This window comes from Neodiprion virginianus, chromosome 5 (genome assembly GCF_021901495.1).
Source record: "Neodiprion virginianus isolate iyNeoVirg1 chromosome 5, iyNeoVirg1.1, whole genome shotgun sequence".
In the NCBI taxonomy this organism is placed as follows: Eukaryota; Metazoa; Arthropoda; class Insecta; order Hymenoptera; family Diprionidae; genus Neodiprion; species Neodiprion virginianus.
Genome location: NC_060881.1, coordinates 19,161,436 through 19,420,688, shown reverse-complemented (window position 1 = coordinate 19,420,688; position 259,253 = coordinate 19,161,436). Strand labels below are relative to the sequence as shown.

The 259,253-nt window shown below is 38.8% G+C and overlaps 10 protein-coding genes and 4 long non-coding RNA genes across 19 annotated transcripts; 6 read left to right on the top strand and 8 right to left on the bottom strand.

Annotated features, from left to right (window-relative positions):
* Positions 1-2,326: 2,326 nt before the first annotated feature.
* Positions 2,327-6,189, bottom strand: LOC124304400 (uncharacterized). Its single transcript, XM_046762595.1, has 4 exons — positions 6,058-6,189; positions 3,902-4,131; positions 2,808-3,002; positions 2,327-2,347 (listed from the first exon to the last, which is right to left on the bottom strand). The coding sequence occupies exons 2-4, from the start codon at positions 4,129-4,131 to the stop codon at positions 2,338-2,340; spliced, it is 435 nt and encodes a 144-aa protein (XP_046618551.1). The 5' UTR covers positions 6,058-6,189; the 3' UTR covers positions 2,327-2,337.
* Positions 6,190-26,567: 20,378 nt separating this feature from the next.
* On the top strand, positions 26,568-32,068 carry LOC124305591 (dynein regulatory complex subunit 2-like). The gene is made up of 6 exons (XM_046765170.1): positions 26,568-26,591; positions 27,257-27,579; positions 28,479-28,891; positions 30,183-30,416; positions 30,559-30,788; positions 31,823-32,068. Exons 1-6 carry the CDS (start codon positions 26,568-26,570, stop codon positions 32,066-32,068), a joined length of 1,470 nt encoding a protein of 489 aa, XP_046621126.1.
* Positions 32,069-34,242: 2,174 nt separating this feature from the next.
* LOC124306477 (dolichyl-diphosphooligosaccharide--protein glycosyltransferase subunit 2) lies at positions 34,243-45,789 on the bottom strand. Its single transcript, XM_046767243.1, has 11 exons — positions 45,633-45,789; positions 43,128-43,339; positions 42,298-42,429; positions 41,580-41,740; positions 40,927-41,066; positions 40,177-40,552; positions 38,791-38,970; positions 37,881-38,100; positions 37,501-37,698; positions 36,218-36,389; positions 34,243-35,349 (listed from the first exon to the last, which is right to left on the bottom strand). Exons 1-11 carry the CDS (start codon positions 45,640-45,642, stop codon positions 35,210-35,212), a joined length of 1,941 nt encoding a protein of 646 aa, XP_046623199.1. The 5' UTR covers positions 45,643-45,789; the 3' UTR covers positions 34,243-35,209.
* Positions 45,790-45,834: 45 nt separating this feature from the next.
* LOC124306478 (uncharacterized) lies at positions 45,835-47,291 on the top strand. The gene is made up of 2 exons (XR_006908631.1): positions 45,835-46,174; positions 46,706-47,291. It is a non-coding gene; the product is annotated as an uncharacterized LOC124306478 (long non-coding RNA).
* A 3,824-nt stretch (positions 47,292-51,115) lies between these two features.
* On the bottom strand, positions 51,116-52,357 carry LOC124306479 (uncharacterized). Its single transcript, XR_006908632.1, has 2 exons — positions 52,017-52,357; positions 51,116-51,387 (listed from the first exon to the last, which is right to left on the bottom strand). It is a non-coding gene; the product is annotated as an uncharacterized LOC124306479 (long non-coding RNA).
* On the top strand, positions 51,352-71,010 carry LOC124306476 (maestro heat-like repeat-containing protein family member 1). 2 transcript variants are annotated; one of them, XM_046767241.1, is made up of 22 exons: positions 51,352-51,959; positions 53,596-53,741; positions 54,145-54,353; positions 55,102-55,268; positions 56,583-56,877; positions 57,621-57,824; positions 57,888-57,978; positions 58,135-58,287; positions 58,422-58,568; positions 59,339-59,619; positions 60,318-60,846; positions 61,242-61,399; positions 61,632-61,716; positions 62,428-62,612; positions 63,075-63,333; positions 64,969-65,146; positions 65,670-65,863; positions 66,221-66,601; positions 67,017-67,331; positions 68,284-68,634; positions 69,042-69,211; positions 69,974-71,010. In XM_046767241.1, the coding sequence occupies exons 1-22, from the start codon at positions 51,908-51,910 to the stop codon at positions 70,161-70,163; spliced, it is 4,740 nt and encodes a 1,579-aa protein (XP_046623197.1). In that variant the 5' UTR covers positions 51,352-51,907; the 3' UTR covers positions 70,164-71,010. The 2 variants fall into 2 exon arrangements, with proteins under 2 accessions (XP_046623197.1, XP_046623198.1); XM_046767242.1 differs by lacking the exon at positions 53,596-53,741.
* A 4,111-nt stretch (positions 71,011-75,121) lies between these two features.
* On the bottom strand, positions 75,122-79,049 carry LOC124305086 (coiled-coil domain-containing protein 28A). 4 transcript variants are annotated; one of them, XM_046764103.1, is made up of 5 exons: positions 78,647-79,049; positions 78,269-78,510; positions 77,914-78,130; positions 77,221-77,301; positions 75,122-75,893 (listed from the first exon to the last, which is right to left on the bottom strand). In XM_046764103.1, the coding sequence occupies exons 2-5, from the start codon at positions 78,425-78,427 to the stop codon at positions 75,682-75,684; spliced, it is 669 nt and encodes a 222-aa protein (XP_046620059.1). In that variant the 5' UTR covers positions 78,428-78,510; positions 78,647-79,049; the 3' UTR covers positions 75,122-75,681. The 4 variants fall into 4 exon arrangements, with proteins under 4 accessions (XP_046620059.1, XP_046620058.1, XP_046620057.1 ...); XM_046764102.1 differs by having other exon boundaries at positions 77,221-77,337; positions 78,643-79,048; XM_046764101.1 differs by having other exon boundaries at positions 77,221-77,337; positions 78,647-79,048.
* Positions 79,050-80,113: 1,064 nt separating this feature from the next.
* Positions 80,114-87,599, bottom strand: LOC124305135 (vascular endothelial growth factor receptor 1-like). Its single transcript, XM_046764212.1, has 17 exons — positions 87,240-87,599; positions 86,269-86,399; positions 85,968-86,157; positions 85,594-85,739; positions 84,976-85,147; positions 84,050-84,198; positions 83,581-83,731; positions 83,377-83,506; positions 83,079-83,254; positions 82,827-82,993; positions 82,481-82,625; positions 82,207-82,341; positions 81,937-82,095; positions 81,590-81,732; positions 81,006-81,171; positions 80,676-80,782; positions 80,114-80,608 (listed from the first exon to the last, which is right to left on the bottom strand). Exons 1-17 carry the CDS (start codon positions 87,298-87,300, stop codon positions 80,474-80,476), a joined length of 2,463 nt encoding a protein of 820 aa, XP_046620168.1. The 5' UTR covers positions 87,301-87,599; the 3' UTR covers positions 80,114-80,473.
* A 2,432-nt stretch (positions 87,600-90,031) lies between these two features.
* Positions 90,032-96,228, top strand: LOC124304816 (trifunctional enzyme subunit alpha, mitochondrial). The gene is made up of 11 exons (XM_046763491.1): positions 90,032-90,345; positions 91,210-91,319; positions 91,649-91,921; positions 93,051-93,301; positions 93,380-93,763; positions 93,867-94,037; positions 94,191-94,413; positions 94,510-94,719; positions 94,846-95,041; positions 95,149-95,351; positions 95,705-96,228. Exons 1-11 carry the CDS (start codon positions 90,270-90,272, stop codon positions 95,906-95,908), a joined length of 2,301 nt encoding a protein of 766 aa, XP_046619447.1. The 5' UTR covers positions 90,032-90,269; the 3' UTR covers positions 95,909-96,228.
* LOC124304817 (uncharacterized) lies at positions 95,969-96,922 on the bottom strand. The gene is made up of 2 exons (XR_006908278.1): positions 96,691-96,922; positions 95,969-96,577 (listed from the first exon to the last, which is right to left on the bottom strand). It is a non-coding gene; the product is annotated as an uncharacterized LOC124304817 (long non-coding RNA).
* Positions 96,923-100,113: 3,191 nt separating this feature from the next.
* LOC124304589 (Krueppel-like factor 10) lies at positions 100,114-103,720 on the bottom strand. The gene is made up of 3 exons (XM_046763007.1): positions 103,285-103,720; positions 102,841-103,113; positions 100,114-101,605 (listed from the first exon to the last, which is right to left on the bottom strand). Exons 1-3 carry the CDS (start codon positions 103,342-103,344, stop codon positions 100,760-100,762), a joined length of 1,179 nt encoding a protein of 392 aa, XP_046618963.1. The 5' UTR covers positions 103,345-103,720; the 3' UTR covers positions 100,114-100,759.
* Positions 103,721-109,911: 6,191 nt separating this feature from the next.
* Positions 109,912-233,974, top strand: LOC124304588 (zinc finger protein ush). Of its 2 annotated transcripts, XM_046763005.1 has the most exons (10): positions 109,912-110,057; positions 110,158-110,451; positions 173,813-173,929; positions 221,725-221,951; positions 222,353-222,743; positions 224,238-224,658; positions 226,564-227,226; positions 228,532-228,787; positions 228,915-229,148; positions 230,017-233,974. In XM_046763005.1, exons 2-10 carry the CDS (start codon positions 110,412-110,414, stop codon positions 230,470-230,472), a joined length of 2,805 nt encoding a protein of 934 aa, XP_046618961.1. In that variant the 5' UTR covers positions 109,912-110,057; positions 110,158-110,411; the 3' UTR covers positions 230,473-233,974. The 2 variants fall into 2 exon arrangements, with proteins under 2 accessions (XP_046618961.1, XP_046618962.1); XM_046763006.1 differs by lacking the exon at positions 173,813-173,929 and having other exon boundaries at positions 109,913-110,057.
* A 140-nt stretch (positions 233,975-234,114) lies between these two features.
* Positions 234,115-237,514, bottom strand: LOC124304590 (uncharacterized). The gene is made up of 2 exons (XR_006908226.1): positions 237,418-237,514; positions 234,115-237,254 (listed from the first exon to the last, which is right to left on the bottom strand). It is a non-coding gene; the product is annotated as an uncharacterized LOC124304590 (long non-coding RNA).
* A 159-nt stretch (positions 237,515-237,673) lies between these two features.
* LOC124305142 (threonylcarbamoyladenosine tRNA methylthiotransferase) lies at positions 237,674-240,594 on the top strand. Its single transcript, XM_046764222.1, has one exon. The coding sequence runs from the start codon at positions 237,870-237,872 to the stop codon at positions 239,505-239,507; it is 1,638 nt and encodes a 545-aa protein (XP_046620178.1). The 5' UTR covers positions 237,674-237,869; the 3' UTR covers positions 239,508-240,594.
* The last annotated feature ends 18,659 nt before the right edge of the window (positions 240,595-259,253 follow it).

Genomic DNA, 259,253 nt, shown 5'->3' with positions numbered 1-259,253 from the left:
GGTTAACCCCTTTGTATTTCTGGCGAAAATTTTCGCGATTTTGGAAAGTGCTCGAATAAATTCTTTCTGGCACAATTCTGACGTAATTTTGCAAGAGAAATCGATTAGGCGCAGTCCCAATACGCTGCGAGCAACGGATCAAAAGTTAGAGGCGAAAAACCAGAACCTGGGTTTTTCACAATTCTGAGCTGGTGATCTTTTAGTCGTCATTTCTCTGCTGTTGGTTCCACCCTCTTTGCGCCACGTTTCCTGAGTTCCTGGAGGTCTAATTAGTCAGGAAGGGGTCACTCAAATCGAATCTGAGACCAAAAATTTTTCGGTCGAAAAATGAAAAAAAAGTAAGGCTAACCCCTTTGTATTTTTTGCGAAAATTTCCGAGATTTTGAAAATGCTGAAATAAATTCTTTTTCGAACTATTTCGACGTAATTTTGCGAGAGAAATCGATTGGTCACAGTCCCAATACGCTGCGATCCACGAATACAAAGTTACAGCCAAAAAAAGAAAGATTTTTTCCGTGACTTTCCTGCTGTCGGTCCCACGCTATTTCCCTCGCTTTTCCCGAGTTACTGGGAGTCTTATCATCTAGGAAATGGTTACACGAATCGATTCCGAGACGAAAGAATTTTAGGTCAAAAAATATGTAAGGTTTTTCCCTTTGGATTTTTGATGAAGATTCATAGACGTCAAGAGGACAATATAAATAATCAAAAGTTCAGTTGATAATTCAATGGATCTGACTAATGTTAGCAAAGTATCGCGATTCTTTAACAACATCGCTATACGTCGAACCGACGACATTGTTTCAGAACACAACGTTTTTCCCTTTATCTTTCGTTTCGAGAAAGCCTCATCGCATATAATTTCAAGAACTGTACATATGAATTCCGTATAAATTCCTCACTCTAAATCGTACTACACCGTAAAAGTATCCTCAACAGTATTCGGTTCACATTCGCACATCCGAATCAAATCATTTCATATCTTTGCTTTTTGAGTATTTTTCCCAACGTTTTAGAAATCGAATTGACCTTACCACTTTCTGCAAAGCCCCCGTACCGGATATGTGAGCTTTTTGTGGTTTCATTCGCTTCGAAAAACTGACGAAACGACTAGACCGATCTTTACTTAAGAATACCGTGCAGTGAATTCGTTATACGCGTGTAGTGAACATACTGTGCGAGCCCGTCAATACTGACGTTTGAAAAAGTAAAAGTGAATTATACGGAAACGGACTACAAATTAGACGGAGTATTCACACCTATATGGTAAACACACCACAGCATTATATATGCCAATGTAATTCTGCTATCTTCCTAGGTTACTACAAATAGTTACATACAATTACATACGAACTGGTAAATTTATTATGAAACTTCGCGACAATTTGGCACCGCGTGCTTCACAAAGCCTAGCTCATTTGTTATTCTAATGGAAATAATATTCTTGATTTAGCACAGATGTATTCCGTTATACTTTATTTCATGAATATTCATAATTAGCCCCTTTTTACCCGGTCTGTCAATTGTCATTGTTATTATCACCACTGTATTAAAAATTTGAACGTAAATCTTTTTCAATAGCTCGTCCAACTTTCATTCACTTTGTTTCAAATACCTTCTCAAAAATTCTTTGCATTCTATTCTAAGACGGAAAGTTCCACTACTATTCTAAGACATGGAAAAAAAATTTCGGAGAATCCGTTCACAAATCCAGCGGGATTCTATGGTTGGAGATCTGTGAATTCTTCACTGTTCATTGTAGCGAATCCTAATCGCATACTAACAATTCCCAACTCGTAGAAAGATGCAGAAGGCACAGGTAAGTAAGTTATAATAGTAGTTATCTAAGAAATGAATAAAATTGCAACGAAATGTTTATTTCACTCATACAAAATGCATTTATCAACAGGTGACGGTATTACGGTATAATAATTATGCAGGGTGACCCAGGACCATTACCTCATAGGCTAATTATTTGTTCCTCATGAGAATCGACGATTAAAGAAAAAAACTTTTTTAAGGTAGAAAATTCGTCGTTCACGAGTCATAACTTTTCACAAGAAATACATGGGTAGCCTATGAGGCGATAGTCCTGGGTCACCCTGTTCATCATTCGAACAACAGCAGATCTTAAACGTAGTTAAAATATATCCAATATGGCAATGGGTTGTACTTCTATAATATACATATGTCGAAACAAGGAGACATTTTATCATACGAATAACATGGATTTATTTACTCGTTAGTTACGCACATCGACGGATGTATCTTTTTTCTCTTTTCGTTGTTAACAGCTGTTTCGATCGCTTGAGGCTCGTATAATAGATTCGCTTACATTCACCATTGACTGAAAAAGAGAATACGTATTAACTATTAATGATGAATGAAATAAAAAACAAGCAGGATCAGTGAAAAAAAAAAAACACGAAATTTCATCTCCCAATTCAAAAAATACGTTCGGCGCAATCCATTTTTTCGTGTTTTGTGCAACTATACTGTTTCTGAAGACTCTATCATTTTTTTCAGGTTCCGAATGGATTCGACACAAATATTTCAAAATAAACAAAAATAAATATCAAAAAACTTTTTCATTTTGTTATCTCGTAAATATGAAAAGGTGATTTAAATCGTGTAGTGAAATATTCGTTTGAAAATTTCAAAGAAAGACAAAAAACGATTCAGTATTTATTAATTATTATCATGTCCTTTTTTTAGCCGCTGAGAATTTTTTTTTTGCTCCTCGAGAGAAAATACCGTATAATCATAGTTTGTTTGTTTAATCATAGCTTTGATGTTGACTTAATTACCCGTAAGTTGGGGCTGGCTCGGACCATTGTGGCTCGTACTCTACGTGCACAGGCTTTTCGACGATTCTTTCAACGTAAACTGGCTTCTCAACGTAAACTGGCTTCTCTACGTACTCGACGTATTTCGTTGGGGGAGCCGGGGGTGAAACGTAAACGTGATGAACTTCGGGAGCGCTGCTGGACCCGAACTTGTATCTGAAAAACGAGAATTTCAAAATGACAAGAATTCATCGTTGACTCCTTTTTCATTTATTTATTTATTTAATTTTCTCCGTTTTTGTATTTACACTCCGTTCAAGCTCTGATGTCAAACATTTTATGTATTTCGAGTTTATGTGGAATATTTTATATGTTATACATAATTCGTAGAATATTTTCCAACCGAATGTAATATATACGAAAGAATGACAATAAAAAAGGAAGAAGATGAAAAAAAAAACTGTGCGACGAAGCAAACTAAATTTCAATTGTTTTCACGTTTCCCTTTGACTAATATTTATCCTATTCGCTGAAATGTAACTTCTTCGATCGCTTGTTACAACTGATAATACTGACTTACGATCTTTACTTTCGAGCGATGACAAACTCATTTCAATAAAAACTTAACAGATATTTATACATTTGAAAGTGAGTCAATGTCTTAGTTACGGCTAAAAATTGGTCGAAGCAGTGGAATTATGGATAAAGTGGGAACAGGTGAACGAAGAGTATCAAATATGATCGTCAACTTGTAACGAATTCCAAAAATGATTAACAAACGATGAAAAATAGCCAAAAGGTGGTCAGTAAATTGTGGGTATCATAAAAGACCTGGAACGGTCGAAAGTCTGTTATGATAAAAGAAACTGTGATCGCAGGATAAAGAAAAAGTTAGAAAATAGATATTAGTCGACTTCTAAATGGTTAAGGAAATGCCGATAAGTCTAAGTATTGTAAAACAAAAAAGAATTGAAGTGACTAAAAATGGAGACAATTATGTAACAAAATAGTGATGAAAAAAATAATTCTTAATATTTTTGACGATGTAAATTGAATTTTTTTGATTACGTAGGTTACGAAAACTTTTAGTGGTAAAATTGAGGCATTGTTCTTACCCCTTAAGGGCTCCAATACCAAATCCTAGGAGGCCAGCACCAAGGATCTTCTTCTTCAAAAAGAGGGTACGTTTCTGTCTAACGAGTCCTTGTTCTTCGCCTACGTCAGGGTTCCCCGCTTCCAGAGGTAAGGTTTGCAGTTTCGAATATTGTTGAACATCCTCAGCGATTGCCACGATGGCAATGCAAGAGATACCCACGAAAAGGATGAATGTGCTTGAGAAATGCATCTGTGGATGATGAAATACGTATATTGAATAGATGATTTGCGGTCTAAATATTTTTCCTCGATTTTCAATCATTTGTATGCCTGAAATGCATGTTTCGTGGATTGAAAAGTAAGTAATTGGCAATTATCAGTTTTGAAATTCTTATGAATATTGCGCATCGAAAATCTGAACACAAATCTAACAGTAAAGAAAATAAATAATATGATTCTCTGTACGTCGTAAAATCTGTAAATTCCTTTAATTGGATATTCATTCGATTATCTACCCATATTTGTATCAATAAAATGTACAACGTTCAGAAATCTGACAAATGAATACGAAAAAAAAAAAACATACATGTAATCAATCAATTACATCCCTCTGTAAAATAATGTATAAAAAGTATTTGTTATTGGAGAATTAAAATAGAAAAAAAACTTAAGATTCCGTGAAATTTCATTGTAAGTGAGTATAAATTTGAATCAAATGAAATTCTTCCCGGAATCAATTATTTGTAAGAAAATCTACAAGTCATTATAAAAAATAAACGCTTACAAAAGAGAAAAAAACAACCGAGAATTCACACCGGAACTTGGTAAATTCTATTCACCGAAATTAAGCATGTATATTGTTTTAATGAACAAGAGACACTTCGTGTTCGATAGTGCAGTCATTAAGAATTGCCCCAGGGATTCCTAAATGATAAATGAGTATAATTGTAATTATAGTCAAATGCAATTGGTTTCAAAAGTGTAATTTTTCTATTTCGACTTACGTTAATCTCCTCATAACGTGGAGGAAATTTACAGACGGATGTAAAAGTTTCAAGTGCATATTCATCACTATATATATTTAGAATTACAGTAACTTGTTCAATCGATTTAAACACTAGGACCGTACTTAAATTTTTCTAATGCGTTTCTTAAGTCAGATTATTAATTACCGCTTCAAAACTATACTAAATGGAAAAAAATACGTACGTTTTCTTGTACAAATTTTACGCAAAGTGAAGTCTTATATTCCGTTTCAAAGAACGTATTAGTATTATAAAACACATATTTGCGTAGAATTTATTACTCCTGTCATGTACACTAATTGAATATTCGTGTAAGCTACATGATCTGTTATCATTTACGACAAACAACTCAGCTCCTATTGACACTATCGACGTGAAAAAAATACGTTAGAATTCATAGATTTAGACATCCTCTAATTATGAAAATTCTCTCAGTATATCCTATCCAGAACGATGAAGTTCAACGAATGGGAAAAACACAGTTATTCAATAACGCTGATGACAGTGATTTTGATCACATTTTCAAATTGCCAAAATAACCGTTTGGAAAAATATGTAATATATGGATCAGAAGGAATTTCAAAACGATATCTTCTTAGGAAAAGTCTCATCAGAGAGTCTAAAAATTAACCTAACGTTTTGAAATATTTTCAAACTCCAACCGCATGATGATTTATAAATTACTGGATCCTGATCAAAAAAAATTCACCAACTTCGAACGCTGCACGAAATTAAGTACTCCGATTATTTAATTTTTCATTTTTTCTCTCCTCGTATAGAATCCAATTTTTCATCTCAACGTACTTCGTTCACGAGACATGTATGATTATAAAAAGAGGTACATGTATCATCTTGCAGTGATTAAATTTTGGCATGAGATTATCGGAAAAACATTTATTCACTTTCTTTTGCCATTATTTGTCATGCGATAGTTGATTTATTATATTTCGAGACGATTTTGAGGTGACTATAAAGATCACAAAAATCACGAGAAAATTTTTTGTACCATAATATGATCGCTGATGAATGATAAGATGAAAAAATGTTAACTTTCTTTGTTATTTTTGTACAGTTTTCTAACAATTTTTTTAATGCTCAAATATCGAAATGAAATAATGAAATGAATAAAAGTAAAATCTCTTCACCCTCACCTTGAATTTCCAAAACTTGGTGCACGTTTTTTACGGTGTGACAAGTCCCGTTCACACTTGGTGTATTAAATTTTTCTGTGGTAGTCGAACGATTGTAGAGTGAATTTATACCCCATCAAAATCCCTACCACCTGTTTTGCTGCACCTTGTGATATGAATCGATGAAGACATCGCGTATAACCCTTTCTCTCTCTTTCTCTCCTTCTCCCTTTCCCTCACTTTCTGGCCATCGTGTTACAATTAGGCTCGACTGATCGCGTGTGTGAACGTTGATAAATTGTAAATTTGTTTCGTTACGTGCAGACGTCGATGACGATTGTCACCGAATCCCGTCGAGGTGCCATTTCACTGACTCTATACGTGCATCACGTCTACACGGTGTGGATTATATAATGCATTATCCGTGTAACGAAAGTCGATATGAATAAAATTTCAATCCAGGGATTCAAAACTGACAGAGACCTTTCTTTTTATTTTCGTAGATTATTATACTGGTATAATGAAGCAAGAAACAAACCAAAAAATATCTGACTGATCTTTCTGAACAATTTTACATATTCGCAATTCGTATCGGATATTTGAATTTTTAGCATCTCAAATTTCTCGTAATAAGACGTGAAGAAAAGACATAGAAGATATTGTATTTCGAGAAAAGTTCCTTTCAATTCACTTCGGATTTAATACTTTCAGAACTGCTATCGATTTCAGTGGACATGCATTTAAAAAAATCAGTTTTTTTTTTTTTGTTCTGAGAGATTGATTTTGTCAACAGTTAATTAGTACACTATTTATCTTGAGGTATGTTTTCTCGTCGAAAAAGTGGAGCTGAAGTAGTTGAAAAAAGGGGCGTGTGATTTTCATTCTCATTTCTAATTTTATAGACTATTTAAAATTAATTTTTGTCTGTAAAATAAAAAATATTAATTATGTTTCTAGAATAGTCTTAAATGTCAGAGAAAAATCATAAGTTCGGCACCTAGTAATACAAATTTGTTGACTTGACAAATATGACCTACTCACTGTAATTGACATGCTTATAAATTTTGATATAGGTTTAGGAAAGCTCTGAAGATATCTTAGTTGAAAGATATAGAATTGAAATATGTTGACAAATTTTTTTTTGACACTGCTAGACTTAATTCAATTCTGAAAGAGTCTAAAGCAACTGAAAGTAATTGAAATTGGCATGAATGAATTTGAAACAAATTGAACAGTTTCGAATCTCGAACCATTCAAACAGCGATGAACAGAATTTAAAATGAATGAGTTGAAAAAATTTCGAGGGAATCGAGAAAACTTGAACAAAATCGAAGAGAATCGGAAAGTAGCGCAACGGATGTTAAAAAATAGAAGCACCTCACTGGAATTGAATGGTATCAAACCGAATTAAAAGTAACTGAAATGTATTTACAGAAGTTAAAAGTCAGATAAAAAAACCTCGAGAAGAAAACTGATAACTCAATATTTGTAAACTGCAACTGCATAAATTCGTAGATACTCAATCTTGAGTACGTCAAAATTGAAATGATTCGAGAATACTGAAAAACACTATTTTAATTTTTCATACGCTGCTTACACTTTTCTCAATTTTTGTACTATTTCATCGACTTCAATTTAAAAATAGTGCTCAAATCCAGCTGATTTTCTTTTAAATGAATTTACCATTACATCCATGTATATAATGCGGCCGTCGCTGGCCCTATGATCCTGAATTGAGAAACATTTTTTCGCAGTAATTCGAGACGTGCGAACGGAAAGAGAATATCGACAAAGTTATGTCAGCGGTCGTAAAAAGCACAGACTGCGTTTCAAAGCGAGGTGCGAGAAGCACGCGTCACGCGCATTAGTGAAATTTCGGCACGTGCGGAATACAGCGACGTTGTACATTGGCTACATGCATGCGCGTAATCCGTGAGTCACGCTTCGAAGAGGGCGCTGCGCGCACGTATAAACATACCTGACGAGTTGCTCATCTATGTATGCACGCATGCGTGCCTGTATATTGTGCAAGAGAAAATAGCCGCCGGTAGCGGACTCGACGGACACGACCCTTGGTGATGTGTCGGGAGTACAGACCATTGGAAAAATTAATCAAACCATGAAAATTTACCTCTCTAGAATTTAGAGAGCGAAAGTGAAGTTGATTGAATTTGATTCTGACTCAAGTGTCTTTCACTGAAATAAAAACGGTATTTCAAGAAATATCAGTTCCAGGTAGAAGGCTTAAATTTTATAATTAAATTTGAACTATCACGCTATATTTACAGGTAGAAAAAATTATTGAATTCACTGAATATCGCGATCAAATATTACGAAAACAAATTTTTGGTGAATAAAATGACCGATTTTAAACGAAACAAATCCTTATACCATTTTTTTAACACCTAAAACTCAGCGTTTATGCAATTTTAACAAAAATTCAGCTATGCGATTGTTCAATCCTGATGACATGATTTTTCATGCCGACAATTTTTGATCGGACTGTACACCCGATACATCATTAACAAGCAGTGCTCATAAACGCAACTAGTCGTAAATCATAGAATCACAAACGTTCATAGAAGGTATAGATATGAGTAAATTTAATACGCGTGCCCGTCATACGACGTGTGCACACATACAAAGTGGACCATTTCTAAATTCTCAATCATTCATCTATCCTCAAAGGTGAAATGACGACCATGCTATTGGTGCCACAATTTTATTACAGGCAAAATATTGCCCGATAACTGATGAATATGAGAAACTGTTTTACAGTCTACGCAAAATTGCAAGTGGGTCAACAGCGGCCATATTGCTTTGATCCTAGCTTCATATTGTAAGCCAAACTTTTCGATACAACTACATACCCATTACCTTAGAATGTTTTACAGACCAGAAAACCGCCTTTTGACTATCGATGAATAATTTCATGTATTGCATAATTCAAAAGGAGGTGTAAATATGTCTGTGTTCAGTTTGAGATTGGTGTATGTTTGAATGCTACAAAAACGTTGCGAAATGAGTAACAGTTGTTTCTTGCATATGGTATTTCATTTCATTTCAATTTTGTCATTGTATTTTACTTCAGGATAATGAACAATGACGATCCGTATATAACCTAGAGCATTAAACTTGTTGCAGAATGCTTTCAAAATTTCGAAAAACTATGCGTTTTAACACAGCCTAAGCAGAGCTCTTTTATAACACTAATTTATTTTTAACAAAATAAAACGACGCCATTATCAATTATTACCACTATCTAGAATTTTTATCAAATAACTTACACTCTTGTGCCTTCTTAGTGAGGTAAACGATGTCGTTATGTGTTATAAAAATTGCTCAGTTTGTATAAAATCTGTACTTATGTATGTGTATGTAAGTATTTAGCCTTGACATTGCTTTCGACTCTTTAGCTTGAATTCCGAAAACTTTGCTGTCTATGTCATTGGTTGGATGGTGAAAAAAATCACCCAACATTCGAGTCGATATATCGGCTTCCGGTCCTGTAGTGGTCAATGTTGGTATAATATTATACATACCAGTCCTTGGATTAATCGATTAATCAATTTCTTCGATTACTCGAAGTTACCTCATAATAAATACTCCAGCTCAATGGCTACATGCCTCGCAACCACGGTCTTACATACAGGTCTGGTAACTAGTAGGGTGGGGAATGACTCAGATAATGAGGCAAAACCATGGTTCTCGTCTTCGCCGTCTGCAGCGCTGCCCCCTCGGGGTGAGCCAATCATAAATCAGATCCGAACAGCTGATTTTTCGGAATCAACAATCCTGAATAACACTCCAAAATGAAGAAAGATGCGAATAAAAAATGATTGAGATGTTCACTAGCATTCCATGGCGGGCGTGATAATTGTTTTATTTTAACGGAATCCTCAAATGTTTAAGTCAATAAAATCCATAAACATCAAGCGGGGGCTCACAACTTTTGAGACAGTTTGAGATCTTGTGGAGATGATCCACCGTTTACCCACTTTACACTGAGTTATAAACTGTCAAAAACTTCGATGAGCAGGTTATCTTATCGGTATATATCTATATTTATCATACCCCGGGCCAATGGCGCCCCTAGCGGATAGATAGGAAACAAGACCGTGTGCCTCACTAACGGTGACATCCCCTACCGCTCAAAAGTGCCGGAGTTACCAGGCCTGTATGTAAGACCGTGCTCGCAACTCATTTACCATGTTCGAACTATGTATATTCGTCTCTAACCGACGTATTCTGTCACCTTATGCGCGTGCGTCAAGTCGTTCGAATTTTATTGGCTGACAGTTACTACCTGATTTAGCAGCCGACGTAATACCAATCGCGACTGTCAGAAAATGTCCCTAGAAGCTCATCGTTACCTGTGGGTAACTGCTGTCGGTGTTGTTACGAAAAACAGTCCGTCGATTCGGAGCTGATCCGAAGTAAAATAAATCAGACTCACGTTTATCGTGTCAATCAAATCGTCGGATTCCTACGACGGTCAATTTATCACTGTAATCGGAAAGTCATTATTGACAAAATACTTTACCAAAACTTCGCACTTCCCTTGCGAACATAACCTCTTCCGATTTCCTGACAGTCGCGATTGGGATTGCGTCGGCTGCTCAATCAGGCGGTAACTGTCAGCCAATAAAATTCGTACGACTTGACGCACGCGCATAAGGTGCGTACTTTTCTCATGGACACGCGGTACACAATCTGTATACGTCGGTCTGAGACGAGTATAGCTTGAACATGGTAAATGAGTTGCGAGTCGTATACCGATTGAGCCGCAGAATTATTATGGAGCAACTTCGATTAATCGATTAATCGATTAATAGCACAGCACTAATACATACATGAGTATCGATGTAGCCGCGTATAATAACAGCGATTAAATATAACCGGAAAATTATTATTTAACGCGTTCCTTCTGCGTTCATGACGAAACTTCACCGCCACGTGGCGTCATTGATCATTAAACCTGTACTAAATAGGTGAACGCTCACTTGTGCTTTCTTTTGTGTAATTCGTTTCTTTATTTTTGTTATCATTGTATTACGTTATTATGCTGTACTTTAATAATTACAAAAAAAGAAAAAAAAAACACTTGTACTAATTATAAGTAAATACAACGTGGAAATATATAACACGATGTAGACGCATCCTTGTGCAGTATAAAAGGGTCTATTTTTGATTATTTCTATGTTCAAAGTAAAAATTATTTCTTAAATTTATTTTTTTCTCTCCTTTCTTCTCTCTCCCTCATTCTTCACATTTTGTCTCCTCGTCGTTTCAGAGATTGACGTATAATCTTCACCACGATCATCTGCACATAAAATAATGTGTATTTATAATAAACATTCATATGTAAATTGTACACGACTATTTTGTATAATACATGTTTGCCGCAGAAAGCAAACGGGATGATAAAACTAAGGACTAGGATATTTGAAAAACTGTCTACAATTTTGTCATTGTGCAACTTGAGGTGATTAATGAGTTTGGTAAAAAGGAAAACTTTAGAAAACAAAAGACACTGATAAGATGAAACTTCCAAGAATGGTATAAAAAACGATTCTTGCATGTTCGTATCAATCATAAAAAGTATCGAAATTCCATTTCCAGAAATGAAATACAAGCACATATATTCTTGACATTTCTTAGTCGTAACTTTATCAGTTTGCTGATTGAAATAAAAAAGTGTGAACTGATTGGAAAAATGATTTTTGCATTGGATAGCATAAAACTTTTGAAAGTCAAAATCTAGAGATTTATTCGATTGCAAAATTTTTCATCCTTCATAATGCCTTGTTAAGATCAAATTTGTAATATCTCATATACTCACAATGTTTTAACCCCAGTATCCTGAAGAATAGCCACCGCCCCATCCGCCGTAACTTTTAGTACCAAGAACAAAAAGGGCAAAGACTTGTAGCTCATTTATTTCTTTTACACACAAACAATTAAAACCAATTGATAACGTACATATATATTTCTGTGTACTAATGACATTTATTGCCAACTCGAATAACGTTTATACGAACTTAATCAACTTGTTCCTAACGAAATTTGCTTTTTATCTACATATAATAGATCTAATATATAATTTATAATTGAAGAAGATGAAGAAGATAATAATTTATAATTATTATATATCATTATTATATATATATATATATATATATATATATATATCATTATACAAACTCATGTATTGTTACCAAAATTTGTTTGATAAGATATGAAGCCGAGATTAAAAAATGAGTATACAATAACGAACTTTTTTTTGAATTATTATTAACTAGAAGTTTTCAACCCAATTTCAGCTGTTAAAATTTTCTAATAGCGAAGACAATATTGCTTCGGTAAAATTCAACTCGATCTACTGCAGTTTTACATTTTACCCTGAATTGTTTCGCGAATTTTCTGTTGTTAAATTAATTCCGATAATTTTTTGAGGAGACTGTACACACGGGATAATGCAGTTTGTAATGATTCACTAAAAATAACTCCCACATTATAGAATCATTGTATAATCAACGATTTGATTAATAGCCGGTGCAATGTTGGTAAAGAGTCCAATTTGAAGAATATAGCATTTATAACTACAAGATAGCAAGTGAAAAAGAAAAAAAGAAATAAAAATCGAGTGTGAAATAATACAGAATGAAATGAGGCGGATAAAAAAACTGTACAGCTATAATACGCATCTTACACTCGAGAAAAAAAAAAAAAAAAAAGGAAATGAAACAGGATATAAAAAGTAACGAGTAGAAAGAAACCGGTTAGGGAATAGCTCTTTAAAATATCTTCACCATCATCATCATCATCATCGTCGTCATCGGTGTGACGTCCATGTAGTGGGTAAGGGTATGTGTATAGCGCATGTCGCAACATAGTAATTTGATAAAAAGTTTTATGATACAAGAGTATTTTACATCAACGTCATGCCTGATTACTGACTTTAGAGTTCGTTAACACATCTGGTAGTTTAAACGAACCTCGTACATACAGAGTGTTCGACTTCAAACGACTAATCGTAGAATATTTTTGAAGTAGAATGAAATCCGAGAACAAGCTTCAGCCAAAAGTCAGAATAATCTGACAATGAGACAGAATCAAAATGGTGGCACAAATTTGATTGCAGGTGGCGCCACTTACAGAAAATCGCAAAATCAGACATATTTTCATTTCAAAACCATTTTTTCCTTTCAACATTAGTTCTACCTACAGTCAAAATCAAGTCATCTGTCTTCGAATGTCATCATTCCGTTCGTTTTTCAATGAGTTAGTGTCTTCTAAACTTCAATAATTGCGCCAGATGGCGTCACGTTCGAAAATAATATAAGTTTATCAATCAGAAACTCTAATGTTATTTCTAATCTTAGGCACTTTCATCCATTTTTTGATCTAAAGTTTGAATACTCGATTGTCTTAAGTGAAAGTCGGACTCGGGCAGTAAAAAAATCATCAAAGTAACCTATAAAATGTAAAATAGGTAAATTCATATGAATTTATAAAATACCATTTTCAATATTTAGCACGTGAACGCAATTTAAACTGATTTTTATCCTACAAATTCGTAGATGATATCGGATGAAGAATCATTGAAAAAATATCCGAACAGCATTTTGTAATATGAAATTTGGATAAAAAAAAATTATCGAGTCACCCGTTAGAATTTTTTCGTTAACTTCATTCATGCTTATAGAATATATAACATAATACGTATATGTATGTATATATGTATAAGTATACGTACATACAATCGCCATGTATGTAAAATGTTGCTCAATGCCACTGCCGATCGTTCGGAACACGTGGATCTTACAAGAAGATTCATTAATACTGATCACACAATTGTGCAACAGGTAGATTATGGAGGGGCCGATATAATGTATACCTATAATCTAGCCATTCATGCATATTCGACACATACAGCTGAGCTCCAGCGGCAGGTATTAAATTTCCAAGCACCGTTTGATTCTCTCTCTCGGGGAACTTTTTTTTTTTTTTCCTTTTTAATTGCTATAAAAATAGTTTAAATTTTTCTCATGCATTTAACGATAGTAAACCAAATTTGGCCATCATGATTGAAATAGATCGAAGAATATTGTTTGAACTTTTCGCTGTTTGAAAATATATTCTTTTCACTACCGTTAATTGATTTCACTATGTTTACACTCAACTTGAAAAAACTTTTGGCATTACGCTCTTTCTCCGTCAAGACTTGTTCAAAGTTGCGCAATAACATTTATCGACAAAGTGTTTGCTGCGACGTCATGAGTCGATTAACGTTTTTTTCTCCTTCTCTTTCTTTTTCGACAAAAAAAAAAAAAACACACACACACACGCACGCACGCGCACACATAAGTAATCTGAGTTCGAACAAGTCGAGCATTTTTTAAATCGTAAACATCAAATTTTCAAGAATAATTAAACACAACTTTCTACAGCCATTTTTCTAAATAAGATGACATGCAATTAAGAATCCAATTATTGAGTCGTAGGAAAAGAATTTCAGATTCGATATAAGAGCTCTCAAATAAAAAAACATAAAAGTTTTCAACTTTCTCCAGCTTTTCTTCGATTTTACTTATTGTTCTGCTTTTATTCCTTTTTCTCAAGTTACTGACGTTCTTTGTGTTTTTGTATAAATTCTTTGTTCTCCTTACTTTTATTTCCTTGACTAGTTTTTTTTTTCCGTCATTTTATTTCATTTACTTTTTTCTCGCAATAACCAGCCTAGTTATCGATTTGTATTCAAGATTTTTCTACTTCATCGGCTACTCGTGTATTTTTGCTTCAATTTTCCGACTCCCGGCTATTATTTGTGGCAGAAATGTGTTAAATTTTTCTTCTCTCGCGAATTTTCAAAAAGCCTTACCTCTTAGCCTTGAGGAGAGAGGCTCCCAGGAGTCCAGCACCTACAGCCTTAGCGCCAAGAATACCTCCGCCGACTAGGGCCGCCTTTTTGAGAAGAAGAGTGCCGAGAATAAGGCCCCTCTTTGATCTCACAAGCAATTGTCCATCCGCGGCTTGTTCCACTTCAAGTTGCTCCGGTTGAAAATCCTGCTCCTGAAGCTCCTTTAACTGTTCCGCGGAAAGATCAAGTGGAACAATCGCTGCTCCTCGAACAGTGACCGCCAAGAATCCCACGACAAGAAGAATGTGAAAGATATGCATCTGCGAATGGAAAAAAATTAAGTCAAAATTAAAGTAGATGAAGAATTGTTTAAATATAGAAAGTGTCAATTTTTTTAAAAACTAAAAATTCATTGTCTTACGAATTGTACCATATTTGAATTAATTTCTTACTGTTTTTGCTTTTTCTTAAATTTATCAATTTTAATTCAGCAGATCCATTCAGAAGATTAGCATTTACTGAAAAATAATGTACAGTATGTTTTAATAATGAATCCTATATCTTCTATTTACCAGACATATTAATTTCTAAGCTTTTAGCTACTACAGACAATTTTTTCGATCTCTACTTCATAAATTTGATAACAATAGAAATCGTTTTTTTTTTTTTTTTTTTTTTTTACCGAGGCTTAAATTCAGACCGTATATGTTTTAGGCTTTTTTCCGGTATCCCGATATCCTGATAAGCGGGGTAATCACTCGTTTATGAAACGTTTTTCATATCTCGAGTAAAAAAGAAAAAAAAAAAACAACAGGATGATTTGAAAAACAGTTATGAGCAAAGTGAAATTCATTTTATTTTACTTGAAAACTTTATTGAGCCGATGCATTTTTTTTTTTTCTGCAGAAAGACGGGGATTCGGAGTGAAGATAATTTTGCATTTTTGAGTGGTTGGAAGAAGAGGCTTTTTACGGTTGACAATGAGCCGTTGCATGTGCCTCGCATAAATAATTATTCGAAGTGCGGACCGTCGGCACATTGCAGACGTAACTCGTGTATTGGGCCACCTGTGTAATAATTGAAATGCGTACAACACGAAATACGTAAGCGTTTATTCCGCAACAGCGGGAATTATCCCCAAAATTTCTTGTCTGAAAGTTGAAACGAACCCAAGAGTCAAGTAACGCTACGAATCTAATACAACAGATGGATTAAACAAGGTCTCCCAGTTTTTAAAAAAATATAGAATATTTCGTTAGGAATATGATAAGGGTTTAGAGAGATAAGACAAAACTTTTGGACAAATCCCAATTTTTTCGATATTTTCAGTATTTTATGCTTCTGCATACACTGCACGGCATATTTATCAACCAATTCCCCATTTTCATAATGAACATACGAATTGTCTATTTTTGCAGGTCAAGCATTTTATTGTTAATTCTTTTTTTTTTTTTTCATTTTCGTAATTAATTTTTGAAGAGTTTCTTTTTTGTGAAAATATTCTGATGGTCTGAAAGTTTTACACTATTTTCAAATATTGTGTGATAATTCATTGAACTTTTAGTCCTGTTTGTACATTTTTTGTTCACAGCAAACTTCTCTACGTTTTTGCAATGAGTTATTCATATTTTTTCTATCCTGCAAAGCTTTTTCACGACTTGGATATTCGAATACCTCAAAAATACCGTCAAATGTATTCAAGTCACAAAGTCATTACCTCACGACTTCAAACGTCGAAATTTTTGTTGTCCCTGTCGATGCCTCAATTTTGCAAAGATACATTATAGCCTTGAAATGAAATAAAATTGTAAGAGGCAAAGAACAAAATAATTGTACGAAAATATTGGTAATAAATTGCTTTTAATAATTCTACGCGTTGTCCAATTTTCTTTATTTCTACGTCTTGCGCGAAACGTTTGTTCAAAATGGGACACAACAATTCAAGTTGGCTATCATGACAGCTGCACCAATTAACGTGGATCGATGCATATACAATTGGAAAATTAAGCGAAGTAAAATATGCGTGACGATTGTGCGAACAGGCGGATTTAGACTTGCTCACAACTTCCGGTTCATAGAGAAAAAAAAAGAATAACATTCAATTCGAAATTCGAACTAAAAATTCAGATTCGTGATTAACGACTTCAAAGCTCTCGGATACCGTATTGCGTGAAAATTTGACGATGTTTTTTTTTTACTTTGAACCACTGTAATCGAACGACGATTACAAATTTTGGAAGTCTGACCTTGGATTCGTTATCGTCGACCAAAAAAACTTAACGCCTACCAATTTCTATCAAAATTGGAATATTTTGAGATTTTTCTCCACCGTATTAGATCGCTATTTTGGATTTCGGAATCTGACTTCAGATTCGTGATCAGCCACCCAACGAACCGTCCAATACCAATTTTCATAAAAATCTAAACGATTTTATTTATTTTTTTCACCTTATCGAATACGCAAAATTTAAATTTTGTAAATCACAACTTAGATTCCTGATTAGCGAACCGAAAACCTGACAGTATCAATTTTCATTTGAATCCATTCATCCATTCTCAAGATATCATTATTTTTATTTGATTTTTTACAAATTTTAATATTTAAATAATTGAAAAATTACCGAATCGATCGAACCCAAAATTTAATCATTTCTAAGTTTGGAAAATTCACGTCGATCTGAACATGATCGGAGGTAATTCTCTAAACTTGAAAACGTGGAGATAGAGCGAAAGCTGAACTTTTTATATTCGGAGTGATTACAATAACTTCCTTTTTTCTCTGAAACCATAGAAATGGGAAGTTAAAAACAGAACTGACATATAATCTGGATAACTGATTCTTATTTTATATACGCTCCTCACGTACTCGTCATTTATTACTCCATGTCTTTTTCTTCGGAATAAAGAAAAAAAAAACTTACGACAAAGAACTTTTTCATTTGCCCGGAACTTGACAAAGGTTTTCGATTAAGTTCCACTCCAAATGCAGAGTTACATTATACCTATGTAATAAACAATATGTATCATGTACAGATATACTTCGAGTACAAAAGTTTGCATCAAACTTTTTTCTTTTCACCTTCCTTGTCCTCTCTTGTTCTCCATATTTTACCCGACATTCTCGAAAAGATGAATTTAATCTTGCCTCAAGATATCTCAAAAATAAGAATTGAGAAAAATTTGGAGTAGTTCAATGTTAGCGTTTATTTATTTATTTTTTTATTTTATTATTATAATTCAATTCTAGTTTGTTATTTTCTTCGAACAACGTAGCTGGACTATCAGATCGCAAGAAGCAGAATTCAAGAAGATTCAAATCAGTCTTATCGGACTATTTCTTCTTCAATTTCATTGTCTACTAACTTTTTTCAAATAACGCACAGCTTGAGTATTTAAGAATAAATTCCGATGCTTTGATTGATTCCTATTATTGAAAAAGATTATTATTTCTCATAGTCAGATAAACGAAAAAGAATTTAAAGAAGACAACGGAAAAGCCCGGATATCCAGTATTCAAGTTTCTCTCACATTGATCGGATAAATATTTGATTGTGCAAGGAGAAAAAAAATATACACCAATATTCTACGATTATTGATGTGTTGTATCTACAACGAAAATTGTGCTTGAACCGAACTGTCTTATCAATCGAACAATATTACGATGTAATTCACTCGTTGTACAAAAAGAATTATTTTCATTGAAAACTCGTCCACATTTAGTATTATTAACGTTCGTGGATTAAATATTACAAATAATCCCTTTTTCGTCTTCCCATAAATAGTTTCTTAATTTACAATGTCTGTTTTGATTTTTTTTCGATTCCTCCTTGTTATCCGTATCGTAAAAATTTATAAAAATAAGAACGTCGACGCACCTTATCGACGAAACGATGTGACTGACACTGCACTAAAGAAGCTCTACGTTCCGAAGACGAGGTTCTCTGGACTTTTATACATCCTATATAGGCACGTACACGAGTTTCCAAGGAGCGTAAACCGCACACCTACGCACATCGTACACCTGTGTCACTTTACCCCTACTCAACGCAGAATCCAACGGGGCTTAAGAACGTGGACCTAACTTCATCGGAGCTACATGCGTTTTACCGCTTCGACCACTTATCAATCATCGGAGATATGGGAGAGAAGAGTTTGGTAACGAAACGTGAGAAGGGAGCAAAGAAGAGAGGAGAGACTCTCCGTTCTCGCCACTCCTACTTTCCTGGACCACCCGAAATTATTCTATTATTCATGCATCTACGACAGCTTCGGATTTCGTCACCTCGATCTACAAGAAGTTTAAGAAAACTTTGTACGCAATGATATTTTTATACATATATATGTATACATAGAAGCGTCCCAGAAATATATTTGTATAACGTAAAAAAGATTATTGAATCGTTGGTCAATTTCCATCGGGTAGTTCATTTTACAGTTTTTTTATTTAGTTTTTTTATTTTTTTATTTTTTTTTAGAACAAAGTGGCTTGATGGGTAAGAATATCCGTCGTTACAGCCGTTTCTCGTTATGAAACCGGTCACGGGGCTGCAGGGGAATAAATAAGAAAGGATTTGGAAACATTGAGAGGATAAATGGAACGATCGACGGAACGAAAAGTGTTTAATAAATCGAAAGAAAAACCGTTTGAAAAATCTTCAGCATTCTTTGTGACAGAAATGAATCTGAGCAAATTGAAATAAGACAAGCTTAAATATCAACAGTTTGAGAAAACATTTCCTCGTTGGAACGTTGAAATTGATTAAACTCTGATCTTTTTACTCGATTCTAGTGAATTTGGATAAAAATATTAGAATCGGATCAAAAACATAAGAGTTTAATTATCAGAACGTTCTAATCGCAAGATATTTTTTGAAATCGTTGATAACTCAGCAGGTATCAATCGAATTTACTCAAATTCATTTCAATCACATACTAAGAACGTTGTTTCAATTCTGCTCACCATCATTGGCCGAAATAACATTTCTGATGGATTTTTTACCGGTGTTTTTCTCTTTTCCTAGTTTTCGTTCGATCCAATTAGGTACGGCCACAGTTCGTGTTTACGGAAAAACGATGAATTTTGTGTAATCACCCTGTGTAAATGCCCATATACGTATATGTATGCTGCAACCATATTACGCTTGGACGTATAATTTACGTAGATATTTGGGCGCGGATATCTACACTGCTGATTGTGAGTAACAAGACAGGTACTTGACATTGAAAGTGTGTACTTAGTACCTGAGTAGCTCGCTTCGGTATTTACTCTCGATACGTTTAATGGAAGGCGAGGCGAGCAATAGACGGCCTCAAGCTTTCGATTTTGCTGAATTTATTTTTCACCATTTGATTTGTTCGTTAAATTATTTTTTTCTACTTCCTTACATCAAGTTATTCATGAGAATTGAGAAAATTATTATGCAGAATTCACGTCGAATTCAAAATTTTCGGTCACTTTTTTATGAGCACATTTCCATTTATTCATGATATCTGAAGCACTGGTATGAATTTTTTTTATTAATTTGAGAAAGTACAATTTTTGAAGGCTTGTTTACTTCAGAGCTAAGGATTAACAACATTTAAGTGAATATCGAAAAATTCCTCATGACGTTTAACCCTTTAAGTTACACGTTATTGTCTTGAGTCAACCTTTGTAACAAGATAGTATGCCATCGTTTTTGGGGTCGCTGATTACAAATCTGAAATCAGATTTCAATAACTCAAGATGACGGGATCCAATATGGCGGACGAAAATGTCAGAATTCATTAAACATGGTCGAAAAACTCTATACGCGGATTTTCGGGGTCGCTGATGGGGTTCGCCATACTGGATATTTTAAATCTGATTCCAGATCCGTAATCAGCGTCCCCAAAAACCCCCGGACAGAGTTTTTTCTCCGGATTCGATCGGATTTAAAATTTACGACCGCCATATTGTATCGGCCATGTTGAATTTTTAAAACCCAATTTCAGATTCATAATCAGTGACTCCAAAATCTCATAATTTACGTAAAACATATATAGGTATGTGTAGAGGCTTAACTTTCTCGAAAATGAATTATTCCTTCAATTGTCACGATTTTTTCAATCAATTTGTTTCTAACAATAATAATTTACATTACATCGCAACAATTACTCTCAAGTATTGCAAAGCTATTAATATACTGTCAGAAATAGCAAAAATACGTAAAGAAATATGTTAAAATGTTCTCCAAATAGTAAAAAAATGGATATAAAATAGGTGCTAAGAATACTTGCCAGTATGAATCAAAGGGTCAAAGACACGGAATTCCACGAGATGCAATGAAACGTGCATTTGATAGAAATTTAATCGAAACGCTGAGTGTATTAGCCAGTACATAAAAAAACTCCAAATATAGCTGATCTACAGCCAGATTTACGATGAAATAGAATCAAATAAACGGCAGATCAAAATTTTATGGGTCAATTAAAAACCGCAAATGAACCGCATCAAATTAAGCGATCATTTATGAACAGTTTTAGGGCACAATTTATATCATAATGTGAACGAAAAATTATTAATGAATTTTTTTTCTATCCATTATTAGATTTATCGTTTCATAAATGCCGTTGTACATCTACATGCATATTTTTCTAATTACTGCCCAGTGTTGTTCAATTTTTAACTTTTATTTCCGATTCCTCTTCTGCCCAACTCCGGGAAAATAAAATGAACAAAACGACTAATTCCTATGTCAAAAGTTATAGCTGTAATTTGAATTTCACGTAACATTCCGTTCGAATGCGGCCCATCCTGAAACATAATGTACGACGAGTGTCGACATCGCGATTAAAAACCGGTTGCTACTTAGATTTATTCAAAATTTGTGTCATTTCTTTGACTGTGAACAGTACATTTATAGCCCGGTATGACATCATGCTAAAAAAAAAAAGTACAGTAAAAAACTTCGCAAGCGTTAGTTATACGTGCGATTAATTAACGCGCAACAGATTAACGAATTACTATACTTAGACCTAATTAATACAACAGAAAAAATGTTTACTGCTTTTTTACGCGATGAGTCTCGTTTTTTTTACATTTTATCGCCATTTTATCATCTAAATCTAAAATAATTAAAGCAATGAGAAGAAATTAAGAGGATATATAATTTTTCAGGGAGGCGAATAAAAATTATTAATAAATTTAATTCACGCGTCGAAAAAATGGAGGGTCTAATTTTTTCACATTGACTCCCGCTTATCTTGAATTTTTTTTTGTACGCCACGATTCTCGAATGTTGAACCCGAATTATCGTCACAGCTGCAGACCCGTTATGTAAGTGAAAAGTGTGTAACTTCGAAATTATGTACGTGTTAGAAAATACCTAATTAGACTTCAATTATCGTCCTTAGCAGGTTGAACGTACAATATAAAGCGAAGCAGAGACGCGGTCAACTCGATCTCTCTGTCCTCTGGATCTGGTACAAGGTAGTCGATGTCAAACAAAACAAGTAGCGAATACTTAAAAAACCACAAAAATTGAAAAAAGGGTGTCAAGCGATATTTTAACAGTTCCAAGCCCCGAAAAGAAACACGGCGGGAATTTGAGTATAATCAATTTTATTGCATCTACCTCGTGAAAATGCTCGCTATAAGGCTGTTCGTTATAAGGCCGCCGAATTTCCATTTGCAGGCATCACAAACAGCTGAATTTTATCGAGAGGCTAGAGAATTACAACATCATATTTGGCAAAATACTGTGGCAAAGAATGAATTCATTTATACCTTGTTGCAAAATAATTATCCGCAAATTCTGAAAGAGTAAGTAATCAATTATCATAATTATGTATTTCTACAACTATAACAATAAGACGATCATACCGCAAATTCAGAAAAGTATGGAATGTCCGAATTGCGTTACGACGACAACGCGTCTTGAACGGTTTGTATAAAAATTTTAAGAAGACATTTTCGAAGCTGAATCAATCTCTCCTCCTCCTCGGTGCAGAGATTTGTCAATCGTGATCGGCCTCGGATTATAGTTTGCGAAAATGAGCAAACATGCGTGGAGTAAAATAAAAGCAGAAGAAAAAAAAATGGATAGAGGCATGAGACGCTTCGAACCAGCGATACAAACTCATCCTATTGACATCACTTCAACCTTTGAATGACAGCTCGTTAATAACGCCCAACACCGGAGTCAAGAGGCGTTAGGCAAAGGTAGAAACCTAAGCTTGGTACTCGCATGCATACCCGCAGCATGTACACTTATAAATACCTTGACCAATCACTCGGCGATGCCACCGAGACCGTTGTTGCTTCATCTTCTCACTCGACGAGCAGGTAACCACAAGTAACAATTAGGAGACACTGACACTGCCGTACATGGTGTTCTATTACAACGGTGTCCGAGTCGTGTAAAAGTTTCGAGAACTAACGTAATTTCGAAAGATATAACACGAAGTCGGAGTTTCAAGGAGTCTGCAACGACCGCCGTTTTGTTCCACGACTAGACGCGTTCTTACGCTTGTCGCCACCTCGTAGAAAACGTCAAGACAAATCCAACCAGCCTTTGATCGGCGATTTTGGATGACGCGTTCCAGAGATATCGCGCTTTCAAAATCGCCGTTAGCGCGAGGCGATCCACTCGCGGAGCGACTCGCACGCGAACTGAAAATCAGAACGCGATATCTCCTAAACTGGATCTTCAAAATTGACGTGCTAGGGCGCGTTGGATTCGTCTCGTCGTCTGCTATCATTCTAGGTACATAAAAGGGAGCTAGCCGTTCGACTGCCGATGAGATTTCTTAAACTGACGTTTTTCAGCAGCAGAAAAATTTTTCCTTCAATAAGAAATACCGTTGACAACATGTTAGATTAACATTTAAGGTCAAAGAAAAATTAATCATCTTACAAACAGTAATTTTTTCACCAATTCACACGTGCTTCTTGGTACTGTAATAAAGGTGACACCACTATACTATACGCCTACTTTTCAATTATGTAATTTAAATTCCATATTATAGTGTGGAAAAATGTAAACAAAATAAAATAGTCGAGTAAGAGGCGGTTTTTCTCCGCTTTACGTACGCGTGCTTTGATGTTGTAATGGTCATGATGACATTGTGGGTTAAAATTCCTTCAGGGAATTTCTCCGACTCTACGTGCTTATTGTGCGATGATCTTGAAACTGTCGAACTATCGAATTTCGTACGTATCTGTTATATATAAGTATGTGTGTGCATATACATGGTTGGTAATTACCACGGTCAACATATTGGAATAAAGAATTACGACAGTGAGAGCATGACAGGCATAATAATTCTCAATTGAGATTAACTAATATATACAAGCTATGTAATATCTAGTACATAACTAAATCTTCACATACGCAATCTATAGTATGAAGCGAAGTCGAGATTGTCCGAGTAGTTTTTTTTCTTACGCATACCCGTCAAATGTATTTGACACAATTACTTTTCCAATACACATTTAGCCGTAATTCTGATCGTTCGAGCAGCTGAAAATTATTTTTTACCATCGTTTATCGACTTTCAAGTTGTACGTAGAATATTATTGTATTTGCTTACTGATTTCGCATTGGCTTGCCAATTTTTTTAAATGAAGCTACATCTGGATTTTTATGACAAACATCGATGCTCTTGTCTCGTATCGCTGCGCGACAAGGTTGGATTTATTTTTGAATTGCTGTTCTGCAAATTTTGAAAGTAACAGATACTTATCATCCTTTCATCGACTTGCTTGTTGTTTTTGGTTGTTTTTTTTCCCCCTCTGTTCTTTTGAAACTGAAACTTCAAATTCTGCAAATGAACCTTCGAAAAAAGTTTCTGACTTGGAATTGATCAGTGAAAACGACTGAAACGGCGAAATGCCATCAGCAACCGGTCTTTGCTTTCTCAAATCCGTCGTCAAGCGTTGTATGTGTTTGGATTTGTTGAATAATCCACATTTGTACATTCCTCGTGCGCCCCATAACCTAATCGAAGAATTTCCTGCTTCGTAACGTCCTGCACCAAGAAAAAGTCCCCAAAAGATTGAAGTGGCCATTAATGCCTACGGGCTACGTGAAGAAATTTTTCAGTTGGGTTGTGGAACGAGTTAAGATTGCGAATGTAGAATATTATTCAAACAAACAGTATTGCGGACATACAAGAGACTTATTTTAAGACGGATTTGAGAAAGCAAAGACCGTCGCTGATACTGGATCGTTTCAAACGTTTTCACCGATTTCTATAACGCAAATTTTTTTTTTGCCTCCTTTTTTTCATCATTATAAATAAAATTTCTAGCTTCAATACGCGATGAAAATAAAGAATAACGAATCTCGTTGTCGTATACATGTGTTACTGTTAATATTTGCAGCGTAGTTTAGATCAGAAAGTGAAATCTAGTTTTGATTAATTGAAGGATCAGCGCAATTTGAGAAAGAAAACAAAAGGATCGTTTATACGTTGTGCACACGAATACATGTGCATGTTTTCACGTACATCACTCAAGTGTGCACTTCGGCTACGGAAAAGCAAATCCATTACACGAAAGGCCGTAACGGTCAAAAACTTCGATATCCGAAAAAATACAAATCATCGTACACACGAGCCTTGAGACTGTTTTTGCGTGTGCCGATAATTCAACGGATTAACGGAATTTATCTACCAAAATAACGGTTGAACGATAAAGAATCTCTGCCAAAATTTTCATTCATTTTCTTCAATTATTTATAGATTTATTTTGTGATAAAACAAAAGTGTTGCGATTAACAGAAGTATTTTTTCGTTTACAGAGAATTTCATCAACAGTAGTTTCTAAAATATTCTCAAAACGTTTTTATGCAGTTTTCAAATAACACTCTTCCGACGGATTTTATAACAGTAGAAATCAAACTTACAGTCGAAATGGAAAATAAAATCAAATTTTCCTAATCGATTCAATACCATCGTAATATGTGTCTAGTAATATACCGAAAAAAGTTGATAAATTTACGCTTTCACTGTAAGAAGAAAAAATGTTTTAAAGCTACATTTGATCAGTTAGGAATTAATGACGAACATCAAGTTTTATCTCATGATTATATATTCTTTTAGTGAAAATTCTAGGCCTGTATGATTGAAGGATCGATAAAGAAAGGAAAATGTTGCGAATCGAAAGCTACAACTAACTGTTGAACCGTTAATATTTCTGCACTGATGAAAATTAATACCCAGAAGGTAATTTCACACATACTAATACATAAAATATATCTAAATATAGATAACATCGTCGAGGATGTAATTTTATCCCGCAGCGCATCGACGTTGTTTGGTTGCGGAATCTCAATGCCATTTCGCGTTATTGAAAAAATCATGCGAAATTTTATAAGTACGTCATTATAGTAAATACGATATGCATGCGAAGGCCTGAGCATAATTGTGAAAATAAACACTAATCTGCATAATTGCAAGCACCGAATACACAAAAATAGAATAACAGGTTGAAAAAAAATAATTCTCGACGCAGTTTCAAATGTAAAACTTTTTAAGAAGAAAAGAATTTGAACAATAAAAGAAGAGAGATGAAATCGAAACTACAACTGATAACTTCTCGTGATACAATTCTTCCTAATCTATTATTTTTTTTTTTTTTTCTTTCGTGTCATTGCTACGATCTAACCAACAAGATATTCTCAAAAAACAATAATTTGTATCGACCATGCCACCAAAAAGTAATCCAAAAGTAAGTGCGTAATTTGTTTGAATTTGTAAGGTTTTGATATAAAGACTTTCGCAAACTTGAAGAAATCTTTTATAATAAAAACTCCACGGCGTTTTTAGGGTCGAATTTTGCATAAATTCATTGGAAAAATTGTCTGATATCAGGAAGTAATCTCAATTAGTTTAATTCAAATACAATTGTACGATTCCGTTGAGAAAATTGTTTCTTTCTTTGTTTTTTTTCGCAAAAATCTCTGTGCTTGTTTCTTCTGTCAGATTTGATCGAAAACACTCCAGTCGCATGCCGATTATTGAATTTTATCTTGAGAAAAATTTTTAAGTGCGCCTGAAGCAGGGAAACTGAAAATAATTGGGTTATATTTTTCGTTTTTTCGATTTGAATAAAAATCAAATGCAACAGATTGATATTTAAAAACTACATTTTTCACTACGTTTCTCTGTTTTAAACGCGTATAAAAATCGCACGGTTTTTTTTCTGCAAGCAAAGACCCAATTCTCTGAATACACGTATAAAAAGATGCAAACCAAAGAAAGAACTGCAAAAGTAAAAGATAATAATACTAGAGGATTACACATGTTAGATCCGCGTATTTCGTACCCGACTCAAAACCGGGCAGGCTAAGCCAAGTTACTTAGTTTGAGGAAAACAATTCATACTTTGACAAGGGTAAACAGCAAAAGCAGCAAAGTGCGGCGACAAATGATAAAGAAGAAGTGACGGGAGGTGGAGGGCAGAGGACGACAAAGAAGAAGAGCAAAGGCAGCAAAGCGGAAAAAAAAGCAGCTAAGCTTCGAGCTGCTGAAGAGAGGGAAAATTTATTAAAAACGGAACGTCTCAGGCAGGAAATTGAACGTGGAAATTTGAACGCGAAACGGTTTTCGAAACCCTGGCGCGACATGGTGATGAGCATTAAAATGCCGCAGATCAAAGAAGACCTCGAAGTCGCTTGGCACACGTTCGACCGCGCAATCGACGTGAAAAATTACAGGTACGTGCAATCGGATCTTTGCATAAAAAAAAAAAACGTGCAATTTTTACGTGCGTCGATCGGAGACTTCGATAAATCTTAAAGCTTTCGCACCTTGGAATGCATGTTTCTGGAATTTTGATTATTTGCCTAGAATTCTGAAATTAGAATTCAATCCAAATTTGAACTTTGTAAGTCAAGTGATTTGGAAGTTACGAATATTTTTCTAAAATTTCTTACGCGATACTTACAACGAACGAAAAATCGTTGCTAGAATTTTTTACTGGAGTTATTTAAATCTAGTCTTTTACCTGAACTGACTGAGTTTTGTTTCTTTCTCTTCTGTCATATTTGACGAAAAACTCACCGAAGTGTTCTGTTAAATCAAAAAAGTGTTAAATAATCTGCAAGTCGTATTGCACTTTTTTTTTTAATATGTGATCTTCATGAGTGTCAATCCGCCGTACTTAAATCGATAAATTTTTGTTTAATCGAAAAAACCAGCAATAATTGTTTTTTCTCTGTTTTGTAGGCATAGAAATTTTTTCATGCAGAAACGCAATTTGACAACCTATGCCTGTCATTTTTTCTGAGCAAAGTTATTCTGATTCAATTTTTGGATGAATTTTAGATGAATGTGATATCGTTTCTCCAGAAATTTGCTTTCACCAGCACGCAACAATCTGACAGAAATTTCTTCTGCATGAAATTATTCAATCCTGATTCATCCGGCATGCTGAAAATTTGGGTTTTCGATAAACCTAAGTAAAAACTTGAGAAAATTCAAATCGCACTTTTCCATTTAGAAAATGATTCCCGTGAAAGTATCGAAGCAAGTGGTCCCAACTCTTCGTATAATTCTCGATCCTCTTGATATTCCGACGCGAATTTGAAATAATTAATGTTGAAATTGGGTCCAGCATTTCCCTGCTTCTCGACGAGTTGGAAAAGGCTGAGGAGCAGTACCAGATGAACGAGCGGGCGCATCTCGAGACAATCGGTTGTCTCATGAAAACGTACAAGGAGCGGCTGAGCAGTGAAGATAAAAACTATCAGGCCGAACTGCAGAAGATGATCGACGTGGCGTTCGAGGAAACCGAGGCCGTCGCCCTCAAGCAAAACGACGACGAGGTTTACATTCAGGCCGTGATCTACGCGATGGAACAGCGCCTAGAGATCCTCATGAAGTCCGTCATGGGCGCGACCATCAGCAAGGTCGGCGAGGCCGAAGACGATAATCGGAACACGAGACGAGTCGCGAAATTCATTTTGGAAAAAAGTTATCACGCTCTTTGGGAGCAGTACGTCGCTAATTTGGTCAAGTATCAGGCCGGTGAGGAATATTCCAGGATTATTAAGGATTTAGAAAATCGGTATTCCGGCGCGGAATCGATATCCGAAATTTGATCAATTGTTTGATTGTATTTGAGCAGATGGTTGGAAAAGTTTTAGAATTTTGGGGATTTATATTCCGACAACCGGTTGTTCAATTTTATTGCGATTTCTTTCCTTCAAAGGTAAGGTAAAGGTAACTTTGATGTTCATTCGCGTATTTTTTTACTCTTATTCACAATAACTTTTTCAAAAACGTCCCTATCGATTTTTGTCAAATTTTGAGATACTTTTCTTGGATAGTTTATCCTCTTGTTGTAAATTCTTAACGCAAAATCGAATTTCTAGTTCTATCGATCGTCATTTTGTTTAATCAGAAGGAAAACAAAATTCAAGACGGTGGCGAAAAGGATAAACTGTCCAAGAAAGTTATCTCCGAATTTGAAAGAAATCGACCGAGTTGTTTTGCAAATACCGTAGAAAACGCAAAACGCGTCACTAACTGAAAGTGAAATGATTGACTCGCCAATGAAAATACTTATTATTAACTAATTCCAATGAAAAAAATAGGTGGACGAAGCTCGATCTACATACTTTTGAATAAAAGAAACCCAGATCGAATTAAATAATTGGTTGTTGAGATATAAATTTCTGAAATTCACCGACATTTTCAGTCTTCCAATCGTATGTGTACCAAACTGATAACTAGGAACCAAATTTCACTTGAACACGAAAAATTTTAGACCATTTTCGAGATTATTAGAAGCTTAAATTTTTTCACGATTCTTACCATAAAAATTCATCACAATTAATTGTATTCTGTTCATATTTAGCCAACGATTCGAAGGCATCACAACTTGGGTAGTGAACATTTACAAAGAATTTCGCTACGAAATATCAGAATTCACCAACTTTTCATAGAAATAAGAATTTTTCTAATTGTTCCAACAGCTCGGTGCATATTCTAATTCTGTTCTAATATTTTCAGGAACTTTTTTATTGTCTTCGGAAGAACAAATATACTTCTTAAATATCGGAATCCACTTAACAAATTCTTTGGTTAAGAATAAAAATGACACAATGCTCATTATTTTTTAAAACGCTGAAAAATTTCACAACTTCAGGGTAAAAATCATGACTCAATCAATCCTTGATCTAATTAGGGTGGGAAAAAAAAGTGCAAGACAAAGCTTTTCTAATTTTAACGGAGAACATAATTAACAAAACAAGCCAGAAATTGAACACACATAGAATTAAAAATGAAAATCTGATTGCATAATTTATTTTTCCAGACACCGAGAATATGCGTAGGGATTACAACGTGATCAAGGAAAAGGACGACAAAGCAAGATCGATAATAGCGAGACAAATATCGCACACGGCAAGTCTTTTCGAATCAATTCGCAAAATGAAGGATAAGATACACGCGTACAAAGTGACCGCCGGAAAATCGATCTCCGAAATAATAGCGGAGAGAGATTTTTTCAACGAAGCTTACTGGACCGTGAAAACACGCTTCATGTCCGGTACAATGATTTTCGAAATCATAGACCATCAAAGGTTTTACAAAAACTCGCATTTCCAACAAATGCAGGCATTTAAGAAAAAAAAAGAAACTTTTTCTGCAGCAGGATTTTTATTGCACCATTTTTGCTTCACTTTTCGCAGAGCAAACGGCTGACCGCGAAGCTCTGAAAATCATCACCGCCGAATTCAACGCGACGTCTACGCATCTGAAGCGTATTTTGACGAAGGGTGAAAATTTGTTGAGTCTAGTGCAAATTTGTCGCAAATACGAAACACCGGAAGAAATAGTCTTACCTTTCAAACCTTCCATTGCGCTTGACGACTATCCGGAAGATTTTATAGCCGATTTTGGATGGGAGAGAAGCCACGCGGTACGAATTTCGTACGTTTTTAGTCACTCACAATCAGCTTTTTTCGAATCAGTCGCCGTATAAATCGAAAATTTTTTCATATTAATTGCTGCTCTCAGAATCGAAATGAAAATTATAAAAATTTTTTCTTTCAATTCTTCTCGATTTTCTATCAAGGTAAAGAAATTTACACAGCCTGCCAAAATAAATGTATGAAATTAATGTGAATTTCATGAATGATCAAATTCTCAATCCTCAAAATTGTTCACTTGAGTTCATGTAGCGTATTGAATTATCATTAGTTAATTAATGTGAACGTATTGCACTGAGGACAGTGAATATAGATCTCAGAAATAATAGAAGTTCCAAATACAGACAAACATTTGTAACATATAACATTTTTTGAAATCAAGCCATTAAAATAGCCGACTCAGGGAAAAGTTTACGTCAATTCAGCAAAATTCGGAAGAGCGCCGTTTCTGCAACTTCGTCTCTACAAGTGCCGATGCCTACAAGTTCGCTTCTATAAGTGACAATCTTAGAACGGAAAGACTCGTTTCTACGAGTTGCGATCCTACAAGTTCGTTTCTACACGTGGTGGTCAAATAATTTCAATTGAATTGAATTAAACCAAAATGTACGAAATTAACAATCAAATTTATGAGAAATGAACTTGTAGGATCGCAACTTGTAGAAACGAACTTGTAGGCATCGGCACTTGTAGAAACGATATTCTCTCCAAAATTCCGTTAAATCCTAAAAATTTTCGGTTTGCTATATAAATGAAGAAATGTTTATTAAATTTGAAACAACATCTCGTTTAACCTTCCCTGATTAACATTCGTTTCGGAGGAGAAATCCAAATACATCAACTAAACACAAAGAAAAATAATTTTTAGCAATAAAGAAAAATAATTTTCGTTTCCTATTTATTGCTTTTAGAAAATTGAACGAGGGTACTCGAACGGATGCAAAAATTTCTGACAATCGTTTTTTTCCTGAGATAAAAAATAGAGAATACGAGACGTTAAAATTCAAAATAATCCCAATTACAGGTAATGGAACAGTACCGAAACCTCGAGTTGTTTTGGCGCAGAGTTGGACACGCGAAAATAGTCAGCAAGCAGTTACGTTTAGAGCGTGATAAGCTGCGAGACGAGGGAAGATGTCTCAAACAATGCTTGAAACATTGCATAGCCGAGAGATCGGTGGGAAACGAGGAGTCGGGAAGAATCGCGGAGCTTGAGATTACCACAGGAAAGCCTGTGGTCATTGAGGCCAGCCTGTGCAAATTCCAATGAGTACATTTGACGTATTAGATTCTGTAGATTCAGGGGCACGCGTATTTGCCTCAAACACGAAATCAGATGAGAACCGTTTGCTGCGTCGGTAAGGCACGTGTTGATAGTGTGTAAAATTCGACCCGATCGAGATGTTGGCGCCCGATCTTACCGACCGGCTTACCGACGCATCCGACCATTCTCATCGGATCTCGTGCTTGAGCCGCTTGAGCCAAATACGCGTTGTGCCCCTGAATCGGTTAGAATTCATTACGTTGAGTGTATGCATATACGTACATACATACTTGCGGTACATAATAGATACGCAACGCGACTGTACTCATCTCATCTTACATCCAAAGTGCATGTATTATTTTTGTACCGAGAGGCGCGGCCTTCGCAGGTTAGTTTGAATAGTCAAATGATAAATTGAATCAAATTTAAATATTGCGAAATTTTGAATAACGCTGTTTCAATATGTTGACTGGTATAAAAAATGATCGAAACTGAAAACTCAGAGAGGAAGAGAAGGTTGGTTTGGCTAAGAATCGAAACTTGATAATTTTATTACAAGATCCTTGGACGTTGAGGATTTGGCGAGTTATTGTATTTTTAAGCTGCGGAAATTTATTCAATAATAGAAAATGTTAAAACTGTAAACGAAAGCTTAGATATCTTTGCTTCGTTGCAAATCGCTTCAGAATCGTTAAAAATCTAGTAGATTCGTTCGATTTTACATTGCAATAGTCATGTTATTCAAAAGTCTGTTATCTACAATTTCCCGAAAACGCTTTTTTCACGATGTTGGCATCTTTGAATATTCATTTTATAACATTGTATCGATATTGATTGATAGCGTTTTCAGCTTGGACTGTTCCGCTCTGTTCTGCTGCACCGGAAGAGTAATATTACATACATAGTTACTGTGTCGGTGCGGCAAAACAGAGTAAAACAGAGCGGAACAATGTAAGCTGGAAACTCTATATGATCAACAATTATTAAAACTAAACCGAATACCAAGAAAAATAAAAACCTATATCAGTGAATTTATAGAATACATAGCTTTCTGAATAAAATTAACGATCGTAAAGTGAACTCGAACCAATCTTCTACATTTTCGATGATTTTTAAGCAATTTGCAACGAAGCATCGAAAGCTAAATTTTAGTTCATACCATAGTATTGTTAATTTTCGTATTTTGAGTGATATTTTCTGTATTTGATGAATACTAAATGTACGGCTATCTCGTAGTAAAATTAATAACAAGTATCCATTTTTGACCAACCAATTTATGAAATGTTCGGGAGAAAAATCCAGTTGAAACATCTCCAGCGATGTGTTGACAACATAATTGTAATGAATCTTATTAATTCCAATGGAACAACATAAGATATCAACAATTTGAGATGAAGTTTTGTAATATAACGATAAAAATGAATGCTCTTGATATTTTTTAATCAATTCTTATTTTCAATGAGGAGGGCGGGAGGTTGTCATCCTTTTAAACTTGACCCAACTTTTTTAATGATGCTTAAAAAAGGCCTATTTATTCGAAGACTCGAAAAGACGTGTGGCGTTTGTATAATAAACTTGTCAAAGCATGTCATTTAATATACCTTCAAGGTGAGCTTTACGTTTTCGTAACACCACGAGGAAACAAATTATGCGTGTCGGTATGCATGGCCAAATTTTTACACTCGCATACATTTAAGATTTCGAGCAAGGGATAATTTTTCCAATTCAACCAACGCAATTGCATGAAATTTTTGTAGTGAAAATTGAACTATCTATTTCAGTCTTTCGATCACGCAAAAATCGTATGCTTAATTCTGATTTCTAATTGATCATTAAATTCTATGAAGATTATTGATTATAACGATACCTACTAAATATGTGCTAAACTTCTCGATCAATACAAACCAATATTCAATCTCAATCTAATTCAATGAAGATAAACTGTTGATAATTTACAATTAAAAAAAAATCAAATTGATCAACAGATTGAAAAATGTATACTTCACTCCAATCACAAGTTATGTCATTTTTACCGTCATTGGATTTCTTGAGAAGCAAAGAAATTTAGAAACTGCGGAAAAATGATGCAACGAATAATCGACGAGCAATTTTTCACAATCTTAAGATACTAGTTTTATTCACACGTACTAAAACCGGTTTACTCAATTATAATTAACCACCACGTTTTACTTATTTATTTATTAATATCTCAAATCTCTGTACAACGAGTAAAAAAATGATCCATTTTTATACGACTTATCTAAGTTTTATAAATTAATTGCGGCAGCAGCCCGCTTAATGCTCATCACTTTTTTCACATATATTATCATCAGGAATGTTAGATTATGTTGGGATAGATTTCACACGACAAATCGGTATGCAACTGCTTTTTTTTTTAGTTTTTACCATTCGAAATTTTAAACTTGCAATAACATGCGTATGAATATTGCTTTCTTTCATCATTTTTACAACAAAGAAAAAATCATTGCAGCACAGACAAGTTTTCATTTCAAACTGCTAAATAGATAAATTAATAGGATAATTTGAAAAAGTTATTCATTTTCACGGGGCAAATTCATGTCACGCACTATTTTCGTTACTAATATATGAGAGGGGGAGAAAGAAAACGTGAAAACAAAATATTTTATGATCTATATTATTATGTATTTAAAATACTCGATTTTTTATTTAACTTCAATCTTTTTTCATCTCTCTGCCTTCAATCATTTGCTATCGGTTATTCATGTCTGTCAACTTTTAGATTATTCTTCGTTTTCTATTCCTTCTTATTTTCATTATTTGATGGAGCAGACAAAAAATGATAATTCTGTAAAGGTGGCTTATCATTAGAGACAAGTAAAATAATGAGGTAATGAGGAAAATCTAAAAAAAAAAAAAATCGCGTTTTACGGCTCGTTGGCTATTCTCAATCTTTTTGAAGTTTAAGGGTAATTAAATATTTAAGATATCATGCGTGCCATTTTTCTTAAATAATGGATTACTGAATATTAATTGTTTCGTTTTTTTTTTTTTTTTCTTTATTCAAGTCTCAAATCTGTCTGTCTGTAATTCTTTCTTCCCTTCGCCATGCTTCTTCTCCCATTATTCTTCCTGTTTTCTTCTTTTTCAAATCGACGTAATTTTTAATTAACGTCCCTTACGACTGGCGATTTGAGATAGCAGCTTATTTCCTGCTAGGAAAGTTACGACACCAATGCCCAAAAGGTATCTTAGAGTAACGAACATGTTCAATTGAAGCCAGAAAACTCCAAAGAGGGCAAAAATCCCTGAAAAAAAGAGAACCGTCAAAAACGTGCGAATAAATGAAATTCGTCGCTAATTTCAATCTTTCTTCTAATTTTTTATCCAATGACATAGATTTCTAATGCTGTACGAAGATTCTAAGCCATCTAAAAAGAATTTCAGAATAACTGTTGTTCAGTGAAAGTAAATATGAAGACGCGAGAAACGCAGAATAAGAGCGTCATTATAAAATAACAGAAATTAGATGTCTCTAAACTGATATATATAATTTCTATTCCCGCGTATCGATGGTAAAACCTTGTTGGACTAGAATTATAGGTATAGATAATTTTAATAAACGCGCGCAATGAAGTTGTTATTACAATTTATTTATAGTGAATATCGGGCTGCAAATGTAACAAATTGTTTCGGTTACATTTGTGAAAAATTCACCTTCATTTAATATATGCTCGATTGAAAACGTCGTTAACTTATGTAAAACAGTTAAACGTCAAGCATCGAGCATTTTTCATAAGGCTTGAAAGAAAAATTGATTCAATTAAATAAGAACAGAAATCATCAGTTCAGTTTTCTCTAGTTTTTTTGTTCTATGAAATGTGTTTTAACAAAATGGAACACAGATCTTCATTGAGTTAATCTTTAAACAATTCCGACAATTTAATAGATTTCTCATATTCATTTAGGCAATGATAACGTGATGTTATTGAAGTAAAATTTAATCGCGAATTTCTTTTGAAATACTATCAAGTTGATATTAGATTATAAATCTTTACAATCGGAAAACAGAATTTCTTTAATTTACTTTGAATCGATGTAGCGGCGAAAAAAATTTACGATGACAAAATCGACGAATTTGCATTTATGGGAGAAACATTACGAACAAAAACTCACCTCCAAGTCCTAAATGAAAAATAATAGCGCTCAGAGAAAGAGGGAAATTTGATATGTTGACTCCGAGTTTTGCCCATAGAATGAGGAGCAGAAGAACAGGCGCCAGGCAAAGTCCAGTAAATAAGTTTGAGACAACGCGAGACGGCCTGACTTCAGGTTCGCGGAACATATGCTGCAAGAAAACAGATATCGTAGAATCCTCACTTCGCAATATATTTTCTAGGGTTGCCACTATTTCTGAACTGTGGGATTCACCAATATTTCCAGATTTTTCAGAAACAAAATTTCAATTTTTCAGAGATCTTCTGTATCTGTGATAATTAAAGTTGTGAAGGACCAAAAAAATATTTAATCCCTCATCGTCACAAATTACATTTTATTTATTTCGAAGTCCGTTTGCTTTAATTGCTTATTAAAACTGTGATAATTCAAACAATGTGTTGAGTATCAAATTTCTATGGTACCAAAAATTCCATACAAAGGCAAAGTGGCAACCATGATTATTACAGTCACAAACACGTCGAACGGATGTCTTATGCTCCACTTTTTGACATCTATAAGGCCCAAAAAGACATCTTTTACGCATGAAGATATCTTTTGATGTATAAAAATATCTTTTAGGCGTCGGAAAATGACGCATAAAACATCGTTTGGACGTCTTTTTGACTTCAAATCTGGGAAATTCCACGTCATTGAAAAAGTTTTCAGAAGAAATGAACCAATGAGATCATAAGAAAAAATTCATTTCTGAAATAAGTATTCTACCTCAGTCAAAAGTGAAAAATGAAAGGAAAAACTGTTATCATTTATTTGAACTAGTCTAACTGTAATAATTACTAGGAAGAAGTGATTTATCAATCGAAATTTCATTAATCGTAGAAAAAAAAAGTTAATGAAACTAAAAAAAAGTTCCTCTTTGTTGGTGTTCATTTTTTCTCTATTCGTCAATAAAATAGCGTTCACTTAAATCTCATTGTATTTTAATGACGCAAACGTGAATTTCGAAAAGAAAACAAAGGGATATAAAATCAAATTGAAAGCGCCTTAAAAAAAAACCAGTACTGTCGGTTAAAATTCTATCAACGTTCGGTCAAAACGAGAACGCAGATAAAATTAAAAAATCATTTGTAACCGATTAATTAATCTGCCAATGTTTTGGAGGTGGTAGAAAGATTGATAAACATTCTGTCACTAACGAGCATTGGCATGACATTACGAAAAAATTTCTTATAGCATTTAAATGTTCAATCATGCAATTACGAAAACCAAAAAAAGTTGTATACCTTGATTTCTGGCTTGGGTTTGTACAGATTCGATTTTTCGTCGCTGGTTTGAACAGCGCTCTGCGATTCTGGCAACTTTAGTGTAATCTGAGCCACATTCCACTGGAACGAATTTATGAGCACAGCATCACCGACTATCAATTCAATATTGTAGTCGCCACTAATGTGGCCAAATTCTCCAGCCGTTGATCCAACGTCCTGAAAATAGACGAGTAATAAAAAGAAAACCAGAGAATTTGTTTACTATAATTTTTCTTGAGTAGAGATTTCAGCATTAAATTTTTTTTTAGATTATGTCATATCAACGAAATACCGCGATTAAAATTCTATCTTTCGTGTTTCATTGATAATCCTATTATTCAGTGTTCCGAATAACTCACCATGTCAAATTTGTAAACGTTTCCAGTGTCCGGTTCAGCGACGAAAATAATTTCCTGACCCTGACTGTTTCCGGAATTTGACACTGAATAAAGCCTCACGAATGCTTGATGCACTCTGATTGGTTTCTGGCTCGTGGAATCTTTCAGCAGGAATCTTATGACCAGTTTTTGCTGAGAATCTGCCTCGATTTTTGAACTCAGCTTCTTCGGATATTCCACTCTGATTTATGCAAAATAAAGAAATCAAATTTTTGCATCCTATATACGATTTCTTGTTTTCGTTCGCTGCTCTTTCTTGCTTTTCGTATATCTTCAGAGTAGACATTTTTTTGATAGATCAAAGAAATAAAAGAGCCCGGAACCGAAAAATAACATAAAACGGAAGGAAAACGACGGATGAAATATCAGATCAAAACTTAGCTCAAAAAATATATCATAAAAAACGTCAACAACAAAAATGACAAAAGTGAAAAGGGACTCCAGTTTCACAGTCTATTTTCAAGAAGCGAATAATTGCCTTTGAGTAAAAAAGTAATAAGAATAGAAAGTTTGGAATTATTGGGATTGGCACTTGCAATGCGTCATCCGGTGGAAAAAAATCATATTAATGCAACCAGGCTGACAGCTGACCGTTGACTGTTTTTTCCCGTGTGGACGGTAGAGCAGGTATATCATTGATTATGCTTCATTAATTTATGTGACATGAATAATTTCAAACCCCAAGAATTACGATTTGCCTTTATTAAAATTAAAAAATTAGGTTGTGTGGTGATAAAATGGCGCTGACAACCAGACTCTAGAGGCATGAGGACATTTTCTAATAATTCATAACTACTATTAAGGATAAATATTCTTTAGAAATTTGTTTGCAGACATTTTGGGGGAATGAAAGCAAGAAGGTTTTTCTTACCGAGACAATTTTGGCTGCGTTGTTTGATCAGCGTCAGCAGTGCCGATTTCAAGGTAATCCACGACCACTTCGGACAGTACTTTGACAGTGACAATGTTGGACACGGATCCTGCGGATACAGAGATCTTGTAAACTCCTCGTTCCGGTTTGATTTCCATGAGATTCATTGTATACAGAGTTCTGCAATGTGAATAGAATATTTTTTAAAATAATAAACACAAAAATGGATTCCTAAATTCAACAATGTTTTAATGATTGTGACGATCGTATTCCATTAAGAAATATAATTGAGTGTAATCTTTTTTTTTTTGTACGTTGAATCCGTTTTAACAAACGTCAAGTCATAACAGTTTATCAGCATCATATTCAAGATTCAACGTATTTTCGAGAAAAAAAATTAATTTTCCCCGAGCGTATAACCGAAATAGACATTGTTAAATCCAAAATCAGTAAGTAATCGGGGGATTTTGACTTTACAAATAACTCAACTCTACTTAGCAGATCGTATCTACTTTAAGATATCATCGAAATTCCCAGAGAATTCCAAATTTTTTCAGGAATTCTTCATAATTTTTCAAATGTATTAAAATTATAATTACTCATTCGTAGATTTAATGGCAAACAATGCTAATATTTCTCTTCAAATTACCTTATGTCTAAAATTTTTGGTATTTTCAATTGGTATTTATTCTCGGACTTGAGTTTTAACGTAATTTTTCATAACCCAAATTGTTATTTGAAGTGTTACAAAATATTTTCCCCAAGTGTTCAAAAAACTCATTGCGAGTTCATTAGATTTTTCTATGAAAAATAAAATTCCCTAAATGTTCCAGGTTGTCTAGATTTTTTTCACTCTTTCAGCATAATTTTTACTTGAAGTAAAATCATTTTTTCATTGTACTACTTTATTTTTAGATAAAATTAGCAATGATGAAAACAAATACGATATTTGAATAAAAATAAATCTACCAATTTCAAAAGAACACGAGGCCTAAAACAGTATAACGGCAAAAAACGGGCCATTTGCAGTTAGTTTTACATCAATTATGTGAATAGAAAAGTAGACAACTTGGTACAAACTGTGAGGCTTTGCATTTTCCACATAGAATCGGTATATCGCAATGAATACGATGAAAGAGCTCCTTTAAAATTAAATACAGCCCAGTCAGAATATTTTTTTTTTTTTTTATTTCACCACTAGATGTCAGTCAAAGCACCACATCTTCATTCCCACAATCAATTTATTGATTTATTGATTGATAAGTAATTCCATAATTAAATTTGTATCCTTTCCTACGAATTCTCAGTACCCTAAATTCAACTCTTATGAGAATTCGAATCCAGAAAATGTTGTTTCGAAACACAATTACAAAGAATGTAACTTACTTGTCGGAAGCCAAAGGCTGGAAGGCCTTCTTGCTGATAACAACGACATCGTCACTAACTCTAGTGGCAGAATTGGCAACGACCGAAGGCAGAGTTTTCAGGGATCTTCCAAGAATGTCGCAAACTTTGACGCTGACCAGCGGTTGCTTCGACGAAACCGATATTCCACCATCCGCCAGTGCGATGCAGATCGGATTTTCAAACGGATTATTGGCCAGTACGCTAAGAGCAGCAAGAAGACCGACGACTCCTTTGCTTGTCTGAACTGAGCGACGGGACAGCAGATAGTTTGCAAACTTCACAGTCTGTTCAGAAGTTATTGGTGGTTTTTTCTTCAAATTTGTCGATAATTGGAAGGCACCTTTCACAACGAGACCTGAAGAAGGATATCAACATGTTTTAAATAATTGCCTGGAATTATTTATGTTCGTTTTTGACCGTTGTTGGATTTTAAAATGAGATTAATATTCACAAACAACATCAGTCGATTAGTTTTCTTCAATGTTCTTGCAGTAGAACGAAAGTAATTATTAGCATCATTGTTTTAAATAAGGTACTTTGATCTGTTACATTATTTCTAATGATTTTATTAGGCGAGCGAGTAACGTGGGAAACAAAATTCAACAGACTCAAATGAGATTTTGAAAGAAATTTTAAATAAATTAAGTATAAAGGAAGTAAGTCTAAAATTTAAAAATACATTGATTAAAAAAGTAATAAAAAAAAGGATTCAGGAACAAGGAAACTTACTGGTGATGGAGAGTCCACCCTCAAACTGCAGGTATTTGCCGTCAACTTCATCGGCCTGAACAATGGCATCCTCGATACGTTCGAAAGCGAATGAACCTGCAGGGCCGAGCTCAGCAGCAATGTGGAAAAGGTACCCAAGGCTGGAATGAAACAAGAAGACAATGCGTTATGTCAGAAACTGAAGCGCCGGTTTCTCGAGAATTAAATAAAACGGAAATATCATCAGAAAGACTAATCAAACAATCACGGTTTGTCATGATTAATGCATTGTTCATCACGGTAATCAGGACATTTCAATTTCTGAATTTTTCGAAGTTGAAAATTTCCTAAAGATCTCTTTGATTTTTGGTTTTGACTTCTAATTTTAAGTGCTTTCAAAGAATAGAAAGATTATTTAAAATCCGAGTGTGATCAAATTTGAAAGACTGATGAAACAATAATGTACAATTACTTGAGTCACAGTATCCATAACGTAATCAAATATTAATTCGTTTTGATATGTTTTAATAAAAGTCTTATAATGCACATTTCTTTGATCATTGTGCATATTTCATAGCATCATTGTTATACTGAAGAATATATACAAAAAAATCCTAAACTTAATTCGATCATTGATCTACGCATTCAGAATTACACAAATTATTTGTGCTCACTTGAGAATGCTATCATCTTTTTTCAATGCAGCCTGAAGCGCCTTGACCAATTTTACTATTGCAGGTTCCGTGAGGTGCTGGGACACAGCGCTGAGTCCGGTTACGGCGTAGAAAACTTCAGGTATGGTCGAAGACTCTTTTTCCACAACGGCAGCAAACGTCTGTCGTGACAAATGATGAAAAATGTGAAATGAAGATAAATATTAGAGGGTTAGGAAAAACACAATCACAATAGCAATGCAGAATTGAAAAATGTATAAAAATCAAAGGGATTGTTTCTCTTCAAAACTTCATTCATCAGATAAATTGTTTCTCTCCAATGTTCTTACAGTAGAACGAAAGTTATTTGTAAGCATCATGTGAATGGCGTTTTAATTTGATATGAATTGTTACTGAATAGACGTTGATTTGATTATTAAACAATAAGTAAATTGATGAAGTATCTATTGAGTGAATTACTGAATATATTTGGAAAATTCACCGTGATCTTATCGTATTAGGTGTTAATGATGGAATCACAGAAAGAATCACAGGCTCTCGCATTACGTTTCGAGAATATTTGCTACAAGATGATAACAGTTTTCAGGATATTCAATAATCCAAGTTGATTTAAGGTAAACACAGTTCTAAAAATATTAAAAATTACAATTTGATTTCTTTGGCGACGCTAACATTATAAAATGAATAAAAAAAATCATCAAATAAAAAACTGTATTACCTTTATAATCGCGGCATTTGGAAGCGGCTGGCATATCCCAATTCCTTTCCAAGCTGTAACAGCGTAGTAGAGATTTTCCAGCGACAATCCACTGGCGTCTCCAACTGAACTCAAAATGAACTTGCAGGCTTCCTGAAAAAAATTTGTATTAAGGTGGTAAAAGCTGGTTGACGGAAAAATTTCACCACTAGTAGAAAATAAGTAGATAATAAAGCTCGGAAGATCGAAAAGAAGACACAGAATCACGAAATTGATTGAGAAATCATTTGACAATTGGTGAAATTCAATTTTCTGGGAAAAGTCGAAACTAATCCAATGTCGTCATTTTGAAATGGTTTTATTTTATGAATATAAGTAAGAAATTTTAAAGTTCAAACTTGACTTTTAAAAAGTGATTAAAGATTTGATAGACTTGAAATGGAATGAAAACTAAAATGTTGCAGAAGAATTGAATGGAAACAAATTAAATTCAACTTTTCTAATCAAAGTACATCGCACAAATCCCTGTTAAAAATATGTAACCTGATTTTAACAATTTCCTGTGGATGAAAATTTCCAGTTAAGGTCAACATGCACTGTGTTGAAGTGAAGCGAAAAACAAAGCGAAGCAGAGAAGAAGTAGGAAGCCCTCTGAAGGTATCAGATTCTTCTTTTTCTCTGCACTTCGCTTCGTTTTGTTTCAGCATAGTGCGCAATGACTTTTATTGTAGTGAATCGAAAACTTGTTCGAGGTTAAATTCTTAGACTAATCTTTCTGGAATAATTTATGAATTTCCTGCCTTGTTCAACTTTCTTATCGACCCTAAAATTTAACTTTCATACTTTCTTACAGCATTCTTTGGTATTGTTTCTCCCACAAGATTATAGCCAATCACAGCGTAATGCAGAGTGGCTAAATCCTTCAGCTCAAATCCAGGCTCGACGACCTTTTTTAGTCTTGTTATATCAGCCTTGGACAAAAAGGAACTGGTTGAAGTTGGCGACACCGAAGCTGACAGGACTACGCATGCCAAGGTGGACGCTATCAGTGGAAGCCACATAGCTGTTGGAAATAATTTAAGTCATACTTTAGGATCGTAAGTGACAATCGTTAAAAAATCTCAGAAGAGTGAAAAGAATTTTTTAGATAAATATGTATAAAAATAATTCTAATTAATTCGTACGTATAAAATTCTTTATTTACTAGATCTCTAAACTTTCTGAATTGTTCTGATGCATGGAATTTCAAGTCACCAGATAATCTTTCAACATTTTAAATAAAAAAATAATTTGTCTACAAAATCCTTACCAATGTCACTGACTGTATGGATTTATCGGACCAACTAACTTTAAATGTACCTGGTAGACTTCTAAGAAAGAACAGTGTATCTCGCTGAATTTCTGCTCAAAAGTGACTTTTATATTCATGCTCCAACGATACGGTCAAGTAAGTTGTGCAACAGTAGCTTTAAATGGTTTGACCCTGATAACTCAAGTTTGGGCAAAATTAAACTGTCTGCAAAGTGTCTACTTAGATATGAGTAATGTATCCCGTGCGTCTTCTGAACTTTTTTTGATTTTTGATTTTGTATTTATAATTATAGGGCTTGTCCCGTTGAATAAGTAAATAAATAAATAAATAAATAAATAAATTAGTAATTTAATATCACACTCAGCTTTTGCCGTTTGTGTTATTCAAAGATATGTTAAAACTATAGATATCGTTTTCATTAGTGAGATACAAAGTGAATATTATTGGAACATTGCCACCGCCGTTAGTTGCTTTGAGCATGAGTCATCCAAATAGTCAATTATTCGAAAATTCTTCAATATTTGCAGATTTGAAAGGAATTTCATACTTTGACGTAACTCTGAATTTAGTGGTAAAGTATCGACAGTGAAATGACAAAAAGAAAAACCGATTAGTTTCTTTTCATAGCACTGGTGTCTTTCATCCGAAAATATGTACAGAATACTTTTGGCACATTGCCAAGAAACTCCAAATCTCAAGGCATGAAAGGGATGATAAAAACTATTTGACTACTTTAGTGCATATTTTCAAAATATAGACCTGTTTGCACTCAAACGTTACCGTAAAATTAATCTTAAAAAATTAAGAAATTTGGGCACGAAATTTTTTTATAGCCTAAATTGAATATTCCAGCATTGGTCATCACAGCATTCGAATAATCAGGTTTTTGAAAATTGAATTGGCTACCATTTATAGCCGATCTTCATGGAATTGATCAAACCGCTCTTTTCAGAATTCACGATGTACATAACCGAATTAACATAAATTTGCCACAACATTTCGATCAAATCAATTACTCGAGCGACTGGAAATGAAAATGTACGCTAGTCATTTAATAATTTATAACGCTGACCATTTTCTACCCAGGAATGTTGATAGGTTAGCAAATTTCCAAGAATTATCTGCGAAATTTGTTTTATTTTTATTATTCTTCCAAATGTCATCCTTCTTGTGGAATTTTAGCATACACGTAATAATCATTCAAATATTTAAAACCGCCACATTATAACCAAAGAAGTAATAGAGTTATTTGGCCTGAAAAGTTCAAAGATCAAATCCACCAGAAGTTTGATTTTGCCCCTAAGTTTCATCCAAATCAGTATTCAAGTCATCCGGATTCCCCCGGGATTTCGAACACACTAACAATCATTCAAACGTTTGAAACTCCCGCCATTTTCTAATTGAAAACGATAAACAGGTTTAAAAAATGTTCCTCGAATTATTTTCGCGAAGTAGTTAACTTTTCACCCAAATTGTTCTAGAAAGCATGACTAGAAAACTGTCTTCGTATAAATAGACACATAAATGCACACGTACACACATTCGTACATGTATACATGTACAAACATACATGTGAAAAAGCTAGAAAACGATTATATGAGAAAGCGTGTCAAAATCATAGTTGTTCAAAACGTGTTTTGAGTTAATGCCCCTTCCAATCGTGCTAAAAATGTATTCATTTGCAATTTCAATCGTGCAAAGAGAATCTGAAAACGCAAGCCGGTAGGCAGTCAGAGATGTTCGATGAAGGATCAAAGAAGCGAAAATTCACAATTAATATTTCCAATGAAAAGATTAAAACCCTGGACTATCGAATCTCTAAATTTTCGAAGTTAGTTTCGTTGATTTTTTGAAAATTACCACTGCAAATTCCACCGTGAAATAATTCAGCCGGCATGCGATGCTGAAATATTTCGAAGCACGCGGCTTGAGAAATATTTTTTCAAGTATCGTTGTTACAATCTTCTTGAATCTTCTTGCCAGGCGGTTGAAACGTAGGTGAAAATTGACAAGGCGAGTTTAATAATTGTTTCGGTTTACTTACGTGTCCTCATGTTTCTGGATCTGGTTAATCAACGCGAGCCTCTTCTCGACTCGGCCACGTCGTCTGGGCAAACAGAAACAAGATGGCTCTTCACCCATTGCGCGTGTCTGGAAAAATGGCGTGGAACAACGCGCCGTTCCACCGCATAACGGAAATCGCTGGCAGTCACAAGCGCCTGCGCAATGCGCGTGCGCAACCCGATCAATGGCCACATTCACATCACATCGACTTGATGGTTGTATGCAAAATCATCCGATCGCATAGTCAGTTGCAGGAGATATACTTAGTTTTCTTTTTTATCATTGGTTGGTTCCTTGATGTTGTGACGTCCTAACGGAAACCTTCGGACAATTCTAAAGTTGAAACGTTAATCGATGTAATATATGGATTTTACAAAGAGGAAATTAGTTAATTAATGGATTTAGATATAACGATATAATAATTCGATATACCTACGGCTTACGATGCCTGAACGTTGTGTTGATTGCAAAATCAGCGACCCGAATCCGAGCGGTTCTTCGTGAAACTGCAAGCAACCGAAGGTGAAGACGTCGAATTATTTAATGAAGGAACCGTTTGTGGTTTTATAATTAAATACTGAAATGTCGGAAGGTTCTGTGAAGTATTTAGACTTAAACTTGATGCTTTTTAGTTTATTCAAGGATCAAAATAATCTAACGATATAAATTGAGTCAAAACGATTAACTTTGGTATAAAGGACTAAAATCTACGTTTCAATATTACGGTTGCTCAAAATATTAGTTGAAAATATGCTCAGGGATAGTAACTCGTATGCAATGGATTGAGAATATTAGAATGTTTGGAATGAATCTACGTTCGGGCATAGTGATGATAGGAGTTTTATATTTAACTGCCTCTAAGTTTGGGCATAGTGACCGCTAATTGAAATATTGTAATATTGGATGAAGTCAAATTTCAGAATTTCGGAAGATAATGTTATTCACTATTCCCCATTCATTCATTGTTTGTGAGAAGTGACGAAAATTGGAACGACCATCAATTTCTCAATAATGTTGAAATGGCTTACTGAATGTGATAGTGTTTGTTCACAGAGCCACATTGCTGATTTCGGGATGCGGAAATTGCTGAAGTGACTGGTGAAACCGACCCCCCTTAATCCAACCTATTATAAATAGTACGAAATTACTGTGAAAACCGTTTTACAGTCCGTTCCCGTAATAGTGCCACTCACAATAGTGCCGCTTCCCCTTATTCTCGCTCGAACGTAACCCCCACCACGGGCTCACTTCGGGTTTCATATTCGTCTCTCTCACAGTGCCAAACGCTGGCTCAATGAAATAGCGTATAATTATCTGCTTTAAATTCAATTTATTGTCATTATTTTTTTAATAATATTATTTCATCACAAAATTCATAAAATAGCAACAGTATCATTAAAAAAAAGTGTCATCAATTTCGATTACCATCATTCAAATAATAATTGATTTTATTCAAAGAAATAGAGATTATATACATTTGATGATTTTACTATATCAATGTGTATTTTTAACACATTTTGTGGAATAAATTGGGATACGTGTGAAAAGTTTTCTTAGAATAAAGAAATTTAGAAAAAGAAATTGAAATTAGAAAATCGAAATAATCCATTTTCATATGATAAGGAAAAACGAATATGATGTAAATATATACACGAGTGATCACAGTTGATCCGGCGTGGCGGCATTATTACGAGAGAGTGACGAGAATTCCGACGGCGTGAACGCGCGTCAGTGGTGGGAGTACCTGAATTCCAAGAAAAATACTCCCCACCCCCATCGCGCGGCACTGTTATGAGAGCACTTGGCAGTACTTGAAGAGCAAAAAATTTGTACTCTACAGTCCGCTCTCACAACAGTGCCGGTGACGGTGGGGGGTAGGGGAGTATTTTTCTTGGAACTCAGGTACCCCCACCACTGACGCGCGTTCACGCCGTCGGAATTCTCGTCGCGCTCTGGTAACAGTGCCGCCGCGCCGGGTAAACTACTTGTGTTTACCTAGTATTTATATTCGTAAGTTGCGTTAACGATAAGTATGCATTTTCAATTGAATGGCATGCTTTTGTATAAAATATCCTACACAAAACAGAGAGACTCTTAAATTTTTCTCGAATTTTGTGTAAAATGAGTGTGCAAATACTTATTTGCATTTCTTACATGAAATTGATGTTGTGTATGCCTTCTGAAACTCTTTTTCTGTCTAAATATTTTTATTATGATTTTAGTAAATAATGGTAGTACGAATTGAAATTCGGTTTTGAAATTATTCATCAATTTAGTTAATTAAAAGGAACTGTGATTAAGACATTTAAAAAAACTTCAATAAAATTGTTAAAATATGTCGACTAAACGAAACTGCGCTGTATCAGTGAAACGAGATTTCCAAAGAAATAAACCAATAATTCTAAATACAAATTTCAGAACAGAATTTTGGAACTAAATAATTATTTGACAATTTTTTCAGGGGAAAAATTGTCGACTGATGAAGTTGCAGCAAAGTTATATGAAGAAGAATTAAAAAAAATGGTTGCAATCAAAAAGTTGCAAAAAAAAAATATTTTCAACATGGCTGAGAGTGGTATCTATATCAAACAAGTACCTAGTCGTACTTTGGCTCCAAACTGTGTTAAAAATAAACATTAATATAGTAAAATCGCCAAATGTATATAATCTCTATTTTTTTGAATAAAATCAATTATTATTTTAATGATGGTAATCGAAATTTATGACACGTTTTTTTAATGATATTATTACTATTTTATGAATTTTGTGATGAAATAATATTATTAAAAAAATAATGACAATAAATTGAATTTAAAGCAGATAATTATACGCTATTTCATTGAGCCAGCGTTTGGCACTGTTGAGAGAGACGAATATGAAACCCGAAGTGAGCCCGTGGTGGGGGTTACGTTCGAGCGAGAATAAGGGGAAGCGGCACTATTGGGAGTGGCACTATTACATGAGCGGACTGTATATTGAAGTCCAAGCAGACCAATAGAATACCCTAACTGGTCATGCTCCAATATCTTTGAATCCCATAAATACTCACTCTAAATCAGGCCTCTCGATTGCCGGAACGTTAACTGCATTCCAAAACAAAATAATCTCTGGTTTCCGTGTATTCGCACATTGAATAAAAATGCTTACCCTTTATATTTTAAATTACGGCATGATATCGATACTACGTTCATTTTCGATTTCCAGCTCCACAAAACAGAACCTGTCTCACGTGTTTCGTGAAACATCGAACTCACGAGTTCCTGCCGTGCGGACATTTTTGCGTGTGTCTTGGATGTGCCATGCGTTGCACAGAGTCAACCATGATATGTTCAGTATGCCTAAAACCTGTCATAAAATGCCAGAACACCATTTTTGTATGAGACGATTGAACATGTAAATAAAACAAACCTTTTTATGCGCTCGGGGTATTCATTCAAACCCCTTGCTCCAAGTCTTTCTTCATTGAGTTCGCTGGTGTTGTGAAATGTATATCATGCCTAATTCTCACCATATACCTTGTATACACTTTCACTGATATTTGTGTAGATTGATGTGTCGCACTTAGGTAGGCACAGCAAAATTGTGTACAGAATAATACTCGTGCTGCCTAAGCAATTCGGTTTCAGCGATCCATTATTTAAAATGTCGCAATTATTATTATGCACATCCAAATCTGCTTCAATAGATTCATTTTTACCTTGCCGAATATATTGAGCGAATTACATTGTGAGACGAGTGTTACGTCCTGCAGACCGTACGTTCCTTCAACTCTGTTCTCACAGTCTTACAGCTACTTTATACCTCGCATCCTCTTCTTACCATCACCTCGCTACCTCGAATCCCATACGGAGGCAAGCAGTTTGCTTCTTAAACTGCTAGTGATTTTACACGGCACTTGCTAAATTGCAACTAGTCAGTCTCTTTCGACTTTCCTGCCATATACTCGCTCTCAAATCATCTTTTTCTTTCAGCAAAAACCTAAATTCGCCTGTCGTAGTCTCGGAACCATACTAAACTCTTGCTTTTTCCGTCCTATAATCAATTTCTGTCCGAAACGAAAGTAACCTTATAAATTCAATATGACAAAGGTGCTCAAACCTTGCATAGTTTTGGATGTGATTTCCGCTACGTGGTTGTCGTCTAGATAAAGGTTTTCTAGTTTTCTGAGGCTTGCGAATGATCCAAGAGCAATGCTAGTTATGTAGTCGTTTTTCAGTCTTAATCGGATTAGTCGAGTAAGCCCATGAAACGTTGTTCTATTTATTGTCGAAATGAAATTCCAGGACAGTTTCAACACTTTTAAATTGGACAACCCACTTAAAACTCCATTTTGTACGTCAGTAAGCCACTTTCCATCCAACAAGAATACCTTCAGGTGAGAGAGTCCTATGAAAGAATGACTCACCAGTGTAATGATTTCATTTCGCGACAAATATAGCTCCTTCAATTTGCATAGTTTTTCAAAACATCTTCGTGATGTGTAGGTAATTTTATTGTTACCCGAACGTAAAATTTTCAGCGTTGATAAGGGTTCTTTGAATGAATAAGGTATCGCCTTGACGTTGTTCCCATCAGAATTGGAGGCTCTTAATCTTGGCAGGCCGATGGAAACTCCTAATTGTAACAGCGAAATGTTACTCATTATGTTCGTGAGAAACACGTTCAAACAATCAAAATTCAAGCTGTTCTCACTCAAGATTTATATCATTTATCGAAGGATTTTTGACCGCTCCAGATTTAATCCAAAACAAATTACGGTTCCAGATAGTCAGATCATTGTAGTAGGTCGAAACGAAGGAAAACTTTTATTCGGTTATGCTGATTAGGAAACGTTCAAAATCACAAATATTGGATAGTTTTTTTTTTTTGAAAGCACGACGGTTTTCCTGTCACATCGTTAAACCGACACTCGATCAAACCATTTCGGCTATTACACGTTGGCTCTTGTTCAACTAACGCGGGAGCGAGAACAGAACAGACTAATTGTAAGGCGATAAATCGCAACATCATTCAGACTGATCTATTCTTTTGTACTTCGCATCTCTACTATTTCACTTCTAACTAAATAAAATATTCTTATTACCGGATATATCCCATACCTACATACTGGTACAAGAACATCCGTCAATTACTTGACGCAACGCGGAAAAAAAAGGTCATCAGGTCCGGAAGAATACAGTGTACAAGCGTAACTTGTGGGTAACCGCAAGTGAGCTGGACGTTTCTTAATTCTTATTGAAAATTCCTCATCAGTGAGTCAAGGTCATTTTTACATCTGAAACATTGCTGATACTATAAAATCCGACGCCGTTGTACTATCGATAGGAAATCACTCAAAGATAATTTCTCATTTCAAGTTACACTAAGCTTTACATGTTTGTTTTTACGCGCATACATGAACATCGTCCAAAATTCAAAACGCGGCTCAAGATACAAGTATTGTGTCGAGAAAGTATCAAGATGTTCAAACAATGAATTTTTTTAATTGAGTTATATTGTGTCAGCTGTAGATCCCAAATACCACGGTTCAAACGATACGACATTCGAACGCGTGGCTGCCCGTGCGCTCGCCATCAGCAAATGACGCATCGCTCCTCTCTAGCGTCTATCTATTTCGGAGGTTGGAGGACGCTCTGGACTAAGAGCTGACGCGCATGTGACAAACCGTTATCTGCTGGTTGTCGTCAGTTTCGTAGTGGCAGTCGCTACTGCCAACGTTCAGCAGGTGTCACTGCCTACAAAGATGATAACACAAAATAATAAAAGCTGACAGTAATCTTTTACGGTTATAAATGCAAACTTTGATAATAAGCCCGCGTTTAACACCGTAGCTGGGAAGTTGAAAAAATACAACACGCCTACTTGTGTGTATTTACCTACAGAAGAGAGAGGGAGACAGGCAACTGTGCACATATTCAACTGATACCCACACGCGTGAGAAGACACACACGCATAAAGCGTGTTATGGGCCAGTGGTACAGTTGGCTGATAGTTGATATTGCGACGGTTATTAATTGCAATGGATACGTATAATTATTATGATGGTAATGAAACGTTATTACCGTAAATTTTTGCATCGCTGTCGTTGCGGTCAATTTTTTGCGTCGTGGATAAAGTGCATATATATGTATAATATATAACCCGCAGTAGTAATTATTGAACTGAAACGCATGACTCGGTTATACGATTGTGATAATTGAATTACAATAAGAAAATACCATAATTACTACGCAATCGAAGGAGAATTTTTCAAACATGAAGAACAAATCGTCCGAAAGAAGCAATAATGACGTTTCCGAACTGCCAGGTGTGTAATTTTTATTCTGATTTTTATACATAGATATATATATATATATATATATACCTTTGTTCCGTTTTACAGTCATGTACCAGATAATTCCCAAAGCCGAGTTTTGCTTTTAAAACAATATCAAACATTTTTAAGAGATGACTGTATTTAAAAAAAACCGTGGCGCGTTTTATGTCTGATCTGTTTTATCCGGCTCGGATGTCCATTAGTAATATATTTTCTGGGACCACAGTCAACACAGTTTTCAAGAGGTCATACTGACTGCCTAAAAAGGGCTTTATGCTTTCATATGCAAAACCCTGCGTAATCATGCGCGAGTTTAAAAAGACTCTGATATCCTTTTTTTCGATATGCGTTTCTAATCTGCAAGACGTTATACTCACTTAATCACACCTCGTGAGACTTATGTACACAATTACATACGAATGTCATAAAAACTTTTATAGAAAAAAAATCACTATAATCCAGTAAAAGACTGTTTATTGGAAAGTTCTATAAAATTTTTTTTTTTTTTTAATGTACATAAGCTTATTTGTAACTCAAAATAAACAGTATGCGGAAAAAATTTGATGTCTGAAAGATGTTCGTAGGAAGTCTAAGTTTGTGGTTTAATACAAATTCTTTAAGAAGCGATGTTAATTTCTCATTATAGCATTCTATGCCCTTATCCATATGCCTGACAGTCCAAACATTATCAACGTTTTCTTCATATACAATTGTATATACAGTGCGTATGCAATTATTGGAACATAACTTGAAGGCTCACTTTTAAATTTTTTCCAGGAAGATGACCGCGTAGTTGTTTTTTTTTTTTTGTAAATAACTGTAAGAATTGTTCACTTTTTTGTAAGCACGCGTCGTCTACATGAAACTTTTTAAAAATGTTTCAATACTTTTGAATGACGCCTAAGGGGCATAGCCAAAGAAGAATACTGAGACTGTGAGTAAAGGTCAGTTTTTTAATGACACTCGGCCTATTGTATCCTAACTGAACAGAAAAAATTTCCGAAAATTTCAGCTCTGTAACCCAATTGTTTCCCCTGTAATCGAAAAAACATGATTATTAGTTTTCATTTCAGTTAACATGGATATTTATGATGGACTTTTGTTACTTCTTTTTCCAATACTTATCGACAAAAAACATCAAAAACAGCTGCTTTTCTTTAAATAAAGAGAAAATTGCAAATGGTTACTACAATGTGTTTCTCTCCAGGTACAATTACAAAACTTTCACAAAATACTGGTTTGGAGTGTCTTTTAAAAACTCGCTGAGGGCAGTTTCAGTATTTTTATATAGCTGTACCCTTTTGCTGAGACATCGTCATTTATTCAAGACATTTGTAAGACAGTCTTTGTACGTTTTTTTAACAAGATTTTTGTCTGTGAAAGAATAAAATTTTTTGTTTTCGACAATAGAGATCCAATTTATGTCTATTCTCTGCTTACAATTCACGTCTGACTATATCAATTTTTAAAGAAATTGCAATTCACCTTTAATAATGTGCATAAAAGCGATAAATTTATCCATCATTTGAAAATTTAAATTAATACGTGTCGTCGGTGAATTCGAACCGTCTCGTGAATTCTCAATCTCGTTCCTTCGCGTCTCCTCACGATGGATATTGGGTTTCAGGTGTGGTTGCGGCGATGCTCGACGTTCTGGACGACAAATGTGAAAATGTCAGAGAATCTGTATTCGAGTCGATTCAAAACATAACCAAACTGAACCCGGTCGTCGTTGTACACGCCTCTTTGTACTATTTGGAACTTCATCCCAAGGTACATTTTCTGACGGTCATCAAGAATTATCAAATATAATTTTATCGTTCTTCCGCGTATATTTCGATCCTGTTTCATTTCAATTTATTTATTATTTTACAACAAGATTCATGAGATTTCCGTGCCAAATAATTATGAAATTCTTTATAAAAAATAATGTCTTTGATAGATCTATTTTTTGGAATAGCTCTGATCAACGTTATGAGAGCCAAAACGGCTCCTTAGCTTCTGTTTAACTTTTTTCAAAATTCTCAATCCTTTTAAATTTCAACCAATTCGTCTGGCTGGCAAAAGTTTCCGGCTGTACATTGCTTCGAAAAAATTTTAGACCTGAAAAGCTGGTGAAAATTGTAACCAAATACAAAATATTCTTGACTCGATGAGTAATTTTTCATGTGAAAAGATTTCTGCCTCTCATTCGGCTCTGATACTGAGGGCGATGGAAGAAACCTGCAAGGATCAATGCGCCTGCCTTGACGAAGACCTGGCAGTATCAGTGGCTAAAACTGCGTCTGAGGCATTGACCGGTGAGGGAAGCAAAGAGGCTTCTGACCTTCTCGTCGCGCTGGCAAAAAGCCATTGCGCCAACACCATGGGTCTGGTTTTACAAAGGTAAACGAGAGAGGTTTTTTTTAAAGACTCTCATCTCGAAAACCGCCAAATAATTTGACGGATCACCATGACAGCGATTTTTCTGTCAAACTACGGAAACAATTTTGTTCATAACTGATACGATGCATGTATTTCATTTTGTTGTTTTTTTTTTCATATTTCTGATACAAAATAAAGTACTGAAAAGTATCCAGTTTTTTCTATAAATTGGTCCGATTTTCACCTCTAACTGAACTTGAATGGAAATGGCAAAAAAGACTCGACATTTTTCAAATTTCGTACAGATAATTATGAATCGTTGGAACAGAATCTGAGTTGTTCCGTGAAAATTATTTGCTTTCCATCTCAAACTTGACCGACATTAGGCAGAAATGGTCGGAATCCTAATAATCCGGAGTATTTTTTTTTTTTTTTTAATTTCCAGCAGAAAGCGAGATTTCTAAAAAATATGAGAATCCTTTCCAGAAACTGTCTAAAATTTCGTCCAATTCGTCAGATATTGTGAGATTATTTTAAACTTTTCCAGAAATAATACCGTTTTTTTGCTCAAACCACTTAAAAAACACGGTATCAAGATGTTTCTGACAAATGTTTGAAAGAAAAACTATCACGAGAAATAACTATCAACTTTTTTCATCAAATTTGGAATAAAAAAATAAAAAAAAAATTTATTTCATATGAATTCATTTAGTTATATGGCAAAATATTACCAGACACGAATTTTCACAAAGCTTGACGCTTCTTTCAGATTAGAGCCAGGCACGACAGCTGACCCAAAAGTAATTCGAGCACTAGGAATGCTTGCGGCTAGCAACGCGTTCGGTGTTGTGCCCTTCTTGAAAGTAGCTATGAGTGTGATCGTCCCAATGTTGGGTGGGACTCGAGAGGATGCCCTGAAACAGGCATTTTGCTACAGTAAGTATCGGCGAGACCAATTAATCACTCTGGTAAGAATAATTCTATGAATTTCTATGAAAATTTCTATGGAAAAGTGTAGGATTTCGGCCGATTCATAATTTTTAAACTTAGATTTCGTAACAATTCGTAGATTATACTCTACGAAAAACAACGAATTGTTGCCAAATCTAAGTTCAAAAATTATGAATCGGCCCAAATCCTCCACAATTTCATAGAATATTCCGTCAAAATTCGTAGAAATTTTTATCGATATTCATAAAATTATTTTCACTAGGGTTACTGGTTTTGTAGAATAACAAACATTAGTTGTTTCATAAGACTCACCTATTAAGGGGGGGGGGGGGGGGGGGGGTAAGATTTTGCACTTTCGAAAAATCGAATTTTTTTTGTCTCATCTTATTGTTAAACATTTGAAGAATATATTCCCAAAATTTTAAGTCGATCTGAACAAAACTCTTGAAGTTATTGTCTAGTTAGTCTCCTGCCCTTTAACACTATAGCTCTGACAGCTGGTATACAGCTTATTCACTTCTATCGTTCTTGTCCATTATCCTGTTTCGAGAATATTTTATTCAGTAAAGACAGGTAAGTAAAGCCATAAAGACATATTTTATATTTGTATGTCTATACTATACACTGTACAATATTTTAAAACGAGAGACGAGCGTCAGTTTGTCGTTGTACGTTCGATCGTGCGCTTGTGGCTTTTTCTCAAAACAACTTTTTCAAAGTCCGTGTTCACTGCCATTTAAAAACTGCTTGACCGATTCATTTCAAACTTGGTACACATTTTCTACATATAAAATACCTCCCACCAACGTTTGGTTAAAATTTTTTTTTTACAATAAGGGGGTTTCCCACCCACAAAATGGCGGAATTTTTCGTGGAAAATAGCAGTTTACACTTTAGATGGCCATCAAAAATTTTTGAATGAAAAAAAAATAATCAAAGAAGATTGAGAGGAGGATTTGATGATACTTTGACTAGATTTTAATGGTTTTTGATATCAGATAATTTCCGACCGAGATATAGTGAACACCGCAAATTGTTTTTTTTCTGAGACGTTCTGAGGCAAGCTCTGTCACCGGCTCGTTTTTCAATATTTCAGCATGAAAAAATTACAGAATATTGTTAAAAGTATACTTAATAATGTACAAAAGGTTTGGCTAAATTTGCTCGATCCATACTTTTAAAAAAAATTCACAAAAAAAGTGTTTTTTTTTTTACGCTGAAACCCTTATCCCCCCACCCTAAAGCACTCTTCGAAGCGAAACGAGCGATCATCTTATCTATATTCTCGCGTTATTGCAGCTATAGGAAAATTTTCCGAGGCAATAAACGAGTATTTGGTGAACATAGAAGAGGCGCCGGACTCAAACATCGGCAAAGATCTATTTGATACCGAGATGCTGCTCGCCTATGACACTTTGGCCCACACGTGGCTGCCGGCTAGCCGAGATCACGTAACGACGCAGGCAATTGTAACCGCAATTGGTCCGATATCGACTCTCCTGCCTCCGGATCCGCAGGGTCGACGACTAGCCAAATTGTTGCCAACACTTTTGAACATGTGCAAGAGATCGAACCTCCGATTAGCTGCAACGAGGTATTGTGCATTTATTGAGCGTAATTTAGTAGGAGAAGCCAGCTGAATAAATGAATGAATTTTGGGAATTTATATCTAGAGAGCCAATTATTCAATCGAATTCGAGTTTCTTTTATTTAAAATAACGAAGATTAAGCTTTGTACAAATATTTTTTTAGTCAGAATCTAGAAACAGGAAGCATTGTTATTGACAATTATAATGCCAACCATTTCGCTCATGATCAGTGAAATGGTTTGCGGTGCCGGCGATATCTCGATAACGACTCAGCCGATTTACTCCGGATTTGGAGACAACTTTCTTGGATAGTTTCTTTCTTTCCCACGACTCCGGGTTTAATTTAACTACCATATTGTCTTGTCCAAAAAATTCGAATGTCGGTAATTTTTGATAAAAAATCGAACGTTCGCCATATTTTGCTAAGCGAACAGAAAAAAAATTATTTCGGATCATGTCCAAAGGGGTAAACCAGTCAAGAATAATGTCTTGAAACTTGAAGTAAATCGGCGGAGCCATTTTCGAAATATCGTAGGCGTCACAAAACGTGTCATTGAGTAAAATGGTTCTTACGTTATCGACAATAACAATACTCCCTATTACATGGCGTCGGATCAATACTTTTTTTGAATACAAGAAAACCCAATCGAATTGAATAATTGGTTGTCGACGTATAAATTTCCGAATTTGAGAATTGAATTTGGCTCCGATAGAAAATACATAGACGATAATCGTTACCGATTTCCAGAGTACTGGCAACCTTATTGAATTCCGCGAACGAGGAGAACAAAATGGTCATATATCCGATGATAGAACACATCCACGGAACTCTTTCGGACATGGTTTGCATCACGCCTTTCGAAGCCTCCAGAGAGGCAGTTTTGACTCATTACGAAGTACTCAGATGCTCCAACGCTCTTGTTTCGCTTTACGCTGGAGAGGGACTCGATAGGTAAACGATTTGATCGACGAATTATTCGCGGATTGTGTTAATCGGCGGTTTCCGTTGTTTCAGATTCTTACAGCAGCTCAAATCTCCCAGCGCTGTTCAGAGATCCAAAGCACTAGTCGTCCTTAGACACTTGATAAACACGCTTCCAAACGAGGTGCGAAAGATTTTTCATTTCGCGCATTGTTTACCATGAAAAATGATTACTGTCGTCACTTTTTCAAATCAAAAGAATCTAACTTTAACGGGTAACGCGGAAAAACCGCTCAAAAATTTCCATTCACTCTTAACAATGATTTCATCCGTTTTTCAGGACGATTCAGCCCTCCAGCGAATAGCTTTAAGCTTACAGGAGTCTCTGCATGAGGGAAACGCGCGTCAATTGGTCGGAGCTATCGCAGCAATCGCTGCAAGATCAATGAAGCTTTTGACGCCTGATCAGCGAGCTTGTTTCGTCCGATTCATGGTAGGCATCCAAATGATTACTCATATTTCTATAATCCATTCTGTCCAAATAATTATTTTAATCGGTTCAATTTGATCGGTAGCTCTTCAAAAATTAAGACCTTCAATTTGGTATTCAATATTTATTTTTTACAGGTAATGCAGTGCAGTTCTAAAACCGATGAAGGACAATCCTGCGAAGAGGCTCTCAATTTGCTTGCCACAACAGTCGATGGCGCCGAAAGCTGGCTGTGGTCTCTTTTGCTGAATTCTTTGGTCGATCCTCTTTCTTCTGCATCGTCTGTAAGTGATGCAATTTCTATTTTTATATACGTTATTTCATTACTGGACAAATTGTTACAACAGTTTTTTTCATATTACTTGTACAGGTCTGTTTGTCCAGTTATTATCAATTTTTTCAATTTTTCAATCGCTGTTATAGATTCTCTACCGACTTTATAGATTTATCTGATATTTAAGACATTTTTAAATTATTCTAAAGACGGTGTTACCATTTTTCAAGTGTGTTCTATTCTTATTCATCATTTGCAAACTTCTACCGTTTTTTAAACGTCTTTCAAACCATTTTTAATCCACTTGTGAGTCTTTTGATATTATTTTCATAATACACGTTTTTCGGAAACAGTTTTTCAATTCGTTTCTCTTCGATTTTTATAATTTTTTATCGTTTACTTACAATCTTGAAAACTTTGTGATAATCCTTTGTCGTAGTTTAACATATTTTTCAAATCATTTTTTCTTGTTAATTGTTTCATTTAACCTTTAGCTGGCACCTCGAGGTCGTTTGTGATCTGAGAGTTTGCAACTTTTAACTGGCACCTTCATCTGGTATAACATTACTGGCACCTTGGAATTGATTAAAATTAAAACTTTTTGTTTCGATCTTTTTTACTTTGTAACAAACACTCGAGTGAATGCCCAATGAAAATTGTAGTCACAATATTAAATTACTATTTTCTACAAGATGAAGGTACCAGCAAAGGTTTAATTGCAGCAATTCAAAATCACAGTGAAAAAGTTAATACACGAGTCGTTTTTCGTTCTTTTTGCAGGTAATTCCAGTAACGCGTGCATTGACGTCAATGGCTGTAAAAATAATCCAAGACGAGCAGTACGAGGGATTAAGAAATGATTTTCATGCTTCCCTTGTGTTTGGAAAGAGCCTGGAATTATTGGGTGATCATCAAAATCACGTTGCCGTGCTGTCATTTTTAAGGTCCACAGCTCCGCTGATCGGGTCCCGTTTGGAAAAACTTTGGGATCCCAAATTGACGAAAATAATAAACAAACTACAGAACGATCCGGCAGCGAATAAACTAGATCATTCTTATGGGTACGAGGATTCATTTTGCAGATAATTTTCAGCGTTGAATGTCCTTATCATAAAAATAGGTCATTACAATTTTCTTAATTTTCTCAGTTTCACTGAATTTTGGCCTTGAAACTTCTTTTACACTCGCTGTTTTTTTACATTCATCTATCTTTGTGCTGAATTTTGACTTACTACTTTTGCAATACCACAAATCTTCGCTGTCTCTCTGTTTATCCTTGTACAGTAATTCACCGTAAAAAATTTCATTACCGCTGCACGTTTGACATTTTTTTTATTTTCTATTGTTAAACAGTAACAAACAGAGCCTTTCCTCGTAGTAATCCACAAAATTATAAAATTATTTTGTAAAGTACTGTTCGAGGCTTAGTTTTGATTTTCAACGCAGCCAAAACCCTAGAAAAAAAGCTCCTCAAAAATTTCTGGAACCAAGAAAACTTTAAAAATTTTTTTCAATAATTCTCAACGTTCTTCCGAAATTAATTTTTCGTACGAAAGTAGAGTAATTTTATCAAAATTTTCTAGAAGTGTTTGAACCTACTTGTCAGAGATTTTTCAGAAAAACTGAGAAACAGTTAGAAGAATAGCACACTAAATTCTGAGTAGATTCACAGGAGTTTCCGAAAGAATTTAACTTGAGTGTCTTTTTCCACTTGCATAAATCTCTTTGAAAAAAAATCTAGAACTCGATTTTGTAACAGCGCGGATCCCTGGGAAGAAGAGATCGTCGAATTATTAGAAGAGAGCGTACTGCTTGAGGACGAATCGTGGAGCAAAGAACTATCGGACGATTTGGTATCACGAGTGGCGAACAAGCCAGGAGTCGCTCCGTTCCTGGCCTCCGTGACGCAAGACGTTTCGCACACGCAGCTTTTGATCGACTTGGCGAGAACTCGTCCCGACGACAATTGCTACGCAAGAGGTGTCGGAATCTGTGCAAAACACGAATTGGAGACTGTCCTAAAGCTGATGGAAGAATCCTGCGTCATCGAGGATTCGAGAAAAGTTCCGGTCAAGCTTCTAGGACTCATGAAGGACCTCAAAGCTGCCGCGACCGTCGAGGCTGCCAAGGCTGGACTCCTTAGAACCTATGCTGAGATCGCCAGGAGAGGCAATGCCAAGGATCTGTTTTCGCCGCTCGACGATAATATCCTACCTTGGATTATTCGACAGTTGCACGAGGCAAAGGAAATATCAACCAAGCTCGCTGGACTTCTCGCTCTTGAACAGGCAAGCACAATTTAGTTTTGCACAAGAAAATGGAATGCTGTTATTGTTTATAGATGAGTTGACTTGAGTTGACTGAGTATACCGTAAAAATTCATCGAGATATAATGAAAAATGGTCTTTCATGGATTTATCTTCACCGAAGATACGATTATCCTTACTTTCGTGAACATAATCGATAAGACGAGATGATCCTTACTTTCGTGCAGATGATCAATAATACAAGATTATACTTATTTTCATCTAGATCATCAAGAAGATAAGATAATTCTTATTTCCATCTAGAACGTCAATAAGATAAGATACTTCCTATTTTCCAAAATAGGAATAGGAATAAAAGTAAAACCAATCATACCAGTGTCGCATTGAGCATCATATGTCCATTTTCAATTTCTAAGGTCGGAGGGGCTGCTAATCCCATGAGATTACCAGAGAGCACTGGGTTCCGCATGAGAGGACCAGCATTGGCTTCTGTCCTAGCTTTACTTCAGACATCGTCTGGACACAGACCACTTCAGCTATATTCGGCGATACTCAAGGCAGTCATCTCGCTGATGTATCCTTCATTTAGCGAAGAAACGATTAAAGTCTGTTAGTTTCAGAGCAAGCACGATTTAATTATTCATTTATATATAAATAAATTGGAGCAGGAACTATTTTTACGTGAAACCAACGCCTTGTACACAGTAAATTGGTTTACTCAAATTGGCAACGAGCGGAATAATGAACGATTTTAAGAACTGAATTTTTTTAATCTCGAAATATCTGATCCTTGACACGGTTCATAGAAGGATACCACCACTTCTAAGTCCAGAAGAAAGAGAAGTCCTGCTCAGCACGCTGATTCACAAAGTTGTCCCTGCGAGTACCGAAGTGGGTGTTTTTATTTTTGGATACAAAAGGACCCTGCAGAATACTTATAGGAATTGGTATTGGCATTGGTGTGGGAAATTTAGTATGTTGTAGTATATACCCTCCCGATGAAAATTTCTTACGGCCACAAGTGTTGAAAATTAAAAAAAAAAACAGTTTTTCACGCGTGTGCCGAGTCTCTGCGAATCGACTGTGCAGTTTTTCCGCGATATATTTAATTGCATCGGGAAAGTATGTACTGCAACATTTTAAAATATCAGCCAATTTGACCGAGAGCCAACTCCCACAAGGATTCTACGAGCTCGTTTACACAATATTCATGGTTTGTTGTAATCGGTTTTGGAGAAACCAAATTTTTCGAACCACATAAAAAAAAACATCTCCAATTGAATCTTCTCTTACAGCTTATCAACCACCGAGAATTTATAATGCAGTCACAAAAAATTATAGGAATTAGCATTTCCCAAAATAACAATTCGTTTTGCGGTGTTAATTTTTTATATACTTACATATATATGCATAACGGTAAAAAAATTTCACACCATGAGTTTCAAAAGCCTAAACTTCTTATTTTTCTCGTTTCTTCGATAACTCTGATTTTATAAATACAGTAGATACAATCTGATTGCAAATATTTTGTTTAAATGTTCTATTCGCTTTCGAATGATAACTGTTGTAAAACCGTATAACCAATGTTGTCGACATTTTTAGATCAATTCATTGTTGCTACCGGATGAAATGCAAGTATTAAATAGCTTGGGAGTCGTTTGCAGCGAAGTGGTTGCAGATTCTTCGGACGCACTGGCAGAACTGAGCCATTCTCTTTTACCTTGGATGCAAACCGGCCTGTATTACGAGAGGAAAGCTGCACTTCTCACCCTTCGCTGCACCCTCAGGTAGGTAATTAGTATAATTTCAAGTTACTCGAAAAGCCGTGATAAAATCAAGTAATTTGATAAAAAAATCTGAAAATTGGAAGGTTACATAGAAATTGTTTAAATAACTGATATAGCTAGGCAATTTCAATACTGTTCATGTGGAAGTGAAAAAAGTGAAAAAAGTGAAAAAAAAAACACGCGACCCAAAAAAGGGGAATAAGAGTTTAATTTGTTTTTTATTCTCACTGATATGGTAAAAACGAAATTTAAAAAAATGTCGAAGAATTCTAGTCAAGTAGAAAGTTTAACAGAAAATTATGTAACTCAAGATTAAAATAAAATAGCACAATTAGTCCGTTTGTTTTGTTTTTTGCCTTCTTAGAATATTCCATTAATCGATGATTAACTCGACTATAGAAAAAATTATTTTATGAGCGAATATGCAGTGCATAAATTACTTATGATGTCGATGCGTTACAGATCGTATCACGATTTACTCAAGTACACATATCCGGGTGGCAGACTGGAGCCGGGAAAATTACTGGGAAGAATTTTATCGCGAAGCACAGATCCAGAGCCGGTTTTCAGGTCGCTGGTAGTCGACTGCGTTGCTCTAATCCTGAGTATAAGTGCCAAGCATAGATCGACGCTACCTGACAACAACATAGATCACGATCTCAGCGAAATAAAAAGAGTGATAATAAACGAGGATCTGAACACGCTTTACGAAGGCGTTAAAGTGAGTGAAATAAAACTTATTGAAAACAGGCCGAGGGGATATACAGACTATAGAGTGAGTTTATCTGCGGATCGACGCGTGCGCCTTATTCAAACAATCGGAGTTACAGCTCTCATTTCAGATTGAGGATCGTATCCCGCCACGGCCATCCCAAACGTTGTCAAAACAAAGAATACTCAACGTTGTCAATACAAATGATACTCAACGTTGTCAAAACAAATGATACTTAATGTTGTCAAAACAAAGAATGCTCAACGTTGTCAAAACAAATGATACTCAACGTTGTCAAAACAAATGATACTCAATGTTGTCAAAACAAATGATACTCAATGTTGTCAAAACAAATGATCCTCAATGTTGTCAAAACAAATGATACTCAATGTTGTCAAAACAAAGAATGCTCAACGTTGTCAAAACAAATGATACTCAACGTTGTCAAAACAAATGATCCTCAATGTTGTCAAAACAAAGAATGCTCAACGTTGTCAAAACAAATGATACTCAACGTTGTCAAAACAAATGATACTCAATGTTGTCAAAACAAAGAATGCTTAACGTTGTCAAAACAAATGATACTCAACGTTGTCAAAACAAATGATACTCAATGTTGTCAAAACAAAGAATGCTTAACGTTGTCAAAACAAATGATACTCAACGTTGTCAAAACAAACGATACTCAATGTTGTCAAAACAAATGATACTCAACGTTGTCAAAACAAATGATACTCAACGTTGTCAAAACAAATGATACTCAATGTTGTCAAAACAAAGAATGCTTAACGTTGTCAAAACAAATGATACTCAACGTTGTCAAAACAAACGATACTCAATGTTGTCAAAACAAATAATACTCAACGTTGTCAAAACAAATGTTATTTAACGTTTGTGATGACTGTGACACGATACGATGATCGACCTGAACATGAGCTGTAACTCCGGTTACTTGAATAAAGCGCACGCATCGTTCCTCAGATAGAGAAGCCCACTGCATAGTCGTGAAATATTTGAAAAAGTATTCTATAAAATACTATGAACTACTTAAGGGGGGATTGACTTTTTTTCGCAAACTTCTCTCTGTTTTCTAATTTTCTAATGAAAAAACTACACAAAGGATCAATGTGAAATTTGGCATGTGGATTTGTCTATCTCTTATCTATTCATAAAAAAAATTAAAAACTATTTCCTCCCAAAAATACGCCTCCCGCCCCCCTAGACGCGCGATGATTTGAGCCTTCCCATCATCCTGCAACGGAACCCTAAGACCATTTTACTTTGCACACATGTATCTATCGTTTTCCCTTGAGAAATTCTATGAAATGACATGTTACCACTATTGCCACTATTTCCACTATTACTACTATTACCACTACTGCTACCGTCGCAGCTATATTCATTATTATCAGTGTTTCAACTATTACCACTAAAAGCACTAGATTGTCGAAATCCTTGTTTATAATACCGAGATATTCAATTTTTGCTTCTATGAAAAGGTCTTCGTAGCTCGAATGTATACAATATACTGCGAAATAATCAATATAAATTTATGTAAATCCGAGTCTACCAGTTAAATAATTAATAAGGTCTATCGATATTTATAATCCAACCAACACCCTTTATTGATACTTCTTCTTACAGACTTTGGCCGCAGCTGCTAGCGAAAGGGTTGCTGGCGGCGAGGCCGTCGCTTTGGCAGAGGGGTTAATTCTCGATCTGAATAGTCGAGGGGATGGCGGTTTGGCTTCTGCCATTTCCCTAGCTCAACATTTTAAGGTCAGAGGCACCGACCTGGCGCATGCTGCTGTTCATCTAACTTGTACGCAGAATATACGTACATAATATCTATGATATGTGTTCGATAGAAAATTTTCTAACTATAGTAATCACGCAATTAACTTACATATCTTGCACCTACAGCTTCGCGAATCTTCTGCCATCTTTCCTTTCTTCTTTAACAATGAATCAACAGTTTAAAGTTGACTAATTGTTGAGAACAACACGAGTGTTCGGGAAAAAATCTACCGTTCGCAATTTTTGTATAAGTACAAAAAAAATTTTACCTTGGAAGTATAAATCTTGCTATCCTGGAATTGTTATGCTCTCGACGTTTTCAAAACAGATTAAATTATATTAATACTAATTATTTTGTCAACTTCTAATCCCAAGCTTAATTCGCCTTACTATCGCCATTTCTTCAGTGATTATTGGATTTTTGATGGATTGATATTTTTTTAACGTCTTTATCCAGTCCAGTAATTTTTTATGAAAAATAATTAATGGATATTTGCCCAGTAAAATTTGTTCTATTATTTTGTGATTGTACCGGATCAAATTTTCAGCTGAAGTCCTGACGCAGCTTAGACACATTGAAAATGCGAGCTGTAAAAAAGGGGCCATCAATGCAATTAAGACACTCGCGACTCATCATCCACACGAAGTTGTCGAGGCTCTTCTAAGGCAACCTTTGCCTTTAAGCAAAGACGCCGAGACCTGCTGGAAGGAGTTTGCAACAAGCAACGAAATCGGAATACAGGTCCAAAATTATTTTAACTCATATTTCTCGTTTCATCGAACAAGCCGTCAAAGCTTCCTAAATTCTTATATAATCTTCGTCAGTTGTTCTTATTGCTATGATTATATTTATTTTTTTATTTTCAATTGATTTGAGTTCCGAATCTATTCGACTAAAATTCGATTTAAGATTCGTCTTTAGGATTCAGAATTTAAATTCTTTTACTCTTCAATGTTTATTTTTCAAAATTCTCGATTGAATCGTTTTTTCCGTTTAGCTCTTTTTTGGAATTCCGTATTACTCATATTGCGAATATTTTTAAATCCATCGTATTTGATGGCAAGTGATCAGTAACTCTCTCTTTTTTTTTTTGAGCAGGTTCTGGACTTGCTTCTCCAGCAACTGACGAGCAACAAGATGTTAGAAGAAAACGGAGTCAGTGCAATATGTCAAGAGAAGGCTCACGTCGCCTCGTTTTCTTCATTAGCAGCGGTAGTAGCCCTCGGTCATTTTTTCCAAGCAACAAACTCAGATTTGCTCATTGAGAAGCGACTGTCCGAGCTGATTTTCGCTCTCCTGGCCAGCATGGCTGCTTGGCTTTATGCCAACGCTCCAATCGCGTCTCCAAACTGCAAGTTCGGATTTGTCCCGAACAAAGAAGCCTACAAAATAAATCCTCATCACGAAGCGTATACTGCACTTACCCAGGTCCTAAACGTCGTTAATCCGAATGTCGCTGGTGGGATACTAAATGGATCTGTAAGTATTGCTTTCAGACTCGCATATACATAAATCCACTCGTCCTGAAATCTTTGACGGCTTTGAAAATATCATTTAGTCTATAACTCTGGGTTTAGTATAATCCTGTAAATATTCTGGGATTTCAATCGTGTTTTACCGGGAATTTATTGAAAATCATTTAAGGGATAGTGTTCGATTTTTCAATTTTGTTACTCACGCATTCACATTGTTTTGTTTCTTTGATTCCACACTTTCGATCAATTTTTTTACTTATAACGGCAATGTTGTTTTATTTTTAAAGGATCACTATCCTGGCATAAATTGCTTTCGGAAACGTACTTACGAAGTTTCTACAAATTTCATACTCAAAAAGTAAATTTAATGTCAAAGTCAAAGCAAATTCAATAGCTCGCAACGTTTGCTCATCTTCCAGGTGTTCGAGTCCGACTGCAAAGCGGAGGAAAATCTCATATCCACGGTCTGTTCGGTGGTTAGATGCATAACCAGCAAAGATACGATAGTCACTCTGGCTAGATCGCTGTGCCAGCTGGCCACGAGCACAATTCCAGCGCAGAGAGCAGTCTCAGCTGCTTTCTATTCGGAACTTGTTGGCAGGCCTGGTTGTGGTGATGTTTGGCTCGAGGCGATACTGAACACTCTTCACGAAGCCACAGCAGACTCGTCTCCGCTCGTCAGAAGACTTGCCATCATCGGACTGACCCGAGTGTCATACCTTGATTCTGATCGGGTAACGTATTTAAGCTCCACTTCCACTCAAGGACTCGCTGAGTCAACAGTTGTAAATGAGATTGTAAATCCAAGGAAATCGAATGACTTAAAAATGTTTTTCGAAATTAGCAAGAATTGATCGAGGTAACTAGAATTACTAAAAATCAACGGGAAAGAAATTACGCCACTTAGTTAATATTTTTTGAAATTTTGGGGATGTTGTTTTATTCATGTTCACCATAATCGGGGCCGATAACATTTAACGGAATTTATTCACCGACTTTCTTTCCAACTTCGAAAATCAACTGTGATTTCCATTCATCTTTAAGATCGATGTCGATTCTTGCCTTATGGATAGATAAGTTTAGTATGCAGATTTTTTTATGATCACGTGCTTTCATCGATTTCCAATTTATCATACGATTTCCATGTATTTCTAACGTGTTTTCAGCATTATGAGTAATTTTCAGGCATGTATCGCGATTTCCTTATCCAGAAATCATCAGTATAATACATTGCCTAATGAAAATTGACTAATTGATTAACAATAAGTTGATGGAAATTGATAAACATCATTCGAAATCAATATCAATTGACTGAAATTATTCATGTGATCTTCAAGTGAATTATGAATGAAAACATGGAGCTCTGACATCCGGTGGAGAAAAATTGCACTTCATTAACCATGCCATATTTCATTTTAAAATACCTTTTTCGTCGTATTTTCTCGAGCATATTAATTCCATGCGCAAAAACTAAGGCTTTAGAAATTGCACCGAGTCGTCTGTACTTCCATACTTGACTGATCGACCGAAAACAATTCGCTGACAGCCCAGTTTTCGACGCCATATTGCTTAGCCACGCCCCAACCTATAAATCAACTGTCAGAGTAATTGAATCTGTATCTATTTTTTCGTCAAACTGTTCCAATTAGTTGACCGAAATAATGAATCCTAAATTCCTCATTTCAGATCGAGGAACACATAGGAAGTTCAATAGACACTTTATTGGAGCAGCTCGAGGTGCCGGCCGGAAGTGAGGGCGGAAATGGAGTCGCTTTGGAATCGCTTCGTGGCTTGGCAGTGCTTTTGTCGATAAAAGGTCAGCGGCTGCCGAATCCACGAGTCATTCTTTCCCTGAAGCCTTTCATCGAAAAAGAAAATTGGGAGATGAGATTGGCCGCCATTAATGCTCTCGGCGCCATCGCTCACACCTGGAAATCTCTGTCCAGTAACGCCGACGAAGTTATGTCTGATCATCTTCTTGGCTGCTTACCGTGCCTCATCGTCAGACTGGAAGATCCAAATCTGGCGGTTGCTAAGGTCGCTAGAGTAAACCTTTTAAAATTATTACATAGACTGAAATGATATTCAGAATTTTTCAGGCACTGATTTTAGCTTTAAATTTTTGAATATTAAATATATTCAACTTTTCGGGTGATAAAGATACTTTCTCAACGGAAAGAAATGAATTCTTGAATTTATAAAATACGGTTAAAGAAACGTTTTTTTCTCTCTGATTCGAAGAAACGTCATTTTGAATTACCAAAAAGTGATCAGAACATTTATTTGAATCAACAAAAACATTTCATTCACCGTGTATATTTAGTACATTGGATGAAATTTTTTTTGTGTACCTGCCTCAAATTTATGGTAAATTTCAGCAAATAATCAAAATTCAATTAATTTGATTCAATACCTACATGTCATTTTTCGTGTATTTTCAACAGGCTGTAAGAGAAACGCTGTACGATTCGGCGAATTTCCTGCAATCCGAATCGCTGGCATTTATTATTCATACGCATCTGAGAGCAGAGAATAAATTGGATATCGAGAAATTCGTCTGCGCTTTGATACAGTGCATGATTCGAGAAATTCCTCAACGTGTGACTGAACTCAGGTGAGCAAACAATATTCATGTATCAAATTCAAATTTCTAGGTAATTGTTTAATTTTTCTTGCCACGCACTATCCTTTTTTCTGGTAATAACTCTTCATAGAATTTATCAATGGCTTATAAGAAAATCTTTTTCCAATTTATATTTTATTTATTGGCTGTTGTTATTTTCAAACGTGAAAAATTCAATGAGATCAAATATGAAAAACTTTCAGAACGTATACATACATGTATATATATATAAGCTTGAATTCGAATATTTTTATTTCATTCATATCTTACATCAGAATTGTAAAATTAAATAAAAAAAACTTACGTGTTTCGAATATAAAAAAATTCGAACTGTTCGATAATCTGAAATTTCTTCAGGCTACAAGAATTCGTGAATTAAATAACAAAATATTTGGCAAAAAGTTTCTGAAAATGAATAGTAGTAAAAACATTCGGAACATATTCAAGATGATCAATGAAATGACTCGTTGTTATCTCAAATTCACACGATTCGTCAGACATAAAAAAGATTTGTTGTATTTATCAAATATGGCGATTATATATGGTGAAATGAATGTTTCTTTGATTCAAAGCAATATCATTTGATTCAACAAACAAGTGATCAGAATCATAATTTGGGTTATTATGTGAAACCCTATTTATTTTGGATCAAATAAATATTTCGCCACATTTGATTCGCCGTGTTTGATAGATTCTTCATATTTTTTTTTTTTTTTTTAACTTGCAATGAAAACAGTAACTTTATTTTCCCAGAAGCTCAGTCAGTAGAGGATATTCTAGATCTGAGAATCCGAACGTCAGATCAACGTCGGCTCTCATTCTTGGCTTTCTGAAACCTCCAGAACCGGATGATGTTCAGCGACTTTTGCAGCTTCTGAGGGACACCGAGAGTATCGTTAGATCCCGAGCAGCTAAGGCGCTCTCGATGTCTTTCACCCTTTAATTCGTAAGATTCGCAGCATTCACACAATAACGCAGCATTCACACAATAACGCAGCATTCAATAATAATCTCCCAACGGCTTTAAACTTTACTATAACTAATTTTAAAATCTAATAACGGTGAATTATGTAAACTCTATCTCGGGATATCCAGGGTGATAATTCTTCATGCTGATTGTTTAAATAAAATCGTAATATTTTATTGAAAAGTTATGATTTTTGATCAGAATATAAGCATGCGAAAGTTTACAAAAATATCTTGTCTTAAACGTGGAATTTTTTCTTTGACGATTTTCATTATTAATCAATAATGAAGAAATAAACCATGGCAAATCCGGGTGAAGATCGAATTACGGTTGAAAATATGAAAATTATAATTCGATGATGAAAGTTTGAGGTTTTTTGCACCTTAGTTAATAAAAAATTGAGTCCTTTGTACTCGCTAATTGGAGCTCAAATCTCTCGTTTCGGATAAAGACTGGAATAAAAATTGCCAATTTCAAGGATAAAATAAACAGAATGAAAAAAGGTGAAAATGAAACAGACTTTATGGAAAATTTTCTAATTTTTCACAATTAGAATCTTTTATTTCTGCTGCAAAATCGAATGAAAACCAAAAATCTAGAGGGGTGCAAAATCAAAAGAAAACCAAAAAATGAAGGAACAACGAATTTACTTATTTAATTTTACAGGCACCTGAGATTTAATTTACGCATTGTATTTATTGAATTTGTATATTAGATTTTACCCCAGTGGTGATTATGTTATATAAATACCGCCTATTGTAGCGTTATTATTTAGTTAAACGTATTAAATAAATAAAAAGTGATATATGCTTTGTTGAAATTTCGTGACTTCGTATAAACTGTATTCAAGATCTGGGATCGGCAGCAAGCCTCCTAAAATGAACAGCAGAGAAGAAAAAAAAATAATTATCATACCATTCTCTGAAACTGTAAAACAGCTGCAAAAATTATGAAGCGGATTTAAAACCATTCGACAAAACAAATAGGCTCGACTTGTGTTGTCAACTTTAAGCACTTAATCACTCATTTCATAATTAAAAAACACCGAAAAATAGTAGGAAACATTGAAAATACGGCTTTTATTCCCGACTCAACCATAAAGTTAACTTTTTTTTACCTCAAAAGCGGGACATAAGTGGCATATTTTTCCCTGATATGTGCCGAATGAAAAAGTTTCAATTTTCAAATAAATATTGCGGCCAAAGTTGAGTTAGAAATAAAGTCTTATATGTAACATAGGAATAAAAGTTGACTATTCCCTTGGGTGATTAATCGCTTCCCGCGGGCAGTAAACCCACCCTCGGGAATAATCTTCGACTTTACGCCCTTGTTAAATAATATACTATTACACACAGTGAAATTGGTCCGCTCTTTTGTAAATCCCAGAGTAATTTTTTCGATTATATCTAAACTCACGCGTCAATTGCTTTGGTAACGCTCAGATTCGGATCTAGCGAGGATAATTCCTTGGCTTCTAATGGCACGTTCATGGCGAATCGTGGTCTGAATCCTCCGTATGACAATGGCATTTTGTCATAAGGTAATCGCAGCTTATTGTCCTTTATTAAATTCCGTACCTTCTCCTTTTCCTCCTTACTTATAAACTCCGCCGTCATTTTCTCAGAGCTAATGATCATGGGATTTGATTCGACGTTTTAATCTCGAACTAGATACACAGCTGCATGATAGCACTGAGAATAATCAATCGAAATGTATTTAAATAGTTGATGAATTCAAATTTTTTACATCAGAAATTCTCTACAAGATTCAGATTTTTTTTGAGGATGAAATTTCTTTGTAAAGCGGTAAAAAATATTTTAATCTGGAATATTTTATATGGATCTTTTATATTAAAGGTTGAACTAGCTCTTTCAACCTAAGAAAATGGCAATTTTCAACTTATTAACCGATTAAAACTTGAACCTATTATTTTCAGATTCAAAAACTATGCCAAAAAAAACACCACACGGAATACAAACATATTAAATTAAACAGTTTGGAAAAAATTATTCAAATATGATAAAGTTGATTGCTTTCTGTCGAATCTGCAATTAAAAATTCAATTCAACATTTTTTTCTCTTTGGAAAATTACCCACTTGACGCTTCTTCTATCCTTCCAGAACTTGGAAGTCAAGTCGACATTGTATGGCTCTCGTGAATAGTTCGATTTTATTGCCTCGTTTAGAAAGTCTTCTGGAATATTAGGGGGAAGCTCTGAACGTAGCGCTAGCTAGCAAGGAATAGAAAATAATGGCAAAACGATTGGTGTAGAAAATACGCAACGTCTAAAATTTTCACTATTTGGAGAATTTCGTTCATTTTGATAAAACACTGATCATCAATTATTCTTGAATGTTGCAATTGCGATGGAAATCTTACAAACTAGCCAGTCAACTTTCACCTGCAATGTAAAATTCCAGTATTTTATGTAAAAAAAAGGAAGAGTCAGTAGGAAAAGTGTTGAAATAATTGATAGCTTTGAACAAATATCTATAAAAATTATCCGATATGACAATGTTTAGATATTTTAACATTGGACACGAAATATTGTAAAACGGGTTCTTTTCTTTCAAATTAATATAAATGTGAAACTTTGAAAAGAACAGGATTTATACCGGTTGCATAAAAATGAGTTTCAGACTAAATATTTAGTTTCAATCGTTATAAAATTGAATTAAAAACAACTAATTGTCAATCACTGAAAAAGATTTTAAAGAATCAAAAAGAAGAATCAATTCGTTTTCAAATCGTTTATACCGAATACGATTTTGAAAAATATTAGATACTTTAATACATCGTCATTTATCATTATTTCTGGGTGAATTCCAGCAGTAAAAAAGTTTTTCACGTTCTGAAAATGCGAAAGACTGAAAATAAACATCATATCTGAAAAAAAAACATAACAAATCGAATCCTCGTGAGGTAAAGAATTGTCGAAAAAAATAAAACGATGTGACACAGAATTCTTCCCATAATTTAGGATACAACTTACTGGATTGACATTTTTTTCGAACACTGTATTCGGCAGACACAGCTTTTCGTTGGGACGGAATTCCGACCATGCTTCTTTAGAGGCTCGACCGGTTGTCGTCATGTACGTGAAATCTATCATGAGTTTTCTCGTTTGCCGGTCATCAACGTTATCCAGACTTATTCCGGGACTTACATACTGCCTAGGTCTCGTCCTGGGGATTTTTTAGTGCTGTTCAATTGCCATGATCACCTAAATATTGGCCTTCCACTTTAACTAGTTCAAATAAATTGTCCTAATGATAATTGACAAAATTCAAATAGCAAAAAGCAAGCCAAAAATATTCAATGTAGACTTTCCTAAATCATTAGATCAGATTTCCTAATTTCTTGAAGTTTCCAGAAACAAAAATTCTACTTCTGGGGTTTAATTGTGTTCATAATGTCGACTGAAATCTCGAAATAGATTTTTTCCAGCTTTCCGAAAATCTCCAGTCGATGCAGAAATTTCGATTTTCCCTGCTTTTTGGGCCATTAGTATACAATAAAAAAAATAATATTGAACCCTTTGTCGAAACTTAGAATATTGCATTGCATAAATTTTCAAATTCTTTATATCCAAAAATATTTTCCGACCGGACAAAGTATTCTAAAAATTTCGCGACTCTTCTATTTTACACTAAAAAATTTTCTCCAAGGGAATTACAGATTTTCGTTCCTTCGATGATTACTTAGAATTTCTGTTCAAGATAATGTTCAAGATAAGAACTGTTCTTACATTTCGGTATGAGCAATCCTAAAAAATGTAAAGATATAACTAATCGTATCGTCATTTTTACAATGACTGTTTTCAACACTTTACAAAGACAAATGACCGATTTGATCACTTTCACCGACTTCAGTGGAAGGCCTTTGATCCCTGGCACGATCTTCTGATCGTTACTTGATTACTTCCTCCGTTCCATCATCCGGTATATTTTTGACACAAAACGGTTCCTTCGGATCTGAACCCACTATCTCTTTGGGTCTCAGCATCGCGTCGAAAGGAAGTCGCGATTTGTAATCTAGTTGCTGGAGCGTGTCGTTGCTCGTTAATGTGCGGGGTAATCGTGCTGGATTTTGAATCGGCAGTGGAATAAAATAGTCTATTCGACGTTCCGGCTTCATTATTTCCTAGTAGAAAGCACGAGATACCCGCTCGTCAAAAAAGTTGAACACCAGATTTCCAGATTGCGCAATTTCAAAAAAGTTCAGAGAATCCAAAAGACTTTATGAGATTCAAGGATTCACTTCATTAGATTTGAAGGAATTTCAAGACTTAATGTGATTTCAAAGATTTCAAATTTTTTAGAGATTGCCAATAATCTCACGATAGTTTACCGAATTTCATGTAATTTCAGACAGGTTTTAAAGGATTTAAAAAGTTTTTGAAGAATCTCATGGAAATTTGTTTGATCCATGTGTGGATAAAGTTACAAATTAAGTACTTTTAACGAAATTGTGCGAAAATCTTACAGTGTTCAGAGTTTAAGGACCTACAAAATTCAGAAAAATTCTTCAAGTGCAAGAAATGTTCGACTAATAATAATAAATTCCATTCTTTTGAATTAATATATGGACTGATTGCTCTCTCGATATAATTGCAACAACTGTAAAATTATGGGCGCAAATGAATGTGAAATGAATGTATGACGTGAAAATGAACGAATCAAAGCGTGGCATCTCCGAATTCAACTCACTCTCGGTTTCTGCGGTGGATAATTGGTGAAATCATGTTTGTACGTCGTTGGCTCTTCGAAGAAGCCAACTACGTCTTGTTTGCAGCTTGACATAATTTAAGACGTGTTTAGTGTAGAATTTACTAATCGGCGGAGCCCTTCAACGGTAGAAAAAAAAATCTGTCACACTGATACTGCATACTCAATCTTGATATGCGTGAAGGTAACACAAATAATTCGGATCATGATTTTCAACTATTTTTAATAAATTTTGTCAACAAATTGTACACATACGTGCATACCGAACAGCATACGTACATAAAAAGTTTTTTTTTCTATACATAAGTGCGTAAATCATATCTCTATACTACGAGATCTACTATAAGGGATATATGATAAAAATGTAAGTTACAATACGATCGACTTGAGCTACTTCGGACAGGTTTCAACCTGAAATGTTTTTTTGTTTAAACGTTTTTGTGTTGGTATAAGTATTCGGTAGTTGTACTATATCTGAGCATATAATCACAAGTCATTATTAATTCGATCCATGTTTTACTCCATTCGTCAAATTGACTCACACGGATCCCTTGAAAAATCGTTATCAAAATTTCTATCTAGTTACGAAACAACGAACATAACCGTCCCGCATTTTTCTGTTCAGACGTGTACAAACAACCATGGCGCAATGAGACAGTGGAAATGGAAAATTCTCTACAAAAATTAAGGAAAATTGAAAGTGAAAACGAATAATTGGAATTAGCTAAATGGACATATAAATTGACATTGATCCACTGGCAATCAATTATTTGCTGTGTAATTTTTCTATGCAAACGCTGAGCTGCTGCAAACGATGAAGCAAGTGCCGCATGTTCGCTGTGGACTGCCTGAGGCCTGATTGCTCGCCGTTGACTGAAGTCCCAGTCTCTTGTCTCTGACCCAATTCAAAATGAAGTCGAGCCAATCGTTCCTGCTGCTCCCTTATCTCAGTCATCTGCTCCATACTGCAGTCTTTGCCTATCGGAATATTTTTTTTTTTTTCTCAAACCGTGATTTTGAATTCGTTCAATGGAAATACAAAAATGTTCAAAAGAGAATTTAACTTTAAAGTACTTTTACTTAAGGCTTAAGCTAACCCAAATTGTACTAGCATTCATAGGACAAGTTTCCAGTGATTGAAACAGAAATATATATATATATATATATATATACAGGGTGAGCTTTTTATCTTGAGACATCAAGATATCTCAAGAAATACGCATTGTACAAAGAAATGTTAGAGACTAAAACTGTTTGATTTTGATGGGGAAAACTAACCCCTTAAAATTCAACCCTCCACCCCAACCCCTGAGGGCGTGAGGGGTAGTAACTTTGAAATCTTAAATGGAAACCACTATTTTTTTATTGCAGATTCAAATTGTCCATGAGAAAATATACAAGTTTTATTCAAAATTTTTTTTTCGATCGGATACAGATGGCGCTGAAATTATTAAAAATCAAATCTTTCATGAAGTAGTACGTGTTAAACGGTTCCAAGAGTACGATTCGGAAACTATCGGGTTGCTTGTTTTTGAGTGATCTTTCACATCACGTTCTCAAAATGGTGACCTTACACTTCGATGCATTTGTTGATCCGCGCTTCGAATGATTGTACACAACTGAGAAGTGTCTCTGGTGTTATTTAAATAACCCCACAAATAAAAATCCGGTGACGTAAGGTCTGGTGATCTGGCAGGCCAAGAAGTGCCAACGACTCATGAGAACATGATTCAGCGAATCAAAAATGCTTGTGCGAAAATAACACCAGAGACACTTCTCAGTTGTGTACAATCATTCGAAGCGCGGATCAACAAATGCATCGAAGTGTAAGGTCACCATTTTGAGAACGTGATGTGAAAGATCACTCAAAAACAAGCAACCCGATAGTTTCCAAATTGTACTCTTGGAATCGTTTAACGCGTACTACTACATGAAAAATTTGATTTTTAATAATTACAGCGCCATCTGTTTCCGATCGAAAGAAAAATTTTAAATAAAACTCATGTATTTTCTTATGGACAATTTGAATCTGCAATAAAAAAATAGTGGTTTCCATTTAAGATTTCAAAGTTACTACCCCTCACGCCCTCAGGGGTTGGGGTGGAGGGTAGAATTTTACGGGGTTAGTTTTCCCCATCAAAATCAAACAGTTTTAGTCTCGAACATTTCTTTGTACAATGCGTATTTCTTGAGATATTTTGATGTCTCAAGATAAAAAACTCACCCTGTATACATTCATAATCAGCTGTTAGGTCTAAAACTTTTTCTATTATACTGATTTCTAATGTCGACGCTTTGTTCTTACCAAAAGCTCTCAAGTTTCCACTATGAAAATCTTCAAGCAGATGGAGGAGAGCCTGTTCCATTCGCCTGACATCCGGTACCTCTGACAGAAAGCAATGGTGTCTGCATGGCACGACCGCTTCAGATTTCAACGTGTTTTACGAGATAAAAAACAAATAAAAAAAAAAAAACCAAGAAAACAAAGAAAGAAACATTTTCACGTTACAATAAGTAAATTAAATCAACTAAAGGAATAAAAAAAACTTCAACTTACTGCCGTGGGTTACGTATTCGCAAGAAGAGCATTCAACGCATGGTAGAAAGAGTCAATAAAATATATAATACACGTACATACGCTCATGCTGATATGTAAATAAGAACTACGTTTTAATACTGTGCAAAATAATTCCCGAAATCCTAAGGATGAAATGGGATTTATGTAACTAATCAAACGAAATATCTTTGTGCCAAGTAATTATCTGCTAAGTGAGAGGAAAATCAAAATTGAGGATCATTTTTTCTTTGAATATAAATGTGCTACCAATGCTAATCAAAACAGAAGAATACAGAATATTTACACTAACAAAAATGAGTATTGAAAATATTTACAAAGCGAGTTGTATGTGTGTATTACATTACCAAGAGAGATGAATACTGATCTTTCCGCAGCAAATTGATGGTCTATCTATATTGATCACGATCCTTCAAAAATTACCTCTGTGCTGCCTATTTATTCTCGGTGGTTCCGGACGGTGAGGCTTCTGCTTTTCTTTCTCATTCATGTAAACAAGCCTCGATTGATTCGTGGTCTGATTTGACGCATTTATCGCCCTGCCAGAGGCCATCGATCCCTGACTAGTCGTTGCATGGCCGGAACTCTCCTTACTTATTATCGGCGACGTCTGAGTGTTATTTTCCCACAGCCCCTGTTGCTGAAAGAGGATAACTGTGCAGTTCAGAAGAAATTGTTCTAACCTTTATAGGATGAACCATTCTTTACCGAAAACAAGCATACGAATTTGAGCTTTTGAAATTTAACGTGTTGCGCTCAAGTCAATCGTTGCTCTTACCGAGATGTGAACATTCTGCGGATCGTTTTTACTCTGCCGATTCGACTTGGCAGGAGTCGAAGGAGGCGTAACCTCTGCGCCACGGCTGGGAGGCTCTTCGCCCTCTTCCTCCTGGACCAGTTGCTGCAATTCTCCACAGCCAGAGCCTTCGATGTTCATGTTTAGGCAGCCGTCCAAAAGCGTTGAATGCTAAACTCGGTCTTTGGGTGGCTCAATTCTGATGCCACAACCCTTGACGGAGTCTGTGACCATGAATTTTCAATTTCAATAACGATAATTACTAGACTGATGTCAAACTACTGTTGGGGCTGAGTAGCTGATAACGCTGATAAGCATGTAAACACGCCTACATAATATTTGTTTATACGTCTTACGCACGTGAGACTGCAATCGGAATGGATTGCAAAACGGTGACACATCCGTTCCTGTTATCGCGCTCGCGATTATTCACCCGGTTGTGGTATTCGGAAAAAGGGTGCCTCTTGATTTTGACTCACAATCAGGAGTATGCGAAGATGCATGGATTTTCCACCATGTATTTACGTATGACAATTCTTCTATCGTCGATTGGAAGGAAACCTGTTAGAGCCCACGCCCGTGTTTTTCAATGCTTTGTCATGTTCTCGACTCACTATCAACCTCTGACACGAAATAGGTATTGTTGATGAAACGATCTATATTTACTGCATCTACTGACAGTAGATAACACTAATGATGCAGGATACACATGAGACAGGCCCACGGTCTTCTATACATTCTATATAGGTCTTGTAACTCTAGTGGAGAGGGTGTCCCGCTTTACAGGCCTGTTTTCCATAGTTCTCACATTTACCGCTAGAGTCGCATGCTGAAAAGGGTTTCGTTAATGAACCTCACACAAGTGAAGGGCTCATGCGATTCAATGATCTTCAATCGCAACGACTTATGCGGTAGTAGAACAAACTATTGAAAAAGGGACCGTTAAGCAGGTCACCCCCACCACCATAAAACCGGCCGAGTCGCCAGACCTGTATAGAAGACCGTGGACAGGCCGTTCTAGACAATGAAACTCGGATGTCGATGTCATGCGCGCATGGTGAGCGCGCAGAGAACCGCGCATTCGAATTTGTGACGTTCGGATGGTTGTATATTAATATCCGAGATGTATTTGAATCTATCGTGAGATACAAACAAGGCATATTATAAAATAGAGTCTCTCTATCCATTTAGTTATCAACGTAAAGTAGATTGTGGGTTTTTAACATTGATGAAAACTAGTTGAAATACCACAGCTGTTTCATTGAAAGTACTATTACTGTGCATTTACACAATCGTAGGTAATTCACATAAATTATCTGGCCATCTCTACAAGGTGGCATAACGTTACTCCTTGTCAGTTGCAATGTTTTTCTTTGTGCAGGATGAGGCATCAAGCCGCAGGAATCCAAATAACATACTTTGATAATGGAAGATTTGTGAATGATTATTGTTTTCGTTTATAAATTCCCTTGACGCTGTGTAAAGATTGCAGGTGAAGAATAGACCCTGATGTAAAATTGACAGAATGCGTACAAATCTTATTAGTTAAAGAACAGCAGATGGTTTCAACCTTATTGCAAGGAAAGTTGTTCGGTCGCTTCCAATGACTTAGAGCCTCGTTACCTAATGATGAAATATAAGAAAATACAAAAAACCAGCCCTGGCCAAAGAAGAGCTCAATGACGTGATATTGATCAAATTACTGTACGTATGTACCTCAGCAGTATTCTTTCCGATGCTTCTCGTGATTGGAAGATATAATGGATGAAATTGGTTATAATTCTTTGCGCAAGATAAGAGTGGGACCATTGGGGAAAGAAATACGTATTTATGTGTACACGGAATAGGCCGGTTATGTGTTGTACACAGTCAAAATACATACATTATATTCTTTCAAATTGTTTTAATTTGACATAATACGATCATTTGGTGTCCGGTATGACCGGAAATATATAAGATGCTTTAAGTGTTTGATGTACAAGTTACATATCTGTATAGCGTGTATGCATGTTTTACTTCCTGGTTATGAAGAAATACGTTTCGATCATATTTATGTAATTCATATTATCTACAAATAGGTTTATCGTATAATTGGATTTGGAGTATAAAAGAAGTTATTCGTAAAAAAATATTATTCAAGTATAAAATAATGGCAAGCTCTTAGAGGCTAATAATCTACATAAATCTTTACATTCCAATGAGCCGATCTCGAGGGGATTCTTGATTATTGGATATTAGCTCATCTTCGTCGTTCACAGAGTCTTCAGAGGGCCGTTGATCAAGTTCCGACAGCGCCATCCTTCGGAATTCCTTTTTTAAATGCTGCGTAAATAAAACCAAGTGAACATTGTTTTGGTTTCTGTAGCAAAAGTGCCAACAATATACTTACCTTTGCTCGTTTAACTTTCAGCGTCGTATATATCAACAGTGCAACGAGTATTGCGCTCAGAACGCAGACCAAACTGATCCATATTATTTCATAGTTTGACTGTTCAACTGTAAATTGTACCACGATCATTATTTTGGCTTCTAGGTGATACCCATGTACAGTAATATTCAGTATTGCCTTTCGCATTAAGCTATTTTTTTTACGGTCTGGAAGAAAATGCGCGTTCGATTCTATACGAATTAGGTGACAGTGACAAGATAGCCGAATGCGAAAGATATTAATAAATATTAGTGTACAAGTTACGTTCTGGAATCATTCGGAGAATTTTACCTGTGATTATAATATTCATATATCTCTCGATAGTGCCGACACGATTTTTAGCTTGGCATGAGTAATTTCCGCCGTCTGCGGAACCGCGAAAGTATTTGATGTACAGCTCAGAATTATTTTGTGAAATTGCGTACTGTTCGCTGTGTTTGATGAGTGGTTTGCCATCCTATATAAAATTTAACGAGAATAAATGTTTACACTGAGAAATAAGTGAAGTACTGCCAACCTTACCATGAGGTTGGACAATCCTCGCTGCACCAACAGTCATTTTGCCTCAATTCTTTGTAAAATTGTATGAAAAACGTAACTTACTTCGCTTAAATATCAAAATATATCTCTTAAATATGGGCGTAGCTGGCTAAACGAAATACTTTCAACTACGTAGGGAGCGTGACTAGTCTTGACATTGATTTCGCCGTATCTAACCTCACGGCGTAGTGGGATCAACTAAGTTTCATTTATCTTCGCAATTCCTTCATCTCAATGTAAGTTATAGGAAATATTTATTGACATTTGCCGGAACAATCGTATCAGGGAAAAAATTAGCTGGGAATAGTTGGTAGTTATAAGATATTTTTAACTACCTTCAGCCATGTTACTTCCGGATTTGGCATCCCATCGGCAAAGCACGTAAGTCTCACTTTGGCGTGTTCGTCGTTGATCAAGTCAATTTCAATTTCAGTGTTGTTCGTGGTTGATTCGTCATTGATTGACGGAACACGCGCATCTAAAACAGCCAATTGAAAACCTGAGCAGCCACTCTACACATACATATACATTTCAGATTTTTCTAAGACCTTGTGGTTCTAGTATCTCATATTGGGTGTACTTTGATTTCTTTCTAACAGCGTAAAGTGGCGAAGAGAATAAAGGTACGCTTATTGTTAGTGCACTCAGTACATCGAAATCGAAATCACCATAATCCACTTACCCATTACCGACAACTCGTACGACACCGCCGTCGTGTTGTGATTATCTTTATTCACAGCTCTACAAACGTATTCTCCAGAATCCGATTTTTTCACATCAGAAATTTGAAGTATCGATTGGAAGGTGAATTTTGTCGTTCGGTTTGTAATGGATAGCCTTTCTAAAACAAATTTCACGAAACTTTATGCAGTAAATACTATATTTGAGTCTGCTCGTTTATACGAATCTGAGGTATATCAAAGAATGTGAAACAAAATTTTGACAATCTTACCGTGTTCCGTGGAGTTGTTTACCTCCCAGGCAATATTATTCGTGAAGTTGTAAGCGGAAGCGCCACACGTTAAATTGATAGTATCACCTTCCACAACTGTGCCTGGATCCATTACCCCGAAATATCCGTTTGCGTCTGTTATTAAAATTTGACGTCATTAAACGTGAGTTCAAATGAAAATGCCTTTTCGGAGGATAGTTATTGAAAATTTAATATTTTGCCGAGTACAAACTTCGGTAGAAAGAATTTCAACCGTTCATGGGCAGTAACTCACCAGAAACGAAAATTGGTTCAACGGCTTCGCTGCAACCAACCACGTTGCAGCTTCTACACGTCAGATCTCCCGTTGCGTTGATCCTTATGGTTGAATGCGAGAGGATGTGGAAGGAGAAGAATCGAGAAGTTTCGTATCGAATTTCCTGGATTTGGTGCAGACAATTCAATAATTACTCGTACAATAAATCGAAAACAGCAAGAAATGTTTGAACGCATCTCGTGTACCTGATTTTCTTTTAATCCTGCACAATTTATGCTATAAATTGAAAAGCATTATTTATCATCTAAATGCGCCCAATGTAATGTAACGGCAATAATAAGTTACATCTATGAGTTTTACTTGCCGAAACTGATGCGTATTTGGAAACGGTTTTCGACGGAAAATCAGGGTATTCCAAATATTTCCACGTTATGTTTGGCAACGGTGAGCCTGTTGCGGAACAAGAAAATGTGGCAGGTTGTCCTGGTGTGTGATAGGAAACAGAATTGACAATACGAACGACTGGTTGAGCTGTGAAGTGAATTGATCGACCGTATTAGAAAAATTCGGTCAACTTGATTGGCAACGATTTGAACGCGGATTTATGGGGCATTACCTAAAACCGTTAATTCGAGATTATGGTCCTTGGTGTCGTTTAGAGTGCTGATACGAAGTGTGTACACACCGATATCAGCGATTGTTGCGTGAAATATTTTAAAAGTATTGTCCGTTCCTGATTGAGTGTGCAAATACTTGCCAGAATTGGCAATTGGCAGTTTATCTTTGCCGATCCTGGATTTATTATTAACGTTAATAACAAAATATCAGCTGACGAAAACAGTAATTTTCCAACACACATTGTTCATTAAATCTTTCGCACATTATGGGTATTCAGAATGAAGAGCATGGCTTACCATTTAACGGTATATGCTTTGGGATATGTGTCGATCGACAAATTCCAAATTGCCGTTGTTTTTTCAGCTACAGTCACGGAAGATCCGTTCCCACTAGACGCGGTCACATTGATGTACGTAACATCTGGATCTGGGGAAAATAACAGCACGTTTCGTCAAAAATTGGGTCATCTTTTATTGAAAATTCTATGTTATTGGCCTCACCGTGAAATTCCACATGTATCGTTACACTACTTTTTACATATCGTTTTATTTTGGTACACGTGTAATCCCCGCGATCGCTTTCCTGAGCATTAAATAATGTCAATTGCGCTGCTTGCATTTCATCATTGTGAATTTGGCGCAACCTCTCTCTCTGAAATATCAGTTTTTAGGTCAAGTATTAGTATCCGAAACGATGTTCCACCATATTGTTACACGATTTCTGGAGTTACCACAATTCCATGGATCGAAAAGACTTGAAAATACTTTCAAATACTGAAATACTACGACCTCATCTGTCTTGAACCTATTCCAAGCCCATGAAAGTTAGTTCACGTGAATTTTTTTGCGATCGCTAAATACAAAATACAGCCGAAGTAAGAAATACAAAAATTACCCGTGATATATTTTACCCCACAGACTTGAAGTATTTTCGTACACTTCGTTCGATACCGTTATCAGCGATACTTACGGGTACCGTATATGGAACTTTCCACTCTACTCGCAATAATTCGTCAACATCATCTTCCGAATGACAGTTAAAAGTATGATTTTGTCCCCACTCCAAGCCTCGAAATTCATCCTTGTCAATGAGTGGCGGCATTGGTTCGACAAGGTCACCTATAGAACAAATCTCACAAAATATTGGAATAGTACATTGTGTATCAAGATCGAAAACGGGCGTTTGCGTGCCGGGTATAAAGCTGGCTTTGCCTCGGGAATCTAAATTTTTTTCAAGGCGCAAACGCCCATTTTTTTTCGAAGTTCACATACTATTTTCTCCAACAGCGAAGCGAACGCGACTTTTCGTAAATCACCCGATTTAGTTTAGTAACTTGGGAAAGGGCTCACAAAGGCGGAAGGGGCTCAGAGCGAAGCCCCCGGAGGGTCGTTGAGGGAGCTCGACTTGACTATAACCATGATTCAAAAGTTATACGAACATTTGATTGAAGATTCTTGAGAATGCACATTTAAAATGAGTCTGTTTATCGTACTTTTTCCAATTTTTCAATTTTCTTTGGACCAAATTTTTAATTGACCGCACGAATCAACCACGAGCTACCTCCCCTTAGTGGTAATAGCGCTAATGTATCCTGCCAATTACGTCGCTTGTCATCAAACTTTTACAATCCTCTGCGTTTCACCGACCGAGAATCGTCCGTTTTCGATCCTCTCGAGTGGAGCGGAAACGAGCATTTTCAATCCGCTGTTGAAGAAAATATTTATAGTATTTTCTTGCAATAGTATGATGATAAAAATTAACGGGATTCCATCATTTTCAAATACAAGCTAGAATATCGGCAAGCAAATCCGTGTCTATCAAAATACATATCTACTTGTTATCGTTACACTCTATATGGTTACTATTGGAATGTTCAATGAAATAAAGTATATCACCTATTAACACTTCATACGTGAGCATTGTGTGCAAATACCAGCTGGCTTCAGAGTAGTGATGTCTGTGTGATGTATGACATAGGTACGTGCCACTCATCGAATCATTAACGTTGTGTTTGATAAATCCAATTTTCGGCTCGTATTGAAAACTTTGAGTTGACAACCTCATATTCTGTAGATAATAAATATAAGGTATCATAATCAAAGAGGTTAAGGATCTACGAAATAAATTTCCTCGTGCAATACAGTTGGAGTAAAGGTGAACACCAATCTAATAGCTCGTCAGAAAATACCACCGATCAAGAAGTTACAAAATCTTTCCGATAAATAAAATTGATTCACCGATTGAATCTACACTGCATAACTGAGTTCCGAAAAATGGTGGTGAAATACGGTGACAAAATATTATATCTGCATTGTGAGATTAGTATTACAAATTCACTGCGCAAGTGTCAATAAGTTTACAAAGCTTCATTTGAAGTTGTAAAACCCTAAAATGTACTACACGTAATATCTTGAAATAGCACAACGAGTTCTTTAGAGAAGTTTCTCTCTCCTCGCACGATTCTATAAACTACACTTCGGCTTGACTAGGTGTCATCAACACGCTACACTTACCCCTCTGTTGTAATGCCTTAAAGAAACCGACTGCTTTTTGGGCGAATTCAGCCGACACGGTATGACCAATGATCCTCCGGTCTTTTGTCCAATGAACTGAATTAAGTAATGGTCGTAGAGTGCATCTTGCGCGAATGGGCTAGATGCTGAAAGACACAAAATTACTGCCAGGCGACAAATGTTCCAGTAGCAAATTCGATTAGCCATTAGAGGCGTTAATCCAAAAAAAACCATCATAAAAGGTTTGTCTTTTTTTAGGGCTGGCACAACTGTGTTGACACTTAATGCAGTTTATAAGATAAACAAGTGGCTGGGAACAAATACGAACGAAATATGAGAACTCTTCGTCGATAGTTACAGGCATTATTGCTTACAATTCACGTAGACGTAAATCCAAGTGATATTTTCGTCAGGATGCTCGATAGTTTGTGCATCGTTCTTTATTTCTATACCCTCGTAAGCGCAAGCGTACCATCCAGTATCCTCCGACACTGCATTAGGACGAGTGAAAGTGTGCAGGCCAGCATTCTCGTCAAACTTGATATTGTAATACCAGTGTAGATCCTGAAAATTCATTATCGACAATGATTACATATATCGGTCAATATGTTGCAGAATCGTCATCATCGAACTGCGAGCGTCAATGCATATATGAGCCTAAGAATCAACACGTGCATGATACGGAGTATCCATAAATGAAAACTGAATATCGCCGTCACCCCGACATGATATTATCAGATCATCTCCTTCTTGGATGAGGAACTCAGCTTTTGCAGGAATCATAGTTGGTTTCCGGGCCGTGATACCTGCACAAGAATTGTAGGGAACGATGTAACGATTAATTAATTACGGTTTTGTCGATTAATTGCAGATCAGCTGCGAGTAACATTAATCAAGCTTTTGTAAGTTCAGTAACCAGTTAAAGTAAAATAAATTTTATCATATTCACTGACTCGAAATATCGCACAACCGAAATCAGTGATCGTGATATTCTAAAATTGACAGCTTCGGTCTTTCGATTACCTCATAGAGGGAGGTTACCAATTGAGTTTATTGCAGTATATACTACCCAAGATTATGATTCAACAACTTGAGTATGAGTAAGTTACAATTTCAAGGTGACTTAACCTGCGACCCGTAGAGATTAAATTTGGCCTAATGAACTCGCAATATCCGCGGGTGCTGTCTTATCGGTGGTGACTGATTATACACACGCTAAAGAGAAGCAGGAAAATCGAAAACAAACACGATTAGCGCAGCAATTTCATTATAAATTCCAGGAAACTGAAAAATAAAATTGAAACCACACGTTGGAGTATTTTGGAATTAGGAAGGAGCTTTTACGTACGTGCACAATTTTCATACTTCCATGCGTTCTCTTCCGCGCGATTGTTATGGTATTTAAAAAAAAATGAAAACAATGTGCCTTCAAACAATTCAAACTTGATGATCTACTTGCATTTTTATCAACTATGAAAATGCACATTGAATCTTCAGAAAACTTTGTAGTACGAAGTATTCCAGGCTTCGCAAAACTCAACATTTATTATAAATACTCGAAAGTATACCGGGCCAAAAAGTTGGGCAACTCCCCGTAAGAAAATATTTAAATATATTTCACTTCGGTGTGTGTTCATTAAAATTACCCAGAAATAATCCTGATACTGCCAAAGCGCTCAAAGCCCAGGTAGAACCGATACGTTCCATATTCTTGCTTAGGATGCTGAAATTCCGTGATGAAGAAATCAAAGGAGAACTTCAGTTGAGAGAGAGTAACTGACAATCAATCCTGTTGCTCTGTAGATCACTTAATGTCGTATACTCATCGTTGGGTCAAACTCTGCGCCTAATGGTGATATTACTTATTCTGTTGGCAAATATTTTTCAGATGAAAGCCTATATGCCAATACAAAGCAGCACTAGCTTTCTGTCCAATCAGCATTCCAGTAGATGCCACCAGACGTAGGAGATCGAAATCCGCTGGTGATTCAGCCTCAAAGATGAAAAAGATTTATCTAGAGTCTAGTATCCCGTTACTGACGAGATGAATCGCTCCTAATATCTGGTTTCAAAAGTGTGGACGAATGATAGATTATTGGTAGATATTATCAATATTTTCGAAAACCACTAGATGAGTGAAAGTAAGTGAAATAATTTTAATTTTTTGACGAGTTAAATGAAATATGCAAATATTTATTTCCAACATTCAACTGAGCATACAAATATAATTAGACTAATTTTTACACTTCTGACGATCAATACTCGCCACAGTTACAGATCTGACACATCATGGAATTCGAATGAATATTCATGGACGTGGTGAGAAACGGCAATTCGGAAACGGAATAAACGCATCGACGTCATTCGCGCTTGGCAAGCACGCGAGAAGCCACGCAGTCGAACGTTGCGACGGTCATCGTCAAACGTTCAGATCGTAGTATTAGGGTTTTATCTGAACGTATCATGAAATCTGACGAAAGCATTGGTCAATAGGGAGACGCGCTATCTGTCCAATTATCAATGTGAAGTGACTTATCGGTTTTTATCACTGATTAAACCCAGTTAATACACGACGCTGTCAATGCAATAGTAATTAGCATGGATTGTCTGGCCGGTCGACATAACATTACTCATTGACAAAATTATTCATATCGCTACAATTTTTCATAATTTTCGTATGATATGCCCACTCAGTTCCAGGTAGAACCAAAAATGTAGATACTTTCAAGTTCTGATAGCAACACTGAACAGTTTACCAAGTTTTCAAATGGACAGATTTTTGGAAGATAAGTATCCCAATCAGATCTCTTTGATTTTGATCTAGGTTGGATATGTTGCAATGTATTGAAAACTAAGCGACACGTACTTTTTTTTATCGGCCATAAATCACTTTAAGGGGATGAAGCTGCTCTCCAAAGATGGAGGTGTGAAGCATCAATTTCGTTGTTTTGCCCATAAAAACATGTTTTTTTTTTGTAACAACTGCATGGGAAGTTTGACTTCGCGCACCGAAGTATGCGTGAAGCGCCTGATCCCCTACACTTCAAAAAGCGTTAGGTAATCTTGAAAACAGGTAATGTTCATTACGATACAGTTTTCAAAGTTAAACTAGGGCCATCGGACCTGATAAGTCGTGACTACGATCGCGTCCGCTGTGTTGCAGCAGCACGCCTACGATCAGATTAGACTATCACGTTTTCAATTTTCTAGAGTCGAACTTCCTGTTACAGGTGTTACAAAAAATCATAGAACTTCTTAGAGCATATGTTATTGGAGGTAGTTTCGCGTGTACCATGGTCTCATATACAGGCCTTGAGACTCATCGAAATTTGCGTAGTGGGGGAAATACGCTTACGCTGCATTTTTTGTTTTTCTACGCTGCCGCTAGTTCGCACTGTCGTAACGTAATGTTCGCAAACACCTCTTCTAAATTCTATCAACTATGCTTTAACCTACTGGGTTGTTGCATCAAAATCATTAATCAAACTCATTTGAACCGATAATACGGTTAGACAGAGACGATAGATCTGTTTCTATCCACTGATTGAGATCAGTGGTTTCTATCTCTTTCCTAAATAACCTTACTCTACCGCCCCGCCTCTAGCCTTCCTATCGGGAGTAGTTGGTTGCAACAACGAGGATCGAGTCACATAGAAGCGTACGGACTGAGGCTATTTGAAGCAAGAACTGTTGGGGTACTCAGACGAGCTATCTCCCCACATCTAGATGTCGCTAGTGGCGCCTTTGCTTGTGCGGCTTACGTAAAGAGCTTTAGCAGATTCTGACACGTCCACTGTCGATATTCTTAGGCATTTTACGACCCATGGTGTTGGATGAGCACTGTTTGCGCTACCAGCCGCGCTTAAGGCCGAGCAGAAAACAAAAAAGAGTCTACGACGGGCTGCCGGCAATGCAAACGGTGCTCATCCAAGACCGTTGGTTGTAAAATTCCTAGATATAGAACGTGTTGGAATCTATCTAAGATCTGTACAGCACTCTATACTGAGCGTACAGTATCGGTGTGTTGGCTCCGGGTGAGAGCCATCATACGGATTTACAATTCGCGGGAAGCTTTGCTTCAAGGGGCTCATAAGCCGTACGCTTCAATCAGACTCGATCTTCGTTGGATATAACCTGTCTCTCTCGCACTACATCTGATTGTCCGATATATTTCTTCTCAGCCAATCAAATGCAGGGCGAGAGAGACGAAATAACCCTGATATATATCTCTTTCTCTCATGACTTGGCTACATTTTTTCGCGAGGTCGATGGGATGGGTAGCTCCCTCCGACAGAATATGCTCCATGGTGCGATTATATATAGACTATACTAGAGTATTGAAATGAAAATGCTGAAAATGAAATTTCAGTTGCAGCTTGTAACAGCGATCAACGAATCGCGATTAAACACTAGTCAACGCTTGAGTCTATTTCACCCATCGAGCACCACGCTTGGGGTTAAAGTTCCGACGGGCGGGGCGTCGCGATCAGTCGCGGCCTTAGACCGAAGCCGATGTGTAAATAGGGCATGGTTAGTCGCTAGATCCGGAGCAGCGCCTTTGTTTTAGTCATTTATTCTCATCGTCGTTCTGTTTTTTAACACCAATTCGCACCCTCGGGTCGCTGGCCGAATCCATCGACTCCAATCCCGACAATCGAAACAGCTGAATAGTCAACATGGCGAGTTGCAGATTACTCGGCGCGCTCACCCGGCTCTCAGGCAGAAGATTCACGAGCCTTGTTCACCGCACAGGTGAGTATCGCTCGGGCGTTGCTTTTCCTACTTATTTTAGTACTTTCAACAATAAATACGTTCGCATGTAGATCCTTGCTTTATCCTCAAATTGACATCGGTTTTAAGATCTTGCGATTCATGTAATCCGGTTCATTCTTGTCGAATTAACCTTTGATCAGGCTCTCGGTCTTAATGATTACGAGTTGATTTAAGGTTGCGTCTGTAGGCGTACAGTCCGGTCAAAATACTAATCATATACTGAACATGATCAACTCGGGGTTCCCTAAGTGAAACTGATGTTGATCAAAGTTGAACATTCGGAGTGGTCATTGTTTATTTTTCCTCCAAACGCCTATTGCTCGTTCAGAAATGTCCCAGTTTTTCGTTAAATAAGGGATAACATAGACAATCCTAAATTTAAACAAAAAAAATTCTCATTTTTTTCTTTTTTTTTGTAATAGTTACTTTACAAATCAACTAAAATAAATTTTTTCTATTATGTTTCAACATGGTTATTAATGAGACAATTATAAACTAAAACTAATGTATCTAAAGTTATTAACTCGAATTTCGTTAGTACAAATTGTTTGGATTCAAATGAATTTACTTAAATTAAAAAATGTTGAGCCTCTGTTATTTATCACTTCTCTTTAAGATTCGCTACTTTTTGTCCAGATTGTACATATGATACATTCTTAATCGACACAAATGAAGTTAATCCACATCTGATTTCGTGTCTGAAAATATAGAGTAATCTATGCGTCTCTTGATACATGGATTATACAAACTCTATTAATGAATAAGATATCAAATCATTACTTTTTCGATATATTGTACCACAAAGTCTAATATAATTTTTTTTTACTCCGATTTCATTTCCAGCACTTTACCAGCCCCTGAGGTGTTTCTCGGCAGCTGTAGAACGAAAACACACAAAATGCAAAGTCGTTCAAGGTGTTGCCGTCGTTACAATCGACTCCCCTGGTGTCAAGGTGGAATTTTTACTCTGAAATACAATTATTTTCACATAATCTCTTCAAGCTTTTTGTCTGTGTGCTGCAACAACACATCATCATTATCACTTTCATACATGAAATAAATTGAATAGGAATAATATTCTGTTTTGCAATCAGAAGCATCAGATCAAAGTCTTCAATTTCATCTTGAACATTTTCATTCAAGCTGAAAAGTGTTTGAAATATGTTTCACTGCGCAAGAGAAAAGAAACAGAAGAAAAAGGTCAACTGTACTCCACTTAGAAATAATTACTCTTCGTAAATCATTTTCTTTCAGAGATTACTCACTGTAATTTGTTACGCAGGTGAATTCCTTGAACAAAGAGATAATGGAGGAGGTTGAATCGCTGCTGAAAGACATAGAGTCAAACGCATCGGTGAATTCTGCAGTCCTGATATCTGGGAAGCCAGGATGTTTCATTGCTGGGGCAGATATAACGATGCTGCAGAATTTGAAGGACGAGCAAAGTATCTACAATGTCTCCAAAGATGGCCAGAGAATCCTAGCTCTGATCGAATCAAGCCAGAAGCCAGTCGTCGCCGCTATTCAAGGTTCTTGCCTGGGTGGTGGCTTGGAGGTATGGCAATAATCAATATATTTATTATCCCGGAACAATACAGGTTCCTGAGTGGAGTAAGTTAGGATTCAAAGTTTTGTTTCTGAAGCTATATCTGTTCTTTCTAGGATTGGGCAGGGTTCACATTTAAGTCCCTTGCTATTTCTTGTTTTTATAAATGATATTATGTTTTGTCTTAGGCATTGTAAATTTCTGTTGTTTGCTGACAATATGAAGATTTAGTGTTGTAAGGAATCAAGCTGATACGGATTTCCTATAAAGTGATCGTAGCTCGCTCTTCCAGTAGTACAGACTTAATGGTCTGAGATGTAACATCAATCAATGATTTAGTACACGTTTTGGTGCAACTGAACTGCCACCGGCTGTCTATTCTTTAAATGGTGCTCATCTTGCAAATGTTATCAAGATTGCCGCGCTGCAGACCAATTTGTTGAAAAGATTTACAGAAAAGTTCAGTCGCCAAAACGCGTTTGAACCTTGTACTACAGCTTTGTTTTCTTTACTCTTTGTTATGGCTTTGTTATATGGAGTCTTATACATAAAATACCAAATTACTAATCTGGAAAGAGTGAATGATATCTTCCTTAGATATGTGGCTTTTATACTAGGAGTAGGTAAACCTATATCAGTTACTTTGCATGATCACCCTTTTATAACTGAACTTTTAAATATTCCTAGTCTCGAATCCGCTAAAAGCAGGAGCGACATCATTTTTGCGTACACAATTCTGACAAATGTCATAGACTGTGTGGATTTATTGAGCGAATTTAACATAATCTACTAGGTAGACTTCTACGAAAAAACATGGCATATTTTGCTGAGTTTTTGCTCAGCAGTGACCTCTAGCTTCATGCTCCAACAATACGGTTGAGTAAATTGTGCAATAGAAACTTCCAATGGTTGGACCTTTTTAGTGCTAGTTTGGGAAAGACTGAAGCGTCTTCCAAGTGTTTACTTAGATATGAATAATGTACCTGTACTACTTCTTGATTGATATTTTAGTTTTGAATATTGGGCTCGTCCTGTCAAATGAATAAGTAAATATAAAGTTGAATATGAGATAGAAAATAGTTGGTTATTGAAAATATTGCATATATATCATCTAACTTTAAAATATTTATTTTCCCAGGTTGCTCTAGCTTGTCATTATCGTATTGCTGTAAAAGACAAAAAGACTGGTCTGGGACTGCCTGAAGTTATGCTGGGTCTTTTACCTGGCGGTGGTGGCACCCAAAGATTACCAAGACTGATCTCTCTACCCGATGCCCTCGATTTACAACTCACTGGGAAAACAGTCAAAGCAGATAAGGCAAAGAAACTTGGAATTGTCGATCTGTTAGTTGACCCGCTTGGACCAGGAGTCGCTACACCAGAAGAAAAGTAAATCTTGCTTATTATCAAACTTCTTTATAAGGGGAAAATTCGCGATGGTTTCTCACATTTCGCCATCTTCAACAGCACGGCAAGATACCTACAGGAAACGGCGATACGGGCTGCAAGAGACATAGCTAATGGACAGTTGAAAATAAACCGCAGTCCAAAGTCCCTTATTCAAAAGGTCATGAACAAATTGTTCACATACGATTTCGTGAAAGATCAAGTGTTCAAAAAGGCGAGAAGCCAGGTGATGAAAATGTCCGGTGGCCTCTACCCAGCCCCTCTAAAAATCCTCGATGTCGTACGCACTGGACTTGACAAAGGCTCTGCAGCCGGCTACGAGGCAGAGGCTCGAGCCTTCGGACAGCTCGGTGTAACTCCAGAATCGAGGGGTCTCGTCAGTCTTTTCTTTGGACAGACCGCCTGCAAGAAGAATAGATTTGGCACACCCAAAAGCGCAGTCAAGTTAGTCTTATTACTTTTTCATTCAAAATTACATCCACGAGCATGAATCTCCAATTTCAGACCAATTTTTCTATACAATTGATCGCTTTCATCACATATTCAGGACCGTCGCTGTAGTGGGAGCTGGTTTGATGGGCGCCGGCATTGTCCAAGTCACTATCGATAAGGGATACAACGTTATTTTGAAGGACACGAATAATCCTGGTCTGTACAGAGGCATAGGCCAAATTCAAGCTGGATTCGAGACCGCCGTTAAGAGGAAACGATACTCAAGGTATGCGAAGCTCAATTACAAGCCGTTTAATTTCCGATTTTACCGATTTTACCCGTTCTTTTCCTAATCAAATCAAATTTATGTACGTGGATACTGAGTGACAACTTCCTCTGGCTTTTCTTTCTTCTTTCTAAGTGTTTTTGCCATTTCCAGTGTTCAAAAGGACATTTATTTATCGAAACTCAACGCAACATTGGACTACGATAAGTTCAAGAAGGCTGACGTCGTCATCGAAGCTGTATTTGAAAACCTAGCGATCAAACACAAAGTGATCAAAGAAATAGAGGCTAACACCCCAGAGCACTGCATTGTGGCAACAAATACATCAGCTATCCCGATAGGAAAGATCGCAGCAGGAAGTGGAAGACCAGACAAGGTGCGGTGAAACAAAACGTAAACTAGATAAAAAAAACGCGAAAAAGATTTTTCCACCTCGCCGGTTTAAAGTCACTAACGATCTCAATTTTTCTAGCTCTTAGGTATGCACTACTTCTCTCCAGTCGACAAGATGCAGTTACTAGAGATCATTACTCACAAAGGAACTTCCCAAGAGACGATAAAGACTGCTGTGGATCTTGGCCTAAAACAGGGAAAAGTTGTCATCACTGTTGGAGATGGCCCTGGTTTTTATACAACCAGAATACTCAGCGCCATGCTTTCTGAGGCTATTAGATTGCTTCAGGTGAGCTTCTACACTTTTTCTTTGTCGATTTCATTTTCTAAAGTCTGTGTTTCATCCTTTATTTAGGTTTATTGAATTTGCTAAATAAACGACATCTCTAATTATGCATCTTGTTTTGTTATTCAGGAAGGCGTCGATCCTATCGAACTCGACAAACTGACAAAGACGTTTGGATTTCCAGTTGGAGGAGCGACGCTAGCTGACGAGGTCGGAATTGACGTTGGTTCTCACATTAGCGTAGACCTCCGAAAAGCTCTCGGCGAGAGGTTCGATGGTGGAAATGTAAATATTATGGGTGACATGGTAAAGGCAGGATTCCTTGGTAAGCAAAACCAGCTGTATGAAAATATATATCAGATTTTTAAATTCTCATAATTTTACCACGATATGTTCGCTTTTGTACTCGACTTTCCATTCTCTTGTTCACAGGTCGAAAATCTGGCAAAGGTATATTCGTGTACGAAAAAGGCTCCAAGAATAAGGATGTGAACGTCGAAGCGTTGGAAATATTGAAGAAGTACTCGCTGGAACCAAAAGGCAGCATCGCCGACGAAGATCGTCAACTCAGAATGGTGTCCCGCTTTGTAAACGAGGCTGTTCTCTGTCTGGAAGAAAATATCCTAGCGAATCCGGTGAGTAGCAAATTATAAATGATTGGAAGACAATGATAGGGAGTGAATCTTTAGTTTGGTGGGTACAAAGCGAGTTTTGATTTTGAGAAAATGAAAGGTGAATTGAACCTAACTGTGTGTATCGGGAGAGAAAAGCTTTGTGAGACAGACTGGTTTTATTTTGGCACCTGCTGTGGGGTATTGACAGGGCAGGAAATCGGATTGGCAAGGTAGGGATGAAAACAGGATGCAAAGTGTAAGATTGCTGAAAAAATATTGAAATAAAATTGTTAAAAGAGCATAATTCAGAGTGAAGTGAAGAATTCGTCTCTCGCCGTTGAAATGATTTTCATTGATTCTTATTTTGCTTTCAGTTGGAAGGCGACATCGGCGCAGTTTTCGGCCTCGGATTTCCGCCATTTACCGGCGGTCCTTTCCGATGGGTTGATTATTACGGAGCGAACAAGCTAGTCGCAAAAATGACCGAATTCCAGAACGATTACGGCATCGCATTTACACCAGCGCAGACGTTGCGTGACATGGCGGCCGATCCGTCGAAAAAATTTCACCAGACGTAAACAATTGTAGACGATGACGAAGAAAAAGAGAAGGAGACAAAATATTTTTTCCTAAATCAATCGATTCAAGATCCGTTTATAAACAGTAAACAAACAGCTCAGATTTGCTGGTATACAATTTTCAAATAGGGTCTAATCTACGAAATACGCAGGCTGTAGTTCTGAGGATTTGCGATGCGGCAATCCCGACGATCACACGTTGTACCTGCGATACAAAAAGCGGGAGAGAATTATCCGCAGTATACAGCTAGTATATACATGATATATTTTTTGATGATTAATGGTAATAAAACAGTTTATAAATTATTATTAATATAAAATGTTTTTATCAATTTACCTCGCTGATTTTCGCCAAAAACTATCACAAGTCCTCGAATCATTCCCAACAACTTAACAGTTATAGATATATTTTAAGATAAAAGGTACGTACAGGTATACTTTTGCATGTAAAATTCGATAGTGTTTATGAGGTAAAACTATTACTTTTCATGAATTTTGGTGATATAAGAAAAGCATTGGCTTTTGTCAAAAAACACTTTTTCTAATTTCAACAGATCTTGACGTTTTCAAACCACTAGAATCCGGAAGACAGGTTTTTAGAGAAAAGTCGGTCTGCGGTTTATCCGACAAACTCCTGCGATGATCTCGGAAATGACTCGATGAAAACATCTGAAACAGGATTTTACGATCAAAAGCATCAAAAGACAGGCATGAAAAATGCCATATATGTTTAGGTTGAACTTCCGGTTCTATCGGAAATGAATCAATTCTCAATATCTAACCCACGCAGTAATACCAGGTAATACTAAGGAAACCAAACACCGCATGTAAATGTTGGCTCATTTTATTAAATGAAAATGGCCAAGTCCGTAGAACGGAAACGCTACATGCTTGCGCATGCGCTGTTCGAAGTATAGCCGTGTCCCTTTCTTTCTCACAGAGAGTGCGAGTGAAAGACTCTCTTTTACGGACGTAAACAATTTCAAATTTTAGTGAAGTGAGGCGAATGAGGCTATGTTATAATCGTTCCGTTAACGCTTCCGAGACTGAACCGTATAATAAATAATAAAACTGAGCTATATAATACAATAAAACTGACGTGCCGAAAATCATTTAAAAGTGGTGAGTGCAAATATGACATAATTTGTATGTGAAAATTTTCATTTCAGTGGTAAGGCTTGCCTTGGTTATGTGATCAAAAATTCAGTTGGTCGTCAAAAACTCTTCTGCTCCCCGTGCAATAAATATCAGACAAATGCGAAAAGGAGGATAAGAACAGAAGGTAAGATCCATTTGCTGAGAAACATGAAACAGAATCTGTGAGTGAAGTGTAATAAACTTCGTCGTAAAAGTGAGCTTCTTCAAACCAAGGTACGATTCAATGAAGACATTATATAACCGTTCATCACACATTGTAATTTCCTAAAATTATGAATCCATGAAAATACCATTGTGCCCTTTAAAGTTAAAGGCACTAAAAAAAACCGTGACTTCGTTGAAACAGCAATGCCAAGCAGCAGACAAAACAGCCTTTGAAAAAGCGATTAAAAACTACCATTTAATGAACAAGCTAGTATAAAAGCTTGTTCTGTTGCATCAAAAACATCAACACTCAGTGGATGTATGAATGTGTTCTGACTCGCATTAAAAATAAAAAGGTCTACGAACACCTGCGAAAGCGCAAGATACTCGTGCTTCCTGATATTTCAACATTGAATAAATACGTTAAACGTATCATCCTTATCACGTGATACTTGTATGAAATTCCAGTTGCGCCGTGTGGCCTGCAACTAGTCATACGGTACTGAATTTTATAGCATTCTTCAGGCGTTGTTCGTAGCCTTTGATCGACAGGTGCATTTATTTATATCTGTTAGTTTTCCGTACAACTGTTGTTGCTGGTAAAAAGAGAATTTAAAAAAACAAGTCACGGGCTGTAATTTACTCTCATCGTGCGATCACAATGATGAGATTTAATTACACTTTGTTCAATTCAGATGAGATTTGAGTTTCTCTGCCAGAGCTTTGCTGTTGCGAATCTTGATCTACATAATTACTTTTGCGTTTGCTTATATTCACCATCTTACTTAATCCATTGTTACAATTAAACAGATTGCAATTTTCCGTTTGGTCCGTATAGTCTTTATCATTGGAAATTCATTTTTTTTCACCGGCAAATGGATTTGAATGAATTAAAGACTCGTCGGTCAAAATCGATCTAAATATAGCAAACGTTGAAGAGTCGTGATAAGAAAGTGCAGCGAATTTTTTTTTCGAACTTCCCTGAAATTGCAATATTTTGTTAGGATTAACTGTAGTTAATTCGAATTAAGTAAATAAGTCTGCTTGTTCTAATATTTTCTTTTAGCGGTTTGATTACAAGTTACAGCGATTTTGTGACAACGATAGACTTCTGTTTACGATTAGCAACAAACTCTATTTAGAAAAGACGTCATTCATTAGATGTCACTCCCAAAATGTAAAGTTCGTGAAAACCGGATTCTTTCAAAACTTCTTACCTCCATAATACGTGTATTATTATTATTGTTGCAGCGATCTTGTTATGGAGCGAACGATATAGCTACGATATTTATTCAAATGAATTAACTCAAATGAATCCAATATACCTATATAATACCTATAGGTATAAGTACATGTGCACACGTGCAGGCGACATAATTCGAAAAGACGAAATGAGTTGACTGAAATAAATCTAGTATTTGCTTCCGAAAGTCTAATCACGGTAGTAATTTTCCGATGACTCTGGGTCATTACCAATGTACGTTATACCTTATACCCACATTGCTCCATGCGGTAAATATATTCATACATCCATTTATTCACAGTTAAATTTTTCCACACATATTTTTTATCCACCTACACGCCGTTATAATTGTACGCACTTGCGAGCGGAATCTATGGCATGTGTGAACGTATTTATAAAGCAATCTATGAATATTGGAAACAGAAATCAACTCGATCAATTAATGTTGTAATTCGATTCATTGCCATCCTGTCACAGACACCTCATGCGCGGTAATAATTTACTGCAAAAAAGAGGTTGTGCCTCCTCTACGGCTGATGCAAGATGCCGCACAGTTTCACGAGACGAGCGAAAAGCTGATCGACCGGGTTTATGTTCGCACAATTATTATAATTTACACATATCCGACGACAACGATGATGATTATGATAATTATCTCGATAGGAAATAGTGCCCACGCTTTATGGTTTTTTCTTTACCAGCGTGGAAAACTAATAGTCTTTTCACATTCCATCGATTCAGACTCTTTCCAGATCCACTACAGTAGCCAAGAAAAATGGCATGTTCAGATGTCCTTTGGACATTTTTTGCTGATGCCTTAATTCGACGCAAACGTCACCCTTAAGGCATTCAACATGTCTTAGAGATGCAATTTTTCCTTGCTCTCAACCGGGTTTCCAAATACCATTAAAAGCAAAAGTCGTCGAAGGGTTGACGAAAATAATATTAATAAATATAAATCTGCTAAAGTTCGTCAATTCACCGTTTGTGAACTTTTGATAAGCATTCTCAAATGAGGCAGGAGCCGAAAGATGGTGTAAGGATGTCTAATATAACAAAGACGTAACGTTTTAAAACATACGTAGTAAGAATTGTTTTCGAAGACGTCAATAACGCATATATTACTTTATTCCAAAACATCTCAAAGAAGTCGTTTGCAGGTAATTTAAACGGATACTTTTGTCTGGAAATTCACAGCAGGTTTCCTGGATAAAAAAAAAAAAGATACCACTCGTGTTCAACTTCCTTCCATCAAGTTACCCGCTGTAACAGCAATCCGAGAGTATAATCGTCATAGTTGGAGTTTGTCCATGGATAGAATGTCAGCATCGATTTCACGGCCAGACAAGTGTTTTTGATGGAATTTTTAGCGAAGTGTCAGGGACCTCAGCTTACTAGACGTATGTGAGGTTAGCGGAGAAGTGGGCGTAGGATGAGTTCCAATAGCACGTATCAATAACAACAACTCGATGGATAGTATCCTAATTTTAGCATTTTTTATCTTCGCTTCGATAAAATGATGCCCCAGCTCGCGATGTTGGTACACAGACACAATGCACATAGAGGCGATGTTTTTATCTAATCTACCGAAAGATGATCGGATTGAGACGCGGCAAGGTGGCGAGGTTCGTAAATAAATAAGTAAATAAGGAAAATCGAGTAAATATCTTTAGGTATTTATTTGATATATCATATAGATATATATAGATATCTTTATGATAATAATAATGATGTACGAAAGTATGCAAGTCTTATTTAATTAGTCTTATTGCACGTAGATATAGATTTGTATAATATATTATAGTTTTCATGTACAAATTTTTTTTTTGTATTTTGTTTTTTTTCATTATCCGTAATAAGTCTTGTGTTGACAGAAGCTTAATTCGGTAAGCTCGTAATATACAATGTGTGGTTCTTTTCTTTTCTATCATGCACACACAATATGTATCATATAATCTATAATAATTATGTACATACTTTACAATATAAAGCGCCCCGAGTACCCAGCATGCAAAAAAAAAAAAAATAATAAATAAATAAAAAAAACGAATATTTTACGACATAACAAAACTCTGTTACATTTTTACAAAATCAATTATACGCATTATAGAGAAAAACACACATACGGCGACCGATATTAATGAAAAATAAATACTCTCCCTTTCTCATTCTTTCAAACATCCACGTTATCACACACAGACATACATTCACACTCTCTCTTTTTTACATCTGTTAAAAATATCGTATTATTATACTATACGTAAAAATCACAGTCACACGTTGAATCATGATCAAGCGAGCGTTGATCACGCTGCCAATCTAGGAGGCAGTAGATTCTGTTGATTTTGAACTCGGGGCGCAATAACGGGCAGCAGGCTGAGCCTGAGAGGCTGTGGCTGGGGTTGAACTCGGTCTCGAGAGTGCCGTTTGACGTGCTTCGCGAGGTGATCGCTGCGCATGAACCGGCGCTGGCAAACAGGACAGACGAACTTTTTCTCGCCGGTGTGCGTCCGTTTGTGTCTGGACAGTTCGTCGCTCCTGGAAAACCGCCTTCCGCAGTCCTCGTGTGGGCAAGGAAAGGGCCGTTCGCCGGTGTGCGTCCGGGTATGGGCCTTCAGGTGGGATGACTTGAAGTAGTTCTTGCCGCATCCCGGGTACTCGCACTCCCAAACGCGGCGTCGAGCGGCCGATGCGGTTACTGACGGAGTTGTCGACGGTGGCGCCACCGACGGTGCAGCAGCCGAAGCTGTAACCAAGAAGAGCGGAGCTCGGGGAAGAACCAGCGGGGAGCCGACGATTCCTGTAACCATTGCGACGGGGGCGGGTTTTGGCGCCAAGAGTTGAAGCTTCGGTTGAGTGGCGCTGGTGTCACGGTCCGTGTTCTTGCTGTTCACGAATATCTCCTCTTTTCGAGTGCCCATTTTGAACTTTAGGCTCTTCAACACGTTCTCCGTCTGCGGATCAGGCGATGGCCGACGCGGCGGCACCGCTGCGGCCGGACGCTCTTCCCGCGCTCCGGCTGAACTTCCGGGTCTGCAGATTAGATCCGACAGAGTCGCCGGGGTGCATGTGCCGTCACGGTTCGCTCGCATTATCACCGAGGCTCGAGGCGGCTCCGGACTCGGTGGCGGTGTTTCTCCTTCCAAAAGTAACTGTAACCCAATTCGTAAGTCACGGTTTGATTAGAGATGGGTTAGCTAGCTGTTGCGATATTGTATGTATAATGTATCGCGGATTTCTATCGATTCGGCTAAATATAGTTGCAGTTGTGCACTTTGGTCGAATTGTTATAATCAGTGTGTTGTGTAACGATTTTTCGCGCCTACTATTACGGCATAAATATCCTGGAAATTGTTTCACTATGATGTATTAAAATCAATATATGGATACGCCTTCAGGTTCCAGGAATCTTCGATTTTATCTAAAGCAAAGGGCAATACTATTGGAAGAATGTTTTCGAATATTGTATAGTCGGTCAACTGAATTCCATATCAATATAAAATATGCTAGTTTTGAAGCTAGCTTTATCTAAAAGACGTCGTTCGTTATAAAAATCTTGAAGATCTTCCAGAAATTGTTCAAGGCTGCTTTTCAAGATTTAATGTTCCGATGTCAATGGCGTCGCGAGGTATGAGAATGCGTCTTATCAAGACGTCATAAACTGCGAAATATGTCCTACAACTAGAGACTTGCACCAAATCTGATAACGTCCTTGTACGAAATCTTGTTTCAGAATTGGCCCGTATGAACATTGTGCTGAAAAGATAACCTATTTTTTATTTCAAATAGCTCTATCGCATGTATCCAATTTGGATCGTCTCATTAATAATCAATTGTGAATACGTCTCGAGGATATGTTCAGATAAATAGATTTAAATGTGAAGTTGTCCATGATTCGCTGTGCGAATTTGGATATTTACGGTGAAAAGACGTCTCAACAGTTTGAGCAACGACTATAAGGCGTCCAAACAAGAGAAAATCACGTTGGTTAGAGTCCAATATATGTTACTCGATCGGTTATTTTCGGCGCATAAGTCAGGTTTCAGTGTTAGGTTTTATTTTGAAAAAACCTTTGTTTTCACGCGGTAGCGCTACGCATTTTTTTTTTTTCACTTATTACATGTACCGGATTTCTTTGTGCATTTTCATCCGCATACAACCATCCAACGCAAACGTGTTTGGACAGCTGTTGCGTCTTTCGCTGCTCTGGATTGCATCGACCTCGATTCGCCCGGTATTGTTCATGGAGTGAATATCGAAATCCGCATTACGGGAAAGGATCGCGATAATAAGTCGCAGTAAAATGCGGCTTAAATCGACACGTAGACCTCAGCATGATGCATATAAATACATATACAATAAACACTAAACCAGATAAGATAATCACCTTGGCAAGCTCGCATTTTTCGACACATCGTCGTTTGTTCGGTGGTTCATCATCCTCACCATCGGATGGCTGCGGTGTTGGCGGTAGGTCAGGATGCGTCGAAGCTGTCCTGTAGTTCAAGTTTGCTTTTATAATGCCGTTTCCATTGTTGTTGTTGTTGTTGTTGTTGCTGTTGCTCTTGACGGCGTTTTTACTGCTGTTGCAACACCCTTTTGCGGATAGTTTATCACCGAGGAGCGCAGCTACGCTGAAGGACAATTGCATCGGTTCTACCTGTTGAAAAAGAAGAACGGAAACAAAAGAAACATTAGAACATTTTCAAAATACAACGAAAAGCGCGTAATTTGATATTGTTATATCACAACACGCGAAGTATCGGGAGTATGGAAATTCGGTTTTGTAATTGACAAGCTTTTTCAGGTTTTAGGATCAAGTAAAACTTACGTGCGTTGGCCTGAGCCTTGGTGACGCTGGGGGCGAAAGAGGAGTCGGTACGATTTCCATGTTACTTTATATATTTCGCCTCACTCTTCTCTGGTAATTCTTTTCTGTTTATTTTTCAAAAATTGTCGTTCGAACAACAATCAGCGCAACGTACAGTGTAACTCGTGTACATGTACATGTACGGGTTGAATTGTGTTCAAAAGTTCTTGGTCCTTTCGGTTTGGTCTTTCTCTGTGTTAAGTACGTTGTGTAATTGACATTCGACGAACAGTAACAACGACCAAATATCAAATACAGAGAGCTTTTCTCGTAATATTTGTAAAAAATGACGAAGTGCAGCAAGGAGCGGAAAATGGAAATCCCGCCTTGCTACCGAACGTCCCGATGTGTAATGAGACTTTCTCACGTCGTCGGGCATCAGCCAGCCAGCAGCAGCAGCAGCCCAGGACGTGTTGTTGTCGGGTGTGTGCGCCGATCATGCAGCGTGCGGTCGATCGGCCAATCCCGAGGAGGGGCTCGTCTCCAACGGCCAATTACCGCTCGGCTCCCAGTTGGTCACCGCATGATCACCGGCGTGCTGTTCACGTGTTCGCGGCCTGACTGAGGCCGTGATCGTGACGTCACCCCGCGTGGCGTACGGTCGATACGTCATGGCGCACCCCGAGCGTCACGCCGCCGCGAACGTACCGATGGGAGTCGTGACCCCACCTTCGGATCGAACAGAGATGCACTCAAAGTCGAGCCCATTGACCAGCCTCCGTCACCTCGGGGTACCTCGAGGAACCTCCGTGTCCGTTTTTCGTTTCGATCACGCATCAAGCGTGCGGTTGTAATGCGTTTTCACACACCGTGTCTCGTTTATTTATAGCAAAGTTTTGATTCGGCGTCTGTCGTTTGGATTCTCTCACGTTTTCCACGTCCAAACTTCCCAGAATGCAGACGTACTGAAATTCAGGTGGTATGAAAATTCAGAAAGACGCCCAACAAAAGCGTCAGGTTCCTAATAAGACTTTCGTATACCTATAGCACTTTCTTGGGTATCCAGGTTTGTGTAATTTTACGTCTATGGTTTCGATTCACTCAAGTTTTCCTTGTCCTAGAACCTTCTAAAATTCAGGCGGTGTGAAAATCCGAAGAAATGCCTGTGGAAGTGTAATATTATTAACACGTTTTGCAGCCATCCATAGTCCCGTCTTTTTGTGAACAAGACTTTTCAGTTCGCAATCCGAAAAGCTAAGACGACTTTAACGACTTTAAGACGTCCTCAAGACACAATGTCTTATCTAAGCTCCAATACCTACAGCAAGATTACTTCTCGAAACTTCTGTGTCAGTCAAAATACGTCTTAAAGATTATTTTCGAGTCAAAGAACGATTTCTTGCCACAATTAGCTGGGCTGACAATATTTATAAATAATCCTCAGTTGTTAATCTCTTGAATATTGGGTAAAAATAACAAATACGGATTGATTTCATTGCGTTTATCTCTGAAAACAGATTTGAAGACTTCTGGATTGTTTGCGGAATGTCACAGCTCCTTCAATTCACCCCTTGAATTTGATTATTAAGATAACCTCGGTGTTTACTTATAGAATTAAAAACTGCCGATATTCGAAAACTTTTCTTTCAAATTACTTGGACGCTCCCTAATTTACACATCATGTCCATTTTCGGGAGAAATCCGAAATGTTTGCGTATATGTGAAATTAATTTACTCAAAATCCTCCAAAACTGATACTTCCGCCACTAAAAACTCGAATTTCACAGAAATATTTAATCGTTATCGGTCAATAACCGGTTCTAAAAAGTTTGTACATGCGAAATCAATGAAGTCAAACACTCTAAAATTTATTCAAGATTTCAATGATATTTTTTTGGATCCGACGTCTGTGCCGTGTTGAAAGTGTGAAATGCCTTTTGTGCATACAGTACGTATCGCGGTAATCGTATTTTATACGCAGTTCATTTCATTTATATTTCTCTTTGTTTTCCCATTTTATAGTGATGATGAGGGTCTATTTTTATTCCAGTTTTTCCTCGCGGAATAATACATCTTATTAGAACACATTTTACAGCGATCCTAAATAACAAAATTAAAAATAGAAAACAACGTCATTAGAATTATAAATTCTGCTCAAACGAGAACACTGTACGGAACCTTCGATTTGACGGCTCGAGGCCAGAGCAAAACGAACGATCGAGTCCAGTTTAGCGGATTCTTCTCACTATTCTCTTTTTTATTTTGTAGAATTAAATTTTTCAAGTTATTTCGTTTCGAGTTACAAGTGTGCGGCGTTTCAATTCACGAACTTCACGGGCTGGAGATCATCATGCGAAACAATCGATTATGCCCGAATTGATTAACATATCCATTATCTTCTTCGACCGTTAATTTCTTTCATGATTTTCTAATCACGCTGGTTTCGAAATATTGCGCGTAGTACCACTGAAATGTCGAGTGAAGCAAAAATTCAGCCGAACAATAGATGCGTGAATAGATGTCCATTACACGCCTTGCGTACATTTCTAGAGTCTTATAAGTCTTTGGAATGAAAACTGAGAACTCATGAAGAGGCTTTATTTTCCGTAGATTTTCAAATTACATACGTTTTTTACATTGGGCAGCTTAATATGTCTCAAAGTTTCCTAGGATAGATGTTTTAAAAAATTTATTCCAGTCTGAGAACACAATTTTTGAAATCGAAGAGTGGTCAATGAAACAGCAAATTCGACAAAGGTCAGATTAATCGAATGAGAGAGAAGGAAATAACAGAAAAAAGTGGTGGTTAGAAACGAGTAAAGAATACCGAAGGTTGTTTTCCATGCCTGCACATATCTGGACTAGCTGACGTTAGAAAATGTCGTTGACAAAAAGCAAACAAATAAAATACGGCTCGTTCGCAATACCATTGATAAGATTGAGTCGATACGATCAAGTATGTGTAGCATTATTATATATATATATATGTACTCGTGAAAGAGCGATACCAGCTGCTGGAAGCAAGAAGATGTGAGAGATCGATGATGTCGCAATTCGCGAGTATAGAAATAAGCAGCCGTGTATTAATATTCCATCTATAATAGGAACAGCGTTCAATTCCGAGAATCCGCCTCGAGACATACTGTACCATGAAATTGAGCATTGATATTGTAACGATCACATTGTTAACGCAATAATTGTCCAGTGACCAGAGACGACGCGATGACGTATAGAGAGTCGCTCTCTACTTTTTTTTTCCACATCAATAGAATTATTCATACGACCGCCGCTTCGAGTGGCACGAGAGACGCTCGATTTCGTTTGCGTTTACGCGCGTACAACTGTGTCTGACACTCTACTATGTCTATATGCGCCAGAAATGAGGTGACAGAAATCAGCTGTTCTTGTTATTGCCTCGTCGCTCCGTTCAGTTTATACTTGGATCCACGCGGCGGTTGCCGCAGGTGCCAATTTCCGTCTCGCGCTTTTCTCCCCCTGATTCTATTACTGACTGATTCGCTCCACGAGTAACAAAATACGGCGATCGTCGGTTATTGCACTTGGCCAAATACGCTCTTCTTTGCCGACTGTAAATATCAGCCAAGCGCAGCCTCGTTTTAATGAACTTGAGTCTTATCGTTTTTGAAAAGTTTCAGGTAATCTCGTGCGGTACATTTTTTCTTTTGATTTTATTTCTTTAACCTTCGAATCACCGTGAGACATTTGATTATCATCTGCGAGCTAAATTCAGTGTGCAAGGAATACTTGTATTTACGATAACCGTTACGATCCCGCTATATTACCATCACTATATGCTAATAATTCATATCGTTGTTTAAACAACGATCAAGAGCTACTGAGACAAATGAATTTAAAAAAATACACGAAAAATTATAACAGTAATTAGGTATCGAATTCAATATTTTTTTCAATATATTTTCGCTCGAACAAATTTCATTGAATATGTGTATCAAAATTATTCTCCAGTCACTTGTGAATTTGCAGGTTAGTTATATTTATTTGAACAATTAGAGTTTTTCTCGATTCAATCAACTCTTCAAAACCAATTGTGTATAATATCATTTGCATTCATTCATACGAATGTAAAGTTTCTGAAAAAATGTCAAAACTCTTGTTCCAACTTCTACGTTATTCAATGATAAATTTGTCAAATTGAATATTTAATATCTTTCCGTAAAATTTTAGCTCTCATGCTTAATTTCATAATCTTCTTTTGACTTAAAACTCATATACTTGTAAAACATTTTCAACATATCGTACGGGTATAGAGTTTATATGCGCTTGATGTCCACGCCCTGTTCAGACGCGGCTATTTTCTACGTCTGATCGAACTGGTATTTTTTTTTCCTCTCACGTTGTTTGTTTTATTTTTCGTGAGAATTTTTTCGTTATTCAAACAATATTTAGAATTCTTGGATATACGTCTTTTTTACGGTTATTCAAACAGTAATTCAAGTGCCATCGCAATCATGTGTGCACTGTCCATTGCTATTCCAAAAGCTTGATACTATTTTATTATGAAAGCGGTTATATTATTACGTACAGCATCGTCGGTTAATAAAGATTGTTGATGTTTCAGTAATGAAACATCAAGCATGATGCCTGTAAAATGACAATTTGTCGAAATATATGGAATTAAATTTTCAAAATATTATATAATCTATACCGTTAGTCTATTTGTTTGGTGAATTTATTTTCAATCCACTTGAAAAATATGTAAAAAATAAATAAAAACAATAATACTATTACTCGCGCAGTGATATAAATACACTTGGACTTTTTTTTAAAGAATGTTCTTATAATTGGATTAACGGTATATGCAAAATCAATTTTACGCTGTCTCAATATTTTAAGAGTCAGTCTCGGTTAATCGTTAATTTCAATTTTAAAAAAGTTATATAATTATACGTGATATTCATTCGTCAATATTATATTAAAGATACATTATTGAAAGGCCTAAAAATTAAAATACTCAAATTTTTCACTGTTTCCCAACGGAACACAAAATTACAATATAATTTACATATTTATCAATTTTAAAGATACATCAGAAATAAGTTTTTCTTCATTAACAATCGAATTAAGAAAATAAGTAAGTAAGAAGACGTATCAAGAAATTCAAATTCTATGCAACATTGGGGTATCAAAAAAAAAAGGTTTCTTAAGGTGCCCAACTATCTGAAAAACGTGGCTTAGCCTGCATAAATTGAGTGAAACAATTGTTTCCAGATATGAGAATGATTCAATGTTCAAAATTGGTATTAGAGAATCGGTTCCTTGAAATCGCCATCCTTAGTTCAATCTGCAGACCAAGATCAATCCTTATTATTAATTTCTTCAAAAGATAGTCGTACATTGAATATTTATCAATTTATTCTATTCGTATAAGCTGTGTTGATTTCTGAAAAAAAATAAGTTTCTAAAATACCAAAATTATAACCAAAGTCTTACATGTCATACTTCATTGTGATTTGCTTTAAAATTGTTTGAAATGTAGTAAATTCGTTCGATTACACTTTAATTACTATATACATATATACATTTACATTTACATAGAAATACATTTTGATACAATCCTGCCATCGTTGAATATTTAATTTTACAACACTACACTGATATCGATTATGATCAGTGAGTGGCAATATTTAACTGACTACTTTCAAAGAAATCTTCGTAATTTGCGAATACAATAATTTGATAAATGCTCAATGCACGAATATCTTATAATAAAATTAACAAGAATATCGATTTTTGGCCAACCAACCTCTGTATCGCGTACAAGTATTCAATTGAAGTCTAGTATTACAGTTAATAAGAAAGCACTAGGTCACTTTCGACGCTGTAAGAATTCTCTCTTCCCTTACCAGCAGCCGATAATGCCGCGATCCATCCGCTGCCATCGGTTAAGAAGGGCGATACGGCTTTCCAAAGCGCGTTACCAACGGTAGTTAAGGATGTAGGTTCGGTAGGATCTCGATCACCGCGCCGTGCGAGATTTTCCGGCGCTGGTCCGTCGGCGTCCGACAAAGTCGTCCGGCGTTAGCGGCGCGTTCATAGTAAACGCGCGGCGAGCGGTGTTATACAGAGACAGAATTGGTGGGGGAGTTTTGTTTGGCTTCAAGTTTGTTTAGTTGCCCGCTGACAGCGGCCGAGGGAACGTCAATGGCGCCGCGTGTCCGCATGGGGGGGCGGTAGTATCGTATGTAGTATCACAATACGCGCCTTGCCGTCTCTTCCGAGGTTTACTTCCACGTGTGTTTGTCCATCTGTCTCTCCCTGTCCGTCGTTCGTAAATCAAAAAATCGAAAACAAGTAGAGAACCAAGCGAAGTAATAAGAATAAAAGAATAACGAAAACAATTTACATTACAGACTCGTCAAACTGTACAGAGAGAGGCGTGTCTGCGTCGTGTAGTTTTCGTTTTAATCGATCTTTTTCCCCACCTTTTGCTTTTTCTTACAACCAATTACGAATTGACGTTTATGTAATACACATTCAGTTGTGTGTAAATTTAAAAACGAATCTTCCCCGCTAAAATTGAGCAGCAGTGTGCGTGTTGCAATATTCGAATACGAATCCGCTGACTTCGTTTTTTTTTCTTGTGTTGTATCAATTACCAATTGCGGTGGTTCGTCTTTTTTTTTGTGTTTTGTTATTATTTTTTATCACTGTTTGTTTAATCAGTCTTTATCCTTCTGTTAATGTCATCTTCGTCCCCGGTGTCGTGCTATGCAAATGCTTGTGTAAAACGTGATCGTTTGTTTCGTTAATTCGTACGTTTTGTCATTCATTATTTTTGTCTTTTGAATCTTTGAACATTTATTGTTCGAAAGTTTTGTTCTTGTGATTTTATATTTTTCACTGTTGTTACAGTTATTCGATTCATTCGATGGTAATAATAGAAATATTGATAAAAATAATTAAAAGTAATAAATAATAACAATAAAAAAAGCAACAATAAAAACAATAGAAACAATCGTCATTATTGTTGTCAGTTGCATAGTTAAAACATACAAAATACACTGTATTATACATCCATATTAACGTCAATCTGCAACTGTTGTTAAATAAACATACAAAAATCATGACGATGTTGCCGCTTATTTGGTGATGGCAGAACGAAGAGGATGTCACGCCGCAAGCAGAGCAACCCAAAGCCAATAAAGCGTGAGTGTTTCGCTTTTAAGCGTTCAAGCTTTTATATATATACGTATTGTTCATTTTTCTCTTACTCTCCTTCTTTCTCTGTGTTTATTCGTTTGTCGTGTTTACATCGCGTGCGTGCGGTATTGCTCTTTCCTCGTTTTCTCCTCTTTTTTTTTTTATCTCGATTTTCGTCCACCTTTTCTCTTCTTGGTATCCTTTCACTAAAAAAACATCACATGCAGGTATGGCTGTGATGAGATCAATCAGTGTGACGTATTTTCAACCGTTTCCTTGATAGTTTCCGGTTTTCGCGATGTTTCTCATAGTTAGTACGTATTTAACCAAAACAAAGAAAACCCATTACAAGACCGTTTCATTCTCTATCTTCGTTTATAAACTTTCTACGTAACCCTGCAACAACACGCGAATCAAATTCTTGACCAAATTCATCCTTCTTCGATAACGGAATCAATAGACATTTGAATTTCACCGTTTTCGCGCGCGCGCCAAATTCAATTCCATGAATTTAAAAAATTGAATTCAAACGTCCGCGCGCATTAGCGCGTGTCGAGTCGGGTCGCGTTGCGTTACGCTAAAGCAGCGAGCACGTGTCCCCCTGAAATTCCCGCCCTATTATCGCTCCTCTTCACGCCTCCCCTCCGCCGCTCTTCCGATCCTCCCTCCACCCTATGGTGCCGGGCTACCCCAATTCTTGCGTGCCATGCCGCGCGAGACGGTCAGGTTGGGTATGGTTGGGTTTCGTTTCGTTTCGTTTCGTTTCGTTTTATTTTGTTTCGTTTTGTTCCGTTGCGCTGGCATTGATTATAATGTGACGTGTCATTAAGTTCGTCAATTTCGCTAGGAAATTGTGCAAACTACCCTCAATTTTTCTCAAAACATTTCGTGTAATAATATAAATTCCGATAAAGTGTAAATTTCAACCCTCGAAAATGATCGAAAATTTCGGTTCTAATCAATAAAAATGTCTTCATTTTAACATGATGCTTAGATTTTTGTGTAAACCTTCATTTTCAAGTCCTATAACTAACGCTTCATTTTCTAACGTCTTTAAACAAGAAAACTCATTCCTTTAGTTGTTCTAATCATGTATGTAAAAATATCCCAATTATTCCAAAATCACTGCGGTTAATTGCAACGATTTTCATTTCACAATAATCTCTATATTCATCACGTCAATGAAATTATGAAGTGCCACAGAACAATTATTTTTTTTTCAAGTTGAAAAACTGACGATGAGAATAGGTAATGCAAAAGCATGCGTGGTTTCTTACCCGTTGTTCTTGAAATGCTTTTCCAACACTGCGAATGACTGTCCGGAGCGCAGCAAAGCGAGTATAATGAAAGTAATTATCCTGATTAGCGTGGTATAATAAATAGCCTGTATTGCATGCTACAAAAGCGCAGCAAAGGTATTGAAAAAAAGGTGGCAAATTAAGTGAATTATGCACTTGCAAGTAGATTTCGATCTCTTTTTCTTTCCAGAAAAGTAACTTTTCCACGTGTATTATAGCCGGTGAGACGGATAAATGTTATTAGGATATTAATCCAATGGTAGAATGGTATCATAAAACAAAGCAAACAAAATCGTAGTACAAAAAAATCGTCAGTAAATTTTGGCTCAGCAGAATCTACCAACGTTGTTCTATAAAAATCACGATTAGTCTAGTATAAATTTTATCTTGTAATTATTACCTGCGTTAATATATAATATTATATACTGAGTTAAGCGAGCCTGAAACTTGATTATTGATCTGGAGTTTAGAATAATCTTTTTTTTTTTCAAAAAGTATCGATATTAATAAAACGTTTTGAAGAAAAATCCTCAGCGTGACCGAATTTGTTGTGCTCACAGAGTATATACCTGTATATATTTCCTGTATAACGATACAGGAGGTAATTAGCGAGTCCGTAAACTGGTTCCCCTAATCTCGTGAGCAAACTTTAATAGTGGTGTCAACGATCACGCGGTACAGGTATCAAATTGATGTTTCGAAACGCGTTGGCTGTGTACCGTGTCAATAATAATTGTTGACCGTGTACTACTCTCGATGAGGACAACTGTAATACCCACATGACCTAATTGATGCAGGCGGGTACGAAACACCGGTAGCTGGGTGTTGTCTAAATATTATTGCCCTGTACGCAACAGCTAATTTCAATGCACAGGTTTGCGGTGTGAATTGAATGCGGCGATTATTGCCCTCGAACTATTGAAATTCTTCGTTGCTGACTGTTGCAATTCTGTATAATCTTTCCATTACAGTTCAGATGATTTATTGTATGTGATTCATGAAGATGAAGTCAGCAAAACGTCGGTAAAAAGTACACGAGAAGTTGGAAAATTTCATGTTGCAAAAGTTTGGGAGAATCGAAAATGGTGTCGCTAAACGTCGTCAGCGAAGTTTGTAGAAAAAAATTTGTTCAATTCGGTGTGTTGATTGACTTGTTGAATGAGAGTTATTTAAAAAGAATCCATCTTTGAGTAACTGAGAACACCGAAGGTGATAGAAATTTAATTTCAATACAACATCGATTCTGATTCGAATACTTATTAATAGTCAGCAGTTGGTGGTGAATTGAGTTTCATAAGCTTACAAAGTCTTAGATCGCTTTGAATAGAATATTATGCCGTATACATTTCAGGGGATGCTATCCAACGATTTCGACCGACGTAGACTGTATAGCATCCCCTTAAAGAGTAAAAAAATTGATAAATATCGGATCAATTGTCTGAACGTATATTTTTTGAAAAGGAAAGCATGTGAAATAACCTAAAGAAATCAAGAGCAATCCTCAGAAAAATCCTTCGGAAAGATCAAACATTGCCTAATTCCCTCTATAATATTGAATTTCAAAGCGGTTGCAGTTAATAAACTTATTGAAATAACGCATGTTAGAAGAACTCGTTATTTCGCAGCTTAAGGATAGTCTGGAATTCCGTAAACCGTGATAAAGCAAATTATGCTAATGTTTTGTGAACTTGTACTCCTTCAAAGTCAATCCAAAATTCTAAAAAAGTGGTTTTTCCCCTATTGCTCCGTGTTACGTTAGCAACTTTAACCTCGTGAATTTCGAGGATTAGTTGGGGATTTTAAATCTAATTAAAGTTTTGCCGACGGTACCTAAATTGATGGTACAATTGACCGAAAACAAATTCATTCGCTGACATCGCGAGTTCTTTTTGGCCGTGGATTTGATCACTAGCTTCCTTTTTTCGAATGAAAAGGTGCGTCGAAAGAAGACAACGTGGACTGAATTGTCGTTTCTTCGAGCGGTCAGAAACGGTCGTCATTTATCTTGTAGACCGCAATTTTACAAACGACGTGTCGTCGACGTTCAGCGTGTGATATCGTATTGTACTATGTGTCATATAAGCCTGTGGCCTGTGCTGTGGTTCGGTAAACGGGTTTACCGCTAGTAATGCTGTGCTGAGTCGCGTGTGCACTCATGGACGTTGGACACGGTCGCATACAATCACCTAAACCGAGCGCTGATATTAGCTGTATATTCATGATTGCGGTACATTTTATGCATACATAATCTGCGAAAGTGTTCAGTTCTCTGTGGTTGTGCACCTTCGTATCCAGTCCCACACAATTCCTTTTTGCCTTTTGTATAACACAAGTCCCACGATCGCTCCTCAGCTTCGGACGTGTTTTCGATTAAATTTAACTTGTATAATATTGTGATATCGTAATATTGTAAGATACATACGCTAACGTGTGCAAATTCACACCTGCTAGATCATTCTCAGTCAGTGAACATTTGTTGTGAATTTAAATTTCTGATCGATGATTGATCTAATGGTAAGATAAATCCTCAAGCATCGCCAGATCCGTGTTCAGAGTCGTTGCTAGTCATGTATAATCGATTACTTTGAAGATCAGTAGGCAGAGATTCGGTGTGAGTAACGCGAAAGTAATTTTCTTCTGAGGACAATGAGGCTGATGATTCATACTCACAGTCGCTTTAAATCAACCAAAGCTCACGTCCTGAATCTTACACTCGTTCAAGTTGTCGAAAGTCGAACACGCCATGTCTCTTGATATCTTACCAGGAACCCCAATAGTTCTTAAATTCACTAGATATTTCGCATGGTCATCTTCAGGATTCGTTAAAGTCTTTCCACATCTGCAAACCTATCTTGGGTTCGTATTTCACACTGTGCATTGAGCGTTCGACAGTAAACTGAGTATTTCAGTTCCGTATTTCTACTCTAATTTGATCTTCGATCAAAAACACTCATTGCAAGATAGTAAGATACTGTCGAAGTGTTTATACAACTGGACTATTGAAGGTGGCCATGAGTGCGAAACGAGGTTTTCGACGGATTAATGAATCATTGGACTTTGGTGCTCAAAATGTATAACCGGTTTCACGTGTACCCGAAGCTGTGATCGACAACTCTGGTCATAAGGTCTTGAGAACTAAACAAAACTTGTTAAGCCATCCAAAAGTCTGTAATGGTGAACTCGAGGCTATACGTATGAAATTAACACATGGAATCGTTCATCGTCAAAATTCGATCGATCTAAATTTCAGATACATAGTTTCACTCTTTTATTCCCGACTGTCAAAGTCACCCAGATTACTGGTTCAACTCTGAAAGTTTTAGTCCCATCAGATCGGTGTCAAACTTGACATGGCCTCAGTATGTGTAATGAAATGATTGGGGGATGGTCTGAACACCTATAAAAACATGTGCGAAGGATACCGCGCTGACGGGCTGTCGCACCCCGATTCTCGTGGAGGAGTTCCCAGTCCAGAGAGAAGCTACGGTGGCCAGCTGCGGTATCCCGGCTGAGTGCCTTGGTGCCTGTTTGCTCACTGCGATCAGTAGGAAAGGAGGTGGGAAGAGGGAAGGAGGGCCGCCCTAGTCGGACACCATTCCAGCGATGCTGCGCACGTGTTGCGCTCGCGTATGGGCCTTGGAGTGACACTACAATGCGGTGTAGCAATTTGTAGGCCGCCTTCTTCTCCCTTTCTTCTTCTTGTTCTCCTTCTCTTCAGCTTCTTCCTTCTCTTCTTCTTCTTGTTCTTCTCCTTCTTCTTCTTCCTCTTGCGCCTGTATTTACGAGGCTCGCACAGTCCGCTCGTATCGGTTTCGGTGCGGGAAATCAGAGGCGCGGAGTGCGGCCACCTCCGCGGTCTTGGAGGCCTAACTAGGCGAGATCCCGAAGGCGATAGACTCGCAGTTCAGAGTCCAGAGACGTTCGTCTCAGCGACAACCGGAGTGAGGATAACCACGCCGCTGGCTTTCCTTTTTAGTAGCTTTGGTGGATGCAGATGTTGCAGTGCAAGGTTAAGGTGCCCATCCATCCATGCCATGCACTTATCCTCTCTGTTCACGATGTCATCGATGCTAAGATTCAACCTTGGGGTGCCTGAATTGTGATGTACTAAGTCAGGTGGACGCGGTTCGATGGTTAGCCACTGCTCGTTCAAGAACGGCTTCCAAGAACCTGAGCAACGCGGTCGCCACTTGAATACCGATCGTTAAAAAGATCCCCAATTCTAGTGTTCACCAGCCGTCATCTGTTTCTTCGATTTCAATTTAGGATTCACTCGGTGCACTCATCACCATTCTATTTTTATCGTGTTTTAAGTGTAGGAGTTGCGGCGAAGTTAATCCTCAAGATATTTGAGAATCGGTTGCGTTGAAAAACCGTTACGTCGACTGACAAGAAGTCGTCTTCGGTTCGAAATTTAACTTGTTCCTTTTCAATTTTGTTCAATAGCTTTTCGACTGCTCTACTTTCAAAATCTCGGGAAACATTTCACTCAATTCTGAAACTATGTAACTGAAGTTTTGATCAATCAAGTTTGATAGCAAACTCGAATGGTCATTGATGCTAAATTCCGATATGCAGAAAATAATTGTATAGTTACGGCCGTGAATCGGACCGAACCGTTCTTCTGTTTTCGGTAATTTCATTCCACTTACAATTTCAAGTGTTCAAGATTGATCGATCAAAAAAACTTGAAACACACATGAAAATGACTGTAATCATCTATTTGTTCTAAAAAAGAACGACTTGGTTCTTTCGTGTATTCAGGTTCTGATCGTTCCTCAAAAATGTAAAAGCCTAATAACATGTGACCTCGATGATTTCCTCCCGTGGTCCTTAAACGCGTGTCAGTCCTTACTGGAAACCAATCCAAGAGTAAGTAGGATAAGAATACAAACCAGTGGTTGTTCAACTCTTAATTCGTTTGGTGAGTTCGCTCTCTCTTCGCCGCAGGTCGATCAGGATTAAGGAATTCGTGGAAAAGGATCATGCAGGAGTCGGCGACCGTGAGCCGGTCTGCGGTCTCGTCCTGAGCGGTTCACGACCGGAATCCCGCGAACGGAAAGGTCTGATAATTCGAAGCGAGCCGCCCGCGCCCGAATGTCGATGGTTAACGATGTGGGTTATCTCCAGAGTGAGATAATTCTCACTGCGCGGCGCCATGGCTATTTTAACAGGAATGTGCGGTACCACAGATACAGCGGGCGCTGCTCATACGCGTCAGATATTTTCAGGTATTTCGGGACGCCTTGAACAGCGACGGAGTTCCGTGCCGCATGGGCTCTTTACTAAAAATTGTCTTCCTCCGTCGTTTTTTCCCCCTTTGTTCGACTCTCTTCTTCTCTCGTTATACTTACCCTGCAGTTTATCGCTTTCTCTCCTCATCGACTATATTTCGTAGGTACTCACACGCATATATGTGCACACGGACTCCAGCAGCAGCAGCTCCTTTCTCAGCCCGTGATCGGGACGCGATGATATAATGTGGGAGGTAACTTTGCCCGAGATACAGTCTGCGCCCCGGCGCTGTACATACTACAACGTGTAGGTATATCCTCTTCAGCATCATCTCAACTCTGCTCTCCGGTGTGTTATATACTAGTATGATTCGAGTTCAAATTAGTATCTTGATGTAGTGCCTATATACTCCCGGGACTCGATATATATCAAGGAGTATCGTTCGGTCCTCTTATTTCTCCAAGGATCGTGTCCTTCCTCCTTCTTCCACTACGCCTTCTTTCTCATCGCTCGCTTATCTTCAATGATGTTCGGCGCTGAGCCTTGTGCCAGTATGTGTAAGACGATGAAATCCGATACCTAAAGCCTTCTGTTTCAAACGATTATACCTCATAGCCTGTATGAGCATCGCCTTCTATTTCATTCTCTTCTCCTTTCGCCACCTGGTTCCACTCAATCCGGATGAATTTTATGTATAGTCGTCATTGCTTACCGTGAATCTTTTATATTTCAACTCTTGCATCTCCATACCAATTCCTGAAACCTGTTGAATACTCCATAAGTGGTTTTCGGAGAGATGCTCCCTGCATGCTGTTTCCGTTTTCAAATTTTTTACTACATAGGTACACCTATGTCACGAGAGTCGCATATGTAGTTTTTTTTCTTCATTGAAATTGTTATTGAGGATAAACAGTCCGGGAGTACCTGCGATTAAATCTTGTCATACCTGCACAAGTCGGCAATCACGATCATGCTCACACGCATGCTTTACGTGAGATTTAGATGATGGAGCACCAGAGCACGTGCCTCTGTTTGCAAACCTCCTTCCGACCTGATAATGCACCGATGGATTCTCGTGTCAACATCATTTCGTGCGAACAGTAGAGATGGTCATCGTAAGTCAGGCGTTAGTTTCACCTTTAGGATGGAAAGTGCCGAATAGCCCGGCACCTAGATTCGATTCCAAAACTTGTACTAGCGGTAAAATCAGCGGGAACGCTAGTCCAGTGCTCAGTTTACATTGAAACTCACTTTCGAATGGAATGAAGGAAGTAATTTGGTTAAACTAAGGATCGATGATTATGTGGTTCACCCTACAACTCGATGGTGAATTTGAAAATGAGTCCAGAAATCTCTACTGTCCTTGTTAAATGGTTGATATATCCGATCTTTTGAGTCTTTGGTAATAAGAAGGATACACCTACCACAGAGATTGATGGGTAGTGATAAGGAGAGTATAAAATCAAAGCGTTTAAGAATTCCGTACCGCAACACGTCGTAACGCGAATCGCGGTTAATTCCCATCGGTGATACGTCTTTGAACGGGATGTAATTTTGGGAAGGGATGTCTAGAGAGTTTGGAGAAAAAGGATTGTCGCGGTGGTCGTTGTCGGGAGCGCGAGCAGCTCTCGAGTCGCATCACCTCGTTCCATCCTCTTATCTATGGATCTCCCGCGGCCGGCTGGTCGCAAAGAGGGTAAGAGAGAAAAGGAGAGAGCAATGGAGAGGGAAGCGTGCGGGCGGTGGTTCCCTCTCTCTCTCTCTACCTCGCGGTTCGCGTCCGTGAATAAGAGCGGCCACGCCGAGATGCTCCCGTCTACGTTGGAACCGCACACCCTCAATGCCGCGGCTGATTCCACGCACACGTGCGTCGTCGCCGTCGCCTTTATCTTCTGGAAACGAAGCGCCATCGCCATCGCCGTTGCCCGTCGCCACGGAACAGAGAGTGGAGAGAGGAGTGAGCCTCCGCCATAAGGCCAGCGCGCAGACGATGTGCTCGCGATACCGTCACCAACTGTGCCTCAATAAGGGCTACGCGAAATGGTGCCTACCTAACCGATGCATGCGTCTCTACGCATGCCTTCCTCTCCGCATACACCTATGATCTATCCATCCTCCGACTACCACTGACGTCAGGACACGAGAAACTGGGATCAAGTGCGTCTGATCCTTATAGTAACGCGTTGCATGTCTGCAGCGTATGCAGCTTACCCATGAGCTAATTGGTCAGTCCACATGCACCTCAAATTTCGATCGTTCAAACCTGATCCAAACAGTTTCAATAGTTGAATGCAGTATTTGGTGACAATTTCATCAGCCCGCACTCTCAAATTATAGCTACCAGCTTGCTAGTTTTCATTCCAGATAAGTTGGTAATCAAACTTGATGGATCGAAACTTTAGGCACATTCATCCACAGGGTTAAAAGATGTTGATAGTTTGCATAAAAATTCTTGAGCAACTTTCTCATCATCTTGATATTAGTCTTCAATTTTTTGGCCATTTTGTATTTTATCTAAACCATTTTTACTCCTTATGTCAATGGTATGCTTGGGAAAATTCGGCAAATTAGCACGTATTGAGTACAAACTCTAGTGGCATTGCTTAGGATTCTTAGCTTTTAGCATATCTGGCAGTGTATTTTTATTATTCACATTAGCGTATTTTTCCAAAGTCACGCATGGAAGGGTGGGAACATGGACAATGATTTAAACGAATACATTAAAATCGGTTCGGAACATCATTTCCATTAGTACGATTGTACGTGTCACGGTCTTCTAGGTTTCGCTCTCGATTTTCAATTTCTGAAGGCTAAAACTCATGAATTGTTCTTGTCTGAGTTTCTGCAAACTATGAGGAATTCAGACCTTGGTTACAAAAGGTTATCACACCTCAATTTCACTCCTTAAGGATTACCCAACCACGAGGACTCCAGATCTAAACTATATAAGAAGTCGTTTCACATACTATTGATATAATTTTTCACGCCTCTTACCTGGTCATGACCAGCAATCTTGAACTCGAGAAGAGGTGAAGTAAAAATGGAATTTCAGGGAATTGTAGCGATAATCTTGGTTCCCCTCGTTTGGCAGAAAAACGAAAAGATCGGTAAACGTTCGTGGCTCTTGGAGAGCGGGAGATTTTCTTTCATGACCCCTGCGGTGCCCATTACGGGCTGTAAGGTACAAACCAGAGTACAAATGGTTATGTATTGTGGTGGTGATGGTGATGGTGGTGGTTGGGGGTCTCGTTTGTCGCGTGATCGAGAGCGCATGAGCCAAGCTCACGGGCCAAGAGATCGCGGCGCATCTGCGCATCGGTATAACAGACAGTAGTTCCCTGCCGTTTGAAGATCCTGCGTCGATAAGGGCAGTCGGTGCAGGGAGAAGAAGAAGAAGCGCGGTAACAGCAGCAGCAGCAGTAGCAGCAGCTTCAGAGACGATGCAGAACAGCTTAAAACGATCCCGAGTGCTCGGAGCACTCGCGAACTTTACTTTTCCCTCGGCTATTGCCAGCCGATATGCTTGCTAATACCACAGATAAGATCGAGGCTTGCATGTCGATGGTGCACCAAGCATGTCCGCTCTTCCACCGCGTTCCTACATACCCATACACTCATTACACGTGTATGCACACTCGAGTTGTAACACGTCGCATGTATGCATCGACACTGGCTTATTCGCGAGCGATGTATTTTCGTGTAGAAAACTGTTTCATGTGTCCAAATGTTCCACCGGTTTTCATTGTCAGATACATTGACATTCCTTGTGAAGCTTGAGGCGAAGCTTATCTATAGCGATGAAAGTATGAAACTCATCTTTGCCAAATCCCGTTACAAATCAGTGAATCTTATGACGACGTTCAAGTCAGTAATGAAACGTTATCGAAATGTGAGAGCAAAAAAATTACTACTCCGAAAGCTAAGAGTAACTTTAAAAAAATATTCGAGTTTGGTAATATCATAATTGCTTATTAATTGTCATTGAATCTTATTTTGCGTTTTTCATTACGTGCGCTGATCTTATTGTATAAAATTAAGATGACCTAATTTTTATACGTTGGAAACGTTGTTTGCCTATTTGTTTTGCACTCTGCACCTTCCCTCGGTGCTCAGATATTTTTCCTCTGCAAGAATTTGAATTCTCTGTTTTCTTCAATATTTCGTTTATCTATGCGATTAAATAAATACTTAAATATAGTGACTCAAAGAGGAAAACTTGATTGGTAGATGTTCTCCTGAAGCTCGTCCGTCTCAGGAGAATTAAAAAAACATGATGAAGAACTAGAATACAGCACCAAGAATGAAAATTTGTAAATTTTGATATTCTTTGTTAAACGTTTCATCATTCCTTGTGTGCATAAATCCCCGATGCTCCAAAATGCAGTACATAAATATTTGTAAGAAATTGCAGTGTGCCGGTTGGGGGATTAAAAGGGTTGTTCAGTTGACGTGTAAATTTCAAAGACCCTCCCATTGTGTGCACAATGTGTACTACTATCGCACCAAACGCCGGCGTTCATCCCCTGTTTTATAGAGGGGTTGAAAAGTTGAAACGGAATTGAAAATGCGTAGTGGATTATGACTTAAGGGTGGCGCAACGGCGTCGTTTCAGTCAGTTTCTCAATACGAATACGTGTATCAAACATCGTCTGAAGCAATAAAGAATTTAAAAAAATTAAAACTAACCGTTTCGGCTTGTACGTGCAAAATTCGGTCTGTGTAGAAAGTTCGAGTTGCGATTGGTCATTGATCGTTCATGTCCGAGTGGGTGCGATTTTGATCAACCTTACGGACGCTAAATCGATTGATCTTCATAGACTGTTCGTCGATTTTTTCCAGCATACGTTGTGCAAATGCGGCGCGTCTCGAAGGGGTATAAAAAATAAGAGAAACACAAGAGTTGAATTGCGTTCGGATAAGGCAGCGTTGCAATATACTGGCGAACTGTGAGCGGGCTATCACTTGTGCATGTTGCTGATGGATATTTTCATCTCGTCTGGAAGATAAAACGGGCCTCGATGTTTTCTGTATACGACGATTGGTGCATGTATAACACCGCGCGCCTTGAGCGATTGCATTGTTGTCTTGTCCCGGAGATCACCGCCGAGGCTATCGGACGACGAGATACGCTAGAGAAGAGAGTTGCGATGCAACAGACTCGTGGAGGAAAAGAAAGGAGGAAAAGAATTGAGTCGATGATGCAATCCGGCGAAAATTGAGAGATTTGTTATTAGCGGTCGCCCAAAGTAAAACTCCGCGAATCCCCCTCTCACTTAAAATAATAAACCTAAAATCACATCGCCTCAAGTATAAAGCTTCCGACCATCAAAAAAACTGCTACATTCATTAAAACGCCGCTAAATTTATGCTGCATTAGTATCGCAACTCGTCCAAGGTTTGGAATACTACTTTTATTTTCAGGCGATTAACCTGTATGCTCAGAAACAGTGTTAAAAGTACTGCAACGAATTTTAAGTGGGAAAATATTGATGGGATTTGAGCGGAGTGAAGCTCAGAAGAAAGACAACTTTGAAAAAAGGAAAAACAATCTTCGATTTTCCCGAATCTCACGGTGATCATGTAATATGCTCGTTATTCTTCTCGTATAGAGTTCTATTGTTTGCAGGATTCACTCTAAAAGTCGAAATTGGTGAACAAAATTATCAGACACTTCTGAGGTTTGAATTACCTGTCAAAATTTCACTGTTGCTATATCTTAATTTCATCGATATGTCCTGTTCTATATATTATATATGAATTGATACCCTAAGTTGACTTTGATGAACAGGGAAAATAGTGTTCCAAGGTTTGACTATATTCCTGAAACATGAATTGTACTTGTGATGAATGAAGGTTCGTGTTTCCAGAAACTCGTATCTTAGTTCAACATCGATTGCGAGCATTGATAGTTGATGATTGTTACACAGAAACTAAAGCATTACAAGTTTCATCGAAAATATCGACTCTTCGCGATGAAAAGTACAAATGAACGATAACGAAAATACACTGTCAATCATTGATTTATATATCCACTTGTCATTGTGACTCGAAGAGGATCATCAACATCGAAGCTGTTTTCTCTGATATGAATAATGGCTCCTGAATATATTCGGGTGATATTTGTGTGGAAATATTGCCGACCAAGTGATTGTCCGAGGAGAAATTGTGCTTGCAATTGCATTGAAATCTTAGCATAATCGCAAAACTATTATTCACCGTCATATCGTGCGGCTGATCGAACCAGTGCATGACTGTGAATCATTCCGAAATTCACTGATTCACCGATAGTGCATGAATGTACGATGCGGCAAGAGAGAGAAAGAAGTTTACGAACTAAGTATGGTGAATAATAATTGCGATTATCTGAAGTGGTAAACTGTACAGCATCATGCTGTTATAATCAACTCTGAGAGCCCTTATCGTCCGTCGGAACGAAGAATGCGAACATTGCCAGACTGACGGATATCTGAAACTTGGATGGATGGATGGATGGATGGATGGATGGATGGATGGATAGAGCTGCGGCGGAGCGATGCGTTGCTGGTAAAAATACCAATTAACGATACGATGTTACAACTATCTCGCGTCGTTGTAAGTCGTGCTTGCCAATCGTTATCTTTCTTACTTATATATATATATATACATACATGCGATTACGGTACAGGCAGGTTTAGTACGCGCAAGAAAAACCTGGATAATCGAGAAAACTCGGGGAATTTCTTACAGTGAGGAAAAGTTAGGGAATATCGAAAATAAGATTGGAATTTTGAGTCTGTCGACGAAATAAACTCGTTCTCGTACAAAGTATTGTCGATGTTAAGAAAAAAAATGGCACTTGAAATTTAGTTTCGTTGCACCACTTCATACTTTACTTTATACCAAAACTTTTTTCGTTTCTTTCTTACGGAAAATCGCAGGCTGCTGTTTGTAAATTATTGATAGTCAGAGAGTAAGATATTTACTAGGTATGTAATATTGAAGGTATTGGTGTTAATGTGTAAAAAATATTGTCATTAATCAGCGCCATGTTTCTTGAAAGTTTGCTGGGAAAATCGTAGTTTCAGACTGTAATATCTGGAAAATTCGGGGAATTTCAGATTCCAAAAAGCGTACGAATCCATCATACTGACAGTTTCATCATTTCATGTAACGCACTTGCTTCGAAATTAATCAGTAAAAACGTACTTTCGGATTTATCCTTTTTAAATCGTTTTAGGTATTTTTTTACAATTACGGATTCGTGCAGATTGTTACAATTCTTCGAACTTGCTCAGGTTTTCCAAAATTCATTTCAGTCGATCTACCGTCAACGTAAGTGACGATAGTTTCGCAGAAATCAACGAATTTTTCTTTGTAATTGACGAAATTTCTTTGTGGCGATGATTTATTGTGTAGAAAATTAGCACATTAACTATGTAGAAAAGATGCCTGCTTTTCATAACATCAGTAAAGGAAGTTACAATAGAAATTTTTGTCGGTTGATACATTATCATGCTGATCAAGAGTTGACGAATTTTCAAATTGTCATAACATTCTCATCCTGCTTTGGATCAACGCTGCAAGAAGACGATTTTATGAAAACTTTTTCTCGTCTAGTTTCCAAAGAATCGCTATACTCTTCAAATTTAAAAAAAAAACCTTTCTTCGTACTTACAGTTTAATAATTGTCAGCTCCTGATCATCAATTAACTAGCAACAATTTTATAAAGCTACACTCAACATTTTCGTACCATGTATATGAAAACGACGCGAGCGAATGCCTGTATTTTCCATCAATTGTCAAGTTCTGCGATTCGTTCATCACGCGACCGGTTGATTTAATTATCCCTTTGAGTTTTTACATTATTTACATCCCTATTTTACATCCATTTTTTTTTTTTTTTTGTATATTCATTAAACTTTTTAACCTATTTTTTTGCTATTTCTGATAGTATATCAATAGCTTTTCAATATTCGTGAGTAATTATTACGATACAATGTAAATTGTCATCGTTAAAATCAAATTGATGGAAAAAAATGGTGAAACTTCAAGGAATAATTTATTACCGAGAAAGTCACGTTTCTGCACATGTACGTATTTTATTATAAGTTTCTGGGATCGCTGATTGCGAATCTGAAATCGGATTTAAAAAATTGAAGATGCCGAATTCGATATGGCGGACGAAAATTTCAAATTCGGTCGAATCCGGGGAAAAAACTCTGTCCACGAGTTTTTGAGGTCGCTGATTACGAATCTGAAATCAGATTTTGAAAATTCAATACGGCGTCACCAAAAACCCCCGGATAGAGTTTTTTCACCGTATTCGATGCAATTTGAATTTTTCATCCGCCATATTGGATCCGTCGCCTAGAAATTTTTAAATCCAATCTCAGATCCGTAATCAGCGACTCCAAAATTTACAGAACATAGAATATTATCTTGTTATAAAAGTTCACCCAGCACAATAACGTGTGACTCTAAGTGTTAATCTATCCAGGTAAATACTTGACTGTAATTCACGCGTATTATGTACTCGACGTATAGTTGGCACATAGCTAGCCAGACCGACGGTTGTTTGCTTCCTGCTCCCCGGCTCCTGCCTCCTATCTTCCTTTCTATATCACCAGCTCGCCGAGTATTTTGCCACGTGTCAACAGGTGGGCCCCCAGCCCGCGACCAGCCCGCACATCGTAGCCCTACATAGGTATGCTTGTACAGTGTACATAGATAGCTAATATCTGTTATGTATGTACATTTACGTGTATACAGGTATATATACGTATATATACGTATATGCGTATACGCGTCTACCGACATCCGCAGAAGCCCTACGCCTTTTAGATCGCTGTACTCACCCTGTTCCCATGAATCATTCGCGGATTCGGTTTTTCTTTTTGCGACTGTGCCTTTACACTAACAATACGAAATATTTCACTTGCTGCAAGTACCAGAGAATTCTGGTGAAACAGGCTTTGTTACGACGACAGTTTAAATATTGTTGGTACACTGAGAAAAAATTCATTTGTTACAGTAACTAGAAAAATTCAGTAAAACAGGTATATCGTCAAAAACAAGAAAAATGTTTGACTATTGTTGGAATTAGGAAAAACGAGGTACGCGTAACCATTTCCCGCTATGGTCGATCCTTTTCTTTGGTAATTGCAATGCAACATCAGTTTGTTCGGTTCACGGTGCTCTTTTAGTTAAACAAGGCTTCAACGTCAATTTATTGTCGCACAAGTATTAAGTTTTCGCAACAGTTACAAGAAAATATAGTAACAGTGATCGTAATGAGAAAGAATAGTAACGGATACTAGACCTTTTGGTAACAGCTAGAAAGATAATTTTCATTTTCTACCTAGAACTATATTTTTCGATTGTGGTAAGAAATGAAAATAGTTAAGGACTGAGCGGTAACCGGAGCTAAAAATTTCTCTCAGTGTATTAAGAGAAAATGCGGTACCATTGACTGTGTAACGTGATTATTGAATATAATTGAGAACACTATATTTCGTGATTATTGCAGCGTTTCAAGTCATTCAGGCCTCAAAATCAATTCTCTGTTTCGCCATAATCAAATCGTCGCAGTAGTTACAAGAAAATATTATTCCTGTTACCATAATTAAATAACAGAGTAACACTTGTGTCAGATTTTCTGATTCATGTACATATAATAAAAAATGAAAACAATTTGAGACTGTATTAGTAATAACAACGAAAGATGTCTCTCGTCTGATATCGAAGTAGATAAAATGAAACGGAACATAAATGCAATATTCGTATCACGTTATTAACCAGTTATAAAGTATGAAAATCGCTAAATTAGGTCAAAAATACGTCTTATATGTACGTCAAACGTGTGGATTTTTTATTTCTTTTTACTTGTGAATAGATAAACTGCGAATACAATATGGCGCTTTATTCAAGATTTGAATTATTGTTGTGTATGTGGTATTCGCAGACGGACGGAAAAGAAGAAAAAGAAACGCTATTTTGTCCGATAAAATGTATCATTTATCATATACGTACAAGATTATTTTCTTGTGTAAAACGAATTTTATATTCTTCGCGTGATTTTTTCTGAAACGTCAATCTCTGAGATGTAATTTTTGTTTAATTTTAAAATGGCTATTGTTTTTCCCAATTTGAATTATTTGATGACGTAACGGCAATTTAGCCGGTTAGAGTGCGGTTTCAAAATAAACTTCACTATCAACATTGCTTGCATAGGTTTTATTCTACGTAATATTACTATTATAACGTCATTGTATGGACTGCCGTTATAATATTTACACACAGAGTTCCAATAACCGATTTGTAATAGGTAAAAAAAAAAGTAAAACCGTAACTAACGAATCCTTCATGCTGAAGTAACGTGCGGAATAGTCATCAGTCTTATAATAATAAAGAATGATATCACTGAAATACCATTCTTCTGGTATCCGTAAGTGAGTATTTCTGATTTTTAGTTCAATATTATACGCATTTTATTTGTGATTATTTAAATAAGATTTGCAGTTTTCCAAAAATTGATCATTTATTAGGGTCTTATATTTTATTAGGTATTATTCAACGAGACTAAAGTTAGTAACGTTGACGTATCGAAACATCGTTGTCGTCTGTCCCCAATCAGGAGTTGGATTTTTAAAACGTGAACATATTTTCTTTGTCATAATTTACTAACTGAATTTCGGATAATCGCAAGGGTCGAAATGACGATTTTTTCTAAAAATGTATCGTTAAAGTAATGTTAATAACCTCAACCTTATTTCATTGAAAGTTATTGTTTTCTCATCGAGTTATGTACAACAATTATGTATAGGGCAGAGATCCAAAAAACTTTTCAAAGTCGTCTGAAATTGTTATTACGTTTGTTCCTTGTCATCTTCTAGATGCTGTTTTTTTTTTTTTTATAGATTGTTTAATTAAGTCTTCGAGGCGCTTTCAGATGTTCAAAATTTTGATTACGTCTTTAAGGCGTCTCTTATACGACATCTGATATTTCAAGTACGGTAATAAGGCGTCATTCAGCCGTCCGAAATTTTGATTTCGGAGAAATAAGGTATCCAAAATGTTGGTTGCATCTATAACGCATTTTTCAGACTTGCACAATTTTCAATAAACACGTGAAAAGTTTTTTTTTTTTTTTAATTACGACTCTGAGGTTTTTCTTTAAATAGACTTTTGATACTCCAATTATGACTTAAAGACGTTTCGATCAATTCCAAACTGTGCTTGAAATTTCAGATCCTATTTTTATGCGTCTTGGAAACATCTGAAATTTAAACTAGCCCGGGCTGTAAAGGCGTCTTTCAGTTTTACTGGAAATTTTATTGAATGGAAACAAGGTGTGCAAAATTTCGAGTGTGTCTATAAGGCGTCTTTTGTACACTTGGACTGTCTTGTCGTTGATTGTAAATATAGACGTATACGTAATACGGATATAACGACAAGACGCGTATTGGCTAATTGTAAGGATTGGTAGACGGATTCAGAGGAAGTTGCGGCGTTGCTGCAGCGCCACGGTTCCGTGGTTGGAAAGTTGCATCGGCGTTGGAAGGTTCGAGACGCGTCTGCCATCGGCGGACAGCCTGGTTCGTTAACGATTAGATAGGGCAAAATGACAGCTGGAAATCAAGCAGACTTCAATTTATGATACAAGTGTCCCGTAACTTTACCTTGATAATCTTCGAACTGAACGAAGGTACAAACTAACCTATAGGTCAGAACGTTGCAGATTCTCCGCTTTGCAGATTTCCCGGCTACGTTGACTGTACGACCCACAATCAGAATCGATTTATAATGCTCCGATGTACCTAACTGTAGAAATGCGACCCGATGCAACTTGAAACTAAAATGAAATCCGGTTCTTAAACGCAATGAGCTCCGATTTTTAAATTCTTTTCTTATCAGAAAGATTTCATTATCTGCATACAAAATTCAATTAAAAGTACGATATTTCCAAAGATTTCTTGAGGTTCCGAAATAAATTATTATGATTCTCAAAGCTCATGTTTCACAGGATTCTACGAGATTTCATACTTTTTCACACTTGTAGAGAGATCAAAAATATCTTTTCATGAGATTTCAGAAATTTTCAATAGAGTATACATCCATTACATTTCATATACAAGTTCATTTGGATGACCCTTACAGGATATTTGTAAATATTTAGCGATTATAAATATAAAATTGCATATGATTTTCAAAGAGTTGACATACATTTCCGACTTCGTAAAGTTTCGAGGAAGTCCCGATAATACATTAAAATCTCATGGCGTTTTAATTATCATTTTCAGACATTCCACTCTCGTGATTTCAACGGAACTATTCATTTGCTCATTTGCTAAAATTTGTTCATTAGTTCAACTTCCACGGTATCTTTAGAAAATTTTGTTTGCATTTTTATTTTACTTAAATGTTCCTTGCGATTCGATCATTTATTTAGGTGCACGTGAGATGCACAGTAAAAATGTATATTATTTTTTTTGCCACCAGATGTCATGATCAAAGTGTTCAGTTCCCAATACCAATTTCAAAAACCAATAAAATAATTTTATTTTACTGCAAGGCGGCGTAGCTTAAAAAGGTATACTCTGTTGCTCCATGGTATAACCACGTATGGTGCTGACTCAAAGATTACTTGAAACGAGGTTTGAACTTCGATCTCTGAAATGTAGGGCTGTATATCGATGCTAAGAATCTGAAAGTGACCCATAGATAATCGTTTAGTGCAAGTACTTCAATGCAACTCTGAGGTTATCTATGCATTATCGTATGTTATACATGGCCAAAGAAGTGCCTTTGACTTACGACTGAATTATAGATGAATTGTCAGAAAGTGCGTATTGATCAGCTAGGACTGAATAAATATCGTTCAGATTTTTGATCTGTTTATTTCACAAACTTTTGCGAAGACATGGCATCGAAACTCATAAATACTCTTCAGGTTGTCAAACCTTTGTCAAATATGGAAAATCGTTTATCACAAATTTTCCTTTTTTTAAGTAACGAAATTTCTCTCAATTCTTGGAAAATGATCGTGTTCGTGCATTGTCTCAGGATAGTTGTGAAAATTGATGATAAAACACAAAAAATATCGGACTCAGTTGCAGAATTATACCCTAACCTGAAAAGGAGTGAGAACAGTTTTTGCCAATATTCCGAATCTTCCTGATCAAAACACAAGTGCCATCACAAGCCCTATATTATCGCCTAAGGTTTAAAGAGATTTTCTAACTATTGGAAAAAGGATGAATCGTGAAATAAGATTTACCGTATTTGTCGGAGGTCCGACGGTCCCTTAATTTGGAATTATTTTTTTCCGTACACGCATTGCGTGAACGGAACACAGAAATTTGAAAAAACGCGATTGCGACTAGAGTTGCACCTGCAGTCAACGATCCGCGCGAACGGCAAACGCGTGTCTGCGCATGCGTGCGCGCATGCGCGCGCCGAGCGAATAGCCGCTCTTTGTTAGACTCGGAGCGAAGCTCTTCTGCGCAGATAGAGAAATAGGTGGGGTGGTGGGGGTCGGGGGCCCGTATGCGATAGCTGTGACCCGGGGCCCCGCCGCCGTGAGAATCGAAAAGTGATATCGCGGCCAATCTTATCGCTCCCGGCCGACTCGCAGCCGTCCAACTCGCAATTTACGATTCTCGATTCTCCTTTTCGCTGCACTCCTCACCGATGCATGTACACCTCGTTTCTCCATGTTCGCCGCATGTTCGTATCGTGTGGCGGGGCACCTTGCCAGCTCCTAATCGCTCGAATTTATAGCCTTTCGTCGTACCTCAAAAGATTGTCAATTAGCTGCGGAACTGGTGCTCAAGAACGCCTAGAAACGGAAAAGTTTTACGATTGTAACCTATTTCACGATCACTAAAATTAGTTAAAATATGCGTTACTATAGACAAAGTGCTTTAATTCATTCGATATTATCAAGTATCAAACTTTTTTTATTTCGTTCAAGCATTTCTAACAATGTTCTGGTTACGAACATTCATCACTATACGTAATATTCATCAGATACCTGAAAATAATTATCTTCAAGCGTTGAACAATTTTGTTACGACGCTGAGAATTTTTTCAAGCATCACGTATGCAATACATCTATTTTTATATTTTTATAGATTAATCGATTCATTCATTCATCAGTTAGTTATGTTCACCACTTTTTTTTGGATACTAAACATTTTCTCTTTCGACACCTCAATCATCATTTTTTATACTGAGAAATTTCGATATATTTGTTTTAAATGATTTTCATCCGGATCAATTTCTCAACATATTGAGCAGTTTACTCATAAAAATCGGTCATGGCGGTTCATTCTTCGGAGTAATTCACTATTCAATCAACATGTATTTATTGGAGCTTTACTGATGTTCAAAAATATTGATAAATTTTGCATCAATGTTCATTCAACATTTTTATCACTGTTGCCAAGAAATTGAACATTTTTTTACTACTCATCCGTTTACCGAGCAACTATGTCAATTTCCTCAGTACTGGAAGCACTTTACTTAATAAACGTCATATCTTTTCAACCCGTATCAAGTATGTCTAGTCATTTTCCTCAAAAATGTAACAATTATTTCTCAGGATATCTGGCAAAGCGGCAATATCGAGCGAAACAAAAATATCGAGTATCGTACTGTTCTTTTTCTTCAGAGATTTATAATTTATTCGGAACATATTATTGATCATGACTTGTCACGTTCGTCTTTACGAACATTTCAATCAATCTGATTCGTCTGATTGATAAAACTGTGACTTTCTCAACAAACTAGCCAAAATTTTTCGTCCGTCCCCTGATCGAGCATGACGCATCATTCAATCGAACAATGAATCCTGTGATCGATAATCGATGGACGAAACTGTTCAAGAAATGGAGAAGGAAATGTGATCTTTGTTTGCGGCTGTCTCCGCCCATCCGAGTCGCTGATCTCTACAGAGAAATAAACCACTGCAAGAATCGTTAAACTTTCTACATTAAATTTCACTCCGTTTAGTTGTTATATCGTTCATGCATTGTTACAATAATGGCCAGCAACAACACTTGCTTGGTTTGAGGGTATAATGTAACAATATCTCGTCCCCGATCTTCTCCGTCGATAAGACAGCTGGTGCAGGAGTCGGAATTGTTGTTATATCCTGAGACGACGCGACGAGGCGAGTTGAGGTGATCCTGGGGTCAGGCTTCGACGCCCTTTGAAAACAATTAATATTACAAATCATCACCGCGATCGGCGTCGTCCTCTTCCTCCTTCTCGTCGTCGTCATCATCATCATCATCATCATCGTTGTGGTATCATCCCGCAGTATTCATCCGCAGGCATTGTACGACCGTGCCAGATTATTTACGATAAGAGAGAGAGAGAGAGAGAAAGAGAGAGAGAACGGAAAAGCCGCTCTTTCTCATTCCCGCTTTCTCTCTTTCTCTCTCGATTTACCTGGGCGGAGATTAAATCGACACGGCTTCAGGGTCAATTCGCCCGATATCGATGAGCAGGCCAATAGTCGAGGTTATACGACGAAGTAGGTATCGAGTTTGGAGATTTTGTCGTTCTTCTTTTTCTTATATTCTCATCATCTTTTCATCTTCTTCTTATTCTTCTCACCTCAGTTTCCTGGGAGAGACTTCGTGCCAAATCTCTGCATTCACACGCACCTTTTTTTTCTTCCTCTATTATACGCGAGAGCTCAATCAGCACGTTTATATTTAACTTAACGCGAAGCTGGCTGGCTGGCTGGCTACCGTCTGTCGCCTCGAGGCTCAGAAGAAAAAGAAAGAATAAAAAATAGGGAAGTAAAAAAACTAACCACCAAAACACAGGGTTCAACTATACGCCTGTCAATTAGTAATCAGGTACATTATTATTTTTTACTTCTATCAATCAATTTAATGTTGAGCGGAAATTTTTTCAGCACTCGAGACAATCGTGTCATTACACGTAAACTATCCAGACTTGAGAAAATAATTATGATTAAAGTATTCGTCACGTATTATTGAGAATTTTTTTTGTTTTTTTTTTTTTCTCCTCTTCAATCGCTTTCAGCAATTTCACGCTCGTTAATTATCAACCCAAATACGTAATCGAATGTTGAAAAAAAAATGTAAGTAAGGAAAGATAGGAAAAAATTGAGTATCAAATTTTTAAAACGACTTTGACGATCGTTGGACACGTAATAAAATATAATAATCCTATTGCTGAAGTACCGAAGCATCTTTCTGGACATACCTACGTGTATATATCAGTATAATAATCTGAATAAAATACTACGAACGATACTGCTACATGAGTATGCAGTACTCGCGATGCGAATAGGAGACGTGTAGGGAGGGCTTGGATATGAATATACTTATGTATAATCTGTTATACGTATAGGTGAAAAGTATAAGTGTTTACCGTATGTATTAAATATGTGCAGGTATATGTACATATCTACAACCAACAAAAACGAAACGAAAAACGTAAGAGAAAAGAAATTACCCAGGGAGCTGCTCGTGATCTCGTGGCCCATTCTTGACCACCGCACCCTGTAACTATTTTCCCCCTTCTTCGTTTAAAGTCTCGCAGTGTAGAAAAAGAAACTGTGTACGTACACTCGCACACGCGAGCTTAAAATAAAGAACGAAAAGCACGTTGTCCATTCAGTAATTTATATACTGTACAGGGATTATTATTAAGATTTGGAGATAATTTACCGACAAGAGCTACTCAAATTCTAGTCGAAGCAAAATTCTCGCCGTTGTTATTGTTGACATTTTTATTTTGAAAAATTCTACTGTTTTTTTTTTTAGTAAATACATTGTTTCTAAGATATTTTGTTTTAACAAATATGTAGGGCTCACACTGATTCGTAATTATTTGCTTCAACTTTTTACATTCTTTATTGTTTTCATTTTTTTTTACCAATTTCCGGATCTTGTAAATATGACATTTTGGATGACTTTTGAAATTCTTGATCAGCGTCTTCTGAATTGTTGTCGGTCTAAAACTTCCGAATTTCCTGAATCAAAACTCTCGTTATTACCGAATAATATATACGATGAAAGATATTATATAAATCATAGAATTTGTTGGAAAAATTCCTGACAGACAAATGAAAAGATGACAGATAAAGAAAAATCGGTTTTCATTGAAATGTAGCTAATATATATCGAGTAATCGATTACATAGAGAAGGAAAGAATAACGCAGTGCTAAAGTGAAAAAAAACGAGGCTGAAACTAGCAACCAGAATTAGCAGCCAAACGTTCCTAATGCTCATTCGAATGAGGTAGTGAAGTCCGTATATCGAGGATAAAACTGAACGGCATTTTTCTATCTCTAAAAAGTTTGACACGTTTGGTTGCTAACTCTGGCTGCTACAGCTTCAGCTTCATGAAAAAAGGAGAGTGATCAATGCGGGCTGAATTCCGACAGTGACGGAAGCGTGAGTCGTACATTTGGTAATAAATATGGCGGGTTTAAGAGAGGCGAGGACGTGCATTAACAAGGCCTCCTCTTCTCCGCTTCGCGCCATCCATCCATCCATCCGTCCGTCCGTTCGTTCATCCCTTCTATTTTCCCGCACGACTCGGTCGCGGAAATTATAAAATCAGAGACACAGAGCACGTACTTCAGTCGCCCTACGAACAAACGACACGACGACGACTCACCTGACTCTTCACACGGAATTATCGCCGAACTTTGCGCACATCTCGCGAAAATCAAGCGACTTACTCCTTGCACAAACTCCAGGAACTCGCGCGAAAACATTTCCTTGATTTCCGCGACTTGATGACTCGTGATTGTGTAAATTCATTCCTTAATTTCCTAATATTACGAGCACTTTCCTTAATTCTTAATTTCTCAGTTTCTCGTCTCATGAATTATAAAAATTCTCGCGATGTGCTCTCATCTTGGAATTAGTAAAATTTATAAAGATCATGCAATGAGTAGACGGATACAAATTTTTTACATGTTTTGCGATTCATTTTAGAAAGAAATCTGTAAGCATCCAATTCATTTTATGGCAACATAGCGAACTTCGTAACGTGACTTTCTTCAGATTACACATATTTGTGATCGTGAATGTTCGAGCGTGTCGAGGAATTTTTATGGTGTGGACAACTTTCTCAGGGCACTTGTATAAATTTAACGCCATGTCCATCAAATAATGAACATTTTATTTTTAATGTTCTAATATCCCGAGCATTATTCGTAATTTTTTTCCGATATCAGACGAATTGAGTATTCACTTCTGTGAATAGAAATTAGAATTTTTCTTGCTATATTCTGAACTTTCGAATAGTTGGAGTAACTAAGTATCTCATTAAGTGCTGAAATCCTGTTTCGTCAACGTTACGAACTCGATCCCTTATAAAAATTATAAATACGTTTAAGATTCTCTCTCCACGCGCCGAAAATTTCATTCGAAGTGCCCAAAGCGCGACAGCAAAATTTCTTCTCCGAATCTGTGGATCCGAATATATATATATATATATATATATATATATATATATATATATATATATATATAATCCTCAATTTCATCCCCCGTGATAAAAATTGCCGCCGGAAGTAATTCCTCCGTGCGTTTATTGGGTGTCGAGTTTATACGGGATGGTGTGATGCAGGTCGCCGAGGCGACGAGCGTTTTTGTAAATCGGTGCGGCTGATCGTGGGCTGAGGCGATGAATGATGAAGCGTCGAGGTTTGGCTCCAAAATGGAGAACCGCGCGCTGGTACCACGGAGGGTGAGAACGCGAGGCCGTCTTCGGTGAAGCTGCTCGTTGTCATGCAGAGGACGCGGCGAACCGGAGGCTGGCTTCTCTGTAGATCACCGCCTCCCTTTCCTTCCCCCCAGAGGACGACCTTCATTTCCGCATCTTACGGAGCGTGCGGAATTTCCGAAGGAAATGAAAACAATGAGATACAGCGGTCATCCGTTATCCTCCACCACGTCCCTCTCGGCTTTCCTCGTATCCCTGGAGTCCGGCTGGTATTTACTGCATTCAGGTGTCTGCGTAAGCGATTTCCTACCCCACTTCCGGTGTACATGCTCCGTAGACGCTGTTTGAAATAGTGACGATGAGGGGGGGGGGGGGGGGGGGGAAGATGGTGCACGGCTGTTGTTCGGCGTTCTTGTTCTTCGAGGGTGTTATAATAATAAGTAATACACCGTGACACTCTCAGGAAACTGAACAACCACATGCGCACGTTCTAAATCATACGATTTCACAATTAGATTCGAATCACCGATTTTCTTCATTCTGTGATATGTTTTAGTACATCGACGAACATCAGACTCTTCATTGTTTTCAGTATCAATTTGGCAATTTATAGCGAGAAAATCACCCCTAGAGTTGACCCCAAATAAATAAGGGATGCAGCCCTCAAGGTAAAAATACTGCGCATATTATCGACTGTCGATAGCGAATAACGTCCAATTTGTTTCATCAAAAAATCTTACATCATTATCGGTACGTCAAAAAACAGGTATCTAATGTTTTTCAATATACCACATTAACGTACCTAAAAATGAATAAAATCAGTGAGACGCACCTCGTGTACTTTCTTTGTCAGTTGCGGCCATATTATGTTGGGTTGAGAATTTGAGGTAGCCAAAATGTGATGAGCCTGCATTCGAATCAACATAATCACGAAATGCTCGCGTGTATTATACAGACAAATAACTTGGTGCACGCGCTCGTGATTCTTCGGTTTTTTGAAACTGCCATCTCACACGTCATACAGATTAAATTTTACTTTCCTCCCGCAATGTTCGCGATCATTCGCAACTTCCCCTCCTTTTCTCCACTCGTCTCTTCCTGATTACGCCTCGTTTCTCATCCCCCCGGGTCCTCATCCTCGTGGGTATTGGTATAAGGTGTAGTCCTCTATCCGCGACTTATAGCGGAGGAGAAGTCTTGCTTGTCTAACCGGGGAATCTCAACCCGCTATCCGGGCCCATCTGGTCGACGGTTATGCATTTATGCATGTCTGACAGGTATCGCATGCTCCTTGCCAATAACGCTATCCTCCCGGCACGACTACTTATCCTCACTCAACATCTCCCTGCGTTCTCTCTTTCTCTCTCTCTTTTTTCTCTTTCTCTCCCTGTGTGTATACAACCACCACCGCCCGTATTATACATATCTCCACTCGCTTACCTACCCACTTTTACCTTATGCCTACGTGTATACTTGTAACAGAAGCTCGTTTAAAAAAGCCGCGAGATCGAATTCGGCGGCATTCTCGGAATTTGTCCTACTTGAACGCCGTTTTTATCTTACGTATTATATATACATTCATTTATTTCAACTCTTTGTCTCTCGCACAGATGCTTCGATCTGATGCGTGAATCTCCGTTTCTTCTTACCGGCGAAGTTTGGGTTAATCTAATATCCATATTCGAACCCTAACCTAACTTGAGTCAATGTAATTGAGCCGAACCTGATCCGACTTGAGTACATCTAATTTAGACTCAAGATTCGCAGTAGCAAGTTATCGCAAAGTATCCGTAAGCTAGTTACCTCATCTCGACTCGACCTGCTAAATTGTTTCAACTTGATTCAATCTGACTCAACCTAAGTTTAGCCAATTTGACATGGCCTGAATCATCTTGGAATTATTTTATTCTACTTAACCTAACTTCTAAATAACCTCAATTTGTCAACTTAAAGTGACCGAAATCGTCAATAGAAATTCGAAAACAGACAATTTTCTGAATAATGTTGAATCGACCTTTAACGAAGTCCAATATTTAATAGCAATTCAGCAATACACATGCACGTGTTATAATAATTACAAGAATATCGTCGCGTTTTTTGTATTTTTATTTCTGTGGTTTACATTACTACGGCCCTGCGGGTCCCGCCTATAAAGTCTGAAATGTCGAATCCCCGTGTATTGTAATTGGGTATTAGCGATACATCGACGCAAACAGCGAGGCGATTTTCACGATAAGCGGTAGTCGGAGGAATACAGCATAGATAGACTCGCCGAGCAGGCCGAGGAGGACATCGCGATGACATCTGCGGTTTGTTTGAGGAGGTAGGAGGAGCAGGCTTGCGAAATGGAGAATACTGAAAAAAAAGAAGATAAAATTGCACAAAACGAAAAATCAAACAAAAGACAAGAAAATTGTACAAAATAATTTATTTCACATGCAGCCTGCACGGCACCACCCACTACGGGAGTATTATTTATACTATCGTTATTGCGACCATGATTACGATTGCGATTATAATTCTCCTTCTTCTCCCTCGTCTCTTTTGAATAAAAACTTTCTCCGCTGCACCGCCGGACGACAGAGGCGGCGACGAACCGCACAAGATCGCTTGGCTCACCGGCCGCGTGCGAGTACGTATAAAAAAGTGCATTGTTTCCACAACCGCGGCTATCAGATCTAACCAGACTAGGAGGGGCGAGGGCCCCACCCAGACAGACCGGACCTGACCGACCCGGCCAAGTGTCGTTTCTCTCTTTTAAAGGAGAACAGCGCCAGGAAGATTGAACTCAGACGTGTATAATGCGGAGGATAATACACCCTCTTACGTGCTGAGAGGAAACGGTGAAACTTATCAAGCCGAGTGACCGACCGCGCATGCGCGAAACAATCGAACTCTATTGGTCGGCGGGATCGCGTCGCGCCGATATTCCGTCCGCAAGGCAGGGGAGCCAACTTACTCGAAACGGGAAATCAGTTGTCGAACTCTCCCGTGTCAAGCGGCGAATATAAATATCATTTTGTTACGACGACTGGTAGCAGTTGTCAATCAGTCGACGGTTAAAGTTTGCCTAGGCTTTCTCGAATCACGAGATCGACCTTTTTAGATCTGCTTTGCCTAAAGAAATTCGCATCAGCTATGCTTGCGAAAGAAATTACTGTTCAAGATCTTGCAGTCGCTGTTGCTTTGCGATTAGAGTAGACGAGATGTTTCGGTCAGTCGTATTTCACGTAGAATGCCTTGATTCTACGATTCAGACCAGAATTAATCTTTCATCCACCTTTGGTCGCAAGTTATCGCATTTCAAGTACCGGCAGTGCTTTTGCTAATTCGCTGTAACTCTTAAGAGGAACAAGGTAAAAAGGTTTTCTTTTTTAGTGGGTCCGGAGGTCGAAGATTCTTCTTCAAAGTTACTCTTATTTATAATAATCTTCAAGCGTTCCCTTCCCTCTTAAATTCTGTTTATCTGAGCACAGACGCTTTTTTGTGCATCACATTTTCTGAGATACGATATCTCGGGCTTTATGACATTCGTGGAAGGAAGGGTTTAGTAAAAATTCACACATGATACAGTAGCAGTTGGATTTACCGTCGCAGTATGAGGATTTTACTACGCTCTTTTCTCACAAGGGCCCACTTTGATCAACAAAACGTCAATCTTACTGTTGCCATTGGAAAAAACTTTCATCTACCTCAGTTTCGAAGAAACACTGTTTTAAATAACGTCGCTCGTTTTCATACTCTTGGAACATCTGAACTAAATGCGGTGCAAAGACGTTCCTAGGACTTTAGAAATTATTCGTGACCTTGTCGTCTTTTATTAAGTAAAAAATTCGACGTTTCGGTCGGGCCCTGCCGACCGTCTTCAGGCTAAAATAAAATTACAGAATTGTTTTGTTAAACATTCTTTTCATTATCTTTAGATAGAGTAGTGATTAGTAAAATTTGTTTGTAAATTCTAAATTTAGGTATATTTATTATTCCGAAACCATATACTGTCAATTTATTGAGTGGCAGCAAAATCATGACGATTCGGTTTCTTTTAAATTGTAATAGTTTCTGACTTCGATTAAAAATTAAAAATTAAAATATAAAGACATGTAATTTGATCTTGAAAAGGTGTTTTGGTTTTAAGTGAAGTGAAAAGACTATTAGCAGTATTCACAGTTTTAAATGAAATATCGATACCTTCTTGTTTAAGAACTCTTCTGATTTCAGGAGATAAGCCTTGTATATGTATAAGGGATTGAGCAAATAACCTGTTCACCGTTATTGTTACTATCATTCGTCTTACTTGTGTTTTAGAGTTTGTGGATTCTGCGTTTCTTTATATCCCAGATGAATTGTGGGGGGGGGGGGGGGGGGGGGGGGTAACCATTATCATAATTATCAAGGTCTTGTCTACTAATTTTAAGTTTATTGATTTATATCGTGGGTGTGAAATTTTGAGACATCGATCATATAGTTCCTAGGACTGTCCGAAAATTCAAGGTTTTTTTTTTTTTTTTGAAAATTGCCTATATGTATGATCGTCTTCATGCGTTGTCAATGCCCTAAATCCTATTTGGCTACTAATAGATGCATTTTCCGCATCAACATTCGTTGAAATACGATTTTTAGGAGGAGTTCTAAGAACGTTCAAATAAAATTTTACACAGAGACCGATAATATCCAGAAAATATCCATTTTTCCATTCTGATGCGAATGAAAGTTTCATCCGTCTCGGTTTCGAAGATACATAGTAGTAAATATCGTATAGCTTTTTCAAATCGCTGTGCCTTCTAAACTGAATGATATACAAATATGTGCTCAGTTACTTTCGAACGATAAAGTCTTCTTTTGAAAAATTGTCCAATCGCACGATCTTCTCAAGGTTTCGCCAACCCTCTAAACTTAGTTCGACTTCTAACAGACACGTTTTTGCGCATCAAATTCTTCGAGATATAATTTCTTAGGTTTAATGACACTCAAACAATATAATGCTCTCTCGATTAAGACCAATTTGAAAATTCCAACTATCAGGATTCGGAAGTTGAGGTGGTCCAAAAGGGGTGAAATGTTTTTACAAACTCTGTGACTGCCCGACAGTTCTCGGGAACTGTTGTGTGCACCGATTTCGTATTACGTGGAGTGTGGCGGCGCAAAGGTTTGTATCGTAATTTTATGCGAGGCGATGAATATGGATTCGTACTTCATGTGTCGTGCGGCGGGCCGCCGATAGCCGCCGATTTCTCCGTGTGGAGGCGCTGCGCTACTTTGCGCTGCGCGTTGCGCTGCCGGGCTAAGAAGTGATAAGCCGAGGGCGCCAGCTACACCCACATAACCGTCGCAAGGGAGGCTTAACTCCGTATTAAACACGGGCAGTGGCTCTATACCTACGGATCTATTCCGTGCACGTCCCTCCGTCGCATAGCGGCGGGGAAAACAACCCGGCCATTATCGCTCCGAGATATTATAATGCTCTCGACATGTACACATATACAGAGCCGAATAGGCCCTCTAATTAACGCGATGATCGGGTCTGAGAGCATCGAAATGAGGGCGAAATAGATGCGCATCTGCGCACATTCCGAGGCCGGCACTGAATCGCCTTGATACCGAAAGACGCGGAAGTTATTCGCTGAGAAAAACTTCATTTCCCATAGTTATTTGAAAATTATACCAAAGTATAAGCATCGTTTAGGGTTGTGTCGTTATTCGATTCGTCTATAAAACGATTAATCGATCGATCTAAGAAACGATTAATTGACAGAGCCGATTCTTCAATTAAATACGACGTTATAACGGCTGATGAGAAATCCCCGTATAGTTACAATAAATGTTTTTGTATTTTTAAAATTACAAGAAAATGTTGTACAAGTAAGTATATTTAATGTGATAACCTAGTTGGCAATAACACATCTTTTGGTAATGTCAACATTAAACCTGTTTGCTTAGTTTACACACTATAAATTTAAATAAGTCAAAATTCACCGATTCCCAGTTGTAAGTGTACCACTGGGAAAAACCAAATAAAAAGGAAAAGAAAAAACTAGTAGCATAAAAAGTTGAAATAGTAAAGATCGGTATAGTAACAGCAATTAGGTATAAATTTTATTTCCCGATACGTGAACCTAAACTAATGGAAACCTCAAAAATATTCTTTCAGTTACAATTACAAAAACATACAGTAGAAGTGACCACAATTACATTTTTTGCAACCTTATTTCCATAACTGAATAAATAAACCATAAATAAGTAAATTTCCCTCATTGTCAGCGTGACATCGGTGTCTGTACGCGTTCATTATTTTCAAAATTGGCGCCAAAATACGACATGGAAGAGAGTAAGTGTTAACGGGGGTAGCGTGCTGTCGGCTTCTATTAAGATTTTTCCGCCCCTGCCGTATCTTTTGCACCGCATCTTTTTTCTCCATAATAACCATACGACGTCACGCACACCTGTATCTACGTTCCGACGCTGAAACAACGGACTGCCAGGTTTTTCTATTATACGACTAGTCGCCAGGACGATATCTCGACTGATTGCAAACTCTTTGTTCTAAGTTTTATGAGGTGAATTCACGGCGCAGGTGACGGTGCTTACCAGAGCTGTGAGATTAATCAATTGTTTTTCGGTTAATCCTTTTTCCAGTTTATCGATCTATCGCTTTTCGATCAACTGATCAATCGGTAGTTTCGAATAATCGGTACTTGAAATAAATGGATTTTCTCGACTGATCATCATTTTCGATCGATCGTTTTTTCGATAAGTAGAAATTCTGAGCAATAATTTCTTGGATTGATCGATTTGGCGAGTACACGTTCCCGATCACGGATCGGTTTACCACAAATTTATTTCTACATTCTCATAGGATAATTCAGTTTACGAATATGTAATGACGTTATATTATATCACAAGTGTGAAATATCATTAAACTACCGATTTTAAAATCAGAAACATTTGAAAGGGTCTCTTTTTCGCGCCATTCTCGTGACGTCACTATTCAGTACACGCAACCTAACCTCTCGTTAAAATTTCAACAATTCACATCCGGATTTAGACACCTTGTCATGGGAGAAAATAGCAGACACTTTTTTTTAGAAGAACTTTAATTCGTGATCATAATTTTCATGAAGTTGATCTAAAACACATGTTTCCCATATCAAATGTTAAATTCTTATTTGCCAGACATAAAACGATTTGATTTGAGACGGTCACGATTCATTTTTTTCTTCTCCTTCTTTTCGTTTTTCTTCCGAGCACAGACTCACACTCGTAAAGGCATAATACAGTGTTAATGTTTCACGACTACCATCCCCATGGTCGTAGATCAGGTTCGCTCGTGTCGTGCAAGCAGCAGACGACGGAAGCCCCGATGCAGTGCGAGGTAATGACGCACGAATAGATAGAGAGACGTTACGATACCCTTGCCCCCCTTCCCACCCCCACTTTTCCGCCCGCATATAATACCTGTCCATATTATAAATATGTATGAATATTATGCGTATATACGCGTATACGATATACATAAAAAGCGTCGTATCATATCTTCACCTATGTACGACTTTAGGTAAGATTATTATTACATAAGCGTCGAATCAAGTCGGTACCTTAATTGATCATTCCGCGTTGACAGCGGTTGAACTAGTCCCTGAATAATTTTTTTTTTTACTCCTTTGATTCACACGTCATCAAATTCGTGATGGAAATTGTCAAAAAAATATTTACAAAATTGATAAATAATTAAAAACAAACGACTTTATATGCGAATTTATGTAGAATATACAGAAGTATGGATGCAATGTTGTTTTTTTTTTTCATTTGGAGGTTGTGGGAATGACTCAGTGTTCGAATTCTGAAATCACGCAACGTATAGGAAAAAGTTTGATTCGAAAACCCCCAAATTTTAGCGAAAATCACAGTCGGCACTTTTCTCAAGTATTACAGTGCGATTTTAAAGAATTACACAGAGATCTGCAGAACTGGAGTTCGGTGAAAATAATTGAAACTCAATTCCGGAAGAACATATCGTCAGTCATATGATTTTTTGCACGAATTTTCAAAGAAAATCCCAACACTTTTTTCATGGATTACTGTGACGTAAAATGATTGATCATTTTCGGATAGACGCAATCAAAACGAACCGAACCTAAATCGACTTATTAATACGATTCTCTTTAAACTACACATATTAGACTCGTTTTTTTAGTATTTACTTTTTTTTCTGTTTCAGGTAAGTTAAAATTTGCTCTTGTATACTGCTGAATATTTCCACGCACCTTGGTCGTGTATAAGGTACGCATTATTTTAAATGTACGTCTCGGAGGGACTTAAAAAAGAGCCGGTAACCATGTATTCTCAATATACGATGTTTAGAAAAAGAAAATTCTGCAGTCCTTGCTAGGTTAGTTGAGCCAATACCGTAAACGATATGTCGAAAGCTGAAGACTCCTGGTGTGAAATAAGACAAATCTCTCCCGCAGGAAAGCGCAAGCAATAAGAGTCAAAACTATCCTCTTTCATGCCTCTTTGTATTTTATACACAAGTAGGGCTTGCGTGCCACTTATTTGAAAAAATCTCGGATCGGTTATAACCAAACCAGAATCAGGTGAACACCAATTTCTCGTAGCAAACAAATCATGAATTATATACTTCATATATTTTTCGTTTAACTTATTATTGAATCAAAATATTCATTCGACATAGAAACACTTAGAACCCATCAGGCTTATGTAAACAGTAAAATATCTGTTAATCTGAAAAAACTGATGAGTACAATTTGGTCTCAGATTTACCGACAAGCCCCTGTGCGCACCTCACGTAATACATATTTTTACACGCAGAGCCTTTAAGCTGAACATCAAGTTTCCGTTACTCACCGATAGAGTTGTGCCGATTCGCGTGAGCGAAATCGAGCTGTACTAGAAACGCGCAACCTAAGAACACGGCAGAATTTTGGAATCACTGTGAAAACAGAGTGAATACAGATCGACGAGAATGGATTCTTCTTCCTTGAGGTAAAAAATGCCATCCAAGGTTGGTAACGAGAACAGTACAAACAGTATGGCGGTAGCGACAGCACGTACTACCGGGCAATAATCGGTATTCTCGTATCGCTTGCTTGCACGTTATCACAGTTATCGTGACGTCCGGTCTCTATCTACTATCTATGCAAATTCTAGCTAATTATATTTAATTAGATTCTCTACTCCCTCGTTCCCACCGATTCTCCTCGGCGGCGTCAACGATGTTACGTACCCGTGCATATTTACCTGTACAACTCACATGTGTATGGTATATGTACCATAATCTAGCCTGACAAAAAACGGCCGATTGGCTAGGTGAAGTACGATAATTAGAAAACAGAATCGGCAAAATTTTCTTTTCAAACCGTCCAATTCTCATGTAAGAATATGTAATTTTTTGAACTTCAAGATGACGTCTCTTCAAAGTTTCGGTCTGGGAGTAGAATTTTGTTTTTAGAAAATCGGTGTCGTTTGTTTGATTTTTTTCATTGTCAGGTATGAAATCGTTTTATTTTGACCAGTTATCCAAGGTATCAAACTTCTTCGGTAATAATATCAGCCGAGGCTATAGGTTTATTTTAAAAATACAGAACACAGCAGAGAAGACGAATCGTGAAATTGTAAGTGATAGTCTGGATAGGAAAGGTTAGTGTTGCTATTTTTTTTCAAAATCTCTCAATCATCCTCGCGACGGTTTAATACCTGTAGCTCCAACTATTTTTATTAGATTTTTTTTATACGATTTATGCACAGTTCATCGCTTCTCTGAACTTGAAAAAATTTGAAAACGTCAAAGTTTGTCTTTTCCTTTAACTCTTTTCCAATAAAGAAATTGCGGTTGGGATAAACTGGGTTGAAAATTCTCAAAATGTAATGTAATACAATTTTGCGAGACTTCTGTTAAATTGTGTTAAAAAAACTTACAATTACTATCATATCAACACCTTGAAGAAAATTTTCGGATTCTCATTTCCGGGCAGCCAATAATCGAGAATATATACATTTAGAATCCCTCCCATTTCTGAAAAAAAATAAATAAATAAATAACAATACACTTACTGCTGCATACGCGAATTTCGAATGACCAAAGAAGCAAATCCTAAAAAAAACTTTATCGTCACGTGTACCACAATCCACCTGGAATAAAAATCCCGTCAGATACTAAAGGGACATATATGTATACAGGCAAGGATGAGCGGTCCGTTATAAAGCGTTGCAGAGCCGGTGTATGATGGATCATTTGATAAACCGCGCCGTTGAAATCTTTTGCGAATGGATGGTGGATGGGGCGGTGAGGTGGGTGCACGGGATAACCAACCAATGGATATGGAAGGTCTGGAACTGGGGAGGTGGTTGGTGGTAAGGAGCTGAAGATGCAGATAGGCTCGGGTCTCCTCCGGTCTTATCTGTGCGGCTCGGCCGGCGCGGACTGAAATGAATATTCACTCGGCGACCGCGCGGGCTCAACCGGGATAATGTCGCGGAGGGGATGGGAGTGTATGGGTACCAGGAAAAGGGATGGCGGCGGAGGAGAGGGTGGGGGGGGGGGGGGGGAGGGGGAGGAGGTGAAGGGTAGGTGTAGCCGCGAGGAGGCGCAGGCACGAGGCACGGCTGCGACTGCCACTCGCGCGGCTATATCGGAAACCCCCCCCCCCCCCCCCGCACCCACCTCCACCCTCTGCCCCCCCCCCCCCCCGCCCTGGGCGCAGCCAATGCCGCGGTGCCTTTATCATTTTACAACAGAAAGGCGCACATCAGTCAGCCGGTATCTCCTCACGGTTGATTTCCCGTGGTCGCCCACGCCCCGCGCTCCCCGCGCCTCCAACCCCCGGAGTCGCCTCGCTTGGCATCCCCCTTCGCCCCACCGCCCCGCGTTCTACCAGCCGAAGATAGCGAAACCTCTCCCCCCCCCCCCAACCTCAACCCCCGGCCATCGGGGGTAGTTATGAAAACATATGAAATATATTCAATCTCGGACCGCGAGGTGCGACGATAACGCCTCCGTTCGATCGCCCCCCGCCACCCCCCAACCCCCTTAGTCGACGAATCAATCCTCACCGCTCGTAACAACCCCGTCGCTTATTATCATCTACCGCAATCATTGGTAATCCATATAGTCATGATGACAGGGCTGATAATAGTGGGGATGCTCAGACTGACGATGAGACTGAAAGATGGAGTGGTAGTCGTGACTTTCGAAAACTTTGTGACACCGACTTTTACGCTTATCATATGTTTACCGTATTTTGTATATAATAAACATCGAGGCTATTCTTTATTATAATGGAGGTTCAGGAGTCAGAACAAATGGTATAAGCACTAGACAGCTGAATGCTTTTACATTTTCAGCCATTTTCACAATTCTTCATGTGTACAGTAATGGTCATTAACAGGTTTCCAATGACTCATTATTTTCTTGGAATCAAAACTGAAACGAGTTTCCTTACTAATCAAATTTTATGTGTCAATGACTAGTGACGCAAGTAACAGGATATAAATGATATGTTGATCATAGGCACGTAAAATTTTTGTATAAACCAAACTCGTTTTAGTTTTTTGATTCCATAAAAATAGCGAGTCACTGGGAACCCGTTAATGGACATTACTATACGTGAAATTCGAAGAAATCAATCTCGATCCTCATGGACATACCGAACATTTCCGTACCGCCAATTCTATTCAAGAATCGTCGTAATAAACGCCTTTCAACTACGTCAGAATCGACTTGGTTTGAGCGGAGTTGATAAACGGAGGCAGTCAATCAGCGGGCGGATAGATTTGTGAAGCTGCGCAACATCGCCTCGATTTTCTTCTTTCTCCCTGTATCTTCAATTCGTTTAATCGCGGACCGATTGGTGTGGTTGAACTGTTCAGTATCAGCCGTGACAACCAAAGTGATAATAACCAGAGCGACGAGTGTGCCGATTGATTTGCAAGAAATGAGTTTGAATTTCTTCACGGGTTCGATTAGATTCGGAACCAACGCTTGCCGAGCGTTCGTAAAGAGTGCTCACGTTCTATAACGGATAAATGAACACGGTGCAAGAACAACGAGGACGAGGATGACGACGGCGATGAGGACGATGATTCACCGAGTGTATGTGTAAATGATAAGAGTGGTAGGCAGGTAAGACGGCTGCTTGCCTCGTACAGATAGGTGAGCCAAAAGTGAGTAGTCACTGAGAAACGAGTGGAACGGAGTAGTCAAACCAGGCAAAGCGAGTCGGAGTTTGTTATCATTATCGCGAAACGTGGTCGTGCAGTGATCGCGATAACGCCCTGCCACCGCAGCCTTATCACTACGGCAGTCGCCTCGTGCTCACCCAGGTTCTCCAAGGTCTGCCAATTCTCCTTCTCGCACCACCAAACACGCGGCTATATCCGCCCGTTGCAATGCTTGACCCCTAGCGTTGTGCATCGGCACCCTCAACTCGACGTCTAAACTTTGGGACAGCGATGGAAATTCCATCTCTTGACCATTTTATCACGACTTTTCATCCGTGAAACCCACATGCATAGGCTTCGTTTTCATCAGTGGATATGTCAAGGTGTACCAATGTCTTCAGTGGTAACAGAGAACTTCTTCTTCGCCTATAAATTCATATTTTATGGTACTGGAGTGAAGTTTTACCGTGGAAGAGTTCGCTTTTCACCTGATCATCCATGCGACGAGTTTGACTTATCGCGTTGACTCGATATGTTTCATCCATGAAACACGCGTTCATGGTCTCCGTTTTCATCGGTGGAACTGTCGAGGTGTTCCAATGTCTTCAATTGTGTACAGAGAACTTTGTCTGTTCCAGTAAATTCGTACTTCACACTGCTGGAACGAAGTTTTACCATGGAAGAGTTAGCTTTGCACCCGATCATCGATGATGTGACGAGTTTTAGGGATTCATTGAAATATCATCGTCGCCCCGAGCTACAGTATAGATTGACGCAAATGCGAGTATCTGTACGGTATGCAAGAACGTGTCATTTGTTGTTTAGAAATCGAACTGCAGGTCTACTACACATATTCCCATGCGAAACATTTTGTTTTGAAAACGTGTGCTAGTACGCGATAACAATTATTATTTTGAAACGATCGGTGAGTACATGGAACAACTGCAATTTGCGCGTTCACATCGTCGAGCGGAAAAGCTAAAGCTCCATTCTTTGCCACCCAATCCTCCAAACAGTTTCAACGAACAACGTTTTATCACAGTGGAACAAAATTTTCAACTCTGATTCGTTGCGTAGCGAAAAGTTGAAACGGAACATTTTCAGATAGTAATGGTGAGCGTATAGACGTTGATGACGTCTTGCTGTTTTACCCTGTTTTCCAAACAGGTTTTCAAACAGCACGATTTGACGCCGCCGAACTTGCCTCGTGGAAAAGTTCCGGAACTAAACAACAGCGACAGCAACAAACGAGAAATGGTTTAATTGATATGCCGACTGTGCCGAGGGGTCGGAATTACGTGTAATATACCAATGTAGAAATGTGTGCGTTATATATTTGCAAAGGTTCAGGGAGGGGGAGAGTAATAATACGAGGTGGGCGACGAACCGAAAGAGACACCGCGAACCAGATATCCGCTGTTGTTCATTCGACGCACGAGTTTTCGGAGCTTTGAAGGAAGGAATCGGGGTGGGATATCGGGTCTTGGAGTTTCGGAGCAGCAGAGGCAGCAACGTTGAGGGATGCAAGGCACGATGCTACCGCCTCATTGCCCCGCGTTAGTTTCACCCCCGACACCCAGTTGCCTCTCGCATACACCAGAGGCTGGCTCGTCCGGCGATATTGCGAAATTTAACCACCATTGGCGCAGAGTTACGAAGGTTTCACACCTTTGCTGACAGAAATTCTTGACCCAAAAAACTCTCGTTGATTGGTTTTAATAAGAACAAGTTGATGATGAAGTTTCAGGAATTTTAGAGAGCTCGCGTCCGAGGAAATCGAATTTAAAACTCTTTGCCAACACCAAGCCCCCACCCCTCTATATAAATATACGAGGTATTTCGAATTTTTCAGAATTTTCTTTACGGTTAACACAAGTTCTTTATACTTAATGTCATTTTGTGCCAGTATTTCAGTGTCATTTATATTTTTTTTTTTTTTTTACACTAGCCTATAAGTTGAATCGATTTTTCTAAACAATATTTTCGCTTCTCAATTGAACAGATCTTCTGATATGCTTGGATTGAGTCATTCTTTTGAACCAATCAATTCAAACCGATTTCTTTGGGGTTTGTGCAGACTTTTGAATAAAGTCTTACTGACAGTAAATAATAAATTTTTCGGAATCTGATACTGATTCAGATATTCAAGCCATATTTCTTTTAGTTTTTCCGACCACAAACTGGAATAGTTATACTTTGTTGCAATCTCATTTAGTACAGTAATACGATTCAACCTTATCTAGCGCACGGCTTGACTCAGTTTCTAAATAGTAAAATCGAAGAAAACAGCCAGTAACGTATTCCATACCCCGCATAACCTCAAAAAGCTAGCAACAGTTGGCGAGCCTGACAAGCAGACGAGAAATTTGTTCCGACGAACGAATGAGACGAGATAATTGAGCGCATGTGCTGTTGAGTGTACAGTTTCGAACTGAGACTCGACGGGGTAAAAAATTGCGTCGAGAGACCAATTAATCAATCGATGGATGTAAAAAGATGATGGTATCGATACAAGCCTCGGTTATTATCATCGGTTGGGGGTCCTACAGCGGGGATACAGTTTACATTTCACATTCTGATGCGAGTGCGTGCAGACGCGATTATCTCGGACCCGCGTACATACATGACTGCATTATAAACCTGTGCCTTATTCCCGCGTCGTTTCCACCGCGCATTAGCAGCCGTCGTGAACGCGACGCGATGCGGAGACCGAGCCAGACGAGACGAGATAACCAGATCGCCAGATCTCCCAGCCTCGCTATCCGATCCAGCCTGATCACTATCGGCTAAGCCCCACGCCACGTTGTCCTGGACGATATCTTCTTGCTCCTCTCCCTCTTCCTCTTATCGTTATTCTTACTCCAGCTGCTTCCGTTTGCGATGAAAATTCTGACGCCCAATTATTGCGTCCAATTAAAAAATTCGAAACATGCGTTAGGAACACATTCGCTGACGATTGAATGTAAATATTTAGAGATTGCATCTCACGTGTGACGGAAAAAAAATTTTAGTCACTCTATTATTGCGGGAATAATGTTGAGAATTTCCGTTGACTCGCTTGTAGTTCTTTTATTTTCTTCGCAACTCGACCATCGCGATTTTTACTTAACTTTCAGTATACTCCGCGGAACGATTGTGCCGTTTCTGATTAGTATCAAAAGTCAACACGAGAAGAACGAAAAAAATAAATAAATAAATAAAACAAAACGCAAAGTAAAACGACACGCATGCGTGACGAAAATTGATCACACACAAAGATACGCATGTGAAAATCAGCAGGGACTATTTGCATCTTTTACGTTTAGCACTGACAATGAGACGCTGAAACTGTTTATTATGATTCTTTATCGTTCAATTAGGAAACGCATGTAATCAGATAATTGTCCAATAATCGTGCGAAATGATTTAATTATCGATAGAACGCTCGTCGATAGAATATCATGCACGATAAAAAACTGATAATCAGACTTGCGTGAAAAAAAAATTATTGATTACTATCGAAATTTAATGAATCGATTACCGGACTATCGAACAATAAGATTCTCGGGATTCGTTTAATCGCAATCAAAATTGGTATAATAAAAATACCGTGATCGTTATCGCGGTAGATATATGTATATATATATATAATATACAGATGCCGATAGTTTTTCATGTGTATAGTCAGTAATACTCGAAAGATGAATGGGCTTTATATTTGAAGCTATAACAGGATGCGGGCGAAGCCTAACTTTTCCCTCCCACTTTTATATCACCCTATCTAATTCGATCTTTCATATATTTTCGATCGCCGTAGCTCGATACTCGTCCGTATTATTTAAAAACGTTCTATTAATTACGTGGAAATTAAATCGCGTGTATGTATACACAGTTATATGTATGATAATCTTTACCGAAGAAGAAACTTTGGACGGATTGGTAAATACCCGGGGAGATAGAGATAGCAGATAGATAGAGGTGGAAGGCCTCGGCTCTGACGAGATAGGCGGCGTATTGGCTGGGAGCACCTTATCGCAATACCGATAACTCTCAACGCCCCCAGATCAGGCGATAATCACAGTATCACATCGCTCTCGTACATCGGCTATCGCGACTCTCCGTATACATGCATAACGTAAACACGCACACACGGCACGACATTCGTATCCCTTTACACTACTGTCTATACGTATAAAGCTCACTTGCTCTGGAATTCAAACCGTGGATATACGCCGATAACGGATGCTGATCATGCATATATTTATTATACCTATGGTCCGTAATGTTACACACGTGTAACCTGTGACCAATTACTTTGTGCCAATCCGCTTTTCTCTCTCTGTCTCTGTCTATCTCTGAACAACGAAGCACAATGATATATGTCGGTATTTCATTATTTCTGATTCGAAATATCGAGCTTTCGTCTTTATCGAGAAGGTTCGTTCGCCAAACATGTTCACTGTTTTGTTAATCTAGTTAGGAGTTGGTCGTACATTGAGTAGCTCACGAAGATCTCTTCAAAAACAGACAGATAGAAAATACTGGAATTGTGAAAGAAAGCTTGGATATCTATGCTTGATTTGAAATCCCTAGAAAACGGTTGGAAATCTAGTTACTTCGTACGATTTTACTCTAGGATAAATCACTTTATTCGGAAGACTAATTTCTACGTCACTGAAACAGATATTCTTCTCTTTCCAGTCGTCGATTCATTATTGCCACTAATATCGTTGACCATAACCAATATCGGTGGAATGTTGCCAAATTAAGTATTCAACGATGCCAACACGATGAAAAGAGTTTTTGTTTATAATTCCGGACAATTTTTTATTTACATATTATTAAAGAGATTTTCATCGCTCGCCATTGTGATAATTCGATGAATAGGTACTGAATGTACACATATTTCGTAACGAAATTATTAAGAAGTACAGATTGACCGCAGTATTGTTCTTTTTTTTTTCTTTTCGCTGTCAATTTCAAATATGAAAATCACCCATCGCATAAAAATGCTAGGAGGAACTTGTCTCGTGTTTGTTATCGAGAATTGAATTTTAGTTAAATGAGCATCGTTAAAATTGCGTTTGAAATATCATTGAAACTAGAAGAGGGATAGACAAACATTATTATAAATTTACAGCGCAGTCACCCTAGGTACATAAATAGTCACTTGTGCCTAATTTCTTCTCAACTCCTGGAATATTTATAAAAACGTTGCCGCGTCGACGACGACCTTACCATAGTTTTCTAGCTGCTGTATAAAAGATGAAATTTTTCTCCAAGCTCAGTGACGCGTACGTGCTTGCCCATAAGCCACGGTGCACATATTCGTACGTACGTACACGTTTAAGTAACGCGTACCTAACGCACATACATAACGACGGTATGCGCTCTGCTGCGAACTGCAATATCGGCGTCCGCACCTAATCTTTGGCAATAAATCTCGGTTGCGTAACCGTGACGAGATACGGAATCGCAACGCAAACGGCCCCCAGGTAACCGAGCGGCCGCAACGGACTGTGCCGCTGGAGGCTTGGTGGATACTCCGCACTCCCAGATCCGCCTACCCAGATCCCCCAACCCTTCCCCCTGAAACACATGTGCGAATGCATTTTCCTGCCTACGTAGGTATGTACGTACCTTGTACCTTCCGGAAAACGTGCGTACGCGGGTGCGTCCAAAAGACGCGATGAATAAATTTTCAAGACGTTGGGTGTAGACGGGATGAGAAATTCTTATGCGTTCAATCGATACGTCTTGCCGAAAATTTTTACACTTTTTGATATTCTAGACATCTTTTAGACGCGTCAAAGACGTTTTGAACAATCAGACGTCTTTAGATTATTTCGAAAATACGGAACGTTTTTTTCCTCGTCTTACAGACGCACCGATATCCGGGGTTAAGTCTTGTGGCCAATTTATAGAGTCTCTCGTGATCCAGACATCTTTGAGATGCGTCAAAGACGTTTTATTTAATATGAAACTTTTTTCAGCCGTATTGTAGACGTGTTATTACTTTAGAAGATTTTTCTATATCTTGTTACATTTACGCAAGCCTAATTCAGACGCCTTAAAGACATCTTAGGCATTTTATACTTCTTAAATATACCCCGACACTAGAGACGATTCTCAGACTTATTGTGAAATGCTGTGTAAGTGTTGAAAGATATCTTTGAAATTATTCACATATATATCTGGAGACGTCTCAAAGTTGTCTCAACAAATTCATATGATACTTAGACCCCAGAACTCAGCTAATACACTCATAAAATATACTGAACAAACGTCTTCGTAACATCTTATATCGCTTAAATGCAATAAAAAAAAAAAAAAAAAATGTAATATTTCATATTCAACGGCCACAAACTGCTTTGGAAAAAAAAAGTCAAACAGAAAATAAAAACCCACAGCAAACAGTAACTCATGAGCCCTTTCTTTGACAATATTTCAAACTTGAAAGTTCATTGAAGAATAGAAAAGACAAATTACGGCCACGATAAACGTTTGCTCTGTGTTAAGAATCGTTTGAAAAGTCAATTTTTCTGTACTTGAAACACAATTTCGTCGTTACAAGCGTTTTGCGGATTTTTCTGGCAACGGTTTCTAGAATTAAGTCAAACGTAATATGCCGATACTCATTATCGGGATAGTTAATATTAAAAAATTCATGTATTATTACCAATCTCAGATGAAACCGTGAAAGTTTTTATCGGAATTTGATGAAAAATCGTCTAAGAAATCAAAACCGAGCGAGCTTCAGATCTCAACTATATCGCCCGTCTGTAACACATTAATAAAGACCTACGTAAAGTTGAGATAATTTCACTTTCAGGCAGGGGGGCGTCTCTCTCTCTCTCTCTCTCTCTCTCTCTCTCTCTCTCTCTCTCTCTCGTTTTCTCTTTCCTTGCATGGATTATGACAGTAATTGATGAATGTGATTAATCGGCCGAGCGAACGAGCGAGGGCAATGACTGCGGGACGCTGCGCGTACATATTACACACACGCATGCCTGTATTACGTACAATCTGTAGTACGCTACATGCCTAGACTACAGATATATAAGATAGCCAGATGGATATACATTTAATGGGCTCGATACGGACGTATGTGAGTATAATAATATTATAAGACAAGTCGCGACAGACATGATTTACAACAAATGGAAAAGTCGAGGAAAGATTCCACGCGTTCAGCAACGCCGGCGTGGGAATACTGGTTCTTAGAAATCGTTTATTGATCAATTAATATATCGGATTTAATAATATTAATTAAACGTCTCCTGTCAGACTCTATTCACATTCGTGTTCTTAGATACTCGGCTTCAGCCCCGGATCTAATTCATGTATCGCGTATACTATCTACGCCACAATTGACAATTATTAATTTGTCAGTGAATATGTGTTTATCTATTATAAGTGTATATTATATATATCTTAATATATATAAATCTCGTGTCACGATGTTTGTCCTCAATGGACTCCTAAACCACTTAACCGATTATAATAAAATACGCACACCATGTGCAGTTCGATCCAACTTGAGAGATAGGATAGTTTAAATCTCAAATTATAGTCGCAATTATAATATATTGCTAATTATTTGTCTGTTATTATTTGACAGTCACAATTATCTGTTAACTCCGAATGATTCTAACAGATGTCGATACCTTTCGACTGGGTTGAGTAAGTAATCAATAGATGGCGCTGCTATGGTAAATCTACGAACGTGTCATATAAGCTACATTTTAACAGCATAACTAGCAACCCATCCCGGCTTCGCACGGGCATATAATAATATAATAAAAGAAAATACACAATGTTTACAGTGAGTTTCTAGAAAAATAACATTTATATTATTACTTAATATTATTATATGCCCGTGCGAAGCCGGGATGGGCTGCTAGTATATATATAAATGTAGGTGTATAATCGTTCCCAATAACGACGTCCAATGCGAGGTGTCAGGCTTCGATTCTCTGAACGTCGTATAATATCGATCAGCAATCGTCTTTCGAAGCGGTTTTTCATTTTCGCTTCATTATTTCGGTATACCTATTTTATAAAGTCGATCATTGTTTCATCGTTTTATTTTTTTTTTATCAAATATCGATTTTTTCCACGATCTCTAAAACTATGGATCGCAATTAAAAAAGAAATGTAAAAAAAAATAACTATCTTTATTTTACACTGAAATGTTAATTCATCTCGATGAAAATGCACCGCTTGATTCTTTACTTGGAATGACACACGTTACATGTAACATAACAGGTTGATAAGCTAGTATACGTATATTGCCGATATCATAATTTCGCGGCGATGAAAAGAGAAACAGAAAAAAATTCAAGGATATTATTTCTGGATCTGGAGCCAGATGTAAAAAAAAAAAAAAAAATAAAATAAAATAAAATAAAAAAGATAGGTAGATTAACAAATAAAATGATAAAACGACTATCAGTGGGAATTTTTTTCTGATTGCACGTGTATTATTTTTCGGTTTGCAAGGCGGCATTTTGGATTTACATATTTCGTGAAAACTCGTGTTATATGTTTGAGTATAAAGAGATAGAAATAATCTTTATGAAACCTGATGAGACGTGATATATTTCATTAGCGATTATAATACAATGGCGTGATTTATATAATTTAACGACATGTAAAGAAAAAAAAAAAAAAAACGACATCGGGAAGAGATATCGCTTGGATTTAACGAAACGACCAATTTGACTGTATTCTGTATTATCATACTTCGATGCGCGGTTGCTACAGATGATGAAATATTCCTGGTAAAAAAAAGATTACGTATTTCTACCGCGACATTAATAACTTCGTGAATCATCGAACTTCGATGGCAAGGAATTTTCCTCAGAAAGCATAAGGCGGTTAAAAAAATGCGAAAATTTGCTGATGTGAGTAATTTTGCAAGTCGGACCCGATTCAAATCCGTGAAATTAGAAGTGTAATAGTTCGTTGAAATGTGGGCCTAAAAAGTATTGGAAATGTCGTCGAACGAATTTTGAAATCTGATTAATTCAAGCCCCTGACTCGTAAAACGGTGTCGAAGTCGAAAAGTTGAGAATTCCGCCAAATCTGGGGCTTCTCCAATGCTGATAAGTAACCTCGGTTAACCTAAAATGTACATAACCGAATGGAAAGATAAGAGAGGGCTGGGTTACCTAGTTCGACCGTCGAATATGAGAACAGATTTGAAATCGACATGGATAAACGAGCATATTATAACGAGTATAATTATACGCCGATTATAATTTACCGACGATTCGACTATTGCTGTGACAAATCCTTAACTAAGCTTAACCGCACGGAATACTATACAGTGAATAGTAGCTATTATCCACGAGCAATACACCGTATATCGTAAAAATTCCCACTCAGAAATCATGTGACTTGTATCCAAGATTGTGCCGATGGTCAAAGTCGAACCGTAAATTAAATGCATGAGCTATAAGATATTTGCCGCAAGTTGACCTTAAGTTTTCAAAAAATTGACAAATGATAAACGTTGACACAATCTGAAATTATTATTTCTTAACTCAATTTAAAAGTCTTTGTGGTACTTTGTGGTTAAGGTATTTTCTGAAAACGAACGAAAACTGAGTAAGGTTTTTTTCCAGTCGCATCTGAGACTTCGAAAAAGATGAAAAGAAACTTAGAAGTTCAACGAATAATTAAAAAGTTAAACGAAATATCAATGTTCGTTAGGAGATTTCTGCAAATCACTTCAGAATATACATGTATTGAAATTTTTTGTGAAATTTACAATCTGGGAGTTTTCAAATCATGGCAGGAAAGGTTTGTACAGGGAATTGGCCTAAAATTGAACAACAAATTTCAACATTTTTCGGACTAGTTTTGTTACTGGGAATTATGAAGCGAACAATCCGCTGCTATACTCGCAAATTTTAATGCGGATGATTACGTGTGGAATATAATTATTTGAACATGCGAACGCGATACGTATCTCAAAGTATCGTAAAAGCCAAGATTGAGATCACGTTTGTTGTACGTATGCAGATTAGCACGAACTGATTGAGGATCGAAAAATTAAAACTGTGGAACTGGAATATTTTCCAATAAAATTCGTAGAGCAATGATTCGCAACTGAAACCATAGTCCCGTCATTCAAAATTCAGACGGAACTGAAATCAGAACGCGTTAAATTATCAGTTTTATTTTATTTAAAAAATTTACTGGCAATTATTTCGAAATGTTTACAATTTGAGGTGGCAATGGAAATTAAAATAGGAACTCTTGACGAAAACGAGCCTACAATTAATCCAACATTACATAAAGATCACGACGAAATTGAAGTATAGACTGGAACGATTCGCGTCGAAAAGGGTAAAAAGTAATTGATGAAATTAAAAAAAAAAAGCTCTCACTACAAATTTTGTTGTATTTAGAATCAATTTGAGCATTTAAATTATTCTTTCGTTTATTTTACTAGTCAATCTTTAAGTTACAGGGGCAAAGCCCCCATTAAACTATAATTTAGAAATAAATTATAAATAAGATTAAAATCAATTAGGTATTTAAAATTAGAATCTTAATACCGAGAGCAGAAATGATCGAAGTATAAAAAGTGAGAAGAAATTTAAATCTAAATTGAAACCGGTATATTCGATTCTCAATTTGTACGGTATCGTGACAGAAATCAAAACTGTTTCAGCTGTCACTCATTACCATTCCTGTTGACCGTTTAATTATACTTCAATGTTGCTTTCGCTGAAACTGGAATATCAAATACCGCAAATGAAAGTGTAAATTATTGTCTGACTAACAGCATCGCATCTCATCTTCGCAGATTCGCAAAAATGCAAGATTCGTGTAAAAAAACAAAACTATACAAAAACAACAAGAAAAGTTTGAACACCACAATATTCTAGAAAATTATGGCAGTCGAGTGAATCGGCCTTTTCATTACAAAAATCATGAAATTAATTTAAATTCTCTTTAGCAACGAAATCGTAAAAAACTTAAACGAAACATACGCTTTGACTATTCTGTGGACCCTTAATTTAGTACATCAGGAAAGGCGATTGGTAGACTCAAACTGGTTCCGAATAACAAAGAACGAGCTTTAAGGATGAATCGGCAGGATCGTCCGAATAAAAAGTTAGGAAACGAGAATGACCGTTAAAATATCTCCAGCAATATTATCTGTATATTTGTGCCAATAATGCGAACACGAATGAAACAACGTCTCTACTGTGTGACAGATATGAATCTGAGCGAGCAAATTGAGAAGGCCAAAAATGATCAAACTCTGCTGTTTGTGATCCGTTTCCATTGTTATTGAGCTTATTTCATTCGGTATAAAAATATCCAAACGTCGCCTGGACATTTTTTTTGAAAACAAGATTCCTGAAAATTATTTAAACGACTTTTCTTTTTACTACTTTTCATTCGGACTGTGGAACCGATCCATCCTTAAGAGCAATCTCTCGGTCGCTGAGAAACAAGATTCGTGACTCCGTGGAGCAACGGTCGTCCTTTACACGGTGTTTTGACTCTCGTAAGCTCTCGGAATCTCGTTGATCCTAAAACGTGGAATGACGTTGGTGTGGATGCAACGTTTGTGTGACGCTTTGGCTCGTCAGCTCACACCTGTTGCCTCCTTCCTCCTCCTCCCCCTCCGTCCGACGTCTCCGGGAGCCGGGACTTTGCCGCCAAGTTTCTGGAGTCGCGCCCCGCGCTGTATGGATCGATGGATCGGGAAATACCTAACGACGATCCAGAGTGTCAGTCAGCGACTGCCCGACTCTCCGAAGGTGCATCCGAGCTTTGGCAAAAAAATTTTTGCAACAACGCGAATCTCTTCGGGTATTTGTATTAGGCCGCGGTTCCCGGCGTGGATCAGATTGGAGGAATGTGCGGATCGGATCGGGTGCAATCGGTACCATGGGAACGCGTACGAAAGCGATCCGGCGTTGATGGGACCGGGCGATACCTCTTCGAGGCCTGGGCATTAAAACGCAAAAAAGTGAAACAAGGTAGAGAGGTAGGAGAGGAGGGAAAAAGAGAACGACAAGGACACAGGAAAATAAGATGGTAAAAATAAAAAATACACGAAAATAAAAATGAAAATAAAAATAAAACAGCGTACTTCCTTATCTTCGCAATCTCTCGCAGTCGACGAACCAGTTTTTGTGAGCCAGATTCTTCCACCGCCATCCGACCGACGAGCTCGGGCAGCTAGCAGCTCGTGCTAGCGAAGCCCCTCTCGCTTTTCTAGTCTTCGACGCTGTTATTAAGGGTGTATTATAACGAGTATACGGCTGAAAAAGTGGATGAATTTTTGGGAGTATGTAACTCGATAACGAATTATTCAATTCTATTTGGGTTTCTTTTGTTTGAAAATAAGCGAATCAAGCCTCATTTGCATATTTTTTTTAATAGAATTAACCAGCAGGAAGCATTGCTGTTGGCAATAATATTCAGCGACTCGCTGTACACGCGATATCTCCAAAACGACTCGAGCAATTTATTTCGAATTTGGAGACGGTATTCTTGGATAGTTTGTCCTCTTCGTCAGTCTTGGGAAAGAAAAAATTCTTCTCTTTTGCGCCAAGATAGTCGAAATTGGATTTTTCATCAAAAAAATTATAACTTTCTTATTTATAATTACCTATAAAATATATGTAATCATGAAAAGGTGGGATCGTTCCTATAGCTAATTCTTTATAAAAAATATACAACTGAAGCTTAATCTACGTACTGTTAAATAAAATAAATCCGAAACGAATTAAATGATTGGTTATCTAGATTGGTATCCCAAGAATCCACCCACTTTTTCAGGCATCCATCTCGCATAAAGTATCGCTCGAACTTCACTGAACGCTTGAAATATTTCTTAAACAGACAAATTCAGCCGGGGGATCGAGAATTAACGAATTAGGCTTTAGCGTCAGGCGAATACTGTACACCGATGCTTCTAGCGGTTTTACCAAGGGTCCCCCGGTGCCGCCGCCGCTGGTAAAAGATAAAACAGCGATACGGAGATCGATGAAGGCGATAGCCCGAATTATTACCGGATAGAGTGAGCGGAGTGCCGGCAGGCGGAGGTGGTCGGGGGCTGAGTGAGACAGCGGCGCTCGACTCGCTCGGGACTCAGGCTCTATGCAGATAAGCAGAAACAGTTATCAAGAAATGGAAATGACTGATAGCACGCATGGCATGGACGGCACGGGAACGAAAGACACGCCGAGACTGAGGCACACGTACGGCGAACGTTCGCCTGGTATTGAACAGGATGTAATTTTGCGAGCTTTCGAAAATAAAAAAAAATAAAAAAAAAAAAAAACACGCCCGCCAAGCGGTTACGCGCGCGTAAAAATAGCAAATTTGCGGGTTTTTATCATCAGATGTAAAAGCGTCGGCACATATCAATTCCATGGAGAAAAAAGAACGCGCGTGAGTTTAGTTTGCTGATCATTTTTTTTTTTTTTTTTTTTCTCGTTTTGTTTCTTTTCCTACATCTAAGTGAGCTTTGAACTACACTGATCTTCGTTATCTTGTTCCTAATAATTTTTTTCATCGCCATTCTCGCCTCTTTGTCGGTCGGATTATCTGGAAATTACGAAACGATGTCGATGTCGACTTTGATAAGCGACTTTCAGACCTACGCGACAGAACTGTGTAACTCGATTGACGATAGGTAGGTGGATCGACCTGAAGTGCCGGGCTGCAACCGCGTGCGTATCAGTACTGACCTAGGGCACCGAAAACAATGGAGGATCGATGCTCAGCCCCGTACAGTGCTCGCAATCAGCGGACTGTTAGAACGTGCTCAGGAGTTTGAATTTCCCGGGCGACTCGCCACCGGAGAGCGGGAAATTCAATTGTGATAAACCGCGTGACCGTTGTAATCGAAGAGTTTCTCACCGCACAGCTGCGATATAATAACGACTAGGAAATGGATCGGTAGACCGAGATCGTCAAGATATATTACGAAAAACATTCGGCAGAACGACTATCGCGAAAGATTGAGCTGCAGAGGGCAGGTCACTTGCCGCGGCGTGGAAGAGCAATTTGTAAAACAGCTGGCAGGCATTGAAACGGAGAGAAAAGTTTTTAAAAGGGCCAGTGTGTATAATGAGTGAGAATGTGCCTGCCCGACGCGGGCAGGACTAAGTAATCAGATGTTATCAGAGAGCACCGCGATTGGCCAGAGATGGCTTATCGGAAAGGCCGGATACGCATACTGCCCGTCCTGAACGCTTTCTCTCCCTCGACAAATCTACGATCCACTTGAAAACATCCGCGACTTCGAGCCTGCATTTCTCGGTACACACATATACTTTCACCCAACATTCCTTGTACACAATTCTGCTCTGCAACGCCATCGATCCTCGCGTCGCGCGCGACTTGCGTCACGTCACCCTTGCAATTGCAACTGCATCACACAGATTGTACACTCTCTCGGTGTTAGCCTCCGTGAAATCCAGCACAGATTACGCTCAGCCGTAATATCTACCGCCTCTGATTGACGTCGCTGGACTTTGCCGATGGCAATAAATTCATGATCCCAAAGTCCTTTCAAAGGATTGGACACTAGGCACTTTTCAGGAAATCATAAACCAGGAGTCTGAGAAACTGACAGATGCCAGTGTGACATCGATGTCGAAGATCGTGAAGACTTTGGTCACAGTCGTTTAGACCCACTTGATGTCCACCACCAGTAATGAGACCTTTGAGAAACGGTTGTGGAAAGAGGAAGAGGTGCCTAAAGACAATTGCCGTTTTTGGGGTAGTTGACCGACAAGCTGACAGAGTCTGGTGATGGTGGTGTTGCTGTTGCTAGTGTCCCATGACGCGTGACACGGTTAAGTAATTCGTTTGTCGGTCGGTCGACTGTGGCATTCTCCGCACCGGTAATCCGGGAGCGCGTCGCGACGCCACACTCACAATCCATGGTTATCTTTAGGCCTGACTGCTCGGACACGAGTCGCTAAAAGCCGGGACAACGCAATGCCGATTCCAACTTCCGATTGAGTCACTGTACCCTCATTCCTCTTTCCTTGGTGTTTCGAGCTCCACATCCTTGTCCAGGCTGCATGGTGCACATCCGACATTTCGGTGCGCGCAATTCTTCTCTTCTTGCGATGTGTTGGTTTCTTTGTTGTTTTTTTTTTTCTTGTTATCTTTTTGCCGCGGACAACGTCGAGAACAGCTCCTAGGGAGGTGCAACGAGTTGCGGGTGGGCGGGCGGTATATACCACCTTATCTTATGACATTGAAGCTGGTATCTGTCCAACCAAGTGCTTCTATATAACCTACTTTATAGATATGCATGAACTGGTACAACTTTGTCGCGTTTTGACGTGCAGATAACCGCGTGCGACCGACGGCAGCATGTACCGAAGGTATGGTGTCGTACATGGTTTGGCGTTACGTGTTGCCATGTCGGAGGCGTAGTACAGTTTGCTGTGAAATTCTTGTACCTGGTCAGTGTGTCGCAATGTTCTCCAGTGCATAAATCAGTACTCCAAGTAATTGGAAGTGATAAAAAATTGAGGAACTCGCGTCACCAATCCCAGTAATAATTTTCACCTCACTTGTCCGAAAAAACTATAGCATGCCAGATTCTGATCACCGTCTCTCTTGTACAACAGTATATATCTAGGTACGTACATACCTAGGTATTAATCTGACGACGTCGTTCTCTCATATATTATTCAAAAACGACTGTTGATAACGTTGGTCGATGTACCCAAGCCTACTCAGTTGAAGGTTTAATCGATGAAAATATCGCTGTTTCCACTATCTTGATATCAAATTGACATACCATTTTCTATTCCTGATTTATTTCTATCGATCCAAAGACCAAATTCCAATTATACTAGCGATTCCCTCTACCTAATTGATTTCGTGATTAGATGATCTTTCTAGATTGAAATATTATTTTTCCACCGACTCCTAGCAATGATCGTCTAATTTTTGTATATACAATCCGAGACAAAGAGTGATATATGTATAACGGTATATACCTATGTATACGTGGACTGCGTTCCGGTGAAGTTGGTATACGTATTATATTCCACGTAATCCTAGATCTCAGTCTCGCTTTTGAATGAAATGATCATTGGTCGTGATACCGTCTGGAAGAAGGAAGGCTTTTTACACAGTGAGTTGTACGCGATCACGGTCTGTGCGGGCCTGGAAAGGTCAACACGGAGTATCTTGAAAATCTAATATATTTTTGAGGAAATGAAATTGATATCCAAGCCGAGGCTGTGATCGGTTATCGATAAGAGACGTGTTATTGTGGAAGCGAGCGACTGGACCCGAGCTGGGCCCGTATAGCCTGACAAAAAACAGACACGTCGATGACACGATCGACTCGGTCGAGTTGCCACCATCGTAGGATAATAGCGATAACATGAAGGGGGAAAAAAAGAGGGAGGGAATGATGAACGTCAGTGTTGTGAAAGGTGCCGCTGCAGCGCTGATGGAGGAGAGTGGCTGCGGCTTATGGAGGGGAGATATTCTTGTTTAAATATCAATTTTAATTTCCATTTCGACACCCCTTTGTCCGTCGAATCGTTCCAACGTATAAGAGCGTGTGGTGGGCATAATGACATCAGCATGACTCTTTCAGCTGTTAAAGACGCGGGAGGAGGACAAGGAGAAGAGGGAAAAGAACGGAGCGAAGAGACCGAGGAGAGAACGGGGAGCTTGGTAATTTGTTGAAGAGAACGCCGGAGCCACACGGCGGAGCTGCTGCCGCTGCTGCTGCCCGCCGCGCCGCCGCGCCGGTTTTATCTACTACTGACATCTCATCGGGTTCGGAGATCTATCATTCTATCCCAGTATCGTCTCCTTCCATCTTTTCCCCGCGTGTCCCGGTTTATATACCTTGATATCCGAGCGATAGCCGGCTCTCCGAAAGCTGCCTACCCTGAACCCAGAAACTTGGGAACTATAAGAAACGTTACACTAACCAACGACACGACTCTCTGTAGTAATTCTTCACCGTACAACAACTTCATGTATAAATATAAGGCAGATGCATCATTTTTAGTCACCTTTGGAAAGTTCCGTATTTATCAATTTGACCCTATTCTCTTCAGTACTGCTCAGTCCGCGACTAAAATTTCCGTCTTCGAACAAGTTTTGAAGAAATGTTTTGTAACACTTGTTATAATTTGATTGTTGGAAATTAGTGTTCACTTCGATCAGCACAAGTACCTAACATATATACCATTGGTGGTTATAACAGTATTGTTAGATCATACGTAATGACTCTGTCCATAACTAGTTGAAGCAATGGTTGCAATTGGTACCAATGTGACCAAAACTGGTACATCTATCTCGCTGGACAGTACAGAACATCAAACTTCCATCGTCTGATCACTTTTCCGGTTGCTCCGTTGACATTTACTACTACATACATCCAGTGTCCAGTTTCACTTCTCTAAAAAGTTCAAGTCACGATTTCAATTGCGTGCTGTCTGCTGTTTCGTTGGACACTATCAGGTCCAGTACACTCTACACCTGCAACCGGGTAGAAGCTTTACTGTGAGGGTTCCGAGGTACCCGTTCGGTGTCTGATCAGCGAAAGGTCAGGCTCGTCCTGAGGTCTGTGGTTTTTCCAAAATTTATGGGGGATGGGGACTGATGAGAATAATGGTGGGTGCAACGAGACGATGCGATGGTCAGAGATGGCGACTGCGCGTAGGTGCAGCTGGCAGGGTGCGATATCGAGTTATACTCTGAATAAAATTGCGGTATCAGCAGCACCAGCAGCGCCAGGGCAAACCTTCGAGTGTCGGCGCCAGTGGACTCAGATAAGACGGCGTTATCGGCCGCGCCGCGGGTCTTATCGGCGATCGCCCCCCTCCGCCCCCGCTGCCGCACCGCCGCTCGCCGATGCTATCACCTAACTAGCTCCAGCTACCGATTCTATCTGGTGTACCCACCCAGCAGGGCCGTCACCCGCGAACAGGGCCGCCTAACTGCGGAGAAAATTCTCTAAAGCCGCCTCGTACAAGTTCGTAATATCCGGGCATACACGTTAGGGTTGTCTTTGTTACTTTGATCATCCAATTTTGTTGCTCCCGTGGGCTGAGGAGCTTCAAAATAAATAAGTAAAAATGCAGCTATAACTCCTGACTACTATCGCGATTCTTACAAAGAAAGTATCCGAGATTTACCCAACTGATATTCTTTACTCTGCGATGTGTTACAGTAATCAAGAAATATTAGACACGTGATAATTCGCATATTTGAGGAGAAAAAAAATCACCCTTCAAGTTTACCTCAAACAATAAATTTTTAAGATTTCTCGATAATTACCTAAAATTTTTAGACTCGACTAATTGCACATTATTCACTATCAACAGACAATAATATGCGCCGTGTCTTCACATTCAGAGATCGCATGCCTTATTTTTTTGCGAGTAGCCTTGGACCTTAAACCGCTGAATCAGCATCTAAAAAAGATACAATTCTAATTTTGCTTTGAACACTACAACATTTCCCTCCATTGATCCCATTTCTGAGAGCATTGATCCTCAGAATCTGACGTGACGGAAATGTACCCATATTCTTCTTTCGAGTCGTACAGATATTTAACTTTTTTCGCAGTGCCTGGAGCTTGAAAAAAAAGTTTCCCATTCTTATTTTCTGGTTATAATATTACTCATAACTCTGAACAAAGTCTAGAGAAGGTTCTCTGAACTCTTTGCCTCATCAAAATCTCGAGCTCGACTCTAAAGGAAATCTGATTGAAACCTCGTGAGATCCTGATCAGGTAATGGCATGAAAGTGTTATCGTGAAAGTCAGAGGTAATCCTGCCCACGGCCGTAAGCTAGGTCCCTATAGTTCTCACATCCTTCTTTAGATTGACATTTTTTCCTTCAGATTACATCCGAGCGTTCTATCTCCGTCTCTCTTATACTAAAAAAATTTTACTCTTATTTTGAGATTAAATATATCTGAATTAAAATTACAGGAGTTGAGCAGATGTTAAAAGAATGTAAGCATTACGACTTTTTCCAAGAAAATAGAAACAGACGCGGTTTCTTTTTCGAACTTAATTCAGCGGTTTTTTTAATTTTATTTTGTCGACTCGTATCGTCGCACCTAGTCATGTGCAGAAATAATGGAGTGAAGTGGGTAGTGCGAGTTGTGTATTATGTCAGCTATTTTCTGCGCGATATTTGAATGATGGCGACAGGAGGTAAAACCGGTACTGCAGTAGACCTATTCCAAGGTGCAAAAATGATCCTTCGACAAAGCAGCTTGCTCAGTTTCTGACTGAATACTAGTTGAATGGTATGTTTTATAATCAAAAAGAAAAATAGGGTATCGATCAATGGTGAAATAGCTTTTCCGAGAGTCATTCAACTCGGCGATCAAAATTAAGCACATATACCTAAGCGTGATTCAAAGTTCTGAACATGTTGTTGATACTGGAAAAAGAATTTGAACAAACAAATCAAGGTGAAATAAAAACGAAATAGTGTAAGTGCATGAAAGTCTTGAAAAAAGAAGTTTGCGTTGGTTTATCGAAAAGCTCGAGGTTAATTTTACGACACCTGCATTCTGGCATGTCATGGCGGATACGCGGTATCTGCATAGGTATCAGTGCAGGCTGCAAAAACAATGGCTGAAAGTTTCGTACCTACATAGCTGAGTTGTACCTATCCTACTGCAGTTTTGTTATATCCGTGATCTTTGCCAAGATAGGATGAGGCGCGGGATGATATCTGCACAGCGTTATTCCTGCGCTGCACGTTCGATTTCGCACAGCATGCTGCAGCAGTTGCTGCGAGTATTCATCTGCAGCAGGTATTGGCTCAACGCCGGAAATCGGATCAGGACCTCCGTTTATTCTACTTATTCTGATCCTACTGCATTCTGCTCTAGTTTAGCGTTTCGGTGATATTCATGCACGCAAAAAACACTCTATTTTTTTCTCTTCAATCCTCGAACTTATCACGGCAAGTAATTTATCCCGCGCAGCGTATTATACAGAAATATTTTTTGACTCCACCTGCGGTTCTACCTATAATGTCTTTCCTTTTTATACTTATGATACATGCGACATCGACGCCATTTTAAAATATCGTTCCAGCAAAATTAGAACATGCGGTATATTATTATGATCTAGCCGTTATGTAACACGCGAGAAAGTTGTGCTCACATGATCAAATTGAAGGAAAAAGATACTAGTACACTTAGTGAAGTTGGTTTTGTTCTGCACAGCTTCTTAGTTTGTGTTTGTTTACATAATGTGATGCATTGGATTTTTGAGAAAGAGGAATAAAATGTTAGCAATAGTTTAACCATCATAAACCATTAAAAGCGAATGAATATAAGATGAAGAATTGGATCATACCTCCATGATAATCAAACTCGCCTGAGATCTCTGCAGTCTGACGAAGTTCTTTTTCTGTGCATTAATTTTGTTACAAAACCTTCGAAGTCGTGTGAAATTCCCGAGTGCCTGAGTACCTAGTGAAATCCCGATAAACTCTTTCTTCGTGAAGTGTTAATGACGTTTTTATTCGATATCCATGAAACCCTGTAAAACCTGTGATAAAAACACCCTGTAAAATCGGTGAGACTTGGATCTTCGGATTTTGCCTGTTTACTTTATCTCTCCATATCGTCATTTCTGCAAGGATCAAGTCGTCACGTACAGATTTCAAGCCCCATCGATCAAACGCTCCGGAAAATTGACCGGACACTTCCAGTAGTGCTGCATTCGGCCTCCGCACCACAGTCGAGAACTCGTATGCAGCTCTTCTCCTCTTGCAGGTCTGATTTCCATTATATTTTGGTTTTTCTCATTGTAGAGCGATGTGGCCGAACGGCAGACGAATAAACGCAGAGGCGTCGGACGGCCCGCGAGGCTGTGAGGTAACGGGGTGGTGGTTGGGGGTTGAGCAGATATCTGGTACCGAGTTAATTCCGCCCCCGGGTGGTCGGCCTGGCCGCGCGGGCTCAAGATAACGCGTTTTGACGGTATAAAAATGAGTGTTTTTCTCTCCCTATCTCGCCGCCTCTCCGATAGCGCCGGTAGCACATCTCCGTTCGCTTTCCTCCCCTACGTTTTCGCCGCCGTGCCGACTGTCCACATACTCGCTCCCCTTTGTTTCATCTTCACACCCCCAGATTGATCCGCTGTCACCTCAGTCACACGTTTGCTTAGCAATACCTGAAATCTTTCCATTGTTCCAAGGGTAATACGAAAAGAAGACGAACATCAGTGCTTCACTTCTGAAAAGCTATTTCGGAAGTACCACTGTTCAAATGCAGTAGAAACATTTTGCTATTCGTGTAGTTGATTCGACTGCCCGTATAGTTAATTCGAACAATTATACAGAGTACGGTAGATATTGGGTGCTTTGTATGCATATAGGGCTAATTATTATTGATATAGTTGATCAAACTAAAAACTTTCACTCAAATTCTTAGTAAGAATATTCTTATTTTTACTGCATACTTTTCTAGGTACATTGAAACTCTACTTTGAAGTTGAATACTGAAATTGCGAAAGATTATCTTGAAATTGACACTGATCTTCTCAGAAGACAGTCGTAGAGCATAAAACGATGTTCTGGGTTTTGGAGATCAGCAATAAAGGTGTTCCTATTATACCAGGAAAATATTATAATTCTCTGTGGCCGTTTTCATGGAAACCTGCTTAACTTGGATCCAATAGTTTACGATCTAGATAATGGGTCTCTGAATTGCGAAATCATTGCGAAGTTTGACCTGACGTTGAAGCATAAACAATGAGATGTATTGAAAAAAACAAACTTTGATAGAGTTGCATTTGCAAACTGTTAGTATAATGCTTTGCTTAATTGCGACTGCTGCATTTGAGAGAATTCTATGACCTTTCGGAATAGTGTCATTTCAACCTCATTAGGAATCTATGCCAATGGCAACCTCAACACACACACAATTGATAAAAATCGCAGTACAATATTTAGGAAAAAACGGTCAAGTTTGTCGTTATGATGTTTGAAACACATTAATGTTCTATACGATCTATTTGTCCATCGTACAGTTTCTTAATAAGAATTTCTAACCCAAGTAGAATTTTCCCGCCAAACTAATCATCGCCTTTTACCAATAGCCTTATGTGTCGACTACGACGAAATACTCTTTCCAAAAGTATATTCAGCAACCCCACGATTCGCGGCGGGACTCGAGAGCTGAGCTCGGTTGGTTAAGGTACATAACCAGGCGTTCATTTAATTATTATCGCCCCTAATGAATCTCGCTCATAATGGATTTCTACGCCAACTCTGCCGCGCCAGTACACCCGAGGCTTCGAATCCCTCCCCCTCTATCTTTCCCTCTCCTATCTATCTCTCTCCCTCCCTCTCTCCCTCTCTCATGCAGAAAGGACGACGGTTTATATTCGCACGTAGTTGATGCCGGCATTGTATCGAACGGGAAACGGCACCAACAACTCTCCGCTTGCTGGTTACACTTACTTGCTGCGGTGGTAGCATCTGGTTATCTGTCGTGCCCGACCCTCCATCCGCCGCTCTTTGTCTCCACCCAGCTCCCAAAAAACAGAATCCGAATTCGAGACGCCGTCAGTTGTATCTGCCCGCCTGCATGCGAGGATCAGGCCCTCTCGATAATTCCATCTCTCGCGTGACTGATACATTTCCATACATAAGTAACGGGCAGTCAGTCGTGTGTGGCGTGCAGTCTTAGTCCCCGTCGCTTGAGCACTTAGCCACTTATCGGGCGTTCAACTACGACACGGAGACCAACCGACGGTGCTGCAGACTCGCCGTTCGGTGTGCGCGCTGAAATTAATCAGCTTTGAGACTAAAAATAAGGAGGGAAAACCATGGGCCAATTTGTCATCTTTATAAAAGTTTCTCCCCGCAAAAGTTCGCTTTGACAACTTCTCCGCTGCCATCATCATCATCATCATCCCCCGAGGGACTTGTTCCAGTCTCTTCTTCACCACGGCTGATCAACTCGCGGAATGAGCGAGTATAAAACCGTCACGAATCTCCACTCGCTTTTCTCGAGATAATACTTTGCCATATCCATCTCTCAGCCAACCATTTCGAGTATATCCACTCCAGGGGATTGTTCGGACGAACTTTTTTCCTCCTCGACGTCGCTTCGCGGTTATTCAGGTTGATCTTAAGGCGTATCTGATCACAACCTTGAAACTCACAGGAGATAAGATAGACACGGGATATTTTCAGATGCTCGTCTACGATCTCTTGACGAAACATTATACACGCTACGTTATCTAAAGGAAATAAAACACATTTTTCACTTTAAGACGTTAACCACCTGTGCAGCTGAAACTGAACCGGTTTCACCGAAAAACTGTTTTCACGCATATCCAGCACCAAAAAACTTTTTCATCCGTGTTTTGAAACCCTCTGTATCAAGTTTCACTAGACTCGGAAATAAACACCCTGAAATATATTACATATCTAGTTACATATGACCATGATGATATTTTTCTCTTGAGATATCTTAAGACCGTCAAAATTCACACCCCAAAGTATCATACTCTGATCAACGCCATTATTGCCAGTCCTTGTTTCTCTTACAAAACATTGATGGACAAATTCTATCTCTGGAAAGTTACGAGCGATCCTTATTGAATAAGTAAGTTCAGGATGTCTATGAAGCTAAGAGGGATAGTATAATAGCCATGGTATTCTCGACGTGTTTATATACGTACATGCTGGTCGATTCATCGATTGGCAACGCGATACGGGATCGTGATTTGCCGAGAAACTTTCTCCTGGAGATCGGTACCAGATCGGCGACTTGCAGGGAAGCTGATATTTCAACGCGAGTGACTTCAGCGATCTCGAGAGAGTGAACTCGGTGAAAATCATAACTCTCGAAGGAGCTAGAGACATTTTTTTTCTAGACCTTCTCACTGCTCCGCCACTTCGTTCCGTTTCATGACGAGCTTACCGGCGTCGATCTCTCGCGCTCTGTCGTATTCCTTGCTGCCTAGAGTCCAGACACATTCAACTCAGTGTCGATGTATACTTGGGGACAATGAATCTGAGACGGCTAATTTTTTACACTAGACAGTTATGTTGGCAGCACAGAGAAACCTACAGCGCCACAGTCGGCCGAGCGCGAAACAAACTCAATCTCAATAAACGTAACATAACCCATGACCGTCGAATCTAACCTTAGAATACGTGTCGATCCAACAAGTCATTATCCCCGTATTCTAAGGTTAGATTCGACGGTCATGGGTTATGTTACGTTTATTGAGACGCTCGGCCGACTGTGGCGCTGTAGGTTTCTCTGTTCTGCCAACATAACTGTCTAGTGTAAAAAATTAGCCGTCTCAGATTCATTGTCCCCAGGTGTACCTGCAGCTCTGTTGTTGCGACGCGCAGACTTTTATCGGGAATAAATCGCGCCTCATGGGCGTCACGCATCGAAACGCGAACGGTCATACTTTACTTTAGTTACAAATCTGGTGTTCGCCCTTAATGCTTGCCATTCGCTGTAGTGTCTGAGTCGCATTTCCATCCCGCGATCGTTGAGGGTTGGGGGTGTGGGTTTTCCGTCTCAACTGCTGCTGCTGCTGCTGCAGCGGCGGTGGTGCGCTTATTGTAATCTCCGCGCAGTACGTGGAGAAGTAACGAAATGAAAAGGCTCGAGAAGTGGATGTATCAGTAATCGCAACGAGCTCTACACTGCTAAGCAGTGGAAAGAGAGAACTGAATGGGGATGTAGATACGCCATGCTCGCGCTGGGGCGCGTTGCTCCTTTGTCTTTCTGGCTTGAAGGTAGGTTGGTATGTAGCTAACCACCTAGCCGCTACTGTATACCATTCCACCGCCAACGCCGATTGAACAACCACAACCACGACCGTAGACAATGACAATGCTTCTGATCTATTGCAGAACGTATTCTCATCATTTCGACTCGCTTCGGTTTGATTTTATTTAATTTCTCAATGAGCTATCCCCATTGCATCACATCTAAACTTATTCCAAATTCGTTTTGTTTATCGAATGTCAATCACATTTGACCACTTGAAGTTACTCAATATTATTTGGTTCAAATCGTTTAAAGCCATGTGAAGTTCTTTGAAATTGCGTTTAACCTTAGCAATATAACTAGCATAATGATGCTCGAATCGTTTGACATCATGTTGACACTAATTAAATCGTTTAATGACTTTAGAAATTGCTTTAAATCGTAAAATTTTAGAAAAGTATGGTGTAAACTTTTTCAGATTGTATTTTGGTTCTCTACCCAACACGCTCTGATGTTGAACAACCGAATTGACTACAAAAATTATTCTGTAGTGGTTAGCATCGGGCAATTTTGGTAAAATTTAAAACCACCCTATTTCACAGCGTGCCAAAGTAACTTATCAAACGTTGCTCGACGCTAAATGCTGTTCAAAACTAGGAACACGATCGGGAAGAGGTTTCAGAGTTTGAGAGACTCTGGCCTGAGCATCAGAGTGTGAAGGGGGTATGAGGACCGAGGAGCGTGGAACGGGGAAAGGCAATGAGTGAAGTGACACTTCCATATTTATTCATGACGTCAGGACTATCCGGGCGGATGACGTGGTGCTAATTTCCGATGCGAAGCGTGCCTAGAATACGAAGGACGACTACTACTCCCCGGTTTTCAGGATAGGTTAAAGGCAACACGAGTTACCTTACGCTCGGGACCCTCCCTCTCTTGCTCGCTCGTTCGCTCCTCGCCACTCCCTTTCCTCGACGCGGAATTGCAAAGTAGTGCGATTTATCATCACGCCTCTATTTCTTCTTCCGTACAAGACTATTAGACCTCCGCTGCTGCTCAGCACGCGATCATCACGCTGATTCCTATTAACGCGAGGCTATCTCTTCACCTTTGCCGTGACTCTCCTTCGCCACTTTTATCCGCGTCCCTTTGCAACGAGACAAGCTGTCCTCTTCTTGTGACGTGAAATGTGTGATAAAGAAGTGGTCTGTTCTTTTATGTTTCAGGTAAGTCACTTCACCGTACTACATGTTACGTGCCTAGTCGACACCCTTCACGTTCTATCGAATCTCCGAGAAGACACCGAGTAACAAGTAGCAGGACAGATATTCGGAACGCTCAAGGTAAAAAGGGTGTATAACCTACCCTCGCACAATAGCGATCATCGTTCAGTTTTATCGGTACACGTGCTCGACTTCTCTTCCAAATTGTCGGTGCGTTTTCCGCTTTCATCGACGTGTGGATATTCAAGTTTAGCTCGAGTCAGGGATGCGTGTAGTGACGATAATGGCGAACTTGGTCTCGCTTCGAACTTATAAACGGCTGAATTCGACGCCCTTTACACGTCGCAAAAATGAAGGGGGGTTGGGGCATGATTGGAGGCAATAATTGATCACCAGTCTATCCGCGGTTTGTCGACGTCAGGGTGTGCCCGGCACCTCGGAACCGGGGAGGATGTGGCGGCAACGAACCACCCAAGGTATAATCTTGGTGCAGCGACAGCGGCGGCGGTGGCGGCGGCGGCCGTGCGACCCGCCGCCCACTCGTGTGGAAAAATGATAGCGGGCGCACTGACTGAGTGCCCTCGGGAGCAGCCGGGGCGGGGCGGGCGAGGTGGTTGAGGGTTGGTCGGGGGATGAGGCGGTAGGAACCAGGGAGAAGGAAGGGGGAGAGATGCCCCGGGCCGATTCCCTTATCGCCGCCGCACAGTTGTGTGTGCTTTTATGAAGATCTGTCAAACCACTACTACGGGTGGTGTAATGATGTATTGTACACACCTATACACCCGACACCGGCGGCCATCCCAACTTGTGGAGCTCTGGTTCTCTCCTCTATCACTCTTTCTCTCTCTCTCTCTCTCTCTTTCCCTCTCTCTCTGTGTGCGAAAGATCGCTGCTGTATGGAGATAAGAGGCGGTGATTTAATTTACCGCTTTTCGATGAATTTCTCTCGATTTCAGATTCTCACAACCCCTTCTACAAGTGTTTGTGTGTGTACATGGATATTTTCACACCTCGGTGGGAATCAGAATTCCATGCGAATTCATTCCTGGCACTGCGATTGCTTCCCTAACGTAACATCTCTTCTTCGTGCGTAGGATCGGATGCACGAGTCGTGGTCACTGTGCCATTTGAGGCCACTTGGTGGCATGCTATTATTCATCGACGTAAATTTGAATCCATTCATTTATTCAATAAGATCCTAAAAACTCTCTTTCAGTAAGGATTAGCAAAAGTTAATAACTCTTGATTCTGGATGAAAGCGTATTTGTACCATTTGTGGATATAACCTTTGATTACACCTATTACGAATCTAACCACAATGGAATCGAACGATGACCACAACTTGTGCTAAAGTGACCGAAACTGGTACGCCAACCCTACGCATTCGTTAGTTGTTCTTGGATAGTGTTGTATTTCAGGGTAATGAAGAGACCGTTAAACTCTTGACTCGCAGTGTGAAAAAAGAAAGCAACCTGTTCCCAAATATGCTCATTTTGGACTTTGTTATACATTTTCATCCGTCAATTATCTTCCTACGCGGATAAATACTACGATATGATTAGTTGGTTAGGTGAGAAAAGAAAGAGTCAAACCTCACGTGTATCACGTGTACTGCGTGAGAAAAAATTGTTCGAACAATAAAATGAGATTTTCGATTGGATTCGACCACATTGGAATAAATTTACATAAATATGAAGTGATTGATTTGATGGTTTGTAAAATAGAAAATAGTTTCGTTTGCTATATTGGTTTAATTTTATTTTTTTTTCGATCAAGAACCACGTTTCTTATTTCGGTCCATCAATTTGTGATAGATTCAATCTAACATTTATGAACCAAATACACAGTTGCTTTATCGGAAGAAATCGAATCAGTTTGAAAAAAAAAGACTTTTGAAGAGTTTCCGATTGAATCAGCCTATAATAATTCCCTGATCTAAGTAAATTTATTGACACCAACTAAACCATGTTGCAATGAGGCTTGACGTGTGGTCATGGAATCAAGCAAACTTTTTCAATATATCAATAAGACTTGTGATTCCCAGCGTTAGAGCGTAACATTTTAAGGTATGGAAAGAAAGAAACACATGGATCTAAAAATAGCGGGTGAGTTTCTAGGAGGGAATGATCGCGTATCTCAAACGTCACGGTGGAGGTGGGAAAGGGGGAAGAGGAGTAGAAACGAGAGGCGGAGAGCAAGAGAGAGGAAGAGAGAAAGACGGAGGATGAAGGAGGTGCAGGGAGGGTTGAAATATGAGAGATACGACGAACCGACTGCTCGCCCTCGCAACTCCGCCGCATCGCGCGATGGTGCATTAGCGCTAATCTCTGCTCTTCGGCCCTCTTTATCTCAGGCATATACCTCTCTCCTCCTCTCCTCTCCTCTCCTCTCCTCTCCTCTCCTCTCTCACTCGCCCAGCATCGGAGCGGAGAGTCCAGCCCGGAATACCAGAAGAGCCATGGGCATCTCGTCTCTTTGCCTACCTGCACGTCGTTCAGCCGTCCCTATCTCGGAGATGATCTAATCGTGGGATCCGTTATATTCAGGCTGTAGTAAAGATGGACAGAGAGAGGCTCTCTCGAGTTTTGACATTCGAAATCTCATTAGCAATCTGGGTGGAGAGCCTGCTGCTGGATTAAATAAATTACCGATCCATTCCTCTTCCACCCACCCACTTTGCCCACCTTCCTTCCAACTCCAGGGATAACGCGGATACAGCTGGACTCGCCGCTTTGTCAACCACTCGAAGCCAATACCCCCTGCCAATTCGCTGCGAGCCGTTTACACCAGTCTGGCACATGTCCTGATTACCAAAACTTTTTACTCGCACTCTGTCGTCCAACCAGAATCAATTATACATTGTCCGTCTTCCAGCTAGTATTGACAGGTTTGGTCAGATTTGTGCTACAATCAACTCATCACTGACCGTAGAACCGAGGTTCTGTTCTCGTTCTCTCGTTTTCAGTTACAACGAAACTGTCTTCGGAAGCAGAAAATTAAGAGAGAAATTCTTATTCCGTTACTTCTACACTATCATACCTTCGCAACAATTTTCAGAAACTTTTAAAGCGAGTGATAAAGTGATCGAAGAGCATCTGAAATCAGGTTGCTGACATTGGCAATCCATTCTATTTTGGTTCTCAGCTGCGACGACAATTGTGTTGAAAAACAGAAAATGGAGAGAGAACCCAACGAATTGACAATCTTCTCCGCTCTTCTGCGGGATTTTATAATAATTTCCTCCCCTGTCGTAGCTTCGTGACAATTTTCAGAAGCTTTTGAAATGAGTGAGGAAGTAATTGAAGAGTATCTTGAGATGGTTTGGAAATATCGGTAATCCATTCTGCACCTTCGAAGTTTTTTTGCCAAAAGTTGGAGGGATTACAGTTGGTGGATGAATTCTCGTCAGCTGTCTATTTCCCTCTTATACATTCTTTACCTCGACATCACTTCCTCGCAGGTTTTCTGAGTGACTAAACGACTTACGGGACTCGGAGTCTCTAGTCCAGCCCGTTTGGCCGAGGGTAGATAGCGCAGCTGTGAATTGGAATGACGAGCGAACGAGCTAAGATTCGATTAAGGAGATGGGTGTGGTAATAATCGATACTCTTTATTAATTTTATTACGAGATTGACGCATATTGAGAATTCATAGAATTGATGTGTTCGTAAGGTGCGATGATTCCTTTGTCAAATTGCGTATAGTATTAAACAAGCCAAAATGCTGAACCACAGTTTAGATATATCGATGTTTCATTTCAAATCGCATTGACATAATCAAAAATATAGCGGATTTGTTCGATTTCATTCTACGACGACTTTATAATTTTCATCAGTTATTATTATTAATCGTTCATTTCTTTTAGAAGACTATTGTCTAGTATCTCACTGAAATAGATATTCTTTTCAGTAGCTAATTCAATATTCCTATTTGTTGATCATAGACAATATCGGTGCAATGTTTTAGAATTAAAATTCCGACGATACCAACATGATGGGAAAAAATGTTGCAGTGTGATTGTAGAAAATAATCTTCTGAAGAAAGTGAGGCATATCAAGATTTTGTTTATACTTTCTATATTTTTTGTTCTTGTATTCTCAAGGAAAACTTTATAGCTTGCGAATATAATAATTTAATGAATACTCAATGTGCGACTATCTCGTAAAGAAATTAAGGACGAATGAGCACGTTTGAATCAAAAGTCAAGAACAAGAGAAAAAATCGTTCAAAAAATCTCCAGCAATGTTATTCGCTCCAATGAAAATGCAACAAATGGAACGCTATCCCTAGTAGGTAATAGAAAATAATCTAAAAAAATTTGAATAACACGAACTACTATATCAGCAACTTGCGAAGCGAATAATTAGAACGTCCGAAAGTGATTGAAATCTGGTGTTTGTGATCCGGTGCTAATGTTTTCGATTTTATTTTGATCGCTACACAAGTCTCCGGTAATGGCGTAAAATTTTTACAAATACTCACCTTCGCGGTGAATAAAAATAGGTTTGCACAAATATATGGTACAACCGTTGTTAGTGACAATTAGATTTGCGCGGTAAACGTATTCTATTTTTTCTCACAAAATTAGTTTAAAAAGTTTAGACAACATACTGACAATGAGATGTTGTTTCATTGTTGTCCACTACAATTCCAAAAGTGCAAATAACATTGTTTGAGATTTTTAGAAACAGTTCAGAAAACTTCTCTTTTTATTAATTTTGGTTGTGCCCGTGGTACCCATCAATCCTGAAACAGAAGCATCGAGTTTTGCCTCACCAATCTCCTTAATAGCGAAAAATCGGATCGATACAATCCGGTGTGGAGTATGAATAGCAAAATGACACGAGACCCGAAAATCCAGGTGCAACTTATCATCCTGCCCTGAACTGACTGAGGATCGCCTTTACGACGGTATCGAGGAAAGACGACACGGCGTCTTGATGTTCCGGCGTCGCACGTGCGACTCGGAAGCGGATGTTGCTCCTCGAGGCTCCCGCCTGCTGCTCCTTACCTCGGCGCAATTCTTTATTGCCCGGCTTTCAACTGGTCCGCATGTTTCTCAGGTGACGGGGGAACCCGCCAAAGTGCCTTTCCTGCCCTTCTTCTTCCGCACGTGCAGCCCGTCTTAGGACAATCGGAGCCATGGACAAAGGAGCGATCAAGTTCTCCCAGGGTTTTACCAACAAGTGGCACATTTCCGGCCCTTGTATGTACCTAACCTCTCACCGACCTTCCGGAGTTAAGTGCTTCGCGCTTTCGAGGGTCATGCCAGTGATCAATTTTTGTTTACCGAGCTTTCATTTCGTTATTTCGGGATTACGTGGAGTTCAATATTATGGTTCATCATTATCTCAACAGTTGAAAAATTTTTCACAACATGTCATACTGAATTCAGATACTTCAATAATTGTTTAATAATTGACAAGGTTTCAGAATATTTTGATTCCGAAAGATTTTCTGAGAATTCAGAACATTTCGAAGAAATTTTATCACACGTTTTAATAGTTTCTAATAAATTTAGAAAATTGTGAATAATTTTGCGGCGTTTAAAAAATTTTAAGAAGCTTCGGTGAACTTCAAAAAAAAAACCAAACAATTCCAGATATAAGACAATTCCAACAGATCTCTGAGGCTTCGTGGGATTAAATAGATTCAGAGATGCTTCAACGAGTTGAAACAGTTTTTAAAAAAATGTTACCAAAGGTTTCAGTGACTTTCAAAAGACGTGACTGCAAAATATTTTTTTGAAATTCTACCGATTTAAAATGATCTCAGGAGATTGTGCAATTCTTACTGTGAAGGGTTTCATTTCATTAAAATTGAAATTCACACGATATGAAAAGACCGTTAGACATGAAGTTTTATACAATTTAAAATACCTTATCTAGGATTCCAAAGTCAATACTGGACTGAAAGAGAATTCGATTTTATTTTCAAAACTTACATAAATCTCAAGTGCTTTAACTTTATTGACACAAATTCAATTTTCGCCTAAAATGTACAAAATCTGAAACTATTTAGAATAGTCCAAGCGATCTGTAATCAAGAAAATTCCGAAATGTTTAATGGACTGACTGAAGCCTTGTGCACTACTGATTATCATCCTTACGAATGTCCAGGTGCTTGAGCAAAATTTTCTTCATTGACCATTGAAGACAATCTTGCAGGTACGAATTTTGGTCCCAATTTGAAAAACGAACGTCGCGTTTCGTTGAGTCCATTTGTGGGGACGGATGAGCCGGTTTGCATCCCCTGGCGGCCAGGTGCCCTTTGGAGCCCTCTCTCTCTCTCTCTCTCTCTCTCTCTCGATAGTCTGTATCTTATCGCGAGGAAACACTCGCGCCCCTCGCGTACCCCTCGTCCTTATCCTGTATAACCGTTGCTGGGCCGCAGCAGACAGAGGATCCATTTATTCGCAAATGCCAAGGCCAGAGCGGAAGATGGAGAGAGACAGAAAGAGGAGGAGGAAAGAGAGAAGGGCCAAAAGTCGGTTCGCTCAGCTCCGCTCGGCTCACTTAATAAATCCATTCGGACGTTCCACGTGGCGATGTCGACGCGGACAAATCTGCGATATGACAAAAAAACTCCGCGGCCCAACCGAGTTATCACGCCGAAGGCCGAGGGCGGGCAAACTCAGGATCTGAGTTATCACTGTTCGCTCCCCGATTTGTCAAAGTCCGTTCCGAGCCGGGACCAACGCCAGCCCCTCGCTTTCCCCTCGTTTCTAGCCTCTCGACCACTGCGACTGACTGACTGAAGAGCCAACCAGATCTGCCGTTGATAATGAAACGAAAAAACACCGAAAAATGGATAAAACAAAAATTATGACGGAGGATATCAAAATCGTCGAAGAATATTTTTCCACGCTTTTATTCGCGGATAAAATGTGATTTATATGTTTGGATGGTAATTTTTGAAATTCGTGACTTTTAATTCGGAGGTCGGTTATTTTCTTTTACAAGTTCAAGGATATAGAAGTTCATTGTAATCATTGTTTCTGAAATTTGGAATTTTCAAATATACGATATGAAAAGCAATAGCACAAAATATTGAATTTGCAAAGATGTGGAAATCAGATTCGTAGAATTTTGAATTATAGAAAGTTGGGAAAAGTAGAAAAATCAAAACGTAGAAAGGTAAAAATTTCGAAAGCTATTATATAGAATCGGACAAACTTTAATATTTTTCCGTATTTCTACGATTTCTCTGATGATTCTACTCATTGACATTTCTATTTTCGATTGTCTACTTTTTTAAATATTATTTAATTTTTTACCTTCACTCTAGTTGAAGAAAATGGAGCAAATTATATAGTTCACTAAAATATCTCAGTTGTCCTACAATTTTGAGTTAATCATTGTTATCGTCTTATTTCAAATCTTTCAAACAACAGCAGCCTTACAATTTTCTTGTCAGAGTCATTTCCAATTCAACTACGAAAAATGAAAAACGTGAAGGGGTTCACTTTCTCTTCAGATAACGAAAAAGTTTGTGAAGAAAGAATCAAAATATGACTCATTTAAAAATCTCGTACTTTGTTTCATTCTTTTTGAAAAAATTTTGATGATACTGCATCGAACACTTCAAAAACTTCCCGTGAACTGGAGTGTTCATTCTTCGTACAGAGAATCAATTTTTAACCAACAAAATCTTATTAGAGATAGGAATATCTGCCCGACACCGTAAAGACAGGTGAAAAACTAGTTTTCCCTTGTGATTTTCGAACAATAATACAGCGATTGTGTTTCCGGTGGAATAAAAATATAGAAATTGACTACAATCAGTTGGGTCACAATGTCGAATTTTTGAAGGCCCAAAAATCTGTTTCACGGAATTTCATAATTTACTAATCTGAAATACAGAAGAATGGAAATATAGGAAGCTCGAAATATAGAAAACCAAAATGAGCATCATCTTTTAAAATTCTGTATAAAATGCATAGATTTCCACATCTCTTTTAAATTCGATACTGCGACCCTTTCATTTTCAAATCTTTCTATATTTCCACCTCCACCCTGTTAAAAAACTTATCTTCCATCACGATTTTGAGGATGATCCCGTGATTATTCCTCGATTCAAAATCTTGATCACCAGATCAGCTCTCCATTTTTTGTTCCCTTAGTCTCTCCTCCAGCCCTATCATCTTCACGAGCCAATCGTGAAGTATCTAGGTTCTCTCATTGGTACCCAACACCTAGACCTAGGTAGAATAGTCACAGGGTGACTCCTCGACCCTTGCAGCCTGCAGCAACGCGTGGCGAACGGCGTAAGTAACGCCAGACCGCGGTGCCCGCAGGAGAAACTCCTGATAGCCCGATGGTCATTTCTCATTTGTGTAATCTGTGCACCCGGTGGTCGGAACCCCCACACCCTGAACCCTGAGCCCAGCGACCACCCCACGTGGCAGTCGCGTCGTTTGTTCTACTCGTGTATTCGCTTTGGTTTTTGACGACGCGAGACGACCGAAGGATTAATACACAGAGCCGGGATCCGCGGCGCACTTTTCGTACCACACATTATTCCTCATTAACTAGTTGCGATTCTGTATAGTGCAGTCGTTTGTCAAAACTAAGCGCTTCTTCGGCAATATTTGGTTGCTCTTTTGCTTCATTTTTAATTCTTTCGTACATATATCCTGGACACGTACCCAGCTGTAGGGTTCTGAGGTAGTGAAGTTTAAGTTATCTAAGCCTGTGGAAATTTTGGGTATTCATCGAAATAAGCCAAAAAACTTTCGGTATAAATTTTCACTACGAAATTTTCAACGGTTGACCTTACATGCTTTTTAATGGTGATGTCGATGAAACAGGGGATACCAATAAGACTAGATTGACCTGGTGCAAATAGATATAGATATGCATTTTTGGTTATCGGCGCTCTCTAATCTCCATTTTCTCATCGGAGAACCAAAAACACCTATTTGCATCAGGTTCCACCAGGTAACGTCATCTATAGGTAAGATCATTGGGTTGGAAGCGGGGATGAGTTCATAGACTTCAAGTGGCCATGTCCGGTTACGTGCCCAAGTTTTATTTATTAGAAATAATTATTGTTTTCTTAGTGTATCTTGCACCAAGGGATTACGGATATAGGATGAACATTTTTATAGCGCCCAAACAATTCATAGCGGATGATCGTGCTCACGGAGATTTTTTTTCAGTATGTCAAGATCTACAACATATAAAAAATCCAGACAATATCATTGAAACCCGATTCCCATAAGATTATTATGGGGTTCTTTGTAACACTAAGGTAATGTTGTATTTTTAAGAGAGTAACATTATTTCACAACATATGGATTTTATGAAATTCAGTCAACCGTGATTAAACCAAGATATATTAATGATTTTTTCTCAATTCAACTTCTTCGAAGTCATTTTAAAATTGTAAAACAGGGTTTTCTTAAGTTGTTAACTTAGGTCTATTAAGGCTAACAAGACCAAATGAGCACAATCAGAAACAAAAAAAAACAGTACAGTAATTCAGTGGTCTTTTGTTGCTACTGAATTGCATCACTTTCAATTTTGATGTGCCTTTTGTTGTACTTTTGCAGAAAATTAATATTCTGCTGACCCAACAGTAAACTTGGCACAGTCGTATACTGTTTTTTTTTTTTCGTTTATATTCTCAAACCTCTTAATAAAGATTTTGGAAATATTTAGTTCTTTTCATTGGTATCTCCAGTGATTGCGTTGCTCGTTCACTCTCTTACTGAAGAATACTACCGTGAATGTTATCAGGCCGCTGGGAAAAGCGCGCAACTACACCGAATTAATAGATTACCATGCAAAACGGACTGCATTACACGCCTAGATTTAGTTGCTCAGGTTTTTTGAACAATTTAAATCAGTTGCTAATATAATGATCTGAATTGTTGCAATTGTAATTCCGTATGCTTTGGAAGAAAAATTACATATTGTGTAACAACTGCGGAAAATAGGCGATATCTGACCAAATGTAACTTCGCCTTTGCGAAAAAAAAATATGATTGTATAAATTTTAGTATTGCGTCAGTAAAAGTAACTAAAAAGCATCACGTTTTTCCACCTTGATGAAACGGGAAAAAAGACTGGTTGCAGCATTTTAAAGAAAATGTATGTGTTTATTTCATTTTACCCTGCAGAAATGGAGTACTAGAAGCAATTAAATTTTAGTTTTATACGAGTCTACAATGTAAATAATTTATCTGTTGCGAATTAATGTTGATTGCATCAATGGAGTTGTTCTTGAAATCTCAAATCTATCTTTCGTATAGAGGAAATTTAAGTTCCTTCCTTGCTTTGGCTGAAGTGAAAAGTTTCTTCATACCCGAATCTATTTTTTATGACTAAATTCTTGGTAGGTTCATATACAACTAACAATTCAGTCGTTTCCAGCAAATGTACCTGATATTTCAACCGAAAACTCTGGTAATAAGATCTCGAAGAGTAGACGAAACTTGTTAAGCTATCCAAAACTACGAAACGGTTAACATACGGCTATAAATATTGAATTAATATTCCATGGATTCATTCATCGTGAAGGCTCTGAATAAGGAGAAACTTGAGCTCCCAATCAAACGGTATAAATCAAATCGTTAGATGCATTCCAGTACTCAATTTTTCTTCGTCCAGGATCTAGTGAACACACTTACAAATATATTCATCACCCTCTTCTCGGACGATCGTCGCACACGACCTTTTCCTTTAGGTCGTGGCCGAGGACAGTGGTTACTGATAGGCATTGGGCATTCCAATGTGGCAGCAATGGGGTCCTCGAGAGCGGTTTGGCGCCGCGTTATCTTCTTCGTCAAGATCCCTAGTGGCGGGCGGAGCCCAAGGAGGAGGAGGAGGAGGCGAGAGGAGAGAAGATGAGTGTGAGAAGAGCGAGGCGGGGGCGAGAGGAGCGAGTCAACAGTACCGGCACTGTTTCGCCATCTAACCCGTGTTTATACCCGGTCTGCAGTTCCCTCTTCCGCTGCTCCCGGGGGAACGAACGAACGAACGAACTCCTGCAGGAATGTCCGCAGCGTCTAGACGCTTCCGAAGATTATGACGTGCTGCCTTTCCCTCTCTCGCTCTCCTCCACGTCGTGCCAATATGCACTATGTTACATGTTCTGTTTCCCCTTATCCTCTCTGACATACATAACCTACAAACTTGCGTCGCTAAATCGCTGCAATATTCTTTATATCCCTATTCTTCTTTTGGCTTCTTTTTTTATGAATATAAGGACGAATTTATATGAAATATCGTTGGGTGTACTGCGCATGCGCGAATTTCGGACGGATTTGAAGTTTTATGAGAAACACTGCATCCTCTGAACATATTTTGAGGTTATAGATACATCGTGATTGGTCAGGCGACGACTAGTTCATGCAGTGATTCTCATAGTACCGATAATTGGACCAAAAACAATTGAGAAACAAAGATTGGCCTGCTACTGCTAACCTGTTCGATACATCCGAAAATTTCTCGCTGTTAGGAATTTACTCTATATAGAAATTCGCCATTTTCTGTCTTTTTCCTAATTCTTCTTATTATCCCTTGACCAATTCCAAGGAGGTCCGTCTTTTATTATCGCTGAGTTTATTTAGGGAATAGAGTTATGGTACAGATTTTATGATGTTATTATTGAGCAGCACTGACAAAGAAAAGGCACGCAGTCAGAAACATTGATTGTAGCAAAAAAAAAAAGGACATCGTCTTTGGCCAAAATAAAGAGACCGTTGTTCCAGCGTTTTGTCGAATGTGCATTTGTTGCTAAGGATAAAAAATATTGAAAACTTTTTTTCAATGTCTTCGAAAAAACATTGATAAATTTTTTCAAAAATTTTTCACCAAATCCTTCATATTACAAATCTCTACGTTTGCTTATTTTTTTTTTTTTTTTCGTCTGACGGTTGTTATTTTTTTTCTGTTGTAGTTAGACGTATACAATACATTTGTATACTATACATAGAGTGATGTTCTCAATTTATCTACCTTTATTGAAATTTCTGCGATATTCTTATTCACATATTCGTATGATGCATATGTGTATACATTCTAAGAAATTTCACTAACGAGATAAACATAATTTGATCGTTCTGGCTATTCACGCCGCGAGCTACACAAAATCGAGAACCCCCCTTTGGCACTTTGCTTCTCTCTTCCTCCTCCGGCAACTAAACTCTCGGGTTATATTATCTGTCGTCACTGATCAATTAGGAACGAACCCGCGAAACGATCTCAACCGTCTGTTGCATGGGCCATGTGGCTACTTCCCGCTCTGTTCTTCTCTCCTCTTTGCCGATCTGCGTTCGTCTCATCCTTTTCCATTCGAATTGCCACAAGCGCAAACTCTTCAGTGAATTCGTCTATGAATGTGTCTTCAACAAATATAGAGACAGATAATATTCATGGTTTTAGCGAAGTCTTATCCTCTGTTTTGCTGAAAATTTTCTCGGTCTTGTGATTTTGCCTTACATGAATATACCAAGATACCGTTCCATCCTCATCTCGGTTTACTTATTTCTTGTTTCCCTTTATGGAGTGTAAAATAATTGTTTAAATATTATTGGAATTACCTATGATTAGAAAGTAACTATTCAGTATGATTGTAGTTGTCAGTATTACATGTTGCTGCTGTTCCAACATTGAATATGTTTGTTGAATCAATTACATTTATCAGTCAAATAGAGACTTAACATAAAACTATTTCACCGGTTACGAAAAATATTGTCTCCTAAGCCATGATCAAAAAGAAAAGTAACGGTCGCTGTATTTTCTGGTTACAACTACAAAACGTATTTTCATATCGTACCCAGAACTGATATACTTTTCGGTTCTGGATAAAAAAAAAAAAATAAAAAAAAACTAAAACAGAGTTATGAGGACTGTATGGTAACGACAACTAGAAATTTCTCTCGGTTCCCCGATATCGTTGCGAAGCAACTATGCTTACATAGAGAGTACAACATGGGAATCGATACCAGGAAAGAGCGAGAGAGTGATAGTGAGGAAGAAGGAGGAAAGAAAGGAATAAATAACACTGATAATAGAGAATAATCCTAATCGTACGGTTTGTCCGATACCGTGAAGTCTCCCCCGGCAGTGCATGTATCATAATCTGGTCGAGCAGAGAAAGAGAGTTGCCGGCAAGCCAGTCGCCAACACAACAGCTGCATGCCTGCTCACATGTACACGGTGTGTCGATGACGAGTAGAGGTGGCAGTGATAACAGGTAGGCTCGTGTAGTGAGAGCCAGCTTAAATGTGCGTGCGCCTACTCTTGCGGTACTGATATCAGTTTCCTCCTGATCCTCAGTGGCGAGGCCCGGCTTTGCCTTGCCTAGCTCACAGTCGCGCCGAGCATTTCCTCTCTCGCCGTGTCGTCCGGAATGAGGCAGACCGATCTTAACATCGTACTGTTGTTCTTCTCGCGTGTCCAGATAACAATTACGTCTCAATTTCCATCGGTAACCCCGATTGCGATCACGTTCCTTGTTGGAGATTGCCAAAAGGCAGAAGGGGACGTTTGTACCATGAGTGCAAGCCGCGATGCACAATCATCGACACTCTGGTATCACTCCAGTGATTAGACAAGTTCGGCTTTTCATTGTCCGTTCTCGATTTGACCAAGTAGCTGGTTCTATTGGTTACTTTGTTCTTTCGACACTTCGGTAAGTGAATCGTGTTACAAACTGTGGTTTCACATAACCTGCACATTCTTTATCGGAGATAGCCACAAAGTGTAGAAAGAGAAAATGAAGATGTTTGTACCATGAGTACAAGACACGTTTTACAATCATAGGCACTCTGGTGTCACTCCAGTGATTAGCCAAAGTTTGGGTGTTCTCTTGTCCATTCGGGATTCGATCCCGAGCTTTGGTTTGGTGGTTGGTGTTCTTTCCAGTGAGTGAACGGTCTTTGTGATAGATACTCTGATTTCGAATCACCTGCACAAAACGCTGGGAACATGAGTGTACTGCTATGGCGGCAGAGACGAGCCAGCCTTAGGGCCTTGGCCTCCATACCTTCGTCTATGAGTGAGTAATATGTTCTTAGATATACCTTCTTGAAACAGAATTGTAAGGTGTTTTTTTTTTCACTCTTATCGGTGGCTCGTTAGAATTCTAGCCAGATCACCTGATTGTCGTAGAAAAGAAAGATCATCGATTTAGGACACTGAAATTCCGTCCTCTTGTTCTGTTTATTTCTTATTATCTGCTCCTTTTTCTATCCTATCTTACTTCTTCGTCCTTGTATCATCATCGTGGTAGTGTTTAATCTGGTTGTTTTCTGTAATCTTCTAAGACATCGACGATATATCAATTCGCAATCTTGCAAACGACTTTTCGTGCCCTTCGTAAAGATTATGCCGGACTTTCTTCGGCTTGCACTTTCTTTTATTACGACCGTATTATAACATTGTGTCGATTTTTTCCAGCAATCGACAATAAAAATAGATTTTGTACTAGTTCCCTAATTCTCGTTAGTTCATGTTATAGAATCTTCGCATTCTAATTGAGAAAAATTTTCGAGAACCTATACATAACTTACACAACGTAAGCTCCAAGTTGTTTAATGACTTTTGTCTCAATCGCATCGTTGCGTTATATACAAGCCTGACTTGCAGAGGTTTCGTCCATATCTTTATATTGTTCCAAGAAAACTTTTTTTTTTCACTACTTACACAAACTACAACATTTCAATACGCCGATTTGAAAGTCCGTGTAGATCTATACGTGTACATGTGCATGAACGATGTTAAGGAACATTGCCCTAGATTCACAATCAGAATACAATATATCTGCAGTCGAATCATGATTCGTGAATTTATTTAGACGGCGATACAGATCTCTACCAGATATAGATCGATGATTATCTCTCGCTTTAGGCGATGATTAACGAGTCTGCCGGATGAATATCGGGTATTTTGATGCTGCGCGATAATCTAGCGGGAAGTCCATTAATCAGATTTCACCATTTCTATATCAAAGTACATCGACTATGAAAATAATCGCTCTCCGCTGCAAGAAATTAGCTCGATCTTGTGACTACTAAACTCTATATGTTGTGCGAAAGAAAGAAAAACAGTCATATATCATCATCTCCTATCGATGCTCTTATATTTTTCCAAAGTGAATTTTTTTTCTACTTTGGTAATGGAGACCTTGACTAGATCATCCTTAGTGTGTTTGTGCGTGACTGGATAAAAATGGCAAAAAAACGTAAGAAGGAAAAAATCTTTTTTTGTGGATATGTATGTATACACACGTATATATATATATACAGAGCAAACAAGTCGGGAGTGTGACAGGAAAAAGCGCTGATAAGGAACCGCTCGGCGCAATGGAAGAACGCCAAACATTTGTCTCCGATAAGATCTGCTATCTTCTCATGAGAGAACTTTCTCATGTTTTTACCCGACGACTGCTTCTCCTTCCTAGCTTCTTCCTTCCTTTCTTCCATCCGCATCGTCCCGCATCCTTGCAAACTAGCCTAGCCTATTTCATGTTTCATCAACGGTTAACCGAACTCTGTGACACCGCTATTTTTGGGATCGAAACTTCGAGTCCGTCGGTCGAGTGAAGGATCTCTGGTGAAAACGATGGTTCTGTTCGTGAAGTAAGAAAAAAAAAATTCGTTTAATTGTTGATTCCTTCTTTCGAGATGCGCTGTGTCCGTATCTTTCTTATTCGGAATAATTCTGGTCGTGGGATAAAATATTCTTGATAGTCGTGAAAATATCTACTTTCAATGCTTCATAAGAAAAAAAAAAGAAATTAACGAAACTTGGAAAGATTATTTACTTTCTTTGAAAATTTGAGAAAATTTTAAACGCAGCATAGTTCTGTACAATTGGTCTCATAAAAATATTATACTTCTCATAATATTTCAGATTCTCGAAATCTGAACCATTGTCAGTCACTCAAAGATACTAGTGTAACGAGTGATTTTTCCACGAAGCAGCACGTTACATGAAAAAATTGAGGAATATTAATAGTAGTAGATACAAGCTCTTCTTCTTATTGTTGGGCATTCAATTATAGAAAAAAAAATGATTATGTCGTTTAAAAAAAAAATCAGACTTATCTGACCTTTATAAATTTATAATGACACACAGCTCACGATTGCTGGCCGAGTTATCTTAGAATTATTCATCAGCTTGACGCGATATTTAAATAAACGATTCGAAGAAGAAAAATATTGAAATAAATTGGAGAATGTTTTCACAATTGTTGTACAATTTTTACATAGTTAAAATATTTGGTGTATTGTTTATTTTTTTAGGCGTCATGCTTATACTTGCTGCGAAGTTGGTGGGATTGAAACGGTATAGAGAAATATTGTATACACATACATGCACATAAATACGTAGGTACAATCAATAGCAGATTGTTAATAATGTATAATTGGATATTGTCGAGAGATCAAACGCTGGTTCAACCTTGGTGATATTATATTCTGCATAGCAAGAAAACATGTTATCCATTTAAGTAAATATACTCAGCGATAAATTGTAACAATTGCAGATCACTACAAGTTCATGATTATTCGAAAACATGTCATGTTTTCGTTCTTTACATACATTCTTTACATTTTCATTAGTTTTAATCATTCTGACAAAGAATGAGCATTCGATAAATTTGCGTTAAACAAGACGAAAAAATAATTACGTATCGACAGATTCTACATGCTTAATGTTAGAAATGCTTTGAATTTTTTCGACTTCAGTGTTACATTTTTTTTTACGAACACCAAACTTTACATAGCGTGAATACATTATAGTGTTAAATAACCCTTGTTAACATAAAGTATTTTGGTAAAAATGAAACGATTTCTGGCTGACTTTTTTTTATAACGAGGTTCGCTTATATGCTATGTATACTACGTATAACGTATGTACATGTGATATAAGTACGTGCGTATTATATACGAACTGGGCACCGTTAAATCGCTATCAATAAATAACGATTACCTATATTAATTTGTTGGGCTAGCGGGCGTTCCGGTTATATAGCCGGTCAGATGGAGCGGCTGCTTCCACCCTTCCCGGTCGCTTGCAGCTCGGGGGGTTAAGCGAAGTATCCAGAGAGATATCTGGGATCTAGAGCCAACAACAATTAGCCGGGGGGTCAAAGTTCGCTCCCGCGCCCCGTTTGTGGGCGGGGTAAAACCGCCGCACCACGCCGTATAGTATAACTCGCATCGAGAGCAATCTGAGTAAACAAATCACGGATATAACGCTGGAGAAAAAGTGAGTAAGAGAGAGAGAGAGAAAGCTCGTCTCGGGACGTTGTTATAATAATTTCGCCGCTACGGCAGGGCGAGGATGCAGGATTTGTGGCGGCAAACCCGATTTATACCTGCCGAAACCAAGTCCGGCTCACGCATCATAGTATTTTATGTACCTATAGTCACGACCATACATGTGTTCCTACCACCTTTGCACGCCGCGAAACTCGTCCGCCTTCGCATTGCTCATCGTATCGCTCCGGCCCGCCCCAGGCTGTTCACAGATCGTTCGGTAGGTACAGGGAAGGTGTACGTTACCTGTGATCACAAGGTGTTCCGCGGAGGTGGTCCCCGAAGTGATGCATCAAGTTCAGCGCGCGATGAACGATTTTTGTTACCATACTCTCGTGCTGACTTTGTTTCTGACGCGTCGCATCGTCTGCGTTCGTCGATTATGTCGTCACACGTGTCGAGACGAATCCAACGAGCCCGCGTAAGCTCGTTTTGGACCAGCCGTTCGCGAGATATCGCCGTTTTGAACTACAAAACTGGCACAGCGTAAGTCACGTGGTCAACTGTGCAAATCGGAGGCTTATCGCAACGCGCACAGGTCTTAGAATTAAAATCACGATATCTCGTGAACGACTTGTCCAAAGTAAGCCTGCGAACGCTCGTTAGATTCGTCTCGGCGTTAGTTAGAACTTGAACGGTGGGAGAAGTTCGCATTCGTTAATCATGCTTCATTTGGATCGCAAATTTCTGCAAAATTGGACCGTGAACGAAAGCTTAATCTCTTCAAACAAGACATCTGAAGCAGCGTGTAAATGACGATGCCTGATTGCGTTTGGGTTTGCTCTCTTTATCGGGCCGAGATCATCTCAACATTGAATCTCTTTTTCTTGAGCACATCGTTCCCAGCTGAGACTCGCCCTTCTCTTCTCCTCGTCGTGAGGCTGATGGGACCGCATTCGTCTCTTTCTCTGTTTCTCTCTTCTTCTTTAGATGGACACGCAAACCGGTAGAGAGAGACAGATTTCAGGGGGAGTTAGGGGCGCGCTTGTAGCGCTGGGGGATCCTCACCTTCCCGGGTTCGACGCAAGACGAACGCCCTGCGCTGTACTGCGCTGGGCGATGTGATGCCCTCCCACAGATATAAGTGGGCCCTATAACGCCAACCTGTTATTACTACGAGCGCTGTACAAACAACGTGTTAATCGGGCTCTCGGTTATACGATGGTGCTCGAACGTCATACTTTCGTGATTTATTTTGACCGGGGGACAGCCGACGGAGTCTGGTATGGTATAAGTGATACAATACGTATCTACACGTATATACGTATATAAAATATTTATAGTTGTATTTTTATATATATACATATACATGGACAATGTATATACCTATATATTAAGATACAAAATTACGAAGGTACGTCTTGTATCATTTAACCGATGTACCAATGTACACTGTACATATGTAACCCCCCCCCCGGACGTACACATACACACGTCCCAAAAACCTCCACCTCCTAGAATAAGTTAGGCTAAAGAGATCAGTGACCAACCAAAAAGCAATCTAACAAATACGTAAGAGAAGACAAATTATTAAACACACGGTAGCCTGTTATCTGACACTGCGCACATAAGCATCACAAATGTAAACGACCAATAAGTAATAAAAACCAATTCAACTTAATTCAATCTTTGTTTAGTAGGTACCTACACAGGTACCGTGTATATGTATAATGTACATATTTAGACTTTGCGGTTACGTTTTGTAATATACTACAACTCATGATAAAGTGCACGTCAAGCATTCAAAATATTGGACAAGGATCCAAGAAAATTCAATCGCAGTCAGAAACACGTCTGAAATTTTTATTTCAAAACAGCTTAAACTTTAATTTTTTTTGTTTTCTTTGCCCTACATTGGAAACATTTTTATTTTCTCCGACATGTCAACTGACACCTCTAGTTCAATCTAATAGTAAAATAAGAAACTTGATCAATTGAAATACAATACAGAAGTTCGATATTTCAATGTAATAGTCTCAATATTAAAATTATTTTGTAATCAAAGGAAAAGTGAATAAGAATTCTTCTCATGAACGAAACTCGGCTAAATATACGGAATTTTGATGAAAAATCGTACGATTCTTCGTTGTACAGTTTCATTGACAGCCGTTGCGTTATCTGTGAGTTCATTTCGTCGATGGCAACGACATCTAATTCAATCTGAACTAATCTAACCTAACTTAATATGACGTGACGTAACATAACCAAAAAAGGGAAAAAAATACAAATTCCGTATCAACTGATCGTTGTTTTTTTCATCATTGTTATTCAATTTTATATATATTATCAAAAGCTAGACGGACAGACAGGCAGACAGACAGACAGACAGACGGTTGGTTGCTCGCTCGGTCGATCGAGTCGTCCTGACTGGGTGATGTGTTTGGTGGCGGCAACGGCCGCGTGCGCCCCGCGATAAGCTCCCCCCTCCAATCCTGTCCTCACCCCCTGAAACCTCCTCACCCGCGACCTTGGAACAACTTTTTGGGGCTGGCACCGCACGTTGTTCCTTGATATATTCGTGCTGCCCACGTCTCAGGATAACCTAACCTAACTTAACATTAACTACGGGATGGGTAGAGAAACTTTTTATTCTTCAAATCGTTAGCCTCCTAATATGACCTAACCTTACAGAACCTAGTAAATAGAACGGGAAAACTGTTTACTCATGTAATTGTAAGCGTCGGATGTGTAGAAAACCCACAATAACCACAACAATTGGCTCTAAAAATCAATCCACAACCTTGTAACTTATATTTTATCACATTTTCGTTGACACGATTATTGTAGTGTTGTTATTGGTTGATTGATTTTGGACTTGCAGAAGTCAATATTGAAATGTTTATCTTCTTTGCACTCATGAATAAACCGATCTAACCTGTAAATTAACACGGGAAAGTGGCGATTTTCAAATTTTTGGCCTTATCGAGGAAACAGGAGGTTAAAAAAAGGAGTCAGCTTACCAGCAAACTGGTACCTGATTTTTTTATTTCTTTTATCCGAAATGAACTTATAGCTTAGTTGTCCATATTTTTAGACGAAACAAGTATTCATAATACCCTATTTACTCATTGCACTTTAGAACGTATCTTTCTACTAAATGAATTTGTCTTTGTTTTTTTTTCTACACTTCTTGGTACGTCTTCCCGTGTTTGTTTGCTTAGGTATACGCTGCAATCTCAGATCAGGAACTGAATTATCTCTTCTGGTCCGTTATCGGGTCTCTATATCTAACTGTCCATTTGTACCTCATGTACGGCTCTGAAGACTTGCCACTAAGTCATTAAGACACAGAAAAACAATCTTACAACAGTTTTATTAGTTCGTATATGGCTTTAACCTACCACTAAACAGGGTACCGCCGCGCCGACTTTATTGGATGATGGTAATTATAGAAACACTAATCGAGAAATACCAGTTCCCAAACCTGGATCTGCTGCGGGGAGCGTCGATGCATGTGTTTATCCTCAACGGCGTTTCCCCCTCTGTTACTGTATGTAAACACTCATGCGGTTGAATATCGCTCTTAAAAACCACTCACACCCTACTCCGAGGTACCCTACAAAATGGAAATAGGAACTCGTTTCGAGATATGGGACACTTGTAACCTTTCGTGAAAATGTTCAATGCCAGAACTACGAAGACAAAGAAAAACGTTGATCCGATTTCTTTTTTGACGCTCACATTGTTCCGTGTTTCCTGCAATTTCACTACTCACTTTTCAAGCATTTCATCGATCCGATCTTCGAGTTCTTAGGATTTTCCGAGCTGCTCAGCTAAATTAGTCGACGGGCTGATAATTTCTTACAATATCAAGGCGATCTAAAAACCATGGAGTATCATCAACAATGTATACAATTGGATGGAAACGTGATTATGTCCAAAGCATGAGCATAATGCAATGGTCATTCATTGTGCGTGAAAGCCACCTGAACATCAGAACCTAAATTCCACTTCAATCGTCTCCGAATTTATCATTCGTAGTACTGAAAAAAAATCATAAAAAAAGTGGATACTGGGTACCGGTACACGAAATTGGGAAAAATTACAACAAACATTTTACGTCAATGAATCAAGATTGCGCAACACATAAAGGCAGACGAATCTAGATGACCGTATGCAGCAGATAGTTTAGTGATGCCCCTCATACTTCTCCCCTCCGCAGTGTGTCGGTAGTTATATAGCTGCTCGTTCTTGTCTACTCATCTCTCCACGCTTTACCGTGCAGGCAGGTTTCTTTCCTTCAGGATGATGAAAAGTTTCTGGTAGAGTAAACGCGCCGGTAGTTGGCGGCTCGGGGGTTGGAGGTATCGGAGAGGTGTAGGGTGCGCGCGGTTAAAAATAAGAGAGAGAGACACGCCGCGGCACTTCCTTATCTACCGGTAACGACTCCTCGTTATTAATCGCCGTTTGGCATTCGAGATATCGGGGCTCGCGCGCTCGCGCACGCTCATTCGTTCTCTGCCTTTCGCGCACACAAACACACACCTACCCCGCTTTAGGACGCGAACCCATTTCCGTATCAGGTATCGATACCGGGGAAAATCAGCAATGCATGTCTCGGAGGTGGGGGGAACACACCGCGAGACCTCCACCTCCCCCGCCTCTCTTCTACGCCGCCACCTTCGTCGCGCGGGTTGCCAAGGGAGCGAGCACCACCAAGGAGGGGGAGGTGGCTCATATTTGGATGGAAGGAGGCGCTGCTGCTGTGGTGCAATGATTTATTATTTTTATCGCGATCCTCGTGAACGCGAAACTGCCAAACGCGAGCGTGTGCGCGCGCGGGGAATTCACCGAAAAGAAACAGGTGAAACGAAGAGATTAAGAAGTTGTAGGTTCGTTGGTTGATGCAAAGCTTGAGTGCTGGAGGTTCGTACCGTACGTGATGCTTATACGTGTATGCATTTATTTGTTTCACACATAATTGATAATATATCATAACATATACCTATAGTTGTATAGATAAATTCCTTTAGCCGAGCTTTCGTATTGCAATCTATAGACAGCGACAAACCGTCCGCAAGCAAATGGTAATAAATATGATTTTATATTGGCTTAAGAAATGAAAAATGACGTGGTAACCGATAGATTTTTCACTGTGCGGATGTTGTTGTATTTCTTTTCCTCCTGAAGACCGGTCTACAACATGTGAATAATTTCTTCTTTTTAGTTCATTACTGTATTTAATTGTTCATCCATTCAATCCCAATTACCTTGAAAAAATGTTCAATTGATTAATCGCTCGTACCAAATTAGTAGGATCATTTTTCTCCTTCCTTTTTGTACCAATTTTGGCAAGTCTTATGCTACCATTTGATTTTTATACGTTCACATTAATGGGTCGGCAGTGTAAAATAATTGTAGGATACATATCAATGATATTAACGCAGAATTTATTTGTTTAATTTTGAAAAATTTTATTGTTATTGTTGCTCCTGAAATTGGCCCACAAGAAAAAAAATTGATTCACATGCAGTAAAAAAATATAATTATCCGAGGGACCTAGAGAATAAAGTTATAAGATTATAAATTAAAATCGAACTCAATCACTCAAGTTTGCAGAAAGAAATATATATATATATATATATATATGCATAAGGGTATGTAGTAACACGCTACACACTTTTAAAATTTAGATGTCGCTCCGAACGCTAACGTTCGACACTGTGGCTAAATGATATTCTACTCAAGCCTAACAGCAAGCGTTTGAATAAAGTTACAGGTTAGGTTACTTTGTGATATTTTTTCGCGCAAATTTTCATCCAATCGACCGATACATACACAAAAAATCGGTGCTCAACTCTCCCCTGTAATACAAATGAAACAAAAAATCGATCAACTCTTGTACAACTTGTTTTATCTAGGTATAACTTATTTTTCACGCCGCCATTTTGGCCCAGAGTTCCGTTTATCCCCAACTGCCGTTTTATCCCGTTTTTCGTTGCATGTCTTACAACCACATTTGGTCACGGAACAAGAAAAGAGGAACCGGAGAGAACAGAGCGGGTATAAAGAGAGAAGTGAGAGAAACGCGCATTAGCGCACAACGTAGGATATCTAACCTACCTACATATATCTATACCCTATACAGCGGCGTTATAAGTGTCGACAAGTTGATAGAGAGCTCCTCTGAAAAGAGAAGAAGAAAAAGAATTATAAGAGGGAAAGGCTGAGTGGGAGAAAGAGGCAAGGAAAAGTTAAAAAAAAGTGCAAGTTTGCAAACGGCGCCCCAACTAATGACTCGATGAAAAGCTCATTGCCTTCCTCAGATAGTGGCCACCATCTTACCCCCCCTCCCTCGCCCAAAAGACCAACGTCGGCGACAGCCTCTCGCCCATTCCACTCCTAAATTCTTCTTGATTGCTAAGAAATTACCCCGCGGAATATATGGATTGTATATATACATACATCTATACGCGTGTGTAACTTATACGCCTTAATGATATGGCAGTCTACTTCCGGTTATCATCAGTTCTGCAGAAAATTATACTAATTCTCGAATAACGAGGAGATAGGAATGAAGATAATGCTTCAGCACTCTTCCCATACTTCGCACAATTTGGTAATATTATTATAATATTATAATGTTGTTAAAATGTAGGCTGTCAGTTCGCCGAAATAGATTGTAAATTCACTTCATTTTATGGTGTTAACTGCGTTCTTATATAAGATGTTTAATTTTCATACATCCTTAATTTGTTGTTGAAATTACGTGTAAAAGACTGGAACCAACCTAAGCTGACCTATAAAATTTCTTCATCAAATAAAAATTAGTTTTGATAATTTCTAACTTAGCCTAACCTAAATTATCTAAATCTCGTCATCTAATGAAAGATAGTTTTGGTAATTTTTAACCTTCGCGTTTTACATATTTTCTTAAAAATTACTAACGGAATTGTTGTTCTGTGAAATTTTCATCACTTCTCGCAGGAGGAAAAGTAAAGGAACGAACAGTGAGAGATTTTATTACCGATGTTGAAATTCACGTTGCCCGATGAAGAAAAAAGAAAAGAATCACGCATCTCGGTTCACATCACATATCGATGTTCCTTTGCTTTAGCGAGAAACAAGGTATAAATTTTGAAAACAAATTTAAGGATTCCTAAAACCACACGCGTTACAACAAACGCCTGGTTGAATACAAAAAATTGAAATCTTTGCATGGTGAACATTTTTAATGGCAAAAAATACTGCAACGATAGAGGAGTGAGAATTGAACATCGGGATAGGAAATTCTCGCTAAAAAGGGAAATATTTACATATAGCACGTATATATATATTAGGGATGGTGCCTACCGAGCAGCTTATTACAAATAATCAATTCACCGATACATTATCGATGGCAGTCTGGAGGGTTGGGGCGTTCCAGGGTGAGCAACCGAGTATATATGTATATTTATATATGTATATGTACGTATATAGCAGTGCAGGGGGCTCATCTCCACTTGAGCAGCAAGCTGTGGACATCGCGTCGCGTCGCCGTGTTGGAAGCTTCGGTCCCGGGGAAGCTGATTTACACAAGTATATTGAATTTATTGAGATGAGCCAAGGGGATAGCCGCCGAGAGGATATTAGCTGCCCATTTCTCCCCATCGTCCACCCCCTTCTGCTTCTCGTTCCCCGTCCTTACTCGCATTTATTAAGATCGTTTCGCTGATTTATAAAACGCGCCTCCTCTTGCTCACGGATTTCTCACTTTTCTCTCTCTGCGTCTGATGTAGGTGTAAAATGCGACTCAACGACGCACTTAACGAATAATATTCGTTGACTACTATCGCTACTAATACTAATAATACTGCATAATACTAATGCACAGCTCCGAAACGCCATCGTCATTGCAACAAGTCATTAAGATTCACCGATTTCCAGTTACAAGTATGCCACGGGAAAAAACTAGCGCATATAAACTGACGATCCGGTGACTTTTCACTAATTTTCCACTGACTTCAGGTGGATACACACTGATTTTTCCAACGGTATACTTACAACTGGTAGTCGTTGAATTTTCACTGATTCAAATTTAGAGAATAGTAACATTCAACATTTCGAGCCACCAATCCAAAAAAAATATGCCACACTCCGCAATATTATCAAATTTGGGATCGGTTTTTTCCCTACACGCTCTTTTTTCCAAGTTTATTCTGATAATGTTTTTCCTAGAATTTCGGTTTTGCTATTGATCGAAAATTGGGGAAATTGCAATCAGTACGTACAAAGTGTAGCCAGTTAAAAACTATACGTAATTAACTGCCAGCGCCAAAAATCCTCTAAGAAAAATCCACAACTGATGTCAGGTGATTATATTGTATAAGATTAATAAGGAAACTCATTTCTGCAACTGACTAAAAAGTTAAAGTCAAAAACAAATTACAAGTTTTTCGTATTTTTGAAGCACGTTTTTTTTTAAGAATTGCACCTCATTTTCAATCATCTTGAAGTTCAATAGTTCATTTTCTTCGTTTAAAAGTTTCATTGAAATTTCTTTTTTTCCATACAACTTGTTTTTGACCTTCTCGCTAAACTACAATTCCCGAATTTCAAAATATGAACATTCTAATCTCTTTACCGTAGAAAAATTGTTTTCAATCTTAAATATCTATATAATAAAGTCGATGACCCACTGATTTGAAGTAATACATTAAATCACGATAATCTATAAAATTTATTTCTTCCTTGGATAAGTTCTGTCATCTAGAAATATGGTCATATTGCGACCAAAGACTTTCGAAAGCAATTATTCCATGAAATTCTGTGTTAAAAGTTAGATTTCGCTCGTTATTTTTTTGTCTCGTTAGAACGGCGATCTGTTCAGAAATTTCACACGTTTCAGAACATAACCTTGAACTTTGATATGATAAGATGTGAATTTTTTTTGTAGTTGTTAATTTTGCAGCTCTAAACTGCGTTCCAGAGGTGTTGACGGACGTTCGTCGCAGATTGTAAGAGGGAGAGGAGGCGGTATTGTCCGCGTTGCTAGTGCTGCAGAATGCGGCGACTACCTTTCCACCTTCCCACCTTCCCACCTTCCACCGCCGATTTTCAGCGGGTCCTCCCGAGTCCCGACTCGCGAACAACTCGCCACTCTTATCTGTCGCCGCCAGACGACCTTCCGCAATTCAACCCTTCCGAAACCTCGCGCTACAAGATTACCCGCCTACCACCACTCCATTCTATTCCACTCCACCCCGCCGCTCTCGCTTCGTGCCTCAAATCGCCGCCGCCTAGCTGCGGGTTCCGCAAACGATATTTTTTGCACTTAAAAAATTATCGCTGCGTTCTTTTTGATTCCAGTACGCGCTGTATCAATAATATGGTAAAATTTTATCATAGATATAAATTTTACTCCGATTTTGGCTTTGTACTTGTTTTAAGTTAGGTTAGGACTTATGTTAATGTAAAATGTCATCGCATAATCAAACTACACAAGTTTTTTTATTTCCATCGTTCTTCAACACTCCTAAGATACCGGGTTTAGTGAAAATTGTGGTCAAAGCGGGCAGGTGAATTGTAATTTTCATTCCAAAATCTTCGATCTGCATATGAACAATCTTCAAATCTTGGAGAGTAAAAAAAAAAATGGATTCATCTCTAACCTGTTAGATCTGAGTTTGGAAATTGCAGACTTGTGTCCAAAAGTTCGGAACTTGGGAAAGAATACTCTTGATCGCATAGAGGAATCATGATTTATTACCTCCAATATTTGCGGTCGAAGAAAAATATCTCGCAATAATCCGAAAACTACGAATTCAACTGCATGGTTATCGGACTTATACTATCCAAAATTTCAAACCTGAATAAAAAATCGAACTCTATCAAGGTACTGGCGACAAAATCATCCGGCAATCTCAAGTTCGGATAAAGACACACCAAATTGTGGGAAACTCTAAAATTATCTCCCGAACTTTTGAAATCATACAAAATATCACGTTTTGATAGTATCCAATGCCCGAATTCGCCGAAGAACCTCGACGTCATCAAAAATTAAAATGGAACGATTCGAAATTTAGATTTCAAGAAAATTCCCAAAACCCTAAAATAATATTAACTGATCTTTGATAACATGAAGATCTGATCCGACGCATGAGTTAAAAACAACTTGATCACTTAGTGAAAGATGTCGAATCATCCATGATCATCGCTCTATCCAAGTTCTCTGTACCTCTTTAGTGAATTTTCAAAGAAACTGAACAATCATAAACCTGTGTCAGTGTTTTTCTCCTGACTCCTAACTTGGACAGTACTGGATCGAAGCCAAATTCCGGCAGGTGGTTGTCAAGGCCAGTGCGGGTAATTCGCAGCATTTCCTCATTGGTCGAATCGATAGAATTGTTACACTATTTATGTTCACTGTACGTTCTGTGGCCACCTTAATAAAATTATCTTCGGTTATTAGTTTGTCTTCATTTACACAATTAGTGACTAATGCCCGAGGTTGAGCAGGTTTTAACCAGAATTGTCAATACTTGATGAACTATATCATGTGAAAAAAATTAGTATTCACGTAAACGCAAGCACTTCTGCACAACCATTTGTGACCGTGATATCAGATCACATATAATGAAATATTTCCACGATTGGATCAAACTATGACCGCATCTAATACTAATTGTAAGGTGATTGAACCAGTAAATCTACTCTAATGGACAGTAAAGATATTAAATTTCCATCCTTTGATCGTTTTCATGACTGCTCCATTAAACATAACCATTATATCCAGTGTTCAGTTTCGTAGAATTGAAAAATTGACATCACAGTTTTAGTTGTGGGTTGTCTTCTATTTCTGTGAATACTATCAAACCCAGTAAAACTAGAATATCGCTACAACGACGCCCACGACTGGTATCAAGGTGACCAAAACCTGTACAATATCCACCCTACTGCAAGTTTGATCTTTTAAAAAACAGGGAGCATGTTGACAGAGCAGCGAAGAGCTTGCAAGGACATTGGCGTTGGTCCTTAGCCCCTGACCCGCCTCGTTAGACGTGCCCAGGGTCCGAGGTCCTGCGGTTTTGTCGCGTCGTCCTGAAGTGACAGGACACAGTGTGTATAAGGGCACAGAATGCCCAGAGGTTCGGCGAAGACATAAACAAGCGACGAGAGGGTGGCGTAGAAGTTTTGGTTATCAGCGGCACGCAGCGGGCGGCGTCTTTATCGGGGCCGCAGTGTCTCCTTATCGGGATCCATTAGAATATCTAAATACCTACAGCAGCAGCAGCAGAAGCAGCAGCAGCTATACGCGGGTGACGAGCGGTCGCCTCGGTAAGGTTGTGGGAGCGCAGGGTGGGAAGGGGGGGAGGCATGCGGCCACTTGATAACGTTCGCCAGACTGCCATCTTATTTATATTCATCAATGTTGGGCGCCCGCTTATCGGTGCCCTCCAGCCTCCTCGGCTATTGCCTCCTCTGCGCCAGCTGCCTGTCCCTCTATTGCACCCTCCTCATTCGATCCGAGGATCAAGGATCAAGGATCCTCTCTGGGTTTATCCCGAACACTGTATGTATAAGGCGCACAGTATCAGCATTTGACGATAATTTCTCATCATCGTGAATCATCAGTCGAATCGAAAGTTGAGCAATACGGTTATCGCATATGAGCATTTCTAAAACAGAGCATAGTCGGTTTGTCTGTTGCTGCTATTCAGCGCGAAGTGATCCCAGCGATACTCAGGATACGTTGTGAAAATCGAAAAAATTTCATTTCATCATAGATACTAGGGAATTGTACACATGTGGCCACGGTTTCTAAGAAGGCTAATTTTTTGAACAAGTCGGTTACATTGGCAATGCAGATTCGGCCTGTAGTGCCACCGCTGCTAACCGGCCATTGCGGATTACAAAAAATTATCCGTCTCAAAATCCGTGATCACATGCGTACAGCGAAATAGGTATCGTTACAATAACAGTTGAGTATTGTACAGTAACTGTATTCAGTGTTATTACATAGTTGTAAATACTGCATTTTCTAGTAATCACAACATGAATCTACTGGGACCTGTTGGAATAAGTCAATCTAACCTAAATCGTCTGTCATCTCAAGTTTGAGACTTTTGGATATCTGATCACCACGTTTCGATAAGACAAACATCTTTGTTTGGTAAGATGTAGGACGCGCATTGTAATGCATAAATGGAAGTAAGAAGAGAAATTATATAAATTCTTGACTCTTTGGAGATGACATGAAATTCTTGAATTACTGAGTCGAACGCCACCGTTAAAAATCAAAGAGCATTTGGTTCGTCGGATGGAAATAGATTTGTACCATCGTCGGAAATTTTTAATGATAGTAGCCGCCAGGGGTAAGAAAACACGTATGACTTTACTGTGAGGTTAGATCAGGAGATGCAGTAAACAAAGTATTTGATTCCTTAAATTAAAATGAAGTTGAAGTTCGTAACGTTGATTCATCAAAATATGAACCTGAAAATTGAGTTACTACGTCAATTGTTGATGGTTTTAAGGGTTAGCAAATCAAGGGCTATTGCTAGTCAATCATCGAACATCATTCTCATTGTTTCATTTTACGAGCCGTCAATTTTCCGCCAAATATTTATTCGATAAACTTCACGAACTTTAACTTTATACCTTGCATAGGGCGGATTTGCTTCATTGATCATGTCGTAGAAAATCTTTCTAAGACAAGCGAGTCCAGTGTCAAAATCGATAGTGGCAGGAAGCACGGAAAAGTGGTAATGAGGAGTTTATTCAGTAACAGCAACCAATCGAGTAACCATTGGACCCCAACACCGGGTTTAAAACGGGTTTCGTGTAACCGATGAAAGAATTTATCGACGGCCTTGGCAATTGGAGAGAATTAATCCTGAGAGTTGGTTGTAGCTTACGGCGAAGGCAGTAATTGTTTCGTCCGACTGTTGGCGGGTTGACCAGGTGTTTGCAGAGAGCGTCTTAAGAGCATGTATGTATGTATCTGCGTATGTATGTAAGCCGGGAGAAAAGTCCGGTGTAGAGTTCGCTGCTCGCTTTTGCCGTCTTCTTCTTCTTCGTCTTCTTGGCGTTGCTGCAGCAGCAGCGGCGGCAGCGAAAGGTGGAGAAGCCACTCCCGCATCCATGGTAATGGTTGGAGCGTGTTGATAGCTATGTTAATGGCCTGTTTAGTGTTTAACCGCTTGTAAAATGCTGCGGATATATTTTACGTCGATTGAGGTTCGTGTTACCTGAGGCGATCATGACAGAGGTTCGCTTCAACATGACGACCATTTTTCTTTCTATCTTCCATTCTTCTCCCATCTTTTTGCTCCTTTCCTTTTACCCTTATATTGCTCACTTCCTCGTCTATCCACTCGAGATCAAAACAATACTTAGGCTTAATTCTTCATTGCCACCTGATTATAACCAGCGTTCTTAATTTTAGTCGCGTGCAAAACAGCACACAATGAATTATCGTACCTTCTTGAAAGTTCAAGATGCCTCAATGGGGCATTTTTTGGGACACATCGAAACCATTGCTATGGTGGGAAAGTTTCCTATTTTAAACGGTTCTGTCGCTGAAATAACTGCTGTTTAAACGATGATCCGTATTGGACGGAAATTTCTTGGTACAGAAATCATACTGAGGAACGTTGACTACGATATGATATCTTTTGAAAACATTAAAAATTTTTGAAACCCCATGAAAGCTTCTAAAATTCTATGAAATTTTATAAAACATTCTCCAACCTTGTAAAATAATTCTCAAATATCTGACATCTTTGAAGTTCCGTGAAACTTCCTAAAATTCTGTGAAATCACTCAAAATGTAATTTCTGAAATCTTCGATATCCATTGAAGTCTTGTAAAATAATTTCACTTAAAAGTATTTTCTGAACATTTGCGAAAGTTTTTCATATTATTTGAACTCATCAAACTCTTGTGAAATTATTTGAAATCTTTCAAAATCCTTCGAAATTCACCAATCTTGAAATCTGTTGTGCAAAATACAAATCTCACGAGTGATGACAACCTCGCGTCAGTGTTTAAAACGCAGTTGGTTAAGTGCAAACATAAGATCAAAATGTGCAGCGCGATACAGATTTAGCTCGGCGAAATTTCGACATTGGAAGTGGTAGGGTGAAGAAGGGCATAACTCGATGCTCACAAAGTGAGAATATCTACATCCGCGTATCGCGAGTCAGAGAGAGGTAGAGAGGGGAAAAAGAGAGAGAGAGAGAGAGGTCTTCTCGCGATCGTTTCCCAGGTCGGCCGATGGTATCGTCGTCATATTAGAGGAAGTTATAAATCGCAGGGAATCTAAAATTGATCTTTTCTGCAACGGGAAGGCGGGAGGAGGCTGGGATCGGGGGTTTGGCCGGCTATATATCGGCCGGTGAGGATGAGCCGCGGGCCTGCAGCCAGACACCCTGAACCCCGCACCCGTCCTCGAAGAGCCTTCGCGAGATATATCGATTGTGACGTGTCTGGGAGACGCTGATAAGCGGGGTACGTCGCTCATCCGGTTTCCCCCGAGTCTTTCCGCCCCGATCAGAAGAGGAACGAAAACCTGGAGGAACCCGTCCGCGGACCCCCAGCGACGGCCCTGAGCCTTGGGGCCCGAGGAGTGAAGCCGGGTGTACGACACCATAACGTGCAACGTACAACTTAATTGGGTGAAACTGGTCCTCCGCTCGCTTTCCCAGGTCTTCTCTTCTCTCCTCTCTCTCTCTCTCTCTCTCTCTCTCTCTCTCTCTCTCTCTCTCTGTTCTTCGCTCACCTGCAGTGGCCCTCCGAGCCGCCTAGCATCAAGGGAGAATTTTAATTGGCGGCAATTTGTCCGCCCGGTTCGTGGCCACTACTTCACGACACTCGCCACCTTCCACACCTTAGCTTGCTCCGTCGCATCGGCTTGTGCATACAGTGCAGGTATTCCGAAGTGTAGAGTTTTGGACTGGTTACATTAACGAACGGTTTTTCTTCGAGATTATAGGGACTTATTACTAATTATGCGGAAGAATAGCTAGAGGGTAGTCGAAAATTCACGGAGAAGAGGGTATACTGTATAGTATTCGCATGTGGTATATTGTTTAGCTCTTAGCTTCAGACGTGTGCATGATTCAAAATGAAACGCATTTTTATTAAGAGTATAATAAATCACTTGTAATACTGAATACTGACATACTGAAAGGGAAATACACGCAGTAAAAAAAAGTCTCAACCTTCATTTCAATAGTCCTTGATCTTCGTGAAAATGGTCAAAATTAGGATATTCCGGTAAGTCATGTCATAAAACAAGGTAAAGGCTCTATGAAACAATATTACATATACCATATTTTTGTCTCAACCTCAATCAGCGATTCCAAAATTAGGTTTAAATTTTTATCACGTCAAGAAATCTACTTACTATTAGAACTTTTATTCTTCAGGGTTAATTTGGTATACAATTGCATATCATTTCTAGGTAGTTTCTTACTTTCCGTCATTTTCTTCTGTATATTGGTTCGCCCTATTCGGTGTTGGATTTAAAGTATTTTGACATTGATCAAAAGTATCACGTTTATCAATTCCAGACAATTTAGGCTAATTATGTCAACATTTTGGTCCGTGGTAAATTCACAATTGAAGAAGGTAGAACCATTGACTCTCTTCAAAATGTGAAGCAAGTACGAAACATGATTGAAACAAAGTCAAAATCCTGACTCAATCAGACGTACAAAACTGAAATTTCAATTATCGATATCGAATCTCAGGTTTTCAGCACTGGAAGGCGTCGATTTTACCTTAGATTTGAGTTGGGCAGACAACAAGGAAAAAAAAAACAAAAAAAACAGACTACAAAAAAGGCAAGGAATGTGCAACGATTCAAAGGATTCTAATGCAAATCTGGTCGTTTGCTAGGAAGCGAGAGAGTCGCATAGTTGACAAAACTTGAGACGCGGGGTGCCAGCGTAAAATGGAAATGTGCATGGGTAGGCACTAGTCATACCGGAATATAAGGGGCGAGCCCGACCGCGTGCGCCATAAATCTTCTCGTCTCTAATATCCCTTCGCATTCTCCTTATTCTTCCCCCGGGAGGGCAGCTACCGGGCCATTGAGCCTCTCATCGTTTGCGGGTGATGGTCTTATAATAACACGTCTTGACCGCGCTCCGGGGGGCGTCCGACGCGTGAGGCGTTAACCATTTCATTACTGCTCGGTCCCAACCACCATAACGCGACGTGATGTTACCGTAATGATCATTTACTACCTGCCGCACTCCACTACGCCACCTCCATCAAACGGTAGTCCATTATTCCTAACTGCACACTCGAATTTGAAAAGCCTGAGGCCAAAGTCTCAAGGCTAAATCAAAGGGAAAGGGGTGACCATACAAGGAAAAAACTGAGTTATGGTTGTTGTACAATCCTTTACTATACTCAACTTCTATCCTTACCCAAAAATGTAGTTCTGGGTACAAATTGAAAATGGTGTTTTGCAGTTGTAACGAGAAAATCTATTACGCGAAAACTCTTTTTTTTTACCCTGGTATATTTTCTATCCACTATTGCGATAATCTTATTTAACTCCTTTGGGCCGAAAAATCTATATATAGACGCGGGCTTCGTCCAGAAATTTCACACTGATACTACGCTGAAATTGCAACACACTTTTGTCGATTTGTATGGGAGTTTTAAATCTCCAAATACCGGTTCCTTCTGAAGGATAACTGATTTGAATATTGATTTATACATTCCTGATATAATTTTTGAAATGTTCAAAAACCTATCAAGTTTTTGAATGTGAGGCAATGAATTAAATTTCTTCAAATTTGATGACATCGCAGATAAAATCTTAATCTAACTAGATTTTTCATTTGTTCTCGTGTCTCTTGAAATTATCTGTAACTCCTCATCGCGTTTTTAAATCATCTGAAATGATTTGAATCGTTTTAAGTATATTCAAAACAGCTGAAACGAATTTTTATAGAAATTCGCTGAAATCTTACACAGTATTTTGAATAATTCGTGTATCCGAAATTTCAGCCTTATTTTTCCAAAAAATCGCGGCATTCATTTCTAAAAATTTCACGGATGAGAAATTGCAGGAAAGTGATTGTAATCCGAACTTGAAAATTTCATCAGGTTAACGAAATATAGTTTTACCAATATCTCCGAAAGGATTGTGTATAAAATTAAACTTTTTGTCAAAGCAGCTATCCCATTGTTGTGAAATAGCGATATACATATAGAAGCAAGCGGGGAGGTTTACGCAGGCAACTTTTCAGAGATTTAGGAGTTCTGATTATAACCTGTTGCGTGGTGGCGTAGCTGGATAGAGGACGTCATAAATACTCAATTAATGGGGGTTCGATCGAGTGCCGACGTGTGTTTTGTCGTTCGCGTTCATATCGAGAGCTTCGATCGATCGAAGCTAATTCGAAATTCCCCCTGAAGCGGTGCTGACTGGTCGACAGCAGCAGCAGCATCGGTACAAACAAGAAAAGCTCGTTGCTTACATATAAATTCCTGGAGTGGCGAGGAGCGGGAATCGAGAAACGATTCGACGAACGCACCGCGGCGTCGAAAGCCTGGAGATCTCGACGTCGTCCTCATCTTGTCGCAAACGGAGCCCGTCCTCCAGTGCGGCAGCGAGTATTATACCTCGGCGAGATGCGGGGTGTAGATCGCCAAGAAAGGACATCCAGAAGGGGACCAGAACGCGGACGGGAGATTGGCCCGCGAAGATGGCGGCCAGGTGTCCCGATATTCAACCTTGCCAACCGCAGTCCCTCGTTTTCTGCGCTCCACCTTGGCTGGCATGCTCCCATCTGCACTCCATTCGCACAACCGGGAGAGAAGAAGCAAGATTGAAAAGATTCGAAGGAGAAACGAACGCTACGCTCTCTTCTCTTCTCTTTTCTTCTCTTCTACAGCATAACCGTGGGCGACTGCGGAGAGCATCGGCTCATCGCCGACCATCCCCATTTCCGCTATCGTCGGGGATCCGCGTTCTCATTCCTCTCTCATTGTCGGTCGAATACCTTTCCAAACACTGCAAGGTGCAGGCCTGATCAAAAGAAACTTCAATACTCTTCACAAACATCAGGATAGAAGTCCAATTCACTGAGATTAACACCAATCATCGCCATCGTCCCTCTCTGCTGCAAAGTCAAAGTGCACGCTTGGTCAGAAAAAGTTCCAAAACACTCGACAACGGTCAAGATCAAAGTCCACTTCACCACGTAACTACTCCAACCGAAAATAGACTAATCGGTGTTTGACTTCGAAGTGACATTATCTTCGTGTCCAAAACATATCTTCAGCGACTTTTTGACGTCAAAAATCGAATCATGAGACATCATTTTGACGACTTTCCGCTTTGCGCTGTCTAGATAACATCCTGCTCCTGATCCAAGAAATCAACATGAATTTCATAAACGTTATAGTTTATATCAACCTCAAAATTTGTCGTTCATTTTCTTGTGCAAGTTGTGCGAGAAACCCAAGGGGGTCCTTCTTATGCGCTTTGACTCTCCTCACGTCAGAACTCCAATTAAAATAGATCAGGTCACTCTGTTAGATCCTAATCAGGTATGCCGAATAGATCCTCAGAAAGGCTGTGAAGCCCTGACGAGACCCCTTGCAGATTATCTAAGCCTGTAAGTGCTCCGAAGAATGCTCCGTATCAAGCATCGTTGTCCGTAATTCCTGAGAAAGACGAACTGATACTTGGTGAGGAACTAACCAGGATACGATATAGTGGAATCCACCACCAACCCCACTTGGATACCTGCAATATCTTGCAATGGTATTCTAAGCAGAACCTCAGAAAGTCAGTGAGACCCTAACGAGACCCCTCGCAACTCATCCAAACTCTCAAGAATACTACTGATTATCAAACATTGGTGTCTGTGATACCTAAGGACGACCAATCGACACTTGATGACCTGCAACCTCAATTACAGTCGATTGACCGCGAATGTTTTGAACAATTCCTGAAGCTCCACACCTGTTTCATACCTGCAATATTGGCCGATGGTCATCGGAGTGTAACCTCGAATTCGAGTGCTGCCCGGCATTTCGATCGTTTGATATCCTCGATCGATCTTTCGCAGTGAGACCTGGTGGAACCAGGCAACAGTCGTCGCGAACGGGTTTGACCCGAGCTTTCGAGCGGCGGAATAACTGGCGGCGGCAGAGGCGGGCCCGATCGCTCCGGAGACAAGACCGCAAGCGGTCCAAATATTGGGACACTGTAGTCCCAGAGTGGATGGTGTTGGTGTCGCCGTATAAGCTGCAGGGTTCAGAACCTGCGGAGGAGAAGAAGGTGGCGGTCCGAAGACGTTCGTTCGTGGAGCGGTGATTGATGACCGAGCAGGCTAATGAGGAGCGCTGAACTGGTGGACGGGATCACGATAAAGAGGTCCACCTCACACAAGCGTAACACCTCCTCCGTCGTGCGGGAGTTCGTATCTGATTCTCCCCCCTTCTCTTTCCCCTTCTCCTCATCATCCCCGTTCCTGCGGAGCTCGCATTTCGTTACCGTGACTCACCTCCTCGTGACCTTCTTTTCCGGCAGGGAAATTCCGCGCTACAACTCCCGCAGGCAGCGGTGGCCACAGTTTTCGGGATTATGTCCAACCTGCTACTGGAAACAGCACGCCGAGTTCATAATAAAGCCTGCTAGGGTTAAGATAGCCTGTCAGCCGTTATCGGCCGGATCCAGGCTCGCCACAGAACCCTCTGCGGGACCCGGACTGGCACCCGAGCTCGACCTGCATCCTCGCTCTCAGGCTCAACGGGATGCTCGATATTGAAATTTAACCGTTCAAATTTGACTGTTCTACCGATTCTTCGGCCTTCTCGGTATACCCACTGTATAATAACAATGTCGTCGATGCTATCGGGGCAAGAACATGGACGTGCCTCAACGGCCTACACGTGATCCGATGCTCATCACATCGATACGTCTCTCTTAATTCGTTATCCTCGGTAGGATACGGTGAAACTTTATATACCGGTATTCCTGTAGTCTCCAGTTATACCCAGTATTTGAAATAAACAAAAAGGAGTGACGGCATGATTCCTGATCTCTGAGAGAAAGCCTGAGATTAAAGAGCGTGCGGACAGTGCCAGTGTTCCGAAATTTCCACGATGAATGTATTCAAGCAATTCCTTCTGGATTACCGGTGCTTTTCAGCTTACACAACAAAACGTCTTCAGATATCAGATATTAAGTGTTTGAAATCGTAGCAAATATTGAGGCGTTCTTCACCAGTGGTTACGTAAAATCACAAATACCAGTTCAGGTACCTTGGACTTTCTTTTCGATAAGTTGAATTATATTCAGTTACTGAAGTTTAAATTCTTCAGTATGACAAACAAAAGTAAATATGCAGACAGAATTCCTTTTATACAGATCTTTAAATCACATTAAATGATATAATTAAGACCCAAGTGTAAAAAAAATTCAATATTTCATGAGGTTGAAATTCGTAGTGTGATTGCAACGATGCAGCTGAGTAATAAAATGGTTAAATCGCCATTCCACAACGGTTCAAAATTCTATTAAACATGCAACGAAAGAAATTGTCCACTCATATTTCGTAACTTCAAAACTCATTTCAAGTCACTCTAGAGTTAAAAATAGTAATTACGATCCCGATCGAGGCAAGCATAAGAGCCCCGACAGAATCATATCTCTGAAATAAAATTTTATTATATAATTCGTTGTGAAATAAGGGTATAATATATCGATCATGGTATAGACATGAGCCACAAAGCGAACCGGCTCTCGCTGTGTTTCGCGGTGGTGTGTTTAATCCCTCCAGCGGAGCCAAGCTTATAGTCCAATATTATTTAAGTTGAGGTGTTATCGGGAGATTCACTATACAGCCATCTCGAGTGGAGATAGCGGTAACATCTCCGAGGAGGAGGAGGAGAAGAAGAAGGAGAAGTGGGAAGAGGCGGCGGTTGGTTCGCTGGAGCGCGGGAAGGGCGAGAGCTGGAAAGGCTGTCCCGGGACGAAGAGGGAATAGGAGGACGAGGAGGAGGTGGGGGCGGAGGCGGAGGGGACGGGGAGGGCACTGCATGCAGCTGATAAGGCTTTCCAGACCGATAGCGAGCCGGCCAGGTTCCCTGGCTCGGTTCTCTCGCTGCCTCTCTTCGTATTCTCCCGATCCCGTCCGTCGCCGGTACGCCAACTCTCTCTCACTCTCTCTTTCTCTCTTTCTCCCTACTCGCCAAAACCCACTGGCAAATGACTAACGGAATTATTGAGGGTTATGGTGGGGGTGGGAAACGAGGTGCAGGGAAAAAAATGAATTGAATTCGAAGGGCTATTCGTAGGAAATCTAATGAATGGTTTCAATTCATTAACACAGATCTCGAGAGTGACTTCTATCAATTTTTATCCGCCACGTAAGTTTCGTGGATCTCCAGTAACCCTGATTACTAATGATTTTTCAACCGCCTACGTTATTTCCAGTGATTCTCGGATTGGATATAATCACAAGTAATAACTGCTAATCATCTAGATCGCTGAGAAATTATTGGAAATCAAGGCTAAATCGTAAATCAATAGAAATCATTTGGTACGGTGGGAACAAAAGATAATTGGATGGTATTAGACAATCTATAAATATCAATGAAAATAATTGGAGGTCAATGTTAATAAATCTAAACCATTTGGCGTTCATCTTAGGTCTTTAAGCAATCTATAATGATGTCCAAGGATTAAATTTATCTCAATTAATTCCCGGTGATTTTCGAGAATATTCAAATAATTTAATGTCCATTGATTGGCAATTCGACATGTACCTGACATTTCGATCATTCAAACTTCAACGCTAACTCGAATAATAAAGTCTTGAAGAGTAAATAAAACTTGGTAAGCGTTCCAACATTATGAAATGGTGAACGTGTGGCTGAATATCCCACTGATTCATATTCGTTTACTGGAGAAAACTAGGATATCTTGGACCATTGGGTAAATTAGATCGCTGCGCGTTGTATAGAAAGTGCATATCATAGCTCAGAATAAACAAAAACTTGCAATCCGATCAAGCTCGATGGATTGAAACTTCAGATCCATTATAAATCAACTTTCTATTGGTGTCAGTGAAGCGATTTCAAGCTGTTAAAATACTTCTGAATAACTTCTTTGTTGAACATCGAAAACGCAGAGTATTACACCCTCAACGTCTTTCAAGTATGGGTATACGGATATGGAGTCTGTTATCAGTTATCAAGGGCCGTCGGCAGCGCCGAGATTAGCCCGGCATAAGAAGATGCAGAAAGAAATGCGTCCAGATTCCGACTCTGTGAGGAAGTGAACGAGTGTCTAGGCACCCGAAGGAGTCCGGATAGCCCCGCCGTCCGCGGACGCAGGCTGGCACCAGATAAGCCGCCGTATCAGTTCGCCGGCATAATGTGCTCGCTGTGTCCTCCTCGGGCCCTTGTGCCGCAACCACCGCCGCGGTGCACCGTCCAGACGCACGTTGCCATGCCAGCTACAAACTCAGGACAACCATCGCCACATCGTCGTCCTCATCATCATCATCCGCTGATGAGGTGGTTCAAACCGCGACAGCATCTTTCAGGGAAAGACAGAGATCGGCTCCAGATGGAGTCCGAGCTTTACACACTCCTTCTCTTGTCCTAACTTTCTTCTCATCAGACTCCCATGCTCACTTATTTACACACCAGCGCATAGAACCCAACCCATGATGGAACATTTTTTTTTTTTAGTTAATTTGGAAATTCAACATCAAATAGTGTTGAATTGACATCAGAAAGTGATCGATTGACATCGAAATGCTGTTAATTTGACTCCAAATTATAGGCTACAGATATCGATATCGCATTTTTTCTGACAATTTCAAGACACTCTGGATCGGATCGATTCTTGAACTTTTAAACGTACCGAACCTCTATGTGACGTCATCGAGGGACTTCGCGTTGTTCTGATTTGGCAACAAAGATCGGATTCTTAACAGCTGCATTCACTGACTCAAATCAAACATCGACGTCATTCAAAGTCCTTCTGCAGAACCGGAAATTCGCTTGCCTTTGAATTTTCGAAGCTGAATAACCTATCTTTAAGGTTTTGCAGCGGATATTCGGGGAGGACGGGTTACGAAAGGAAGAAGCATCGCGTCGTCATATTGAAACCATAATTCGTGGTCCCGGATCGGGTTATCTCATCGCGTCACAGTAAATACTGATTCCGGGAACGTGAACGCAGGGGGAACGGTGAAGTCACTTATACTCACTTGTACCCATACCCTCTTTATTCCTCTTCCTCTTCTTCTTCTTTTCTCGCCTCGCGATAGGGAGAAGCCTCAAAGTAATTATTCCCGATAGGCAGGGATATCGTACCGTTATTGCTTATGCTTTGTACGGCGTCGACGCCCGAGACTTATACCCACTGCGGCATTATCCTCTCTTGCAATCGCGGCCATTCGTTGGTTTAATGGACAGTTTGCTCAAGTCGCGGCTGCAGCTCCACTCCGCGTACTCACTCCCTCAGACAATCGGCTGCCTCGATCCTTCACCCTCGATCATCGCGAGGCACTGCCACGAACATTCATCCCAGTACCACCCACGCCCGCTCGTCGAAATCGGCATGTACTGACAGAGAGTAGGATCGTGGAATCAGAACTAATACCCACTGATGATACGCTTTGACATAATATCGTCATCCCTGAAGGTGAAGCTTCCAACACAAGGTGGCATATCAGCGCTTTTTCTTCTTCTTTCACTCCGCCTTTTCAATGCGGTTTCAAAGTTTCGAAGAGCAAGTGACGTTTAAAATTTTTTTTAAAAGATAACGTTGGAATGATAAGAATAATAAACGTGTATATAAGAAACGAAAAAGACAGAAAGGGGGAGATTGTACACAGTATCGATAACCGTATACGATTATCATCCCTCGTGGTTTAAGTCAAAGTTTTTATAACAGATAAAATGTTACGCGAATGGGTTGGAAGGCCTGCAGGACTGCGCAGGGTCGGAATAGCTGTCTAGAGATAAAGCTCGACTCAGCTCAGCTCAGATCGCGGTGCCACCTCGTATTTCTCATCCTTACAGCCCTCGACACGCTCGTTATAATACCGCGGGAACCAATAATCAATTCGGCTGATCGATCCAGTCACGAGCATCTTCGAAAGTATTTCTTTCTGAAGAGGTTTGAACTTGGCGTACAGTGATTCGATTACACTTTCCAATCTTCGATATGATTATACAAAACTGAGTCAAAGACATGCCAAGTATTTTCTATACTTTTAAAGTCATCTAAGTTCACCGTTGGAGAAAATATCGCCAATACTCTAAAAAATCCAGTACCTGATGTATTTAGCTGGCTTTTCCAGGATGTGTACTAATACATGGGTACAAACCTAATAGGCTGTAATTAGTTTACACCTGACAATGTCATTGACGGAAGTGTTGATGTAGGAGTGACTCGAAATCGTGCCAAGTGTTTTCTACTCTTTTGAAGTCTACTAAGGTCAGTCTTAGAGTCAATAAGTACTCCTCATAATCGGGGAATTGCGAGTATCTGATGTATGTACTCACCTGGCTTCTCAAAGATGTGAAAAACTCTGCTAAATCAACCTATTCGTTTTTATTGAATAACCGCACCCCGCCAGGCTAGCATGCACTAACTCTTTACGGCTAGACCGTGCGTTCAATCTCTTCGTCGATTCGCACTCGGGGGCTGAGGACGGTATTAACGGGGTGAGTCTCGCACGTTGTGTACACAGTGCGCGGGTTATGGCCACTCCGTGACTTCGTGCTCTCTACTCGGACGTAGAGGAACGACATAAGTCGTGATTGCAACGCCGCGTGCATGACATGAATTTATAGATTGGCAGTTTTTACACCGCATATAAAGTCTGCCGCTTCCGATGAGGCACTTCTGTCGAATTCTCGAGAACGATGAAAAATCCACAAGGTTCTAATCTCACCCGCAGTTATAGTGTCGTTGGTTCTCTGGAATTCTAATGTAAGCTGACATATATATGTTACATATCAGTAATTTCTGATCTCGTGAGTAATCATGAAATAGAGTGAAACTATGTCTGAAATTTCTAGAGCGTTGTAAAATCTATCTCAAGGTTGAAATTAAAAAGATAAAACACGGTTTTCACTATTTACGAAAATTCTAAAATTCGACAGCATAGATTCTGACGCAATTTCGATTCTCCTCCTGAATTGTTGCCGCCGCAAAGGGATTATCCGAATGGTGTGTAGGTGGAGCGGTGGCGAGTGGAAGAAGGAGCGTGATAGTGAGACACATTCCGTGTCAGAAACTCCTCCTCCGACAGTCGCGCCTCGCCACAGGAACGTTTTTCAATTAGATACCGACACTCCGGTGTCTCGACACCTTGATCACACATGAATAATTATATTAACGAGTCGTGCTCTTCTTATTTTTATCCTTCCTCCTCCGCTCCTTCTTTCATTCTATTCTTACACTCCCATCACGAGAAAAAGAGTATACTAAAAAGTCACATGTGGTATGGTAACTGATGAATTTGCCGTCGCGGTACGTGGACCAGTCCTATACTGTATTGGTAGAATATTGCAGTATATTTGCAGTAATAATTGTGTCAGAGAATCTAAATAGTTATCATACTGAAATTGCAAATCTCAACAATCATTCACATTGAACTACTGACCTTAATTTGGTTTATTTACTTCAAGCAATGAATGTTCATCATGAATCTGAGATCTCTGCATCCTAAAGTAACGTATTTCAAATAAAGCTATCGATATTTGACTAGCTAAGAAACAGCTTTTTTGTGAATTCATTTATGACACGAGGTGCATGTACATGTACACGTATACCGCAAAACTTGTGTGAGATGGGGTGAGAAACATGACCTCTGAATATACACAACTTGCATTGGATAAATTGTACCTTTTCACACCTTGAGAATTGTAAGAATCGTGCCATACCCTTGAACACCGTTCCCATACAGAATAAGGAAAAAAAGAACCGCTACCGATTCAGTAGATAGTAACTTAGTGTATCGGTTTTTTAAATCACGCAGCACAGATATTCGTCGTGAATAATCCATACATTTTCAAAGATTCAATTATTTAAAATACACAATTCATTTCACAATTCTAAATAAGATTTAGCTTCATTATCATCTCACCTTAAAACAAATTATTAAAAATCATTATGCTGAGTCAATAAATATACAAGTAATAGACTGTGGTAAATTTTACTTTGACGTATCGTATTTTAAGATGAACATGAGCGTGCTTTAAATTTGGGCAAAATTCAAAAAAAATAATTGAAATCGCCTCGCTAAAAAATCACATCGTTTGAGCAAATGAATACAAGTGCGTTCTGTAAGACTGCTCTTTATGATGATACCAATTTCGTGCCAAAATATAATGAATTTGCCATTTCATGAGAAAAAAATCTAAAAAATTTTCTAAGATCTCCCCTATACATACAAGTATAATACTGTCGGTGAAAATGATGATTTTCACGGTGCGCGGATCCAACCAGACGACGAAACAGTCGGAGTCTCAAGGTACAATCTCTCATCGAGAGCGCGAAGCGTTTCACTGGTTCGAAACTAGCCGGTGGTACAAGAGGGCGAATCCTTTCAAGGACGTCGTCCTCGTGACAGTGGGGGAGTGAAAGAGCTGTGAAGAGGGGGGAAAAGGGGGCGCTGTTAGGCGAGGGAGATCTCGGGGCCCGGCGGGATCAGATATAGAGGACCGGGCCCCGGTCTGGGCAGCAGATCACGAGATACCGGAATTTAATAACCTGCTACAGGGCGGGGGGTGCAATAATATCGGTCAGATATTGATCTTTAATTAGGCACACGGCGCGGGAATTCCCGATTAGATCGCTAGACGAACGGATGCGAACGAGTCGCGCTGCTCGCAGTCAGCGCTCATCTGCAGGGTCCGTTCACTCTCTTCTCTCCTCTCCTCGCCTCTTCGCGGTTACAGATCGTCCTCGTTGTCCTCGCTTTGTTCCCTCCTTCTTAAACCGAAGAAGAAGAAGAAGAAGATATTCGAGGACGACGCGCGACCTGCTTGAACGACCTCGATTGGTTACACGTAGTCGCCATCGTCGTGCCAGGCTATCGCTTAATGACTGCCTCGTCTCAGGCTTAATCGACAACACGTATAAACCATCTTGCTTCTGCATATTCAACGCCGTCCGTGGCAAAGATGGAGTTTTTAAGAGCTCGTGCGTTCGTTCCTTCGTTCCTCCGGTGTGAGCCGCGTGACAGATGCCTCGGAAGATACGGCGAAACCAGCCTGGTGCAACCTCTCCTTTGGTTGGACCACGCTATTCCCGCCTAGAGATAAACGCCAATCAGTGACTCGAATGAACTGCTCTTCACGAACTCACAGAAGTGCGGAATCGGAACTCTGAACCTCAAAATCTATTCGTCTTGATTGCTGTTCACCATAAACCCATTATCAAACCAGAACCCTCTTGACCATTACGTCTTCACGAGAATCCAATAATTCACCAGATTTATAGTATCCCGTACAGAAGGCCAATGATCAAACGCTCGAACGTTTGTTGGAATTTCTTAGTAAAACTAGATCTTATCATAGTCTTTCATAGTATTTGCAATTCCACCTGGACGTTGAACCGCAGTCAGACGTATTTTGGTCTGACGGTAATCTCTGCTTAATCATGAGATTGGCGGTTCAACTCTAAAAATTGCGACTGGCTCTCTACGGTGATTACTGGAGAGAAATCAATCGGAAATCGTTAAAGATGGTATCTAATAAAATACCTGCAACAAACTTGCAATCAATAGTGAAATAGTTTGAAAAAAAAACAATACTGTCTCTCTTCGTAAACCGTTTTATAGTTTTTGACTAACCGTTCAGGTCGTTCCAAGAAGGAAAAAAGAACGCGAGCAATCGGGCATTTGGAAAGGGGGATAAAAGACAGTCATGTCAGTCTGTTCTGATCGCACCTGGGTGCCGAGTCGTGGCGTGGCGGTGTCTTCACCAGAAATACCGGTTGACTCACCGGCTGATCCCATGGGGCTACAAACATACCAATTATTGATAAATTAAGAAGGAACGCTGGGTAATCTGTCAGAGACCTACGATGTAGAAGAGAGTAGACGAAGTACAGCTGGACGGCCAGACGCTACATAGACGGAAACCCGATAACCGATGATTAGCCGTCGAACTGACTCGATGGACGACGAACCAGGGTTAACGACACCGAGGCGACTCGGCCAGGCACCGGCTTTTGACATTCTTCGATGTTCTTTACGAGCGAGCCGTATGATCTTCGTCACCATGGTAGATTCTTGAGTGGAAAAATGACCTAGCAATTCGCCACCGCTAACTTTCCTTGAGGCGACGGCATGCAGGAGTCAAATGCGATAAGGTTTTGTTTGAATGTCAGAAAGCGGTAAACTGATTGCGAAGGAAACGCCGTTAAAATTCACTTGGGATGAGTGGACAGAGTTATAACTCTCTGCTGTGAGTCTTGATGGCTGATGGAACCCTTCTCCTTATTTCTTTCTTGAAGTTGGGATACTTGCTCCATTCGTTCCAGCTGTCCGGATCGGGCCACACCTCGCCTCTCCTGCCTAGTTTAGATTTTCTTGGATGCTATCAGATATTCCTTGTCTTCTTTGCCGAGTCGACTGGGATGCAATAAATTCAGAATACCAAAAACCACGTGACTGTAACCTGAACCAGAGACTGGGTACGCAGCAACCAGCTTAATACAGCTTCTGTACGGTGCAAGCGGAAGGTTCTGATCAGTTTGATTACTCGGAAGAGGCGTTAATCGGCGAGCGAGTTTATTACCGAGAAGAGACAATTATTTCCAAGGCACCTATGATCAGAACACCATGCCGAGAAGAAGCGGCGGGAGCAGGCAGTGCAGCAGGATACGGCTTGAGCTCTCACTTAGCAGGGCCACTGTCACGATCAGGACACCGCATTAGCATATCTCGAGTGAGCGTGTAGAAAAGCTTTGGCACAAGTGCCGGGCTGTGCTCCTCGGAGCGAGAAGCTGGTTGTAGAGGACGAGCAGCGAGAGCAACACATCTCGGCACCGCGCGCGTATTCATTCGTCGCGCTTCTACGGGAGCTTATCCACCGGTTGAGGACTTACTCCGAACAGTACAGGAGTGGGCAGAAGGTGGCAAAGGAGCGAAAGAGGGTGAGGCGAGGTCACGCGGTCCTCCTCATTCCTTCTCTTGCGTGTCGTACCCATTTGCATTAGACACACTGAAGCAGCGACAAAACTCGATTGGATCTGATGATGAGAGTATGCATCCAGACCAAGACCGAGGTGTGAAGACGGATTGAAACCCCAAAAGCAATCCCGATATCAGCGTCGATTGGAATGCGGGACAGAATTTTGCACTATCAAAGTTCAGACTGACCGTCACATCGAATCTCATTTGTTCGAATAGTGACATTACTGGATGTCACAATAAGTCCGACATGTCAAATTCAGAAGTGCCTAAAGATCTTTATAGAAATCTGATAAAAATTTTGAAGTATTTCAAAATACATTACTTCTAAGATTCGATACTCTAAATGGACGAAACCTTCCATCGTTACCAACTTTCAGTCATACCAGGAAGATTGGTTCCGTTCTGAGTTTTAACCATTAGAAATTACTAATCACAATTCAGGAATTTGACAATTCGAACCCATGACATTCGAGGTGATGGGCCGCCAGACCTTTTATAATACTAAATTTTCACCATCAGCTATCAGTTGAGGGCTCGCTCCTGAGTGAACTTTGCGAACGCCCAGCCAGTGTTTCCAAAGTGGGAAAAGTGCATCGGTATTCAGCCACACAGAGACACACGCGATGATCGAACCCCAACCCTACAACCTGGGGTCGAGCGCATGGTATCGCTTCCCAGAAAGGTTTATCGGGTCGACGATATGTTAATAGCGGCCGTGTTTCCCCCTCGGAGATATATTCCGGGCCACCTCGACCAGCGCCGAGGTCTAAGAGCCCCGGGGAACTCCCACCTCTGTGACTGCAGGGCGAGCGCTTGGCCGCTTTCGTTACCTTCGCTGCATGCAACCGCAATTGAAAAGAATTACCATCGGGGATCCGGCGTACTGACGATGACCGCTCATTCCTTTCCAAGTGAAAATGACCGCTGAAAAGATGTCCGCTCGGATTGCTCGCCGTCCTCTGGTGATACTTATCCAACCTACTACTTTTGCCAGAGGTAGTTTGACTAGATTTCCACCCACTGCTTATAGACTCATCGCGACTTTTGATGATTGTTCACTGATGTCGTTTTTCGCGATAAACCAAACTTTTTATGCATTGGAACATACTGTGTTTAATCTCCAAGCCAGGAGTCAGCATGCTCAAATATTCCAAGTTGTTGGAGAATGTGGTAATCACATTGAAACACATGTGACTTCGATCTATGAGTTCTATGAGTAATTCGGCAACGAGGCTGAAAAAGCTCATGGCACATTTACCAGAGTTAAATTTTAGATTTTTTATCGCAAGTGTTAAACTATGTTGATAAACGTTGAAAAATACCTTTGGACACCTCCTTTTCCGAGTAATTATGTCGTTGGTCTTTCTTTACCTTTGTGTTCTGCAATTGAACTCCACTTTCTGAAGAGTAATATTTTCCTTGAGGAGAGTTTTCCCGGAGTGTAGTGGAAGCGTAACATTTTACCTGACCCTGCTATCTTAAATTGTAATAAGTAACATCGTTTTCTGTTCCTGCAGGGGAAGATGAAGAGTGGAGCGATTCAGAGAAAACCCCTTCGGTAAGCAGTGGCATCGACGGCGGTGGATCGGGGGTGTCTAGTCCTGCGGCGCATCCTGGGGAGGACGAGTCCAGTCTTCCACCACCTCCACGGTTGAATTCAGCCGAAGAAATTCGACCGAGGTTACAGACCGTACTACCCGAAGATGTGCGCAAGCGGCTCGGCAACAGGGCTGAGGAAATCGAGGTATGTACTTTGAACAAATAAACAGATACTGTCTATATGTATAATGAATGAATTCTCTGTAAACTTGGTCACTCTCTTTCAGTGCCTCGTCGAATTTTTTGGAATTCTGCTAGCTTATCATAGCACTGTTATGTTGTCCACGTTAAATTAACTTTATCAGGTCAATTGAAATGTGACAAATAATTCACTGAAAATTGTCAGAATACGACAACGTTCACTTCGAAATAACTACAAAGCGTTTTCCTGAACGGTTCGATTATAAAATCTGAAGCAAGTAACAGAAGAACTTTTCACGACGGTTGAAAAAAAAGTGGCCGTGTTCGCAGGTGATGTTTCTCCTATTCCGAATTTATTCGCGAAACTAGAAGCACACTAAAAGAATAAAAAATTATCCTCACTAGGCATGTGCAAAAAAGTTGCAAGAGCGGGAGGCGGCACTACGAACGACCCGTGACCTGAGCCCAAAAAATCATCGAGGAAAGGCGGACGCAGACGATGACGTGATCGAGACGGTCAAGAGCTCGAACGAGACAAGGAGATGCTCACCACCGTCGTCGTCGAGGAGAAAAGAGGCGCGCAGAGCCCTCGGCGACCTTCGACGACTCGATGAATCTCCGGTCCAAGCTAAGAAGATGAAGCTCGACGATGAAGCTACACCTAAATTGAGACTGAATGCTAGTCTGGCGACTGATCCTGCCCTTCGACCCGCGACTGTCGCCGCTTTAACTATCCAACCGGATAACAAGTCGACCGCTAACCTTACTCCACCCCTTCCTGCTGCGCTTCAAAAAGGTTCGTATGTATTCTCGGATAGTAGAGTGATAATAGTGATAATTTAGCTCCAAATTACACTGAGAAAAATGTATAATTTGTAATTACTAACAAGAAAGGTATCCCAGGTTGATCTCTCCGATTCGATTTTTTTTCTAATATGTTATAGTTGACTAAAATCTAAGCGACACGTATTTTTTTGAATATGCCATTTAACACTTTGAGTGGGTGAAACCACCCCCCAATGTAAGATATGTCAAGGGGCGATTCGGCAGTTTTTTGTTTTTTTTTATTTATTACGAAAATTACATTTTGCCCCTCTTGTTATGAGAAATCTTTTGCAGTTCTGTTGGTTAAAAAATATTATGTTCTTGTGAGTGAAACTGCCAAATCGCCCCTTCACATGCCTTACTGTGGAGGGTGGATTCACCCCCTTAAAGTGTTTAATGGCAAATAAAAAAAAATATCTGTCACTTAGTTTTTAATCTGCTATAACATATTACAAAATAAATCAAATCTGAGCGATCGACCTGGGATACCTTCCTTGTAAGGTCTTGAACTATTTTCACTTGTTTTTCAACATAATCAAAAAATATAGTTCTGGATATAAGATGAAAGTGGGTTTTGTCGATGTAATCAGAAAATCTAGCATGTGTTATTGCGTTTATTCCTATTTTTTTAATTATGGTCACTTGTATTATATTTTTTGCTATTCATTGTGTCAATTTGATGTTAGTGCAACAATTAAATTGATGTTAAGGTCTGGTATAGCTGAAAAAATAGCTACATTCAACATATGTAACGTTGCTACAGACAGGAAATAGCATTGTCAACTATAACATCACTGAATAGTTACTTATACTCCTTTTTGCAATCTTAATAATTGTTCAAGCGTTATTGTAACCATACGTGTGTTTTGAAGTTTTCACGCCATAAAAAATTAAATTTTTCTCAGTTAGTAGCTATAGCTGCTGTAGCTTCGTCTTTCAAAGATTAATTGAAATCAATTATGTTTATGTAAAATTTGATGATCATAATAGTGGTAATCACGATATTCACTTCAAAGTTTAGTTTAATAATAATTGCGATGAGCTTGTCGAATCTTGACTGATAGAAACCCATCATTTTGGAGTTTCAATTTTCGCAATGAAATTGTTCCAGTGTTTTCGATAATAATAGACTCCTCAAAAAAAAAGTAGTTTAAAAATGTGAGTGATTTTGAAATGATCTTAACCCTAATGTTTGGAATTTTTCCAAAACTCCAGCGATAACATCGGTGAGGTTATACATTCTGCCAAGAGAGCTGAAAAGGCTTCGAATCTTCGGAATTTTTTCTAATCTCTGCATTTCAGTAAATAAAAATCGGTGGATAAATTTCATTCAGGAATTTCAATATTCGTAATGAAAATGTTTTAGTGCTATTGGCAAATCACGTTCGGAAAAACAAGCTTAAAAAAATGTGTGAATTTAAAACGATCTTCCCCCTAATATTTTGAATTTTTTCTAAAAATCCAGCGATAACGTCGGGGAGGTTATTTATTCTGCCAACGGACGGTAAGGAGGCAATAACAGTAGAACCCTCGCGGCCAGCACCGCTGATCTGTCCACCCTGCGGGATTCGGTTCAGTTCTGCGAGCACGCTGGAGGCGCACCGGACGTTTTACTGCGCGCACCGGCCGCGCGCCGACGAAGAGAGCGCGAACGACGAGGACGACGAGAAATCGGGGAAGTTCGATATACGAAAGGCATACGCGTGCCCTCACTGCTCCTACAGCGCTGACAAGAAGGTCTCGCTCAACAGGCACATGAGGATGCACGCCGCTTCGCCGGTCCCACCGCCGATGACAGGAACGGGCCCAACGACGCCAGGCAGCCCCTCTAACGGATCGCTGTTGAACGAGGAGGCCGAACGGTACTGCAGGAACTGCGATATCAGGTTCGTGACAATATACTTTACCTCTTCTTCGATCTCTCGCGTTTCTAACAAATAAAGCCACTCCAGTTTGACCAACCGATTTTGTTGAAACTTGGCTTTTTCTGGAGCGCATGAAAATATTTTACACCTATTCTCGACGTCCGCTCCTTTTTTTTCGGAGAAAATACCCGCAAGGGGAGTTATTACAATCACTCCAAAAATAAAACGTTGAGTTTTCGCTAGGTCTTATCGTTTCCAGGTCTAGAGAATCACCTCCGACAATTTTCGGATATGTAAATTCGTATGTGTGCGCGTGATAAGTTTTTTATTCGACGATATCTCGACAAGGAATGAATCGATTCTTACAATATTCGTCTCCAACGGTGCGGTTCTTCTTAATGTAGAACTAATTCGATTCTTAACAAAATCGGTCAAGCCATTCCTGAATCATGCATTATGCAAAAGTGAGATTTTTTTACCCAGAGAGTTATTCTCATTTAAATAATTATGAGATACATAATATAGCTTCTCGATAAAATTTTTCTCTAAAGACTGCGAGGAAGAAGAATCCTCGCATTCATCCTAGCGATTGCTTGACACGCAAAATAAGAAATACACCGCGATACAGTAAGAAACTGGTTCCACTAAAATGCTAATAACGTTTGGTAAACAAAAATTAAAATATGTGTGTCGTAAAAGTCTAAACGCAAACTTTATCAAGATGCTATCATGTCTACACGCGAATATGATCACAGCTATTAAGATCTATTATATTGGGCGACACTATCTGGTAACAGAAAATACCCTACTCGAATACGGTCATATTTAAACGTTACAACTTTTTACTTTTCTCTTTTTTCACTATAAATCAACTTGATGGCACAAAATAGATAAATAATGGTATGCTCAAGATTTAGCGTACCTTCATTATCGATAAAATTTGCCTAAAACGATCAGCTGATAGTCAAATACGGTGCCATATGGCATAACTACGCGCACATACCGAATACCAATATTCACGTAGAATATTTGTTGAAGTTGTTTTTTTTTCAAGTTATTCACAACATTATAAGATAGTTTTAGGTTGGTATAGAGTCGAAGGTCTTTGATACTTAAAACGAAGAATTGAGAATGGTTCTAAGTGCCATTTCCTTCAAAAAAAATCCAAACGATAAATAACCATGCAGCAGAGAAGAAACGGATTTCTCTTTTTTTTTTTTTTATTTTGGTTGCAGGCACTTACAGCCTTTTCAGCGGTACCTACGTCAACAACACGACTACTTTCTAGTTTTTAATAGGAGGTAGCACAGAAAATTAGAGTTGTGACATGTGAGCATACAGGGGTTTCTTGACTCATGTAATTTGCGCACTCGCTTTCGGCTCCTAAGGCACTTTACACTTGTGAAGAAATCCCTATTTTAAGCGCACTTGCCACGAAGATAACTATTTTAATTATCCTGTTCAATAAAATCCATCTGTTACACGACGTTTCAGCTGTTGAATAGATGAATTATTAAAGTATAGGATCTGTCTTGTATTTTTATCACACAGTATTCTTGAACAGCTTATCCTCTTTGTTAGCATCCGATTTTCTTTGGTGAAAGATCTGAGGCCGCAGCAAGAAGGATGAACTGTCCAAGCCTGTTGTTTACAAATTTGAAGTAAATCAGTTCAGCCGTTTTTGTCGTCGAACAAAAGGTTGGCATTATTCTTAATAACAATGCTAATCCTGTCGATTAATTTTGATTTAAAAGAAATTTGAACGAAGTTCATCGAGTAAGTGGTAGTAAAGTTGTAGATTCCCAAAAATTCATCCACTTTTTAACCGTCTTATACTCGTATGTACCCCCCTAAGTTTTTTGATGCTGTTACGGTATTAACAAAAGAATCGAAGGCCCTCACTGATTGTGATTTTAACATTCCCAGGTTCAGCTCTCTGAAGACATACCGGGCCCACAAAACTCACTACTGCAGCACGAGGCACGTGGTCAAAGACGCGCCGCCGCCCCCGTTGAAGGCGTCGCCCCCCGCCTCTTCGAGCCCTGGAGATTCGCCACCCCCACAGCCGTGCCTCGCGTTACCGACGAACCCAATCCTGATCGTCCCTTACTCGCTCTTCCGGGGGGCGAGCGTCCTAACGGCGCCGGCGCTCCCGACCCCCGACACCGCGTGCTTCCTGCTACCGAACGGGGCCCTGCAACCGATGACACGGGGCCTGACGGCGCCGCCGTCGACGACCGAAGCGCCGACGGTCCTCCGGGCGGCGAACAAGCCTTCGACACCGGCTTCCGCGAACTCTACGTCGAACCTCCCTTCCGCCGCCGCCGCCGCCACCGCCCCCCTGGATCTCAGCGTCAGGCGGTTTCTTGTGCCCCAGGACGAAAAGGAGAACCGCGTTTCACCCGCACCTTCGCTACCCCCACCCCCCGGCAGCCCGAGGTCCAGGGGGTCCAGCAGTCCAAGGGCCAGATCGCTGCCCGCTGGTCAAACCAGCCCGGCACCCGTTCCTTCGACTGAACTCGCCCTCAGGCTAGCAGAGCTTCCACCACCCCCGGTTCCCGGTGTACTCGTCAAACAGGGTGTTTCCAGGTGAGTAGTTCGTCATTATGCGTCGATTCATTTCTCTTCAAAGCACGGATGCCGAGTCAACTCCTTTTTTTTTATTTTCCTTCATTTTATTACGAGGTAATTGGGCATCGCATATGAATCATGTTTATAATAATTCTCAAACTGCCATGATTTTTCTAAAAGCGCAGAGAAAAAATTGTACAGTCCGATCTCGTAATAAGAACGCTCGCAATAAGAACCTTTCCCCAGTTTCTCGCTCGTGCACTTTCCCTACTCTGACTCAACCTCCAAAGTCTAATTATTTATTTGCAAAACTCTCATTAAGAACGCCTAGCCTGTAGAAAAGAAAGAGAGACACAGAGAGACTCATTGTCAGTGTGCGAGGATCGCGCAGATGGTGGGGTACTCGAATTTGCGGAAAAACTCTTCCCATCGGGCGCCTTGGCGTTCTTATTGAGAAGTCGGACTGTGTACAGATACGAGGATTGTGATCAAGAGTTTCAAAATTAATTTTTCAATTTCAAATAGTTACAAAGGGATAAAAAATTCTAGTATGTTGATTCGATTTGACTGTGCGTTTACTCAGATTATTCAGAAAACAATTTTTACAGTCCTATTAGGACAGTGTTTTTTGTCGTATTGATATCGGTAAATATTAATTTTTTTTTAAAATGCACTGATATCGTTTTTGATCATCAGATGGTGGTGTTGAATGAAACATCGCGAAAAAATTCATTTCACTGATATTGTATAATTTTATTTTCTTAACAAAATAGACCGATTGCGAAACAAAGTTTTCATTTTGCACATAACATTCAGACACGAAATTATTTTACGTTATATTCGTGTGGCGCGAAATCATCCCGACCACAATTTTCTTTCGAACAAGTTTTGTTTGCTCACAAGATTATTCAAACGAAAGTATAGAGTAACGAGTATAGAGTAGTTTTGTTGAATTACGTACGAAATTTTCTTGAAGCACAATTTTTCGTAAAATAACAAGGTTATTAAGGTTAAGTAATAACAAGGCTTTATATTATTAAAAAAAAAACCTTTGAGCAACACCCTGAATCTCTTGGTTCACTTTTTCGATTAGATGTGATCAAAGACTTTTTATTCGAGGTTTTCAGCGTCAAAGCTAACAGCCGTAAGCTGAAAAAAACGCAACCGTTATATGGCCACGAGAGTTCCCCACTCTCCCCTTAAACGTATAACTAACCAAATATTTTAATTGAACTTCAGACAACATGGGGTTTTCATTCAGCCAGTTCGCTCAAAATATCTCAATTCACGTCTCTTAATGGCGCAAATTTTTATGGTTTCCAGATGTAAGGAATGCAACATCGTGTTTTGCCGCCACGAGAACTTTGTGGCGCACAAAAAGCACTATTGCCAGGCAAGAGAAAACCCAGTTAGCAGTCCACCGCCTTCGGGAACGCCGTCTCCGCCCTTGTACCAGCTGATATGCGCACCTTGCGGTATAAGGTTCGCATCATTTGACAACCTGAATGCCCATCAAGCCTTCTATTGCAACAAGAGGTCCGAGCCTCTGGAGCATCAGGCTCGATGTCCAAAGTGCAAGGTCGGTACCTGCTACCAAAATCATTTTCAGATAGACTACTTTTTCAATACTGTAATAAATCAAAGTATTACATTTCTCGACGGACTTTAATGAACTTTTTGAACACCTCGCGTGATTTTTTTTTCAGGCATTAATAGAGCCCGGTGCAAGCCACACTTGTACCGCTGGACCCACCGGAAGTTGGCCATGTCCAGTTTGCGGATTGGTCAGTCCGACCGCTGGCGCTGCTCAGAGGCACATAGATGCTCATCAGGGGGTCAAAGCATTCCGATGTACGATTTGTCGGTATAAGGGAAATACGCTTCGTGGTATGAGAACGCACATTAGGATGCACTTCGAGAAGAGGGGGACCGACCTGCAGGTGAGAAAATAAAAATGATTCTCTATCGTCATTTCGAACGCTTAAATACTGTAGTCCGGAAGTCAATTTCTCTTTAAAGACACCTAAGACAAATGTTTACAAGACGGTATAATTGTGTAAAGTTTCACCTATGGTATCCTATTCGTCACATTGAGTTTCCTTATTTTCATCGCAAAATCGATATCACTAATCTGATGTACATGCAGCAACTAAATATTACCGAATTTGTACTGGTTCTTACACTCGTCTACCATACTTTGTCCCCTATTTTCCGTTCTGTAACTTTCTCATCAATTTTGTGTTTTAACCAGCTTGTGATCCAATTAGAAACGTAGGAAAACAACTTTTCATAAAGTTAGCAGTTTGTTTTTTCATCTTTTTCCGGTATATTAGAAGCGCCATATTGAATTCTGAAATTTTTCCGTTACATTTGAATTTTTTGCTTATTCTGAATGCTGATGATGACCGAAAATAAATCTTTGCACAATTTAATCTCAGGCTTACCATTTCACGATTTTCGTTTTACTTACTCGTCCAGACCTTATCATTAGAATTTTTGATCCATCTTAATCGACCAAAATTCCATGTACATGTCGAGCTGCCAATGTTCTCTGAAATTTTTGCAAATAATTACGGATTGCGTTAAATCCTAGGATGAATGTCTGGTCCTTTCAATTAATTAACTTTAATTTCCGACGATTCTCAGCGATCTAGGTAATTCCCAATCATCTTCATTGATCTCCTAACGTATTGTCCAATCCGCGGGAAATAATTAACAATCCCCAGATTTCACCGCGACTTATATCCATTTTAAACTCTATCCCGGTAGATATCGCGACGATCCTTTATTTTCCAATTCTTCCGGCAGGAAGAAAATTACATAACCTGTGTCCTGGAGGACGAAACGACGGTTCAAACGACTCCAGAACCAGCGCCAGCGACGACGCCGGAAGAGATTCCCGCGGCTGAAGCGGTCGTTCAGCAGCAGCAGTCGGTAAATGGAACGGCCGAAGTAAGGAAAAGCAGCCCGCAACCGGCGGCGACGACAGCGCTGACACCGAGTAGCGGCGGGAAGGTGAAACAGGAACGCGAAGACACGCCGCCCCCCGAAGAGAGTCTTGACCCCGCTAAGGCTGGACCAAGGTATTGTCACTCATGTGACATCAGCTTTAACTATCTGAGTACCTTCATAGCACACAAGAAATTTTATTGCTCAAGCCACGCGGGGGAAGCCAGCAACAACAATAACAACTCGACGTCCACGCCACACGTTCAGGAAACCGCAACTACTCCTGCTAGCAGGACCGAAGCATCCGTACTTTAGAATTTATAATCATTTAGAAAAGGCCGTGTGACACATCGTTTTACGAAATATTCGTTATAATATTGCTCGTCGTAAGATCGTGTTGTTTTTCAGTTGATCAAAAGACTAGAGCTTTTTTTTTATGCACCCAATTCGTTGTGGCGGTTCTCTCGTTGTAGGCTTCATAATGAAGGACGAAAGTTTCATTCCGACTATCCTGGTGAAGATTTTTCTCTGTGAACTCGTGCAATCAAATATTTAGGTCTAGTTTAAAATTATAAAAATAAAAAAAAATAAATAAGAATTAAGAAAAACTCGCTTCCAAATTATTTCGTAAATATTTGACAGAGATATAAAATGACTTAATGGAACACAGCGTTCGAAATTACGCATTTCACCAAAAAAAAATTATCTTTCTTTATAAGGCTTAGATTTTATCAGGTTATGGTTTTGTTACAACTTGTGTGTGAAGTTTCTAGGCAAAATCTGACTTCTGTTGGAAGATCTTTCTACTTATTCTTCGATATCTCAAATTGAAGACTTCCAAAAATGTCAGTTTACTCTGAATGAACTCTTCAATCGCGTGCAGAATATTTAATAGAAAAGTGTTTATGTGAGATAGTCTTGTTTTGCGCGGGTCTCCAAGGTCAAATCGTCAATTCGTCTAATTTTACGGTTTCTTTTCATCTCTTTTTTTTTTTTTTTGTACATACATACATGACATGTTTAGAGGTTGATATTACCTGAATCATAAACTTAACGTTGCCTATATGACAGTTCAATAAATAAAACTTATAGTTCTTGTTTTAAATTCTCATTTGCACAACTTTACCGTGTGACATCATTTTTATTTATTTTACCAGGGTCCCATCATTTTATATCTATTTCTTCGATTTTCTCCTGCCACACAGCATTGTTTCTGCACAAAGTTAGAAGCACAAATTAAAATTCAGTCATTAAAACTTTTCTTACCATGACGTTTCTTTTTTTTTTTTTTGACGAAAAAAGGACAACACACCTTTTAATGCCCAGTCAGCGCTGCATACCCTCTTTAATTATTGTCTCGAATTGGGCTGGTTTTTTTATTTATTTAATTTTGATTAATTAATTAATGTATGGGGTAAGCTATCGGACATAATTTTTAACTCCAATAACAGTCGACGGGAGTAGCGTAGCTAAATACCAATACAGAAACTCGCGAGTTTGTGTTGGAATTAGCTCCCCTACTTACCTGTAATTAAGTAATTAAAATTACGTCCGCACAGAAACACACACAAACTTGAGCACTCCGCTTAATCACCACAAGCATATGAATTATAAATGATAATAGTTACTATTATTACAATCAAAGTTAGTACAGCTGAAAATGTAGAGGAGAGAGATTGACAAAGTGTTCAGACAGAGTTGTAGGACTGTTAATTATTGTATACATACATATAATTGTTGCCAGTTTATACATTAACATATTGTTATATTATACATGACGATTATCTTATATATAAAGTAAAATATTGAGTATGAATAGGTACGAATCCTTTTTCACTTGTCTTTTCTTCGTTACTCTCCTAGTTTAAATGAGACCTCAATGTGGTTTTTCGTCAATTTCCATCGTTTTCAAACATTTTTTTTCCAACTTGATATGCTAAACAACAATGCATGTATAAATTATACTCACACATTACCGAAGAGAAGTGTGCTTGTTTATGTTATTACTTTTCAGAGAATGCAGAATAAAATCAAAAAATCGTAATCTTTTATAAAAATAGTGCCAGCATTTTCTCGTATTACAGTTCATGTACAATGGCATTAATGGATTAACAATGAATACTCCAAAAATACTAATTTTTGGTTCTCTTAAATCTCGTGTTTAGATTTGTTATTTGACCAAACCGTTACAATTAAATTTTTTTGGATGTCGAACAATAATAATAATGATATTACGGAATAACCTCTTTCTGGAATTAAAAAATTCCGAAATATTTACGTGAATGTAAAATGGATTCTAAAGCCAATCCACTACTGGAGAAAAAGGAAAGCAACGTATGAAACAATAATATCTGTAACAATTTATGCAATTTTTTTGACGAAGAAAAGAGAGGGAAAAAATATTGAATTTAAAAATGTACGTGATTTTAAAACACTGTTAAATAACAGAAGAAAAAATCACAGTAAAACTCTCTGTGATAATGATTTGCGATTGGTATATTATTGAGTTATACTTAATTCTTAAAAGGTCTCCAATTCTGTGAATGAGTTTACAGAGAAAAAAAGAAACGCAACAAAACACTAACTTTTTTTTATTGCGAGCTTTCTGGTCCCCCTAAAAAAATGCAAAACTGTTCTACTCAGAATTGAACGATATAGGTAATGTAGTTGATTTGAGCACGTTTCGATTACTGTGTTCATGTTTTTTTTTTTCGGAATTTAAAGATTTTGACAAATTTCCACATTTTCCACAGTTTTGATTTTATATTCAACAAGCTGCCCTAAATATTTAACAAACTAGAAATGTGTTGCAAAGGAAACTTTGATGTATTACAGTTTCGTGATTACAGATAGAAAAAAATATGATATCCGTTGTATGGCATTATACTTTTCAATCGATAGAATTTTCTCAGTTTACGGAATATCAATTCACGTTTCTTTGCGACCGGCATCTTCCTCGTATCGTACATACGATGTTATCACGAATCCCGTTGAAATAAAAGAGTGTGCAATCTCATGACTCGAAAACATAATCTCGTATACACTATATAGGTATATACTATAGGCATATATATAAATATTATAAATAGTCTCGACGTAATTATAAGTTCATGCTATCATAAATACATATAAATATACATGAATTACAGCACAAAAGAGCATTGAAGCTGAACTTAAAATTTTTAATTAATTGTGTAAAATGTTGTACAGTAGAGGATTTAGGTGGTAAGTATTACGGTAGTAAAAGTAATAATGATAATACTAATAAAAATACTGATCATGACGATGATAACATTTAATATTATAACCCTGAACGATACCAATCTCAGCTTATGAATCTGTTATTATAATACATATATAATATAAATATTATACATACACACACAAACATTATATAAATATATAGAAAGATAAGGTTTACGTTGCAATATATAACTTTAATATATTACTATAAATAAGGAAACTATAAATATAATCCAATGGTAATAGTAATAATAACACAAGTATGATTGACATTAATCATACTAACGTAAGCAGAAAAAACGCGCGCAAATTCTGAGGGAATTGTCCCATCCTTGTGTAAAATTTAAATATTGCTGTAATATGCAGAATATTGAATTGATACACCATTTGGTAAGCTACAATAATTGCAACTAACATTAAATTTGAGATAGTGATCAAATCACACATCAGAAAAGGAAACAAAGGACAGTAATGATAGTGACAATTATTGATTGATAAACGGAAGAATAGTAGCGGTAAAGAAACTGATACGATACTGATCGTATTTTGGATGGTGGTTTCATCCATGAACTATATTATATAAATGATAATAACGATTATTATTGTTAATAATATAGTATATAATGATATATAAACAGCAGCATCTTTCGGGAGCGCGTTTTCAATAAGTGTATAAAATTATAGAATTAAGGCCAGTGTTTTTTCGTGTATACGCCGTATACCCCCGTCTCATATCATCTCTTGGATTAATGCCTATATGTATACATTTTACATTTTGAAACTCCTACCATCAGAATATCATCGTGATCATCGTGACGCCAATTAATTTTTCATGTTCTCATTCTGTTTTTGCACACCTTTTTTCGTTTTCAATGTTATCGTTGTGTTTTCGTGCCTTCCTATTTTTCACTGTTGATATTGTAGGTAATAATTATCAATATTTCAATAGTATGAAATGAAGTAGAATCGTCATCTATAATAATGACATCTGCGTCTGACGCGAATGATATTCTCGCATGTTTTAAAATATTGTTGTACTAAGATTTCTCCGACTGTATCAACTTGGTGTGACAGTGAGATTATCAGCATACATATTCGATATTCCTTCTTCGTATTCACATCAGACTTATACGGATGACATTTTTGTCACCTTTATTTTCATAGATGAATTAAACACGAAAGATAAATGATGTCTAAATAAGAGCAAAAGATATATGAATGAAATGAGAAATATGATGGATAAAATAGATGATACATTCGTACATAATATGAAAAAGACAACAAATTAAACTTACGATTACATAATAACAAACAACAAAGAACGCTGAAAAATCTGTAATAAATATATTGAATGTGAATGAAACTCTGTAATGAAACAACTATACATATACGTGCATATACAAACAGACATGAAACATATGTGCTTTTGTTCGTTTTTATAAAACTTAGTAAATTCCTGCATTACGGATAATTTTACTATAAAATGAACGCTATTATACCACGGAGCAAAGAAAATTCTTGCTGCAACCGCTCAGCTGAGATTCGTACATAGTTCAGAATGTTTTTTCTGAATTACTTATTGTTAAGTGTCCAATTATTATGAAGAGAAGCATGCGAATCGATTCTCAGGCTAGAAATATTCGACCCCAGAAAATAAAGAAAAAAAACGGCTAAGCTCTTGAGAATTTTTCAGCTGAATTTTAACTGATTTTAAAAAACTATGGAATCAATTCATTGAGATCTTATATCAACGTCTTTATGTGACAAAAATCGATTGCGTACAGTCTGAACGTACTGCAAACAGTAAATCAGAGTGGAAAATCGAAAAATGTCACATTACCTTCGTAGTTTCTCAGCCGTTGGTACTTCGATGTTTCAAATACCTTTCTAAATACCTCGAGATCCAATTAATCTAGATGTCATCTTAATCGATTCTGAGACAAAAAGTTTTTGCCTCGACAAAAAACTTAAGTTTAACCCCTTTGTATCTTTTCAGTCCGTTTTTCGTGATCTCTGAAAATAGCTGGAATGCATTTCCTCATATGCTATATCGACATAATTTTGCGAGAGTAATCGATTTCGCATAGTCTAAACTCTCTGTAAACAGCAAAAATTACAGTAAAAAAACGAAAGGTTTCCTCTGTAATTTCTCGAGCTGTCGACCCTTCGATATTTTTCAATGCCTTTTCTGCATTCCTTGGAGTCCAATTCGACCAGACGGGGTTATTTGAATTGATTCTGAGACAAAAAAGAAAATTAACCTCTTTGTATTTTTTCGATTCATTCTTCGCTGATTTTGAAAAATGTCGAAAGTAATTCATTCAGACGCCATATGGAAGTAATTTCTTGATAGAAATCCATTGCGCACCGTGTAAACTCGCTGCGAACAGCGGGTCAAAAATTACGCCCGAAAAAAATATCTAAGTATTCCCTTTGTGTTTTCTCAGACATTGAATTTGCGGTGTTCTAGATGTCCCCTTCGGATTTCTAAGGACAATCATTCGGAAACGTGTTCTACCCGATTTCTATCGCGTTCTATCGATTATTCGACGGATAGATTTCGGGCTCTAAAAATGTCGAAGCAGAATGACTTTCATAGGATTACTCCCATCCTTTTGCAATGTAGAATTAAGTAAATCGAAAAAAGTTCAGCATAAAATTATGTTTTCATACTTGACGAAGATTTCAGTTATGTTTAACGTTGCTAGAATGGATTCTCCAATAAGCCACGTCGACGTTATGTTTCAAGAGGAAACAATCTTAACTATTCCGACGTCACTGCGAATAAGAATTTTAATGGCACTACACAAATCTCATTGCATTCCCTAGTTGACTACTTAATTGTTCGATCTTAAGAAGTCCTGGCTATTGTGAGAGGGTGGATACAAATCGATCTGGAGACAAGAAGTTCCTTGTCTATAGCGAAAGCTAAGGCCTCTTATCCTTTTCAAATCATCGGCTGATTTCGAGAAAAATCAATTCCGTATGTGCCATATTTACGTCTCCGGAAGGAAAACGCTTTCGCATCGTTCTTAATAACGAGGGTCAACGATTCAAAAACTATAGCAGAGAAATGCAATTTTTTTTTTTTCAAACCTTTTTTCCACTATGTCTTATCGATTTACTTGTCGTTTCCGGTTTTTTTGGTTTGCAGTTGTTCGAGCTTTTAATAAGTATTTTACAAATAATAAATTCTCTATCCCAAAAATATCACATTCTTTACGTTTTTCCGTGTTTGTAAAATTGAATGCTTTCGCCTCGACGTTTTTTTTTCTGTGCATACAATTTTTTTTACTCCGGATAATTTAAGGGGGTGCCCTCGTCGATTTCGATGTTAACGTATATGTATATCTCCAAACATTGAAGTCCACGTATCTCAAACGCGAAAAAGGGCTTAACAAGACCATTTTATATGCAATTCTGACCAAGAATACTCCATTATAGTTTCATTCTACGCAGAAATAAAGAAATGGCATAAATTCTATGAATTTACCATTGAGATTACATAGAAACTATGCCATTTCTTTATTTCTGCGTCGAATGAAAATGTGTTGGTGTGTGTTTATTCAGAATTTTGTATACAATGGGGCTGTTAAGACCATTTTTGCGTTTGAGATACGTAGACTTTGATATTTGAAGGTACATATGCAAGACACATCGAAATCGATTAGGACACCCCCTTAAATTATTTAACCTGACACTTTTGTACAATACGTGTTGTTTTATTGTATTCATGATTTCAGGCGTAGAACTAAGTTACATACAATAATTAAAGGTATTCTCTTGGTGTAAATTGAGGTCTTTAAAGATAGAGCTTCTTGTCAAGTTACGTTTCGAGGTGCGTGCGGCTGATTCTGTAAATAATAAAAGATATAACAATTAGTACGAGTAGCTGAAAGTTAATACATCAATAAATAGTACAATAACAACTGTTGTTGTATTCTTGAATAGTTATGGAAAATCATGTCTGAGAAGGAGCTGTACACTGCCCGAACACATTTAACCAAACGAACTCACATTACTCCCTGAGAATGCCTGCATGTTAATAGACTCGATTTTGACTCTGTGACACTTGTCTTGTGTTCCAACCACTGGTTGCAGCCGAACGAGCGCATTCTGCCGAGTGACTAGAAATTTCTAACCGCAGGCAGCCAGCGCCAATCCAGGTGATGTTCAAATATTCGAATGAAATCGAATGTTTTGAATTGGCCGGGTAACAAGCGTTTTCGTCGGTAAAGCAGACAATGTCTCCCTAGATAAGTTCTGTCGTACCAATTGCCACATGTCCTCTCCACTACACGTCTTTCTGATAACCTAACTTAGTCGATCCTAACCTATAAAATAAACAAAACAGCCGTAGTTTCTGTATTTCTGTGGAAAATCACATTACCTCAACAAATACTCATCTCAATCGCTGAACAGTTTCGAATCCGCACGAAAATATCTAAGAAAAAACAATATCCTCCAAAATGTCGTCGCCCTGCAGTGACATAATAGACGACATCGAGGACCTGATATCATCCCAGGACATAACGCCGAAGGAGCGTTACAGCACCAAGAAAAACGTGACAGTGCGAGCCAAGCGAAAAAAGGACATCCGCGAAGCTCCGGAGGCTACAATCCTGTCCAGCGTCATTCCAGGCACGCAAACAATCTACGTGAAGACCTGGGGCTGCACGCACAACAGTTCAGATAGCGAATACATGGCTGGTCAGCTGGCAGCGTACGGCTATAATTTGACAGAGGACAAAAGCCAGGCTGATCTGTGGTTATTAAATTCATGCACGGTAAAAAACCCAGCCGAAGATCATTTCAGGAATGAAATCGAGCTCGGCAGATGCAGTGGCAAGCACGTTGTAGTCGCTGGCTGCGTACCTCAGGGTGCACCAAAAACAGGTTTCCTGTCCGGTCTGAGCGTAATTGGCGTCCAGCAGATCGACCGGGTGGTCGAGGTGGTCGAGGAGACGTTGAAAGGAAACTCGGTTAGATTTCTGGGTCAGAAGAAAGAGCAGGGAAAGAAAATCGGCGGAGCTTCGCTGGCCCTGCCGAAAGTCAGGCGGAACCCACTGATCGAGATCATCGCCATAAACACAGGCTGCCTGAACCAGTGCACCTACTGTAAAACAAAGCACGCGAGAGGCGAATTGGGCAGCTATCAACCGGACGAGATAATTGAGCGTGCCAAACAGGCCTTTTCCGAGGGCGTCTGTGAACTCTGGCTTACCTCTGAGGACACAGGGACCTACGGCCGTGATATCGGCTCCAGCCTTCCGGAGCTCCTCTGGAGACTCGTGGAAGTCGTGCCCGAGGGCTGCATGATGCGTATCGGGATGACAAACCCCCCCTACATCCTGGAGCACCTTGAAGAGATGGGCAAAATTCTTCAACATCCCAGAGTCTACAGTTTTCTGCACGTCCCTGTTCAGTCGGGCAGCGATCAGGTGCTCGCAGATATGAAGAGAGAGTATTGCTGCGCTGACTTTGAACAGGTTGTTAATTTCCTGCAAGCCCGGGTACCTGGCGTCACCATTGCCACGGACATAATATGCGGTTTTCCTACCGAGACAGACAACGACTTTGAGGACACCATGACCCTCTGCAAAAAGTACAAGTTCCCAAGTCTGTTCATCAACCAGTTTTATCCCAGGCCTGGAACTCCGGCTGCAAGGATGGACAAGGTTCCTGCTCAGGAAGTCAAAAAGAGAACGAAAAAGTTGTCCGAATTTTTTCAGTCCTACGAACCGTACGGTCACAAAGTTGGCCAGGTTCAAAATGTTCTCGTCACTGAGATTTCTCACGACAAGAAACACTTCGTTGGGCACAACAAGTTCTATGAACAGGTTTTGGTGCCCATGAGGGATGGGTTCATGGGTAAGATGGTTCAGGTACGAATCATATCCGCCACCAAACATTCTATGAAAGGACAGCCGCTCGATGAAGGAATCTCTGCGTCGATCAGAACTCCGCTGCCCAAAGGAATTGTCTCCGGTATTATTGAAGTTGCCGAAACCAAACAATCCGAACCATCCAAATACAGACTGTTTGCTCTCATTGCAATTTTCTTGGCGGTGTTGGCCAGATTTTTATGGAAACTTTTAAACGTTTGATTATCACTATTTTAGGATAAAGAATTTGTCCGTGTTGTTTATTTTTGCTGGAATCATTTTCACTATTAAAAGAAACAATGCGGAATTATATTTATTTATTTGTTCCCATGTAAATATATAACTGTATATAACTGTTATTGATATGACGATTTCGTAAACTCAGATGTATTTATAATTTCGAAATTCAACGAATTTCAAAATTATTATAACTGTTATTATTATGTAAATATTGCTTGGCATGTGAAGTATAAATTCTTGACAATACGAAAGTCAAAACTCTAAATAGATATCCGATGGTTGAAAATCTATTGTTTGAAATTCATATTAGGGAATCCAAATATCTTTCGTTTTGTTTGTTATCAGGACAAAGAATTTTGCGACATCAAATGGTTTCTTGCCAAAGCTTTGGCTTGATTGTTATCTGACTAGTAAATTGAATACCAAATAATCCTAAGTATCGATTTCATAATTTTATGATCGAGATGTGCATAGTAATGGCAGTAGTAAACTGATCCGATATATTTTTTACATCTTGATCAAAGTTCTTAATTGCTTAAAATGCGATTTTGTTTATTCTAGTAAATTCATTGTGAATAGATCACTAGAAAGATGACAATCTTACTTTTTCACGAGTATCTCATGTCAAATTATTTCCCATTTTCCAATTTCACAATTTAATTAATACACCCATAGACAGTTCCAATCTGACCCATGTTCATAATTCTGGCGTTTACTAAAGATTTATAAAGACGACAAGCCAAATGGGGCTTTCCGTAACCGAAAAAGGACAAGATAAATTCCTAGAAGAGATACAAAATTTAAGGTAATATTTAGGAGATAAAACCATCGTCAAGCAGTGCGAAGAACTAATATAATAAAGGGATGAAATTAAATAGTTATATTTCTATGTAACTTATGTACTTGTAAGCTTTCTGAGATACATGACTAACATGTTCATCACCTGGAGAATGGGACTGGCACAGAAAGTCAATTTTTAATGCTTTAATTGAGGTTAAATTTCTCGTAAAGAATGCACAATTGTTAGTAACACTTGAGTCCATATTGCAATAAAACCCGGTAAACTTTAGGTAATCATTATTACAAAAGTAATAGAAAAAGCAATTTCAAGCTAATCTGGATATTTTTCCACCTGTACCTACTATCACTTGATTGAATGGTGAAATCGGTTACTAACTTTTAAATACATGATTATTCAAAAATTTATTGGTTAAATGGCCCGGGGAATTACTCATATTTGTTCGCTTTATTATAGACCTAAGGCAGTCGTCATGTTCACAACAAGGAATTTCAAGTTTGAGAATACTAGTCCAGGAGCCGACCGCACCATATCTTCCCTCATCGAACATACGGCCAAAATGCATATGAATCGATGGGGAATATAGTGGTCAATAGAGTGCCAGACTTTATAGACAATGGATCCTGTCCGGAGTGTCAAAAAAAAATTTCACTTCCGGTCAGTTTTTTGAGGTCAACTTCCCTCATCGAACATACGATTGAAACTAGTACCAATTGATAGGGGAGGTCGAGTACTCGAAGAAAAAACCGGGATGCCACCCGTCACTCTGTGCAGGGGCGGCTGCCACCTCTAAGTGTAGGCTTTTTTGGTGCATAAATTTCCTCATCGAACATACGGTTTGTTTCTTTTAATTGAAGATTGAACCTCCCCGAACCTGAAAAAATCGGGATGCCACCCGTCACCCTGTGCAGGGGAGCGGCTGCCACCCCTAAGTGTAGGCTTTTTTGGTGCATGACTTCCCTCATCGAACATACGGTTTTTTTCTTTTTAATTGAAGATTGAACCTCCCCAAACCTGAAAAAATCGGGGTGCCACCCCCTAAAGTCGTTCGACTTTTGGGCCTCAATTTCGAAGGCAGCTGTACTTGCTTCATCGAACGTAGGTTTTTTTTTTTTTTTGAATTTTTTTTTTTGTGGCTTTTCAATGTCGATAGTTCCGACTCCGAGACGGAGTGGAATAAGTTATTATTTTTTTTTATTATTTTTCTTCGAAACTTAGTTTTTTGGCAATTCGCTAGCCTTGAGCTACATTTTTTTAACATTTATTTTCGTCAAAGTTTTTTTTTTCGGAAATATTTTCGTACAGCTGCCTTCGAAATTGCGGCCCAAAACTCGAACGACTTTAGGGGGTGGCTGCCGCCCTTCCGGACAGGGTGGGGGTGATACCCCGGTTTTTTCATGTTCCGGGAGATTCAACCTCCAATTAAAAAAAAAAACCGTATGTTCGATGAGAGAAGTTATGCACCAAAAATGCCTACACTTAGGGGTGGCTGCCGCCCCCCGGACAGGGTGGGGGTTGGCAACCCGGTGTTTTCTTCAAGTATCCGACCTCCTCTAGCGATTGGTACTAGTTTCAATCGTATGTTCGATGACGGAAGATAACCTCGAACAAACTGACCGGAAGTGACATTTTTTTTGACACTCCGGACAGGATCCATTGTCTATAAAGTCTGGCACCCTATTGACCACTATATTCCCCATCGATTCATATGCATTTTGGCTGTATGTTCTATGAGGGAAGATATGGTGCGGTCGGCTCCCCGACTATATGGATTCACGACAAAGTCAATGCTGTTTTACCCAGAATTCCAGCACTTTCCTAGAAGTTCTTCACAACCAACAACTATCGCGTGCAAAACGTTGGTAACGTACCATTGTCAGCGTGAAACTGAAAACATGACTGAAGAATATAAAGACGGATGCCCCTGGGTAAATTTTTGTGACCAGTTTTCGGCGGGCAAGTGGGCCCAGGCAGGCCTGGGAGCGTAGGAGGGTTATGCTCTATCGACTCTACCTAACGGGCTCGCACCGACATCCGTAGCAGCCAAAGTAGTGTCGGTGTGGAAGCTTGAGATTGAGTCAGTACAAAGTTAGTACGTAAGACTACTTGTCGACTGCTACTTAGAAATGTCGATCAGCTCAATCATCCCCGTAAGAAGACGCGTAACCGCGTCCACCACCAACCGCCGCAATAACCTCGGAGCGCCACGAACCACCATCGTCCTTGTCCACCTAGTCCACGTCCGCCTCCGCCGCGCCGCCGTCGTATCCCACGTCGTCCTCATCCTGCTTGACCGCCACCGATCATTTCCAACCATCACCAAACGCTTCCTTACCCCTCCAGCCGCCTCCAAACCCTCCAGCCACCTCCTGCCATCGACAAACACCTCCTACCACCCCCTGCCGACTCCTACCGCCATCACCGACCACCTTCTACTACCTCCTACCACCTCCTACCAGAGCCGACCACCTCCTATCATTTCCGAACACCTCCAACCACCTCCGACCACCACCGACCACCTTCGTCCTTCTTCGTCCTCCTCGACCCCCTGCTGCTCTATGTATTCTAAAACATTATTATTCATAACTATTCCGAAAACTTCTCATTTGCTCTCTCGATCTTGAATTTTCGTAGGCATAGAATCGAAACGCTGTTTTAGTTAGTCGCAAGTGAAGTATCTACGTTGGGTAGATAAGCAGAATTGTTTTTCAAAATGTGTTCGTTTGGAGAAAAATTCAGAGTAACTGTGATACATCACGGATGTGCTAATTTTTATCGAGATGAAATGGATGCTCCGTATTTGAGACAGTATTTAACGCAGTGTCCTGATTTGGAAAACCTAAAAAGGTGATTGTCGGCGATTCTTTTTTTTTGATAGGAAGAGAAAGAACGAAGCTTCTTAAAACTTCGAGTGTATTTTAACACACATTTGAAAGGTATGAGCAAAAATTGTTATCATCTAACTGTCGCAGAACGGCAGCGTTATTAGCAAATCCGTTAACTGAAGAATATATGTCTTTAGTCAAAGGCTGACCATCAAAGGACCTAGCCGCTTGAATTGGCAAGAAAGATACGTGCGTATTTCTTGTCTGTAATGTGTAAATTTATATCGTGACACATCTTGTCATATCATGCATGATACATGATACATCATACACATAGTATTATAGTTCAAAACCATAGTTTGGATGATCGGATTTTCAGAAAGTGATGTCACCCTAAATTTTTTTCTCTTGACGTCATCATTGTGCAGTAATCAGCTAGCCGAATTCCTCAGTCTGGAAACAACCGCGCAGTAGAGCGGACGTACGGAAAGCGCGCTCCCCAGATTTTGGGTACCGGGTTCTTTACCTTCTGGATCCTGCGCTCCGAGTCCGCTTCCTGGTGCACCTCAAATTCCAGGACTAGCGCTCCGTAGTTTCGACGCTCCAGGTCTGCTACCTGGTGAAACTCGACCTCTAGGATAAGCGCTCCGTAGTTTCGGCGCTCCATGTCCGCAACCTGGTGGAACTCGACTTCTAGGACAAGCCGTCCGTAGTTTCGGCGCTCCAGGTCCGCTACCTGGTGAAACTCGACTTCTAGGATAAGCGCTCTGTGGTTCCTGCGCTCCAGGTCCGCTACTTGGTGAAACTCGACTTCTAGGATAAGCGCTCTGTGGTTCCTGCGCTCCAGGTCCGCTACCTGGTGAAACTCGACTTCTAGGACAAGCGCTCCGTAGTTTCGGCGCTCCAGGTCCGCTACCTGGTGAATCGCGACTCTCGGAGGACGAGGAAGACAAGGAGAACAAGGTGGACAAGGATGACGAGAATTTCTGCACGGTGAGTAGTTCATTTTTATAATATTTAACGTCAATTCTAATTATATTTTATCTAAAATATTTCAAACTTGTCATGTTTACGATAAATTATTTCAATGCATTTTTCGCGCAAGCCTGAATTCAGTATTTCTCAATGTGCTAATGAATGTTCTATAAATTACTCATAATCTTCTTGCTACAATGTGTCACTTACAAAATTATGTAAATTCTTACACAATCTTTTTGATGTATTCTAATCCTGAACATAGTAATTAGTATTCCAGATATAATCCAAGGTGGTTAGCAGTGGTCGTTAGGGGTGGTTGGTGGTGGTTGGGGGTGATGCAGGTGAACGAGGAAGAGGACTCAGAAAAGGAGGACGAGGATGACGGGGATTTGTGCACTGTGAGTATGAAATTCATATGATCTTTAATGGAGTAGGAGTAGGATCAGGAATAGGATCAGGATCAGGAGTAAGATCAGGGTCAGGATGAGGAGTAGGATCAGAAGTAGAATCAGAAGTGGAATCAGGAGTAGAATCAGAAGTGGGATCAGGTAAAGGTGTAGAAAAAGGAGTAAAAGTAGTGGAAGTCGTAGGAGTTTAAGTAGGTCATGGTAGTAACCCACCCTATACCATACCCTACCTTACCCTACCACACCTTACCCTACCACACCCTACCCTACCCTACCAGTGGCGTAGCTAGGGGGACAAGGGCCCTGGTGCATAGGGAAAGAATCGGGCCCTTTTCCTCCCCTCTTTCCGCGTAGTTTGAAATTGTATTGGCCTTCAAAATTATTGATAAGAATAAGAATAGGAAACAGTGAGTTGAACTTATCCCTAGTAGGCTAAATCCATACGTCGTCTCTATCAGAATCTCCATGTGTTTAATAGAAGAAAAAGGGAATAAATAAACAACGACGCACATGACAATATAAAATATTTATCATACAGATGAGATTAATTAAGGGAAAAAACGATTTTTAACAGAATTCGCCGCCCAATTTACAATCTCTTGCGCGCTTTAATTTTTGCAAATTCGTCTATAATTTCACTCAAATCCAAGTTTGATGCCGCCTCATTTTCTATTGCAATTAACGATAAATGTCAGAGGCGATCTTGTCGAATGCTGTTTCTTAAATAATTTTTTATAATCTTCAGTTCACTGAAAGATCTTTCTGCTGCCGCGGAAGTAACGGGAATTGTATGAAACAGAAGCATCGCTGTATACACTTCCGTAAGGTCACATTCGAGCACGCCAAATTTCGTTATAATTTCTTTGCAAAGCTGGCGAATAGACCACGTCTTCATCAATTGAGGGATGATCAGATGATAAACATTAAGAAGAAATTGGAGCGAAAAATTGGGTCCAATTATATCGCAATATTTCTTCTGAAACTGATCACATTTCTGGAGTAAAATCGTTTCATTCCAGCTAAGCAAACTTTTTGGCATCAGGAAGTCGAACGATTTACAAATTGCACTCATACCAATAAAACGCGCATCTAACTGATTGATTATTATGTCGAGTACATTGTTGAAAATAATTTCTCTAAAGACTTCTTCCTAGTTTTCAAATCGGTGATCAGAAGCCAATTCATCGAAATGCTTTTTAGTTTTTCTCCGTCGCTTTTCTGGAAAGGTAGGATCGATATCGTGTTTTCTCGCGGTTTCGGTAGCCTTGGATTTGAAGGACTCGAAGTCATTTCGATACTTTTTCAATTTATCCGTTGTTTCGTCCAAATTTTTTTTTTCAAAGCTGAGGTTAGAGGGCCCCCTGAGCTCCAGGGCCCTGGTGCACTGCACCGCCTGGCCCTATGATAGCTACGCCACTGTACCCTACCCTATACCCTACCCTACCCTACCCTACCACGTCCTACCCTTCACATGAGATGCGTTGATCGCAGCGTATTGGGACTGCGCCCAATCGATTTCTCTCGCAAAATTACGTCGGAATAGCGCCTGAAAGAATTTATTCCAGCACTTTTCAAAATCGCAAAAATTTTCGCCAAAAATACAAAGGGGTTGACCTTCCTTTTTTTTTTACCAAAAAATTTTTCGTCTCAGAATTGATTCGTGTGACGCTTTTCCGACCATTTGAACCCCAAGGAACTCAGAAAATGCAGCGAAAAGAGCGTAGGATCAACAGGAGAGAAATTAAGAACAAAAATACACCTGCTGAAAAATGGCGAAACTTCAGGTTTTCGTTTTTTGGCTGTAACTTTCGATGCGTCGATCGCAGCGTATTGTTACTGCGCCCAATCGATTTCCCTCGCAAAATTACGTCGGAACAGCGCCTGAAAGAATTTATTCCAGCACTTTTCAAAATCGCAAAAATTTTCGCCAAAAATACGAAGGGGTTAACCTTCCTTTTTTTTTTACCAAAAAATTTTTCGTCTCAGAATTGATTTGTATGACGCTTTTCCGACCATTTGAACCCCAAGGAACTCAGAAAATGCAGCGAAAAGAGCGTAGGATCAACAGGAGAGAAATTAAGAACAAAAATACACCTGCTGAAAAATGGCGAAACTTCAGGTTTTCGTTTTTTGGCTGTAACTTTCGATGCGTCGATCGCAGCGTATTGTTACTGCGCCCAATCGATTTCCCTCGCAAAATTACGTCGGAACAGCGCCTGAAAGAATTTATTCCAGCACTTTTCAAAATCGCAAAAATTTTCGCCAAAAATACAAAGGGGTTAACCTTCCTTTTTTTTTTACCAAAAAATTTTTCGTCTCAGAATTGATTCGTATGACGCTTTTCCGACCATTTGAACCCCAAGGAACTCAGAAACTGCAGCGAAGAAAGCGTGGGATCAACAGGAGAGAAATTGAGAACAAAAATACACCTGCTGAAAAATGTCGAAAATTCAGCTTTTCGTTTTTTGGCTGTAACTTTCGATGCGTTGATCGCAGCGTATTGGGACTGCGCCCAATCAATTTTTCTCGCAAAATTGCGTCGGAATAGCGCCTGAAAGAATTGATTCCAGCACTTTTCGAAATCGCAAAAATTTTCGCCAAAAATACAAAGGGGTTAACCTTCCTTTTTTTTTTTACCAAAAAATTTTTCGTCTCAGAATTGATTCGTATGACGCTTTTCCGACCTTTTGGACCCCAAGGAACTCAGAAAATGCAGCAAAAAGAGCGTGGGATCAACAGGAGAGAAATTGTGAAGGAAAATACACCTGCTGAAAAATATCGAAAATTCAGGTTTTCGTTTTTCGGCTGTAACTTTCGATGCGTTGATCGCAGCGTATTGGGACTGCGCCCAATCGATTTCCCTCGAAAAATTACGTCGAAATAGCGCCTGAAAGAATTTATTCCAGCACTTTTCAAAATCGCAAAAATTTTCGCCAAAAATACAAAGGGGTTAACCTTCCTTTTTTTTTTTACCATAAAATTTTTCGTCTCAGAATTGATTCGTATGACGCTTTCCTGACGTTTTGAACCCCAAAGAACTCAGAAAATGCAGCGAAAAGAGCGTGGGATCAACAGGAGAGAGATTGAGAAGAAAAATACATCTGCTGAAAAATGTCGAAAATTCAGGTTTTCGTTTTTTGGCTGTAACTTTCGATGCGTTGATCGCAGCGTATTGGGACTGCGCCCAATCGATTTCTCTCGCAAAATTACGTCGGAATAGTGCCTGAAAGAATTGATTCCAGCACTTTTCGAAATCGCAAAGATTCTCGCCAAAAATACAAAGAGGTTAACCTTCCTTTTTTTTTTACCAAAAAATTTTTCGTCTTGGAATTGATTCGTATGACGCTTTTCCGACCTTTTGGACCCCAAGGAACTCAGAAAATGCAGCAAAAAGAGCGTGGGATCAACAGGAGAGGAATTGTGAAGGAAAATACACCTGCTGAAAAATGTCGAAAATTCAGGTTTTCGTTTTTTGGCTGTAACTTTCGATGCGTTGATCGCAGCGTATTGGGACTGCGCCCAATCAATTTTTCTCGCAAAATTACGTCGGAATAGCGCCTGAGAGAATTGATTCCAGCACTTTCCGAAATCGCAAAAATTTTCGCCAAAAATACAAAGGGGTTAACCTTCCTTTTTTTTTTACCATAAAATTTTTCGTCTCAGAATTAATTTGTATGACGCTTTTCCGACCATTTGAACCCCAAGGAACTCAGAAAATGCAGCGAAAAGAGCGTAGGATCAACAGAAGAGAAATTAAGAACAAAAATACACCTGCTGAAAAATGGCGAAAATTCAGGTTTTCGTTTTTTGGCTGTAACTTTCGATGCGTCGATCGCAGCGTATTGTTACTGCGCCCAATCGATTTCCCTCGAAAAATTACGTCGGAATAGCGCCTGAAAGAATATATTCCAGCACTTTTCAAAATCGCAAAAATTTTCGCCAAAAATACAAAGGGGGTAACCTTCCTTTTTTTTTTACCATAAAATTTTTCGTCTCAGAATTGATTCGTATGACGCTTTCCTGACCATTTGAACCCCAAGGAACTCAGAAAATGCAGCGAAGAAAGCGTGGGATCAACAGGAGAGAAATTGAGAACAAAAATACACCTGCTGAAAATTGTCGAAAATTCAGGTTTTCGTTTTTTGGCTGTAACTTTCGATGCGTTGATCGCAGCGTATTGGGACTGCGCCCAATCGATTTCTCTCGCAAAATTACGTCGGAATAGCGCCTGAAATAATTGATTCCAGCACTTTTCAAAATCGCAAAAATTTTCGCCAAAAATACAAAGGGGTTAACCTTCCTTTTTTTTTTACCAAAAAATTTTTCGTCTCAGAATTGATTTGTATGACGCTTTTCCGACCATTTGAACCCCAAGGAACTCAGAAAATGCAGCGAAAAGAGCGTAGGATCAACAGGAGAGAAATTAAGAACAAAAATACACCTGCTGAAAAATGGCGAAACTTCAGGTTTTCGTTTTTTGGCTGTAACTTTCGATGCGTCGATCGCAGCGTATTGTTACTGCGCCCAATCGATTTCCCTCGCAAAATTACGTCGGAACAGCGCCTGAAAGAATTTATTCCAGCACTTTTCAAAATCGCAAAAATTTTCGCCAAAAATACAAAGGGGTTAACCTTCCTTTTTTTTTTACCATAAAATTTTTCGTCTCAGAATTAATTTGTATGACGCTTTTCCGACCATTTGAACCCCAAGGAACTCAGAAAATGCAGCGAAAAGAGCGTAGGATCAACAGAAGAGAAATTAAGAACAAAAATACACCTGCTGAAAAATGGCGAAAATTCAGGTTTTCGTTTTTTGGCTGTAACTTTCGATGCGTCGATCGCAGCGTATTGTTACTGCGCCCAATCGATTTCCCTCGAAAAATTACGTCGGAATAGCGCCTGAAAGAATATATTCCAGCACTTTTCAAAATCGCAAAAATTTTCGCCAAAAATACAAAGGGGGTAACCTTCCTTTTTTTTTTACCATAAAATTTTTCGTCTCAGAATTGATTCGTATGACGCTTTCCTGACCATTTGAACCCCAAAGAACTCAGAAAATGCAGCAAAAAGAGCGTGGGATCAACAGGAGAGAAATTGTGAAGGAAAATACACCTGCTGAAAGATGTCGAAAATTCAGGTTTTCGTTTTTTGGCTGTAACTTTCGATGCGTTGATCGCAGCGTATTGGGACTGCGCCCAATCAATTTTTCTCGCAAAATTACGTCGGAATAGCGCCTGAAAGAATTGATTCCAGCACTTTCCGAAATCGCAAAAATTTTCGCCAAAAATACAAAGGGGTTAACCTTCCTTTTTTTTTTACCATAAAATTTTTCGTCTCAGAATTGATTTGTATGACGCTTTTCCGACCATTTGAACCCCAAGGAACTCAGAAAATGCAGCGAAAAGAGCGTAGGATCAACAGGAGAGAAATTAAGAACAAAAATACACCTGCTGAAAAATGGCGAAAATTCAGGTTTTCGTTTTTTGGCTGTAACTTTCGATGCGTTGATCGCAGCGTATTGGGACTGCGCCCAATCAATTTTCCTCGCAAAATTACGTCGGAATAGCGCCTGAAAGAATTGATTCCAGCACTTTCCGAAATCGCAAAAATTTTCGCCAAAAATAAAAAGGGGTTAACCTTCCTTTTTTTTTTACCATAAAATTTTTCGTCTCAGAATTGATTTGTATGACGCTTTTCCGACCATTTGAACCCCAAGGAACTCAGAAAATGCAGCGAAAAGAGCGTAGGATCAACAGGAGAGAAATTAAGAACAAAAATACACCTGCTGAAAAATGGCGAAAATTCAGGTTTTCGTTTTTTGGCTGTAACTTTCGATGCGTCGATCGCAGCGTATTGTTACTGCGCCCAATCGATTTCCCTCGAAAAATTACGTCGGAATAGCGCCTGAAAGAATTTATTCCAGCACTTTTCAAAATCGCAAAAATTTTCGCCAAAAATACAAAGGGGGTAACCTTCCTTTTTTTTTTACCATAAAATTTTTCGTCTCAGAATTGATTCGTATGACGCTTTCCTGACCATTTGAACCCCAAAGAACTCAGAAAATGCAGCGAAAAGAGCGTGGGATCAACAGGAGAGAGATTGAGAAGAAAAATACACCAGCTGAAAAATGTCGAAAATTCAGGTTTTCGTTTTTTGGCTGTAACTTTCGATGCGTTGATCGCAGCGTATTGGGACTGCGCCTAATCGATTTCTCTCGCAAAATTACGTCGGAATAGCGCCTGAAAGAATTGATTCCAGCACTTTTCGAAATCGCAAAAATTTTCGCCAAAAATACAGAGGGGTTAACCTTCCTTTTTTTTTTACCATAAAATTTTTCGTCTCAGAATTGATTCGTATGACGCTTTTCCGACCATTTGAACCACAAGGAACTCAGAAAATGCAGCGAAAAGAGCGTGGGATCAACAGGAGAGAAATTGAGAAGAAAAATACACCTGCGGAAAAATGTCGAAAATTCAGGTTTTCGTTTTTTGGCTGTAACTTTCGATGCGTTGATCGCAGCGTATTGGGACTGCGCCCAATCAATTTTTCTCGCAAAATTGCGTCGGAATAGCGCCTGAAAGAATTGATTTCAGCACTTTTCAAAATCGCAAAAATTTTCGCCAAAAATACAAAGGGGTTAACCTTCCTTTTTTTTTTACCAAAAAATTTTTCGTCTCAGAATTGATTCGTATGACGCTTTTCCGACCTTTTGGACCCCAAGGAACTCAGAAAATGCAGCAAAAAGAGCGTGGGATCAACAGGAGAGAAATTGTGAATGAAAATACACCTGCTGAAAAATGTCGAAAATTCAGGTTTTCGTTTTTTGGCTGTAACTTTCGATGCGTTGATCGCAGCGTATTGGGACTGCGCCCACTCAATTTTTCTCGCAAAATTACGTCGGAATAGCGCCTGAAAGAATTGATTCCAGCACTTTCCGAAATCGCAAAAATTTTCGCCAAAAATACAAAGGGGTTAACCTTCCTTTTTTTTTTACCATAAACTTTTTCGTCTCAGAATTGATTTGTATGACGCTTTTCCGACCATTTGAACCCCAAGGAACTCAGAAAATGCAGCGAAAAGAGCGTAGGATCAACAGGAGAGAAATTAAGAACAAAAATACACCTGCTGAAAAATGGCGAAAATTCAGGTTTTCGTTTTTTGGCTGTAACTTTCGATGCGTCGATCGCAGCGTATTGTTACTGCGCCCAATCGATTTCCCCCGAAAAATTACGTCGGAATAGCGCCTGAAAGAATTTATTCCAGCACTTTTCAAAATCGCAAAAATTTTCGCCAAAAATACAAAGGGGGTAACCTTCCTTTTTTTTTTACCATAAAATTTTTCGTCTCAGAATTGATTCGTATGACGCTTTCCTGACCATTTGAACCCCAAAGAACTCAGAAAATGCAGCGAAAAGAGCGTGGGATCAACAGGAGAGAGATTGAGAAGAAAAATACACCAGCTGAAAAATGTCGAAAATTCAGGTTTTCGTTTTTTGGCTGTAACTTTCGATGCGTTGATCGCAGCGTATTGGGACTGCGCCCAATCGATTTCCCTCGCAAAATTACGTCGGAACAGCGCCTGAAAGAATTTATTCCAGCACTTTTCAAAATCGCAAAAATTTTCGCCAAAAATACAAAGGGGTTAACCTTCCTTTTTTTTTTACCAAAAAATTTTTCGTCTCAGAATTGATTCGTATGACGCTTTTCCGACCATTTCGACCCCAAGGAACTCAGAAAATGCAGCGAAAAGAGTGTGGGATCAACAGGAGAGAAATTGAGAAGAAAAATACACCTGCGGAAAAATGTCGAAAATTCAGGTTTTCGTTTTTTGGCTGTAACTTTTGATGCGTCGGTCGCAGCGTATTGGGACTGCGCCCAATCGATTTCTTTCGCAAAATGACGTCGGAATAGTGCCTGAAAGAATTGATTCCAGCACTTTCCAAAATCGCAAAAATTTTCGCCAAAAATACAAAGGGGTTAACCATCCTTTTTTTTTCACCATAAAATTTTTCGTCTCAGAATTGATTCGTATGACGCTTTCCTGACCATTTGAACCCCAAAGAACTCAGAAAATGCAGCGAAAAGAGCGTGGGATCAACAGGAGAGAAATTGAGAAGAAAAATACACCCGCTGATAAATGTCGAAAATTCAGGTTTTCGTTTTTTTGCTGTAACTTTCGATGCGTTGATCGCAGCGTATTGGGACTGCGCCCAATCGATTTCTCTCGCAAAATTACGTCGGAATAGTGCCTGAAAGAATTGATTCCAGCACTTTTCAAAATCGCAAAAATTTTCGCCAAAAATACAAAGGGGTTAACCTTCCTTTTTTTTTCACCATAAAATTTTTCGTCTCAGAATCGATTCGTATGACGCTTTCCTGACCATTTGAACCCCAAAGAACTCAGAAAACGCAGCGAAAAGAGCGTGGGATCAACAGGAGAGAAATTGAGAAGAAAAATACACCTGCTGAAAAGTGTCGAAAATTCAGGTTTTCGTTTTTTGGCTGTAACTTTTGATGCGTCGATCGCAGCGTATTGGGACTGCGCCCAATCGATTTCTCTCGCAAAATTACGTCGGAATAGTGCCTGAAAGAATTGATTCCAGCACTTTTCAAAATCGCAAAAATTTTCGCCAAAAATACAAAGGGGTTAACCTTCCTTTTTTTTTCACCATAAAATTTGTCGTCTCAGAATTGATTCGTATGACGCTTTCCTGAACATTTGAACCCCCAAGAACTCAGAAAATGCAGCGAAAAGAGCGTGGGATCAACAGGAGAGAAATTGAGAAGAAAAATACACCTGCTGAAAAGTGTCGAAAATTCAGGTTTTCGTTTTTTGGCTGTAACTTTTGATGCGTCGATCGCAGCGTATTGGGACTGCGCCCAATCGATTTCCCTCGAAAAATTACGTCGGAATAGCGCCTGAAAGAATTTATTCCAGCACTTTTCAAAATCGCAAAAATTTTCGCCAAAAATACAAAGGGGTTAACCTTTCTTTTTTTTTCACCATAAAATTTTTCGTCTCAGAATAGATTCGTATGACGCTTTCCTGACCATTTGGACCCCAAGGAACTCAGAAAACGCAGCAAAAAGAGCGTGGGATCAACAGGAGAGAAATTGAGAAGAAAAATACACCTGCTGAAAAGTGTCGAAAATTCAGGTTTTCGTTTTATGGCTGTAACTTTTGATGCGTCGGTCGCAGCGTATTGGGACTGCGCCCAATCGATTTCTTTCGCAAAATGACGTCGGAATAGTGCCTGAAAGAATTGATTCCAGCACTTTCCAAAATCGCAAAAATTTTCGCCAAAAATACAAAGGGGTTAACCATCCTTTTTTTTTCACCATAAAATTTGTCGTCTCAGAATTGATTCGTATGACGCTTTCCTGACCATTTGAACCCCAAAGAACTCAGAAAATGCAGCGAAAAGAGCGTGGGATCAACAGGAGAGAAATTGAGAAGAAAAATACACCCGCTGATAAATGTCGAAAATTCAGGTTTTCGTTTTTTTGCTGTAACTTTCGATGCGTTGATCGCAGCGTATTGGGACTGCGCCCAATCGATTTCTCTCGCAAAATTACGTCGGAATAGTGCCTGAAAGAATTGATTCCAGCACTTTTCAAAATCGCAAAAATTTTCGCCAAAAATACAAAGGGGTTAACCTTCCTTTTTTTTTCACCATAAAATTTTTCGTCTCAGAATCGATTCGTATGACGCTTTCCTGACCATTTGAACCCCAAAGAACTCAGAAAACGCAGCGAAAAGAGCGTGGGATCAACAGGAGAGAAATTGAGAAGAAAAATACACCTGCTGAAAAGTGTCGAAAATTCAGGTTTTCGTTTTTTGGCTGTAACTTTTGATGCGTCGATCGCAGCGTATTGGGACTGCGCCCAATCGATTTCTCTCGCAAAATTACGTCGGAATAGTGCCTGAAAGAATTGATTCCAGCACTTTTCAAAATCGCAAAAATTTTCGCCAAAAATACAAAGGGGTAAACCTTTCTTTTTTTTTCACCATAAAATTTTTCGTCTCAGAATAGATTCGTATGACGCTTTCCTGACCATTTGGACCCCAAGGAACTCAGAAAACGCAGCAAAAAGAGCGTGGGATCAACAGGAGAGAAATTGAGAAGAAAAATACACCTGCTGAAAAGTGTCGAAAATTCAGGTTTTCGTTTTATGGCTGTAACTTTTGATGCGTCGATCGCAGCGTATTGGGACTGCGCCCAATCGATTTCTCTCGCAAAATTACGTCGGAATAGTGCCTGAAAGAATTGATTCCAGCACTTTTCAAAATCGCAAAAATTTTCGCCAAAAATACAAAGGGGTTAACCTTCCTTTTTTTTTCACCATAAAATTTGTCGTCTCAGAATTGATTCGTATGACGCTTTCCTGAACATTTGAACCCCCAAGAACTCAGAAAATGCAGCGAAAAGAGCGTGGGATCAACAGGAGAGAAATTGAGAAGAAAAATACACCTGCTGAAAAGTGTCGAAAATTCAGGTTTTCGTTTTTTGGCTGTAACTTTTGATGCGTCGATCGCAGCGTATTGGGACTGCGCCCAATCGATTTCCCTCGAAAAATTACGTCGGAATAGCGCCTGAAAGAATTTATTCCAGCACTTTTCAAAATCGCAAAAATTTTCGCCAAAAATACAAAGGGGTTAACCTTTCTTTTTTTTTCACCATAAAATTTTTCGTCTCAGAATAGATTCGTATGACGCTTTCCTGACCATTTGGACCCCAAGGAACTCAGAAAACGCAGCAAAAAGAGCGTGGGATCAACAGGAGAGAAATTGAGAAGAAAAATACACCTGCTGAAAAGTGTCGAAAATTCAGGTTTTCGTTTTATGGCTGTAACTTTTGATGCGTCGATCGCAGCGTATTGGGACTGCGCCCAATCGATTTCTCTCGCAAAATTACGTCGGAATAGTGCCTGAAAGAATTGATTCCAGCACTTTTCAAAATCGCAAAAATTTTCGCCAAAAATACAAAGGGGTTAACCTTCCTTTTTTTTTCACCATAAAATTTGTCGTCTCAGAATTGATTCGTATGACGCTTTCCTGACCATTTGAACCCCCAAGAACTCAGAAAATGCAGTGAAAAGAGCGTGGGATCAACAGGAGAGAAATTGAGAAGAAAAATACACCTGCTGAAAAGTGTCGAAAATTCAGGTTTTCGTTTTATGGCTGTAACTTTTGATGCGTCGGTCGCAGCGTATTGGGACTGCGCCCAATCGATTTCTTTCGCAAAATGACGTCGGAATAGTGCCTGAAAGAATTGATTCCAGCACTTTCCAAAATCGCAAAAATTTTCGCCAAAAATACAAAGGGGTTAACCATCCTTTTTTTTTCACGATAAAATTTTTCGTCTCAGAATTGATTCGTATGACGCTTTCCTGACCATTTGAACCCCAAAGAACTCAGAAAATGCAGCGAAAAGAGCGTGGGATCAACAGGAGAGAAATTGAGAAGAAAAATACACCCGCTGAAAAATGTCGAAAATTCAGGTTTTCGTTTTTTTGCTGTAACTTTCGATGCGTTGATCGCAGCGTATTGGGACTGCGCCCAATCGATTTCTCTCGCAAAATTACGTCGGAATAGTGCCTGAAAGAATTGATTCCAGCACTTTTCAAAATCGCAAAAATTTTCGCCAAAAATACAAAGGGGTTAACCTTTCTTTTTTTTTCACCATAAAATTTTTCGTCTCAGAATCGATTCGTATGACGCTTTCCTGACCATTTGAACCCCAAAGAACTCAGAAAACGCAGCGAAAAGAGCGTGGGATCAACAGGAGAGAAATTGAGAAGAAAAATACACCTGCTGAAAAGTGTCGAAAATTCAGGTTTTCGTTTTTTGGCTGTAACTTTTGATGCGTCGATCGCAGCGTATTGGGACTGCGCCCAATCGATTTCCCTCGCAAAATTACGTCGGAATAGTGCCTGAAAGAATTGATTCCAGCACTTTTCAAAATCGCAAAAATTTTCGCCAAAAATACAAAGGGGTTAACCTTCCTTTTTTTTTCACCATAAAATTTGTCGTCTCAGAATTGATTCGTATGACGCTTTCCTGACCATTTGAACCCCCAAGAACTCAGAAAATGCAGCGAAAAGAGCGTGGGATCAACAGGAGAGAAATTGAGAAGAAAAATACACCTGCTGAAAAGTGTCGAAAATTCAGGTTTTCGTTTTATGGCTGTAACTTTTGATGCGTCGGTCGCAGCGTATTGGGACTGCGCCCAATCGATTTCTTTCGCAAAATGACGTCGGAATAGTGCCTGAAAGAATTGATTCCAGCACTTTCCAAAATCGCAAAAATTTTCGCCAAAAATACAAAGGGGTTAACCATCCTTTTTTTTTCACGATAAAATTTTTCGTCTCAGAATTGATTCGTATGACGCTTTCCTGACCATTTGAACCCCAAAGAACTCAGAAAATGCAGCGAAAAGAGCGTGGGATCAACAGGAGAGAAATTGAGAAGAAAAATACACCCGCTGAAAAATGTCGAAAATTCAGGTTTTCGTTTTTTTGCTGTAACTTTCGATGCGTTGATCGCAGCGTATTGGGACTGCGCCCAATCGATTTCTCTCGCAAAATTACGTCGGAATAGTGCCTGAAAGAATTGATTCCAGCACTTTTCAAAATCGCAAAAATTTTCGCCAAAAATACAAAGGGGTTAACCTTCCTTTTTTTTTCACCATAAAATTTTTCGTCTCAGAATCGATTCGTATGACGCTTTCCTGACCATTTGAACCCCAAAGAACTCAGAAAACGCAGCGAAAAGAGCGTGGGATCAACAGGAGAGAAATTGAGAAGAAAAATACACCTGCTGAAAAGTGTCGAAAATTCAGGTTTTCGTTTTTTGGCTGTAACTTTTGATGCGTCGATCGCAGCGTATTGGGACTGCGCCCAATCGATTTCTCTCGCAAAATTACGTCGGAATAGTGCCTGAAAGAATTGATTCCAGCACTTTTCAAAATCGCAAAAATTTTCGCCAAAAATACAAAGGGGTTAACCTTCCTTTTTTTTTCACCATAAAATTTGTCGTCTCAGAATTGATTCGTATGACGCTTTCCTGACCATTTGAACCCCCAAGAACTCAGAAAATGCAGCGAAAAGAGCGTGGGATCAACAGGAGAGAAATTGAGAAGAAAAATACACCTGCTGAAAAGTGTCGAAAATTCAGGTTTTCGTTTTATGGCTGTAACTTTTGATGCGTCGGTCGCAGCGTATTGGGACTGCGCCCAATCGATTTCTTTCGCAAAATGACGTCGGAATAGTGCCTGAAAGAATTGATTCCAGCACTTTCCAAAATCGCAAAAATTTTCGCCAAAAATACAAAGGGGTTAACCATCCTTTTTTTTTTACGATAAAATTTTTCGTCTCAGAATTGATTCGTATGACGCTTTCCTGACCATTTGAACCCCAAAGAACTCAGAAAATGCAGCGAAAAGAGCGTGGGATCAACAGGAGAGAAATTGAGAAGAAAAATACACCCGCTGAAAAATGTCGAAAATTCAGGTTTTCGTTTTTTTGCTGTAACTTTCGATGCGTTGATCGCAGCGTATTGGGACTGCGCCCAATCGATTTCTCTCGCAAAATTACGTCGGAATAGTGCCTGAAAGAATTGATTCCAGCACTTTTCAAAATCGCAAAAATTTTCGCCAAAAATACAAAGGGGTTAACCTTTCTTTTTTTTTCACCATAAAATTTTTCGTCTCAGAATAGATTCGTATGACGCTTTCCTGACCATTTGGACCCCAAGGAACTCAGAAAACGCAGCAAAAAGAGCGTGGGATCAACAGGAGAGAAATTGAGAAAAAAAATACACCTGCTGAAAAGTGTCGAAAATTCAGGTTTTCGTTTTATGGCTGTAACTTTTGATGCGTCGATCGCAGCGTATTGGGACTGCGCCCAATCGATCTTCTCGCAAAATTACGTCGGAATAGTGCCTGAAAGAATTGATTCCAGCACTTTTCAAAATCGCAAAAATTTTCGCCAAAAATACAAAGGGGTTAACCTTTCTTTTTTTTTCACCATAAAATTTTTCGTCTCAGAATAGATTCGTATGACGCTTTCCTGACCATTTGGACCCCAAGGAACTCAGAAAACGCAGCAAAAAGAGCGTGGGATCAACACGAGACAAATTGAGAAGAAAAATACACCTGCTGAGAAATGTCGAAAATTCAGGTTTTCGTTTTTTTGCTGTAACTTTCGATGCGTTGATCGCAGCGTATTGGGACTGCGCCTCATCGATTTCTTTTACAAAATTACGTCGGAATAGTGCATGAATCAATTTATTCCGACACTTTTTAAAATTGCGAAAATTTCCGCTGAGAATACAAAGGGGTTAGCCTTATCATTGAATGTAGAATATAAAGACAGTTGCCCTGATGGGCTCTGATGTGACAACCGAAAATTGCTTCGTGAGATGTCACAGTGGTAGAGTTGAGAACTTATTACAGGACATCAGAGAGTTCCTGATTTCGACACGATGCTAGCTGCATTCACCTTTCGAACAACACAGTCTTTGCTATGATAAGCTCAAGCCAGTACTTGGCCTGAGTGTACTTACCGACTTGTCGGCGGTACAAGAAATTAATAACGAAAATAAATATCTTCTAAAATGCGTAGCAAAACAGTGATTCAATGAAAGTTAGGTACCCGAGAGAAGGATGTATACATAGATCATGAATAAAAATAGATCACGTGTAATAAAGATGCAGAGA

Coding starts and splice junctions, on each gene's coding strand:
- LOC124304589 (XM_046763007.1), bottom strand. CDS start 103,344: ATGGAAATCGTACCGACTCCTCTTTCGCCCCCAGCGTCACCAAGGCTC. Junction 103,114..103,284: donor CAAGGCTCAGGCCAACGCAC/GTAAGTTTTACT, acceptor CTTTTTCAACAG/GTAGAACCGATGCAATTGTC. Junction 101,606..102,840: donor AAAAATGCGAGCTTGCCAAG/GTGATTATCTTA, acceptor ATTGGGTTACAG/TTACTTTTGGAAGGAGAAAC.
- LOC124305142 (XM_046764222.1), top strand. CDS start 237,870: ATGTCGTCGCCCTGCAGTGACATAATAGACGACATCGAGGACCTGATA.
- LOC124305086 (XM_046764102.1), bottom strand. CDS start 78,427: ATGAACATCGAAGGCTCTGGCTGTGGAGAATTGCAGCAACTGGTCCAG. Junction 78,131..78,268: donor CGCAGAATGTTCACATCTCG/GTAAGAGCAACG, acceptor ATCCTCTTTCAG/CAACAGGGGCTGTGGGAAAA. Junction 75,894..77,220: donor TGGAAACTTGAGAGCTTTTG/GTAAGAACAAAG, acceptor ATATTCCGATAG/GCAAAGACTGCAGTATGGAG.
- LOC124304816 (XM_046763491.1), top strand. CDS start 90,270: ATGGCGAGTTGCAGATTACTCGGCGCGCTCACCCGGCTCTCAGGCAGA. Junction 90,346..91,209: donor GAGCCTTGTTCACCGCACAG/GTGAGTATCGCT, acceptor TTTCATTTCCAG/CACTTTACCAGCCCCTGAGG. Junction 94,414..94,509: donor GAAGTGGAAGACCAGACAAG/GTGCGGTGAAAC, acceptor CAATTTTTCTAG/CTCTTAGGTATGCACTACTT.
- LOC124304588 (XM_046763005.1), top strand. CDS start 110,412: ATGTCACGCCGCAAGCAGAGCAACCCAAAGCCAATAAAGC. Junction 173,930..221,724: donor AGATATTCGGAACGCTCAAG/GTAAAAAGGGTG, acceptor CTGTTCCTGCAG/GGGAAGATGAAGAGTGGAGC. Junction 224,659..226,563: donor TGCAGGAACTGCGATATCAG/GTTCGTGACAAT, acceptor TAACATTCCCAG/GTTCAGCTCTCTGAAGACAT.
- LOC124305135 (XM_046764212.1), bottom strand. CDS start 87,300: ATGGAACGTATCGGTTCTACCTGGGCTTTGAGCGCTTTGGCAGTATCA. Junction 83,732..84,049: donor AAGTTCCATATACGGTACCC/GTAAGTATCGCT, acceptor CTGATATTTCAG/AGAGAGAGGTTGCGCCAAAT. Junction 82,342..82,480: donor TGAACCAATTTTCGTTTCTG/GTGAGTTACTGC, acceptor TTTTAATAACAG/ACGCAAACGGATATTTCGGG.
- LOC124305591 (XM_046765170.1), top strand. CDS start 26,568: ATGCCACCAAAAAGTAATCCAAAA. Junction 27,580..28,478: donor ATCGACGTGAAAAATTACAG/GTACGTGCAATC, acceptor AATTGGGTCCAG/CATTTCCCTGCTTCTCGACG. Junction 30,417..30,558: donor GAAAACACGCTTCATGTCCG/GTACAATGATTT, acceptor CACTTTTCGCAG/AGCAAACGGCTGACCGCGAA.
- LOC124306477 (XM_046767243.1), bottom strand. Junction 38,971..40,176: donor CAGCCTTTGGCTTCCGACAA/GTAAGTTACATT, acceptor TTCACATTGCAG/AACTCTGTATACAATGAATC. Junction 36,390..37,500: donor AACCCAAGCCAGAAATCAAG/GTATACAACTTT, acceptor GTTTTCTTGCAG/CATATGTTCCGCGAACCTGA.
- LOC124304400 (XM_046762595.1), bottom strand. CDS start 4,131: ATGCATTTCTCAAGCACATTCATCCTTTTCGTGGGTATCTCTTGCATT. Junction 3,003..3,901: donor GGTATTGGAGCCCTTAAGGG/GTAAGAACAATG, acceptor CTCGTTTTTCAG/ATACAAGTTCGGGTCCAGCA.
- LOC124306476 (XM_046767241.1), top strand. CDS start 51,908: ATGAAGAACAAATCGTCCGAAAGAAGCAATAATGACGTTTCCGAACTG. Junction 58,288..58,421: donor CTTGTTTCGTCCGATTCATG/GTAGGCATCCAA, acceptor TATTTTTTACAG/GTAATGCAGTGCAGTTCTAA. Junction 60,847..61,241: donor GACTTCTCGCTCTTGAACAG/GCAAGCACAATT, acceptor TCAATTTCTAAG/GTCGGAGGGGCTGCTAATCC.